The 288,358-nt window shown below is 43.7% G+C and overlaps 2 protein-coding genes and 2 pseudogenes across 4 annotated transcripts; 2 read left to right on the top strand and 2 right to left on the bottom strand.

Moving 5' to 3' along the window:
* Positions 1 to 17,222: 17,222 nt before the first annotated feature.
* Positions 17,223 to 167,031, bottom strand: LOC126295143 (speckle-type POZ protein-like). Of its 2 annotated transcripts, XM_049987429.1 has the most exons (6): positions 166,948 to 167,031; positions 103,759 to 103,935; positions 81,286 to 81,399; positions 47,889 to 48,005; positions 25,590 to 26,166; positions 17,223 to 17,488 (listed from the first exon to the last, which is right to left on the bottom strand). In XM_049987429.1, the coding sequence occupies exons 1-6, from the start codon at positions 166,979 to 166,981 to the stop codon at positions 17,485 to 17,487; spliced, it is 1,023 nt and encodes a 340-aa protein (XP_049843386.1). In that variant the 5' UTR covers positions 166,982 to 167,031; the 3' UTR covers positions 17,223 to 17,484. The 2 variants fall into 2 exon arrangements, with proteins under 2 accessions (XP_049843386.1, XP_049843387.1); XM_049987430.1 differs by lacking the exon at positions 81,286 to 81,399.
* Positions 53,852 to 53,969, bottom strand: LOC126295579 (5S ribosomal RNA; annotated as a pseudogene).
* Positions 54,174 to 54,291, top strand: LOC126295513 (5S ribosomal RNA; annotated as a pseudogene).
* Positions 167,032 to 239,563: 72,532 nt separating the features above from the next.
* On the top strand, positions 239,564 to 287,928 carry LOC126295320 (putative nuclease HARBI1). 2 transcript variants are annotated; one of them, XR_007552457.1, is made up of 7 exons: positions 239,676 to 239,801; positions 239,896 to 239,976; positions 240,079 to 240,141; positions 240,250 to 241,333; positions 247,195 to 247,630; positions 276,532 to 276,849; positions 286,612 to 287,928. XR_007552457.1 is itself a non-coding variant. In XM_049987779.1 (6 exons), exons 1-5 carry the CDS (start codon positions 239,664 to 239,666, stop codon positions 276,804 to 276,806), a joined length of 1,641 nt encoding a protein of 546 aa, XP_049843736.1. In that variant the 5' UTR covers positions 239,564 to 239,663; the 3' UTR covers positions 276,807 to 276,849; positions 286,612 to 287,928. The 2 variants fall into 2 exon arrangements, 1 of the variants encoding a protein (XP_049843736.1); XM_049987779.1 differs by lacking the exon at positions 247,195 to 247,630 and having other exon boundaries at positions 239,564 to 239,801.
* Positions 287,929 to 288,358: the final 430 nt, after the last annotated feature.

Raw genomic sequence — 288,358 nt, forward strand, 5'->3', positions numbered from 1 at the left:
TTGAGATTTATTTTTCTTATGATCCATGAAACTATTATTACTGTATTAAATTCGTAATTTATTTTCAAATATCGTTCTACTTGTGATACCCCAGTTCACATTAAAAGTGCCTTGTAATAATAGCTAACATGTATTGAACTAGTGCATATATTCTGAACTCAATTTTTTATGCATTGTATTTCTTTTAATTTTTACGAGGTTAGCCCTGGCTGTTGTAATCTGGATGTTTATCTTTTTACCAGTGTGCAAGTAAAGAGTATTGTCACACTGTATCCTCAATTGAGTTTGAGTATTCCACTCCAACTGCACTGTGCCCTGTTATCACTTATCAGTTACGATTTTACTTTTCGCATAAACAAGTTAGGTCTCAGATGTCTTGGATACATGTTTCGCACATTTAACTTCACACATTTATAATAGAAATGGGAGCTGGCTATTGACAGGATTTGTTTGTTTAATAGCTGCTACTCGTTCCACACATTATGTTTTCAACTGTGGATTTTAAAGACCTACAGCCTGAACGTTTCAGCTTCCAATCCATCATAAAAGTTCTTACAAGAGGACGAATGTGTATCTGTGATTTCTGTATATTCCTGCAGGACACTTGAAATAACATTGTTCTGTTGGACTTACGTGTGAGCCATTGCACAACTGACGCAGTTTGAAGCATAGAACAGTTTTCAATTCCCAACCAATTTGGCCTAAACTGTGTGTGTGCTTCTTGTATTTTAAGATTTCTTGCGTTTTAACTTAAGTCACACAGGCTGTGAAGCTACAGGAGTTTTGGGAGTGACTGCAGCACCATCACAAACAGTGCAATAATGGTACAAATGGAAGTTACCATCCTAGATTTTTGAATTTCCTGCAGTTTTGTAGCTTAGGGTGTGCGGCCTCTTTCATTCTAACTTCGAGACTCACTGCCTGTGGTTTTCAGCTATGTGGGGGTGATTGCACAGAAGCAACCATGTGCAGGGCACTGTCTGCCAATGAATGGATGTGTGGTGCCGCAGTGGCAGCTGCTGATGATTCATCTAGTCAATACACATGGTGTCTCAACATGTGGCTCTCTACAGCACATTATCCCATCAACCCTGCCCTATGCAGTGGTTGATTCATCTAGTCAATACACATGGTGTCTGAACATGTGGCTCTCTACAGCACATTATCCCATCAACCCTGCTCTATGCAGTGGTTGTGGCATACAGCACGCACAGGGTCTGCAGCAGTGTTGTGGGATGGTGCAGGAGCCTGGCATGGCACTTGTTTAAAACAATAAGTGACCCCATCTTATCCTACTACACCATCTATCTCTCTCTCTCTCTCTCTCTCTCTCTCTCTCTCTCTGTCTCTCTCTCTCTCTCTCTCTCTCCACACACACACACACACACACACACACACACACACACACACACACACACACACACTGATTTTCAACATTATACCATTTTAAAGTTAAGGTAACTGGGCTCTCACAGTTATAATCCAAGGTTGGAGAAAACTGTTTCAAGAGGCAAGCTGGGTCAATGTACTGTCGCGGCCCGGCACAGGTCCCGGATACCAATGTAGAGTTGGTCGAGCCTGTGTGGCGCAGTCGGGACGTTGGCGACAATTATGAGTTTGTGGTTCCCTTTAACTAGGCTTTATTACGGAGGTGAGAGGGAGTAGAATCTCCTGGACTGTCTAAGGGCGTGTAGGAGGTGTAGATACATTAGGCAGTACTTCCAATAGGAATCGGGTACAAGGGCGGACTGAACTGTCAAAGCAGTGAGATTTCTCCTTTAACGCAATTTATTGAACTAATATCACAAAGGACATGTGAGGTGTCAGACCTTCCCCCTTACTCTGTACACTTCTATGGATTCAGCCAGAATCTCCACTTCTCACTCTATGTTGGAAACGACTACTCACGAGATCTACCACCTCTGAATTCACCCTTCGTTTAAATAATGGACCCTTGTCCCGTCTCACAGGAGACAAGCACCAGCCAGTGGCTTGTTCCTTCTATTGCTGAACCTAACTGTAGAGGCTACTTCAGACAGAGACAAACTGCCCCTGTTCCAAACTATTCCAATGCAAAACTCCTACTTAACTGACAGTTGTAGTTGCTTCCACCAGAGCATCACCGTCTTCTCGTAGGTGCAGTTCCTATAGACTCATCAGTAGCGGCTGGTACCTTCTCGATGCTGCCGGGTCTCGTCTGCTTGTGCCCTCTTCAACTTCTGCGCCGACTCTGTTTCTTGCTGCTCGTGGGTGGCCTTAGATACCCATTTTGGAGGTCTGACCTGCTCGGACACAGCCCTCGCATCCGCTTTCTCTAACTTATTTTTCGGTCTTCCTGGACATTTCGTCGCTGTGGACCTATATTGGTTTCGCTATGTCCGGCAGAGTCCCGGCGCGGAAAGTTCCTTCTCGCCCTCCATGGTGCGAGAGACGCGCTGTTCGTACCCTCTACGTGTTTACTAGCTCAGGCTATTTGTACTGTGCGACAGTTTCCCTTCCGTGTCTGCAGATCCTCGGGTTTCACTGCGCGGCGTCCGTCTAAGAATTACTGGCTGAACCTTTACATTATGAATAGCTATGTCATTTTGTTAATTAAATCCTCTTGGGACCTGACACTTCCTCCCAAAAGTACATTAATGCGCACTACTCAAAGTGCCGTTAATACATCAAATTATTACAATTCTTTTTTTTTTTTTTTTGAAAGAGAAACAACTTTGGATCACAGTATTACAAAAATTGCCCTTATATTACCCTGAAAGAAAATGACTGCTTGCTATGTTCTATAATCTAAATACTCTGTCGTCCGCATCTTTTGGATGCCTTTCATTAATTACTATTTCTTCATCTCTATCTTACAGGTAGACTAGATGTTTGTATTAACCAACAAGCGACAACAGTTCCCTCCCCTTCTCATCAAACAACTTCTTGTATAAATATTTACAACAATTACACTTCACACAACACAGAAATACAATGACTATGATAATTAAACTTATACTGATATACGTAGTAATTGAATATGTTTGGACCCTTTTCTCCCTCTCTAATTCAATTTGTTCCTTGTCTATGAATTTACTAATTTCGTCCACTCTTTTACCTGCTACTCTTAAATCATCTAGATGGGAAGTGACGTGTTTCAAAGGTAAATCAAATCTTATTTCCGACTCATTAATTTTCGTTTTCACAACCATACAACAAATTAATATCTACGTTAGGTATAATATCTTTCCTAGTATAATTGCTTTGAATCACTTTGTCTGATTGGATATATATGTGTGTCCCATATCCTTTACAATTCGTTTCGAATTTTATTATTCCTCTCCCAAGAAGTTTTACGTCCTGTGACGGATGTGAACTGCATAAAATCGTGATGTCTTCCTCCTCAGGTACTATATAGAACCATTCATTGGTACTTAACCGAGTCCATAAACTTCGTTCCAAGGAAATCATTTTCTTAACACAATTAGTTAGGATCTGTAAATCTCGTAGTAACTTCACTTCAAAGTCCTTTTCCTATTCTTATTTCCTTACATTCTAAATGCCCATAGGATACCTTAGAACACAACTTTTTAGAACTATCTAACAGTAGATACTCTTTATCCGGCTGTATGTAAATAAACTGTCCTGTGCCAGCCGTTACTTTCACTGGTAGTGATAACATCTTATATAGATTAAATTCCTTATTTTCAATTGGAGGTATATTAATCACATAACCTAATACTTCCTTGGTTACAAATACATCAAGATCCATAACTTTTAAAAGCATATACCCATATTCTTCTACTAGAGGGATGGGAAATCTTATGTCTTGTAAGTCGTCTTGAATTAATCTTGAATTCTGAACAATCTGCAGTGGATTCACAATATGAGGTGCAAGGATACCCTTCTGTGCATGAACTATGGCACTTACCAATTGTTCATATTGCGCACCAATCTCATTAAACAAGCCTTGCAACTGTAGGAGCTGCTCATTGATCGTCATGAATGCTCACATCCGTTTCAAACGATGATCAGTTGTTTTCAATGAATAGGTGATAAATTGTTCCAGGTTGGCCATTCCGTTCTGGAGCAATTGCTCATTCGAAATGATTGACTCTACCGTTCCATTTAGACCAGTCAGCGTGGCTCTGGCTACAGCCACTTGCTCTTTTGACAACTTCAATAACTGCTCGGATCTTGCTGCCATCCGATCGATGTGCGTTTTATAATATGCAGCATCCGCCTCGTCCAAAGTGCCGAACAATATTTTACTGCTATCTCTTACAAAGTTAAAAATACCTCTTTTCTGCCGCCTTCCGGGCCTTGTTAGTTGATGTATAAGTGATTTTGTTTCTCCTAACCTTTCTACACTCTGAAACTTCCTGGCAGATGAGAACTGTGTGCCCGACCGAGACTCGAACTAGGGATCTTTGCCTTTCGCGGGCATGTGCTCTACCATCTGAGCTACCGAAGCACGACTCACGCCCAGTCCTCACAGCTTTGCTTCTGCCAGTACCTCGTCTCCTACCTTCCAAACTTTACAGAAGCTCTCCTGCGAACCTTGCAGAACTAGCACTCTGTTCGACTCCATTACTTAATACGTTACACTCAGTTCTGCTAATGTTTAAACGCGCTAGCTTTTCCCTACATTGTGGCACCGCCATTGATCCCATCCTTGCAGCAGCATAGAATTTCTCATCCAGTTTTTTAAGGTTAACACATGTTAACAGTTTCTACGTTGTTCTAGTAATTTCTACTTCTCCTTCATGGTGGTAGTACAGACCTGGAGACGCCTTTATCGGGTGAATTTCCACGACATTGTCCGCTTCTCCAAGCGCTTGAAAACAGTGTGACCACCCCACGCAAATGACAATCCAAATCCAAAACGTCACTGGTCTGGGCACCGTGCTGGGTCTGTAAGCGAAATTTTATAGCCCAATAATGTGGCTTCAGCCTGTTAGCATGTGCTTTTAATTGTTGCTTTCTATGCGTTTTCAATACTACGTTAGGCACATCTACTTCTACTACTTCGTAGGGACCTGTAAATTGGGAATGTAGTTTCTTCGATCTCCCGCGCCTTACGGTCTCGTCATGTACCAGCACTCTGTCACCTATCTTAAAGTTTCAGGAATTCTCTTTGTCATAGTAAGTGTGGTGTGTGGGCTGTAAGACCTTCGGTACACACACCATCAGATTATTTGACTAGTCGCTCTAATGAAGTAGGCGAGTGTCAGCAATACGTCTCGTGGTCTTATTGTGGCGTGTTTATCTTCTGCCGTTAGGTCAGACGATAGAAATGCCACTCGCACGCTTAGAGTAGCAGATTGACGGTGACCAACTTTAAACAGAACTTGATTAATTTTCACACACATTTATTAAAATAGTAACAAGCATAAACCTTGGTAACTTGATTCTGGATGCTGTTTACAATTGACAATCTGAAGTTCCTTTGGTCTCGATACGTTAATCTTATTCTCACATATCTCTGGTGCTTGACAAAGTGTCTATACATTTATCTTCATGGCTATGTACAGGAATATGATAATCTTATTAGGCGCAGACTGAAACCTGACTGTAGACTGGTACAGACAAATGCAGACTGATGCTGACTGAGTAATCGGAGGTCTGTACACTCGTTATAATACCTCGCGCATTCATGTATCACTGCGTGTGATCCGCGAGGAGAAAAGGTTCTACGTTAGCACCAATCTCATTGGCTGTGTTACATATTAATACGCGGATCGGCGGAAGCAGAATTTGGTCCGTCTCTAAGGCAGCGCCATCTCGTAGTGCGGAGACGGACGAGTGCTGCGCCTGCGCTGTTGTGCTTAGCGGGGCGCCCTCTAGTGGGAAAGTTGTGTATGCGCTGACTACGCGGAACTGTGTACACAAGAGTAAGCCTTGTTGGTTAATTTCGCCTCTTTTCTTTTCCCTCGTGCTATCCTATGTGCTTCCTGCATTCTTGTTTTGACCTGGTGTACATAATCGTCATAATTGTACCCTATTGTGGCTGTCTCCTGTAAGACTCCTGGTACATTCACAATTCTCCCAAACAGTAACTCGAATGGGGTATACCCGGTGCTGCTATGAGGGGTGCTGCAAGGAACCCACTTATCCCAATTGCTATGGTCCTCGTTTATAAAGTGCCTTAAATATTCCACTAGCGTTTGATACGTCCTTTCTAACGCTCCATTCGTCTGGGGGTGAAAAGCAGTGATCTGGATATTTTTGATTCTCAATATTTTACATAATCCCTTAAACACTTGATCCTTGGTCTGTTAACAATACTGATGGATTCCATATCGTAATATAATTTCTTCAACGATTTTCTCAGCTATTGTATCTTCGTCTTGCCTCTCCACTGGAATAGTTACTGTGAAAATACTCAAATCATTCTGAAATGATAAAATGTATCTATTATCTCCTGTTGTTACATCTAAAGCACCAACTACGTCCATATCACACTTCTCAAACACAGTTTCTGCTGTGTCTGTAACAATTAATGCCATCTTTATCTTACTCTGCGTTAACTTATTTCGCTGACATTTATCACATGTTCTAATGTATTGCTCGACATCACGTTTCATTCCTTTCCATGAACCGTATTTCTTTAAACGTTCTAGAGTTCGGTGAATACCTTGGTGTCCGCCTAGTGGATTATCATGTACCTCCTTCAAAATTTCGGCCTTCTGTTCCTCACGTAGCTCTGCCGCCTCTTCCTCTAACTCACTAGTCTCGGTTATCATTCTTATTAGCTCTTGGCTTTCCTTCGCCTGTGCCTCTTCGTCACTTTGCCTGAGTCTGCTTAATGCATCTGCATTGGCGTTCAGTCGCCCTGGTTTATATATATTCGTATGAATAGTCTTCTAGTTTTAACCTCCATTTTAATAAACGCGGTGATGGGTCTTTCACACTGAAAATCCAAGTTAGTGGCTTAGGGTCTGTGACAATTGTAAATTTTCTCCCATATACATATGATCTGAACTGTTTTGTTGCCCATACTAACGCTAAACAGTCTAGCTCAGTTGTTGAGTAATTCCTCTCTGCTTTATTTAATGGTCTTGAAGCATATGCTATTGGCAAATCGCTTCCAATCTTCCCCTCACATGAAACTGCTCCAATCGCGTCGCCACTAGCATCTGTGGTAATAACGAACGGTTTCTCAAAATCCAGATATCGTAATATGAGGGGGGTTGAATAACTTTTCTTTTTAACTGTTCAATCGCATCTTGCTCCTGTCCTCCCCATTCATAATTTTCATTCCCCTTCAGCAATTTGTGCAAGGGTGCTGCAATCTTACTGAAGTCTTTCAGAAATTTTCTACAGTAGCCTATTAATCCTAGCAATCCTTTTCATTCTTTTTTGGTTTTCGGTACTGGGAACTTCTTCACTTTTCCTACGTTCCTCTCGCCCGGCTGTATCCGTCTGTCTGTGATTTTATGTCTAAGAAATACTACTTCTTCACGCAAAAATTCACACTTATGTGGCTGCAACTTTAGCCGGTGTTCCCTTAGTCGATCGAAAATTTCCTTAAATTTTTCATTGTGTTATACCAATGAGCTTCCATAACAAATTAGATCGTCTAAATACACCAAGCACTTGGTTCCTTGTAACCCCATTAGTGCAACATTCATTAATCTCCGAAATGTACTGGGTGCCCCTTTTAATTTAATCCCATTGGAATTCTCTTGCACTCCTAGTGCTGATATTGGCACTGATAGCTGTTTTCTCTCTGTCCTGAGGGTCCATTAATATCTGATGGTAGCCACTTGCTAAGTCTAACGTGGAAAAATACTTGGGCTTTCCTAACTGGTCCAGTATTCCGATATATTCGGTACTGGGAACGCTTCCCCTACTGAAATCTCATTCAACTTTCTGTAATTCGTCACCAACTTGTACTGCATTTGCCCACTAGGAGCAATCTTCTTTGGAACTAACAACACTGGTGCGTTCCAGGGACTCTGACTTTTCGCAATAATATCATCAGCCAACTTATGGAAGTGAAACATGGACGATAACTAGTTTGGACAAGAAGAGAATAGAAGCTTTCGAAATGTGGTGCTACAGAAGAATGCTGAAGATTAGATGGGTAAATCACACAACTAATGAGGAGGTATTGAATAGAATTGGGGAGAAGAGGAGTTTGTGTCACAACTTGACCAGAAGAAGGGATCGGTTGGTAGGACATGTTCTGAGACATCAAGGGATCACCAATTTAGCATTGGAGGGCAGCGTGGAGGGTAAAAATCGTAGAGGGAGACCAAGAGATGAATACACTAAGCAGATTGAGAAGGATGTGCGTTGTAGTAAGTACTGGTAGATGAAGAAGCTTGCACAGGATAGAGTAGCATGGAGAGCTGCATCCAACCAGTCTCAGGACTGAAGACAACAGCAACAACAACAACAACATTTTCTCTACATGTTCCCTCAATATCTGTTTCTGTGCTTCTAGATATGGTCGAAGATTGATAACTGTACCTTTATGCTCAGGCAGTATCGGAAGGGTATGGTTTACTGTTTCTGTAAAGGATAACCTGTCCCCCTTTAAATGAAACACATGGCAATATGCACTACACAATTTCTGATGCTTTTCTTCTTCGTTTAAATGCTCCGTACTGCGGCTTCATTGCATAACTTTTCTGCCACTAATTGTATGGAACTTAAATCACATTCTTCCTCTCTTGTATTCAGTACACTAATGATACATCTCCCTTGTACGTTTCGCACTATCGCTTCTGGAACATAAATACCCTGTGTTATCTGTTGTTTCGGTACAATAGTCTCTTCGCCTTCTGAAATAGCCTCGTGTCCCTTGACGCAAATTCTCACAACTTTCTCCTCCCTTGGTCAGATTGTTCCACTTCTGTCGCGACTTCCGCGTTCCTGGCTGTGCGTCATCCCGCCTGATGGCTGTCTCAGCCCGTTACTCTCACCCACGAAACTCCGGTCCTTTAAAATTTCCTGGCGCGGCCTGTAATATCGTTTCTTCCCACATTTTCCATTTCTCGGGTCCATATCCTTCTGATGCGCATTTATCTCTCTCATGCTTTGTACTCTTGGTTCTCTTGTTGCTTCCTCTTCGGGCACCGCTAATAATGGCATTGACCATCCACTTATTTCTAACTTTCTGTTTCTGTAATCAATGGCTGCTCTTTGCTTTTGTAGAAAATCTCTGCCCACTACACCATTATACGCGACATCTGTTCCCTTGCTTAACACGTGAAATGTGTGTTTCCCCAACACAGTTTCGACTATTCTCAAAGTTAATATCTCAGTACCAACCGTACTTACTGTACCATTTGTTACACCTTTTAAACTCCGCACTTGTGCTCTGTTAACTGGTATTCCTGGGATCATAGCTTCTTCCTTAATTGGGCTAATATGAGCTCCTGTATATATTAAAAACTTCAATCCTCTACCGATTTCTTCGCAATGGATCGTCATAACACCAGTTTCTGCCTCGCAGTCCATCACCCTAACCTCGGGCCATTTGATGGTGGCAACACGAGTCTGCTCCGTGTCCCACCTCCTTAGTTTCCCGAGGCTACTCCTACTTTTTCAATACATTGGTATGCGGTATGCCCGTATTTATTACATACACTACTGGCCATTAAAATTGCTACACCACGAAGATACGTGCTACAGACGCGAAATTTAACCGACAGGGAGTATATGCTATGATATGCGAATTATTAGCTTTTCAGAGCACTCACACAAGGCTGGCACCGGTGGCGACACCTACAACGTGCTGACATGAGGCAAGTTTCCAACCGATTTCTCATACACAAACAGCAGTTGACCGGCGTTTCCTGGTGAAACGTTGTTGTGATGCCTCGTGTAAGGAGGAGAAATGCGTACCATCAGGTTTCCGTTGTAGCCTATCGCGATTGCGGTTTATCGTATCGCGACATTGCTGCTCGTGTCGGTCGAGATCCAATGACTGTTACCACAATACGGAATCGGTGGGTTCAGGAGGGTAATACAGAACGCCGTGCTGGATCCCTACGGCCTCGTATCACTAGCAGTCAAGATGATAGGCATCTTATCCGCATGGCTGTAACGGATCGTGCAGCCACGTCTCGATCCCTAAGTAAACAGATGGGGACGTTTGTAAGACAACAGCCATCTGCACGAACAGTTAGACGATGTTTACAGAAGCATGGACTATCAGCTGGGAGACCGTGGCTGCGGTTACCCTTGACGCTGCATCACAGACAGGAGCGCCTGCGATGGTGTACTCGACGACAAACCTGGTTGCACGAATGGCACAACGTCATTTTTTCGAATGAATCCAGGTTCTGTATGCAGCATCACGATGGTCGCATCCGTGTTTGGCGACATCGCGGAGAACGCACATTGGAAGCATGTATTCGCCATCGCCATACTGGCGTATCACCTGGCTTGATGGTATGGAGTGCCATTGGTTACACGTCTCGATCACCTCTTTTTTCGCATTGACGGCATATTGAACAGTGGACGTTACATTTCAGTTGTGTTACGATCCGTAGCAGTACCGTTCATTCGAACCCTGCGAAACGATACATTTCAGCAGGATAATGCACGACCGCATGTTGCAGGTCCTGTACGGGCTTTTCTGGATACAGAAAATGTTCGACTGCTGCCCTGGTCATCACATTCTCCAGATCTCTTACCAACTGAGAACGTCTGGTGAATGGTGGCCGAGCAACTGGCACGTCACAATACGCCAGTCACTACTCTTGATGAACTGTTGTATAGTGTTGAAGCTGCACGGGCAGCTGTACCTGTACACGCCATCCAAGCTCTGTTTGATTCAATGCCCAGGCGTATCAAGGCCGTTATTACGGCCAGAGGTGGTTGTTCTAGGTATTGATTTCTCAGGATCTATGCACCCAAATTGCGTGAAAATGTAATCACATGTCCAATGACTACCCGTTTATCATCTGCATTTCTTTTTGGTGTAGCGCTTTTAATGGCCAGTAGAGTATAAAACACTTGGGAGTTCGGCAGTCCGTCGCCTAATGCCCACGTCTCTGACATTTCTCACAAATTATAATTTTACTACACTTAGCATCTGTATGCCCTGACTCATCACAATTATAACAAACATTTTGGAACCTCCTAGCTTCTTCTGCCCTAATGGGTGTCTTTACCCATCGTACTTTACTAATCATCTTTGATTCCCCACATTCTCCAGCAAAGTGACCCTTTTTCCCCACAATTATAGCCTTTTTCTCCCCATTTATTTCTAATTTCCGTCTCTCGACGAGTCCTCCTGCTGTGCTATTTCTACTGCATCCCCACGACTCATTTCTTCCCCTCTGCTGCGCACAATTCTCTGTATTCTATCATTTACTAGTCCCTGAATAAAGCATGCACGACCTATGGAGTAAACCAGTTCTAATGCGCCTTTCAGCTGCGCATTCTCTGTTACTCGCGTTACTCGTCTATCCTATTACCCCAAGATGCTACAGATTCTCCCGGATATTGCATTGCTTGCAACACGCGACATGCGCAAAAATCTATGGTTCTCTTATCTTTATAATTCTCTTCCAACATGCTTCGAACCTCTGGCTAATTATTTGTCTGATCCCTCACTAATAGCTTCGACCTGGCCTAGCCTGTTATCTTGGACATTACATACGGAACAATAACTTCTCGTCATCACTTTTAACAACATCGAATGAAGCAATGACATTCTCAATGAAATCTTGTATTTCCCTTCGGTTAGACTTCAAGAAGAACATAATAATTCCAATCCCAAAGAAAGCAGGTGTTGACAGATGTGAAAATCACGGCTGCAAAATACTAACGCGAATTCTTTAGAGACGAATGGAAAAACTAGTGCAAGCCAACCTCGGAGAAGATCAGTTTGGATTCCGTAGAGGCAATACTGACCCTATGACTTATCTTAAAAGAAAGATTAAGGAAAGGCAAACCTACGTTTATAGTATTTGTAGACTTAGAGAAAGCTTTTGACATTGTTGACTAGAATACTCTCTTTCAAATTCTGAAGGTGGCAGGCGTAAAATACAGGGAGCGAAAAGCTATTTACAATTTGTACAGAAACCAGATGGCAGTTATAAGAGTCGAGGGACATGAAAGGGAAGCAGTGGTTGGGAAAGGAGTGAGACAGGGTTGTAGTCTCTGCCCGATGTTATTCAATCTGTATATTGAGCAAGCAATAAAGGAAACAAAAGAAAATTACGGAGTAGGTATTAAAATCCATGGAGAAGAAATAAAAACTTTGAGGTTTTCCGATGACATTGTAATTCTGTCAGAGACAGCAAAGGACTTGGAAGAGCAGTTGAACGGAATGGACAGTGTCTTGAAAGGAGGATATAAGATGAACATCAACAAAATGAAAACGAGGATAATGGAATGTAGTTAAATTAAGTCGGGTGATGCTGAGGGAATTAGATTAGGAAATGAGACACTTAAACTAGTAAAGAAGTTTTGCTATTTGGGAAGCAAAATAACTGATGATGGTCGAAGTAGAGAAGATATAAAATGTAGACTGGCAATGGCAAGGAAAGCATTTCTGAAGAAGAGAAATTCGTTAACATCGAGTATAGATTTAAATGTCAGGAAGTTGTTTCTGAAAGTATTTGTATGGAGTGTAGCCATGTATGGAAGTGAAACATGGACGATAAATAGTTTGGACAAGAAGAGAATAGAAGCTTTCGAAATGTGGTGCTACAGAAGAATGCTGAAGATTAGATGGGTAGATCACGTAAGTAATGAGGAGGTATTGTATAGGATTGGGGAGAAGAGAAGTTTGTGACACAACTTAACTAGAAGAAGGGATCGGTTGGTAGGACATGTTTTGAGGCATCAAGGGATCACCAATTTAACACTGGAGGGCAGCGTGGAGGGTAAAAATCGTAGAGGGAGACCAAGAGATGAATACACTAAGCAGATTCAGATGGATGTAGGCTGCAGTAGGTACTGGGAGGTGAAGAAGCTTGCACAGGATAGAGTGGCATGGAGAGCTGCAGCAAACCATCTCAGGACTGAAGACCACAACAACAACCCTCGAAAACCTTAGGAACTGAAAGTAACGCATCTTTCGCGCTTATGCCACTCTTATCAGTATTGGAGAACGTCGTTGTTTCTAATTACAAAGGACCTTATTACTACTTCGACGCGCTGTCTTGCTGTGTCTGCTGCTTGCTGCTGGGCCACTCATCCCGTCCGCTGGGCTCTGCTGGGCCCCCCTATTGCTGGCTCTGCTGCTCGATCTCTCGCTGGACTGCTGGGCTCCTGTGGTCTGCCACTGCTATTCGTACTGGCCTCTTCTTGCGATGATACTCAGTGGTATAACTGTCTGCTGCTCCATATCTTTCCCCCACCCTGGTATTATGGATCTACACAGACACACACCGAAACATTGTTGTCGCGGCCCAGCACAGGTCCCAGATACCAATGTAGAGTTGGTCGAGCCTGTGTGGCGCAGTCGGGACATTGGCGACAATTATGAGTTTGTGGTTCCCTTTAACTAGGCCTTATTATGGAGGTGAGAGGGAGTAGAATCTCCTGGACTGTCTAAGGGCGTGTAGGAGGTGTAGATACATTAGGCAGTACTTCCAATAGGCATCGGGTACAAGGGCGGACTGAACTGTCAAAGCAGTGAGATTTCTCCTTTAACGCAATTTATTGAACTAATATCACAAAGGACATGTGAGGCGTCAGACCCTCCCCCTTACTCTGTACACTTCTATGGATTCAGCCAGAATCTCCACTTCTCACTCTATGTCAGAAACGACTACTCACGAGATCTACCACCTCTGAATTCACTCTTCGTCTAAATAATGGACCCTTGTCCTGTCTCACAGGAGACAAGCACCAGCCAGTGTCTTGTTCCTTCTATTGCTGAACCTAACTGTAGAGGCTACTTGAGACAGAGGCAACTGTCCCTGTTCCAAACTATTCCAATGCAAAACTCCTACTTAACTGACAGTTGTAGTTGCTTCCACCAGAGCATCACCGTCTTCTCGTAGGTGCAGTTCCTATTGACTCATCAGTAGCGGCTGGTACCTTCTCGATGCTGCCGGGTCTCGTCTGCTTGTGCCCTCTTCAACTTCTGCGCCGACTCTGCTTCTTGCTGCTCGTGGGTGCCCTTAGATACCCATTTTGGAGGTCTGACCTGCTCGGACACAGCCCTCGCATCCGCTTTCTCTAACTTATTTTTCGGTCTTCCTGGACATTTCGTCGCTGTGGACCTATATTGGTTTCGCTATGTCCGGCAGAGTCCCGGCGCGGAAAGTTCCTTCTCGCCCTCCATGGTGCGAGAGACGCGCTGTTCGTACCCTCTACGTGTTTACTAGCTCAGGCTATTTGTACTGTGCCACACTTTCCCTTCTGTGTCTGCAGAACCTCGGCTTTCGCTGCGCGGCGTCCGTCTAAGAATTACTGGCTGAACCTTTACATTATGAATAGCTATGTCATTTTGTTAATTAAATCCTCTGGGGACCTGACAGAACCATGACATCAGAGGGATGGGGAAAACTTCTTAGATGTCATTTTGATTGTGCTGTTTTAATTTCCTTCCATGTTAAGCTGAGCTCTTTGATTTTATACTTAAGAAAAGTGGTCTAGTTCCAATGTGACGCCACAGGTAAACCAAATGGCCATAATCGATTCTATACTTAGCTGACCTGGCAACCACGCAAAATGAGTCCATATCCCAGATCCTCCGTCTTTGTTTGTGACTCATGGGGCTGTGGAAAACTCTGTAGGGCAATTGGCCTATGTTCAGATCTTGGATTTTTTTAATTTTCTGCCAATTTTTGAATTTCCCATCAGTATATACATAGGGCATTTGTGCTTTGTCCACTGCAGCCTCATAGGAGTGGGGAGAGATGTGGGGGAGAAATGTGGTAACAAATGATGACTCCACAGATGACATCATCCATGACATCAGATATCTGGCAACAATGCGGCCTGCGCAGAAACACTCAAAGTTCCACTACTCACTTTGCTGATCAGTCACACAGGATTTTAATTTGACCCCAAGGTCAGTAGTCTGTCTATGCAGTTTCCACGGCTCACTGGCCAGCAAAGCAAAATGAGCTGATCTAATCCCATTTTGATGCTGTCAGTCTGGTTACTGTTTGAAGCTACTAGTTAATCCCTGCAACACGATTATTAAACACTTCAACTTGCTCACTAGATGCTTCAGCCTATCTACCTACATGGTAATTATAAAGTCCATGAAACATTTGAAAAAATGGTATAGATTATTAGCCAAGAGCTTTGTAATGAATGATGGAGTATGTGGAAGGCAAGCTCTCTAACACTTTCGTTTTAGATTTCTAAATTTTCTATCTACCCATCTTCATCACACAGCACACTTTTAATCAGTAGTCCAGTGCCAACCCCGAGTACGAGGAGTAACGATAACAACAGGTGCTGCGATGCCATGTTGCAAATCTTTGAGGTTCCATGGTAGGCATGGAACACAAACGCTATTCTAGGTGTAATCCCACAAGCGAAAGTCCATTGATTGGGGCAGCCACTCGAGTAGCATCAGATCAGTGGCCCATCCAGTCATGTAGCGATCTCTGGTTCAGGTAATGCCTTGAACAGCTGTCGAAAGGTTGATGGACGCCATGCTATTGGAATATGAAATCCTTGCTATCAGTTTGAAATTGTCACATGAGCCACAATTGCAGCACCTCGATATAGGTGATACCAATGACACAGCATAGAACACACTACGATTCCCAGGTGTGTTCAACAGGTGCATGTCGATTATCTATCTCCATATGCACGTGTTGTGTTGGTTGAGTTTTCTGAATGATGAGAAGAGGCTTCATCATATCATTGCACAACTGCTGATGGCGGAATTTTTCAGTATGGCATACCTCTTGTCGCTTGCAGGGGCTATAATTTGTACAGCTCCAGTCTTAATCGCTTATGAGGGATTTTCCACACTTTTAACTGGGGGATGTTCAATTCTGCACCAACTTGATGTGTAGGCTTTGTGGGATATCTCAACACAACGTCCCTCACATGGTCCACCGTCTGTTCTGATATTCCCAGTTGGCCTGAATGATTTACACTGCGTAAAACAAACATCCTTCTCGATTTTTTTATGCCACTTCCCTGTGCCAGCTCTTTGAAACCCACTGGAGACTACAAATGGGCAAATTCTAGCAAAAAAAAAGAAAAGTGTGCTGCCCAGTTCGCAGCCATCTGCTGCAACTACAGTCGTTGGGACCACCTTAAACAAGACTTGCCAACATCACATTAAAAAAAAAGTTTGTCTTTCACCTATTGCATCAATTGGTTTTTGTCTTTAGCCAATTACCTATACCTACATATTGTTTCATGGACTTTATAAACACACTGTTTTGCTGTTAGCGGTTTCAAAATGGCTCTGAGCACTGTGGGACTTAACTTCTGAGGTCATCAGTCCCCTAGAACTTAGAACTACTTAAACCTAACTAACCTGACATCACACACATCCAAGCCCGACGCAGGATTCGAACCTGCGACCGTTGGGGTCACGCGGTTCCAGACTGTAGCGCCTAGAAACGCTCTGTCGCACCGGCTGGCTTAATGGTTTCAGCCTGGCTGTACGTCTCTTTTGTATCATTTTCAGCGACATGATGCTAGTCAACTCCATCTCAGAAGTACTAGACTATCCACAACAACTGTTCACCTTGCAGGGGAGTGTACGCCGATTTGCAACTCTCTGGCAGATCAAAACTTTGTGCTACACCAGTATTAGATCATACAACCTCCAGCAAAAGATTCCATTCTGGATTCCAGCAGTAGCCTAGCACTAATTTTCAAATACTAGTGTGTTTGACGTTACTTTCCTAGGAAGTCCTAGTTGAGTAGATTGACTTCACAGTGGCTCAACTGCTGTGGAAATCTACAAGGCATTCGCATTCTGAGTTTCACCTTTACCACACGTTTTCAAGATTGCAGTACAAGCCAGTCTCAGCCATATTACGATAATTTTGACAAGGATTATGTGGGCCTGGCACAGATGCATTTTTTAGGGTGGTGGGGATCAAATCTGTGAGAAAGTATTGCAGACTTGTAATGTCAAACAGTATGAAATATTTTTCAGAGGAAAAAATAGTGTTTGAAGAAATCTAAACTGTGGGTATTATGACAATGCTCCTGACCACCAAAATGAACTTTTTTTCCAGGATATACATCTCACATAACATTTTCACGCGTTATTGTTAATGCTACAAAAAGGATAGAGCTATTAAACCTGTTGTAGAATGAAGGGAAGTACTGATAAAGAGATCTTGCTACAATATGTAATGTCATGCACGGTACAATTCACCAAAAACAGTTATATACATTAAGCCAAAAGTACAGGCGCGTCTCTGAGATGTAGAGCTTGAATTCAGTGGCGAAGCCATGGTGAGTCCATCAAACCAGTTGGCAGGCTGACAGCCATATTGTTGGTGGGAACACCTGGTGGAAACTGGTGATAACAACAATGGTCCCGTTGATGTTCACTGGCCCGTGAACGTAGAAATGAAAATCCTTCAGCTGAAGTTACCTGTGGACAAACACAGCCAATTGCTAGTGAGCTAACTGTGGAAAACAGTGGAAATTACAATGAAAATTTTTGACTGCAATAATATATAACACGGAATTTTTTTTTAAAAAATTAGAGGCATAAGTTGAGTAAAGAGAATTTGTGCCTGACTTGTAACATACATTGAACGCTGTATGCTGTTACAGGTTAATAGCCACTATGAAAACATTCTGTGATAATACATATCTCCTTACTCACTTCACATAGCGTCAAATACATAATGTATCAAAGTAGCACCCATGATAATCTGTCATATTTGGCGTATGAGAATTTGAAAAACAGACTGATAACTGAGGACATGCAATAAAATGACTTCATGAGATATCCTGGGGACATATGGTGATTGTGGTTGTTAGTAAACATCTGCACCTGCCAGTATGGTGTATACTGTCCACACACACACACACACACACACACACACACACACACACACACACACACACACACACACACACACAAATATACAAAGAGCTCACACTGGGTAGTCAGCAGCTACTCTTCGACCTACCCATCATCCTAGTGAGCCCTGACATCTCTGTGGTAGTGAGCTGGAGCAATATCTTGTCGGAGGTGAAATCTTTCGTTTCCAAACACCTTTTGGATGGCAAGCAACATCCACATTTGCAGCTTATGAAGACACACCTCACCAGTTGCAGTATCTTCAAAGACGAATGGGCCAATCAAACTGTGCAATGAGACAGACCACACTACCAGGTAGATAACCATGTCTGTCCATGTGAATGTGAGGATTTTCAGCAGGCCAGTACGCAGTTTGTGTGCTGTCCAGAGGCCAGTACAGTTGTGGCAGTTTACAGTACTGTTTAGTATGCCTTCCGCCTCATCAGACCAGATATATCCACTGTGGGATTGTGTAATTAAAGAAGTTATTGAAATGAAAACCACCAATAATGCCCTGAGCAGAGATGGTGGCCTACATCTGAGCACAGCGTGGGATGCAGTGATGGCGTGGTCATCGCAACGTATGCCCCTACATGGCGATGCAGTGGGCACCAGTGGCGTCGCAACTGGGTGCTATTGTAACTACTGGCCATTAAAACTGCTACACGAAGAAGAAATGTAGATGATACACGGGTATTCTTTGGACAAATATATTATACTACAATTGACATGTGATTACATTTTCACACAATTTCGGTGCATAGATCCTGAGAAATCAGTACACAGAACAACCACCTCTGGCCGTAATAACGGCCTTGATACGCCTGGACATTGAGTCAAACAGAGCTTGGATGGCGGGTACAGATACAGCTGCCCATGGAGCTTCAACACGATACCACAGTTCATCAAGAGTACTGGCTGGCGTATTGTGACGAGCCAGTTGCTCGGCCACCATTGACCAGACGTTTTTAATTGGTGTGAGAGTCGGAGAATGTGCTGGCCAAGGCAGCAGTCGAATATTTTCTGTATCCAGAAAGGCCGTTACAGGACCTTCAGCATGCGGTCGTGCAATATCCTGCTGAAATGTAGGGTTTCACAGGGATCTAATGAAGGGTAGAGCCACGGGTCGTAACCTATCTGAAATGTAACATAGAGCTCAAAGTGCCTTCAATGCGAAAAGAGGTGACTGGGGCGTGTAGTCAATGGCACCCCATACCATCAAGCAGCGTGATACGACAGTATGGCGATGAGGAATACACGCTTCCAATGTGCGTTCACCACAATGTCGCCCAACACGGATGCGACCATCGTGATGCTGTAAACAGAACCTGGATTCGTCCGAAAAAATGACGCTTTCCATTCGTGCACCCAGGTTCGTCGTCGAGTACACCGTCGCAGGCTCTCCTGTCTGTGATGCAGCGTCAAGGGTAACCGCAGCCGTGGTCTCCGAGCTGGTAGTCCGTGGTGCTGCAAACGTCGCCGAACTGTTCGTGCAGATGGTTGTTGCCTCGTAAACGTCTCCATCTGTCGACTCAGGGATCGAGAAGTGGCTGCACGATCCGTTACAGCCGTGCTAATAACATGCCTGTCATCTCGACTGCTAGTGATACGAGGCCGTTGGGATCCAGCACGGTGTTCCGTATTACCCTCCTGAACCCACCGATTCCATATTCTGCTAACAGTCATTGGATCTCGACTAACGCGAGCAGCAGTGTCGCGATACTATAAACCGCAATCGCGATAGGCTATAATCAGACCTTTATCAAAGTCGGAAACGTGATGGTACGCATTTCTCCTCGTTACACGACACATCACAACAACGTTTCACCAGTCAACGCCGGGCACCTGCTGTTTCTGTATGAGAAATCGGTCGGAAACTTTCCTCATGTCAGCAAGTTGTAGGTGTCGCCACCGGTGCCAGCCTTGTGTGAATGCTCTGAAAAGCTAATCATTTGTATATCACAGCATCTTCTTCCTGTCGGTTAAATTTCGCGCCTGTAGCACGTATCTTCGTGGTGTAGCAATTTTAATGGGCAGTAGTGTATGTAAGGGGCGCCCAGCAGCCCACTGGCAGTGATACCACTTGCCAGAGGACAAGGAGTGTGTGCCTGAAATTACTTGACACAGGTGCAAAACCGACTGCCACAACTGTGTGGACTGGCCTGCTGAAAACCCTCACATTCACGTGGACAGACATGGTTACCTACCGGGTGTAAGTGTCTGGTCTGGTGTCTCTAATTGCACAGTTCGATCAGCTCATTCTTCTTTGAAGATACTGTAACTGGTGAGATATGTCTTCATATGCTGCAAACGGGGATTTTACCTGCCATCTGAGAAGTGATTGGAAACGAAAGATTTTACCTGCGACAAGACGGCGCTCCAGCTCACGGTCACAGTGATGTCAGGGCTCCCTTGACTGAATCTATCTAGACGATGGGCAGATCAAAGAGGAGCTGCTAAGTACCCACCATCGTTTCTGGACCTTACACCGCTTTAATTCTGCCCTATGGGGAACTTGAAAAACGAAGTTTATCAACAGAAGCCAACTATACTGAACGAGCTATGCGAAATCGTTGAGGCACTCTGTGTGGCTATCGCACCAGCAACAGTACAGCCGTAGTTCGGTCAACAGTTCAGCGGCATCAACGTTGTTTAGCTGCCAGTGGGGTTCGCTTTGAAAACGTAAAATGATCTCCACCCCACGCAAGCTTCTGGGATTGTGTAATTAAAGAAGCCATTGAAATGAAAATCACAAATAACACCCTAAATACAGATGGCGGCCTGGGATCCAATGATCATGTGGCTGAAGTGTGTGCATCAATCGCCGAGTCGACATACGTCCATCTAGAAAATTTTTAACTGAGTTTAATGAAGTCGATATTGGCCTGATATACTCGACACTGACTAATGTATTCTTCTAAGAAATACCAAATTAAGATAACCTGAAGATGCCTAAATAAGGTGAAACGCGTCGTTGAAAAATAAAAAACTAAAATTGCAACCAAGACTGTTTTAGCCAATACTCGACATATTTCCTTATACGACGATGCCACAGGCACCACTGACATCACACTAGGCAGCTAGTGTACGTAAGGGGCGTACCAACAGCCCACTGGCAGTCATACCACTTGACAATGGCCGAGGAGAAAGCCGCCAAAAGCTCGTGCAATTTTAGTTACTTAACGGAGTCAGACACTTGAGAACTTTTTATTCAATGTTAGATTCTGTATTCTGACATCCCTGTAAACCATTTATCCTTGTGAAGGATGCCTTCAAATCACTCGCAGTAGTCCATCCTTGGGCCCGGGTCATCCTCGTTCGTAGCGTCAGTGATCTTGGAATGTACACTTTGCAGCCATGACAACTCCTCATATGCACGCCAACGTCTGTCGAGAAAACAATGGAGGACTCTGGCGCCCAGAATTGCCACGACATGTAATTTCCTTGCAAAGACATTAACTATCAGAGGGAGCCCATATTTTCTGGACCCCTCTGTGAGCACCCAGAAGGGAGGAGGAAACAAATTGAAACTTCCTGAGCTGAGGGGTCATGCGCTGGTATTTTAATGATCACAAAATCGATTCAAATTTACAAAGGAAGTGCCAATACGAGCCCACTTATCAGTGTGCTTCACTGATCTGTTTCGGGAGGGTGTTGTAAAGCTGTAAAGCTGCATCCCCGCCTGAGATAAGCTGGACCTCATCTTTTGTAATTGGTCCTCGATATCCTGGAAGCTGACACTGGGATGGAGTTGACATCCAAGCTGCTCCGCACACATGTGTCTGGGACACATGAGTACTTAATAATGATGCGGACATTTCAGACACGCGTCTGCCTCCCTAGCTGTGGTGTCAGCACAGCAGATTGCTAATCGAAGGGGGGTGGGTTAGAATCCTAGCAAGATCGGAGATTTTATCTGCTCGAGGACTGGGTATTGTGCTGCCTTCATCGTCATTTCATCATCACCGACGCACAAGTCACATAAATGACAGCACATTGAAAGATTTGTACCTGGTGGTGGGGCCACATACGACAGATACACGTGAAATGTTTGGAGCAGCGTTTTTTTATTGAAAAAAGGCATAACGATTCAGTTGCATGAGAGGTAACTCATTAGGACACAGAAAGCCTGCAAGATACGCCTGTGCCATCTAGGTTCCCTCAATCACTACCAGCTGTGGTCAGAAGTCATAGCCATTGGCTCCCTGCACCATGATGCCAAGGATAACATGGCTTCATGTCTCCAATCCAAAATATTGGTGGAATAGGCTCTCTCTCACCTGGTCACCGCCAAACTCGCCAGTGACGGTCATTCAGGGTACTTCAGAACCTCGATTCATCGCTGAGCACCATATGACACTATTCATCAACAATCCATGCATCCCAGCCAGAGCACCACTGCAAATGCAGCCATTATGGTGTTAATGGCAGTCTGTGCATGGAATGATAGTTCCCTAGTCTGCCTGCTGCTACTCTCTGCCCAATGGTCTTTGGTGGTACGAATGCTGCAAGGGGTTCATTATTTGTTGTCAGATGATAGACCTATATATGAAGGGGTTATGATGTGCTTGATGCAAAATACTGTAATCTTTCCTTGTGGTGGTCTGGCACAGACGATTGGAACCTTGACGAGTATGCTCACCCTCAAGTTGCCAGCCAGTCCAATATTGAAACAGTGTCACATCCGACTGACCGCAAACCTGGGTATTGCATAATTCGACCAGCTGGCTAAATGGAGAATCACTATGAGATCCCTTTCAAATTCTGTCAGCTGCCGATAATACTGTCTGCCAAAAGCACACGGCACCCCTGTCTCCTTCGAGTGATCACTCAAGTATCACAGTATTCAAAGCCCCTTATATATATATACATATCTTCAAAATTACAGACCAGTATCCTTAACATCGATTTGTTGCAGCATTCCCGAACACATTCTCAGTTCGAATATAATGAAGTTGCTGGCCATGCATCAGCACGGCTTTACAAAGCATCGCTCCTGCAAAACGCAACTCGCCCTTTTTTCAGTTGATATCTTGCGAACCATGGATGAAGGGTATCAGACGGATGCCATATTCCTTCACTTCCGGAAAGCGTTTGACTCGGTGCCCCACTGCAGACTCCTAACTAAGGTACGAGCATATGGGATTGGTTCCCAAATATGTGAGTGGCTCGAAGACTTCTTAAGTAATGGAACCCAATATGTGGTTCTCGATGGTGAGTGTTTATCGGAGGTGAGGCTATCACCTGGAGTGCCTCAGGGAAGTGTGGTAGCTCCGCTGCTGTTTCGTATCTACATAAATGATCTTCTGGATAGGATGGATAGCAATGTGTGGCTGTTTGCTGATGATGCTGTGGTGTCGTCGTGGAGTGACTGTAGGAGGATACAAGATGACTTGGACAGGATTTGTGATTGGTGTACAGAATGGCAGCTAACTCTAAATGTACATAAATGTAAATTAATGCAGATGAATAGGAAAAAGAATCCCGTAATGTTTGAATACTCCATTAGTAGTGTAGCGCTTGACACAGTCACGTCAATTAAATACACTCCTGGAAATTGAAATAAGAACACCGTGAATTCATTGTCCAAGGAAGGGGAAACTTTATTGACACATTCCTGGGGTCAGATACGTCACATGATCACACTGACAGAACCACAGACACATAGACATAGGCAACAGAGTATGCACAATGTCGGCACTAGTACAGTGTATATCCACCTTTCGCAGCAATGCAGGCTGCTATTCTCCCATGGAGACGATCGTAGAGATGCTGGATGTAGTCCTGTGCAACGGCTTGCCATACCATTTCCACCTCGCGCCTCAGTTGGACCAGCGTTCGTGCTGGACGTGCAGATCGCGTCAGACGACGCTTCTTCCAGTCCCAAACATGCTCAGTGGGGGACAGATCCGGAGATCTTGCTGGCCAGGGTAGTTGGCTTACACCTTCTAGAGCACGCTGGGTGGCACGGGATACATGCGGACGTGCATTGTCCTGTTGGAACAGCAAGTTCACTTGCCGGTCTAGGAATGGTAGAACGATGGGTTCGATAATGGTTTGGATGTACCGTGCACTATTCAGTGTCCCCTCGACGATCACCAGAGGTGTACGGCCAGTGTAGGAGATCGCTCCCCACACCACGATGCCGGGTGTTGGCCCTGTGTGCCTCGGTCGTATGCAGTCCTGATTGTGGCGCTCACCTGCACGGCGCCAAACACGCATACGACCATCATTGGCACCAAGGCAGAAGCGACTCTCATCGCTGAAGACGACACGTCTCCATTCGTCCCTCCATTCACGCCTGTCGCGACACCACTGGAGGCGGGCTGCACGATGTTGGGGCGTGAGCGGAAGACGGCCTAACGGTGTGCGGGACCCTAGCCCAGCTTCATGGAGACGGTTGCGAATGGTCCTCGCCGATACCCCAGGAGCAACAGTGTCCCTAATTTGCTGGGAAGTGGCGGTGCGGTCCCCTACAGCACTGCATAGGATCCTACGGTCTTGGCGTGCATCCTTGCGTCGCTGCGGTCCGGTCCTAGGTCTACGGGCACGTGCACCTTCCGCCGGCCACTGGCGACAACATCGATGTACTGTGGAGACCTCACGCCCCACGTGTTGAGCAATTCGGCGCTACGTCCACCCGGCCTCCCGCATGCCCACTATACGCCCTCGCTCAAAGTCCGTCAACTGCACATACGGTTCACGCCCACGCTGTCGCGGCATGCTACCAGTGTTAAAGACTGCGATGGAGCTCCGTATGCCACGGCAATCTGGCTGACACTGACGGCGGCGGTGCACAAATGCTGCGCAGCTAGCGCCATTCGACGGCCAACACCGCGGTTCCTGGTGTGTCCGCTGTGCCGTGCGTGTGATCATTGCTTGTACAGCCCTCTCGCAGTGTCCGGAGCAAGTACGGTGGGTCTGACACACCGGTGTCAATGTGTTCTTTTTTCCATTTCCAGGAGTGTATTTGGGCGTAACATTGCAGAGCGATGTGAAGTGGGACAAGCATGTAACGGCAGTTGTGGGGAAGGTGGATAGTCGTCTTCGGTTCATTGGTAGAAATTTGGGAAGATGTGGTTCATCTGTAAAGGAGACAGCATATAAAACACTAATACAACCTATTCTTGAGTACTGCTCGAGCGTTTGCGATCCCTATCAGGTCGGATTGAGGGAGGACATAGAAGCAGTTCAGAGCGGGCTGCTAGATTTGTTACTGGTAGATTTGATCACCACGCGAGTGTTACGGAAATGCTTCAGGAACTCGGGTGGGAGTCTCTAGAGGAAAGGAGGCGTTCTTCTAGTGAATCGCTACTGAGGAAATTTAGAGAACCAGCATTTGTGGCTGACTGCAATACAATTTTACTGCCGCCAACTTATATTTCGCGGAAAGACCACAAAGATAAGAGAGATTAGGGCTCGTACAGACGCATATAGGCAGTCATGTTTCCCTCGTTCTGTTTGGGAGTGGAACGGGGAGAGAATGCACTCTGGCGGCCATTCTGTCTGCTAGAGGGAATGGTCACTTTAATCATTTACATACACACAGAGAGTGCATGCATGTACAAAGTTACATGGACATCTGCCTTGTCTTTTGGGTGCTTCACATTTTATATCACACACACACATAACAAAGACGTGCTGAACAGTTAGAAGTGCACACCTGGATTCCAGGGAAGCCGCTGCAACCAGGCGACTGAGTTCCACCACGTGGTCCGGGTACCTGTGGACAGCCTCGGCCCACTCCTCTGTGGCCATCACCTCCCGGTAGTGGGCAGCGATGAAGTGTGCGGCGGACTCTTCCAGGCGGGAGCAGGAATGCTCAATGGCGAGGACAGCACAGGCCACTGCATTTCTCACACAGAGGTTTTGGGAGATGACGAGCTCACACTGTTCCTTCAAGATGGGCACCTGGTACTTGGCGGCGGCCGCCAGAAGTTTCTGGGCCATCAGGGGATCGTCCAGCTGAATCTCGTCCGTGTACAAGAACGTCAGCAGCTGGCAGAGCACGTCCGCTTCGATGTCTGCGACGGGGATGTGGCCACTGCTGGCTTCCAGGCAGTCGTGGGCCATCATGGCAGCGAACACGGGGCTCCTGGCCACCAGGACAGCCCTGTGTGCCCTCAGCTGGCTCTCCCCTATTGAGAAGGTGACGTCTGCAGAGTGTCCAGAGCGCAGGAGCGCGCCCAGGTCTGCTGCCAGGGTCCTCTGGTGCCCGCTTGCAGATGTGTTGGCTGAGCCTGGAATGAGGAGACCACAGTGCTACTATGACGAAATATTGCCGGAATATGGAGTTTTACTGTAGAAAGAGACTTTAGGTGCTCAAACAAATTTCGAGCATGCAGCTGGTCCTCGTTTAATTCCTCCCATGATGTTTCTACTGGGAACCTGCCAGTCTTCTTCAAGTGAGCCTTAGCAGTCTTCGATGGCTCACGTGACAGTGACTGGCAAGTGTCCTGTCGAAATGCCATGGGAGGAATTAAACGAGGACCAGCTGCATGCCCGAAATTTGTTTGAACATTCAGTGTTCAGGGAAAATTTTGAAATTCACGGGAGACTCAGGTCACTGTCAGCTGGGAGATCCTGAGAGGTAGGTCCATCTTTGCAGTGTGTGAGACTTATGTATCTGTTAGTATAGGGGAGTGTAGTCAGTATGTGTTTAGTGTGGTGTATTTGTTCTTCACATTCTTCCTACAGATGACGAAAAGGATGACACTGACGACCAAATAAACCTAAGACTGGAGTTCGAAGAACCCTCCAACAGTACGGCTACCATATATCCTTCCAAGAACACAGCTCCTATTCCACAACTACATCTACATAAATACCGAGCAAGCCACCCTGTAGTGCATAGCGGAAAGTATACTGTGATCAAAAGTATACAGACACCTGGCCAAAATGACTTACGAATTTGTAGCGCCCTCAATCGGTAATGCTGGAATTCAGTGTGGTGTTGGCCCATATTAAGCCTTGATGACAGCTTCCACTCTCGAAGGCATAGGTTCAATCAGGTGCTGGAAGGTTTCTCAGGGAATGGCAGCCCATTCTTCACGGAGTGCTGCACGGAGGAGTGGTATCGATATTGGTGGTGAGGACTGGCACGAAGGTGTTCTGTAGGATTGAGGTCACGACTCTGTGCAGACCAGACCATTACAGGGATGTTATTGCCGTGTAACCACTCTGCCACAGGCCGTACATTATGAACAGGTGCTCGATTGTGTTGAAATGTGCAATCGCCATCCCCGAATTGCTCTTCAACAGTAGGAAGCAAGAAGGTGCTTAAAACATCAATGTAGGCCTATGCTGTGATAGTGCCACGCAAAATAACAAGGGGTGCAAGCCAACTCCATGAAAAACATGACCACACCATAGCACTACAGCCTCCGAATTTTACTGTTGGCACTACACACGCCGGCAGATGACGTTCACCCGGCAATGGCCGTACCCACACCCTGCCATGAGGTCGCCGCATTGTGAATCGTGGTTCGTCATTCAACACAACGTTTTTCCACTGTCCAATCCTCCAATGTTTTCGCTCCTTACACCAAGCGAGGCGTCGTTTGGCATTTATTGGCGTGATGTGTGGCTTATGAGCAGCTGCTCAACCATGAAATCAGTTTTCTCGCCTGTCATAATACTTGCAGTGCATCCTGATGCATTGGAATTCCTGCGTGAGGGTCTCGGTACATATCTGCCTATTACACATTACGACCCTCTTCAACTGTCGGTGGTCTCTGTCAGTCAACAGATGAGGTTGACCTATATTCTTTTGTGCTGTACTTGCCGTTCCACGTTTCCACATCACTATCATATCGGAAACAGTGGACCTAGGGATACTTAGGAGCGTGGAAATCTCGCGTACAGATGTATGACCTTAGTGACAACCAATCACCTGACCACTTTCGAAGTCATCAAGTTCCGCAGAGTGCCCCATTCTGCTCTTCCACGATGTCTGGTGACTACTGCGGTCGCTGATATGGATTACCTGGCAGTAGGTCGCAGCACAGTGCACCTAATTGAAAAACGTATTTTTTGGGTGTGTCCGGATACTTTTGATCACATAGTGGCCATTGTACCACCACTAGCCATTCTCGTTCTTTTTGCACTCGCAAGTGGAGCGAGAGAAAGACGATTGTCTACACTCGTCGGCACCAGCCCTCGTCTTTCTTAACTCGTCTTTGTAGTCCTTATCCGAGATGTACAGGGTGTTTGAAAAATGAGCAGTATATTTGAAACGGCAATAAAAACTAATCGAGCAGCGACAGAAATACACCGTTTGTTGCAATATGCTTGGGACAACACTACATTTTCAGGCGGACAAACTTTCGAAATTACAGTAGTTACAATTTTCAACAACAGATGGCGCTGCAAGTGATGTGAAAGATATAGAAGACAACGCAGTCTGTGGGTGCGCCATTCTGGACGTCGTCTTTCTGCTGTAAGCGTGTGCTATTCGCAACGTGCAAGTGTGCTGTGGACAACATGGTTTATTCCTTAGAACAGAGGATTTTTCTGGTGTTGGAATTCCACCGCCTAGAACACAGTGTTCTTGCAACAAGATGAAGTTTTGAACAGACGTTTAATGTAACCAAAGGACCGAAAAGGGATACAATAAACGATCTGTCTGAAAAATTTCAATGGACTGGGAACGTGACGGATGAACATGCCAGAAAGGTAGGGCGACCACGTACGGCAACCGCAGAGGGCAACGCGCAGCTAGTGCAGCAGGTGATCCAACAGCAGCCTCGGGTTTCCGTTCGCCGTGTTGTAGCTGCGGTCCAAATGACGCCAAAGTCCACGTATCGTCTCATGCGCCAGAGTTTACACCTCTATCCATACAAAATTCAAATGCGGCAACCCCTCAGCTACCATTGCTGCACGAGAGACATTCGCTAACGATATAGTGCACAGGATTGATGACGGCGATATGCATGTGGGCAGCATTTGGTTTATGACGAAGCTTATTTTTACCTGGACGGCTTCGTCAATAAACAGAACTGGCGCGTATGGGGAACCCAAAAGCCCCATGTTGCAGTCCCATAGTCTCTGCATCCTCAAAAAGTACTGGTCTGGGCCGCCATTTCTTCCAAAGGAATCATTGGCCCATTTTTCAGATCCGAAACAATTACTGCATCACACTATCTGGACATTCTTTGTGAATTTGTGGCACTACAAACTGCCTTAGACGACACTGCGAACACCTCGTGGTTTATGCAAGATGGTGCCCGGCCACATCGCACGGCCGACGTCTTTAATTTCCTGAATGAATATTTCGATGATCGTGTGATTGCTTTGGGCTATCCGAAACATACAGGAGGCGGCGTGGATTGGCCTCCCTATTCGCCAGACATGAACCCCTGTGACTTCTTTCTGTGGGGACACTTGAAAGACCAGGTACCGCCAGAATCCAGAAACAATTGAACAACTGAAGCAGTACATCTCATCTGCATGTGTAGCCATTCCGCCAGACACGTTGTCAAAGGTTTCGGGTAATTTCATTAAGAGACTACGCCATAATATTGCTACGCATGTTGGATATGTGGAAAATATCGTACTATAGAGTTTCCCAGACCGCAGCGCCATCTGTTGTTCACAACTGTAACTACTGTAATTTCGAAAGTTTGTCTGCCTGAAAATGTACTGTTGTCCCAAGCGTATTGCAACAAACGGTGCATTTCTATCGCTGCTCGTTTAGTTTGTATTGCCGTTTCAAATATACCGGTCATTTTTGAAACACCCTGTACATTCACAGTGCTAGGACCATCCTGCTGTCTGTCGCAAATGCCGGTTCTCCAAACTGTCTCAATAGCATTTCACGAAAAGAATGTCGCCTTCCCTCCAGGGATTTCAATTTGAGTTCACGAAGCATTTCTGTAAGAGTTACATGTTGGTCAACCTAGTGGAAACAAATGTAGCAGCAGACGTATGAACTGTTTTGATGTCTTCCATTAATCCGACCTGGTGGGGATCCCAAACACTCTAGCAGCAGTCAAGAATGAGTCACCTCCTTTAAAGATGAGGTACAAATTCATAGTCGACCATTCGGCCGCCCTACCATCGTCCTAGGGACTGGGTATTTTTGTTGTCTTCATCATCTCATCCTCATCATCATCATCATTCGTGACAGCGGCTAGACTGGACTGTGTACAAATTGGGACTTTGTACGGGTGCTGATGACCCTGCAGTTGAGTGCCCCACAAACCAATCACCACCACTTACTGTCGTCAATACATGCTCATTCCGTTTTATATCGCTAGTAATGGTATGCCTAGGTAATTAATTCAAGTAACTGTCAAGCAGCACACGACCAATTCTGTACCTGCCCATTATAATATTGTTTTTCCTACTCAGCGATAACTTCAAACTTTTCTCCTGATGGCATACTAGCGGAAGTGGTACAGTCTTTAAATCCCTATGTAGTGCCTTACATGAAGAGATTAGTCCGTGCATGCATAATTCAGCGACGTTCTCAAATTGGAAAATTGGAGAAGCAGCCATCATCAAAGAGGGCGAAGATAATGTTTCTACACTATTGGCCATTAAAATTGCTACGCCAAGGACAAACGCAGATGATAAACGGTTATTCATTGGACAAATATATTATACTAGAACTGACATGTGATTAGATTTTCACGCATTTTGGCTGCATAGATCCTGAGAAATCAGTACCCAGAACAACCACCTCTGGCCGTAATAACGGCCGTGATACGCGTGGGCATTGAGTCAAACAGAGCTTGGATGGCGTCTACAGGTACAGCTGCCCATGCAACTTCAACACGATACCACAGTTCATCAAGAGTAGTGACTGGCGTACTGTGAGGAGCCAGTTACTCGGCCACCATTGACCAGACGTTTTCAATTGGTGAGAGATCTGGAGAATGTGCTCGCCAGGGCAGCAGTCGACCATTTTCTCTATCCTGTACAGGACCTGCAACATGCGGTCGTGCATTATCCAGCTAAAATGTAGGATTTCGCAGGAATCGAATGAAGGGTAGAGCCACGGGTCGTAACACATCTGAAATGTAACGTCCACTGTTCAAAGTGCCGTCAATGCGAACAAGAGGTGACGGAGACGTGTAACCAATGGCACCCGACACCATCACGCCGGGTGATACGCCAATATGGCGATGACGATTACACGCTTCCAATGTGCGTTCACCGCGATGTCGCCAAACACGGATGCGACCATCATGTTGTAAACAGAATCTGTATCCATCCGAAAAAATGACGTTTTGTCATTCGCGCACCCACGTTTGTCGTTGAGTACACCATCGCAGGCGCTCCTGTCTGTGATGCAGCGTCAAGGGTAACCGCAGCCACGGTCTCCGAGCTGATAGTCCGTGCTGCTGCAAACGTCGTCGAACTGTTCGTGTAGATGGTTGTTGTCTTGCAAACGTCCCCATCTGTTGACTCAGGGATCGAGACGTGGCTGCACGATCCGTTACAGCCGTGCGGATAACATGCCTGTCGTCTCGACTGCTAGTGATACGAGGCCGTTGGGATCCAGCACGGCGTTCCGTATTACCCTCCTGAACCCACAGATTCCATATTCTGCTAACAGTCATTGGATGGCGACCGAGGTGAGCAGCAATGTCACGATACGATAAACCGCAATCGTGATAGGCTGCAATCCGACATTTATCAAAGTCGGAAACGTGATGGTACTCATTTCTCCTCCTTACACGAGGCATCACAACAACGTTTCACCAGGCAACGCCGGTTAACTGCTGTTTGTGTATGAGAAATCGATTGGAAACTTTCTTCATGTCAGTACGTTCTAGGTATCGCCACTGGCACCAACCATGTGTGAATGCTCTGAAAAGCTAATCATTTGCATATCACAGCATCTTCCTCCTGTCGGTTAAATTTCGTGTCTGTAGCACGTCATCTTCGTGGTGTAGCAATTTTAACGGCCAGTAGTGTATATTTCCACAGGTTCGCAGGAGAGCTTCTGTAAAGGTTGTAAAGTAGGAGACGAGGTCCTGGCAGAAGTAAAGCCGTGAGGACCGGGCGTGAGTCGTGCTTGGATAGCTCAGTTGGTAGAGCACTTGCCCTGCGAAAGGCAAAGGTCCCGAGTTCGCGTCTCGGTCCGGCACACATTTTTAATCTGCCAGGAAGTTTCACTGTGTTATTTGTTCGTAAAGTATAATTTGTAAGCTTTTAAAATAATTTTTGCGACAATATGTGCGAAATCCGAAATTAAATTCCTGATCACTGTACCATAACAATGAGGCACACATTAAATTGTTCCAAAATACTTATCAGTGAGTTCCAGACAAACCAGTTTCACTTCCTAAAGTGTAAGTCCACTACGCAGACCATTTAACCATTTCAACACTGTGTCATCCATTGTCACATTAAACTTTTCCCATAAGAATAATAGCAGAAGTGCCCTGCCATATATGAGGCTCAGAAGAGCCTCTCTGTTTTGTTCTGTTATCACTAAGTGTGAGTAACTTAATGTCCCTTGCCCTTTGCTTCTTGACTGAAAATACAAACCAATGTATGATTACTAGCATTACATAGCAACATGAACTCTCTGTCATAATCTGGAGACACTATTACTGGATTAGATTTCAGCAATTCCATCAGTTTTTGAAATGCATTTACGCACTGCAATGTCCAATGAAAATGTACCACTTTGTTTAATAAGTGAAAAAGTGTTTTTGCAAACCATGGGACAAATTTCCTATAGCAATTTGCTAACCCCAAAAAACGACTGAAATCCGCAACCTGTCTAGGCGTTGTAAAACTCTATATAGCATTCACCAATCTTAGATCCATTCGTACTCCATCTTGGAAGATTGCATGCCCAAATTACACCCCACAGTGCAATATGATGCATCTCTACGCTAAGGGTTAGTTGTTCTGTGTGTAACTTCTTTAAATACTTACTCAGCAGTTGTATTTGCTCTTTCATATCTTTGGCAAACACAGTAATATTGTCTAGACAAACAATACATTTTTTCGACTTTACTATCTTCAAAATTCCATGCAACAAAGTTTGGAAGGTGGTTGGCTCGTTTCTAAAAAAAATAAAAACTTATGATGCTAGTGCCCAGAAGGAAGTATAAACACAGTTTTTGGCTGGTCCTCTGATGATAATTGCAGTTGATGAGAGCCACTCTATACATCTGGAATGGGAAGGTACTTAATTTGCCCCACGTCTTGGGGGCTTTCTGTCATATTCAGTATTGGATACGTATACGAGGGCCGTTTGAAAAGTCTGTGCAAAGCAAAAGTCTGTGCAAAGTCCGAGAGATGGCACCACCGGCGGGTATCGAGGTCATGTTTAGTTAGTAGCATCTTTGGAAAGAACGCACACCAAGTTTCAGCCATATTTGTCTATTGCTTTGTGTTTGGTGGTCGTGTGAATAAAGGAAGTCGAGTGATTGTCAAAAAATGGACGAAAAAGAATTTCGTGTAGTGATTAAACATTACTTTATGAAAGGCAAAACGCCTCAGGAGACTAAAGAGAAGCTTGATAAACATTACGGTGACTCTGCACCTTCGATCAGAACAGTTTATAAGTGTGCGGCGGCGCGGTTTTTCCCGTCCGTTTACGACGGACCTGCACCTACCTGTGAACATTGTCTCAGCAGATCATCAGTAGGGAAGCCGAGCGAAACCTACTGTACTTCGACGTGAACCAGGCTGCAATTAAAGTCACTAATCTATGTTTCGGGAGAAACTTTTCACACGAAATGAAAGGTTGGAAATTTTGTCCTTAATTAATATATTCTGAAAGTTAGGTGAACAATTATCACTGCCAAGCCCGTGTTAGTCTTAACACAGTCTCTCATAATCCCTTTCACTCACGTTAGCAAGTTTACGGTGTTGCATTTCCCGAAAACGTAATAGCTACAAAAATACTGATTGTTTTTGATTGAGAATGCTCGCCAAATATGAAGTCTGTCGGTACCAAATGCAGTCACAGTTTTTAGCCAGCGACCTGCTCAATACGCCACGCGGAATATATGTCTTTTCTCGTCACAGAATTCACTTAATTCCGAAATTTCTTCACACCCATCGGAATAATTATGCCGTCACTTTACAACACTTTTGATGTATGAAACACTTCTAGATCCGGCAACTTATCGTTTCCATCGAACTATTACTACAGGCGTCCAAAATGTTTCACGGCTAGGCTCAGATTCTTCTCTAGAATACTCTTAAGTCTACTCTACCAGCAGAGAAAGGCGAGCGAAGAATATTGCTTTCACCATTGGTCAGTTTACTCAACAGCCAATAGCAAAACAACACTCTCCCGCGTCAATCCGCGCTTTTCATCAATAACCAATCGCAAAATAAGTAAATCTAACGACTGCACTTTTTACCGACGTAATTATCTAATATGCTGAAGTTTGATTGTGCATAAAGTTATTTACTATTGTTATTTATACCTGAATTAACTTTCCCTTTACCATAAACTTACTTTACAAATCTATTCTACAAAAATCCCCTATGTTCATATTACTAATTCTTTGAAATGTTCCCACACTACACTTTCTATACAACTCGTTAAACAATTACTTCATATTAACCTTAAACCACACTCACGCATCATTCATACTGCTAAAACACATTTATGTTGTTGTTGTTGTTGTTGTTGTGGTCTTCAGTCCTGAGACTGGTTTGATGCAGCTCTCCATGCTACTCTATCCTGTGCAAGCTTCTTCATCTCCCAGTACCTACCGCAACATACATCCTTCTGAATCTGCTTCGTGCATTCACCTCTTGTTCTCCCTCTACGATTTTTACCCTCCACGCTGCCCTCCAATACTAAATTGGTCATCCTTTAATGCCTCAGAACATGTCCTACCAACCGATCCCTTCTTCTGGTCAAGTTGTGCCACAAACTTCTCCACAATCCTATTCAATACTTCCTCATTAGTTATGTGATCTACCCATCTAATCTTCAGCATTCTTCTGTAGCACCTCATTTCAAAAGCTTCTATTCTCTTGTTGCCCAAACTATTTCTCGCCCATGTTTCACTTCCATATATGGCTACACTCCATACAAATACTTTCACAAATGACTTGCTGACACTTAAATCTATACTCGATGTTAACAAATTTCTCTTCTTCAGAAACGCTTTCCTTGCCATTGCCAATCTACATTTTATATCTTCTCTACTTTGACGATCATCAGTTATTTTGCTCCCCAAATAGCAAAACTCCTTTACTACTTTAAGTGCCTCGTTTCCTAATCTAATTCCCTCAGCATCACCCAACTTAACTCGACTACATTCCATTATCCTCGTTTTGCTTTTGTTGATGTTCATCTTATATCCCCCTTTCAAGACACTGGCCATTCTGTTCAACTGCTCTTCCAAGTCCTTTGCTGTCTCTGACAGAATTACAATGTCATCAGCGAACCTCAAAGTTTTAATTTCTTCTCCCTGGATTTTAATACCTACTCCGAATTTTTCTTTTGTTTCCTTTACTGCTTGCACAACATACAGACTGAATAGCCTCGGGGAGAGGGTAAAACCCTGTCTCACTCCCTTCCCAATCACTGCTTCCCTTTCATTCCCCTCGATTCTTATAACTGTAAATAGCCTTTCGTTTCCTGTATCTTACACCTGCCACCTTCAGAATTTGAAAGTGTGTATTCCAGTCAACATTGTCAAAAGCTTTCTCTAAGTCTACAAATGCTAGACATGTAGGTTTGCCTGTCCTTAATGTAGCTTCTAAGATGAGTTGTAGCATTTTACATAGACAAAAATACGTAATAACAGTTTATGAAAATACTAAAACAGTTTATGAAAACATTCTATGACTTTAGTGCACTCTAGTGGTCACAATCGAAACTAAAATTGAAAGGTGGCTTTCATTTGTGACGTTCATTTCGCAGATTATTCTGCACGTTTGAAGTAAATAAACTCGTATAATGGTTAATTAGTCTTATTAGGCAGATTAGAAAGAGAGACACGTGATGATTAAACACATGTCTGAAGTAATACGGACTTTGGCAATAATAATATTTAGTTGCATGCTGTAGGTGTAAGCAAAGTAAATTTGCCAGTGGAACCGGCAAGCATCAAAAGAAAGGAACGCCGCCGGGTGCCAGGTGAGAGAGAGAGGGCAAATGATTAATGGAAAATCTCATATAAAGATGTGAAACAAATACTAACAAAGAGATAGAGGGGCTAGCCAGTACTTACCTCAGCTCAGTGCAGCCAATAGATACACACAAAAGAGAACCGAAAATTTACGTTCCTAGCTTTCGGGTCAAATATTCCTTCATCAGGGAGGAGAGAGGGGAGAGAAAGGGAAGAAGGGAAAGTGGGTTCAGTTACTCACAACCCAGGTTATGAAGCAACAGGGAAAGGTAAACAGGGAGGGTAGCAAGGATGGAGGCATGGTTGTCAGAGGGAAGCCAAAGATATTCTACTGTAAGTACTGTGCCAGCTTGAAACCAAAGAGGATGTATACAGAAGTAAAGAGGTATATAGTATAAAGATGCGTGAATGGGTGAAGAGGAAAGGGAAAGAGGAGAAGACTGAAGCGTAAATGGGAGTGAGGCTGTTTAACGTAGGTTCAGTCCAGGGGGATGGCGGGATGAAAGGATGTGTTGGAGTGCAAGTTCCCATCTCCGCAGTTCAGAGGAACTGGTGTCGGGTAGGAGAAGCGAAATGGCACATACGGTGTAGCAGGTTCCTAGGTCCCTAGAATTATGCTGGAGAGCATGCTCTGCTACTGGGTACTGGACATCTCCTAGGCGGACAGTTCGTCTGTGTCCGTTCATGCGCTCAGCCAGTTTAGTTGTCGTCATACCGATGTGAGAGGCTGTGCAGTGCAGGCATGTTAGCTGATAAATGACATGTGTAGTTTCACACGTGGCCCTGCCTTGAATTGTGTATGTTTTACCAGTAGCGGGGCTGGAGTAGGTGGTTGTGGGGGGATGCATGGGGCAGGTTTTGCAGCGGGGTCGGTTACAGGGGTAGGAACCGCTGGGTAGAGAAGGTAGTCTGGGAATATTGTAGGGTTTGACAAGGATGTTACAGAGGTAAGGGGGGGGATGAAACGCAACTCTGGGTGGTGTGGGGAGAATATTGTCAAGGGATGATCTCATTTCAGGGCTCGAAATGAGAAAGTCATATCCCTGGCGGTGTAATTTATTGATGTATTCGAGGCCAGGAAAATATCGGGTGACGAGGGGGATGCTTCTGTGTGGTCTGGGGGTAGGAACATCGTTGTTGGACGGGGAGGAATGTATTGCCCGGGAGATCTGTTTGTGGACAAGGTGTGCAAGGTAGTTGCGGGAGAGGAAAGCACTGGTCAGGTTATTGGTGTAATTGTTGAGGGATTTGTCACTGGAGCAGATACGTTTGCCATTTCCCTACAGCCTAGGTATTCGTGGCATCTTTTCATCCTACATAGTTGTGAAACTTCCTGGCAGATTAAATCTGTGTGCCTGACCGAGACTCGAACTCGGGACCTTTGCCTTTCGCGGGCAAGTGCTCTACCATCTGAGCTACCGAAGCACGACTCACGCCCGGTACTCACAGCTTTACTTCTGCCAGTATCCGTCTCCTACCTTCCAAACTTTACAGAAGCTCTCCTGCGAACCTTGCAGAACTAGCACTCCTGAAAGAAAGGATACTGCGGAGACATGGCTTAGCCACAGCCTGGGGGATGTTTCGAGAATGAGATTTTCACTCTGCAGCGGAGTGTGCGCTGATATGAAACTTCCTGGCAGATTAAAACTGTGTGCCCGACCGAGACTCGAACTCGGGAGCTTTGCCTTTCGCGGGCAAGTGCTCTACCATCTGAGCTACCGAAGCACGACTCACGCCCGGTACTCACAGCTTTACTTCTGCCAGTATCCGTCTCCTACCTTCCAAACTTTACAGAAGCTCTCCTGCGAACCTTGCAGAACTAGCGCTCCTGAAAGAAAGGATATTGCGGAGACATGGCTTAGCCACAGCCTGGGGGATGTTTCCAGAATGAGATTTTCACTCTGCAGCGGAGTGTGCGCTGATATGAAACTTCCTGGCAGATTAAAACTGTGTGCCCGACCGAGACTCGAACTCGGGACCTTTGCCTTTCGCGGGCAAGTGCTCTACCATCTGAGCTACCGAAGCACGACTCACGCCCGGTACTCACAGCTTTACTTCTGCCAGTATCCGTCTCCTACCTTCCAAACTTTACAGAAGCTCTCCTGCGAACCTTGCAGAACTAGCGCTCCTGAAAGAAAGGATATTGCGGAGACATGGCTTAGCCACAGCCTGGGGGATGTTTCCAGAATGAGATTTTCACTCTGCAGCGGAGTGTGCGCTGATATGAAACTTCCTGGCAGATTAAAACTGTGTGCCCGACCGAGACTCGAACTAGGGAGCTTTGCCTTTCGCGGGCAAGTGCTCTACCATCTGAGCTACCGAAGCACGACTCACGCCCGGTACTCACAGCTTTACTTCTGCCAGTATCCGTCTCCTACCTTCCAAACTTTAGAGAAGCTCTCCTGCGAACCTTGCAGAACTAGCGCTCCTGAAAGAAAGGATATTGCGGAGACATGGCTTAGCCACAGCCTGGGGGATGTTTCCAGAATGAGATTTTCACTCTGCAGCGGAGTGTGCGCTGATATGAAACTTCCTGGCAGATTAAAACTGTGTGCCCGACCGAGACTCGAACTCGGGACCTTTGCCTTTCGCGGGCAAGTGCTCTACCAACTGAGCTACCGAAGCACGACTCACGCCCGGTACTCACAGCTTTAGTTCTGCCAGTATCCGTCTCCTACCTTCCAAACGGAAGTAAAGCTGTGAGTACTGGGCATGAGTCGTGCTTCGGTAGCTCAGATGGTAGAGCACTTGGCCGCGAAAGGCAAAGGTCCCGAGTTCGAGTCTCGGTCGGGCACACAGTTTTAATCTGCCAGGAAGTTTCATATCAGCGCACACTCCGCTGCAGAGTGAAAATCTCATTCTGGCTACATAGTTGTGTTTATCTTTATACTATATACCTCTTTAGTTCTGTATGCATCCTCTTTGGTTTGAAGCTGGCACAGTACTTACAGTAGAATATCTTTGGCTTCCCTCTGACAACCATGTCTCCATCCTTGCTACCCTCCCTGTTTTCCTTTCCCTGTTGCCTCATAACCTGGGTTGTGAGTAACTGAACCCACTTTCCCTTCTTCCCTTTCTTTCCCCTCTCTCCTCCCTGATGAAGGAATATTTGACCCGAAAGCTAGGAACGTAAATTTTCGGTTCTGTTTTTTGTGTATCTATCGGCTGTACTGAGCTGAGGTAAGTACTGGCCGGCCCCTCTATCTCTTTGTTAGAGGGGAAATGTCGAGCAGACAGAGAGCGTCCAACGTACGCGCTGGCGCCGCCCGGTCGCGCGCTGTTTTAGCGGCAAGTGGGCTGAGCTCTGGTTGGGCAGTTGATAAGAAAGTGTGGGAAATGCTGAGGGTCAACGCCCGCTGTTTGGACAGAGACAGTTTTGGATAGGTGGAGAAATTGTATCACTCCGCAAGGGAGATGTGGGAGGCCTTTGCAGCGTCGGGATTGGCTGATTAGAGTTTGGCCGCAAGATTGTCGCAGGAGTATCGTGCAGAGAGCGACAGGAAGGAGAAGCGTCTTGTGCCCTGAAAGCGGACAGTCGCAAAGTTCGGTGGCTCTGAGATAGGGACTTAAGATTCTGAATAATGTGCTGTGTATGGATTCCCAAGGGTCGACATAAACGAAAACAGATTTTGGGGGTCGACGAGGTCTAAAAATCGATCCCTATTAAATTAACACAAGTTCTTATTTAAAACTTTCAAGATAGGTAGGTACTGTATTGTTTATGTTCTGTTACGTGTACTAAGAATCATTAATACTTTTGTAGGAAATAGCATTGTTGTAGTAATGTAAAGTCTCAAGTTCGTACAAGATGAGAAACTCGGCAAGTCTGTGTGGACAAGTTTGTGCAAGATAATGAGTTCGAGCGTAGGTCTTTCAGGCGCGTTTTGACTTGCTCTCTATCTGGCGCTTAGTAACTAGGTATTTTGTATCAATAGGAAAAAACTAAAGATAGGACCCCTTATTCATAATAGTCCGCTAACTTAAAGCATTGCTAATTTTCACTCTGTGTTCTTCTATTGACCTAAGTCAGAATGAAAAATAACACTCTGTAGCAGCTGTTTTAAGTTAGCGGACCATTATGAATAAGGGGGTTGATCCTAAAAGTAGGTAATTTGGCCAATGGGGTGTGAGATAACAGTTCATTTTGGAAAAGGGGTCACTTTGAAACGTCCCCTTTGAAAAATTTGTACGCGACTGTGCTTAAACTGACACACAATAGTTTTTAGCGCAACGCAATCTGACTTTCAAAAATCCCTACGAAAGAATGGCCCTGACTAACATTAACCTATACGTTTCACAAATCACTTACCTCACAAAAATCTTCGTTACTCAAGCTACTGCAATAGAGCGAGCGCCACTACTGCCAGCTGAATAAAAGATTCAAACTACTGAAGGCACTAACTACTGATAGGTATAGTTAGCAAATGAAAGATTTTAATAGAGAACAAACAATGTATTTACCTCACTAGTCATAATATATATAGCAGTTCGTGACACCAATTCTTACAAATTTCAAAACTCCGCCATCTCTCTCCCCACGTCCACCACTGCTGGCGGCTCACCTCCAACTGCGCAACGCTACGCGCTGTTAGCATCCAGCTGCCGCTGCCCAACACTACAATGGCAGACAACAATGCAAACCAGCCACAGACTGCACACGGCACAGCCGGTGATTTTCTTACAGAGCGCTACGTGGCGTTGGCGTTACCAATAAAAAAAAAACCTAAACAGCCTACTTACAACTTGTCCAAAATAGTTTGGGGATCCCTGATCTAGAGTCTGCAGCTACAGTAGGACATCGGCGTCCCCGGTAAGCATTGCATTGACTACTAGTATAATTGCAGCTGATTCCGCCGTATAGGCTGGCAGTCGCCATTGAACGTAGTCAACCAGTGCTCAGAGCTATCATACTGGTATTGGACGTTAGTACAAGACACACTGGGCTGCACCTTAAAGGGTGTTCAGCGTTGTATACCATTTAGAGGAAATATAGGGCTTGTGGTATTAGCAGTTTCTGAGTAGTTTGTTCGGCTCAAGATATTCGAGAGACTTATCTCAATTCAGCGGCTTCAGTGCTGCAGTCGTCGCCCCAGCAGTATCGACGGAGCCTGCACGCTGGTAGACGGTATTGTAAAACTTGCAGCGGCGGCAGTAAAGCTCAGAAATAGTTGTTGGTATCGTGTTCTTGCCATCCACTGAGCATCCGTGCAGTTTTGCTTACGATTCGGTATTGATTATTTGTCTTTTTGCATCTTGTTTGGTTTGTTTCCCGGTAGTGGTGTCGGAAGTACGTATTATTTCAGACACAAAACAGATTATAGAAACGCAGTCAGATCGCATTTACCATTTGCTTATCCAGGGGCATAATTAAATCTAACCCCGCATCAAATTAACATTAAAAGCTCAGAGCCAACCTTACCAGCGTAGTATATCTAAGAACAGTGTACAATTCGTTTAATTTGTTTTCATTCATGATTTGTTCAATATGATCTAATTTCTATCGTGAGATAATTTACAATAAATACAAGTTATTTACAATATCGCTTTTGATTCAGTAGTTAGTGGTAGTTAGCCGTCACAGTCACATTAATATATATTATTCATGTTTAGTATCGGCCACTACCCCAATGAGAAGCCTTCCAAAATCACAGTCCCCCTATTCAAAGCTGTCCTCTATCGGCTGATACATAAACTACTTGCGCGTCCAGTCTCGCGTCACCATCTGTCACTCTCCAGCTCTGACAAGGAGACGGCACTACGGTGGGGTCTGGGATTTGTCCGAAATTTTGTGTGGTGAAAGAGGACCCGTAACATCTCACGTGGTAAAAATATTAGGACGCACTACTCGGAAAATCCAGGGAAAAATCGATCCAAAGTTTCTTAGGTGCCTTATGAGTCTAAAGTTGGGAAGGAAAACATAGCTACAAAGAAGGTAGCTGCGAAGAAACCATGGGTAACAGAAGAAATACTTCAGTTGATTGATGAAAGGAGGAAGTACAAACATGTTCCGGGAAAATCAGGAATACAGAAATACAAGTCGCTGAGGAATTAAATAAATAGGAAGTGCAGGGAAGCTAAGACGAAATGGCTGCAGGAAAAATGTGAACACATCGAAAAAGATATGATTGTCGGAAGGACAGACTCAGCATACAGGAAAGTCAAAACAACCTTTGGTGACATTAAAAACAACGGTGGTAACATTAAGAGTGCAACGGGAATTCCACTGTTAAATGCAGAGGAGAGAGCAGATAGATGGAAAGAAGACATTGAAAGCCTCTATGAGGGTGAAGATTTGTCTGATGTGACAGAAGAAGAAACAGCAGTCGATTTAGAAGAGACAGGGGATCCAGTATTAGAATCGGAATTTAAAAGAGCTTTGGAGGGCTTACGGTCAAATAAGGCAGAAGGAATAGATAACATTCCATCACAATTTCTAAAATCATTAGGGGAAGTGGCAACAAAACGACTATTCACGTTGGTGTGTAGAATATATGAGTCTGGCGACATACCATCTGACTTTCGGAAAAGCATCATCCACACAATTCCGAAGACGGCAAAGAGCTGACAAGTGCGAGAATTATTCCACAATCAGCAAACAGCTCATGCATCAAAGCTGCTTACAAGAATAATTTACAGAAGAATGGAAAAGAAAATTGAAAATGCGCTAGGTGACGATCAGTTTGGCTATAGGAAACGTAAAGGCACGAGAGAGGCAATTCTGACGTTACAGCTAATAATGGAAGCAAGGTTGAAGAAAAATCAAGACACGTTCATAGGATTTGTCGACCTGGAAAAAGCGTTCGATAATATAAAATGGTGCAAGCTGTTCGAGATTCTGAAAAAGAGTAGGGGTAAGCTATAGGGAGAGACGAGTCATATACAATATGTACAACAACCAAGAGGGAATAATAAGAGTGGACGATCAAGAACGAAGTGCTCGTATTAAGAAGGGTGTAAGACAAGGCTGTAGCCTTTCGCCCCTACTCTTCAATCTGTACATCGAGGAAGCAATGATGGAAATAAAAGAAAGGTTAAGGAGTGGAATTAAAATACAAGGTGAAAGGATATCAATGATACGATTCGCTGATGACATTGCTGTCCTGAGTGAAAGTGAAGAAGAATTAAATTATCTGATGAACGGAATGAACAGTCTAATGAGTACACAGTACGGTTTGAGAGTAAATAGGAGAAAGACGAAGGTAATGAGAAGTAGTAGAAATGAGAACAGCGAGAAACTTATCAGGATTGATGGTCACGAAGTCAGTGAAGTTAAGGAATTCTGCTACCTAGGCAGTAAAATAACCAATGATGGATGGAGCAAGGAGGACATGAAAAGCAGACTCGCTATGGCAAAAAAAAGGCAGTTCTGGCCAAGAGAAGTCTACTAATATCAAATACCGGCCTTAATTTGAGGAAGAAATTTCTGAGGATGTACGTCTGGAGTACAGCATTGTATGGTAGTGAAACATGGACTGTGGGAAAACCGGAAGAGAAGAGGATCGAAGCATTTGAGATGTGGTGCTATAGACGAATGTTGAAAATTAGGTGGACTGATAAGGTAAGGGATGAGGAGGTTCTACGCAGAATCGGAGAGGAAAGGAATATGTGGAAAACACTGATAAGGAGAAGGTACAGGATGATAGGACATCTGCTGAGACATGAGGGGATGACTTCCATGGTACTAGAGGGAGCTGTAGAGGGCAGAAACTGTAGAGGAAGGCTGAGATTGGAATACGTCAAGCAAATAATTGAGGACGTAGGTTGCAAGTGCTACTCTGAGATGCAGAGGTTAGCACAGGGGAGGAACTCGAGTCGGGCCGCATCAAACCAATCAGTAGACTGATGACCCCCCCAAAAAAAAGAGTCTAAAATGTTAGTCCATTGCCGAGTCGCTGTCTGGCCTACATGGTTGCCGGCACGATAGCTCAGCGTGTTCGGTCAGAGGGTTTAGCTACCCTCTGTAACAAAAAAAACTGAGAGAACGAATCAACGATCAACCTGAACAGGCATCATCGGACGTCCGCCACGAACAAATTCAACGAACAATCTAGAACAACATGAGATCAAAAACATGGTTAGCGGTCGGACCCTTACGGCAGAGGTCTCGGGTTCGATTCCTCCTCTGGCACTTTTCTTTTTTCCTTCTGTTGCTTGCAAAATTGCAGCGCATTGTTACAGGAGAATCGTGAAATTAATTCCCGGGAAGGCTGTATAAAAATTGATTCTATAATTCACCATCAGTTATCGTCACCAATGTTCCGAGACATGAACCAATATGCCTGGTTTGCCTCAAAATTATCAGAAACTTGAAACATTTTCGTAAATGTTAATGGGGAATATTTTTGTACAGACTTATTGCAAACGCCCTGTGATTGTAAAAAATCCGCTTTTATATGTTGCGCAAGATGGCGCAAAAATTATTGCTTTGATTGTTTTTACTGCAGTTCTTGTTTATAATTATTATATGTATAAAAATTGAATGTGCCCCATTCGAATTTGTTATTCTGATTAAAAACCCAATTCTCCTTATATACTGTACAATGAAAAATGGAAAACCCACCGTCATGAATTGTGTTGTTGGACAAAAAGAAAATAATTTTTATTCAATTATGTAACTAATTTGTTAAAGAACGTAGGTTTGGGAAAATTTCTGAATAATTGGGGGAATAACAAAAGAAAATGAAACAGAAGGAGAAAGGTGCCAGAGGAGGAATAGAACCCGAGACCTCTGGCGTAAGAGTCCGAGCCCTAAACATCTTTTTTTCCAATTTATTAGTCATAACATTCCACAGTAGTACATAATTTTCAACTGACATTTAAAAGTAATAAAACAAACTAAAATTAATTACAGGTTCCTCGGCATTTTGGAAAAAAAACCAAGTCTAAACCAGATAGTAATGTTCGTCACTTGATCGTATTTGTTTTTCAAAGATCAAATTGTCTCTCGTTTCTTCATGTTCTGAATCGCATAATCGAAAATGGAGTTCACATGACTGTTCTTCTGAGGAAGTTGGCGTATGTATCATAGTAATCATTCATGAGTAATGTGGCTTTGGATGCTGGTCGGAAATGTACGTCCAAAAATCTCCTTCGCTCCTTTCTTTACTGGACAGCAAGTAAAATACCGCGTGTCCCTTCAACCAGTTGACGGCATTTTTCTTCCAAGTGGGATATAGTTCTTCTTCCGGGTATAAAAGGCACGCTGGCGATATCAATTACGGCGGTTTTCTCTGCATAGTTGCTAATTTTTTCCTGATTGACAAACATATATTATTCGCAATTCCACAGACAAATTTATGTTCATCTGTATCAATCAGGTTGCAAGTGGTACACAAAGGGGAATCAGCCAGGTGAGTGGAATGTAGTCTGGAGTTCGTTGGAAATTTCCTATTCACAAAATAGTACCACAATGACCGCACTTTTGTCGGTAAGTACGGGTGGTGTATGTTCCTCCAGATATATCAAGAGTGACCGTATTTTTGTTCTATGATGTTCTAAGTCTGAAAGTTCATTAAGTTTTGGTATATTTTCTTGACTTTGATGACATCTTTCTCAGGTGTTCTCAGTGTAATGTAGCTATATTCTACAAAGAAATGTTTTAGGTGGTAAAGTTCATGTGGGATGTGGCGAACGTCAATTGGGGCGTCCTGGCTGGCGGGCGCTATTTCATTTAACAGAAATGCGGCAACACTGTCGACTGAACGCTTCCACAGTTTCAGTGTTTTACAGACGTACAATGCCTGTGGCCAGACGGCGCCTCGGCAATAAACTAACATTTTATACTCATAAGGCACCTAACAAAGTTTGGATCGATTTTTCCCGGGATTTTCCGGGTAGTGCGTCCTAATATTTAGACCACGTGACGTGTTAGGGGTCCTCTTTCACCACACAAAATTTCGGACAAATCCCCGACCCCACGCTCGTGCCGTCTCCTTGTGAGACACTTTTCCCACTTAACAATTCGGCACAAAATCCTAAGAAATTGGCCTTATGTCAAAGCGGTAGGTGGATCAAAACAAAATGTCCAGACACACTCTGACCAAAATGGTTACTGAAACAGAGGATGACAAAGGCCGAAATACTAAATGTCTATTTCCAAAGCTGTTTCACAGAGGAAGACTGCACTGTAGTTCCTTCTCTAGATTGTCGCACAGATGACAAAATGGTAGATATCGAAATAGACGACAGAGGGATAGAGAAACAATTAAAATCGCTCAAAAGAGGAAAGGCCGCTGGACCTGATGGGATACCAGTTCGATTACACAGACTACGCGAAGGTACTCGCCCCCCTTGCTGCAGCGGTGTACCGTAGGTCTCTACAAGAGCGTAGCGTTCCAAAGGATTGGAAAAGGGCACAGGTCATCCCCGTTTTCAAGAAGGGACGTCGAACAGATGTGCAGAGCTATAGACCTATATCTCTAACGTCGATCAGTTGTAGAATTTTGGAACACGTATTATGTTCGAGTATAATGACTTTTCTGCAGACTAGAAATCTACTCGGTAGGAATCAGCGTGGATTTCAAAAAAGACGGTCGTGAGAATCCCAGCTATTCGTCCACGAGACTCAGAGGGCCATAGTCACGGGTTCCCAGGTAGGTGCCGTGTTTCTTGACTTCCGCAAGGGGTTCGATACAGTTCCTCACAGACGTTTAATGAACAAAGTAATAGCATATGGACTATCAGACCAATTGTGTGATTGGATTGAACGTAACAGAACGCAACATGTCATTCTCAATGGAGAGAAGTCTTCCGAAGTAAGAGTGATTTCAGGTGTGCCGCAGGGGAGTGTCGTAGGACCGTTGCTATTCACAATATACATAAATAGATGACATGGGAAGTTCACTGAGGCTTTTTGCATATGATGCTGTGGTGTATCGAGAGGTTGTAACAATGGAAAATTCTACTGAAATGCAGGAGGATCTGCAGTAAATTGACGCATGGTTCAGGGAATGGCAACTGAATCTCAATGTAGACAAGTGCAAGGTGCTGCGAATACATAGAAAGATATATCCCTTATCATTTAGCTACAATACAGCAGGTCAGCAACTGGAAGCAGTTAATTCCATAAATTATCTGGGAGTACGCATTAGGAGTGGTTTAAAATGGAATGATGACATAAAGTTGATCGTCGGTAAAGCAGATGCCAGACTGAGATTTATTGGAAGAATCGTAAGGAAGTAGGTTACAGTACGCTTGTTCGCCCACTGCTTGAATACTGCTCAGCAGTGTGGGATCCGTACCAGATAGGGTTGACAGAAGAGAGAGAGGAGATCCGACGGAGAGCAGCGTGCTTCGTTACAGGATCATTTAGTAATCGCGAAAGCGTTACGGAAATGATAGATAAACTCCAGTGGAAGACTCTGCAGGAGAGACGCTCAGTAGCTCGGTACGGGCTTTTGTTAAAGTTTCGAGAACATACCTTCAGCGAGGAGTCTAGCAGTATATTGCTCTCTCCTGCGTATATCTCGCGAAGAGAACGTGAGGATAAAATCAGAGAGATTACAGCCGACGCAGAAGCATACCGACAATCCTCCTTTCCGCGGACAATACGAGACTGGAATAGAAGGGAGAACCGATTAGAGGTACTCAGGGTACCCTCCGCCACACACCGTCAGGTGGGTTGCGGAGTATGGATGTAGATGTAGAACCGCCTCCAAGGCAGGATCGTTATACGGCGCTACGTTTCAAAATTTTTGGAGCGGGCATATGGGCACAAGTCGTGCTGACCGTTCTGGATGCCCTGTGGACGTTATCATTCCATAAATCGTTGATAAAATCCACTATATGGTGATGGATAAGGTGGGTAAGGCGGGTAAGATTGGTAGTGCTTTCGGCTTCTAGAATGGACGAGTACGTAGTATTTTGGCAGGTGCGGCGTGCGCGAGCGTGGCCCTTACCGTGGCGACGAGACGCGCACTTGCAGAGCAGCAGGCAGAGCGCCTGCACCCCCAGCACCAGGGCGGCGCCGGCCGCTGCGCCCGGGCCGCCAGAGTCGCCGCTGCCCGCCTCCGAATCTGGAACCGCAAACACTCAACCTCTGCTACACACCTCCTGGCAGGCACAACTACTAAAAACTGAAACTCTGCCCCAACAGGCCTCGGAAGGCCCATCGGAACCGACCGGCCGCCGTGTCACCCTCAACCCACGTGCCCTTAGCGCTAGGATTTCACCCGGAACAAGTCCCGCACATTCACCCCTCCTCCACGCCTATCAATAGTGTAAGGCTCTCCCCTAAACAGCCGGCAGTTCCACAGAGTGGAAGCTACATCAAAGTTGTTAATGTCACAGTCCAACATGTTACACAGTCATGAGATTCAGTAAGGATAAGAAATTTAAGTTTTTCTGGATAGTAATATAATATGAATGTGCATTATTAAAGAAGCATTGCCAGCAATACAAAACAAAAAAATAACGTGATGTTATTTAACGGCAATAAGGACAAATTTTCATCAACTAACTGACTTATTATAATAACCGAACAATCAGTTTAATGAGCCACGGATGCAAAATACTAACGCGAATTCTTTACAGACGAATGGAAAAAGTGGAAGAAGCCGACCTTGGGGAAGAACAGTATGGATTCCGTATAAAGGTGAGGCAATACTGACCCTCCGACTTATCTTAGAAGCTAGATTAAGGAAAGGCAAACCTACGTTTCTAGCATTAGAAGACTTAGAGAAAGCTTTTGACAATGTTGACTGGAATACTCTCTTTCAAAATCTGAAGGTGGCAGGGGTAAAATATAGGGAGCGAAAGGCTATTTAGAATTTGTACAGAAACCAGATGGCAGTTATAAGAGTCGAGGGACATGAAAGGGAAGCAGTGGTTGGGAAAGGAGTGAGACAGGGTTGTAGCCTCTCCCCGATGTTATTCAATCTGTATATTGGGCAAGCAGTAAAGGAAACAAAAGAAAAATTTGGAGTAGGTATTAAAATCCATGGAGAAGAAATAAAAACTTTGAGGTTCGCCGATGACATTGTAATTCTGTCAGAGACAGCAAAGGACTTGAAAGAGCAGTTGAACGGAATGGACAGTGTCTTGAGAGGGGGATATAAAATGAACATCAACAAAAGCAAAACGAGGATAATGGAATGTATTCGAATTAAGTCGGGCGATGCTGAGGGAATTAGATTAGGAAATGAGACAAAGTCGAAGCAGAGAGGATATAAAATGTAGACTGGCAATGGCAAGGAAAGCGTTTCTGAAGAACAATAATTTGTTGACATCGCGTATTGATTTAAGTGTGAGGAAATCGTTTCTGAAAGTATTTCTATGCAGTGCAGCCATGTATGGAAGTGAAACATGGACGATAAATACTTTGGACAAGAAGAGAATAGAAGCCTTCGAAATTTGGTGCTTCAGAAGAATGCTGAAGATTAGATGGGTGGATCACATAACTAATGAGGAGGTATTGAATAGAATTCGGGAGAAGAGGAGATTGTGGCACAAGTTGACTAGAAGAAGGGATCAGTTGGTAGGACATGTTCTGAGGCATCAAGGGATCACCAACTTAGCATTGGAGGGCAGCGTGGAGGGTAAAAATCGCAGAGGGAGACTAAGAGATGAATACACTAAGCCGATTCAGAAGGACGTAGGTTGCAGTAGGTACTGGGAGATGAAGAAGCTTGCACAGGATAGAGTAGCATGGAGAGCTGCATCCAACCAGTCTCAGGACTGAAGACCACAACAACAACATGTCTGTAAAAGGTATAAATTGCACAACAGAGTTGTTTCTACGAAAGTCTTTACCGCCATTAGCGAGATATTTGATGTTGCCGTATGGCAACGCTAGGCGCTTTCACTACCTAGATTTATATCGATTACAACTTCAACTAAAATAAGTAGGTTATTGAAATTTCTTATTACATATACAAGTTTTGTACAAAATTTATTATTCAGTCTCTATTATACAATTGATACTTTATAACACAGTACAATTAATAATCAAATATCAAACCTTGAACTCAGCATTATTTTACGTGAAATGGAATAAAACAGTCAATACACAATCCTACACTACACTTTGAACACATTGTCCTCACAATAGATTTACAGTCCCTGTGTGCACACCTTTTCTTCTTCTTTCCTTCTGTGTGCTGGACGAGGTGGTCAGTCTTATCAAACGTAACTGAATCTGATATGCGGCTGTCGGAACATGCCCTTGATACAGATGGTCTCCTGGCTCCTTTTGGTAAAGCTTGGTGTCTTTGCAAGTACACTGTTGCTACTTCTCTCTTGAAATCGAGCTGTTTGGTTCCTTGCTTTATTATACAAAAAGCAACCGTTTTGTATGGCGACATCTAACATCCGTATAAAGAGACACCAGTACCATTTCTTGCTTCTTATTACAATGCGACAGTATGCTAGACTCTGATCCATCTGATCATCACCTCCCATATATGTATTATACACTCCTGGAAATTGAAATAAGAACACCGTGAATTCATTGTCCCAGGAAGGGGAAACTTTATTGACACATTTCTGCGGTCAGATACATCACATGAACACACTGACAGAACCACAGGCTCACAGACACAGGCAACAGGCAACAGAGCATGCACAATGTTGGCACTAGTACAGTGTATATCCACCTTTTGCAGCAATGCAAGCTGCTATTCTCCCATGGAGACGATCGTAGAGGTGCTGGATGTAGTCCTGTGGAACGACTTGCCATGCCATTTCCACCTGGCGCCTCAGTTGGACCAGCGTTCGTGCTGGACGTGCAGACGCGTGAGACGACGCTTCATCCAGTCCCAAACATGCTCAATGGGGGACAGATCCGGAGATCTTGCTGGCCAGGGTAGTTGACTTACACCTTCTAGAGCACGTAGGATGGCACGGGATACATGCGGACGTGCATTGTCCTGTTGGAACAGCAAGTTCCCTTGCCGGTCTAGGAATGGTAGAACGATGGGTTCGATAACGGTTTGGATGTACCGTGCACTATTCAGTGTCCCCTCGACGATCACCAGAGGTGTACGGCCATTGTAGGAGATCGCTCCCCACACCATGATGCCGGGTGTTGGCCCTGTGTGCCTCGGTCGTATGCAGTCCTGATTGTGGCGCTCACCTGCACGGCGCCAAACACGCATACGACCATCATTGGCACCAAGGCAGAAGCGACTCTCATCGCTGAAGACGACACGTCTCCATTCGTCCCTCCATTCACGCCTGTCGCGACACCACTGGAGGCGGGCTGCACGATGTTGGGGCGTGAGCGGAAGACGGCCTAACGGTGTGCGGGACCGTAGCCCAGCTTCATGGAGACGGTTGCGAATGGTCCTCGCAGATTCCCCAGGAGCAACAGTGTCCCTAATTTGCTGGGAAGTGGCGGTGCGGTCCCGTACGGCACTGCGTAGGATCCTACGGTCTTGGCGTGCATCCGTGCGTCGCTGCGGCCCGGTCCCAGGTCGACGGGCACGTGCACCTTCCGCCGACCACTGGCGACAACATCGATGTACTGTGGAGACCTCACGCCCCACGTGTTGAGCAATTCGGCGGTACGTCCACCCGGCCTCCCGCATGCCCACTATACGCCCTCGCTCAATGTTCGTCAACTGCACATACGGTTCACGTCCACGCTGTCGCGGCATGCTACCAGTGTTAAAGAGTGTGATGGAGCTCCGTATGCCACGGCAAACTGGCTGACACTGACGGCGGCGGTGCACAAATGCTGCGCAGCTAGCGCCATTCGACGGCCAACACCGCGGTTCCTGGTGTGTCCGCTGTGCCGTGCGTGTGATCATTGCTTGTACAGCCCTCTCGCAGTGTCCGGAGCAAGTATGGTGGGTCTGACACACCGGTGTCAATATGTTTTTTTTCCATTTCCAGGAGTGTTTTTGGCTACCAGTTTTGGTCTGGCAATCATTATATTTCGCTTTTTAAGTTTCGAGAATGTCTTTACATGGCCAACTTCCTTATGCACCACATGAAGAAGAGATCATTGTTTCAACTGAGTGGTCCAGCCACTGCACATAGAATAATCCATCGTTCTTCTCTATTTGGATCTGGGGGCTCAACAAACACATCACCTTCAATATCGTCATCATAAAGAATCTCCAGCACCTCATCATGCTAGAAACCTCTTGTAAAACAAAAAAGAGAAAATTCGTCCTTTTACTGAGTACAAGTGCAAGCTTTGCCATAAGGCAACACCGGCCTTCAAACGGCCTAAATGAACGTAATTTATTTCATAGCAAGCAGTAACCTTCAAAGAGTATACATTTGAGTGTTTAAAGCACAACCATACTAAAAAACCAAATTATATATCGTAAATTTCTGTGTAAAACATACTTACTCGAACTTATACTCCATTTTGCTTCGTCATTCAGCTAACAACGACTTCCAACACTGCTTACATCGCAGAATTTAAATGTACCGTTAAAACTGATGCATTGTAGTGATCTTTACAGTCTTGCGGAACAGAATCCAGTTGATGTCGTGGAATCAACGATTTTAAAAAAAGTGTTACAAACGTTGCCATTTGGCAACGCGCGGCGCTAATGTGTTAGCGCTAGGATTTCACCCGGAACAAGTCCCGCCCATTCACTCCCCTCCACACCTATCCATAGTGTAAGGCCCTCCCCTAAACAGAGGCCAGTTCCACAAGCTGGAAGCTACATCAATGTCATGAGATTCAGTAATGATAAGAAATTTAAGTTTTTCTGGATAGTAATATAATATGAATGTTCGTTATTAAAGAAATAAAAGTATTTATACAGAATTGAAAGCATCGCCAGCAATACAAAACAAAAAATAACGTGTGTAAGTAGGCTGTTTAGGTTTTTATGTTGGTAACGCCACGTAGCGCTCTGTATGAAAATCCCTGGCTGTGCTGTGTGCAGTCTGTGGGTGGTTGGCATTGTTGTAATATTCGCTATTGTAGTGTTGGACAGTTGGCTGTTAACAGCGCGTAGCGTTGCGCAGTTGGAGGTGAGCCGCCAGCAGTGGTGGATGTGGCGAGAGAAATGGTGGAGTTTTGAGAGCGGGCGATCTGGACGTGTATCCATCAGAAACAGTAATTTTCTAATATTGGATATCATGGACAGATTATATATATATATATATGCCTATCAGTAGATAGTGCCTTCAGTAGTTTGAATCTTTTATTCAGCTGGCAGTATTGGCGCACACTGTATTGCAGTAGCTCGAGTAACGAAGATTTCTGTGAGGTAAGAGATTCGTGAAAGGTATAGGTTATTGTTACTCAGGGCCATTCTTATGTAGGGATTATTAAAAGTCAGATTGCGTTGCGCTAAAAATATTGTGTGTCAGTTTAGTGATGATCAGAATAAGTAAACGGAGTAATGACTCAGTACGTTCAGTTCTGCTCAACTGTTTGAAAAGCAAATAACGTAAGAAGTTTTCCAGCACAGCAATTCATTAATTTTTCTAAAAGTACGTTTCACGTGATGTTATTTAAGGGCAATAAGGACAAATTTTCATTAACTGATTCAATTATTTTAATACGTTTATTTGAGGGGAAACAACAGAGAAAACAAACAGTGTGAAAACAATGGTCTTGAGTCTCTCACGTCGGTAGTAAAGCCACGGATGCAGTCAACTAACTCTGTTGTCTAAAATCAACGTTATATACAAATAAGTGAAATTCGTTTTGTTTATATAGGCCCTCATAGCAACTCGCGAAAATTAAAGAATATAAGAATGCCATGAAGTAGAAATGCCTAATGAAAGCAGTAAGATATTTGCTTACATGCCACAAGCACCACTGGATGTGTATGTGGGCATACGGTCGGCACACAACTCTCCCGTCCGTGTGTCACTTTACGAGACCCGAGCCGCTACTTCTCAATCTACTAGCGCCTCAGTTTCGCCTCACAAGGGCTGAGTGTACCCTGTTTGCCAACAGCGCTCGGCAGACCAGATGGTGACCCATCCAACTGCTAGCCCAGCCCGACAGTGCTTAACTTCGGTGATCTGACGGGAACCGGTGTTGCCACTGCGGCATGGCCATTGGGAGACAGAACTACACTGCTTCAAAAAAAAAAAAAAAAATGCGGTGCCTTCAAAGACTGTGTTCAGACACACCACGGAATAACACTGGGTGTACGCAAATTCTCATTACAAACCCTTACAGACTCCGCCAGAAAAATGTATACACACTGTAAGGAATGAAAATGATTACTTATATGTTTATTTTACATGTAATAATAGATCAAACCGGCAACGGCCTTACCGCAGTACATACACAGGTTCCCGTGAGATCACCGAAGTTAAGCGCTGTTGGGCGTGGCCGGCACTTGGATGGGTGACCATCCAGGCCGCCATGCGCTGTTGCCATTTTCGGGGTGCACTCAGCCTCGTGATGCCAACTGAGCAGCTACTCGACCGTATAGTGACGGCTTCGGTCAAGAATACCATCATCACGGCGTGGAGAGCGGTGTGCTGATCCCATACCCCTCCTATCCACCTTCTCCACTGGGGATGACACGGCGGTCGGATGGTCCCGGTAGGCTACTCGTGGCCTGAAGACGGAGTGCTTATAATAGATCGCTCATGTTGAACAGCCTTCACTTTTGCACATGGTTACTCAAAGTGTTCACCGTTAGTGGCTATACCCACAACAGAACGATGAGCGGTCGCTGTAACTATGTCAGTGAATGTTACCGTCGAGATCGGTCCGTATATCGCCGTAATCTCCTGGCGAAGTTTCTCCAGCATGCGTGGCTTACGTCGATAGACCTTATGTTATCTTTCACAGTTCCGCACAAGTGAAAGTCCGTAGGTGTTAGATCTGGCGACCGTGGAGGGAACCTCAATGGGCCCTCTTGGTGCAGTCCGATGGCCCAGAAAATTGTCATCCAGGAAAGCTCGTATGGCGAGGTGGCGCCCCACCCTGTTGGTAGAAGACCCCTTTATCAGCATCATAAAGCACATATGTACCTGGCAAAATTGGTGGGTGTAACACTTCCGGGTACACTTCTCTAGTGACAGTAGCATCAAAGAAGAAGGGTCCTACTAGGATCCTAGATGATAGTCCACACCACACATGAACTCCTCGTACATTGACCGCTTTATGCACATAAACATGCGGATTGTCCGGTGCCCAGTACACACTGTTATGCCGATTCGAGCTTCTATTAAATTTAAACTGTGCCTTGTCACTCCATACTGCCTTTGTCACAAATTGTTAGTCATCAGTTACCATTTGCTGATACCATTCGACAAAACTGCATCTACACTATCAGGATCGTCACCATTAATCGTGTGCAGTAATCGTGGAATGTAAACTTTCCACTTTTCACCTTTCCAAATTCTTCGTGCCCTTCTACTGTTAACGCCCACTTCACGTGCACATTGCGTAGCAGACTTCTGTGAAGAATTAACAAACGTTTCCAACACGAGAGCCGACGAAGCAGGACTTGTAGCTGTACACTGTCTTCCTTTGTGGGTATCACAAATCGTTCCATGCAATTCGAACTTGTCAAAGCTGCATTTAATTGTTGGGTGGGTTGGCGGTTCTGTTTCAAACTCCCGCCTCCACCGATGTTGCACTTCAACGGCAGTATTAAACTTGAAAAACCACTTCACACTACATTTTCGTTGCTCGAATGTCAAGCGTGCTCCAGCCGTTTTCTCAATACCGCGATGTAAGTACTAACATCTGCTGAGCCAAAGACCATACTATAACACACTGGTAACTCAAAAATAAATGGCTCTGATCACTGGGGGACTTAACATCTGCGGTCATCAGTCCCCTAGAACTTAGAACTACTTAAAGCTAACTAACCTAAGGACATCACACACAGCCATGCCCGAGGCAGGACTCGAACCTGCGACCGTAACGGTCGCGCGATTCCAGACTGAAGCGCCTAGAACCGCTCGGCCACACCGGCTGGCACTGGTAACTCAAACCGAAGGACAATATCGATATCTTGACAGAGCCTGACAAAGGGTGTATACATTTTTCTGGCGGACTCTGAATAATGCATCCACGGTAAGAATAAACCTTGTGTACACATTACTCGGATTTGCGATATTTCAGAACAGGGGGCAAAACATTGATAATAGCGCCGCACCTCCGCCTTATGTGACGTCATAAACTTTTAAAAAAAAAAAAACATTTTTCAAAAATACGTTCACTTCTTTTTGCAAAGTTTAACATACAAAGCACATATGTTTGTAAGACATGTTATTTGTTTCTTTGGTTTTAGCGCGCAAAAAACTGGGGTCGTACGCGCCCAAGTCAAAACTATAAGACACGAAAACAGAGGATTTAAGAAACGACAATACGTCACTCCCTACCAACGTAAGAGGACAGCTAAAATAGAGACGTGAAGAGAAGGGCTATAGAATATACCACACAGAAACGAAGGTCCAGAAGTAAACATTAAATGGCCTCCGCCATATAACTACGACGTATAAAAAGTAATACACGGCCGGCAGTCCGCGCGTAGTTTGCTAAAATGGAAGATTACTCAGACGGCAAAACCAAGCGGGAACGTAAGCGGTTAAAAAAAAAAATGCTCATTCCGTCAGAAAGTTACAACTTGGGCGCAATGTGGAAAAGTAGTGGGGGAGCGCTACTTAACAAATGGCGATGGCTAAAAAGGCAGTGAACCAAACGCATCATAGTTACACTACTGGCCATTAAAATTGCTACACCACGAAGATGACAGGAAGAAGTTGCTGTGATATGGAAATCATTAGCTTTTCAGAGCATTCACTCAAGGTTGGCGCCGGTGGCGACACCTACAACGTGCTGACATGAGCGAAGTTTCCAACCGATTTCTCATACACAAACAGCAGTTGACCGTCGTTGCCTGGTGAAACGTTGTTGTGATGCCTCGTGTAAGGTGGAGAAATGCGTACCATCACGTTTCCGAATTTGATAAAGGTCAGATTGTAGCCTTTCGCAATTGCGGTTTATCGTATCGCGACATTGCTGCTCGCATCGGTAGAGATCCAATGACTGTCAGCAGAATATGGAATCGGTGGGTTCAGGAGGGTAATACGGAACGCCGTGCTGGATCCCAACGGCCTCGTATCACTAGCAGTCGAGATGACAGGCATCTTATCCGCACGGCTGTAACGGATCGTGCAGCCACGTCTCGATCCCTGAGCCAACAGATGCAAGACAACAAGCATATGCACGAACAGTTCGACGACGTTTGCAGCAGCATGGACTATCAACTCAGAGACCGTGGCTCCGGTTACCCTTGACACTGCATGACAGACAGGTGCGCCTGCGATGGTGTACTGGACGACGAACCTGGGTGCGGCAAAACGTCTTTTTTTCGGATGAATCAAGGTTCTGTTTACAGCGTCATGATGGTCGCATCTGTGTTTGGTGATATCGCGGTGAACACACATTGGAAGCGTGAATTCGTCATCGCCATACTGGCGTGATGGTATGGGGCGGCATTGGTTACACGTCTCGGTCACCTCTTGTTCGCACTGAACAGTGGACGTTACATTTCAGATGTTTTACGATCCGTGGCTCTACCCTTCATTCGATCCCTGCGAAACCCTATATTTCAGCAGGATAATGCACGACTGCATGTTGCAGGCCCTGTGCGGGCCTTTCTGGATGCAGAAAATGTTCGACTGCTGCCCTGGCCAGCACAGTCTCCAGATCTCTCACCAATTGAAAACGCCTGGTCAATGGTGGCCTAGCAACTGGCTCGTCACAATACGCCAGTCACTACTCTTGATGAACTGTGGTATCGTGTTGAAGCTGCATGGGCAGGTGTACCTGTACACGCCATCCGAGCTCTGTTTGACTCAATGCCCAGGCGTAGCGAGGCCTTTATTATGGCCACAGGTGGGTTGTTCTGGGTACTGATTTCTCAGGATCTATGCACCCAAATTGACTGAAAATGTAATCACATGTCAGTTCTAGTATAATATATTTGTCAAATGAATACCCGTGTATCATCTGGATTTCTTCTTGGAGTAGCAATTTTAATGGCCAGTAGTGTGGATGGGACACCTAGCAGACACTAATACACAGGGTAGTCGCGCAGAAAAGCTTTAGCGCATGCTTTTCCCGCGCGCCGTACGAGAGTGGGGCATGTGATATCTCCTGACATTTGCTACCCCAGAGAAATGATTGGTCAATCGACATCTCATTTCGTGTAGGTCTAAAGTGAATATATATCGCGAGGAGGTGCGTTTCGCCTGCGCGAATGAAGTATTTACTCCTTGACTGCGCATTGCTCCATGACGAGCGGAGAAAAGTAAGAAAATCGTATTTGTTACGAGACAGGATAACGAGAGGACGTGCAGGAAGTGTGCACAATGAAACGGTCATTGTTAGCCGCCATATTCTATCATTTGTGTTTTTGTGAGTCACAAGCAGTGTGTAACATTAATGTGGAGTTTAGTAACGGCCAGAATACAGTCTCTTGCATTTTAAAGGTAATTCCGCGTATTTAACTTTTATCAAAGGATTCTCTGAGGAACTGTACAGGACTTCGAACATTTGGTGGCCGATGTTTGCAGCAGAATCTGCTTCTAACACACGATCAAAGCATAGAGAAATTTTCTTTGATAAAAAGAGCTCATTTCACTCGCAGACAACCATCGAATGGCCAAATGCGAATGGCTGTGTTCCAGTTCTAGAAGATCCTATAGAAGTTTTCTTTATCTTACATTTTAAGAATTTTACAAGCAACCGTCGGAGTCGGCAGGTGCTTCTCCACCACTTACATCTACACTCCTGGAAATGGAAAAAAGAACACATTGACACCGGTGTGTCAGACCCACCATACTTGCTCCGGACACTGCGAGAGGGCTGTACAAGCAATGATCACACGCACGGCACAGCGGACACACCAGGAACCGCGGTGTTGGCCGTCGAATGGCGCTAGCTGCGCAGCATTTGTGCACCGCCACCGTCAGTGTCAGCCAGTTTGCCGTGGCATACGGAGCTCCATCGCAGTCTTTAACACTGGTAGCATGCCGCGACAGCGTGGACGTGAACCGTATGTGCAGTTGACGGACTTTGAGCGAGGGCGTATAGTGGGCATGCGGGAGGCCGGGTGGACGTACCGCCAAATTGCTCAACACGTGGGGCGTGAGGTCTCCACAGTACATCGATGTTGTCGCCAGTGGTCGGCGGAAGGTGCACGTGCCCGTCGACCTGGGACCGGACCGCAGCGACGCACGGATGCACGCCAAGACCGTAGGATCCTACGCAGTGCCGTACGGGACCGCACCGCCACTTCCCAGCAAATAAGGGACACTGTTGCTCCTGGGGTATCGGCGAGGACCATTCGCAACCGTTCCATGAAGCTGGGCTACGGTCCCGCACACCGTTAGGCCGTCTTCTGCTCACGCCCCAACATCGTGCAGCCCGCCTCCAGTGGTGTCGCGACAGGCGTGAATGGAGGGACGAATGGAGACGTGTCGTCTTCAGCGATGAGAGTCGCTTCTGCCTTGGTGCCAATGATGGTCGTATGCGTGTTTGGCGCCGTGCAGGTGAGCGCCACAATCAGGACTGCATACGACCGAGGCACACAGGGCCAACACCCGGCATCGTGGTGTGGGGAGCGATCTCCTACACTGGCCGTACACCTCTGGTGATCGTCGAGGGGACACTGAATAGTGCACGGTACATCCAAACCGTCATCAAACCCATCGTTCTACCATTCCTAGACCGGCAAGGGAACTTGCTGTTCCAACAGGATAATGCACGTCCGCATGTATCCCGTGCCACCCAACGTGCTCTAGAAGGTGTAAATCAACTACCCTGGCCAGCAAGATCTCCGGATCTGTCCCCCATTGAGCATGTGTGGGACTGGATGAAGCGTCGTCTCACGCGGTCTGCACGTCCAGCACGAACGCTGGTCCAACTGAGGCGCCAGGTGGAAATGGCATGGCAAGCCGTTCCACAGGACTACATCCAGCATCTCTACGATCGTCTCCATGGGAGAATAGCAGCCTGCATTGCTGCGAAAGGTGGATATACACCGTACTAGTGCCGACATTGTGCAAGCTCTGTTGCCTGTGTCTATGTGCCTGTGGTTCTGTCAGTGTGATCATGTGATGTATCTGACCCCCGGAATGTGTCAATAAAGTTTCCCCTTCCTGGGACAATGAATTCACGGTGTTCTGATTTCAATTTCCAGGAGTGTACATCTACATGGATACTCTGCAAATCACATTTAAGTGCCTGGCAGAGGGTTCATCTATTATTATCTATTATTCCAATCTCCTATAGTGCGCGGAAAGAATGAACACCTATATATTTCCGAACGAGCTCTTATTTCCCTTATTTTATCGTGGCGATCGTTCTTTGCTATGTAGGTCGGTGTGAACAAAATATTTTCGCATTCGGAGGAGAAAGCTGGTGATTGGAATTTCGTGAGAAGATTCCGTCGCAACGAAAAACGCCTTTCTTTTAATGATTCCCAGCCCTAATCCTGTATCATTTCTGTGACACTCTCTCCCATTTTTCGCGATAATACAACTTTTTCCATATACTCAGTCAATCCCATCTGGTATGGATCCCACACCGCGCAGCAGTATTCTAAAAGAAGACGGACAAGTGTAGTGTAGGCAGTCTCCTTAATAGGTCTGTTACATTTTCTAAGTGTACTGCCAATAAAACGCATTTTATGTTCGTTCCTTCCAATTTAAGTTGTTCGTAATTGTAATACCTAGGTATTTAGTTGAATTTACGGCTTTTAGATTAGACTGGTTTATCGTGTAACCGAAGTTTAACGAGTTCCTTTTAGCACTCATGTGGATGACCTCACACTTTTCGTTATTCAGGGTCAACTGCCACTTTTCGCACCATTCAGATATCTTTTCTAAATCGTTTTGCAGTTTGTTCTGATCTTCTGATGACTTTATTAGCCGATAAACGACAGCGCCATCTGCAAACAACCATATTGTCTCCCAAATCGTTTATGTAAATAAGGAACAGCAAAGGGCCTATAACACTACCTTGGGGAACGCCAGAAATCACTTCTGTTTTGCACGATGACTTTCCGTCAAGTACTACGAACTGTGAGCTCTCTGACAGGAAATCACACGAGAGTAAATTGTCTACGTGTGCGAAATTACGTACGCTGTAGGGATCGTCGACGCCGAGAGGGACAGTGTTCTTCACAGACACACAAACAGAGGCAGTACCCACACTAGTTCAGTAACAACGAATTTAATATTACCAGCGAAAAAACATTAATTTTTTCTTCTGAGCAGTAAAATATACTACAAACGGTAGAGAGACAGGTTGAAGGTGGTTCATTGAACCTACACTTTATTGTGAATAGCAGAGTAAGCACATAGATGTAGATGTAGGAGTGAGATTAAAATTCGAGGAGAAAGGATATCAATGATACGATTCGCTCATGATATTGATAAAGTCAATAAGAATTACATGATCTGCTGAATGGAATGAACAGTCTGATGAGTACAGACTACGGACTGAGAGGAAATCGAAGGAAGTGGAAAGTAATGAGAAGTAGCAGAAAGGAGAACAGCGAGAAACTTATCAGGGGTGATGGTCACGAAGTAGTTGAAATTAGGGAATAAGCAAACTAACCAATGACGGACGGAGCAAGGAGGACATCAAAAGCAGACCAGCACTCGCAAAAAGGATTCCTGGCCAAGAGAAGTCTACTAATATCAAACATAGGCCTTAATTTGAGGAATAAATTTCTGATAATGTACGTCTGTTGCACACTGTTGTATGGTAGCGAAACATGGACTAAGGGAAAACCGGAACAGACGGATGTTGAAAAACTGGGTGGACTGATAAGGTAAGGAATAAGAAGTTCTGCGTAGAATCGGAGAGGAAAGGAATACGTGGTAACCACTGACAAGGAGAAAGTACAGGTTGATAGGACACTTGTTAGACATCAGGGAATGACTTCCATGGTACTAGAGGGAGTTATAGATGGGTAAAAAACGTAGAGAAGGAACACTGGAATACATCCAGCAAATAATTGAGTGCTACTCTGAGATGAAGAAGTTGGCGCAAGAGAGTTATTCGTGGCGAGCTGCATCAAATCGGTCAGAAGACTGATGACAAAAAAAAAAGGGATTGATCAGATCTGTGCAAATACGACCCGAGGTGCCATCTACATCGTCAGTATTGGTTCTCCACCAAAAATGTCTGACGCCGCTCATTAAGAGCATAAACACACATCCAAAAAGTTTTGCTTCAGCCCTGTTCCCAGAACTTTCGAAGGCAGACGTTGACTGTGGATATTGTATCACAGACACAGTCCCTAAGACTGTCCAGATATGTCACTAAAGCCGTCCAAAGATGTAAACGAGTATGCATGAGCACCGCCTATTAGAGGGAGGGGGTACGACAGCCGATCCGTTCCGGTGATTCCACCAGGAAGGAGGTACACGGCTCGTGTTGTCTGTAGTTCAACCGTGCCTAGACGGTCAGTACGGCGGTTCGATAACGTCCGCGTTGTTACTTTGTGCCAGAAAGGGCTTTCAACAAGGGAAGAGTCCAGGCGTCTCTGTGAACCAAAGCGGTGTTGTTCGGACGTGGAGGAGATAGAGAGAGACAGGAACTGTCCATGACATGCCTCACTCAGGCCACACAAGGGCTGCTACGGCAGTGGGTGACCTAAGAATTATGCCTGGGAAGCACCCCGACAGCAACGCCTCCATGTTAAATATGCTTTTCGTGCAGCCACAGGACGTCGTGTTACGACTCAAACTGCGGGCAATAGGCTGCTTGATGCGCAACTTCACTCCCGGCGTCCACGGCAACGTCCATCTTTGGAACCACGACACCATGCAGCGCGGTACAGATGGACACAAAAACATGCCGAATGGACCGCTCAGGATTGGCATCACGTTCTCTCCACCGACGAGTGTCGCATATGCCTTCAAACAGGACAATGGTAGGAGACGAGTTTGGAGGCAACCCGGTCAGGCTGAACGCCTTAGGCACAGTATCCAGCGAGTGCAGCAAGGTGGAGGTTCCCTGATGTTTAGGGGTGGCATTGTGTGGGGCCGACGTACGCCGCTGGTGGTCATGGAAGGCGCCGTAACGGCTGTACGATACGTGAATGTCATCTTCCGACTGATAGTGCAACAGTATCGGGAGCACATTGGCGAGGCATTCGTCTTCATGGACGACAATCCGCGGCCGCATCGTCCACATCTTGTGAATGACTTCCTTCAGGATAACGACATCGCTCGATTAGAATGGCCGCCATGTTCTCCAGTCGAACATTCCTCGGAGAGGTTGAAAAAGTGCTTTTTATGGATCACATGACCGACCAACTACTGTGATGGATCAACGCCCAATCGCCTTTGAGGAGTGGGATAATCTGGACCAACAGTTTCTTGATGAACTTGTGGATAGCATGCCACGAAGAATACAGGGTGTTACAAAAAGATACGGCCAAACTTTCAGTAAACATTCCTCACAGACAAAGAAAGAAAATATGTTATGTGGACATGTGTCCGGAAACGCTTACTTTCCACGTTAGAGCTCATTTTATTACTTCTCTTCAAATCACATTAATCGTGGAATGGAAACACACAGCAACAGAACGTACCAGCGCGACTTCAAACACTTTGTTACAGGAAATGTTCAAAATGTCCTCCATTAGCGAGGATACGTGCATCCACCCTCCGTCGCACGGAATCCCTGATGCGCTGATGCAGCCCTGGAGAATGGCGTATTGTATCACAGCCGTCCACAATACGAGCACGAAGAGTCTCTACATTTGGTACCGGGGTTGCGTACACAAGAGCTTTCAAATGCCCCCATAAATGAAAGTCGAGAGGGTTGAGGTCAGGAGACCGTGGAAGCCACGGAATTGGTCCGCCTCTACCAATCCGTCGATCACCGAATCTGTTGTTGAGAAGCGTACGAACACTTGGACTGAAATGTGCAGGAGCTCCATCGTGCATGAACCACATGTTGTGTCGTACTTGTAAAGGCACATGTTCTACCAGCACAGGTAGAGTATCCCGTATGAAATCGTGATAACGTGCTCCATTGAGCGTAGGTGGAAGAACGAAACTAAAATGAGCTCTAACATGGAAAATAAGCATTTCCGGACACATGTGCACATAACATATTTTCTTTATTTGTGTGTGAGGAATGTTTCCTGAAACTTTGGCCGTACCTTTTTGTAACACCCTGTATAGGCATGTATGAATCAATGCAAGATGACGTGCTACTGGGTATTAGAGGTACCAGTGTGTACAACAGTGTGGACTACCACCTCTGAAGGTCTCGCTGTATGCTGGTAAAACATGCAATGTGTGGTTTTAATGAGCAATAAAAAGGGCAGGAATGATGTTTATGTTGATCTCTATTCCAATTTTCTGTAGAGGTTACGGATCTGTCGGAACCTAGGTGATACTAAAGTTCTTTGATGTGTGTATTACATATCACCAATGGGAGTGTGAGGAAGTTTTAGACATGGAGGACGCAGTGATCTATGCAACGTATGCTGTCACAATGTCCGTCTTACTATGTGCTCACTTTGGCACCGATATCGGTGGATTCCAGCCACTTGAGACTTTAATAACTTTAAAACTATACTGGATGTTAACAAATGATTATTAACATGTGATACGATAACGCATGGTGTTTTTTTTAATTTGCAGCCGACGCATTTCGGACGCAGAAACACCTGATAAGTTGTGGACGCCATAGCAAAAAGCTCAGTGTGTGTCGTACAGACGGCGCCAGAAAACCAAGTGTAACAAAACTTGCAAAGCACGATGCGGAAAGCAACCCAACGTCGCCACCAACTACTGGGGCATGGCATCCGTCATTTGTGGAAACAGGTACCGCTCTGCATGAAAAGAGAGCGGGTGTCCCATTGGTCCAGGCGCCGACATGGACAAGGCAGGTCTAGCGTTAACAAGGGACTCGGCAACACTGCTGCGTAGAGTGGTCAGAGAGTTGGTTTAAATGGTTCAAATGGCTCTCAGCACGATGGGACTAACATCTGAGATCATCAGTGCCCTAGACTGGCCATTAAAATTGCTATACCGACGAGAAATGCAGATGATAAACGAGTGTTCATTCGACAAACATATTGCACTAGAATTGACATGTGGTTACATTTTCACGGAATTTGTGTGCATAGATCCTGCGAAATCAGCACCCAGAACAACCACTTCTGGCCGTAGTAACGGCCTTGATACGCCTGGGCATTGAGTCAAACAGAGCTCGGATGGCGTGTACAGGTACAGCGGCCCATGCAGCTTCAACACGATACCACAGTTCATCACGAGTAGTGACTGGCGTATTGTGACGAGCCAGTTGCTCGGCCACCATTGGCCAGACGTTTTCAGTTGGTGAGAGATCTGGAGAACGTGCTGGCCAGGGCAGAAGTCAAACATTTTCTATATCCAGAAATGCCACGAGCGGGACCCACTACATGCGGTCGTGCATTATCCTGCTGAAATGTAGGGTTTCGCAGGGATCGAATGAAGGGTAGAGCCACGGGTCATAACACATCTGAAATGTAACGTCCACTGTTAAAAGTGCAGTCAATGCGAACAAGAGGTGACCGATACGTGTAACCGATGGCACCCCATACCATCACGCCAGGTGATACACCAGTACGGCGATGACGAATACACGCTTCCAATGTGGGTACACCGCCATATCGCCAAACACGGATGCGACCATCACACTGTAAACAGAAACTGGATTCATCCGAAAAAATAACGTTTTGCCTTTCGTGCAACCAGGTTCGTCGTCGAATACACCATCACAGGCGTGATGCAGCGTCAAGGGTAACCGCAGCCGTGGTCTCCAAGCTGATAGTCCGTCCTGCTGCAAACGTCCTCGAATTGTTTTTGCAGATGTTTGTTGTCTTGCAAACGTCTCCATCTCTTACGAGAGCCTGCGATGGTGTATCCGACGACGACGAACCTGGGTGCACGAATGGCTAAACCTCATTTTTTCGGATGAATCCATGTTTTGTTTACAGCATCACGGTGGTCGCATCCGTGTTTGGCGACATCGCGGTGAACGCATTGCATGCCTGTATTCGTCATCGTCATACTGGCGTATCACCCGGCGTGATCGTATGGGGTGTCACTGGTTACACGTCTCGGTCACCTGTAGTTAGCATTGACGGCACTTTGAACATTGGACGTTACATTTCAGATCTCTTATGACCCGTGGCTCTACCCTTCATTCGATCCCTGCAAAACCGTACATTTCAGCAGGATAATGCGCGACCGCATTTTGCAGATTCTACCCGGGCCTTTCTGGATACAGAAAATGTTCGACTGATGCCCTGCCCACCACATTCTCCAGATCTCCCACCAACTGAAAACGTGTGGTCAATGGTGGCCCAGCGACTGGCTCGTCACAATACGCCAGTGAGTAGTTTTGATGAGCTGTGGTATCGTGTTGAAGCTCCATGGGCAGCTGTACCTGTACACGGCGTCCGAGCTCTGTTTGACTCAATGCCCAGGCGTATCAAGGCCGTTATTACGGCCAGAAGTGGTTGTGCTGGGTACTGATTTCTCAGGATCTATGCGCCCAAATTGCGTGAAAATGTTATCACACGTCAGTTCTAGTATAATATATTTGTCCAATGAATACTCGTTTATCATGTGCATTTCTTCTTGGTGTAGCAATTTTAATGGCCGGTAGTGTGAAGGAGGCACCACTGAACAGTTTAAGGTAGGAAATCTGTGGTCGAAGAAGCCAGGCTTAGAAGATATGCTAGTAAATTTGCCTGCCGCTTTGTCTAGCGTTACTGTTTTCCAGCTGAATTTCTACTAACATGCGTACAAGTTTTCACATACTGTGCTGTTTACTTATGTGTAGATTCATTATTTCATTGGGATGAAGCAAGGAGGGCTAATCTGATTACTGGGAAGTCATGATGCAGGTTTCGTTTACTTTACCTGTTCATAAGGTGGCTCCGTTGTATTTACTTTGTTCGATGACAGATGATGATGATGATGATGATGATGTCCCATACTCTTAGGAGCGTAGGGAACCATGCGGGAGCCCCGCATCGCCGACTAGGGAAGATCGTAGCGGAGGTGGTAATGCAGATGAATGATGATGATAAAGTCAACACAACAGCACCCAGTCATCCAGAGGCAGGGAAAATCCCTGACCTCGCCGGGAATCGAACGCGGGACCCCGTACGCAGGAAGCGAGAATGCTACTGCAAGACCACGAGCTGCAGTCCCAGGACAGAACGTCCTGTAACTCAACAACAGATCAATTCATTACTCAGTGCTTACCGGAGGCGTACAGTACAATTCGGTTGAGCCGTGCTGGTACATAACACGGTGTATCCAATAAAATCATACAATTAAAAAAAAATCGTAACTGTTTTGTTACTGGAGATATGTGCGTGAACAACGTACTATTGGAAAGAGCAAACTCGAGTTTTACACGGCTCCCGCTAGGTAGCAGCAATCTGTGCCCACTCCATTTATAGTAAGAATGGTGTCGGCACAAGAGAAAGCGTTTTGTGTTCTCCGTTTCGCACAGTGTGGGTCAGTAATGACCGTTTAGCGTGACTTTCGTGCTAGGTATGGTGTGGATCCTCCTACAGCACAGAGCATTAGATGATTAAACTCTGCCCGAACAGGCCTTGGAAGGGCCAACGGTACCGACCGGCCGCCGTGTCATCCTCAGCCCACAGGCGTCACTGGATGCCGATATGGAGGGGCGTGTGGACGGCACACCGCTCTCCCGGCTGCATAGGAGTTTCTGAGACCGGAGCCGCTACTTCTCAATCAAGTAGCTCCTCAGTTTGCCGCACAAGGGCTGAGTGCAGCCGCTTGCCAACAGCGCAAGGCAGACAGCATGGTCACCCGTGCAAGTGCTAGCCCAGCCCGACAGCGCTTAACTTCGCTAATCTGACGGGAACCAGTGTTACCACTGCGTCAAGGCCGTTGGCACAGCATTAGACGATGGCACGAACAATTCCGAGAAACAGGCTGTTTGTGCAGAGGCAAATCGCCGGGCCGTCCCAGAGTGTATTACACAGACGTCGAACGCATCCGCCACAGTTTCACAAGGAGTCCGCAGAAATCCGTTCGCCGTGCAGCTCGACAGCTCAACATGGCCCCGACGTCGGTCTGGCGTGTGTTGCGTCGACGTTTACGCACGAGACCGTACAACATTCAGCCACTGCAAGCTCTTCGTGAAGGTGACATACAGCAAAGTGTGGAGTTCTGTAATTCCGTTCCCGGCAAGATAGAAGATGACAGTTTCTTCCACGCGTAGTGTTTAGTTCCATTACCTGTAAGTGGAAAGGTGAATCGTCGTAATGTTAGAATATGAGGTACGGAACAACCACATGAAGTTGTACAACATGAGAGGGACTCTCCAAAATTTTGACATATGCCAGGCATCTCAAGGGAGGGCGGGGGGGGGGGGGGGGGGGGGGAAGCATATGAACACCTATGAAAAGGTGTGGAATACTGATGAACTTCCCGTTCATAAAAAAAATTCATTGTATATATTTATTAGTTTCAGAAATATATTCTTTTTGATACACCCTGTATTTCCTGGTCGCTAAAGAACCTATTCATGGCCGACGAGGTCAGCTGACTTGAATCCCGTTGGTTATTTGCTGCGGGAATATCCAGAGTCACTGGGGTATGAGACTACAGCGGATATGCACTTGGAATTAGTTGCCAGAATTGTAGCAGCCTGTGATGTGATTCGAAACACATGAAGGATATTTGTCGCGATGCGTGAATCTCGTTCGCCAGTATCTTGCTTGCATTGAGGTTGATGACAGTTTCAGCACATTTTCTAGCATATAATACGAATGGTACGTTCACTGTGTCAGTGATGGTATTTGCAGTTAACCTGTGTCAATAAAGTACTCAGCAATGTGATTTTACCCCTACTACGAGGGTAATCCCCAAAGTGAGGCCTCTTAATTTTTTTTATAATTACATAGACCTGATTATTTCTACAATGGTTTGCATCAGTTTACAGCTTGAACATTTAGCTATTTTTCGACATAACCATTTCTGTCGATGAATTTTTGTAGACGCTGTGGTCGTTTTTGTATGCCCATGTCATACCAGCTCTCTGCCACGCTGTCCAGAAAGTTATGAACCTCTTCTCTCACCTCGTCGACGTAGCTGAATCGCTCTCCGGCCAGATGTTCTTTTAACCTAGGGAACAGGTGATAGTCACTGGGCGCCAAGTCAGGGCTATAGGGTGGGTGATTGTGTTCCACTGAAACTGTTGCAGGAGAGCAACGGTTTGCCGAGCGACGTGTGGGCGAGCGTTGTCACGGAGAATGTGTACGGCCTTGCTCAACATTCCTCTTCCCCGCTTCTGAATTGCCCGTTTGAGTTTTTCCAGAGTCTCACTGTACCTGTCAGCGTCAACTGTGGTCCCTGTGTGCATAAACTCGACCAACAGTACTCCTTTCCGATCCCAAAAAAAAAAAAAAAACGATTGTCATGACTTTACCGGCAGACTGTGTTCGTTTGAATTTCCGCGGCTTTGGCGAAGAAGGATGCCGCCACTGTCGTGATTGTTGCTTGGTCTCAGGTGTAAAGTGGTGTACCCAGGTTTCGTAACCCGTGACAATTGAGTCCAGAAAGTTGTCCTGTTGGGCTGCAAGGCGGTGAAGAAATGCGTGGGAAGCATCAGCTCGCATGCATGTGGTCCTCAGTCAGCATGCGTGGCACCCATCTTGCTCACACCTTCCGGTAGTTCAATGTTTCCGTTAAAGTTCTGTGAGCGGTGCTTCGGGAAACCTCGGGAACCAACGTGCAGAGATCATCCAGCGTGATCCGCTGAACTTCAAGCATGCTTTCTTCAACCTTCGAAGCTGTCTCCTCAGAAATTGACGATGTCCCGCTGCTTTGTTCGTCGTGAATTTCGGTCCGTCCTGCTGCAAACACCTACACCACTTACGAACGTTTTTGACTTCCACGCACGACTCACCATACACTTCCGTCAATTGGAAACGGATTTCAATCGGCGCAGTGCCCTTTGAATTCAAAAACCGATAACTGCGCGCACTTGGCGATAACATCCAACGGGAGCTCCATTCTCAACGCCTGCCAAGCCAAGACAGCGCCTCAACGCGGCGCGCGCATGTTTACACACAGCGCGTGAAGCACTCTCCATAACAGTGTTACCAACTGCCACACAAACAGAGTTCTGCATTTATAAAAAAAATTGGAAACCTTACTTTTAAGATTACCCTCGTATATCCTTATGATCGCTTCTCCGATCCCATGTTCCATACCTCATTGTTCAGTGGAGCACCCTCTATGTCCTGTTAAAACGTTTGCACGTTCTTACAGAAACATCCTGTATGGGGTTGACAGCATACTCATGTTAGCCGTGAAATCAAAAGGAACAGTCCCAAGGTCAGTATTTGGGGCCGAGTTGCATCATTGGTCCATTTTTTCTCACCTAGTCTTCCGTGATGGGTCATATTGACCTGGACACGTCACAGGAGTTTGTTGTGCCACAATTGTAACACCTGCAACCTGTTGTCATATTCCAGCAGGACAGGGTACCAATCCAATGGCCCCTGAATGCCTGTCAATTCCTAGATGTAAAAGTTGAGGATAGTTGGCTCGGACGAGATGGTCAAATTCGATGGCTGCCACACTGCCCTGATCTTGCGGTTCTTCTTCCTGTGGGGCTTCGTAAAGTATGTGGTGTACCGAACCAAGGTTAGACACCGACAGGACTCGAAAGCACACACTAACAATGCATTTGAACTTAACACCTTGGAGGTCTTGTAATGTATGCGAAGGGAAATGGAGTTCCCCCTGGACATCTGTGTGACGAAGGGTGCACACACTGATGTGTATGGACGAGAAAACGAAAGTTTGTAAGTAATCATATGTTGAAAAACATTTGTTAATATCTAGTATTGGGTATATTGTGTATTTAAACTCGGGACCAAGAAACGACATAGAGGCTTCATCCCGCGATAGCCCCCAGTGGTCCACAACCCCACAACAGGTGACAGCAGTCCACCCACCCCACCGCCGCCTCACACTGAACTCAGGGTGGTTGTGCGGTTCAGCCCCTAGTAGACTCCCCCACTCCCCTGGGAACATATCATACCAGACGAATGTAACCCCAAACGTTTGCATGGTAGAGTAATTACTGTGCATGCATATGCGGAGACAGTGTTTGCACAGCAATCGTCGACATAGTGTAACTGAGGTGTAATAAGGGGAACCAGCCAGCATTCGCTGAGGTAGATGGAAAACCGCCTTAAAACTATCCACAGACTGGCCAGCACACTGGAAGTCACCAATCCGAATGGCGGATTCGTGCCGGGGGAAGCAGCGCATTAGACCGCGTGGCTAGCAAGGTGGGCAATATCTAGTGTAGTTTTAGAGGTATTAAAATCTTAAGTTGTAAAGATAATTTTTGGTCACATCTTATTTAGTTTCCTACTAGTATATGTGGCTTAGGCTGACAGACTGCTAAAAAAAAGGTTCAAATGGCTCTGAGCACTATGGGACTCAACTGCTGTGGTCATAAGTCCCCTAGAACTTAGAACTACTTAAACCTAACTAACCTAACGACATCACACACATCCATGCCCGAGGCAGGATTCGAACCAGCGACCGTAGCAGGCGCACGGTTCCGGACTGTGCGCCTAGAACCGCGAGACCACCACGACCGGCGACTGTTTAGCACATTGCGGAGGACAAAAGAAGATCTAAGACTCGCAGCGACGAAAACTAACTTATCAGATTGATAGGTGTCATGAATAATTTTGGTATGTGAGCGAGCAGTGATATTCTAAAAAATCAAATCTCTCTGATCACTGTGGGACTTACCTGCTGTGGTCATCAGTCCCCTAGAACTTAGAACTACTTAAACCTAACTAACCTAAGGACATCACACATGTCCATGGCTGAGGCAGGATTCGAACCTGCGACCGTACCGGTCCCGCGGTTCCAAAACTGCAGCGCCTAGAACCGCTCGTCCACTCCGGGCGGCAGGGAAATTCTAAGCTGTATCGCAGAAGTCAACACCTTTGAGCTGTGCGAGAGAGCAGTGGAGACAGACAATGTATAGCTTTGGTAGCGAGTGGAGTCGAAGTACAACTGCCTTAGAGATAAGTTGATAATTTTAAGCGATGTTAGTGAGGAAGCTATTTCGATATTATGTTCAATCAACATGGCTATAATTTGCGAAGGAAGAAATCTAATGGAATGTCAGGTAAATACAATAATGATATACTGACGGCTTTGGGAGAGCCTTGACAAAACTCTACCATCTGGTCAGCAAGATGTATGAGACAGGCGAAATACCCTCAGACTTCAAGAAGAATAATTCCAATCCCAAAGGAAGCAGGTGCTGATAGATGTGAAAATCAGTTTAATAAGTCTTGGCTGCAAAATACTAACGCGAATTCTTTACTGACGAATGGGAAAACTGGTACAAGCCGACCTCGGGGAAGATCAGTTTGGATTCCGTAGAAATGTTGGAACAGGTGAGGCAATACTGACCCTACGACTTATCGTAAAAGAAAGACTAAGGAAATGCAAACCTACGTTTCTAGCATTTGAAGACTTAGAGAAAGCTTTTGACAATGTTGACTAGAATACTCTCTTTCAAATTCTGAAGGTGGCAGGGGTAAAATACAGGGAGCGAAAGGCTATTTACAATTTGTACAGAAACCAGATAGCAGTTATAAGAGTCGAGGGGCATGAAAGGGAAGCAGTGGTTGGGAAGGGAGTGATACAGGGTTGTAGCCTCTCCCCGATGTTATTCAGTTTGTATACTGAGCAAGCAGTGAACGAAACAAAAGAAAAATTCGGAGTAGGTATTAAAATCCGTGCAGAAGAAATAAAAACTTTTAGGTTCGCCGATGACATTATAATTCTGTCAGAGACAGCAAAGGACTTGCAAAAGCAGTTGGACAGAATGGACAGTGTCTTGAAAGGAGGATATAAGATGAACATCAACAAAAGCAAAACGAGGATAATGGAATGTAGTCAAATTAAATCGGCTGATGCTGAGGGAATTAGATTAGGAAATGAGACACTTAAAGTAGTAAAGGAGTTTTGCTACTTGGGGAGCAAAATAACTGATGATGACTGAAGTAGAGAGGATATAAAATGGAGACTGGGAATGGCAAGGTAAGTGTTTCTGAAGAAGAGAAATTTGTTAACATCGAGTTTAGGTTTAAGTGTCAGGAAGTCGCTTCTGAAAGTATTTGTATGGAGTGTAGCCGTGTATGGAAGTGAAACATGGACGATGAACAGTTTGGACAAGAAGAGAATAGAAGCTTTCGAAATGTGGTGCTACAGAAGAATGCTGAAGATTAGATGAGTAGATCACATAACTAATGAGGAGGTGTTGAATAGGATTGGGTAGAAGAGGAGTTTGTGGCACAACTTGACTAGAAGAAGGGACAGGTTGGTGGACATGTTCTGAGGCATCTAGGGATCACCAATTTAGTATTGGAGGGCAGCGTGGAGGGGAAAAATCGTAGAGAGAGACCAAGAGATGAATACACTAAGCAGATTCATAAGGATGTAGGCTGGAGGTGAAGAAGCTTACACAGGATAGAGTAGCATGGAGAGCTGCATCGAACCAGTGTCAGGACTGAAGACCACAACAACAACAACATTATTTTTTACTAGCGCTGCGCCATCGAACGAACTTGGTTATTGTACTGAAAGCTGCTAGATTTCAGAGATATGAAAGTGCATTGCTTGGATGTTGAGAAGTTCATTAAGTTTAAAATCTGCCTTGAGCACTGTTCTCCATATAAAAACAACAGTGTTGCCATTTATGTGCATATTTCATTTTCTTGCCAAACTTTCTTTTACAAATATTTTTTTACGGATAAAAATGTAAATGCCGTGTGGCTAGGGCCACCCGCCGGGTGAAAGTCTTCTGAACTGACACCACTTCGACGATTTGTGCGTCGGTGGAGATGGGGATGAAATGATAATGACAACACAACACCCAGTCCCTGGGCGGGGAAAATGACCGATCCAGCCGGGAATCGAACCCGGGCCGTTAGGTACGACATTCCGTCGCGCTGACCACTCTGCTACCAGGTGAAGACTTTTAACGGATGATCCATCCAAATATGGTCGATCTGCATTTAACAGAGAACTCATTGCACCTCTCGAGTGTCTCTGTGTAGATACAGTAATTTGTAGCCTTAGCATAGCGGCGCGCAAGACAGAGCAATACTGCAACGCGTTATCCAGAATTGCGCAGATTCCAGGTAAGGAGTAAAAACTTTGATTGTGTTATTTATTCACTCAGGGCCAACTTATGTAATTCAGACACAGTTTTTGTGATCAAATTTTGCATAGCCAATGACTACGTTTCATGTCCAAGTCAATTATTCACGCAGTTTATACTGTTCAAAATTCCTGCAGTCAGATTGCTAACTTTTACAGTACGAAAGCCTTCCCTTTTCATTACGACAATTAATTATTATTACAGCGCAGCTTTGCCTTCACTTTACGACAGTTGATTTACTATCTCAGCTCCGGCTTAAATTCGGGAACAGAGTACTTCAGTCACATTTTTTATTTATTTAGATAACTTTCAAGATTTAGGTGTACGAGGGGTGTTTGAATAGTCCGTGCAAAGTCCGAGAGATGGCACCACCGGCGGGTATCGAGGTCATGTTTAGTTAGTAGCATCTTTGGAAAGAACGCACGCCAAGTTTCAGCCATATTAGTCTATTTCTCTGTGTTTGGCATTCGTGTGAATCAAGGAAGTCGAGTGTTTGTCAAAAAATGGACAAAAAAGAATTTTGTGTGGTGATTAAACATTACTTTATGAATGGAAAAACTCCTCAGGAGACTAAAGAGAAGCCTGATAAACATTACGGTGACTCTGCACCTTCCATGAGAACAGTTTATAAGTGGTTTCAAAATTTTCGGAGTGGCCATATGGGCACAAGTGATTCGTAACGTTCTGAACGCCCTACGGAGGTTACGACTCCAGAAACCATTGATAAACTCCATGATACGGTGATGAATGACAGAAGAGTTAAGGTGCGTGAGATTGCTAGTGCTTTGGGGATCTCGAATGAACGGGTACATAAACATTTGGACATCAGAAGGCTATCCGTAAGATGGTTTTCGCGATTGCTCACACTTGACCAATAATGGAATCCTGTTAAGTGTATCAAGGATTTTTTGGAGCTGTTCAGGAAGCATCCGCAGGACTTTAAGCGTCGTTTCGTCACTGTGGATGAAACATGGGTACATTACTATACTCCTGAGACCAAACAACAATCTAAACTATGGTTTACCAAGGGAGAATCTGCACCAAAAAAGGCGAAAACCATTCCGTCGGCCGGAAAGGTTATGGCGACTGTCTTTTGGGATTTGCAAGGGATAATCCTCGACTATCTGGAAAAGGGTAGAACTATTACAGGTGCATATTATTCATCGTTACTGGGCCGTTTGTGAACCGAGCTGCACGGAAACGCCGGCGATTGGACCGCAAAAATGTGCTTTTCCATCACGACAATGCACCAACACACACCTCAGCAGTTGTGGTCGCAAAATTAATGGAAATAGGATTCAACCCTTTTCACATCCCCCCTGTTCTGGAGACTTGGGTCCCTTGGACTACTATTTGTCCCCCAATTTGAAGAAATGGTTGGCGGTACAAGGATTTTATTCAAACGAGGAGGTGATCACAGCAACTAATACCTATTTTGCAGACTTGGATAACTGATATTATTCGGAAGGGATCAACAAATTAGAACAGCGCTGGACGAAGTGGATAAGTATAAAAACAGACTACGTCGAAAAAACACGCCATAACCTTTCCGGCCGAAGGAATGGTCTTCGCCTTTTTTGGTGCATATTTGCGAGGTGCCGGGGCTAGCAACGTATTTAACAATAAATTGTTCTAGAATCTTCATATGGAAATGATGCTCTAAGCCCCCCTTTTCTAACTCCTACTTTTGCTGTTGCACATGGATTAAGAAGAAACGCGAACTGACTGTAATCGACCCTGCAAGTGGAGCAGAAAAGGGTTTGGCACCTGCAACAATTTAATTTGATAGAAATTAATTTGATAAAGGAAAGTTTCATTAACGCAGTGACAAATGAAAGGGTTGCTTTACAGATCCACAGAATAAAAAGTTCTGTTCAAAATAACAATTTGATTTATTATGACTAAACTGAAAATAATAAACAAAGCACATGAAACATTTACAATACGTCAAATTGGATACTCAAATAAATGCTGTGAAGGTGAAATTGTCCATAAACTAGCTTGTGACGTTTATGACCGAGTGGTATGTGGAGCCAATTCCTTGCAACTGAAATTTTAAGAGAAACACCCAGCCAACCCAACATTAATTGCTGCTGCAGAAGTGAGAACTCAGACAATGAACATCCAAGACAGAACCACGTAAGAGAAGACGGGAACAGGCGCGCTCTGCTGAGCTCTGATTGTCACCTAGCAAAATTCCCTAATCTGACGGTGCTCCGGACATACATTACCAGGCTCTCTTCTTAACTACAAGGACACGATCTGGCGTACCGGAGGCGATGGCTGGTTGCTTCGACGTCCCGTCAAGGTGATGATAATATCGCGAGTATAGCCAGAAACAAATTATCCTTGTCTGGTTGTTCCAGACTATAGACTTCCTATCAATACAAATGCGCCTCTGAGGGAGACTAAGAAGGCTCGCCACACAATCTCTGTGGTACAGTGATTGATTTTAACAAGCGAAGTCACACAGTAACTCCGATACAGTCAACTTTAGGCACAACTGCTCAAGACGGACAACATAGGCCGATTGTGCGCAGAACGCTCAATTGCCAACTGTACTCGGAAAGTTACGTTGAAGTCGAAACTTCAGCAACTTCGTCAAACAGATACAATTAAACGAAAGTATGTTAGACAGCCAACGGAAAGCAGGCTGTCCAGAGCAGCGAGAGCACAGTCTTGTAACCTTCATTCTTATGATGAACGGATTATAGTGCGCCAGAAGCGGGCCAGCGTCCATTAAGTAGAACTGTTGAGTTAGGAGCTATTGTGAGAGCGAGTGGTAGTTGTTTATTTTGGTTTGTACGATGGATCTTACAAACGGGAGCGTCTGTAGCGAAATAAATTGTAGCAACAACAAGAAGACCACACCTCAGCTGTCTTTATGTGGGTTTCCTAAAGTTCAAAAATGGCTCTGAGCGCTATGCGGCCCGACACCAATTCCTCCCTTGTGCTAACCTCTTCATCTCAGAGTAGCACTTGCAACCTACGTCCTCAATTATTTGCTTGACGTATTCCAATCTCTGTCTTCTACAGTTTTTGCCCTCTACAGCTCCCTCTATTACCATGGAAGTCATTCCCTCATGTCTTAGCAGATGTCCTATCATCCTGTCCCTTCTCCTTATCAGTGTTTTCCACATATTCCTTCCCTCTCCGATTCTGCGTAGAACCTCCTCATTCCTTACCTTGTCAGTCCACCTAATTTTCAACATTCGTCTATAGCACCACATCTCAAATGCTTCGATTCTCTTCTGTTCCGGTATTCCCACAATCTATGTTTCACTACCATACAATGCTGCACTCCAGACGTACATCCTCAGAAATTTCTTCCTCAAATTAAGGCCGGTATTTGATATTAGTAGACTTCTCTTGGCCAGAAATGCCTTTTTTGCCATAGCGAGTCTGCTTTTGATGTCCTCCTTGCTCCGTCCCTCATTGGTTATTTTACTGCCTAGGTAGCAGAATTCCTTAACTTCATTGACTTCGTGACCATCAATCCTGATGTTAAGTTTCTCGCTGTTGTCATTTCTACTACTTCTCATTACCTTCGTCTTTCTCCGATTTACTCTCAAACCACACTGTGTACTCATTAGACTGTTCATTCCGTTCAGCAGATCATTAAATTCTTCTTCACTTTCACTCAGGATAGCAATGTCAACATCGAATCGTATCATTGATATCCTTTCACCTTGTATTTTAATTCCACTCCTGAACCTTTCTTTTATTTCCATCATTGCTTCCTCGATGTACAGATTGAAGAGTAGGGGCGAAAGGCTACAGCCTTGTCTTACTCCCTTCTTAATACGACCACTTCGTTCTTGATCGTCCACTTTTATTATTCCCTCTTGGTTGTTGTACATATTGTATATGACCTGTCTCTCCCCATAGCTTACCCCTACTTCTTTCAGAATCTCGAACAGCTTGCACCATTTTATATTGTAGCACGCTTTTTCCAAGTCGACAAATCCTATGAACGTGTCTTGACTTTTCTTTAGCCTTGCTTCCATTATTAGCTGCAACGTCAGAATTGCCTCTCTCGTGCCTTTACTTTTCCTAAAGCCAAACTGATCGCCACCTAGCGCATTCTCAATTTTCTTTTCCATTCTTCTGTATATTATTCTTGTAAGCAGCTTCGATGCATGAGGTGTTAAGCTGATTGTGCGGTAATTCTCGCACTTGTCAGCTCTTGCCGTCTTCGGAGTTGTGTGGATAATGCTTTTCCGAAAGTCAGATGGTATGTCGCCAGACTCATATATTCTACACACCAACGTGAATAGTCGTTTTGTTGCCACTTTCCCTAATGATTTTAGAAATTCTGATGGAATGTTATCTATCCCTTCTGCCTTATTTAACCGTAAGTCCTCCAAAGGTCTTTTAAATTCCGATTCTAATACTGGATCCCCTATCTCTTCTAAATCGATTCCTGTTTCTTCTTCTATCACATCAGACATATCTTCACCCTCATAGAGGCTTTCAATGTATTCTTTCCACCTATCTGCTCTCTCCTCTGCATCTAACAGTGGAATTCCCGTTGCACTCTTAATGTTACCACCGTTGCTTTTAATGGCACCAAAGGTTGTTTTGACTTTCCTGTATGCTGAGTCTGTCCTCCCGACAATCATATCTTTTTCGATGTCTTCACATTTTCCCTGCAGCCATTTCGTCTTAGCTTCCCTGCACTTCCTATTTATTTCATTCCTCAGCGACTTGTATTTCTGTATTCCTGATTTTCCCGGAACATGTTTGTACTCCCTCCTTTCATCAATCAACTGAAGTACTTCTGTTACACATGGTTTCTTCGCAGCTACCTTCTTTATACCTATGTTTTCCTTCCCAACTTCTGTGGTGGCCCTTTTTAGACATGTACATTCCTCTTCAACATTGCTGCCTACTGCGCTATTCCTTATTGCTGTATCTATAGCGTTAGAGAACTTGAAACATATCTCGTCATTTGTTAGAACTTCCGTATCCCACTTCTTAGCGTATTGATTCTTCCTGACTAATGTCTTGAACTTCAGCCTACTCTTCATCACTATATTGTGATCTGAGTCTATATCTGCTCCTGGGTACGCCTTACAATCCAGTATCTGATTTCGGAATCTCTGTCTGACCATGATGTAATCTAATTGAAATCTTTCCGTATCTCCCGGCCTTTTCCAAGTATACCTCCTCCTCTTGTGATTCTTGAACAGGGTATTCGCTATTGCTAGCTGAAACTTGTTACAGTACTCAATTAGCCTTTCTCCTCTTTCGTTCCTTGTCCCAAGCCCATATTCTCCTGTAACCTTTTCTTCTACTCCTTCCCCTACAACTGCATTCCAGTCGCCCATGACTATTAGATTTTCGTCCCCCTTTACATACTGAATTTCCCTTTCAATATCCTCATACACTTTCTCTATCTGTTCATCTTCAGCTTGTGACGTCGGCATGTATACCTGAACTATCGTTGTCGGTGTTGGTCTGCTGTCGATTCTGATTAGAACAACCCGTTCACTGAACTGTTCACAGTAACACACCCTCTGCCCTACCTTCCTATTCATAATGAATCCTACACCTGTTGTACCATTTTCTGCTGCTGTTGATATTACCCGATACTCATCTGACCAGAAATCCTTGTCTTCCTTCCACTTCACTTCACTGACCCCTACTATATCTAGATTGAGCCTTTGCATTTCCCTTTTCAGATTTTCTAGCTTCCCTACCACGTTCAAGCTTCTGACATTCCACGCCCCGACTCGTAGAACGTTACCCTTTCGTTGATTATGCAATCTTTTTCTCATGGTAACCTCCCCCTTCGCAGTCCCCTCCCGAATGGGGGACTATTCCGGAATCTTTTGCCAATGGAGAGATCATCATGACACTTCTTCAACTACAGGCCACATGTCCTGCAGCTACACGTAACGTGTCTTTAATGCAGTGGTTTCCATTGCCTTCTGCATCCTCATGTCGTTGATCATTGCTGATTCTTCCGCCTTTAGGAGCAATTTCCCACCCCTAGGACAAGAGAGTGCCCTGAACCTCTATCCGCTCCTCCGCCCTCTTTGACAAGGCCGTTCGCAGGAATGAGGCAGACTTCTTATGCCGGAAGTCTTCGTCCGGCAGTGCTGATTTATCAAAATTTAGGCAGTGGCGGGGATCGAACCCGGAACCGAAGACGTTTTGATTATGAATCAAAGACGCTATCCCGAGACCACGCCATCCCTCCGAAAGGCGACAGCCGTCTCTCTTAAGAGCACCCGTACAAACCGAACACAGAACATTCCCGCCCCCACGACAGTGGCCGTGGTTAAAACGTGCCAATCAGCAACTCGAAAACCGGCGGGAAAGTCCACTCTACTGCCGAAGCACTACTGTTCCACCAATGGAGATACTTGGCGCCGATTGCTGCGCCGATTTTGCTGCGTCACGGATCTATCCCCTGAGCAAGCCAATCACAGTTACGATTTTGCAGAAAACGCGGGAATTTGTCCGCCAAGACTGCCTGGGAACACAAGTTATTCCCACGCTTCGCTGGTAGCCCGTCAGAAAGTGTTTTCACTAAGTTTCTGTGAAGTAACGGACTCTCTAGGCCTAGCCGCTCCTTCAGGCCCCAGTCGGCGTGTCGCCCGGGCTCTTATGAGAATGTCGGCGTCTGGAAAGCATTAACTCGACTCCCTCACACCCGTCGGCTTAACCCCTTCAAGATCAGCAGAACCCACCTGTCAGTGGACCACTCGGGTGACGAGAGATGCTGCGTGGGAAGTCCGCGTGTGAAGGAATAGCAACATTTCACCGCATGCAATAACAGAGGAAAATCGAATTACTCAGAGTAAGATAGAAATGTGAGACGGGGCGTATGCCACCTCTCATATTCTGCCTTGCTAACCCATTGTTTAGATTGTTGGTCTCAGGAGTACAGTAATGTGTCCATGTTTCATCCACAGTGATGGAACGACGCTCAAAGTCCTGTGGATTCTTCCTGAACAGCTGCAAACTATCCTTGCAACACGTAAGTAGTTTTTATTTTTGCGTGGACTTTTCGTAGTAGTGTTAGGAGCCGACTTTCGCTAGTCAGCCTTCCTGAGATAATGTGTGTAATGTCACATTTCTCACGCAGATGCTTGGCAACCCTGGATGCATCTACTCACCAGCCGGGCAGCCTCCTTCACCACAGAGTCCGTCGCCGCCGACACCTGCTGGTGGTTTTCGTTGACGTACAGGGCGGCGAGGGCGCCTTCGCTCTTCAGCAAGATTCCCTTGCACTGCAAAGACAGACGCAGCTGTATCATCAATACAATTTTACACAGTAACCAATGAATCTAAATCTACATTTATACTCCGCGAGCCATCCAACGTTGTGTGGCGGAGGGTACTTCACGTGCCACTGTCATTACCTCCCTTTCCTGTTCCAGTCGCGTATGGTTCGCGGGAAGAACGACTGCCGGAAAGCCTCCGTGTGCGCTCGAATCTCTCTAATTTTACATTCTTGATCTCCTCGGGAGGTATAAGTAGGGGGTAGCAATATATTCGATACCTCATCCAGAAACGCACCCTCTCGAAACCTGGCGAGCAAGCTACACCGCGATGCAGAGCGCCTCTCTTGGAGAGTCTGCCACTTGAGTTTGCTAAACATCTCCGTAACGCTATCACGCTTACCAAATAACCCTGTGACGAAACGCGCCGCTCTTCTTTGGATCTTCTCTATCTCCTCCGTCAACCCGATCTGGTACGGATCCCACACTAATGAGCAATACTCGAGTATAGGTCGAACGAGTGTTTTGTAAGCCACCTCCTTTGTTGATGGACTACATTTTCCAAAGACTCTCCCAATGAATCTCAACCTGGCACCCGCCTTACCAACAATTGATTTTGTATGATCATTCCACTTCAAATCGTTCCGTACGCACACTCGCAGATATTTTTCAGAAGTAACTGCTACCAGTGTTTCTTCCGCTATCATATAATCATACAATAAAGGATCCTTCTTTCTATGTATTCGCAATACATAACATTTGTCTATGTTAAGGGTCAGTTGCCACTCCCTGCACAAAGTGCCTATCCGCTGCACATCTTCCTGCATTTCGCTACAATTTTCTAATGCTGCAACTTTTCTGTATACTACAGCATCATCCGCGAAAAGCCGCTCGGAACTTCCGACACTATCTACTAGGTCATTTATATATATTGTGAAAAGCAATGATCCCATAACACTCCTCTGTGGCACGCCAGAGGTTACCTTAACTTCTGTAGAGGTCTCTCCATTGATAACAACATGCTGTTTGCTAAAAACTCTTCAATCCAGTCACACAGCTGGTCTGATATTCCGTAGGCTCTTAGTTTGCTTATCAGGCGACAGTGCAGAACAGTATCCAACGCCTTCTGCAAGTCAAGGAAAATGGCATCTACCTAGGAGCCTGTATCTAGTATGTTCTGGGTCTCGTGAACAAATAAAGCGAGTTGGGTCTCACACGATCGCTGTTTCCGGAATCCATGTTGATTCCTGCAGGGTAGATTCTGGGTTTCTAGAAACGAGATGTTTTTTTCTTTTTTGGGTCATCAGTCTACTGTCTGGTTTGATGCGGCCCGCCACGAATTCCTCTCCTGTGCTAACCTCTTCATCTCAGAGTAGCACTTGCAACATACGTCCTCAATTATTTGCTTGACGTATTCCAATCTCTGTCTTACTCTACAGTTTTTGCCCTCTACAGCTCCCTCTAGTACCATGGAAGTCATTCCCTCATGTCTTAGCAGATGTCCTATCATCCTGTCCTTATCAGTGTTTTCCACATATTCCTTTCCTCTCCGATTCTGCGTAGAACCTCCTCATTCCTTACCTTATCAGTCCACCTAATTTTCAACATTCGTCTATAGCACCACATCTCCAATGCTTCGACTCTCTTCTGTTCCGGTGTTCCTACAGTCCATGTTTCACTACCATACAATGCTGTACTCCAGACGTAGATCCTCAGAAATTTCTTCCTCAAATTAAGGCCGGTATTTGATATTAGTAGACTTCTCTTGGCCAGAAATGCCTTTTTTGCCATAGCGAGTCTGCTTTTGATGTCGTCCTTGCTCCGTCCGTCATTGGTTATTTTACTGCCTAGGTGGCAGAATTCCTTAACTTCATGGACTTCGTGGCCATCAATCCTGATGTTAAGTTTCTCGCTGTTCTCATTTCTACTACTTCTCATTACCTTCGTCTTTCTCCTATTTACTCTCAAACCATACTGTGTACTCATTAGACTGTTCATTCCGTTCAGCAGATCATTTAATTCTTCTTCACTTTCACTCAGGATAGCAATTTCATCAGCGAATGGTATCATTGATATCCTTTCACCTTGTATTTTAATTCCTCTCCTGAACCTTTCTTTTATTTCCGTCATTGCTTCCTCGATGTACAGATTGAAGAGTAGGGGCGAAAGGCTATAGCCTTGTCTTACACCCTTCTTAATACGAGCACTTCGTTTTTGATCGTCCACTCTTATTATTCCCTCTGGGTTGTTGTACATATTGTATATGACCCGTCTCTCCCTATAGCTTCTAAACATTCATGGTGGTGTCTGATTGTACTATATCGTGTCTCCCAACCACTTTCGCGCAACGACGCTCTGAGCGTGTGAGCGTGTTTTTTAGGGAATTGACTAGTTTGAACCTGGGACGCCAGACCACACATGACATGTAGAATTCAGAAGAGTTCAGTGAGACTAGCGATGATATAACCAAATACTAAATGATCTCAGCGTCAGCTCCACTGCACTCCCTGTAAAAGAATCTTAATTCTAACTAAATATAGTGGAAAGGGTTCAAGGCTTTCCTATTTTTAGTTAGCTGGTAAAATAACGTCGAAAAAGCAGTTAAGTTTACCATTGGAAATTTATTCTAATCACAAAACATCGTTTATAAATTGCACTATTGATAAAAGGAAATGTTTTAATACAGGATGGTAAAAACCAACAGCGTTCAACAAAAATGTTAACGAATATTCCCTAAATGGGTTTCCAAGTCCTACAATCGATCGAAGGATGACCTATGCCATATCACATCTATAATCTAGGTTTAATTTAAGTTTCACAAAAGAAAAAACTATCAAAATGGTCTACAGTGACCCTCAATTATCTTTAATTCCTTATTTAACCTGTCGTAAATTACAGTGGCTGATGTGGCTTCTCAATGACTATAAAATAGAAAAATCATCGCGTTTCAGATCTTTATTTCAAGTGGCAAATGTGAACACCATGAGTTTTAATTAACGATCGACACTAGTATTACGCAAAAAGAAGGGGTGTAACAGATGAGACTTCTGCAGTTCTGAGTGAAGCCTTATGCGCTCAAAAATGCGGCATCGCGTGCGTTCATTACCTTGTCGGTGTTTAGGCAGCGTCAGGGCGGCAGCGGCCGGCGCAGCAGCCATCCAGCCCGCCGTCTCGGAACCAACTCTGTCCTAACTTCTCCTTGCTACAATTTACCGAAGTTAGTTTAAAAAACTATCTGGCTATGTTTTCATCTGACCAATCAGGGTCTCAATGTTAACCTTAAGCTCCGCCTACAAAAATTCTGTCTATCCAATGAGAAACGTTATACTTTTCGTGGTGGGGTAATATTTTTAAAGTTTGCAACGTAACAGAGACGCTAAAAAGTCTCACGCTAAAACCTGCAGCTAGTGTGGTCCTTTTAGCGTTATCGTGAGATCTATACTGCTCTTCTGGAGGGCTCTATCTTTTAACATGGGCTGGGGAGTGATCCTAATGTAACAGACACGCGAAAAAGTCTCACGCTAAAACTTGCGGGTGGTAGAGGCCCTTTTTGTGTTATCGTAAGATCTATACTGCTTTTCTGGAGGGCTCTAGCTTTTAACATGGGCTGGGGGTTGTCCTTGACATACCTGAGACGCGAAAAAGCCTCACGCTAAAACGTGCAGGTTGTATAGTTGTACAGGTAGGCTCGCGGCGTGGGTGCCCAGCCCCTCCCTTATCTAGCTTAACACGGTTCTGCTCTCGGCTTCTGTCCTCGTTTCTTCCCTCGGAACTGCGTCTGCCTCACGGTGGGAAGGTACGACACGCATTTAGGCATTCTTGTGTTAGTCTGTGGTATTCCATTTGCTCACTCGTTACTCGTATTACTTTGGTTAATTTAATGTCACGATTTATTCCGAGCTATGTGACATACTACTGGATTTGCTTATCATGTCAGGGTTTTCATGTAAGGTGTTGGATTTGCCTGACACCTTACAAGCTTACCCCTACTTTTTTCAGAATCTCGAACAGCTTGCACCATTTTATATGTCGAACGCTTTTTCCAGATCGACAAAAGCCTATGAACGTGTCTTGATTTTTCTTCAGCCTTGCTTCCATTATTAGCCGTAACGTCAGAATTGCCTCTCTGGTCCCTTTACTTTTCCTAAAGCCAAACTGATCGTCACCTAGCGCATTCTCAGTTTTCTTTTCCATTCTTAACGACATGATACGCGAGCAAAACACATGTTCTAAAATTCTACAACAGATCGACGTCAGAGATATAGGTCTATAGTTTTTCACATCTGCTCTACGACCCTTTTTGAAGACTGGGACTCCCTGTGCTCTTTTACAATCATTTGGAACCTTCCGTTCCTCTAGAGACTTGCGGTACACGGCTGTTAGAAGGGGGGGCAAGTTCTTTCGCATACTCTGTGTAGAATCGGATTGGTATCCTGTCAGGTCCAGTGATTTCAGTTGCTTTTCTATGTAGGTTCCTCAAAAAAAATTTTTAAAAAAATGCAATATCTCTTTGGACACACATTCTTATCTGAAGGAACAGCGACTACAAGCATTATGAAATACAAGAAATGTATTTGCAGTGGCGAATAACGACAACCGTCGCCTGTATGACAACAGGAGAAATTTGTGCCGGACTGAGACTCGAACCCGGATTGCTGGCTTATAGCGGGTGACTGCCTTACCATTTCTCTTTGCTTTCTTTTCTTTCGAACATTCTTTTCTTGGGCCTCCCATACCGCCTCATAGCCCAGCCGTGCTCTCCCCTCGTGTGTCTTAATCGGCTAGTTTCTTAGCTTTAGTACCTATCGTTGCTACGGATACACTATGTGATCAAAAGTATCCTAGCTGGAAATGAGTTACAAGTTCGTGGCGCCCTCCATCGCTAATGCTGGAATTCAATATGAGGTTGGCCCACCCTTAGCCTTGATGACATTCTCGGGGAATGGCAGCCCATTCTTCAGGGAGTGCTGCACTGAGGAGAGGTATCGACGCCGGCAGATGACGTTGGGCGGGTATTCACCACACCCACACCCTGCCATCGGGTCGCCACATCGTGTACCGTGATTCGCCACTACACACAATGTGTTTCCACTGTTCAATCGTCCAATGTTTACGCTCCTTACATCGAGTGAGGCGTCGTTTGCCATTTACCGTCGTGATGTGTGGCTTATCAGCAGCCGCTCGACCATGAAGTCCACTTTTTCACACCTGCCCCTTAACTGTCACAGTACTTTCATTCGATTCGGAGACAGTTTGGAATTACTGTATGATGGTCTGGATACATCTCTGCCTATTACACATTACGACTCTCTTGAACCATAGGCGGTCTGTGTCCGTCAAAAAAATGGTTCAAATGGCTCTGAGCACTATGGGACTCAACATCTTTTTAGGTCATAAGTCCCCTAGAACTCAGAACTACTTAGACCTAACTAACCTAAGGACATCACACACACGCATGCCCGAGGCAGGATTCCAACCTGCGTCCGTAGCAGCCCCGCGGTTCCGGACTGCAGCGCCAGAACCGCACGGCCACAGCGGCCGGCCCTGTGTCAGTCAATAGACGACGTCGACGTGTACACTTTTGTGCTGTACGTGTCCCTTCACGTTTCCACTTTGCTATCACATCCGAAACAGTGGACCGAGGGATGTTTAGGAGTGTGGAAATCTCGCGTACAGACGTATGACACAAGTGACACCCAATCAGCTGACCACGTTCGAAGTCCGTGAGTTCCGCGGAGCGCCCCATTCTGCTCCCTGACGATGTATAATGACTACTGAAGTCGCTGATATGGAGAACCTCGCAGTAGGTGGCAGTAAAATGCACCTAATATGAAAAACGTGTTTTTGGGGAGTGTTCGGATAATTTCGAGCACATTGTGTACCATAGCTTATAGTAGAGTAGCTCCGTCATTTCTATTTGTTTTCCATTGTACCGACTGCTTCAGAGTTTGTGTTCTCGGAGTGTGTCCACAATCTTTTCACGATGGTGTTGTTCTTCACGTCATCTGTTTGTGCTTCATAAGTTCAGCTTCTCATGATTCTGAAAGGACCAGCTGCCAGAACATGGCAGAGCCCATTTCCTTTAAATTGATTTATTTAGTGTTTGTGTGTCCCTTTTGTAGCGATGTATGCATCGTTCTCGATATTTCTGCGAAATAAATCAGTTTCTTCTCAGAAAAGAAATATACAGAAAAAACTAAATAGACACATCAGCTTCTTCTGGCGTACGTCTTTAATGGAGCGTGTAGGAGAAAAATAAATGAAGGCCTCTTGTCGCCCTTAAAATACAAAAAAAGGTAAAAGTGCAGTTAAAACATAAATATGAAATACTTGTTCTGTGGCCGGCCGGGGTAACTGAATGGTTCTAGGCGCTACAGTCTCGAACCACGCGACCTCTATGGTCGCAGGTTCGAATCCTCCCTCGGGCATGGATGTGTGTGATGTCCTAAGGTTAGTTAGGTTTACGTAGTTCTAAGTTCTTGGGGACTGATGACCTCAGAAGTTAAGTCCCATAGGGCTCAGAGCCATTTGAACCAACTTGTTCTGTGTGAAAGTGATAAGGACATAATTCGATTCTGATTTAATTTCTTGCTTTAAAATCTTCTGAATTCCTTGATCTAAATACACTCCTGGAAATTGAAATAAGAACACCGTGAATTCATTGTCCCAGGAAGGGGAAACTTTATTGACACATTCCTGGGGTCAGATACATCACATGATCACACTGACAGAACCACAGGCACATAGACACAGGCAACAGAGCATGCACAATGTCGGCACTAGTACAGTGTATATCCACCTTTCGCAGCAATGCAGGCTGCTATTCTCCCATGGAGACGATCGTAGAGATGCTGGATGTAGTCCTGTGGAACGGCTTGCCATGCCATTTCCACCTGGCGCCTCAGTTGGACCAGCGTTCGTGCTGGACGTGCAGACGCGTGAGACGACGCTTCATCCAGTCCCAAACATGCTCAATGGGGGACAGATCCGGAGATCTTGCTGGCCAGGGTAGTTGACTTACACCTTCTAGAGCACGTTGGGTGGCACGGGATACATGCGGACGTGCATTGTCCTGTTGGAACAGCAAGTTCCCTTGCCGGTCTAGGAATGGTAGAACGATGGGTTCGATGACGGTTTGGATGTACCGTGCACTATTCAGTGTCCCCTCGACGATCACCAGAGGTGTACGGCCAGTGTAGGAGATCGCTCCCCACATCATGATGCCGGGTGTTGGCCCTGTGTGCCTCGGTCGTATGCAGTCCTGGTTGTGGCGCTCACCTGCTAGGCGCTAAACACGCATACGACCATCATTGGCACCAAGGCAGAAGCGACTCTCATCGCTGAAGACGACACGTCTCCATTCGTCCCTCCATTCACGCCTGTCGCGACACCACTGGAGGCGGGCTGTACGATGTTGGGGCGTGAGCGGAAGACGGCCTAACGGTGTGCGGGACCGTAGCCCAGCTTCATGGAGACGGTTGCGAATGGTCCTCGCCGATACCCCAGGAGCAACAGTGTACCTAATTTGCTGGGAAGTGGCGGTGCGGTCCCCTACGGCACTGCGTAGGATCCTACGGTCTTGGCGTGCATCCGTGCGTCGCTGCGGTCCGGTCCCAGGTCGACGGGCATGTGCACCTTCCGCCGACCACTGGCGACAACATCGATGTACTGTGGAGACCTCACGCCCCACGTGTTGAGCAATTCGGCGGTACATCCACCCGGCCTCCCGCATGCCCACTATACGCCCTCGCTCAAAGTCTGTCAACTGCACATACGGTTCACGTCCACGCTGTCGCGGCATGCTACCAGTGTTAAATACTGCGATGGAGCTCCGTATGCCACGGCAAACTGGCTGACACTGACGGCGGCGGTGCACAATTGCTGCGCAGCTAGCGCCATTCGACGGCCAACACCGCGGTTCCTGGTGTGTCCGCTGTGCCGTGCGTGTGATCATTGCTTGTACAGCCCTCTCGCAGTGTCCGGAGCAAGTATGGTGGGTCTGACACACCGGTGTCAATGTGTTCTTTTTTCCATTTCCAGGAGTGTATAATGTTTTTTTTATCTTCTAGGAATCTGGCGCAGTTTTTCCTAAAAGTTCTTGTTTTTTTTTTAAGTAGTTGCAGTTGGAATGCAAATCTATTAGGCTATCCGAGCACACTTCACAGCCAGATCCAAAATTCCGTATGTCGACAGCCGTGTGTACTGGGTGATTATAATCAATCTTCCAAACCGCTATAGAAACAACACTGCAACGGAATATTACTGGAGAAGGGGGAAAACGTATGGCATAAGGAAAACAAAAATAGTGTGAAAATTGATCAGTAGACCAACAGGCGACTGCCCCCCATAAGCGGAAATATGAGTTCGAGTCCAGCACGAATTTTCGTTGTCATTCCATTATACAGCTGATGGTTGTCCATAGCTTCAATTGCGAATACATTTAAAAAAGGGGGGGGGCAGCTATTTTCGTCACCTCCGGAAGCTGTTAAATCCTTCCTACACAATATTTTCAAGACAGTAACATCAGAGTGGGAAAACGTTTCCACAATTTCTCTAAACGAACGCAACGCAACATTGTATAAATTTTCAAGGTGAATATTTTTAAAAACAGTACAATTACGTGGAACCCTCGTGACAGATTCAAACTGAATGCGAGGCTAGGACTCTAATTCAGTACGTTTTTGTTTTTCTCGGCATTTTGTCTGGGCGGACGTCATGATGTCATGTTGGGGTGTGATTGTTGGCACCCAACCACAATAAAAACTGACTTGAAAATACTAAAACCCAGCCACAGCCTATACAACAAACTGACCATTGAGGGCAACTTCCATATATAGAAGGTAATAGCAGAAGGAAAACAGGTCTTAAATGAATACACTACACTCTGCAAGGGCAAACCTTTTAACACATTAAAGGAGCTTTACAAATAAAAACAGCACAAACAGATAACACACACACACAGAGATAAAATGCAAACAAAATTCAAATTTCGCGCCGAAGTCTCTGCTCAACAAATGAATACTGACTGGAACACATAACAAACCACAATCACACTGTGTTCTGGTGAAGTGAAAAAGTATTTTACTACGTTATTTGTGGAAAATACTTGTTATAGTCACGTATGCATCACAACATTTCAGCATGATATGGAGAATGGAAGCGCTTGCCACATGAAACCGTAAGTAAATACGAAAATAGGCGCCGAAACATCGCGAAAAACTGAGTTACGCCCTAGAAGATAGATTAACTCCCAGCAAAAAACTTTCTCATCAACATCGTTTGGTTGCAGATGACAATCTACGTTTAGTAATTAACACAAAAGTGATGCAGAAAGTTGATGTTCATCAAATGTAAAAGTATTTACAAAAAGAAATGATCTGTTTGAAGCAAAAATGTGCATAATTTTATAATCATTTAACAAAATGTTCACATTGCAGAATAAATAAAAAACGAAAACCCACTGATGATGGCACAGTGGTGCCGAAACATGTTTTGGTTACTGAGAAAAACGGTGTATTGCATAACTGGCGGACCCCACATCGAAAATTTTTTAACTGCAAGCACGGCCAATACAAGGAGCTGCATACCAAAAGATGGATAATTCAGCGCATGTAAACGAATAGACGCAAGTCTCGACCGTTTTCGAGAACGTCGAGTTACATTTTAGGCGTGCTTTCAATCCCAAAGAAAGCAAGTACTGACAGGTCTGAAAATTCCCGAACTATCGGTTTAATGAGTCACGACTGAAAAGTACTAACACGAATTCTTTGCAGACGAATGGAAAAATTGGTAGATGCCGAAACCGACCTCACGGAAGGGCAGTTGGCATTCCGTGTAAATGTTGGAACACGTGAGGCAATACTGACCCTATGACTTATCTTAGAAGATAGGTTAAGGAAAGGCAAATCTATGTTTCTAGCATTTGAAGACTTAGAGAAAGCTTTTGACAATGTTGACTGGAATACTCTCTTTCAAATTCTGAAGGTGGCATGGGTCAAATATAGGGAACGAAAGGCTGTTTACAATTTGTACAGAAACCAGATGGCAGTTATATGAGGCCAGGGGCATGAAAGGGAAGCAGTGGTTGCGAAGGGAGTAAGACAGGGTTCTAGCCTCTCCCCGATGCTACTCAATCTGTATATTGAGCAAGCACTCAAGGAAACACAAGAAAAATTCGGAGTAGGAATTAAAATCCACGGAGAAGAAATAAAAACTTTGAGGTTCGCCGATGACATTGTAATTCTGTCAGAGACAGCAAAGGACTTGCAAGAGCAGTTGAACGGAATGGACAGTGTCTTGAAAGGAGGATATAAGCTTAATATCCACAAAAGCAAAACGAGGATAATGGAATGTAGTCGAATTAAGTCGGGTGATGCTGAGGGAATTAGATTAGGAAATGAGACACTTAAAGTAGTAAAGGAGTTTTGCTATGTGGGGAGCAAAAACCTGATGATGGTCGAAGTAGGGTGGATATAAGGTGAATATAAAATGTAGTCTGGCTATGGCAAGGAAAGCTTTCCTGAGGAAGAGAAATTTGTTAACGTCGAGTATAGATTTAAGTGCCAGAAAGTCTTTTTTGAAAGTATTTGAATGGAGTGTAGCCGTGTATGGAAGTGAAACATTGGCGATAAATTAGTTTAGACAAGAAGCTTTCGAAATGTGGTGCTACAGAACAATGCTGACTCAGGTAACTAAAAAGGAGGTACTGAACAGAACTGGGGAGTAGAGGAATCTGTGGCACAACTTGACTAGAAGAAGGGATCGGCTGGTAGGACACGTTCTGAGGTATCAAGGGATCGTCAGTTTAGTATTGGAGGATATCGTGGAGGGTAAAAATCGTAGAGGGAGACCAAGAGGTGAATACACTAAGCAGATTCAGAAGGATGTAGGTTGCAGTAGGTACTGGGAGATGAAGAGTCTTGCGCAGTATAGAGTAGCATGGAGAGCAGCATCAAACCAGTCTCTGGACTGAACAACAACAACATGTACTTTGTAAGACCGTTAGCATTCACTGATCCCACGGCTGATATGGTATACAGGGTTGAAAGTATTTAAAACGACAAAGTCTGGGAGGTTGTAGGGGACATCAAAACAAATACTTTTCCCTAAGGTCATTTTTTCCTATGAGGAGTATTTAAATGGGTAGAGGAAGTTTTCTCTGGCGGCAAATTAATTAAACTAACAAACACTTTTACATTTTTTATGACCAAGAGACAACACATTAACATAATTTCAGTTACAGTAGATATTCAAAAAATGCCTCCATTGACACGAAAGCAAAGGTTACACCGTTGGATCATGTTCTGTCTGACACGGGCAAAAACCCCAGCAGTATTCTGAATTGTTCCTGCTGCTGCTGCTATCCGGGCAACCAGATCCTCTTCTGATGCAACAGGAGTTGCGTAAACAAGGTTGCGCATCTCTCCCCACACAAAAAAGTCCAGAGGGGACATAATGGGAGTCGAGCAGGCCATGGTACAGGACCACCTCTGCCAGTCCACGTTTCTGGGAACCGTCGGTCCACGAATCGACGCACACGACGACTGAAATGTGCCGGCGCCCCCTCATGTTGGAACCACATGCGTTGTCTTGTAGGGGGCGGGACGTCTTCCAGTAATTCTGGCCATGCTCTGTAATAGTCCTCGCCATTTAATGGCGTAGGTAGCAGATACGGCCCAATTAAACAGTCTCCAACAACACCGACCCACACATTAACGAAGAACCGCACTTGATGAGCGCTAGTAACTGTGGCATGTGGGTTATTCTCACTCCAAACATGCGAATTGTGCATGTTGAGGACTCCAGCACGCCCGAACGTTGCTTCATCGGTAAACAACACAGAGGATGGAAATGTAGGATGCATTTCACACTGTTCCAAGTACCACTGCGAAAACTGTGCTTTGGGTGGATAATCAACTGGTTCCAGGTTGTGGACACGCTGTAACTGAAATGGACGCAACAATTGCTCTCGAAGGACTGTTCTTACATTCGTCTGATTCGTCCCCATGTTACGTAAAATTGCACGAGTGCTGATTGAAGGATCCCGCTCCACATGCTGCAAGACAGCTTCCTCAAATTCCAGCGTTGTTACCGTGCGACGGCGTCCCTGTCCAGGTAATCTGCTAAATGACCCGGTATCACGCAGACGTTGGTACACAGCAGCAAAGGTCATATGATGCGGGATACGGCGGTTAGGATATTGTTGTTGATCAACCCGCTGTGTAGCTCGTCCATTGTGGTGAGCTACGTAGTACGCACCAACCATATCAGTGCACTCACTCCAGGTGTATCGCTCCATTAGTAAACAGAGACAATGCGCTACTACACTGGTGGACAGCAGTTGCCTACAACTGAAGAGCGTAATATTCCCTCTAACAATTGAAGAGCGCAATACGGCCTCCGCCGGTTTAAATAATCCTTATAGGAAGAAATGACATTAGGGAAAAATATTTGCTTTGATGTCCCCTACAACCTCCCAGAGTTTGTCGTTTTAAATACTTTTCATCCTGTATACCCAAACCTCCACATGTCAAGCAGTCAGGTCGGTACCAAACGGTGTATATTTATTTATTTATTTATTTACATGTCAAGTTTCGTAGGACCAAATTGGGGAGCAAATCTCCAACGTCATGGAACGTGTCAGTACATGAACACAACATAAAAGTAATAACAGATAAAAATAAATGTTCACGAACATGAAAGAAAAGTAGTCCATAAGTTTAAGCAAATGCTATCAGCAATACAATGAGAATCAGCTGAATTTTCCAAGGAACTCCTCGGCAGAATAGAAGGAGTGACCCATGAGGAAACTCTTCAGTTTCGATTTAAAAGCGCGTGGATTACTGCTAAGATTTTTGAATTCGAGTGGCAGCTTATTGAAAATGGATGCAGCAGTATACTACACACCTTTTGCACAAGAGTTAAGGAAGTCCGATCCAAATGGAGGTTTGATTTCTGCCGACTATTAATCGACTGAAAGCTGCTTATTGTTGGAAATAAACTAATATTGGTAACAAGAAACGACAATAAGGAATATACGAGGTGCATTCAAGTTCTAAGGCCTCCGATTTTTTTTCTCTGAACTGGAAAGAGATAGAAACATACGCATTGTTTTAAAAATGAGGCCGCGTTCATTGTCAATACGTCCCAGAGATGGCAGCACCGTACGGCAGATGGAATTTTACCGCCAGTGGCGAGAATGAGAACTGTTTTAAATACTTAAAATGGCGACGTTTTCCTTACTTGAACAGCGTGCAATCATTCTTTTTCTGAATTTGCGTGGTGTGAAACCAATTTAAATTCATCGACAGTTGAAGGATACATGTGATGATTGAGTTATGGATGTGTCGAAAGTGCGTCCGTGGGTGCGACAATTTAATGAAGGCAGAACATCGTGTGACAACAAACCGAAACAACCTCGGGTTCGCAGAAGCCGGTCTGACGACATGATCGAGAAAGTGGAGAGAATTGTTTTGGGGGATCTCCGAATGACTGTTGAACAGATCGCCTCCAGAGTTGGCATTTCTGTGGGTTCTGTGCACACAATCCTGCATGACGACCTGAAAATGCGAAAAGTGTCATCCAGGTGGGTGCCACGAATGCTGGCGGACGACAACACGGCTGCCCGTGTGGCATGTTGCCGAGCAAAGTTGACGCGCAAAGACAGCACGAATGGGACTTTCTTTTTGTCGGTTGTGACAATGGATGAGACGTGGATGCCATTTTTCAATCCAGAAACAAAGCGCCAGTCAGCTCAATGGAAGCACACAAATTCACTGCCACCAAAAAAATTTCGGGTAACCGCCAGTGCTGAAAAAATGACGGTGTCCATGTTCTGGAACAGCGAGGGCGTAATCCTTACCCATTGCGTTCCAAAGGACACTATGGTAGCAGGCGCATCCAACGAAAATGTTTTGAAGAACAAATTCCTCCCTGCACTGGAACAAAAACGTCCGGGAAGGGTTGCGCGTGTGCTGTTTCAGCGAGACAACGCACCCGCACATCGAGCTAACGTTACACAACAGTTTCTTCGTGATAACAACTTTGAAGTGATTCCTCGTGCTCCCTACTCACCTGACCTGGCTCCTAGTGACTTTTGGCTTTTTCCAACAATGAAAGACACTCTCCGTGGCCGCACATTCACCAGCCGTGCTGCTATTGCCTCAGCGATTTTCCAGTGGTGAAAACAGACTCCTAAAGAAGCCTTCGCCGCTGCCATGGAATCATGGCGTCAGCGTTGTGAAAAATGTGAACGTCTGCAGGGCGATTAGGTCGAGAAGTAACGCCAGTTTCATCGATTTCGGGTGAGTGGTTAATTAGAAAAAAAATCGGAGGCCTTAGAACTTGAATGCACCTCGTACATATTGAGAGGCCAATGTCAAAATACCCAGACTCTTGAACAGAGGTCGACAAGAGGTTCGTGAACGCACACCACTTATTGCCCGAACCGCCCGTTTGTGAGCCAAAAATATCCTTCTAGAATGAGAAGAGTTACCCAAAAATATAATACAATGCGACATATGTGAATGAAAATAAGTAGACTAATTTACATGTCGAAGTATCACTCACTTTTGATACCGTTCGAATAGTAAAAATGGGAGTATTAAGTATTTGAACAAGATCCTGAACGTGGGCTTTCCACGACAGCTTACTACCTATCTGAACACCTAGGAATTTGAACCGTTCAGTTTCACTAATGATATGCCCGTTCTGTGAGATTAAGACGTCAGGTTTTGTTGAATTGTGTGTTTGAAACTGTAAAAACTAAGTCTTACTGTGATTTAACGTTAATTTTCTACAAGCCATGAACTGAGGTCATGTGCTGAAATCGAGTCAATGTTGCACACAACATCCTTTACTACCAAGCTAGTGTCATCAGCAAACAGAAATATTTTAGAGTTACCTGTAATACGAGAGGGCATATCATTAATATAAATAAGGAACAGGAGCGGCCCCAACACTGATCCCTGGGGCACACCCCACTTGACAGTATCCCACTCAGATCCCACATCGCAGCCGTTATCAACATTGTGAATAATGACCTTTTGCTGCCTGTTGCTAAAGTAAGAGGTGAACCAATTGTGAGCTACTCCCCTTATTCCGTAATGGTCCAACTTATGGAACACTATTGTGAGATCAACACAGTCAAATGCCTTTGTTAAATCGAAAAATACGACAAGCGTTCGAAACTTTTTGTTTACACCATCCAGTACCTCATAGAGACCTCAAAGACTATCAAACAAAACTCTGATATAGTTTCTTTTATGTGCTGTCCTCGAGGCGAACGTGCGTGAACGCTAAGTAATACGTAAACAGCTACGGAGTAGAGGAACAGCATAACTGAGCATCCCTCGTGTGACGCTCCATTGGGCAAGTCTCTAGAGAGTCGATTTACTGTGTCAAGGATCCCTGATTCGAGTCTTAGTCATCCCAGTGTTTGTACTGTCGCACGTGTGAAACAGTTGTATGGGACAACATACTCCTCATATGTAAAACGACTGTTCAGAGTCTATAGCAACCTATTAGCAGTCAATTTCGCTTCGTGTATTTTAAACTAGCAAACCAATGGAGTACATTTGTAGTTTCACGGAGTAAACATAAACAGTCGGAACAGCCAGTAGAATACTGCAATGGAATAATTTTCTCAATCTGCATTCCCTCACGTACACTCAGTTGTGTTCTCGGTGGCTCTGTAATTCTCAGCGTCATGGCTGGACAACAACTGAACTCGCTGATGAATCCAGGCCATTTGAAGCTTCAGCACAGTTCTCTTTCAGACTCAAGCTTCCATTTTGTAATCTACATAGTGGATGCGCAAATATGGGATTCATCAAATCTACTTATGTACGAAAGTAATTTCATTAAGACATTTCTTTATACGTAATTACTATTGCAGAACCATTTTTCCTAAATGGAAGACAATGAGCATGTGTGATGGTGTACATATGGATTCCTGAACGTTACATACTCTTTACTGTGAACAGGCAATCTGAGAACCACGTTCCAATTTCAGTTCTTCGTTCTTGGTTCTGTTTTCTTCCAGTATGCTTTCACCTGCTCACTATGTTTCTTCTTTCTGTCTTCAGACCATTTTGAATCAGTCTTTTTAGCAACCCTGCCTTGTAATCCTTGCACTTTCAATACTTTTTTCCCAAAAGGCTCCTCTGTTGTTTACATCTTCTGTTTTTATATTGTTTCTTTCTAAATCCCTTTTTACTTCGTTGATCCAGCTTGTAGACTTTTTACCCCACAAATATTTGAAAATCTTATAAGTTAATCTACGGTCCTGCATTCGAAATAAATGTCCACAAAACGTGAGGCTTCTATTTCTCATTACATTTGAAAAATTTTCTATATTTTGGTATATTTCAGCATCATTACATTACATTTTTATTGGTCCTTTTGATAATTTGTTCTACAAGGTATACAATATGATATTGGATAAGTCATTGTGATTTACAATACATGTTTTTAAATCATACAAGAATATTTACATTGACTTAGGCTTAATATTATCACAACTGAAGGTTCAGATTCCATACATTATATTTAACCTTGGCAAAAAAGTTTTTATGTTTTGAGATATTCATCTATGTTATAATAACATTTTTGCAATAAATATTTTTGAACAGTAGTTTTAAATTTTGAAGTGTCTTTTAGTCTTTTAATGTTTGTAGGTAGCTTACTGTATAGTCTGTTTCCCTTTTGCAGTAGTCCATTCTGTTTTAATGTTGTGTGTCCATCGTTGCGTAATTTCCAACCTTCTGCTGTTTTTGTGGCCCTAACATTCTCATTATAATTCGCCATTCCAGTACTTACACTCCTGGACATTGAAATAAGAATACCGTGAATTTATTGTCCCAGCAAGGGGAAACTTTATTGACACATTCCTGGGGTCAGATACATCACATGATCACACTGACAGAACCACAGGCACATAGACACAGGCAACAGAGCATGCACAATGTCGGCACTAGTACAGTGTATATCCACCTTTCGCAGCAATGCAGGCTGCTATTCTCCCATGGAGACGATCGTAGAGATGCTGGATGTAGTCCTGTGGAACGGCTTGCCATGCCATTTCCACCTGGCGCCTCAGTTGGACCAGCGTTCGTGCTGGACGTGCAGACCGCGTGAGACGACGCTTCATCCAGTCCCAAACATGCTTAATGGGGGACAGATCCGGAGATCTTGCTGGCCAGGGTAGTTGACTTACACCTTCTAGAGCACGTTGGGTGCCACGGGATACATGGGTAAGTGCATTGTCCTGTTGGAACAGCAAGTTCCCTTGCCGGTCTAGGAATGGTAGAACGATAGGTTCGATGACGGTTTGGATGTACCGTGCACTATTCAGTGTCCCCTCGACGATCACCAGAGGTGTACGGCCAGTGTAGGAGATCGCTCCCCACACCGTGATGCCGGGTGTTGGCCCTGTGTGCCTCGGTCGTATGCAGTCCTGATTGTGGCGCTCACCTGCACGGTGCCAAACACGCATACGACCATCATTCGCACCAAGGCAGAAGCGACTCTCATCGCTGAAGACAACACGTCTCCATTCGTCCCTCCATTCACGCCTGTCGCGACACCACTGGAGGCGGGCTGCACGATGTTGGGGTGTGAGCGGAAGACGGCCTAACGGTGTGCGGGACCATAGCCCAGCTTCATGGAGACGGTTGCGAATGGTCCTCGCCGATACGCCAGTGGCGGTGCGGTCGCCTACGGCACTGCGTAGGATCCTACGGTCTCGGCGTGCGTCCGTGCGTCGCTGCGGTCCGGTCCCAGGTCGACGGGCACGTGCACCTTCCGCCGACCACTGGCGACAACATCGATGTACTGTGGAGACCTCACGCCCCACGTGTTGAGCAATTCGGCGCTACGTCCACCCGGCCTCCCGCATGCCCACTATACGCCCTCACTCAAAGTCCGTCAACTGCACATACGGTTCACGTCCACGCTGTCGCGGCATGCTACCAGTGTTAAAGACTGCGATGGAGCTCCGTATGCCACGGCAAACTGGCTGACACTGACGGCGGCGGTGCACAAATGCTGCGCAGCTAGCGCCATTCGACGGCCAACACCGCGGTTCCTGGTGTGTTCGCTGTGCCGTGCGTGTAATCATTGCTTGCACAGCCCTCTCGCAGTGTCCGGAGCAAGTATGGTGGGTCTGACACACCGGTGTCAATGTGTTCTTTTTTCCATTTCCAGGAGTGTATAATTTATCTAAATTTTAGTTTAGTGCTCGGCATTCGCTTGCATACAGGCATTCCGGTTTCACTACTGTGTAGTAATGACTCACTTTTGCAATTTTGAACAGGCACTTTTGATTGTAGAGGTCTTTCGAGCTACCATATGCTCTCCCCATTTTATGCAAACTTTCCTCTATTGCATTATTTTCCAAATCGTTTTCTTGGATTATCTCCCATACATGTTAGAATATTTGTTGTCATATCTATTTGCCAAATATCTGTTTCCAGAATTTGGAGTATCCTTTATGAGTGTTACAAATTTTGTTTTTCTTCAGAAATTCTTAAGCCATTTCTGCTGGCTATTTCTTCCACGAGATTTATTTGTGTTATAGCAGATGCAAGATTTTCGGAAAGTATAGCAAAATTGTCTGCTAAGCAAGGCAGTTGATTTCGATCTTTTTGCTTCCCCTTCCTAGTCTTATAGGCGAGATGTTGAGCTCAATAAGTTTTCCATTCCAAATTTTCACTGTTTCCTCTAACACACTAGTGAAGAGAATTGGGGATACGGCGTCACATTGTCGTCCACCTGTTTTTATTTTGAAAGGCTGTGAAATTACTTCCATAAATTTTACTTTACAGACTGTACCTGTGTTTCACGGATTAGGTTTGCCAGTTTAGGCTGTATTCCAAATTTTCGAATTATTTTGTGTATAGTTTCGCTGTCAACAGAATCAAAAGCCTTTTTGAAATGCACAAACGTAACTACAATGTCCTTTGCATTAAGTAAACTGTGGCGAATTACTGACCCAAGATTAAAATATTTGTTCTGAGCATGACCTTCCTTGCGTATAACCACCTTGATATATTAACCAGCATGACCATCTATTGTTGTTTCTATTCTGCTTAATAAAATCTTGGAAAACACTTCATACGCTACTGGCACTAAAGAGATGCCACGGTTGTTGTTTGCATCCTGCTTTTTACCCTTTTTTTTTAAAGAATGCATGTATCAAGGCAACTTTCCATTTCTCTGGGATTTTTTTCTCTGTATTCCAGATTTTTTCAAGGAATAAATTTAGCTCCTTTGCTGTTTTTGGCAAAGACCACTTCAAAAGATCAGCTCCAATAGAATCTTCTGCACTAGTGTTATTGTTTTTGAGAATCTTAATTACTTCAATTTCTTCTACAGTTTGTGGTGAATCTGCCAAATTTTGATTAATATCGGGAATTCTGGTTCAGAATAGTTCAGCATCTGATGAAAATGTCGTCATCGTCGCCATCGTCATCGTCGTCATCGTCACCGTCGCCATCGTCATCATCATTTGAATAATAATATTTTTCTTATGGTTGTTATTACTATTAATACAGTACTATCCCACATGTGATGAAATTTTTACTTCATTTTTCTGTTCCGATTTTGTATGTTTATTCTGTGATACCATATATCTACTCTATAGGTTTGCTACTTTGTGGTGAACGAAGCGAAAGCTGAGTGCTAATATAACATTGTTCTATATTCCGAACAGTCGTTCTACATGTCGGGAACCTGTTGTCCCATGTAACAGTTTCGTATATACTACAGTACAAAAACTAGCATGACGAGTTCTGGAATCCGGGAGCCTTGGTGAGACAAAACAACACTACCTCTCGGGGACTTATGACCATATATTGGTGGCGATTGCATTGCTAGAAAAGAACAAATGGAAACGACTGTGGGTGAAACCAGCGATAGCGGGTGGAGAATCTCAAAGTGTTCGCCAGAATTTGCTTCGTGAGCTACAGTGAGAGGAAATAAAGAACAAAGTAAATTATTTGAGAATTTGCGAAGAGACACATTAGTATCATTCATAATAATGAATATTTTTGAAAAGCCTGCAACTCTATCAGTCATGATTTAAATAATGAAGCACTGCAGTATTATAACAGTAACGTATTTTTTAATGTTTAATATGACGATTTTCGAGAATTTATTGTCATTATCAAAAGGAAATATTCACACAGGTATTTTACGTGGTGTTCCTGCATGTGCTGTTGCGCCTCCCTTGCCCCACAGTTATGTTGCTATTGTCAAGTGCAGTCCGACACTTCTTTTGGGCGATTTTCTGAAACATCACATAAAACTCCTAATCTAAATATTTGTACTTGATTATGGGAATAGATTCTCGTAAACCATTGAGCAACTCATGTAAAAATATGTAACGATGCAGTGTTTCGTTATTTAAATCAGGCATGATATTTCTGCTAAAGATTGTCTCGTGGCCAATTTAAGATTTTTAGCAACAGGCGAAAACTATTCCAACTTTCAATGTAGTCCTCTCCCTCATTGCACCATTTCAAGTGTTATTCCAGAAACATGTGAAGTAATATGTGAATCACCCATTGAGGTACAAATAAACACATTCATTTCATATAAGTGTACTTTGAACAAGCTTGACTTATCGCACCTCCATCTCCTTCCACATTTTTTTTTATTTTATTTTATTTTTTTTTTTTGTACATGCAAGTTTAACATCATCCACAATGCAGCTGATGGCTCCTGGTATTTCTTTGTAAGATTCCAACCGCTTAATACGGGTTTTTTAGTCAGCACGCTTCGTGGTATGAACAAGTTTGTATGGTTCATACATTGCAGTGATCACTGTGGCGCTAGCAACGCAACAAATATACTTCGTCATTTTATAGCTTAAAACTACTAAAGCAAGCGAGGCGACGTGTAGACAATGGCCTCACTATTATCCAAGATATCTGCTCAAAGCTCCCCTACCACACTGTCAAAGGTACGATCAACAGGCCTCTCATACAGATAACACTATGTGACCAAAAGTATCCGGACACCTCGCTGAAACTGACTTACAAGTTCGTGGTGCCCTCCATCGGCAATGCTGGAATTCAATATCGTGTTGGCCCACCCTTAACCTTGATGACAGCTTCCACTCTCGCAGCCATCAGGTTCATTATCAATCAATCAGGTACTGGAAGGTTTCTTGGGGAATGGCAGCCGATTTTTCAGGGAGTGCTGCACTGAGGAGAGGCATCGATGTCGGTCGGTGAGGCGTGGCAAGACGTCGGCGTCCCAAACCATCACAAAGGTGTTCTATGGGATTCAGGTCAGGACTCTGTGCAGGCCAGTCCATTACAGGGGTGTTATTGTCGCGTAACCACTCCGCCACAGGTTGTGCCTTATGAACAGGTGCTCGATCGTGTTGAAAAATGCACTAGCCATCACCGAATTGCTCTTCAACAGTAACAAGCAAGAAGGTGAAGAAAACATCAATGTAGGCCCGTGTTGTAAAAGTGCCAAGCAAAACAACAAGGGGTGCAAGCCCCCTCCATAAAAACACGACCACCCCGTAACACCACCGCCTCTGAATTTTACTGTTGGCACTACACACGCTGGCAGATGACGTTTACCCACCATTCGCCATACCCACACCCTGCCATCGGATCGCCACATTGTGTGCCGTGATTCGTCACTCCACACAACGTTCTTCCACTGTTCAATTGCCAAATGTTTATGCTCCTTAGTCGGAGTGAGGCGTCGTTTGGCATTTACTGTTGTGATGTGCGGCTTATGAGCAGCGGAGTTTTCTCACCTCCAGCCTAACTATCATAGTACTTGCAGTGGATCCTGAAGGACTTTGGAATGCCGATTTGACGGTTTGCATAGAAATCTGCCTATTGCACTTTACGACCTTCTTCACCTGTCGGCGGTTTGTCAGTCAACAGACGGGGGCGGCCTGTACGTTTTTGTGCTGTACGTGTCCCTCCACGTTTCTACTTCGCGTCTTAAACAGTGTGGAAATCTCGCAAACAGACAGAAGTGACACCCAATCACCTGATCACGCTGGAAGTGCCCAGTTCTGCTCTCTCACCTTGTCTAATGACTACTAAGATCGCTGATATGGAGTACCACGCAGTATGTGGCGGCACGATGCACCTAATATGATAAACGTATGTGTTTGTTGGTGTCCGGATACTTTTGATCACACCGTGTAGATATATCTATCTGCAGGCTTTGATAAGCATTTACCGTCGGCCACGAACACTTCATCGGTGACGTCACACAGCAGGATGCTTAGGTGTGTATTTATCGTAGGCCACACCATGACGTCATGAACACTGGCCTGTCAGTACCCTTTGGACCAGACATATTAACACACGACCCAGCAGTCTTGAGCCTTACCGCCCTTTGGAGCTGGAACATCGGGTTGTTTGTGGTAATTTCGAGTCCCACCGGAGCCCTCGCCCCGACGTATCCACTCCGGGACGTGAACCTGTTCCTCCGGCTGGTACAGCCAGAGAGACAGCAGCGCCACGGCAATGGCAGCAGCAGCAGTCAGCGCCCTCCTGGAGCCGACACCTGCAACAGTGGTCGAACCCAACACTTCCTAAGTGGGCAGAGAGCGGGGGGGGGGGGGGGGGGGGCACTTTTTCAGTATTTGAAAGATCTTGTTATTTAACTTGGGAGAGCCACGCCTGACAAAACTCTACAATCTGGTGAGCAAGATGTATGAGACAGGCGAAATACCCTCAGACTTCAAGAAGAATATAATAATTCCAATCCCAAAGAAAGCAGATGTTGACAGATATGAAAATTACAGAACTCTCTGTTTAATAAGCCACAGCTGCAAAATGCTAACACGAATTCTTTACAGATGAATGGAAAAGCTGGTAGAAGCCGACGTCGGGGAAGATCAGTTTGGATTCCGTAGAAATGTTGGAACAAGCGAGGCAATACTGACCCTACGACTTATCTTAGAAGAAAGATTAAGAAAAGGCAAACGTACCTTTCTAGCATTAGTAGACTTCGAGAAAGCTTCTGACAATGTTGACTGGAATACTCTCTTTCAAATTCTGAAGGTGGCAGGGGTAAAATACAGGAGGCGAAAGGCTATTTACAATTTGTACAGAAACCAGATGGCAGTTATAAGAGTCGAGGGACAGGAAAGGGAAGCAGTGGCTGGGAAGGGAGTGAGACAGGGTTGTAGCCTCTCCTCGATGTTATTCAATCTGTATATTGAGCAAGCAGTAAAGGGAACAAAAGAAAAATTCGGAGTAGGTATTAAAGTCCATGGAGAAGAAATAAAAACTTTGAGGTTCGCCAATGACATTGTAATTCTGGCATAGACAGCAAAGGACTTGGAAGAGCGGTTGAACGGAATGGACTGTTTTTTGAAAGGAGGATATAAGATGAACATCAACAAAAGCAAAATGAGGATAATGGAATGTAGTCGAATTAAGTCGGCTGATGCTGAGGGAATTAGATTAGGAAATGAGACGCTTAAATTATTAAATCAGTTTTGCTATTTGGGGAGCAAAAAAACTGATGATCGTCGAAGTAGAGAGGATATAAAATGTAGACTGGCAATGGCAAGGAAAGCGTTCCTCAAGAAGAGAAATTTGTTGACATCGAGTATAGATTTAAGTGTCAGGAAGCCGTTTCTGAAAGTATTTATATGGAGTGTAGCTATGTAAGGAAATGAAATGCGGACGATAAATAGTTTGGACAAGGAGAGAATAGAAGCTTTCGAAATGTGGTGCTACAGAAGAATACTGAAGATTAGATATGTAGGTCACGTAACTAATGAGGCACTGAATAAAACTAGGGAGGAGTTTGTGGCACAACTTGATTAGCAGAAGGAATCGGTTGGTAGGATATGTTCTGAGACATCAAGGGATCACCAATTTAGTACTGGACGGCAGTGTGGAGGGTAAAAGTCGTAGAGGAAGACCAAGAGATGAATACACTAAGGAGATTCAGAAGGATGTAGGTTGCAGTAAGTACTGGAAGATGAAGAAGCTTGCACAGGATAGAGTAGCATGGAGAGCTGCATCAAACCAGTCTCAGGACTGAAGACAACAACCACAACATTTAACTTTACAGCTGGTCACTCTTCTACATGCCACAACCTAAGGGCGGAAAGTCATGGTCACCAGAAGTTTGTGAATCGTGTGAACTGTGTCCTGTGTGGTATTGTATTTTAATCGTTGTCTGAGGCGGAATTTCAGGACAAGCCCAGCATTTGCCTAAACAAGTGTGGGGAACTGCCTGAAACCCACAGTCAGGCTGCTCGGTGTAACAACTCGAGTTCTATAATCTCATATTCTGCCTGTGTCTGGCCCGGCTCTCTGTGTCACAAGGTAGGACACTGTATGTTACACTACGAGGTTGGTTTGAAAGGTTCTCGGAATCACCACGAGAGGTCAGCGCTAGCGCAACGAGTTGTTCACGTGACACTTATCGGACTGTTGCCTGTAAACACCTGCCATGGAAGAGAGCTGTGGCGGTGGCGTGTATCTGTTGTTCCCACGTAGTGATTTGCAAAGCCGGAAAAAGTCGAGATTCGAGTAGTGATTAAGTACTTCCTAAGGAAAGGTATGAAAGCAAAGGTCGTTCGTGCCCATGTCCAGAACACACTAGGGGACTCTCCTTCATATTCAACAGTTGCCAAGTGGACAAATGAATTTAAATGTGGTCGGGAAGCTTAGACAGTGATCCGTGTAGATTTCGACCAAGATGTGTCACTACTACAGAAATCATTGCGAAGGTGCACAAAATGGTGACGGAGGATCGCCGACTGAAATTGCGTGAAATTGCTGACGCTTGCCAGATTGCATCTGGAAGTGTATATCGCATGCTAACTAAAGAACTAGAAACGAAGAAATTATCTGCAAGAGGGGTGCCACGACCCCTGACGCTGGGTCAAAAACATGTGCCGTCGCCATGGCAAAATTACACGCACTGAGGTATGAATTGTTGCCACACCTGCTCCATTCACCTGATATGGCTCCATCAGACTTCCATCTCTTCCCAAAACTGAAAATTTTTCTTGGAGGAGGAAGATGCACTTCAAACGAACAATTAATAGCCGCAGTTGATAACTACACTACTCGCCATTAAAACTGCTCCACCAAGAAGAAATGCAGATGATAAACGGGTATTCATTGGACCAATATATTATACTGGAACAGACATGTGATTAGATTTTCACGCAATTTGGGTGGATAGATCCTGAGAAATCGGTATCCAGAACAACCACCACTGGCCGTAATAACGGCCTTGATACGTATGGGCATTGAGTCAAATGGCGTGTACAGGTACAGCTGCCCATGCAGCTCCAACACGACACCACAGTGCATCAAGAGTAGTGACTGGCGTATTGTAACGAGCCAGTTGCTCGGCCACCATCGACCAGACGGTTTCAGTTGGTGAGAGATCTGGAGAATGTGCTGGCCAGGGCAGCAGTAGAACATTTTCTGTATCCAGAAAGGCCCATACAGGACCTGCAACATGCGGTCGTGCATTATCCTGCTGAAATGTAGGGTTTTGCAGGGATCGAATAAAGGGTAGTGCCATAGGTCGTAACACATCTGAAATTTAAAGCCCACTGTTCAAAGTGCCGTCAATGCGAACAAGAGGTGACAGAGACGTGTAACCAAAGGCACCCCATACCATCACGCCGGGTTATACGCCAGTATGGCGATGACGAATACACGCTTCCAATGTGCGTTCACCGCGATGTCGCCAAACACGGATGCGACCATCGTGATGCTGTAAACAGAAGCTGGATTCATCCGAAAAAATGGCGTTTTGCCATTCGTGCACCCAGGTTCGTCGTCGAGTACACCATCGCAGGGTCTCCTGTCTGTGATGCAGAATCATGGGTAACCGCAGCCACGGTCTCCGAGTTGATAGACGCAGCAAACGTCGTCGAAGTGTTCGTGCAGATGGTTGTTGTCTTGCAAACGTCCCCATCTGTTGACTCATGGATCGAGACATGGGCTGCACGATCCGTTACAACCATGCGGATAAGATGCCTGTCATCTCTACTGATAGAGATACGAGGCCGTTGGGATCCAGCACGGCGTTCCGTATTACCCTCCTAAACCCACCGATTCCATATTTTGCTAACAGTCATTGGATCTCGACCAACGCGAGCAGTAATGTGGCGTTACGATAAACGGCAATCGCGATAGGCTGCAATCCGACCTTTATCAAAGTCGGAAACGTGATGGTACGTGTTTCTCCTCCTTACACGAGGCATCACAACAACGTTTCACCAGGCAACGCCGGTCAACTGCTGTTTGTGTATGAGAAATCGGTGGGAAACTTTCCTCATGTCAGGACGTTGTAGGTGTCGCCAACCTTGTGTGAATGCTCTGAAAAGCTAACCATTTGCATATCGCAGCATCTTCTTCCTGTCGGTTATATTTCGCGTCTGTAGCACGTCATCTTCGTGGTGTAGCATTTTTAATGGCCAGTAGTGTATTTTGCCGGTCTGGAGGAAACACATTTTCAAGATGGGCAAGGCACTGGAACATCGTTAGCCCAAGTGCATTATTCTACAAGCAGACTACACTGAAGAGTAAAGTTTCAGTGACTTAGGTGCTTTATTTGTGTTCTGTTCCGAGAACTTTTCAACCACCCTCGTACATACGCAGGAACAGAGTTTGTACAGTTATACGGAAAATATTGCTGAAATGTTAAGTGCTATTGATGTGCGTTTTTCCCAAATGCATTGGTAGTTAGGGATTCATACTCCAATTTTACTCAGAAAGTGAATTTTTCGTTCAAACATACTTTTTTAAATGAAACAATGCCTATTGACATTGAAGTAAACGTAAGGTAAATTGGAATATCAGTGGTGTTTCTTGCAAGATAATAGTCGAGTCGTTTACGAGATATCTCCTGTTGAGAAAGTTTCCACAGCGACACTTGTTTGTGCCATTGAGGCCTACATAGTTGCTGGGTGCTTTGTTATATTTATTGATTGGCGACTCCATGGCGTGTTCTGTGCAGCACTACCAGATAATGAATATAATTGGAAGGAGAGACAGCATTGGTCGTATTTTTTTGTTTTATTATCCACAAAATCGATTTTCGGTCACTTAGCGACCATCCTCAGTGCCAGAAGTTAAAAATTGTCACATAACCATCAGAGAGAATAAAACAGAAAATGACAACTACACCTGCATATGACCATAACAGTTGGTAGCAACATGCCTGTAATATACAAGTAAATTGGTAGGCACTGTGTCAACAAGCTTAGAGCGATCACATAAACTGAGGCCGCTGTTTACATGCACCTGTTGTGCAGCAGACCTCGGTGTGACAGGGCTTGCAACGCCCTCTATGTGACATGTCACGTTAACACTTAATATTAATGATATGTATGGGTTCTGACCCAGTGCTTATGCGGAAGTGCTTTTTTTTTCCTTTATTGTTATTTTAATACCTATACAAACAGGTAGGCTGTCAGCGGCATGCTACGCCACTCTTCAGCCATAGTGTTGACAATGACAGAACACAGATTGGAGAAACAGAATGAACATAGTGACGGGCTAAAAAATAGTGGTCACAGATACACAAAAAGGAGCCGTTCACACTCGACGATAACGACACCGAAAACACGTTGACACGGCACACAGAACACTGACGAATCCGATGGCACAAGTGAAAGTAGAAGCGGGACGGCGGACACTAGAAACACAAAACGACGTCACACACACACGAGACACAGATGGCGATGATCTCCGGCGCGCGAAAGTCCACGTAGCGTGTGCGAGTCTGGGGACCTGCCAAGAGGGGAAGAAAGGTGAGGGGGGGAGAGGGCGGGGAGGGGAGAACAAAGATGCCAATGGCTGAGGAGATGGGAGGAGGGGGAGAGGGACAGGGGGGGAAGCCTGGGGGAGGGGTGGGGAGAAAGGGAGGAGGGAGGGAGGGTGCCCATAGAAACAGACAGAGGAAGAGGGAGGGAGGATCAAAGTTGATAGGAGGGGAGGAGGACATCATCAGCGAGGGGGAGCTGCCGGAAGCCACCTTGGGAGAGGGTAAGAGGAGGGTGGAGAGATGGAGACTGGGTGGGATGTGGGAATACAGGCGCGGCAGAGGGGGGGGGGGGGAGAGGATGGGCGAAACAAGCGGGTGAGGAGGGTCGAGTTTGTGGGAGGTGTACAGGATCCGTATTCTTTCAAGGAAAAGGAGGAGGTGGGGGAAAGGAATGAGATCGTAGCGGAAGTGTATAACCACTGTTATAATAATGCTAGCTTGTCCAAAGGGACAAACGACATGTACATCATCATGTCGGTTAAATTTGAAGTACTTCATGATTCACAAATGCACAAGAGTTATTTTGTGTTAATATCTCGCAAATCATTAATATTAAGTCTTCACGTGACATGTCACATAGAGGGCGTTCCAAGCCCAGTCACATAGAGGTCTGCTGTACAAGAGGTGCATGCAAAGAGCGGCCTCAGTTTATGTGATCGCTCTAAGCTTGTTGATACCAGTGCCTACCAATTTTAATTGTATATTACAGGTATGTTGCTACCAACTGTTATGGTCATATGCAGGTGTAATTGTGATTTTCTGTTTTATACTCTCTGATGGTTATGTGAAAATTTTTAACTTCTAGCACTGAGTGAGGTCGCTAAGTGACCGAATACCGAGTTTGTGGATAGTAAAACAAAACAAACGAAAAAAACGAAAAAAACGAAAAATGCGACCAATGCCGTTTCTCCTTCCAATTATATTTGTTTACAGTGTGCTTGTGCGTTCCTCGAGTGCATCGCGACTAGAGTCAGTGTGTGACAGCTCAAGCAGTAGGTCGTAAGTCGACGATGGGATCTACCAAGCCAGAAAAAGTCGACATTGTCAAGGTGTATGGTCAGTGTAGGACGAATGCAGTTCATTTGGGTGAGGTGTACATGGCACTATTCCCCTACAGATGACCATTATCTCGGCAATTAGTTACCAGTTACGTGACGATGGGAGTATAACAGCTAGACATCATAACAGAAAGGAACGACAGAAAAAGGGGAAATTTATTTCTCGCTGCTGCTGCAGATCATCAACACGATACCTCCCTGCGGACTTTCTCTGCCCAGGGACTGGGTGTTTGTGTTATCATCATCATTATCATTATAATTCCTGACATTGCCTAGGTTGGGTTGTGAAAAACTTGGACTCAGTAAAAATTCGGACTTACTACGGGCGCCGATGACCGTGCAGTTGATCGCGCCACAAACCAAACATGTTTATCATCATCATCCATCGAAATAGGTTCCATTCCTATCAGAGATCTCTCCATCAAGGGTTGCATGGAAACGATTATGAGAATCGTGTTAACTTCTGAACATGAGCATTAAGACAGGATACTCTTTTAGTGTTGAAGCCACATTTAGCAATCATGGCCAGGTAAACTGCCGAAACACGCAATACTGATGCGTTGACAATGCCCATTGGCTTCTTCTGGTGGAATGTCAGTGTCGATGGAGTGAGATCGTGTGGCGTCAGATAGTGAAGAAAAAAAACGGCTCTGAGCACTATAGGACTCAACTGCTGTGGTCATTAGTCCCCTAGAACTTAGAACTACTTAAACCTGAGGACATCACACACATCAATGCCCGAGGCAGGATTCGAACCTGCGACCGTAGCAGTCGTACGGTTCCGGACTGCGCGCCTAGAATCGCGAGACCACCGCGGCCGGCTCAGATAGTGAACCATTAGTTCATAGGCGCATGTTTCATAGAACACTGGCTGTGCGCAAGTACCACAGCCTCCTAACAAACCATCTTGCACAGATGCTAGAAGATGTTCCTCTGCAGACCAGGAGGTACCAACATGATGGGTGTCCAGACGAGAGTGCACAAACTAAGTTTCCTTTAATTTACGTCTATGGCCACAAACTTTTTGTTAACAGATTACCGGTTTCGGTCTTTTATGACCATCATCAGATCTGTTTCATAAAAACAGTCCTAATGTACCGCAGGACTGTTTTTATGAAATAGATCTGATGGTGGTCAATAAAGACCGAAAGCGGTTGTCTGTTAACAAAAAGTTTATGACCATAGACGTAAATTAAAGGAAACTTATTACGTATATTGGTCATTGCTTTTTGGCCACGATGTCGCAGCTTGTGAAAGTGCACAAACTGCTACAGCAAGTCTTCACCAACTGTAACCAAATCGTTAGACTGGATGCACAGGATCTGTACCTTGGCTCACCTATTTCCCAGGTTTGACGCCTGCAGACTTCCTGTGGGAAAGTTGAAAGACGCTGTCTACAAGCACATACCAGCAACACCTGATATGCAACGACGTGTTACTACAGCCTGCTCGGACAGCTCCGCTGAAGCGATAGCATGTGTGCAGCAGTCGTTTCTCACCAGACTGGAAGCGTGTATTGGCATCGCCGGTGGTCATTTTGAACAAAACCTGTGATAGTTGTCATGCCACTGGTCAGAATGCACATAACTGGTGTATGCAGTTGTGTTGCTGTGTAGTGTGTGCTACCACAGGCATTGTACAAGTGTCTGTGTTTCAAAATACGATATTTCGGGAGCGACTCGCACTACGATTCTGCAACAAACACCACTGACGTCCTGATTTACCCTGCTTTTATTTTGTCACGGTCAATAGACTTGTCAGATTTAACAACTGTATGTTTGCACAAGAAATGCACTTTATAAGAACCCCTGACTGCCAATTCATTCTGTAAAAATGCATCAGGAGTAGTTTCTATTCCCGCAGTATTTGCGGGCAAAATTTTAGGTGATTCATCCTGTATATACACTATGTAATCAAAAGTATTCGGACACCACCAAAAACATATGTTTTTCATAGTAGGTGACTTGTGCTGCGACCTACTGCCAGGTACTCCATATCAGCGACCTCAGTAGTCATTAGACATCGTGAGAGCACGATGGAGCACTCCGAGGAATTCACGGACTTCGAATGTGGTCAGGTGACTGCGTGTGACTTGTGTCATACGCCTGTACGCGAGATTTTCATCCCCAGGTACACAGTTTCCGATGTGATGGTGGCGTGAAGGGACACGTACAGCACAAAAGCGTACAGGCCGACCTCGTCTGTTGACTGGCAGAGACCGCCGACAGTTGAAGAGGGTCGTAGTGTGTAATAGGCAGGCATCTATCCAGACCATCACACAGGAATTCCAAACTGCATCAGGATCCACTGCAAGTACTATGACAGTTAGGCGGGAGGTGAGTTGCTCATAAGCCACACCTCACGGCGGTAATTCAAACGACGCCTCGCTCGGTGTAAGGAGCGTAAACATTAGACGATTGAACAGTTGCAATACGTTGTGTGGAGTGACGAATCACGGTACACAATGTGGCGGTCCGATGGCAAGGTGTGGGTATGGTGAATGCCCGGTAAACGTCATCTGCCGGCGTGTGTAGTGCCAACAGTAAAATTCGGAGGCCGTGTTTTTCATGGAGAGGGCTTGCACTGCCTGTTTTCCGTGGCACTATCACAACACAGCCCTACATTCATGTTTTTAGCCCCTTCTTGCTTCCCACTGTTGTAGAACAATTCGGGGATGGCGGTTACATCTTTCAACACTATCGAGCACCTGTTCATAACGCACGGTCCGTGGCGGAGTGGTTATATGACAATAATATGCCTCTAATGGACTGGCCTGAACAGAGTCCTGACCTGAGTCCTACAGAACACGTTCGGCATGTTTTGGAACGCCGACTTCGTGCCAGGCCTCACCGATCGACATCGATACCTCTCCTCAGTGCAGCACTCAGTGAAGAATGGGCTGCCATTCCCCAAGAAAGCTTCCAGCGCGTGATTGAACGTATCCCTGCGAGAGTGCAAGCTATCGTCAAGGCTAAGGATGGGCCAACACCATATGGAATTCCAGCATTACTGTTGGAGGGCGCCACGGACTTGCAAGTCATTTTCAGCCACGTGACCGGGTACTTTTGATCACGCAGTGCAACATCTACCTTTCAGAGCTGTCTCGGGAAAAACGCAATTGTACACAGTGAATGTATTAATATTTTTCAATGAGATATCATCAATAATAGCTTTAATATATACTCGATGCAGCAAACCACATTTGTCTGCTACATTCCAGTACAGAGAGAAAAAAAATGCATTTGAGATCTAGTTTCGTCTGCCACCCTATCTTTTCCCCTTAGGACATGGCATCCTGGCAAGTGTGTTAGCGCTACCGCTCACGTTAGGTGAGCACTTTAAAACGTACCTGCCCAGAGAAAACGCGTGAGAGTCCCTTCCACCAGCTAGTAGGCATGCCGGACTGGAGAGGTGTAAGGTGGTTGCCAGCCTGCAGGCGCCTAGGCCTTTCGTCATGGACTCTCTCTATATTCACTACAGGACATTAAAATTGCTACACCACGAAGATAACGTGCTACAGACGCGAAATTTAACCCACAGGAAGAAAATGCTGTGTATGCAAATGATTATCTTTTCAGAGCATTCACACATGGTTGGCGCCGGTGGCGACACCTACAACGTGCTGACGTGAGGAAAGTTTCCAACCGATTTCTCATACACAAACAGCAGTTGACTGGCGTTGCCTGGTGAAACGTTGTTGTGATGTCTCGTGTAAGGAGGAAAAATGCTACAACAAGAGGAAACGCAGATGATAAACGGGTAATCATTGGACAAATATATTATACTAGTACTGACACGCAATTACATTTTCACGCATTTGGGTGCATACATCCTGAGAAATCAGTACCCAGAACAACCACCCCTGGCCGTAATAACGGCCTTGATACGCCTGGGCATTGAGTCAAACAGACCTTGGATGGCGTGTACAGGTACAGCTGCCCATGCAGGTTCAACACGATACCACAGTTCATCTAGAGTAGTGACTGGCGTATTGTGACGAGCCAGTTGCTCGGTCGCCATTTACCAGACGTTTGCAATTGCTAACAGATCTGGAGAATGTGCTGCCCAGGGACAGTAGAACATTTTCTGTATCCAGAAAGGCCCGTACAGGATCTGCAACATGCGGTCGTGCATTATACTGGTGAAATGTAGGGTTTCGCAGGGATAGAATGAAGGGTAGAGCCACGGGTCGTAACACATCTGAAATGTAACGTCCACTGTTCAAAGAGCCGTCAATGCGAATGAGAGGTGACCGAGATGTGTAACCAATGGCACCGCATGCCATCACGGCGGGTGATACGCCAGTATGGCGATGACAAATACGCGCTTCCAATGTGCGTTCACCGCGATGTCGCCAAACACGGATGCGGCCATCGTGATGGTGTAAACAGAAGCGGAATTCATCCGAAAAAATGACGTTTTGCCATTCGTGCATCCAGGTTCGTCGTTGAGTACACCATCGCAGCGTCTCCTGTCTGTGATGCAGCGTCAAGGGTAATCGCAGCCACGGTCTCCGAGCTGATAGTCCGTGCAGCTGCAAACGTCGTCGATCTGTTCGTGCAGATGGTTGTTGTCTTGCAAACGTCCCCATCTGTTGACTCAGGGATCGAGACGTGGCTGCACGATCCGTAACAGCCGTGCGGATAAGATGCCTGTCATCTCGACTGCTAGTGATACGAGGCCGTTGGGATCCAGCACGGCGTTCCGTATTACCCTCCTGAACCCACCGATTCCATATTCCGCTAAAAGTCATTGGATCTCGACCAAAGCGTGCAGCAATGTCGCGGTACGATAAACTGCAATCGCGATGGTCTACAATCCGGCCTTTATCAAAGTCGGGAAGGAGATGGTACGCATTTCTCCTCACACGGGGAATCACAACAACGTTTCACCATGCGACGCCGGTCAGCTGCTGTTTGTGTAGAGAAATCGGTTGCAAACATTCCCCATGTCCACACGTTGTAGGTGTCGCCACCGGCGTCAACCTTCTGTGAAAGCTCTGGAAAGCTAATCATTTGCATATCACAGCATCTTCTTCCTGTCGGTTAAATTTCGCGTCTCTAGCACGTCATCGTCGTGGTGTAGCAATTTTAATGGCCAGTAGTGTATATGGCAAACGGCATCAAGCCAGGGAAGTGGAGTTGAGTCCAGAGTTCGTGATACAATCCTCATGGTGGTATTACGCTGGTAGCACCCATTCCTATTATGTTGTATTTTCGATTGGTTTAGACAGTAAGTGTTTCCGTTTCCTTTGTGGTGAGCAGTCTGAAGGCGTTATAGATTACAATTCTAAATCAACACAATCACGTCAGAAAGACAGACAGTTTTGTTTGGCAGTTCCTGGGTCAATTGCTGCTGCCGAGTGTGTTCTCCATGGTGAACTCTTTGTGCTAAGATGAGATAAACAGTATGATGAAAGTTGGATCGGAGAAGCCTTGCATACTGTCACTATAACCATTTGAGACCCAACAATACGGAAACAGTTTTAAATTGTTTCACAAAATATAACTTATTATAGCAAGCAAGAAAACAAGACATTTCTCATAAAGTAAACAATTGTGTTAAGGTATTGGTTTCATTTCGTAATATTATTTCAAAATCTTTGACAAAAGTGGCCTCTATTATTACAGTACGCAATGAATACATGAAGCATTTGCCAAAATGTAAACAGTCATTTTTTTCAAGGTGGTTTCGTTTAGTTTTAGATTTTTTTTTCAAACGTAATGGTTCAAATGACTCTGGACACTATGGTCATCAGTCCCCTAGAACTTAGAACTACTTAAACCTAACTAACCTAAGGACATCACACACATCCATGCCCGAGGCAGGATTCGAACCTGCGACCGTAGCGGTCACGCGGTTCCAGACTGAAGGGCCTAGAACCGCACGGCCACACCGGTTGGCTTTTCAAACGTAACATTTATTATTATTCTTCATGTATGGGCCAAATAAGACCAAGCAAGGTACGGTCTGTCAATGGCACTTTTGATGGTTGGCCTTCCTTTGTGTTCAAATTTGTTTTGCCCTTTCATAACCAAGTCTCTTTCTTTCATCAGACCACGGCATTCCAGACAGTTTCCTAATTTCCCTCTGACCAACTTTCGAATCACATATACACTCCCGGAAATTGAAATAAGAACACCGTGAATTCATTGTCCCAGGAAGGGGAAACTTTATTGACACATTCCTGGGGTCAGATACATCACATGATCACACTGACAGAACCACAGGCACATAGACACAGGCAACAGAGCATGCACAATGTCGGCACTAGTACAGTGTATATCCACCTTTCGCAGCAATGCAGGCTGCTATTCTCCCATGGAGACGATCGTAGAGATGCTGGATGTAGTCCTGTGGAACGGCTTGCCATGCCATTTCCACCTGGCGCCTCAGTTGGACCAGCGTTCGTGCAGACCGCGTGAGACGACGCTTCATCCAGTCCCAAACATGCTTAATGGGGGGCAGATCCGGAGATCTTGCTGGCCAGGGTAGTTGACTTACACCTTCTAGAGCACGTTGGGTGGCACGGGATACATGCGGACGTGCATTGTCCTGTTGGAACAGCAAGTTCCCTTGCCGGTCTAGGAATGGTAGAACGATGGGTTCGATGACGGTTTGGATGTACCTTGCACTATTCAGTGTCCCCTCGACGATCACCAGATGTGTACGGCCAGTGTAGGAGATCGCTCCCCACACCATGATGCCGGGTGTTGGCCCTGTGTGCCTCGGTCGTATGCAGTCCTGATTGTGGCGCTCACCTGCACGGCGCCAAACACGCATACGACCATCATTGGCACCAAGGCAGAAGCGACTCTCATCGCTGAAGACGACATGTCTCCACTCGTCCCTCCATTCACGCCTGTCGCGACACCACTGGAGGCGGGCTGCACGATGTTGGGGCGTGAGCGGAAGACGGCCTAACGGTGTGCGGGACCGTAGCCCAGCTTTATGGAGACGGTTGCGAATGGTCCTCGCCGATACCCCAGGAGCAACAGTGTCCCTAATTTGCTGGTAAGTGGCGGTGCGGTCCCCTACGGCACTGCGTAGGATCCTACGGTCTTGGCGTGCATCCGTGCGTCGCTGCAGTCCGGTCCCAGGTCGACGGGCACGTGCACCTTCCGCCGACCACTGGCGACAGCATCGATGTATAGTGGAGACCTCACGCCCGACGTGTTGAGCAATTCGGCGGTACGTCCACCCGGCCTCCCGCATGCCCACTATACACCCTCGCTCAAAGTCCGTCAACTGCACATACGGTTCACGTCCACGCTGTCGCGGCATGCTGCCAGTGTTAGACTGCGATGGAGCTCCGTATGCCACGGCAAACTGGCTGACACTGACGGCGGCGGTGCACAAATGCTGCGCAGCTAGCGCCATTCGACGGCCAACACCGCGGTTTCTGGTGTGTCCGCTGTGCCGTGCGTGTGATCATTGCTTGTACAGCCCTCTCGCAGTGTCCGGAGCAAGTATGGTGGGTCTGACACACCGGTGTCAATGTGTTCTTTTTTCCATTTCCAGGAGTGTATTAGTCTGAATGTTTTTTTATCTGTAACGTCTGCCTTCGTCACAGCCATGAATTTAATTGGCTCAGATTTCGCCTTACTTCCGTTATCGTAGAATTCTAACACTTGTTTTTTTAACCTAGTGGGTGCCATTCTTTTAATCTGCCTGTAAAATTTAAGTCTTCGTTATCTCATGTCACCATGTATGACTGTGTGTTGTTCTGTTTCCTTGTTACTTCTGCATCGGTAATTTTGGAGTCTAATATTTTCCTAATAATCTTTCTTTCTTTTTAATTCCGTCATTATTCCTCTTTCTATTTAAAATTAAAGTTTCTGCTCCATAAAGACATTCAGATTTGATCACAGTTCAGAACTGCCTAAGTTTACTGAATTTACAAAGTGATTGTTTATTATATGAGATTCATTCAAATGAAACCTGGTGAGTGCGTCTCCCTTTGCCTTACACGTAAGGTGCCACCACGTACCTGCGGGTACGGTGGCGACATCTATTGGTAGAGAGACTGACGTTTGATGTTGCACAGCGCCAGTGTGATTCACGCATAAGGGAAGGTGGTCACGCGAGTTATCGTACACTACGGAATATACGGGTGAGTAAGCAGGAACGGTGAGGACTGATCCGATTTTTGGCGGCGGAGGGGGTCGGAGGCCGTGAATTGCATCGACAGATGAAGGCTGTGTACGGTGGGTACAGTCTGAGTCAAACTGTTGTGGAATGAAACTTCCTGGCAGATTAAAACTGTGTGCCCGACCGAGACTCGAACTCGGGACCTTTGCCTTTCGCGGGCAAGTGCCCTACCATCTGAGCTATCGAAGCACGACTCACGCCCGGTACTCACAGCTTTACTTCTGCCAGTACCTCGTCTCCTACCTTCCAAACTTTACAGAAGCTCTCCTGCGAACCTTGCAGAACTAGCACTCCTGAAAGAAAGGATATTGCGGAGACATGGCTTAGCCACAGCCTGGTAGGAGACGAGGTACTGGCAGAAGTAAAGCTGTGAGTACCGGGCGTGAGTCGTGCTTCGGTAGCTCAGTTGGTAGAGCACTTGCCCGCGAAAGGCAAAGGTCCCGAGTTCGAGTCTCGGTCGGGCACACAGTTTTAATCTGCCAGGAAGTTTCATATCAGCGCCAGGAAGTTTCATATCAGCGCACACTCCGCTGCAGAGTGAAAATCTCATTCTGTTGTGGAATGGCGCAATCGATTCCTTGAGCTCCGCGTGTCACTGGGAGACGATGCTCGTCCTGGACACGCTCATCGTGTCATCACACGGGAAACGGTTGCCGAAGTGAATGCTTCAGTCTCGGACAGCCGCAGAATCACCGGGGACGAGATCCGACGGTTACTGACTATTAGCGCGGTCACCGCCCACACCATAATGCATCAACACTATCTGTGCGCAGTGTGTTCCCCGCCAACTGACCGCCGAACAGCTCAGCAGTCTAATGGCGCTCACTTTGAGTCATCTGCTACGTTATCATGAGGAGCAATACGGCTTTCTGTCGCGTATTGTCACACATCACGAAACGTGATGTCATCATTCTGAAGCAGGAAGCAAGCATCAGAGCAAGCTGTGGAAACATGCGACTTCACCACCTCCAAAAAACTCAAAAGGCCGTGCACAGCAGTTCTGGTAAGGTCATGCCCTTTTTTGACCACAAGGACCCAGTGTTAGTCAAGTTCCTCGCCGGGCGGTGTGGCCGAGCGGTTGTAGGAGCTTCAGTCGGGAACGCGCGACCGCTACGGTCGCAGGTTCGAGTCCTGCCTCGGGCATGGATGTGTGTGACGTGCTTAAATTAGTTAGGTTTAAGTAGTTCTAAGTTCTAGGGGAGTGATGACCTCAGCTGTTAAGTCCCATAGTGTTCAGAACCGTTTGAATCATTTTATCAGGCCACTTTACAGAACTTTAGACGAGCCATCGAGTCGAAACGCCGAGGCACGTAGTCCAGTGGCGTGTTGTCCTGCTGCACGGTAATGCCCGCCCACACGCGGACGATGCAGTGAAGACGACACTGCGGCAGTTTCGGGGGGAAACGCTGGAACACCCGCCGTGCAGTCCCGACCTTCCACCGTGTGACTCTCACCTGTCTGGACCTCTCAAACAAGCTACTCGCGGACAAGGATGCGCAACACATGACGAAGTGTGTGACTGGATCCAGGCCTGGATCCGACAGCAGCCCACTGGCTTTTTCAAGGATGGAACCGACCGGCTAGAATCGCGATGGCATAAACGTGCCAACAGTTTTGGCGACTTGTTTTGAGTCTGTGTATAACAACATTTTTGAGTTAATAAAACAGTTGCCGTTACTTTACACTAGTGACTGGGTATCACATTTGAATGCCCGTTATAAATATTTTGCGTTAATCTGAATGCAGTCTTTTTGACAGCTAACTTCGTTTGCAGCTTTTCCAGACCGTTTTCTTGTATGATACCACCCCCCCCCCCCCCCCCCGGCCCGAGTATTTAAACTGAGAAACCCTTTTTATTTTCCAGAATGAGATTTTCACTCTGCAGCGGAGTTTGTGCTGATATGAAACTTCCTGGCAGATTAAAACTCTGTGCCGGATCGAGTCTCGGGACCTTTGCCTTTGGCGAGCAAGGACTCTGCCTTTTTTCTTTTACCTCACTTTGTGCATTTTCGTTCGTTGCATCTGCTCGGGGCGGACGCCGTAAGACATCCGTTTAAGTTCGTCGTTGGTCCATTAACTCACTTTTTTTATTACAGAGAGCAGCTAACTCTCTGACCGAACACGCTCTGCTACCGTGCCGGACCATCTGAGCTACCCAAGCATGGCTCACGCGCCGTCCTCACACCTTTACTTCTCCCAGTACCTCGTCTCCTACCTTCCAAACTTTACAGAAGCTTTATTTTTCCACGCAGCCTTTATTATAATAGTAAGCAACGAATGCAATATGAAATTGACAAGAAAGTATATCTATTGTTTAAAGGAAGTGATTTCATTTTTATTTAATATTATTTTGAAATTTTAACAAAATTAAGGTCTATTAGATTAAGGAATGAATACAAGAAAAAATAGTAAACCCTCAATTCTTTTAAGGAGGTCGTTTCGCTATGGAACAGAATTTTAAAATTTTTCCCAAAAGTAACCTTTATTATCATCGCAGGCAACGAATACAAGAAGAAAATGGCAGAAACTGAACAATCAGTTGGTGCTGGTTTCACGTTGCAACCACTAGAACATACTGTTTTCGACATCCCGTCACCCCATGTGATATACAGGGTTGATTCTTACTAACGTTTAATAACATCCGAAACGAAGTAAATGAAGCTGAGACAAGAAATTTAATACAAAACACATGGGGCCACAAATGTCGGGCATACCCCAAAAATGGATGACAAATGTTGAACATGTGACCAACCCGAAGAAGTAGCCAGGAGTAAAGTGATATGTTTGTCATTTCATCATCAGACTTCACTCTGTGAGGTCTAATCAACTTCATGCACCAAATTATAAGTGTATCGCCTAGACGGGGTCAACCGAGCGGTCTTACGCGCTGCAGTCTTGGACTGTGCGGCTGGTCCCGGCGGAGGTTCGAGCCTCCCTCGGGCATGGGTGTGTGTCTTTGTCCTGAGGATAACTTAGGTTAAGTAGTGTGTAAGCTTAGGGACTGATGACCTTAGCAGTTGAGTCCCATAAGATTTCACACACAATGGAACATTTTTTGGCAAATACCACGTTATGATACTAACACACTGATTTCTCCATTTGAAAATATACACTACTGGCCATTAAAATTGCTGCACCACGAAGATGACATACTACAGAAGCGAAATTTAACCGACAGGAAGAAGATGCTGTGATATGCAAATGATTAGCTTTCCAGAGGATTCACACAAGTTTGGCGCCGATGGCGACACCTACAACGCGCTGACATGAGGAACGTCTCCAACCGATTTCTCATACACAAACAGAAGATGACCGGCGTTGCCTGGTGAAACGTTGTTGTGATGTCTCGTGTAAGGAGGAGAAATGCACACCAACAAGTTTCCGACTTTGATATAGGTGGGATGGTAGCCTATCGCGTTTAAGTTTATCGTATCGCGTCATTGCTGCTCGCGTTGGTCGAGATCCAATGACTGTTAGCAGAATATGGAATCGGTGGGTTCAGGATGGTAATACGGAACGCCGTGGTGGAGCCCAACGGCCTCGTATCACTAGCAGTCGAGATGACAGGCATCTTATCCGCATGGCTGTAACGGATCGTGCAGCCACGTATCGATCCCTGAGTCAACAGTTTGGGACGTTTGCAAGACAACAACCATCTGCACGAACAGATCGACGACGTTTGCAGCTCCACGGACTATCAGCTCTGCGACTGTGGCTGCGGTTACCCTTGACGCTGCATCACAGACAGGAGTGCCTGCGATGGTGTACTCGACGACGAACCTGGGTGCACGAATGGCAAAACGCCATTTTTTCGGATGAATTCAGGTTCTGTAACAGCATCACGATGGTCGCATTCGTGTTTGGCGACATCGCGGTGAACGCACATTGGAAGCGTGTATTCGTCATCGCCATACTGGCGTATCACCCTGCGTGATGGTATGGGGTGCCATTGGTTACACGTCTCTGTCACTTCTTGTTCGCATTGACGGCACTTTGAACAGTGGACGTTACATTTCAGATGTGTTACGACCAGTGGCTCTACCCTTCATCCGATCCCTGCGAAACCCTACATTCCAGCAGGATAATGCACGACCGCATGTTGCAGTTCCTGTTAGGGCGTTTCTGGCCAGCACATTCTCCAGATCTCTAACCAATTGTAAACGTCTGGTCAATGGTGGCCTAACAATTGGCTCGTCACAATACGCCAGTCACTACTCTTGATGAACTGTGGTATGGCGTTGAAGCTGCACGGGCAGGTGTACTTGTACACGCCTTCCGAGCTCTGTTTGACTCAATGCCCAGCCGTATCAAGCCCGTTATTACAGCCAGAGGTGGTTGTTCTGGGTACTGATTTCTCAGGATCTATGCATTCAAAGTGTGTGTAAATGTAATCACATGTCGGTTCTAGTATGATATATTTGTCCATTGAATACCCGTTTATCACCTGCTTTTCTTCTTGGTGTAGCAATTTTAATGGCCAGGGGTGTACTTAGTGTGGCGTTTGATACCTGGTGTTTGCAGGCAGAAACGATGCTGAATGTCGAAAAATGGCTTTAGTTAGCTGTGCATGTTGCTCTCCTCCACTTTGCTTTGACTACTTCAGTGAAATCCCACACCTGCGCCTTCAAGACTGAATAGTTGCGCAATTCGTCGTTCAGATAGTGGAACTACACTGAAGCGCCAAAGAAACTGTTGTAGGCATGCGTATTTAAATACAGAGATACCTGAGCAGGCAGAATAAGGCGCTGCGGTGGGCAACGCCTATGTAAGACAACAAGTGTCTGGCGCAGTTGTTAGATCGCTTACTGCTGCTACAATGGCAGGTTATCAAGATTTAAGTGAGTTTGAATGTAGTGTTATAGTGGTGCATATCAGGAACCCGGTAAAACGTCAAATCTCCGACTGCTGCGGCCGGAAAAAGGTCCTCCAAGAACGGGACCAATGGCGACTTAAAGAGTATCGTTCAGCGTGACAGAAGTGCAACCCTTCCGCAAACTGCTGCAGATTTCAATTCTGGGCCATCAGAAAATGTCAGCGTGCGAACCATTCAGCGAAACATCACCGATAAGGGCTTTCGGAGCCAAAGTTCCAGTCTTGTGTGCTTGATGACTGCAAGACACAAAGCCTTACGCCTCACATGGACCCGTCAACACCGACATTGGACTGTTGATGTCTTCAAGCATGTTGCCTGTTCGGACGAGTCCCGTTTCAGATTGCGTCGAGCGGATGGACGTGTACGGATATAAATCCACGGACTCTGCATGTCAGCAGGGTACTGTTCGTGCTGGTAGACGCTGTGTAATGGCGTGGGGCGTGTCCAGTTGGAGTGATATGGGGCCAATGACACGTCTAGATACGGCTCTGACAGGTGACACGTACGTAAGCACCCCGTCTGATCACCTGCATCCATTCTTGTCCATTATGCATCCGGTGGACTTGGGCAATTCCAGCAGGACAATGCTCCACCCGTGGAGAAATGCTACGGAATGACTCCAGGAACACCCTTCTGAGTTTGAACACTTACTCTGACCCCTAAACTCCCCAGACATGCATCTGGGATGCCTTGCAACGTGCTGTTCAGAAGTGATCTCCACCCCCTCGTACTCTTATGGATTTATGGACAGATCTGCAGAATTGATGGTGTCATTTCCCTCCAGCACTACTTCAGACATCAGTGGAGTCCATGTCACGTCGTGTTGCGCCACTTCTGCTTGCTCGCGAGGCCCCTACACGATATTAGGCTGGTGTACCATTTTCTTTGGCTCTTGAGTGTATTTTAAGCAGAGCGAACTATAGTGACAACTCGCGCAATTGATATATACGCCTGTTTTTGTTCGTATTGTTTCGATGTTCTGTTTCTTCGCTTTGTGAAGGTTACTCTATAGCTTGTATAGGGCCTGGGTGATCACTCTAATATCTCTCGTAGTAAGGCGTTCAGTTTTGCATGCGAATGGCTGTTTTTGGAATGAGCGATTTATATTGCAAGCACATTTCTGTGCGGCTCTAGCTTTAGCACTATCCTTGTGTGTGCTACGCTCAACACGGTGAAAGCTGACAAGCAGTTTCTGTTGCACCGTTAGGCTGCGGTCTCAGTGGCAGCAGAGTAACAGCCACGACACTTCGCATCAGTTTTCTTGCCTATAGTCGGATCATCATAAGAATAAACCTGATGTAAACATTGCAGTATGTAGTCTTCCGCGTTTGCTTGGACCTCATTGGATTTCCGTTTGACGTGGGACTGCAGCCAAGTTGTCTCGAGTACTGTCAAGTACGATTATAAGGGTGCATTTTGTGCTGTGCTTTACTCGCAAATCGAGTTAGCGATAATACGGGACAACAGTTTTACCGGCGCATTTGACTTGGACAGCACTGGCCGGTCAGCTGGTACAGATAGCCTGCAGTGACGTGGTCAGCTGCAGTTCACACGTGAAAAGAGACGAGCAGAGGAGCAATACAGCTCCGAATGTCGTTTAATTTTTAAGCAGAATCAAATAATACTCCCACAATACGCTCCTTAGACGTGGTTGAAGGCGCAGGCGGCCGAATTTTACGACGAAGGAATTTCCAAGCTCGTCCATCGCTACGATAAGTGCCTTAATTTAAATGGCAACTATGTAGAAAAGTAGAATTAAGTGCGGCTTTCATCTGTATATAATTTTAAAAAATCCAATAATTTATTTATTTTTAATTCCAAAACGTAATGTACTTTGTGGATAGCCCTCGTACTATTGTAATTAAAAAAAGAATGATGAAAATTGATGACTTAACCGCAGAGCTATTTTTCTGCATAAGCTGTCTGTAACGTAAGAGAGTATTGAAGGATTCACCGTATAGTTTAATACTGAGGCAACTGAAGATAGTACTTACTGTCAGTCCTCTGGTAATCTCTTAGCTCCTTCCTTATCCGAATCCGAGGAATACATTTCAGTTCAGGAAGTGTCACCTGCTACGCTGATAACGAGCCTATCAACAACAGAATCCACGGATCCAACCAGGTGCAAAATTTTCTTTTACGACCAGCCGTTCTACACTCCTGGAAATGGAAAAAAGAACACATTGACACCGGTGTGTCAGACCCACCATACTTGCTCCGGACACTGCGAGAGGGCTGTACAAGCAATGATCACACGCACGGCACAGCGGACACACCAGGAACCGCGGTGTTGGCCGTCGAATGGCGCTAGCTGCGCAGCATTTGTGCACCGCCGCTGTCAGTGTCAGCCAGTTTGCCGTCGCATACGGAGCTCCATCGCAGTCTTTAACACTGGTAGCATGCCGCGACAGCGTGGACGTGAACCGTATGTGCACTTGACGGACTTTGAGCGAGGGCGTATAGTGGGCATGCGGGAGGCCGGGTGGACAAAGCGCCGAATTGCTCAACACGTGGGCGTGAGGTCTCCACAGTACATCGATGTTGTCGCCAGTGGTCGGCGGAAGGTGCACGTGCCCGTCGACCTGGGACCGGACCGCAGCGACGCACGGATGCACGCCAAGACCGTAGGATCCTACGCAGTGCCGTAGGGGACCGCACCGCCACTTCCCAGCAAATTAGGGACACTGTTGCTCCTGGGGTATCGGCGAGGACCATTCGCAACCGTCTCCATGAAGCTGGGCTACGGTCCCGCACACCGTTAGGCCGTCTTCCGCTCACGCCCCAACATCGTGCAGCCCACCTCCAGTGGTGTCACGACAGGCGTAAATGGAGGGACGAATGGAGACGTGTCGTCTTCAGCGATGAGAGTCGCTTCTGCCTTGGTGCCAATGATGGTCGTATGCGTGTTTCGCGCCGTGCAGGTGAGCGCCACAATCAGGACTGCATACGACCGAGGCACACAGGGCCAACACCCGGCATCATGGTGTGGGGAGCGATCTCCTACACTGGCCGTTCACCTCTGGTGATCGTCGAGGGGACACTGAATAGTGCACGGTACATCCAAACCGTCATCGAACCCATCGTTCTACCATTCCTAGACCGGCAAGGGAACTTCCTGTTCCAACAGGACAATGCACGTCCGCATGTATCCCGTGCCACCCAACGTGCTCTAGAAGGTGTAAGTCAACTACCCTGGCCAGCAAGATCTCCGGATCTGTCCCCCATTGAGCATGTTTGGGACTGGATGAAGCGTCGTCTCACGCGGTCTGCACGTCCAGCACGAACGCTGGTCCAACTGAGGCGCCAGGTGGAAATGGCATGGCAAGCCGTTCCACAGGACTACATCCAGCATCTCTACGATGGTCTCCATGGGAGAATAGCAGCCTGCATTGCTGCGAAAGGTGGATATACACTGTACTAGTGCCGACATTGTGCATGCTCTGTTGCCTGTGTCTATGTGCCTGTGGTTCTGTCAGTGTGATCATGTGATGTATCTGACCCCAGGAATGTGTCAATAAAGTTTCCCCTTCCTGGGACAATGAATTCACGGTGTTCTTATTTCAGTTTCCAGGAGTGTATTTTTACAAGGATATAGGACATGTCAAAGCATTTACAAATTTAGATCAAATTTCATAGCTAGGAATTGAGTGTACATATGAATAATATGTAACTAAAAGACACTGCGTGTTACACGGTGATGATAGGATTCTAAGGGCATAACATGTTGTTGATATTGTGTTTGCAAGTACCTTTCTGTCTTCATGCCACTACAATTGAGAATCAATATTCATTCCTAGACATTTTGCATTTGTTTACACAGTCTATAGAGGTGCCATCTACATAACAATGTCATTTCTCCTCTTCAAACTGAAATTCATGGCATTGGTTTTCTTTATATTCAATGTCACTTTATTACTTATTGACCAATCAAACTTCCTTGACAGCTTCATTTGCTTTCTCGGCAATTAATGATTAATGTTTCGTTTTAGGAGCACGAAGTGGTCAGTGAATAGCAGATGAGGAGATCTAATGAAAAAAAACCGTGATTACTTTTTTATATAATGTTAAGTTTTGTTTGCTACAATTCGAACAAAATCAGTTCATGAATGCATACAACAATAAACTCGTGTGGAAAGCAGTAACCGACACCGTTTGACATCCCAAAACAGCCACCTCAACTGACGACGAAGAGGAAACTGCCAAAAAAAAGTTCGACGATCCGTCTAAAGCTGTAAAACAGTCGTAGGGCACAGATGCGCGCGGGCACACACACACACACACACACACACACACACACACACACACACACCACAGGTGATCTCTGGGCCATTTTCTGTACTGGAGCTTCCCATTTGCTATCCTGAAAAACTGAGTCAGCATCCCTCCATAATGAGTGAGATGTTGAGCTCAGAAAGAGGTGGTGTTAGTATTGTGCTATTCTTAGCTTCGGGGTAAGTATTTCTGGAAAGGAAAAAAAAAGGAAAAAACAGGTGCTCTGCATCGCAGTGTAGCTTGCTCGCCAGGTTTCGAGACGTTGCGTTTCTGGATGAGGTATCGAATATATTGCTTCCCCCTACTTATACCTCCCGAGGAGATCACGAATGTAAAATTAGAGAGATTCGAGCGCGCACGGAGGCTTTCAGACAGTCGTTCTTCCCGCGAACCATACGCGACTGCAATAGGAAAGGGAGGTAATGACATTGGAACGTAAAGTGCCCTCCGCCACACGCCGTTGGGTGGCTTTGCGGAGGATAAATGTAGATGTAGATGCGGAAGCAGGCAGTTCAACTTTTCATATATCAATGCCAGATTCCTCTGAATCGTCAACACAGTGGTGCATTGACTGACTCATTACGTTAAGTGCAGTTATTCCTGTCTCGCGAAAGCGTGTGAAGTACAGAATGTGCAGATCGCTAGACTGCGCGCAAAACTGTTACGGGACAAGGAAAGTGCTTATCATTTTAAGTACAGACAGCAACAGAAACGGTATCAAAAGGATCAAGTGAAGTACAAACCAATTATACTGACTACAGGATCCCGATATTTAAAACAGATGCCCTTGACTTCTTGCTAAGCCAGGTTAGGATGCCACTGAAGGGGAAACGTGTTGCAAGATGCAAGGATAAAAATAACCTCTTCGCTCTAAATTTATTGTACAGGGTGAGCACAAACTCATGCCCTCATTATAAAAATTTATAACAGAATAACCGCTTGACATAATAAGTTACATTTGATGTCATTACATAGGTTAGTGGTTACTACACTACTGGCATTAAAATTGTTACAACAAGAAGAAATGCAGGTGACAAACGGGTATTCATTGGACAAATGTATTATACTACGACAACATGTGATTACATTTTCACGCAATTTGAGTGCATAGATGCTGAGAATTAAGTACTCAGAACAATCACCTCTGGCCGGAATAACGGCCTTGATACGCCTGGGTATTGAGTCAAACAGATCTCGGATGGCGTGTACAGGTACAGCGGCCCATGCAGCTTCAACAAGATACCACAGTTCATCAAGAGTAGTGACTGACGTATTGTGACGAGCCAGTTGCCACCATTGACCAGACGTTTTCAATTGATGAGAGATCTGGAGAATGTGCTAGCCAGCGCAGCAGTCTAACATTTTCTGTATCCAGAAAGGCCCGTACAGGACCTGCAACATAGGTCGTGCATTACCCTGCCGAAATGCAGGGTTTCGTAGGGATCGAATTAAGGGTAGAGCCACGGGTCGTAACACATCTGAAATGTAACGTCCACTGTTCAAAGTGCCGTCAATGCAAACAAGAGGTGACCGAGACGTGAAACCGATGGCACCCCATACCATCACGCCGGGTGATACGCCAGTATGGCGACGACGAATACACGCTTCCAATGTGCGTTCACCGCGATGTCGCCAAACACAGATGCGACCATCATGATGCTGAAAACAGAACCTGGATTCATCCGAAAAAATGACGTTTTACCATTCATGCACCCAGGTTAGACATTGATTACACCATCGCAGGCGCTCCTGTCTGTGATGCAGCGTCGAGAGTAAGCGCAGCCACAGTCTCCGAGCTGATAGTCCGTGCTGCTGGAAACGTCGTCGAACTGTTCGTGCAGATGGTTGTCGTCTTGCAAACGTCCCCATCTGTTGACTCAGGGATCGAGACGTGGCTGCACGATCCGTTGCAGCCGTGTGGATAAGATGCCTGTCATCTCGACTGCTAGTGATACGAGGCCGTTGGGACCCAGAACGGCGTTCTGTATTACCCTCCTGAACCCACCGATTCCATATTCTGCTAAGCGTCATCGGATCTTGACCGACACGAGCAGCAATGTCGCGATACGATAAACCGCAATCGCGATAGGCTGCAATCCGACCTCTATCAAAGGCGGAAACGTGATGGTACGCATTTCTCCGCCTTACACGAGGCATCACAACGACGTTTCAACAGGCAACGCCTGTCAACTGCTGTTTGTGTACGAGAAATCGGTTGGAAACTTTCCTCATGTCAGCACGTTGTAGGTGTCGCCAACCTTGTGTGAATTGTCTGAAAAGCTAATCATTTGCACATCACAGCATCTTCTTCCTGTCGATTAAATTTCGTTTCTGCAGCACGTCATCTTCGTGGTGTAGCGATTTTAATGGCCAGTAGTGTAGTTTTTGTTAAGACCACCTACGTTAGTAAACCTAAACGTGAGCGCTCTTGGCAGCTCGGAGAATGTCGAGGCGGTATTCCAGTTCCCGCCAGGTGTTTGGTAACGTGTGTTCTGTCACAGTACCCACAGCAGCTTGCATCCTAGCCTTCAGTTCGTCGATGTCAGCAACAGGTGTGACGAAGACTCTGTCGGTGTAGACCCAGAAAAAAAAGACAAGGGTCGTAATGTCTGGAGAGCTGGGTGGCCAGGATGTTGGACCGTTCCAACCCGTGAGTCGTTTCTATGGCGTAAAACATTGGATATACTCCAAATAAAGAGCATATGAGTTTTCCCTTCGTTCCAAAACCTTATTTTGTACTGTTCTGCTAATATAAACAACATTCTATGAAATATCTATAACAGATTTACACTGAAGAGCCAAATAAACTGATACACCTGCCTAATATCGTGTGAGGGCCCCGCGAGGACGCAGAAGTGCCGCAACACAACGTGGCGTGGACTCTACTAATGTCTGAAGTAGTGCTGGAGGGAACTGACGCTTTGAATCCTGCAGGGCTGTCCATAAATCCGTAAGAGAGCGAGGGGGTGGAGATCTCTTCTGAAACCCACGTTACAGATACGCTCAATACGACAGAGCTGATCCTCCTTGGAACACAAAACTCGTTACAACAATGTTGCAGAAACAACGAAATAAACATGCCAAATTTAAACAGACGCGAAAATCCCCAAGATCGGCAGTCTTTTGCAGAAGCTCGAAATTTTGCGCGGACTGCAACACTGGATGCTTATAACAGCTTCCACAACGAAACGTTGTCCCGAAACTTGGCAGAAAATCCAAAGAGATTCTGGTCGTATGTGAAGTACGTTAGCGGCAAGAAACAACCAATGCCTTCTCTGCGCGATAGCAATGGAGGTATTATCGAAGACAGTGCTGCCAAAGCAGTTACTAAGCACAGTCTTCCGAAATGTCTTCACAAAAGCAGATGAAGTAAATGTTCCAGAATTCGAATCAAGAACAGCTGCCAACGTGAGTAACGCAGAAGTAAATATCCTCGGAGTATTGAAGCAACTTAAATCACTTAATAAAAGAAAGTCTTCTGGTCCAGACTGTACACCAATTAAGTTCCTTCCGGAGTAGGCTCATGCATTAGCTCCATACTTAACATTCATACACAACCGTTCGCTCTATGAAAGATCCGTACGCAAAGACTGGAAAGTTGCACAGGTCACACCAATATTCAAGAAAAGTAGCAGGAGTAATCCAGTAAATTACAGGTCCATATCGATAACGTCGATATGTAGCAGGATTTTAGAACATATATTGTATTCGAACATTATGAATTACCTCGAAGAAAACGGTCTATTGACACACAGTCAACATGGGTTTAGAAAACAGCGTTCCTCTGAGACACAACTAGCTCTTTATTCACATGAAGTGTTGAGTGCTACTGACAAGGAGTTTCAGATCGATTCCGTATTTCTGGATTTCCAAAAGGCTTTTGACACAAGCGGCTCGTAGTGAAATTGCGTGCTTATGGAATATCGTCTCAGTTATGTGGCGGGATTTGTGATTTCAGAAAGGTCACAGTTCGTAGTAACTGGCGGAAAGTCATCGCGTAAAAACAGATGTGATTTCTGGTGTTCCCCAAGGTAGTGTTATAGGACCTTTGCTATTCCTTATCTATATAAACGATTTGGGAGATAATCTGAGCAACCGTCTTCGGTTGTTTGCAGATGGCGCTGTCGTTTATCGACTAGTAAAGTTATCACAAGATAAAAAAAATTGCCGAACGGTTTAGTAAAGAAATCTGTACGCTGCGAAAATTGGCAGTTAATCCTAAATAACGAAATGTGTGAGGTCATCCACATGGGTGCTAAAAGGAACTCAAACTTCGGTTACACGATAAATCAGTCTAATTTAAAGCCGTAATTTAAACTAAATACCTAGGTATTACAATTACGAACAACTTAAATTGGAAGTAACACATAGAAAGTGTTGTGGGGAAGGCTAACCAAAGACTGCGTTTTATTGGCAGGACACTTAGAAAATGTAACAGACCTACTAAGGAGACTGCCTACACTACGCTTGCGGTGCGGGATCCTTACCAGATAGGACTGCGGAGTACATCGAGAAAGTTCAAAGAAAGGCAGCACGCTTTGTATTATCGGGAAATATGTGAGAGAGTGTCACAGAAATGATACAGGATTTGGGCTGGATATCGTTAAAAGAGAGGCGTTTTCCGTTGCGACGGAATCTTCTCACGAAATTCCAATCATCAACTTTCTCCTCCGAATGTGAAAATATTTTATTGACGCCGACCTTCATAAGGAGGAACGATAAAATAAGAGAATTCAGAGCTCCTACGGAAAGATATAGGTGTTCATTGTTTTCGTGCGCTATACGAGATTGTAATAATAGAGAATTGTGAAGGTGGTTCGATGAACCCTCTGCCAGGCACTTAAATGTGATCTGCAGAGTATCCATGTAGATGTAGATGTAGAATAATATTCACGTCTGGGGAATTTGGTGGACAGTAGAAGTGTTTAAACTCAGAAGAGTGTTTCTGGAACCACTGTGTAGCAATTCTGGTCGTGTGGGATGTCGCATTGTTTTGCTGGAATTGCCCAAGTCCGTAGGAATGCATAATGGATGTGAATGGATGCATGTGATCAGACAGACCCGAACTATTTGAATCAGTTAATGCAGAACAGGGAATCAGCGATCATAAAGCGGTTACTGCATCGATGATTTCAGCCGTAAATAGAAATATTAAAAAAGGTAGGAAGATTTTTCTGTTTAGCAAAAGTGACAAAAGGCAGATTTCAGAGTACCTGACGGCTCAACACAAAAGTTTTGTCTCAAGTACAGATAGTGTTGAGGATCAGTGGACAAAGTTCAAAACCATCGTACAATATGCGTTAGATGAGTATGTGCCAAGCAAGATCGTAAGAGAGGGAAAAGAGCCACCGTGGTACAACAACCGAGTTAGAAAACTGCTGCGGAAGCAAAGAGAACTTCACAGCAAACATAAACATAGCCAAAGCCTTGCAGACAAACAAAAATTACGCGAAGCGAAATGTAGTGTGAGGAGGGCTATGCGAAAGGCTTTCAATGAATTCGAAAGTAAAGTTCTATGTACTGACTGGGCAGAACATCCTAAGAAATTTTGGTCCTATGTCAAAGCGGTAGGTGGACCAAAACAAAATGTCCAGACACTCTGTGACCAAAATGGTACTGAAACAGAGGATGACAAACTAAAGGGAGAAATACTAAATGTCTTTTTCCAAAGCTGGTTCACAGAGGAAGACTGCACTGTACTTCCTTCTCTAGATTGTCGCACAGTTGACAAAATGGTAGATATCGAAATAGACGAGTGAGGGATAGAGAAACAATTAAAATCGCTCAAAAGAGGAAAGGCCGCTGGTCCTGATGGGATACCAGTTCGATTTTACACAGAGTACGCGAAGAAACCCTCCCCCCCCCCCCCCCCCCTTCTTGCAGCGGTGTACCGTAGGTCTCTAGAAGAGCGAAGCGTTCCAAAGGATTGGAAAAGGGCACAGGTCATCCCCGTTTTCAAGAAGGACGTCGAACAGATGTGCAGAACTATAGACCTATATCTCTAACGTCGATGAGTTGTAGAATTTTGGAACACGTATTATGTTCGAGTATAATGTCTTTTCTGGAGACTAGAAATCTACTCTGTAGGAATCAGCATGGGTTTCGAAAAAGACGGTCGTGTGAAACCCAGCTCGCGCTATTCGTCCACGAGACTCAGAGGGCCTTAGACATGGGTTCACAGGTAGATGCCGTGGTTCTTGACTTCCGCAAGGCGTTTGACACAGTTCCCCACAGTCGTTTAATGAACAAAGTAAGAGTATACGGACTATCAGACCAATTGTGTGATTGGATTGATGAGTTCCTAGATAACAGAACGCAGCATGTCATTCTCAATGGAGAGAAGTCGTCCGAAGTAACAGTGATTTCAGGTGTGCCGCAGGGGAGTGTCATAGGACCGTTGCTATTCACAATATACATAAATGACCTGGTGGATGACATCGGAAGTTCACTGAGGCTTTTTGCAGATGATGCTGTGGTGTATCGAGAGGTTGCAACAATGGAAAATTGTACTGAAATACAGGAGGATCTGCAGCGAATTGACGCACGGTGCAGGGAATGGCAATTGAATCTCGATGTAGACAAGTGTAATGTCATGCGAATACATAGAAAGATAGGTCCCTTATCATTTAGCTACAAAATAGGTCAGCAACTGGAAGCAGTTAATTCCATAAATTATCTGGGAGTACGCATTAGGAGTGATTTAAAATGGAATGATCATATAAAGTTGATCGTCGGTAAAGCAGATGCCAGACTGAGATTCATTGGAAGAATCCTAAGGAAATGCAATCCGAACACAAAGGAAGTAGGTTACAGTACGCTTGTTCGCCCACTGCTCGAATACTGCTCAGCAGTGTGGGATCCGTACCAGATAGGGTTGATAGAAGAGATAGAGAAGATCCGACGGAGAGCAGCGAGCTTCGTTACAGGATCATTTAGTAATCGCGAAAGCGTTACGGAGATGATAGATAAACTCCAGTGGAAGACTCTGCAGGAGAGACGCTCAGTAGCTCGGTACGGGCTTTTGTTAAAGTTTCGAGAACATACCTTCACCGAAGAGTCAAGCAGTATATTGCTCCCTCCTACGTATATCTCGCGAAGAGACCATGAGGATAAAATCAGAGAGATTAGAGCCCACACAGAATCATACCGACAATCCTTCTTTCCACGAACAATACGAGACTGGAATAGAAGGGAGAACCAATAGAGGTACTCAGGGTACCCACCGCCACACACGGTCAGGTGGCTTGCGGAGTATGGATGTAGATGTAGATGTAGACAGGATGCTTACCTACGTATCGCCTGTCAGAGTCGTATGTAGACGTATCAGGCGGCCCATATCTCTCCAACTGCACACGTACCACACCGTTACAGAGCCTCCATCAGCTTGAACAGTCCCCTGCTGACATGCAGGATCCATGGATTGTTGAGGTTGTCTCCATACCCATACACGGCCATACCCTCGATACACTGAAACGAGACTCGTCCGACAATCAGCTTGTTTCCAGCCACCAACAGTCCAATGTCAGTGTCGACGGGCCCAGGCGAGGCGTAAAGTTGTGTGTCGTGCTGTCATCAAGGATACACGAGTGGGCCTCCGGCTCTGATAGCCCATATCGATGATTTTTCGTTCAGTGGTTCTCACGCTGGCAATGGCCCAGCACTGAAATCCGCGTTGAAGCTTCTGTCACGTTGAACGGTTCTCTTCAGTCGTCGTTGGTCTCGTTCTTGCAGGATCTTTTTTCGACTGCAGCGATGTCGGAGATTTGATGTTTTACCGGATTCCTGACATTCACGAAACACTCGTGAAATGGTCACACGAGAAAATACGCACTTCGTCGCCACCTCTGAGACGCTGTGTCCCATCGTTCGTGCGCCGACTGTAGCGCCACGTTCTAACTCAAATCTTGATAACCTGCTATAGCAGCAGTAGTAAGCGATGTAACAACTGCTCCAGACACTTGTCATATTGGCGTTGCCGACTGCATATTCGGTCTGTTTACGTATATCTCCATCTCAATACGCATGCCTATACCAGTTTCTTTGGCGCTTCGGTGTAGACGCCATAGCTAGAAGTCATTTTCACAAAGTAAGGACGCCAAGCCTTAGATTTTAGGCAAAACTCTTTTGTAAGGTCTCCATGAGGCGTGGTTCGTAATTAAAGGATCTGAGGCGGTGCCGGCCCAAATACACTCCTGGAAATTGAAATAAGAACACCGTGAATTCATTGTCCCAGGAAGTGGAAACTTTATTGGCACATTCCTGGGGTCAGATACATCACATGATCACACTGACAGAACCACAGGCACATAGACACAGGCAACAGAGCATGCACAATGTCGGAACTAGTACAGTGTATATCCACCTTTCGCAGCAATGCAGGCTGCTATTCTCCCATGGAGACGATCGTAGAGATGCTGGATGTAGTCCTGTGGAACGGCTTGCCATGCCATTTCCGCCTGGCGCCTCAGTTGGACAAGCGTTCGTGCTGGACGTGCAGACCGCGTGAGACGACACTTTATCCAGTCCCAAACATGCTCAATGGGGGACAGATCCGGAGATCTTGCTGGCCAGGGTAGTTGACTTACACCTTCTAGAGCACGTTGGGTGGCACGGGATACATGCGGACGTGCATTGTCCTGTTGGAACAGCAAATTGCCTTGCCGGTCAAGGAATGGTAGAACGATGGGTTCGATGACGGTTTGGATGTACCGTGCACTATTCAGTGTCCCCTCGACGATCACCAGAGGTGTACGGCCAGTGTAGGAGATCGCTCCCCACACCATGATGTCGGGTGTTGGCCCTGTGTGCCTCGGTCGTATGCAGTCCTGATTGTGACGCTCACCTGCACGGCGCCAAACACGCATACGACCATCATTGGCACCAAGGCAGAAGCAACTCTCATCGCTGAAGACGACACGTCTCCATTCGTCCCTCCATTCACGCCTGTCGCGACACCACTGGAGGCGGGCTGCACGATGTTGGGGCGTGAGCGGAAGACAGCCTAACGGTGTGCGGGTCGTAGCCCAGCTTCATGGAGACGGTTGCGAATGGTCCTCGCCGATACCCCAGGAGCAACAGTGTCCCTAATTTGCCGGGAAGTGGCGGTGCGGTCCCCTACGGCACTGCGTAGGATCCTACGGTCTTGGCGTGCATCCGTGCGTCGCTGCGGTCCGGTCCCAGGTCGACGGGCACGTGCACCTTCCGCCGACCGCTGGCGACAACATCGATTCGTCGCTTTGTCCACCCGGCCTCCCGCATGTCCACTATACGCCCTCGCTCAAAGTCCGTCAACTGCACATACTGTTCACGTCCACGCTGTCGCGGCATGCTACCAGTGTTAAAGACTGCGATGGAGCTTCGTATGCCACGGCAAACTGGCTGACACTGACGGCGGCGGTGCACAAATGCTGCGCAGCTAGCGCCATTCGACGGCCAACACCGCGGTTCCTGGTGTGTCCGCTGTGCCGTGCGTGTGATCATTGCTTGTACAGCCCTCTCGCAGTGTCCGGAGCAAGTATGGTGGGTCTGACACACCGGTGTCAATGTGTTCTTTTTTCCATTTCCAGGAGTGTATGTATTACAGTAGCGTCTCGATTATCCGACCTAAACCGGCCGCGGCAAGGCCGGGTAAGCGGAAAAGTCGGATAGCACGGAAAATAATACAAAGAAACACAAAAATTAAACTAAAGTAGGGCAAATGAGTTAACATTTAATACAACACAAATCAGATTAGACTGAATAGATATTTAGTGTGTGAAGTAGTAATTGATTTTGTTTGTCTGCAATTTGCCTTTTTTTTTACGCGAAATCACGTAGTCCCTTAAGAAGTAAACCTCGGTAGACGACGTTTCCTCCAGTTGCTCTACATATTTTAAAGCAGTATCTAAGGCCTTGTGTATTTCGTTGTGAGAAATCTTGGGCGCACTTTCCTCCCCTACATCCGCTTCTTCGTCTTCTTCTTTTTCGTTTAACATGTTGACTATTTCTTCATCTTGGACAATCCATTCATTTATGTCATCTTCTGTGGCCTCAGCACATCCCGGAACTTTTCGTAACAATGAATCACCTCGAAGGGAACGATCTATTGACACGTAATCAGCACGGCTTCAGAAAACATCGCTCTTGTGCAACGCAGCTAGCTCTTTATTCGCACGAAGTAATGGCCGCTATCGACAGGGGATCTCAAGTTTATTCCGTATTTATAGATTTCCGGAAAGCTTTTGACACCGTTCCTCACAAGCGACCTCTAATCAAGCTGCGGAGCTATGGGGTATCGTCTCAGTTGTGCGACTGGATTCGTGATTTCCTGTCAGGAAGGTCGCAGTTCGTAGTAATAGACGGCAAATCATCGAGTAAAACTGAAGTGATATCAGGTGTTCCCCAGGGAAGCGTCCTGGGACCTCTACTGTTCCTGATCTGTATAAATGACCTGGGTGACAATCTGAGCAGTTCTCTTAGACTGTTCGCAGATGATGCTGTAATTTACCGTCTAGTAAGGTCATCCGAAGACCAGTATCAGTTGCAAAGCGATTTAGAAAAAGATTGCTGTATGGTGTGTCAGGTGGCAGTTGACGCTAAATAACGAAAAGTGTGGGGTGATCCACATAAGTTTCAAAAGAAATCCGTTGGAATTCGATTACTCGATAAATAGTACAATTCTCAAGGCTGTCAATTCAACTAAGTACCTGGGTGTTAAAATTACGAACAACTTCAGTTGGAAGGACCACATACATAATATTGTCGGGAAGGCGAGCCAAAGGTTGCGTTTCATTGGCAGGACACTTAGAAGATGCAACAAGTCCACTAAAGAGACAGCTTACACTACACTCGTTCGTCCTCTGTTAGAATATTGCTGCGCGGTGTGGGATCCTTACCAGGTGGGATTGACGGAGGACATCGAAAGGGTGCAAAAAAGGGCAGCTCGTTTTGTATTATCACGTTATAGGGGAGAGAGTGTGGCAGGTATGATACACGAGTTGGGATGGAAGTCATTACAGCATAGACGTTTTTCGTCGCGGCGAGACCTTTTCACGAAATTTCAGTCACCAACTTTCTCTTCCGAATGCGATAATATTTTGTTGAGCCCAACCTACATAGGTAGGAATGATCATCAAAATAAAATAAGAGAAATCAGAGCTCGAACAGAAAGGTTTAGGTGTTCGTTTTTCCCGCTCGCTGTTCGGGAGTGGAATAGTAGAGAGATAGTATGATTGTGGTTCGATGAACCCTCTGTCAAGCACTTAAATGTGAATTGCAGAGTAGTCATGTAGATGTAGATGTAGTATTTCCTGGTCCGGTCTGCTGCTGTAGATTTTCATCATCTGGAGAATTTTCTCGATTTTCCTGTAGCAAAATTTTCCAGTATTTTGCAATTGTATTTGCTCCAACACTCTTCCAAGATTGGGCCGCGTCATAAGCTACGTCTTTCAAATTAATACGGAGCAACTGCTCTAGCATGTCTTCTCCCTTGTCCATAGCCGTAAGTAAAGAGGAGAGCAAGTTTCTACGGTAGTTTCTCTTTAGTGTCTCTAAGGTCCCTTGGTCCATAGGCTGACATAAGGATGTGACATTTGGAGGCAAAAACATGGCCTTTATATCTTCATCTTGAAGTTCGTCTTCATTAGGATGACAAGTGGCATTGTCTAGAAGCAACAGAGCTTTGCTGGGCAAGTTGTTGGCTTTCAAAAACGAATCAGCTTGTGGCACGAACTCGTTAAAAAACCATTCTTTAAAAATGTCTGAGCTCATCCAAGCATTTTTTTTGTTGTAATATTTCACCGGTAATGCATTTTTCATATATTTTTAAATGCTCTCTTTTTTTGGCTTACCTATCATGGACAGTTTCATTGTCAAATTTGCTGTTGCGTTACTGCATGCAAGAATTGTCACTCATTCTTTGCTACGTTTGTAGCATGGCGCTGCCTTTTCGGCCTTTGACGCTAATGTTTTTCCGGGAACATTTTGTAATTGCGACCAGTCTCGTCGCAGTTAAAAATTTGACCGACTGTTAAGTTTGCCGGCTGGAGTGGCGGAGCGGTTCTAGGCGCTACAGTCTGGAACCGCGCGACAGCTACGGTCGCAGGATCGAATCCTGCCTCGGGCATGGACGTGTGTGTTGTCCTTAGGTTAGTTAGGTTTAAGTAGGTCTAAGTTCTAGGGAACTGATGACCTCAGCAGTTAAGTCCCATAGCGCTCAGAGCCATTTTTGAACTGTTAAGTTTTCCTTGTCCAATACCTTGTGAAGTTTATTCCTAAACAATTGAACAGCTTCAAAATTTGCTGAAAGCTTTTCACCACAGACATTAAGTTGCCGAATTCCGTATCTTTTCTTCCATCTATCGAGCCAGCCTACACTACCTGTGAAATCAGGTTCACCTTCGTTTAGTTCGTTTCGAAACTTTAAGGATTTTTCCTGCAAAATAGGTCCCGACATGGGTACACCTTTATCTCTATGTTGAGTAAACCATAGGAACAGAGCTTCACTTACTGTCTCATAACCACATTTTTTTCACGGTTTTCCTATCTTCCAAAACAGCCGAGGTTGCTCGCTGAGAACACCACATCTCAAATTCATTACGGTTCCTTTTCCAGTCTCCAACTGTTGTTTTCCCGACGTTACAATCTTGCGCCACTTTTAATAAAATTTCACCATTGTCTATTCTTTTTATAGATTTAAGTTTCTCTTCCATTGAAACGACCACCTTTCTCCGTTTTGAAGCCATCACCACAAATTTTTACAATAAACAAAGTGCAACACGTCCGCTCCACTACAGACCTAAGTTAGCACTGAGGAGTAGAGTTGTGGCGATTCGTGAATGACTCTGAAAAAAGAATCGTATGAATCGAATCGTGATACGGGCGACTCGTCGTTCAAAAGAATCGTAAGAACGATTGCAAGTTTCCGAGTCGTGACTATTCCAAGTTCCAACGATTCATCGATTCTTAGTACGCTATGCTTCGAAGGCAGCTTCCGAATCATGCCGAGTCGTGCCGAATGATTACGACCGCCAGATGGCAGTTAAGTGGTGGATGCGTGTGAACAAAGGAAGCTCGGAGCGAACAAACGAAGTTCGTGGGCCGTAATATTATTCGTGAAAACCTAGCTGACACTTGGCGGTGGATGACGGGAACGAGCGTAAAGGCATTTCCCATTTACTAACGCTACCATTTTCCACCGCGCCGGCATCAGTTTAGTTTGCGCGAGTGAAGGCAGAAACGATATACAGCGAGTACACAGCTCCCAATACACACGATTAATATCAAGAAATCCAAGTATGATGAATAAATACGTACCTCTTATTTGTTGCAGATGCAATGCAAAACACACACACCTTTACACACGAGCAATAGCACTTGGATTATGTATTGTATTTCGCGTATCTCGAAAATTCTGTTAGTTGCACCAGTGCTGCCAGTAAATGGCTGTCGCACTGGACCATTATTAGAGAGCCTATACAGGGTGTTACAAAAAGGTACGGCCAAACTTTCAGTAAATATTCCTCACACACAAAGAACGAAAATATGTTATGTGGACACGTTTCCGGAAACGCTTACTTTCCATGTTAGAGATCATTTTATTACTTCTCATCAAATCACATTAATCATGAAATGAAAACACACAGCAGCGGAACGTACCTGCGTGACATCAAACACTTAGTTACAGGAAATGTTCAAAATGCCCTCCGTTAGCGAGGATACGTGCATCCACCCTCCGTCGCATGGAATCCCTGATGCGCTGATGCAGCATTGGAGAATGGCGTATTGTATCACAGCCGTCCACAATACGAGCACGAAGAGTCTCTACATTTCGTACCGGGGTTGCGTAGACGAGAGCTTTCAAATGCCCCCATAAATGAAAGTCGAGAGGGTTGAGGTCAGGAGAGCGTGGAGGCCACGGAATTGGTCCGCCTCTACCAATCCATCGGTCACCGAATGTGTTGTTGAGAAGCGTACGAACATTTCGACTGAAATGTGCAGGAGCTCCACCGAGCATGAACCACATGTTGTGTCGTACTTGTAAAGGCACACGTTCTAGCAGCACAGGTAGAGTATCCCGTATGAAATCATGATAACGTGCTCCATTGAGCGTAGGTGGAAGAACATGGGGCCCAATCGAGACATCACCAACAATGCCTGCCCACAGAAAATCTGCGTTGATGACGTGATTGGACAATTGCGTGCGGATTCTCGTCAGCCCACACATGTTAATTGTCAAAATTTACAATTTGATCACGTTGGAATGAAGCCTCATCCGTAAAGAGAACATTTGCACTGAAATGAGGATTGACTTATTGTCAGATGAACCATTCGCAGAAGTGTACCCGTGGAGGCCAATCAGCTGCTGACAGTGCCTGCACACGCTGTACACGGTACGGAAACAACTGGTTCTCCCGTAGCACTCTCCATACAGTGACGTGGTCAACGTTACCTCGTACAGCAGCAACTTCTCTGTCGCTAACATTAGGGTTATCGTCAACTGCACGAAGAATTGCCTCGTCCATTGCAGCTGTCCTCGTCGTTCTAGGTCTTCCCCAGTCGCGAGTCATAGGCTGGAATGTTCCGTGCTCCCTAAGACGCCGATCAATTGCTTCGTACGTCTTCCTGTCGGGACACCTCCGTTCTGGAAATAATGTCTCGATACGAACGTACCGCGCCACGGCTATTGCCTCGTGCTAATCTGTACATCAAATGGGCATCTGCCAACTCCGCATTTGTAAACATTGCTCTGACTGCAAAACCACGTTCGTGCTATGTACTGATGTGCTCGATGCTAGTACTGTAGAGCAATGAGTCGCATGTCAACACAAGCACCGAAGTCAACATTACCTTCTTTCAATTGGGCCAACTGGCGGTGAATCGAGGAAGTACAGTACATACTGACGAAACTAAAATGAGCTCTAACATGGAAATTAAACTTTTTCGGACACATGTCAACATAACATCTTTTCTTTATTTGTGTGTGAGGAATGTGTCCTGAAAGTTTGGCCTTATCTTTCTGTAACACCCTAACCAATACCTTTCTTGGCGGATCGCCGTGTAATACCGTCTTTAAACAAAAGCTTTTTAATTAATAATTTCGAGTTTTCGAATGTTATCGTGTTCTGATTCATATTAAATTTTAATTAAGTAATGTCGCTGTATACGATTGAATCCTACTGTTTAGAAGTATATCGGCTTCTCACGTAAATAGTAGTGACAGCGGCAAGTTCTTAGACAAATTAAAAGCAAAATACCTATGCTTTGTATTTAGAAGAAATGAAAGTTAAGCTAAATTTGCTGTGTGGGAGGTCTGTCAGCTGTGTTATGAATTACAAGGGTGATGTGGACTTGGAAAGACATCTTAGCACAGAAAAACATAGAATGATATGAGCCAAACCACGTCTGCCTCACTGCCAGATTTTGTTACAATAAAACGGACGTCTATAGTTAGATACGTCCAAGCCACACAACCAAACTTGCATACCACGTAATTTTGCACAAATCGACTCCTTTTCTGGCATACTGAAATAAAACAATAGATGCAATCAAATCAAACGTGACCTTTCACCAGTTAAGGCATTACACATATAGATCGAGAATCACACTTGTAACGCCATATGCACGTTTACTCATAAATAAACTTTCTGGCATATCTCATGATGACACAGTTTGATTCTAACACCACTGACAATTCAGACATGTCCTGCCATCTGTCTGTAAGATGTAGAACTTTTGGCATTCCATAAGAATCGTGCCATCGCAGACTACAATGAATCGTGAATCGTAGGAATCGATTCGCAATGTGAGATTGAATCGTAGGAATCAAATCGGGAAAAAGAATAATGTTGCCCAACTCTACTGAGGAGTGAAGAGTATCAGACGGCGACAATGAACTAACAAATAACACGTTAGTCATTGGCCCGCCGCCGGTTGGTGAAAGGGTGGGTCGGATAACACAGAAAGTAGCATAACCGAAGATCAGATAATGGAGACTCTCCTGTAAAACATTTTTTCAATAACGAGTTATAGAATCTGAATTATCAGAATGCATTAATGGCGGTCAACGTTTTTGGAACTGTTAATATGTGATATCACGCGATGTTTCTAGAACGGGTAGTAGCTAGTCTAAAGGCTACCCCTTGAAATGCTGCTTATCTCTATGCAACACAAACGTTGAGCGTGCCAAGTTCAACGTGTTGCTGAACGCACAGGAACAATTCGACTTGTGCACACGGTACGTGGGTCCCAACGTGGTATACGCGATCCCAACGCACTCCAGCGGCAGTTGAGGGATGTTTCTAGCTCGTAAATCACACTGTTAACTCAACGGGTGCTCGTAAAATTCCCACTTTAGCTCTATTAAAACGCACATTTCCTCCATCGTCCACGAAGAGGAAAGTACCATGTCCAATCAATAAGGACACAGACTTATAGACGTTCCGTTACAAACAGTGCGGTACAAATTTGGAATACTTCTCCGCATAGGATAAACATTATTTCATCATTCCCACATTTTAGTAAAAGCCCCAAGATTAGTCTTACTTTATCACTATTCCTACCCAGTAGCAGAATCTTTGCAGCATGTGAGTTACGGTGCGTAAAAGAAAAAGGAGCAAAATATCTTTATACAAGTAGCACAAGCTGTCCTGTAGATTAAGCCAATCGAACGAAGTCAGCCCTCAAAAAAGGTGAACTTATATTTACATAACATCAAATATTATAGCATATACTTATATGAAACTCATTATAAAGTATCAAAACCTACTAAAAACGAGAATGTTAGGAAAAAAATTTGGAAGTGATAAGACGCGAACCACCGCCCCAACAATACTAATGAGTAGTCACAGACGCTACTCATTACACTTTTTTTAAAAAAAGAAAAATCTCATTTTGGTCGCTTTAGTTCGTTGCATCTGCTTGGGCGGACGTCGTAAGACATCCATTTATGTTCATTGTTGATCGATTGACTCAGTTTTTTTATTACATAGGGCACGTAACCCGCTGACGGAACACGCTGAGCTACCATGCCGGCACGCTAATCTAACAATTCCCTTAAACCCAATCATATTGTACTAGGCCTTCTTATATACTATGTTACTAATTGAGATTTAATTATAACAAACTGTACCAAGAACAATGCGTTTTCGGTGGATCTTCAGTGCGTCGCTGCTTCAAATAGCCTACTCTGATAATACGCATGTTACAATAATTCTTTTTCTTTTGCCACAAATATGATGTTCCTCATTTTTTATTGGTACAAATCACACAACTAACAACGGGTTTTCCAGTGATAGTTTGCTGGTGCTCAGATACGGCATACATACATATAGACTTGAAATGAATGCCAATATGGCGTCTCACAACTCTGTACAGGGAGACGGCGTACGTGTGACGTTGGTGGCGTTGTGCCACGTCTTTGGTCGACGCTCAGACGCACGCTCAGAATATCTGACATGACAGATATTGCTCTGCACGTTCGGAAAGACTCCAGAGCGTGCTATTCGACGCCATGACGTCAGAAAATCGGCACGCTCAACGCTCAACGTTCTGACGCAGGGTCCGTGTGCCGACGGCTTTAGGCTGCGATCAGAGTGCCTCAGTCGTGAGAGGCTCTCGCCAGAGGTCACACGGTAACACGGGCCGACAGCTGGCCCACAAGGCGTCATATCTCGTTCGTCATTTTTGGCAGGGCCAACGTTAGTTTAGACTATTTTACACTACTGGCCATTAAAATCTCTACACCATGAAGATGTGCTACAGACGCAAAATTTATCCAACAGGAAGAAGATGCTGTGATATGCAAATGATTGGCTTTTCAAAGCATTCACACAAGGTTGGCGCCCGTGGCGACACCTACAACATGCTGACATGAGGAAAGTTTCCAACCGATTTCTCATACAGCACTTGACCGGCGTTGCCTGGTGAAACGTTGTTGTGATGTCTCGTGTAAGGAGGAAAAATGCGTACCATCACGTTTCCCACTTTGATAAAGGTCGGATTGTAGCCTATCACGATTGCGGTTTATCGTATCGCGACACTGCTGGTCGCGTTGGTCGAGATCCAGTGACTGTTACCAGAATATGGAATCGGTGGGTTCAGGAGGGTAATACGGAACGCCGTGCTGGATCCCAACGGCCTCGAATCACTACCAGTAGAGATGACAGGCATCTTATCCGCACGGCTGTTACGGATCGTGCAGCCACGTCTCGTTTGCAGCAGCTCGGACTATCAGCCCAGAGACCGTGGCTGCGGTTATCCTTGATACTGCATCACAGACAGGAGCGCCTGCGATGGTGTAGTCGACGACGAAGCTGGGTGCACGAATGGCAAAACGTAATTTTTTCGGACGAATACAGGTTTTGTTTCCAGCATCACGATGGTCGCATCCGTGTTTTCGACATCGCGACGATCGGACATTGGAAGTGTGTATTCGTCATCGCCATACTGGCGTATCACCCGGCGTGATGGTGTGGGGTGCCTTTGGTTACACGTCTCGGTCACCTCTTGTTCGCGTTGACGGCACTTTGAACAATGGACTTTAAATTTCAGATATGTTACGACCCGTGGCTCTACCCTTCATTCGATCCCTGCAAAATCCTACATTTCAGCAGGATAATGCACGACCGCATGTTGCAGGTCCTGTACGGGCCTTTCTGGATACAGAAAACGTTAGACTGCTGCCCTGGCCAGCACATACTCCAGATCTCTCACCAACTGAAACCGTCTGGTCAATAGTGGCCGAGCAACTGGCCCGTTACAATACGCCAGTCACTACTCTTGATGCACTGTGGTATCGTGTTGGAGCTGCATGGGCAGCTGTACCTGTACACGCCATTTGACTCAATGCCCATACGTATCAAGGCCGTTATTACGGCCAGAGGTGGTTGTTCTGATTTCTCAGGATGTGTGCACCCAAATTGCGTGAGAATGTAATCACATGTCAGTACTAGTATAATATATTTGTCCAATAAATACCCGTTTATCATCTGCATTTCTAATTGGCGTACCAATTTTAATGGCCTACAAGGGCAGGACTGGCAGAACGATAGCTGTGAACTTGGACACGAGTGCTCTAGTTTGCCTGTTGCTACCATAAGATGCCCATAAATGAGCTGTACCTGTGTCGAAACGAACGTGGCGAGCACTGTACACTGTCTTCAGTTACTGGAATTACCAGACAAGTTTTACGAAGGGAGAAACACCATGCCACAAAAGTTAAAAACGCGCTCACTTTCTGACGCCACTTTCCTTCTCTCACCAGCGACTAACTTCAGAAGGAACCACCGCATTGGAAACTAACAGGCCGTAATTTATGTTTCTCATATTTGTAAGCGTGCAAAAAACTGGTAGAAGTCGACCTCGGGGAGGATCAGTTTCTAACATTTGTAGACTTACAAGGGGACCTTCCATACCGTTAATCACGGATTTTGATGCGCCTCAAATACGTTGTAGAGGCACTTGTCCTGAGTGCCTGGCTATCCGGTTACTTAGCGACGGGCCTTGATTCTTGAGAAAATCGATTTTGAAGTTCATTGGGCGATTTGTACATGCGCAACATCGGCTATTCCGAGCAAGTCAGCGTAGCGCAGTGTTGAAAGTTCACGGCTACTGCGCTGGAGGTACCGTGTTCGAATCTTGCATCTGGATTTTTTTTATTTTTATTATTATTTATGCACGACAAAAACGAGTAGACGAATTAATTTGGAAATACAGAAATGTAGTTGTGTCCTGCACGAAATCCGGGAAGTTCACGAAACTGGTGTATGAAGAATTTTTTGCGTTCTGTAATTCTTCCGTACGCGGGATAGAAGAAATGTTTGTACATTATCGATTCGTGGGGAGGGCAAACCAATTCAACTTTATACGATCATCTACTAACTGATGAAATGAAAGTGAGAACCTGCACCATAAAAGTGGTTGGTTCAAATGGATCTGAGCACTATGGGACTTAACTTCCGAGGTCATCAGTCCCCTAGAACTACTTAAACCTTACTAACCTAAGGACATCACACACATCCATGCCCGAGGCTGGATTCGAACCTGCGACCGTAGCAGCAGCGCAGTTCCAGACTGTAGCGCCTAGAACCGCTCGGCCACTCCGGCTGGCCCCTAAAAGTGGTCCCCCCAAAGTCCACACCTTATTGCCAGCCCGGCGATGTTTACTTTTACCGACTGGTGAAAATCTTCACGGAAATTATTCAGAATGTTCCAGACATGATGAAAGGTAATAGAGAGATCGCTTCTAGGGAAGGTTCGATAAAATTACTTTCGCTAATCCTACATCAACTCAGCGTACCTAATTTTAAAAGCATGATTAGTTTCACGCCCGGGTTCCCGGGTTCGATTCCCGGCGGGGTCAGGGATTTTCTCTGCCTCGTGATGTCTGGGTGTTGTGTGATGTCCTTAGGTTAGTTAGGTTTAAGTAGTTCTAAGTTCTAGGGGACTGATGACCATAGATGTTAAGTCCCATAGTGCTCAGAGCCATTTGCACCATGATTAGTTTCGCATGGTTCGCATCGAAATTAGCGGATGACAGAGAAACTTTTTGAATGCGAAAGAATTGTGTTTCCCGGTATCGCTCATGAAGAAATCGTGCACCTGCAAGACGGTCGCTTTCGTAAGATGCGCCTGGTGCTGCGAAAATTTGTGCTTCGGTTGTTTCTAATCACCCACAGCATTGTTCTGGCACATCAAGCAATGTGTATGATAAAAATCTTACATTGTGTTGATATTCTCTGAAATAAAATCGAAAAATTAAGTCGATTTTTCAAAAAAAAAAAAAAAAAAAAAAGACGTTTCGAGCAAGATTTGAACACGGTACATCCACTGCGGTAGCTTTGAACCTTCATCACTACGTTTTTTTTTTTCTTCTTTCTTTTCTTCATTTTGTTCGTTGTGTAAGTAGGCTGTTTAGTTTTTTTTATTGGTAACGCCACATAGCACTCTGTATGAAAAATCACTGGCTGTGCCGTGTGCAGTCAGTGGCTGGTTGGCATTGTTCTAATACTCGCCATTGTAGTGTTGGGCGGCTGGATGTGAACAGCGCGTAGCGTTGCGCAGTTGGAGGTGAGCCGCCAGCAGTGGTGGACGTGGGGAGAGAGATGGAGTTTTGTAATTTGTAATACTGGATATCATGAACTGCTATATATATTATGACTATTAAGATAAATACATTGTTTGTTCTCTATCAAAATCTTTCATTTGCTAACTGTGCCTATCAGTAGTTAGTGCCTTCCGTAGTTTGAGTCTTTTATTTAGCTGGCAGTAGTGGCGCTCGCTGTATTGCAGTAGTTCGAGTAACGAAGATTTTTGGAGAGGTAAGTGATTTGTGAAAGGTATAGGTTAGTTAGTCAGGGCCATTCTTTTGTAGGGATGATTGAAAGTCAGATTGCGTAGGGCTAAAAATATATTGTGTGTCAGTTTAAGCACAGTCTAGTATAATTGTTCAAAGAGGACGTTTCAGTTGCATCTGCTCGGGGCGGACATCGTAAGACATCCGTTTAAGTTCGTTGTTGATCGTTTAACTCAAAGGTTTTATTACAGAGGGCAACTAAGCCTCGGACCGAACACGCTGAGCTACCATGCCAGCAGTACGCTACGCTGTCTTGCTCGGAATACACTTAATGTTACGCATATACAAATCGCACAATGAATTTCAGAATCGATTTTCTCAAAACCCAAGGCCCATCGCTAAAAAGCCGGATAGTCAGGCACTCAGGGTAAGGGCCTCTACAACGTATTTGAAGCGCATCAAAATCTGTGATTTACAGTATAGAGGGTCCCCTCGTTAGAGAAAGGTTTTGACAATGTTGACAGGCATACTCTCGTTCAAATTGTGAAGGTGACAGGGGTAAAATACAGGGGGCGAAAGGCTATTTACAATTTGTTCAGAAACCAGATGACAGTTATAAGATTAGAGGGGCATGGAAGGGAAGCAGTGGTTGGGAAGGGAGTGAGACAGGACTGTAGCCTATCCCCGATGTTATTCAATCTGTATAATGAGCAAGCAGTGAAGGAAACGAAAGAAAAATTTGGAGTAGGTATTAAAATCCAGGGAGAAGAAATAAAAACTTTGAGTTTCGCTGATGACATTGTAATTCTGTCAGAGACAGCAAAGGACCTGGAAGAGCAGCTGAACGGAATGAACAGTGTCTTGAAAGGATATAAGATGAACATTAACAAAAGCAAAACGAGGATCATGGAATGTAGTCGAATTAAGTCGGGTGATTAGATTACGAAATGAGATGCTTAAAGCAGTAAAGGATTTTTGCTGTTTGGGGAGCAAAATAACTGATGATGGTCGAAGTAGAGAGGATATAAAATGTAGACTGGCAGTGGCAAGGAAAGCGTTTCTGAAGAAGAAAAATTTGTTAACATCGAGTATAGATTTAAATGTCAGGAAGTCTTTTCTGAAAGTACTTGTATGGAGTGTAGCCATGTAAGGAAATGAAACATGGATGATAACTAGTTTAGACAAGAAGAGAATGGAAGCTTTCCAAATGCGGTGCTACAGAAAAATGCTGAAGATTAGATGGGTAGATCACGTAAGCAATGAGGAGGTACTGAAAAGAATTAGGTAGAACAGGAATTTTTGGGATCGATTGGTAGGAGACGTTCTGAGCCATCAAGGGATCACAAATTTAGCGTAAGAGCGAAGCGTGGAGGGGAAAAAAGAGATGAATATAGTAAGCAGATTCAGGAGGATGTAGGGAGACGCAAAAAGCGCTGGAGGGATGGACTCCATGAAGATTTAAACCAAGTGTCAATTGATGTGAACGTATGGCGGATTGCAACAATGGGCAGAATACAGTGGAGGAGGAAATTTGTGGATGCTTGCTGTCTACTGGTCCTGATCACGTAGTAATGTTACTCGGAGATGAAAAAGCCTGCACAGGAGAGAGAAGCGAGGAGAGATGAATCAAACCAGCCTCTGGACTGAACACCACAACACAACAAACGCGTGTATTACGAAAATATGTACCTTCAGTGATAGGCTGCACTAATGATCTCTCCTAAACACGTTCAGAGCGTGGTTTACTATGCTACAGTGGCACGATGTGCGACTTTGGTCTTTATGTTTTTGCCAATGAGTTTATGAGCAAATAACTGCTAATTTATATGGTGAAAGTACATGTTTCTATTTCATGATGCAGGGATAAAATTTATGCAAGGAAGTACGTATGATCTAAGTAATGAAAGACAGATTTATGGTTTCACAGGAGCACATTTTGTTCTAAAAATGGTGAAATCAATGCAGTATTGGCTGATATTCACATAATCAGATTCTAGTACACTTCAGTTATCTAGGGGACTTGAGCAAGGAAGTAACAATATTCCTGGTGGCAGTATTATTTCAAATTGAATGTTCCCCCTAATAAAGAAGATCAACGTTACTGTATCTTTTAGCGCACGTTCACAACGTTAAAATTCGGTTTAGAAAAAATTAAAAATTTCGTAGGACAGATATTTAAGGCGCAAGAGAGAAAATATTAGATTTTAAATTAGTATTTACAGCATTATAAATGACATCTTTCACACAAAAACTTTGAAACAGGAATTTCTGAAACGTGATATAGGCCTAATTACACACATCAAAAAAAGTTTTGCAACACCTCGGTTTCGAGAGATCCAGAACCTGTACAGAAAACTGAAATAGCGAGCAACATTATTTCCGCCCTTTTTATTGCTCATGAAAACGGCACATTGCGTGTTCTACCACCATACAGCGAGAGCTTCAGAGGTGGCTGTCCAGATTGCTGTACACACCGGTACCTCTAATACCCAGCAGCACGTCCTCTTGCATTGATGCATGCCTGCATTCGTCGTGGCATACTGTCCGCAAGTTCATGAAGGCACTGTTGGTGCAGATTGTCCCACACCTCAACGGCGATTCGGCGTAGATCCCTCAGAGTGGTCGATTCATTCCAGGCATGCTCGATGAGATTCATGTCTGGAGAACACGCTGACCACTCTAGTCGAGCGATGTCGTTATCCTGATGGAAGTCATTCACAGGATGTGGACGATGGGGGCGCTAATTGTCGCCCATGAAGACGAATGCCTTGCCAGTATGCTCCCGATACTGTTGCACTATCAGTCGGAAGATGACATTCACGTATCGTACAGCCGTTACGGCGCCTTCCATGACCAAAAGTGGCGTACGTGGGCCGCACATAATGCCACCCCAAAACATTAGGGACCCTCTACGTTGCTGCACTCGCTGTAAAGTGTGTCTAAGGCATTCAGCCTGACCGGGTTGCCTCCAAACACGCCTCCGACCATTGTCTGGTTGGGGGCATTTGCGACACTCATCAGTGAAGAGAATGTGATGCCAATCCTGAGCGGTCCATTCGGCATGTTTTTGTATCCATCTGTACCGCGCTGCATGGTGTCGTGGTTGCAAAGATGGACCTCGCCATGGACGTCGGGAATGAAGTTGCGCATCATGCAGCATATTGCGCACAGTTTGAATCGTAACACGACGTCCTAAGGCTGAACTAAAAGCATTATTCAACATGTTGACGTAGCTGCCAGGATTCCTCCGAGTCATAATCCGTAGGTAGCGGTCATCCACTGCGGTAGTAGCCCTGTCTCTCTGTATCTCCTCTATGCCCAAACAACATTGCTTTGGTTCACTCCGAAGCGCCTGGACACTTCCCTTGTCGAGAGCCCTTCCTGGCACAAAGTAACAATGCGGACGCGATCGAACCGCGGCATAGTTGAACTACAGACAACACAAGCCGTGAACCTCCATCCTGGTGGAATGACTGGAACTGATCGGCTGTCGGACCCCCTCTGTCTAATAGGCGCTGCTCTTGCATGGTTGTTTACATCTTTGGGCGGGTTTGGCAACATCTCTTAACAGTCAAAGGGGCTGTGTCTGTGATACAATCTCCACAGTCAACGTCTATCTTCCGGAGTTCTGGGAACCGGGGTGTTGCAAAACTTTGTTTGATGTGTGTATTGGAAAGATGTAATCGATAATCGACAGATGGCAAATACCAAAGTGTCACTTCTGGGTTTACTTGAACTAGAACTGTATCTTTAATGTGGGAATTGGATTTTTTAACAGAACTCGAATCACACTTACACTAGGAGGGGCTTACTCGAAATTGCTTTGCTGTGTTTATCTAACGTTGTGTAGACATACGTCAAATAACTTTCCCTGACTGTCATTCAGCATACGCGTGAAAGACAATCACAAAGTTTTGTGTAAGATACTCTGGACAGACAAAGCAGTGAAGAGTGGAAAAACATACATACACCACACTGCAAACAACTTCGCGTAACAGAATCACCATTCTACTGCCATAAAAACAACACAAGTAAGCTGTAATAATAATTTGTAGTCAGCTAATGTCCTCCTACCACAACCCAACTATAGTAACTTTAAGCAAAACATAAGCCAGCCTTGTCACTTGAACGAACTTTTTTTCCACGTTATAGTGTCACACCTAATAATGCTTTACTGTCTCTTCAAGAACATGGCAAGAACTATACGCTCTGTCCTCACTAACCGGAATAACCAGGCAAGTTTTACAAATATATAAGATGATGGGAGGAACTTTTTGTTACATACTAGAGATAATTCGTGGTGTCTTTGAAATGGCCGGTCGCTGTGGCCGAGCGGTTCTAGACGCTTTAGTCTGGAACTGCGCTGCTGCTACGGTCGCAGGTTCAAATCCTGCCTCGGGCATGGATGTGTGCAATATCCTGAGGTTAGTTAGGTTTAAGTTGTCTTAAGTCTAGGGGCCTGATGACCTCAGCATTTAAGTCCCATAGTGCTTAGAGCCATTTGAACCATTTGTCCTTGAAATGCAAATTATGAACACAGTGTTTCGCTGTATGTATTTACAGTTGTGAGACAGGGTTGTAGCCTGTCCCTGATATTATTCAATCTGTATATTGAGCAAGCAGTAACGGAAACAAAAGGAAAATTTGGAGTAGGAATTAGAATGAATGGAGAAGAAATAAAAACTTTGAGGTTCGTCGATGACATTGTAATTCTATCAGAAACAGCAAAGGACTTGGAAGAGCAGTTGAACGGAATGGACAGTGTGTTGAAAGGACGATATAAGATGAACATCAACAAGATTAAAATGAGGATAATGGAATGTAGTCAAATTAAATCACATGATGCTGAGGGAGTTGCATTAAGAAGTGGTACATCTGAAGTAGTAGACGAGTTTTACTATTTGGGAGCAAAATAACTGATGATGGCCGAAGTAGAGAGGATATAAATGCAGACTGGCAATGGCAAGGAAAGCGTTTCTGAAGAAGAGAAACTTGTTAACGTCGAGTATAGATTTAAGTGTTCTTTCTGAAAGTATTTTTATGGAGTGTAGAAAATGTATGGAAGTGAAACATGGACGATAAATAGTTTAAACAAGAAGAGAATAGAAGCTTTCGAAATGTGGTGCATAGGAGAATTCCGTAAATTAGATAGGTGAATCATGTAACTAATAGGAAGGTACTGAACAGAATTGGGGAGAAGAAGAATTTGTAGCACTGCTTGACTAGAAGAAGGGACCAGTTGGTAGGACATGTTCTGAGGCATCAAGGGATCACCAATTTAGTACTGGAGGGAAGCGTAGAGGGTAAAAATCGTAGAGAGAGACCATGAGATGAATACACTAAGCAGATTCAGAAGGATGTAGGCTGCAATAGGTACCGGGAGATAAGGAAGAAGCTTGCAAGGTTAGTGTAGCATGGAGAGATGCGTCAAACCAGTCTTTGGACTGAAGAATACAACAATAACACATTTAAAGTTGTGCTGGCGTACGTCCATTAACCTTCAGTGACTCATTTACCACACGAGTGAAAGACAAGCATGAAGTGTAGCATGAGGTACTGTAAAAACCTAAAGCACATAAAAGTGGAAGTACATACCATACGCCACATTTGCAAACCATTTCATATTAACAGGATCACTGACCTACTGGCACAAAACGCCAGTAAGCAGTAATAGTAAATTGTATACACTGAATGACAATCTACCACAATAAAGATCCAATACAGTAGCTATAAGGATATAAGATACGCCACCCACTTCACTTGAACAAATTAATTTTTCAGGTTATAATCTATGCATGAGATTTCCAATAAAGATTTTGCCTACTTGAGGTTTCCAACAAACCTGCCATTTCAGTACACAGATTGTGAACTACACAACCGCTCGTTAATTTCAATACAACTTGGTATTTCAGATTTACAACACAAATCAAACGTTGTTTCACACAAAACATGATTATATTAGCTTCAACATATAGACTACCGGTCATTAAAATTGCTATACCACAAAGATAACGTCCTACACATGGGAAATTTGACCGACAGGAAGAAGATGCTGTGATATGCAAATGATTAGCTATTCAGAGCATTCACAAAAGGTTGGCGCCAGTGGCTACACCTACAACGTGCTGACATAAGGAACATTTCCAACCGATTTCTCATCCACAAACAGCAGTTGACCTGCGTTGCCTCATTTAAGGAGGGGAAATGCGTACCATCACGTTTCCGACTTTGATAAAGGTCGGATTGTAGCCTATCGCGATAGCGGTTTATCGTATCTTGACATTGCTGCTCGCGTTGGTCGAGATCCAACGAATACGGAATCGGTGGGTTCAGGAGGGTAATACGGAACGCCGTGCTGTATCCCAACGGCCTCGTATCACTAGCAGTCGAGATGACAGGCATCTTGTCCGCACGGCTGTAACGGATCGTGCAGCCACATCTCGATCCCTGAGTCAAAAGATGGGGACGTTTGTAAGACAACAACCATCTGCACGAACAGTTTGACGACGTTTGCAGTACCATGGACTATCAGCTCGGAGACCGTGGCTGCGGTTACCCTTGACGCTGCATCACAGACAGGAACGGCTGCGATGGTGTACTCGACGACGAACCTGGGTGCACGAATGGCAAAAGGTCTTTTTTCGGATGAATCCAGGTTCTGTTTACAGCATCACGATGGTCGCATCCGTGTTTGGCGACATCCTTTTGGTTCAGATGGTCCAAATGGCTCTGAACACTATGGGACTTAACTTCTGAGATCATCAGTCCCCTAGAACCTAGAGCTGCGTAAACTTAACTAACCTAAGGACATCACACACATCCATGCCCGAGGCAGGATTCCAACCTGCGACCGCAGCAGTCGCGCGGTTCAGGACTGAAGCGCCTAGAACCGCTCGGCCAACGTGACCGGCATTTCGCTTTAAAACCCGACGTTTAGTCCGAATGTACGGAGGGATCGCAGCTCTGTTGAATGTCCGATTCACACCCTGGCTCGCTACTGACTACAGCAAAATTCCGCTTCCGCAAGCGGCGTGACGTCACATGCTTTGAATTGGACTTTGTCGACTGCCATCGTCCGCTGTTGCTATCATCCCACAGTGGAAGACTGGTACATCGTCAGCAGCAGAATCCAAATTTCATTCAATTTCAGGCCATCCTCGTTCCCGCTGAAACTCCTGGGGTAGTTCAAATGGTTCAAATGGCTTTGAGCACTAGGAGGCTTAACTTCTAAGGTCATCAGTCCCCTAGAACTTAGAATTACTTAAACCTAACTAACCTAAGGACATCCCGCACATACATGCCAGGCAGGATTCGAGCCTGCAACAGTAGAGGTCGCGCGGCTCCTGGGGGGGTTCACAATTTGTATGGCCTTCTGTGGTGTTCGCTTGTGGCTGGCAATCCTGTCGAAATGAATGTGGTGACCTCCTTGCTGTAAAGCACGTTCCGCAACAGCTGATCCGTCATTCTCTCCTCTTCTGCAATTTCCCTTGTGTTCTCCCAGTCCTTTCTCGACAGTTACGAGGGCATTTCGAAAAGTAAAGATACAATGGCTCACAGTCCTTAAATAGAACACTTATTTAGAAAACGTCAGTTAAATCTTATTAACTGGATTATTTTTTATTTTTCGACATAATCACCCCCGTTATCCAAACATTTGTAAAGTCGGCGCACAAGCTTTTGTATCCCACAGTCATAGAAGGTTGGCACCTGTTGTCGGAACCATATTTCAACCTTCATCTTTGATCTCTTCATTGTCGTGGAATGATGTTCCACCTAGATGTGACTTCTGGTAACGGAAGACACGGAAGTCGGTGGGTGCAAGTTCCGGGCTGTGTGGCGGATGGTCCAATACGTCCTATTGGAATTGTCCGAGTGGTGCTTTGGTTACGAGCGCTGTGTGAGGCCGAGCGTTGTCACGAAGCGAGCGTACTCCAATTGTCAGCATTCCCCTGCGTTTGTTTAGAATTGCCCTTCGAAGACGTTTCAAATTCTGGGCTATATGCAGCAGCATTAATTGTCGTTCCAGGAGGCATAAATTCCAACAGAAGCATGCCTTGTCAGTCCCAAAAAACAGAAGCCACGATTTTCTTCGCCGAAATCAACGTTTTGCATTTCTTGGTTTTTGGTCAATGCGAATAGCGCCATTGCATTGATTGTTGCTTGGATTCAAGTGTATGGTGATAAACCCACGGCTCGTCACCTGTCACAATGTAATCAAGGAACTGATCACCTTCTTCAGCGTAGCGTGTGAGGAAGTCCAGTGCAAAGCTCATCCTTTTCTTTTTGTGTTCTTTCCTGTACTCTAACTTGACAGTCACAACGTCATAAAGAGTTGTCATTGACACGTCCAGTAGGATCTGATGCAATTATTTCAATGTCAGACGTCTGCTCGCACGAATTTCTTCCTCAGTTCTCCGAAGAAGGGCATAAGAGATCACAGATGGCCGACCTGTTTTTTGTTTGTCATGAACATCGCTCCTACGTTTAGAGAAATGACGACACCATTTCTTTACATTTTGTCGATTCCTAACGTTCCCATAAACAGAAACAACTTCTTTGTGAATATCCGCCGGTCGCACACCTTTTCCATGAAGAAAACGATGACGGAGTGCACTTCGCATTTGGCGGGATTCTGAATCGGCGCAGCCATTTTAAACACGACCGCCTCCAACCAGAAGCAACGTTCAACTGCCGAATGACGGCGAGGAGAAAGCTAACGGTTCAAGGTTAACACCAGTGTTGCCAGCTTGCTCGCCAAAACGCTTCTGTTCCTCTGGCGTACGGTGTACGTTTACTTTCCGAAATACCCTCGTATTTTTGTAGTACCCACGTACAACTACGAACCCTATAAATTTAAGCTTTTTCCAGCGGGTGGCGAGCATCCCTGGCCGACTTAACCTGATCATGTATCTCCCACGTACGTGTGTAAATTAGCACGATGTTCCGCTTTCTCAAGGTTTTTCCTATGCAGTCTGTCACGTCCTTAATGAATGGCAGGAAAATTTGCGATTTCACCGGCGCTTGAGCGTCATTATGATTTCTGCGTCGTGGTCTTAACGATCTTTTCACCTCAGCGAACGAATAACCGTTCTTGAGCGATGCTTTGGTGAGGCCTTAACTCTGCGTCAAGCAGCTCTAAATCGCAAATTTTCCTTGCTTTATCCACCAACGTTTTTACGATGCCTCGCTTTTGGTGTGGGTGGTGGTTTGAACCCCAGTGAAGTTAACGTTCTATGTACGTTAGTCTTTGGTAAACCGTGTGTCCCAAGCCAACATAGTCTTTCTCGAAAACTAGCACATCAAGGAAATTTAATCTCCCGCTTTTCTCCTTCTTCTTGGTAAACTGAATCTTCGGATTGTTCCTGTTCAGATGTTCGTGAAAACGATCGAGTTCCTCCTTGCCGTGCCGCCACAAAAACACAAATATTCGGTTTCTTATTCGAACTTTCAAATGCCTGTTCCTCGAATTTTTCCATAAGGATGTTCGCTATAACCGAGCGTAAGAGACTCCCTGTAGCGACACCGCCCGTCTATCCATAGAACTCTTCAAAATGGTTCAAATGGCTCTGAGCACTATGGGACTCAACTACTGTGGTCATCAGTCCCCTAGAACTTAGAACTACTTAAACCTAACTAACCTAAGGACAGCACACACATCCATGCCCGAGGCAGGATTCGAACCTGCGACCGTAGCAGTCGCACGGTTCCGGACTGCGCGCCTAGAACCGCGAGACCACCGCGGCCGGCGAACTCTTCGTTCCATTGGGAATATTGTACGTGGTTGTGAACCCGGAATATTTTATTAATTGTGACAATTCCAGCCGTGAAAGTTCACATTTTACAGCTAGAGTACGGCAACATAAGTGTCACTGCCTAGTAAGACCTTCGCAAGTGACTATAGGAAAAACGACGCGAAATATGCCCCATTACTTTAGTTAGCTTCCTTGCTGCGTGCGGGTAACGTGCCTGATTAGCAAGTTTCTTTTTGTGACCGTATTAAGCATGGGTTGAGTGAGTTACACTATGTGATCAAAAGTATCCGGACACCTAGTTGAAAGTGACTTACAAGTTCGTGGCACCATCCATCGGTAATGCTGGAATTCAGTATGGTGTTGGCCCACCCTTAGCCTTGATGACAGCTTCCACTCTCTCAATCATACCTTCAGTCAGGTGCTGGAAGGTTTCTTGAGCAATGGCAGCCCATTCTTCACGGAGTGCTGCACTGAGGAGAGGTATCGATGTCGTCTGTGAGGCCTGGTACCGCGTTCCAAAACATCCCCAAGGTCTTATATGGCATTCAGGTCAGGACTGTGTGCAGGCCAGTCCATTACAGGGATGCTATTGCTGTGTAACCACTCCGCCACAGGCCGTGCATTATGAACAGGTGCTCGATTGTGTTGAAAGATGCAATCGTCATCCCCGAATTGCTCTTCAAAAGTGGGAAGCGAGAAGGTGCTTAAAACATCAATGTGCAGGCATGTGCTGTGATAGCGCCACGCAAAACAAGAGTGTGTGCATGAAAACACGACCACCCCATAACACCACCGCCTCCTAATTTTACTGTCGACGCTACACACGCTGGCAGGTGACGTACACCGGGAGTTCGCCATACCCACACCCTGCCATCGGATTGCCACATTGTGTACCGTGATTCGTCACTCCACACAACGTCTTTCCACTGTTCAATCGTCCAATGTTAACGCTCATTACACCAAGCGAGGCGTCGTTTTACATTTACCGACGTGGTGTGCGCTTGTGAGCAGCTGCTCGACCATGATGTCCAAGTTTTCACACCTCCTGCCTAACTGTCATAGTACTTGCAGTGGATCCTGATGCAGTTTGGAATTCCTGTGTGACGGTCTGGATAGACGTCTGCCTATTACACATTACGACTAATTGTCGGCGGTCTCTGTCAGTCAACAGACGAGGTCGGCCTGTACGCTTTTGTGCTGTACGTGTCCCTTCACGTTTCCGCTTCACTACCACATCAGACCTAGGGGATGTTTAGGAGTGTGGAAATCCCGCGTACAGACGTATGACACAAGTGATGCCCAATCACCTTACGTTCGCTTCCTGGGTTCCACGGAGCGCCCCATTCTGCTCTGTCACGATGTCTAATGACTACTGAGGTCGCTGATACGGAGTACCTGGCAGTAGGTGGCAGCACAAGGCACCTAACATGAAAAACGTATGTATTTGGGGGTGTCCAGATACTTTTGATCACATGGTGGAAGTATCACCGCCTAGCAGGAGTTTCACGAGTGATTATAGAAAAAACGACGCGAAATATACCCATTGGGCGAAATGTGTGCCGTTATTTTAGTTTCCTTGCTTGAGGACAATGGCTAACGTGCATGATTAGCAAGTTCGTTTTTGTGGCCGTATTATAACACGATTGTGTTCGCATAAGGCTGAGTTTCAAAACAATTCATGCATAATACGCTAACTTGCTAATCAGACACGTTACCTGCAGTCAGCAAGGAAGGAAACTAATGAAACGGACATATTTTGCTCACGGAGTGTACAAGGTGTACATAAAGCCCTGGAACACTTACAACTATTTATTGCACAAGAACAAAACATTGTACGGACATCATACATATGCCATTTTGAAGAAAAACTCTAAAACTTTTTTTCACGTATACCGCCAGAGCGTAGTTTGGTAATTTGCCGACAGTCAGCTACGGCATCGATGGATTGGCCGTGGTACAGAAGGGGACAGCTGTTTCATGAAATGGCCTCCGCGATCGCCAGATCTCACTCCACATGACTTTTTTTCTGTGGGGACACATTAAAGATCTGGTGTATGTACCGCCTCTACCACGTGATACAGCAGAGCTCCGGGAGAGAATACGGGAAGCGACTGCCACAGCAGACGATGTCGTGGTGGGACGGGTGTGGCAAGAATTCGATTGCCGTCTGCCAGGTCACTTATGGCTCGCTTATGGAATATTTGTAAGAAAAAAAAAATCTTTCAGAGTTTCTCTTCAAAATGCCATATGTATGACATTTGTGCAATAAATAATTGAAAGTGTTGCCGGACTTTACATACACCCTGTATTTCGCGTCGTTGTTCCTCTAATCACTGGTGAAGCTCTTGCTAGGCAGTGAGACTTATGTTGCCGTACCCTAGTTGTAAAATTTTCAAAACAACGCAATTTTAAATCGCAAACACGGAACAACAGCAAGAGGAGCTTCTAACCTTAGTAAAATGAGTATTATACGTGGGTTGGTTGAGTTACGTTCTTGCGAATAACAGCAACATGCCACGAACTCCAAAATAACACAATGTGAATTTAGTGTGCAATTTATCAGATAAGCTTTTCGAAGATGCCGTTAAGATGATGGAATCTGGTGAGCCCAGATCCGATGCAAACACGAATCAAGAACAGAAACTGTAAATCCAGGCAAGGATATACACGCAATTTTAACAGAGTAATGTACAATACAGCTGGATGGTTATGTACGCTATATCACGTATTTTAGTTATGCACAAGTATAAATACGACAAATACGGTGTGTAAATTTCCATGGCCGTTGTTGGGGTTGCTCATGTCAGCCAATCACAGCACAAGATGCGTGACTGTTTCGTCACGCGAGCTCAAACACCACGGTTTGAGCAGACAAAACGGTGAACGTCTGAAGTTTAGAAATGGAAATACGAAAAACATTAAGCATGTGAGCCGTGGTAAAATTTGCTGTTTTGAATAGCGCGCCGCAGCGCGTAGTGTGAAGCAGTCGCCGCCCTCCGTTTCTGGCGGTGGCGCCGCTGTGGCAGTCGCAGCTTTGGTGTCTCCCTCTGGTGGGAAAGGGGAGAGGTTGCCTGTTCACGTGCATTTAAGGGGCGCTATGAGCTCACTAGTGGAGTCTGGTCATCCGGTCAGCGGGTCAGTCAGTGTCTGTCTGTCGTACGGAGTGCCAGTCTGCTAGAGTTTGCTCAAGCAACGGTCATTGGCGGTTGGATCGATCGGTTGGTCGGTGGCGCACTGAGACACGAGATGGCTTGTCCGCCTCAAGCGTCGGCGCACGTGAGGCCGCCACGTGAGTCAAGTGGGGCCCGCCGTAGAGGGGTAGTGGCTTCGCGGCCGACACGACAGCAACAGGAGTCAACCTACGACGTCGGACTGGCCGGCGCGAGCTGTGACGCCGTGAGACAGGAGATCGGCGCGCCTTGCTGCGTCCGTTGAAGCGGCCGGCAGCGGAAGGATCGGGAGAGCGTTTTGGAGGTGCTGCGCCAGGTCTTCGCCAGAAATCGCAGTTTATTAGAAGTTAAGTGATTCGTGATGTGTTATTTACTCTTGTTAAATTCTACTTGTTTTCTTGGTCAGTCTCTCGTCCCCAGCTTGCTCTCGCGTCCACATTTGTTAGGCAATTTCTGTCTGTCGCTCTGAGCTGCCTCTGTCATGTTCGTCTGATTTGATGTGTTAACGGATTTATTGCTTGGAGTGTAACGGCCTAAAACCTGAAAAATGTTTTGATCTTGCCTATCATCTTTAAGAGACGGTATCTGTGTACTGTAGAGCATCTTTGCAAAAACAGACATAATGTCTTATGGGATAACAGCAATCAGTGATTTTATAATGTTACTTAAAAACCGTCTTGATTGCAAATTTTTTATTCATATGACCGGTTTCGGTTCATTCAGCACCATCTTCAGATCTATTTCAGTTACAGGAGTAACCCGTCCAAATCCAGCAATTTTCACATCTACGTCACATAAACGTGACGTGACATAGCATGTGAAAATTGCTGGATTTGGACGGGTTACTCCTGTAACTGAAATAGCAGATCTGAAGATGGTTCTGAGTGAACCGAAACCGGTCATATGAATAAAAAATTTGCAATCAAGACGGTTTTTAAGTAACATTGTAGAGCATCTTGTTTGGCCAACCCTGTAGAATTTTATATAAGATTGCATTTCATGGGCTTTTATTTAAATGATCATTTTAGTACATGAAGTTGCCACCCAAGGACCGTAGGACTTTATTAGAAGTTAAAATCAAGTTGCAGCTTCGGTGGCAAAGTATCATTTCTTTCCCTCCTATGGCGGAGCATAGTTTGTGTGATTGTGTAAATTGTTAAGTTTTAGTTTAAAGTAATCTGCAGTGTTGCAGATTTGCACCAGTGTAGTCTTCCAGAGGCTGTTGTGAGCAGTCTTAACTACAGCCATGTCAAAAGGGAGTGGCAAGGTTCTCTGCCCGAAAACTCATACAGTCAAAACTTGTTCCTTTCTGTCTCTGAATAAATTGTAACTTGATATTTAGAGGGTACTTTCTGATTATAATTTTAAATCTGTTTCTTTTTTAAAAAAAGTGCTTTTAGGAATAAAATTCTTATTTGCTGAAAGGAAACTGCTTATGATTTCATCAGTTACTCCCTGGCAACTAATTCCACGCTTACATAATGTGATTAAATGTGTTAATGTTCTTGATGAATCGATAGTAAATAAAACAAATTCTTTAGTAGTATTCTTTGAAAATAAACCACGGTTCAGCATGCATCAAATATAACATACACCGCTTGAAAGATCTCTCCGAAACACGTCTGTCAGTAAGGTTTCTTGTGGCAAACAGTCGGGAAATGTGACGTGGGAGGGGGTAAATGCGTTACCTATAGATTTTATCTTGGAGTTAGCTTTTGGGGTTATTTAGTAGTTGATTATGAAATGGAAATAAGATATGACACAGTATGTTAACGTTTGGCTAGAGCGTGATACTGCCTCGCCTGCGCCCCTTCTAAAACCTTAGAGCTGGTGAGAACGATCTGCAGTTTATCCTGAGGTCTACATTAGTTTACAGCCTCCCCAGTATGGAAGCCTCGAGCCGTGCCAGGCCTGGGTAATACGTCTTAGGTTAAAACCACTACCATAAATGAATAAATTGCACGCTTGAGCACGCTTCGTTTGTAAGAAAACATTGTAAAATGAATTCATTCCACCCTTTGTTTGTAAGAAATCTTGCCTGCACACAAAAGATCACTACATTTCTCTTAGAACATGACCTGTGTGAACTAGTCCGCAAATAGATACACAATACTCCACCTTTACGATGGACGGAAAAACCTTAACGAGGGACTGGGTTATATGACATAGGTTAAAGCAACTTACACAAAATAAACACGTCCACCATTAGATCGTAAGTTAGAATCTTTCAGGAGGTGTGTGTTGTATGTCTGAAGTTAACCACTACCACAAAATTAGTAAATACCACCTTTATATTGTATGCAGACATTGTACACTTGTCCATACACAGATATCACGTGAGCCGGTCTCGGTGGACGAGCGGTTCTAGGCGCGTCAGTTCGGAACCGCGTGACTATGGTCGCAGGTTCGAATCCTGCCTCGGGCATGGATGTATATGATGTCCTTACGTTAGTTAGGTTTAAGTAGTTCTAAGTTCTAGGGGACTAATGACCACAGCAGTTGAGTCCCATAGTGCTCAGAGCCATTTGAACCATTGTTTTAATTAAACTAAAATTTGTTTTTCAACATACATACTTTCAATAAATGTTTGAATAATGTTACTCATTCGTAACATTAGTCAAACTTTACTTTCGATGTCGGCAGTGAATTTATATACACCTTTCATTCTACAGAATGACCGCGACAGATTGTCAATCCTAAGGGACCGGGTTCGATTCCCGGCTGGGTCGGAGGTTTTCTCCGCTCAGGGACTGGGTGTTGTGTTGTCCTAATCATCATCATTTCATCCCCATCGACGTGCAAGTCGCCGAAGTGGCGTCAGATCGAAAGACTTGCACCTGGGGAACGGTCTACCTGACGGGAGTCCCTGGTCACACGACAGAAGTACGGTATACTGTACCCACCACTTCATGGAAATTGTCAGTGAAATATTTTTAAAGCATTTGCCAAGTAGTTTTAGGCCTAAAAGAACACAAAAATAACTTTTTCTTATAAACTCTACAAAAATGTTTGTGGGTGTCAAGAGGAAATATGTAAACAAGTAGCTAGCAACTTATGAAATGGCCGCAACGGCAATTAACTGTAAAGCCATTATCCTATAATGAGCTAAAAGACCAAATGACGATAGTACAAAATCCACCATTAATAAGAAGTTTGTTTGCGTGGCCATCATCCGCTGCAAAACATCTTTTCTTGCTGTAATGTATTTTATTTCTCACAGGCGCATTTCGCCTTTTACTTTAAGGCATCTTAGGTGGGATCTAGAATGGTAGTTTTGTTTTGATGTGTGATATTTGTAGATTTAAGACAGTTCACGTCTCATTTTTACCTGAATAAGTGGTTACTTAGATAATCATCTTGAAGTTAAAGCTCTTTAGTCTGTGTTTCTTTTAACAATACATATGTTTTTGAATGGGGTCCACCTTTAGCAAAGCAGTTTTGTTTCTTGTCCCAAACATGTTTCACTGCAGTTGCAGCATCAGTGGTTTTTTGTCTGTTAATCATAAGGAATGTTCTTCGCCGTTTATACACGTGTAAATATTAGTTTTTAAATCGTAATCACAGATTTTTGAAGAGCGCCATGTGGTAAGAAGGTAGGAATACATAAATTTATGTGCTCTTCAAAAATCTGTAATTACGATTTAAACACTAATATTTACACGTGTATAAACGGTAAAGAACATTCCTTATGTTTAGTAGCCATAAAATAAAAAAAAACACTGATGGTGATGCACCGAGCGGTTCTAGGCGCTACAGTCGGGAACCGCGCGACCGCTACGGTCGCAGGTTCGAATCCTGCCTCGGGCATGGATGTGTGTGATGTCGTTAGGTTAGTTAGGTTTAAGTAGTTCTAAATTCTAGGGGACTAATGACCACATATGTTAAGTCCCATAGTGCTGAGAGCCATTTGAACCATTTTGATGCTGCTGCAACTGCAGTGAAATTAATTTGGGAGAAGAAACAAAACTGTTTTGCTGAAGGTGAACCCCATCCAAAAACATATGTATTGCAGAAATTTTGTCATATGATGACATGATAGAGACCGTGGATCTTGTTTGAAGACAGCAACCAGCCGAAAATTTACTTTGTTCCTTTATTCAAAAGGTACCGTTACCGGTTTCGAATCGTTCTGATTTATCCTCAGACGGTTTACACTCTTTGACATGTGGTGTCCTTTTTACACATTAATTATCCTAAAATATACATAATACATAATTATGAACACACTACAGACAGGTGGTCGCGTTACAGATTTTCGTTGCATGTGACTTGCGTGAAGCGTCAGTTTGGAGTGTTTGTTTTCATAACATTCGCCCAACAGATGTGAATACATTCCCACTGCATTGTTATTGTCGCACACGTAAATTGTTCAGTGAGAACAATATACCATTCGTAAATTGTTCAGTGTGCAACAATAAGAATGCAGTGGGAATGTATTCACATCTGTTAAACGAATGTTATGAAAACAAACACTACAAACCGACGTTTCACGTAAGTCACATGCAATGAAAATCTGTAACGCAACCATCTGTGTGTAGCGTGTTTATGCTTATGTATTTATATTTCAGGACAATTAATCTGTAAAAAAACACCACATGTCATAATGAAAGCGTGTAAACCGTCTCAGGATAAATCACGACCGAAACCGGTAACGGTGCCCTTTGAATAAAGGAACTGAAAGTAAGTTTTTGGCTGGTTGCTTTCCTAACACCATCAACACATGTATTGCTACTTAGAGTTCTTGTTTTTGGTCGCCATCTGCGTTCTCTCTCCTCTGGCCACATGCTGGATGTCGTCTATAAACGTGCTTACGTTGCATAAGTGAAGTTATAATACGGCCTCCAGCATGTGGCCAGATGAAAGGAAACACAGATTCCAACTAAAAACGTGAAGAACTGTAAGTACACTTATTTACGTAAAAAACGAGACGCGGAATTGTTTTATAATGACAATGTTTATATGACATATCAAAACGAAACTGTATCATACTAGATCCCACTGGAGATGCCTTTAAGTAAATTGCGAAACGCGTCTGGGAAATATAAAAATACATGGCAGCGAGAGTAGATATTGTTTACCGAAGAAACATATCCACCGAGCAAACTAGCCGCCAAACCAAGATAGAAAGAAACAAGACAAGAAAAAATAGCAGTAGGAGGCAGCGGCAGACAGGGAGAAACGGCCCCATAAATACTGTACGTTGCAGCGCACTCACTTCTCGCCTTGCGCTGACCTGGCGACACACACATGGTTCCACCTCACAGCTGCTCCTCTCTCTAACAACTGGCGCTGCGGAGCCTGGCTAGACAACTACGATAGCTGCCGGCGTTGCGTCTGACGTCACATACCGCTGCGTTGTCAGTTCACCCGTCTTACCCTTTCTGCAACGTGCACACGCGTCTTCTATATAAGGTGGCAACACCGCTACATCTACATCTACATTTATACTCCGCAAGCCACCCAACGGTGTGTGGCGGAGGGCACTTCACGTGCCACTGTCATTACCTCCCTTTTCTGTTCCAGTCGCGTATGGTTCGCAGGAAGAACGACTGTCTGAAAGCCTCCGTGCGCGCTCGAATCTCTCTAATTTTACTCTCGTGATCTCCTCGGGTGGTATAAGTAAGGGGAAGCAATAAATTCGATACCTCATCCAGAAACGCAGCGTCTCGAAACCTGGCGAGCAAGCTACACCGCGATGCAGAGCGCCTCTCTTGCAGAGTCTGCCACTTGAGTTTGCTAAATATTCCGTAACGCTATCACGGTTATCAAATAACCCTGTGACGAAACGCGCCGCTCTTCTTTGGATCTTCTCTATCTCCTCCGTTAACCCGATCTGGTACGGATCCCACACTGATGAGCAATACTGAAGTATAGGTCGAACGAGTGTTTTGTAAGCCATCTCCTTTGTTGATGGACTACATTTTCTAAGGACTCTCCCAATGAATCTATAGGGACATCGATGATGACACAGAAAAGCATCGATATTAACCCTCTAACGGTAAGGTGAAGTTTCGTGACATACACGGTAAGGTGGGGCTGGATCAACCCTCCAAATATTTAGTTTTCGGAGTAAAATAAAAAATGGATAATCGGAAAAGTTTTATCAATTAAACACATATTTGTTATAACAAGTTTTTATTTTTATAGTCAATAAATAAGAATATAAAGTACTTCGGAAAAAATAGGAATTTGATTACAAAAAAATAACTTAATAGAAACATAGTAAAAATCAATAGATTCAGTCATCAACTACAAACTTGAGTGCTTTAGAAATTCTACAGAACTAAATATTATAAAAAGCAGGCTGAAATAATTTTATTTTTAAGTAGCATAATAAAAGAACGTAAGTTGTGAGATCAGAGACATTGTAGAAGAGAAAGCAAGTACTTCACATATCTACCCATATACAGGGTGGTCCATTGATCGTGACTGGGCCAAAAATCTCAAGAAATAAGCGTCAGACGAAAAAAACTACAAAGAACGAAACCTGTCTAGCTTCAAGGGGGAAATCAGATGGCTCTATGGTTGGCCTGCTAGATGGCGCTGCCATAGGTCAAACGGATATCATCCACATTTTTAAAAAAAATAGGAACCCCTATTGTTTATTACATATTCGTGTAGTACGTAAATATGATTGTTTTAGTTGGACCACTTTTTTCGCTTTGTGATAGACGGCGCTGTAATAGTCACAAACATATGGCTCACAATTTTAGATTAACAGTTGGTAACAGGCAGGTTTTCCATTTAAAATACAGAACATAGGTACGTTTGAACATTTTATTTCGGTTGTTCCGATGTGATACATGCAACTTTGTGAACTTATCATTTCTGAGAACGCATGCTGTTACAGCGTGATTACCTGTAAATACCACATTCAGCAATAAATGCTCAAATTGATGTCCGTCAACCTCAATGCATTTGCCAATACGTGTAACGACATTCCTCTCAACAGCGAGTAGTTCGCCTTCCGTAATGTTCGCACATGAACTGACAATGCGCTGACGCATGTTCTCAGGCGTTGTCGGTGTATTACGATACAAATATCCTTCAACTTTCCCCACAGAAAGAAATCCGGGGACGTCAGATCCGGTGAACGTGCGGGCCACGGTATGCTGCTTCGACGACCAATCCACCTGTTATTAAATGTTGTTGTTGTTGTTCTGTTCTTCAGTTACAAGACTGGTTTGATGCAGCTTTCCATGCTACTCTATCCTGTGCAAAGCTTCTTCATCTCCGAGTACCTACTGCAACCTATATCCTTCTGAATCTGCTTAGTGTATTCATCTCTTGGTCTCCCTCTACGATTTTTACCCTCCACGCTGCCTCCAATACTAAATTGGTGATCCCTTGATGCCTCAGAACATGCCCTACCAACCGATCCCTTCTTCTAGCCAAGTTGTGCCACAAACTCCTTCTCCCAATTCTATTCAACGCCTCATTAGTTATGTGATTTACCCATCCAATCTTCAGCATTCTTCTGTAGCACCACATTTCGAAAGCTTCTATTCTCTTCTTGTCCAAACTATTTATCGTCCACGTTTCACTTCCATACATGGCTATACTCCACACAAATACTTTCATAAACGACTTCCTGATACTAAAATCTATACTCCATGTTAACAAATTCCATTCTTCTTCAGAAACGCTTTCGTTGCCATTGCCAGTCTACATTTTCTACCCTCTCTACTTCAACCATCATCAGTTATTTTGCTCCACAAATAGCAAAACTCCTTTACTACTTCAAGTGTCTCATCATTCGACTACGTTCCATTATCCTCGTTTTGCTTATCCTCATTTCAAGACACTGTCCATTCCGTTCAGCTGCTGTTCCAGGTCCTTTGCTGCCTCTGACAGAATTACAATGTCATCGGCGAACCTCAAAGTTATTAATGCCTACTCCGAGTTTTTCTGTTGTTTCCTTTACTGCTTGCTAAATATACAGATTGAATAACGTCGGGGACAGGCTACAACCCTGTCTCCCTCCCTTCCCAACCACTGCTTCCCTTTCATGCCCCTCGACTCTTATGAAACATGCTATTCAGTATCACTTCAACCGCATGCGAGGTATGTGCCGGACATCCATCACGTTGGAAGTACATTTCATTCTGTCACGCAGTGTAACTTCTGGTAGTGACATCGGCAGAACATTACGTAGGAACTCAGCTTACATTGCATCATTTAGATTGCCATCGATAAAATGGGAGCCAATTATCCTTCCTCCCACAATGCCGCACCATACATTAACCCGCCAAGGTCGCTGATGTTCCACTTGTCGCAGCCACCGTGGATTTTCCGTTGCCCAATAGTGCATATTATGCCGGTTTACGTAACCGCTGTTGGTGAATGACGCTTCGTCGCTAAATAGAACGCGTGCAAAAAATCTGTCATCGTCCCGTAATTTCTCTTGTGCCCTGTGGGAGAACTGTACACGACGTTCAAAGTCGTCGACATGCAATTCCTGGTGCATACAAATATGATACGGGTGCAAGCGATGTCGATGTAGCATTCTCAACACCGACTTTTTTTAGATTCTCGATTCTCGCGGAATTTGTCTGCTACTGATGTGCGGATTAGCAGAGACAGCAGCTAAAACACCTACTTGGGCATCATCATTTGTTGCAGGTCGTGGTTGACGTTTCACACGTGGCTGAACACTTCTTGTTTCCTTAAATAACGTAACTATCCGGCGAACGGTCCGGACACTTGGATGATGTCGTCGAGGATACCGAGCAGCATGCATAGTACACCCCCATTGGGCATTTTGATCACAATAGCCATACATCAACACGATATCGACCTTTTCCTCAATTGGTAAACGGTCCATTTTAACACGGGTAATGTATCACGAAGCAAATACGGTCCGCACTGGCGGAATGTTACGTGATACCACGTACTTATACGTTTGTGGCTATTAGAGCGCCATCTATCACAAAGCGAAAAAAGTGGTCCAATTAAAACATTCATATTTCTTTATGTACTACGCGAATATGTAATAAAATTGGGGGTTCCTATTTTAAAAAAAACGCAGTTGATGTCCGTTTGACATATGGCAGCGCCATCTAGCGGGCCAACTGTAGCGCCATCTGGTTTCCCCCTTCAAGCTAGACCAGTTTCGTTCTTTGTAGTTTTTTCGTTTGGCGCTTATTTCGTGAGATATTTGGCCCAGTCACTATCATTGGACCACCCTGTATACACCTACCATTCCTGATGTTAAATTACTTTAGGCGCAATAATACCGATGAGATGATTAACTGTCTCCCAGTCCTGGAGCTACGATATTTCCAAACCGGGGCGGAAACGTGATGCGGCTGCCCCCCCCCCCCTTCCCCCTGCTGTCGCCATCGAGTGTTCGAGATAGGACCTAAAAATTAAAACAAAGTTTTTTTAAAACAATATGTTCATTTTGTAGCGCACACGTTTCTGAAGAGTCTGATATGTGAAACATGTAATTTAGAGGAAATGTAAGACATGTTACTTGGTATTAAGTGTTATAAGTGCAGTGCCACACTTGTTAACACAGCATTCTTCTATCGCACGTCGCTGTATTTCGCTCTTCGGAATTCAAACCCATATATTGAGGACAGTGGAAATTAAAACGTCCTGTGGTGCCTCTCCTGCTTCCACTCGGTCGGTTTGACATCCTAAGCCCTCCATTATCCTTCCTTCCTTAAAAATAAATAAATAAATAAATAAACCTCATCATTAATACTGGGTGGGATTGTATGTGACCAGGAGAGTAAGAATTCTCCAGAAAATTTTCACTCTTTATTGCTTATTGGACAATAACTTTCTGTTTTGTGCCACTTATATTTAAGTATGGCAAAATTAAAAGCAGTAAAGAAAAGAGACAATCAAGATAGTACAGATTTCTTCAGCCTTAGGTCTCCGTATATTTTCTCTTTAACCTTGCTATAGCTTTACACGGCGTGCTTTCCTGCGGAGGACTCTATTACTTCATCAGATTTCGTCAAACGGTTTGCTACGTGAAAAATCAAAATGTCGTTCGTTGTATGATACTGAAATAGCTGTTAATACGAATAGTACCCAAGACTGGTTTGGTTTCTCTATTTGATTACGTCTGATTTGTCACTGATAAAACGAAATAGGCCTTTCTGATACTGTAGCAAGTGAAACACATGCCAAATAAGCGAGACTGTTTCGCCACAAATGGTCATTTTTATTTACCTGAGTTACGTGAATAATTCAACAGAATATAATGCACCAAGTACCAACATGAAAATCTATTAGGTCTACTACAAGCAAAAAGTTTTATGTTAGAAACTAGTTTTATATTTTGTTCATATGCTCCGGTTTCTCAAGCATCAGATCGAAAAGAACGAGAGGCGTTTGAAAAGTCCGTGCAAAAATTAAAAACTACTTACGTGTTTGGGATAAACCTTTTTTGTTTTGTTTTTCGACATAGTCTCCTTTTAGACTTATACACTTCGTCCAACGCTTTGTTGATCCCTTCCGAATAATATACATTGTCTAAGTCTGCAAAATAGATATTAGTTGCCACAATTACCTACTCGTTTGAATAAAATCTTTGTCCCGCCAGCGATTTCTTCAAATTGGGGAACAAATAGTAATCCGAGGGAGTCACGTCTGGAGAATAGAGGGGACGAAAAACGAGTTGGAATCCTATTTCCATTAATTTTGCGACCACAACTGTTAAGGTGAGTGCTAGTGCATTGTCATGCTGGACTTTTCTGCGGTCCAATCGCCGGCGTTTTCCTTGCATCTCGGTTTTCAAACTGCCTATTTCCACCTTTTCGCGCGCGCACTGACACACACATTCACCCCCCACCCCACCCCCCTTCCTAATGTGAAATTAGCCAACATATTTCGTACTGTACGTTTGCCCAACACGTAAAACAAAGTATTTAAACGGGCAAAATGTTTGGGGAATAGTGCGCCTCCATGAATATTTGTCCAAGTGACTTTGAAGTGTGGCTGACCAATAACCCTCTATGCTATTTGTGCAAGCCCCTGTGGATAATGATCTGAACTCAATATTGTGATTAACTACGAGATGCTGATAACCCCTTTCCCCTAAATCCCTATACGAAGAAAAAAACATCTGAAATTACAATGGAACCCTCTGCAACGTGATGTTCAAATAAGTTGACCAAAACTTCGATTGGGTAATACTTTAAATTCTACATTGTCACCCTCTTGACCTGAAACTACAGCCCCCAATCCCATCGGAGGTTGCCCCTGTTGTAATACATTTTACCAAAATGAGACTCGTCAATTTCGACCATCCCCCCCCCCCCCCCCAATGGCCCCCTATATTTCATTTATTCCCCACAAACACCCCTACAAAAGGAATACCAATCCACAACTGTTCTCTTACTCACACGACATTCGTGGACACACAGGTACACAGGATATCTCAAACACCAACAGTGATTTTCATAGTCTCTCAAGGCGAGCTTAGATTTTTCGAAATCACGCCCTTCGTCTAACAGACCGCCACGACCGATCTCTGCTGCAGCGCCATTCCAGTAAGTCGACGAGATACACTTGTGGGCGCATACAGGGTGTTTCAAAAATGACCGGTATATTTGAAACGGCAATAAAAACTAAACGAGCAGCGATAGAAATACACCGTTTGTTTGCAATATGCTTGGGGCAACAGTACATTTTCAGGCGGACAAACTTTCGAAATTACAGTAGTTACAATTTTCAACAACAGATGGCGCTGCAAGTGATGTGAACAATATAGAAGACAACGCAGCTAGTGCAGCAGGTGATCCGACAGCGGCCTCAGGTTTCCGTTCGCCGTGTTGCAGCTGCGGTCCAAATGACGCCAACGTCCACGTATCGTCTCATGCGCCAGAGTTTACACCTCTATCCGTACAAAATTCAAACGTGGAACCCCTCAGCGCCGCTACCATTGCTGCACGAGAGACATTCGCTAACGATATAGTGCACAGGATTGATGACGGCGATATGCATGTGGGCAGCATTTGGTTTACTGACGAAGGTTATTTTTACCTGGACGGCTTCGTCGATAAACAGAACTGGCGCATATGGGGAACCGAAAAGCCCCATGTTGCAGTCCCATCGTCCCTGCATCCTCAAAAAGTACTGGTCTGGGCCGCCATTTCTTTCAAAGGAATCATTGGCCCATTTTTCAGATCTGAAACGATTACTGCATCACGCTATCTGGACATTCTTCGTGAATTTGTGGCGGTACAAACTGCCTTAGACGACACTGCGAACACCTCGTGGTTTATGCAAGATGGTGCTCGGCCACATCGCACGGCCGACGTCTTTAATTTCCTGAATGAATATTTCGATGATCGTGTGATTGCTTTGGGCTATCCGAAACATACAGGAGGCGGCGTGGATTGGCCTCCCTATTCGCCAGACATGAACCCCTGTGACTTCTTTCTGTGGGGACACTTGAAAGACCAGGTGTTCCGCCAGAATCCAGAAACAATTGAACAGCTGAAGCAGTACATCTCATCTGCATGTGGAGCCATTCCGCCAGGCACGTTGTCAAAGGTTTCGGGAAATTTCATTCAGAGACCACGCCATATTATTGCTACGCATGGTGGATATGTGGAAAATATCGTACTATAGAGTTTCCCAGACAGCAGCGCCATCTGTTGTTGACAATTGTAACTACTGTAATTTCGAAAGTTTGTCCGCCTGAAAATGTACTGTTGTCCCAAGCATATTGCAACAAACGGTGTATTTCTATCGCTGCTCGTTTAGTTTGTATTGCCGTTTCAAATATACCGGTCATTTTTGAAACACCCTGTATGTTCGCCGCACTCACGACATCGAACATACTCGGCGATGACACCACACATTTGTAAAAAAACAAATCGTGGCCAACATGTATACCCTCATAGCCTCCCTCAAATCACCCAGGTTCATCTGAGCAGATAAATTCATACCTACAAAGGAAAATGCTACTAAAAATTGTCCTGAAATAAAAAAAAACTAATAGTCCAAATTGCCGGGTCTAGTGAAGCAGGGGATACAACCCGTCGGCTTTGACCATTGACGTCATACATTACTCACAGATAGTAATGTCTTCACTTCGAGGCATAATAATAAATAAAAGTTCTGTGCTCGGGATAAGCGCTATCATTGTACATTAAAATAATTATTCGTAATGATATTGAGGTAATTTGGAGTATTAGTTTGTTATTGCAGAACAATGTTTAGTGTCTTATTTTCATTATATGAATGGATTTGTCTGTGGGTAAGTAATTTTCGTTACTGTCTCTCTAGGCGAGCTTTGATTATTTCTCGATATTTCCGTGTGGTAAGTTCAGTTTTCCATTTGCTTCTTTCACTGTACTTCGCTATTTTGACATATTTCACCGTTTTATTCCACCAATATGTGTATTTTCATGTTGTGAAGTACGTATTAGAAATTTCTCAGCTGTCGATCTTCTTTCGTTTCCCAGCATTAGTATCAGTGCGACATTTTCGAATGTGTACTTACTATATTACAGGCAAAACCCCCGACACAACTAAAATTTGTATCCCGTCCTTCACTTCTCCTTTATACTGACGACACAACTAAAATTTGCATCCCGTCCTTCGCTCCGCCTTTACACTGACACTATATGTGTCAATTGACGAGCAAGATACAAATGTTGCGTATAGCTATATGGCTCAGGTAACGAATGGTATACTATTAGCGTCCAAGGCAACAAGAAAACCGTACCTCATAGTGAAGTACGGGATAAAAATTGTGCATGTGTCGTTTTCTTGTCTTCGTGTAGTTCAGTTGAAGTACAGGTTGCAAATGTAACGTACGTCTATTTCCACCTTTTCGTTACCAGCGTACATATGTAGAGGTGAACGGAAGTCTGGTATACATATATTACATAAGTAGGTCCTTCTGTCATCATTAGTACTGATATGTACGTAACAAAAGACTGTTAGTAATAGCGGAGACGAAATAAACAACAAATCTACAACTTGTATCCCGTGTTCCACTTAGGGTTTACTGAAGCGGAGGATACATCGTTCAAGTGAACAACAGGACAGTACTGCAACTGAAAACGAAGAAATCGACGTACGCTAAACTTGTATCCCGTACTGCACTTAAGCAATGCAGTTCGAAAGAGTTTCGAGATAGAACTGACATACATCTAACGTGATGTATTCTTTGCTAGTAATATATTTCATTCATTTCATTCCATTGTATTTTGCGGAGAAATACTAAGATACAAACACGCGATATCGTTCACGTGAAAATACTACTGTCCCTTATATATGTGAAGTACAGTTTTTCTTTCTTGCCTTCCTTTGTTTCCGAACATTCTTCTCAGCTCTTTCATCTTTGTAATACATGCTCTCTGGCCAATTGTGACGTCATTGGTCAAAGCCGACGGGTGTATCCCCTGCTAAACTAGACCCAAATTACCTCAATATCACTGAGACTGAAATTAAGTAGCGAATGAATTGCAAGCAATCAATTATTTAAATAAATGCACACGAAGAATATTTTAAGCTATATTTAGCGATCTCTTTTTAAAATCATTCAATTATTTTAATGTACAATGATAGCGTTTATCCGGAACACAGAACTATTTTATTATCTATGGTTGAAAGTGACGACATTAGGATCTATGAGCAATGTATGACGTCATTGGTCAAAGCCGATGGGCTGTACCCCCTGCTTGACTAGACCTGGAAGGTGCTTCTCTTTCGTCCCCTGAGGCGTTTTGCCTTTCATAAAGTAATATTCCCCCCCATGAACCATGGACCTTGCCGTTGGTGAGGAGGCTTGCGTGCCTCAGCGATACAGATGGCCGTACCGTAGGTGCAACCACAACGGAGGGGTATCTGTTGAGAGGCCAGACAAACATGTGGTTCCTGAAGAGGGGCAGCAGCCTTTTCAGTAGTTGCAGGGGAAACGGTCTGGATGATTGACTGATCTGGCCTTGCAACATTAACCAAAACGGCCTAGCTGTGCTGGTACTGCGAACGGCTGAAAGCAAGGGGAAACTACAGCCGTAATTTATCCCGAGGACATGCAGCTTTACTGTATGATTAAATGATGACGTCCTCTTGGGTAAAATATTCCGGAGGTATAATAGTCCCCCATTCGGATCTCCGGGCGGGGACTACTCAGGATGACGTCCTTATCAGGAGAAAGAAAACTGGCGTTCTACGGATCGGAGCGTGGAATGTCAGATCCCTTAATCGGGCAGGTAGGTTAGAAAATTTAAAAAGGGAAATGGATAGGTTAAAGTTAGATATAGTGGGAATTAGTGAAGTTCGGTGGCAGGAGGAACAAGACTTTTGGTCAGGTGAATACAGGGTTATAAATACAAAATCAAATAGGGGTAATGCAGGAGTAGGTTTAATAATGAATAGGAAAATAGGAATGCTGGTAAGCTACTACCAACAGCATAGTGAACGCATTATTGTGGCCAAGATAGACACAAAGCCCATGCCTACGACAGTAGTACAAGTTTATATGCCAACTAGCTCTGCAGATGATGAAGAAATTGATGAAATGTATGATGAGATAAAAGAAATTATTCAGGTAGTGAAGGGAGACGAAAATTTAATAGTCATGGGTGACTGGAATTCGTCAGTAGGACAAGGGAGAGAAGGAAACATAGTAGGTGATTATGGATTGGGGTTAAGAAATGACAGAGGAAGCCGTCTGGCAGAATTTTGCACAGAATGTAACTTAATCATAGCTAACACTTGGTTCAAGAATCATAAAAGAAGGTTGTATACATGGAAGAATCCTGGAGATACTAAAAGGTATCAGATAGATTATATAATGGTAAGACAGATTTAGGAATCAGGTTTTAAATTGTAGGACATTTCCAGGGGCAGATGTGGACTCTGACCACAATCTATTGGTTATGACCTGTAGGTTAAAACTGAAGAAACTGCAAAAAGGTGGGAATTTAAGGACATGGGATCTGGATAAGCTGAAAGAACCAGAGGTTGTACAGAGTTTCAGGGAGAGCATAAGGGAACAATTGACAGGAATAGGGGAAAGAAATACAGTAGAAGAAGAATGGGTAGCTCTGAGGGATGAAGTAGTGAAGGCAGCAGAGGATAAAGTAGGTACAAAGACGAGGGCTGCTAGAAATCCTTGGGTAACAGAAGAAATATTGAGTTTAATTGATGAAAGGAGAAAATATAAAAATGCAGTAAATGAAGCAGGCAAAAAGGAATACAAACATCTCAAAAATGAGATCGACAGGAAGTGCAAAATGGCTAAGCAGGGATGGCTAGAGGACAAATGTAAGGATGTAGAAGCTCATCTCACTAGGGGTAAGATAGATACTGCCTACAGGAAAATTAAAGAGACCTTTGGAGAGAAGAGAACCACGTGTATGAATATCAAGAGCTCAGATGGCAATCCAGTTCTAAGCAAAGAAGGGAACGCAGAAAGGTGGAAGGAGTATATAGAGGGTCTATACAAGGGCGATGTACTTGAGGACAATATTATGGAAATGGAAGAGGATGTAGATGAAGATGAAATGGGAGATATGATACTGCGTGAAGAGTTTGACAGAGCACTGAAAGACCTGAGTCGAAACAAGGCCCCTGGAGTAGACAACATTCCATTGGAACTACTGACGGCCTTGGGAGAGTCACTCCTGACAAAACTCTACCATCTGGTGAGCAAGATGTATGAGACAGGTGAAATACCCTCAGACTTCAAGAAGAATATAATAATTCCAATCCCAAAGAGAGCACGTGTTGACAGATGTGAAAATTACCGAACTATCAGTTTAATAAGTCACAGCTGCAAAAAAATTTTGTCTGCTGGAAAGTTTATTTTTATATGCGACGGGGATTCACCTGTGAGCGACATGACATGCACTATGCACGCATTCAAAAATTAACTTATCATTCGTTCAGAAATGAACTTGGAATGTGTTCAAAAGTATTCTAAAACGAACAGGGATGCATTTCAAAATCATATGAAAAATCGATAGATCAAGCGCGCTGGATTACATACGCTTCTTGAAACAAGGTTTTTTTTTTCTTCAAAAATACGAATTTTACGCTCTATGACATTGCCGCCCGGGGCAGATACCCCGGTTTGCCACCCTCCACATTCCCCCCCCCCCCACCCCCCCACCCTCACCCCAACCCCCACAACCAGATCTGGGCCTGCTACCTTCGTATAAGTCAGACTGTAAAATTAAATAAAATGCTTCATCGTCATTTAAGACTGATTATGCCTTTCAGCGTTCAGTCTGGAGCATAGCCCCCTTATAAAATTCCTCCATGATCCCCTTTTCAGTGCTAACATTGGTGCCTCTTCTGATGTTAAGCCTATTACTTCAAAATCATTCTTAACCGAATCCAGGTACCTTCTCCTTGGTCTGCCCCGACTCCTCCTACCCTCTACTGCTGAACCCATGAGTCTCTTGGGTAACCTTGCTTCTCCCATGCGTGTAACATGACCCCACCATCTAAGCCTGTTCGCCCTGACTGCTACATCTATAGAGTTCATTCCCAGTTTTTCTTTGATTACCTCGTTGTGGACACCCTCCTGCCATTGTTCCCATCTACTAGTACCTGCAATCATCCTAGCTACTTTCATATCCGTAACCTCAACCTTGTTGATAAGGTAACCTGAATCCACCCAGCTTTCGCTCCAATACAACAAAATTGGTTGAAAGATTGAACGGTGCACAGATAGTCTCGGTACTGACTTCCTTCTTGTAGAAGAGAGTAGATCGTAGCTGAGCGCTCACTGCATTAGCTTTGCTACACCTCGCTTCCAGTTCTTTCACTATGTCGCCATCCTGTGAGAATATGCATCCTAAGTACATGAAACCGTCCACCTGTTCTAACTTTGTTCCCCCTATTTGGCACTCAAACCGTTTATATTTCTTTCCCACTGACATTACTTTCGTTTTGGAGATGCTAATCTTCATACCATAGTCCTTACATTTCTGATCTAGCTCTGAAATAATACTTTGCAAACTTTCAATCGAATCTGCCATCACAACTAAGTCATCCACATATGCAAGACTGCTTATTTTGTGTTCACATATCTTGATCTCACCCAGCCAGTCTATTGTTTTCAACATATGATCCATAAATAATATGAACAACAGTGGAGACAGGTTGCAGCCTTGTCTTTCCCCTGAAAGTACTCTGAACCATGAACCCAATTTACCGTCAACTCTAACTGCTGCCTGACTATCCATGTAAAGTCCTTTAATTGCTTGCAAAAGTTTGCCTCCTATTCCATAATCTCGTACGACAGACAATAACTTCCTCCTAGGAACCCTGTCATATGCCGTTTCTAGATCTATAAAGCATAGATACAATTCCCTGTTCCACTCAAAACACTTCTCCATTATTTGCCGTAAGCTAAAGATCTGGTCCTAAAATGGATCTTGTAATGAAAATAAATTTTGTATCCTTTAGGTTTCTCTGAATTTAACACTTTTAACACAAAATTTAGGAAAAGATTTGATAATCTAGCCCCTAGAAATCTGTTTTTTGCTGTCCGGCGGTCACTAAAGTGCCCGAGAACAAGTGCTCTCATGGCACAGACGTGGGGACAATGTAAAGATACATGTTTGGAAGATTTGGGAAACATTGACTTAATGCTTTTCCGGATTTCAAATGTGGTCTCTTTTAACTGGTGTAAGAGGTGACGACGGATACATCTGAAAGTTATTTTCACTAATGTTGCCAGCAGATGTTGATCACATTTGTCATGTCTGTGCGCCAACTGCTTGGGGTATTTCCAAATGTCACACTAAATCTTCTTTACGGCACTCATCCCATATGTCGTTCTTGGTTGTACATATTTCTTTAAGCAAATAATTAACTTTGATCCAGCAACGGGAACTTTAAAGTGTATGAACTTGGATCTTGGGTGGAAAGCTGGTGAAATAGCCAGGAAGTCGGAATGTTCTAAGTATTTTTGTAAGGTGGCATCACTTTCAGCGACATAACAACTACCACTCCGGAAGTATAAACATCGAGACAGGAAACCATTAACGATACTGACATCGGTTAGGATCTTAATTTGTAGCAGAAAAAGCACAAGGCCCCGGGAGTAGACAACATTCCATTGGAACTACTGACAGCCTTGGGACAGCCAGTCCTGACAAAACTCTACCATATGGTGAGCAAGATGTATGAGACGGGCGAAATTCCCTCAGACTTCAAGAAGAATATAATAATACCAATCCCAAAGAAAACAGGTGTTGACAGATGTGAAAATTACCGTACTATCAGTTTAATAAGTAACAGCTGCAAAATACTAACGCGAATTCTTTACAGACGTATGGAAAAACTAGTAGAAGCCGACCTCGGGGAAGATCAGTTTGGATTCCGTAGGAATGTTGGAACACGTGAGGCAATACTGACCCTACGACTTATCTTAGAAGCTAGATTAAGGAAGGGCAAACCTACGTTTCTAGCATTTGAAGACTTAGAGAAAGCTTTTGACAATGTTGACTGGAATACTCTTTCAAATTCTAAAGGTGGCAGGGGTAAAATACAGAGAGCAAAAGGCTGTTTACAATTTGTACAGAAACCAGATGGCAGTTATAAGAGTAGAGGGATATGAAACAAAAGCAGTGATTGCGAAGAGAGTGAGACAGGGTTGTAACCTCTCCCTGATGTTATTGAATCTGTATATTGAGCAAGCAGTAAAGGAAACAAAAGAAAAATTTGGAGTAGGTATTAAAATTCATGGAGAAGAAATAAAAACTTTGAGGTTCGCCGATGACATTGTAATTCTGTCAGAGACAAAGGACTTGGAAGAGCAGTTGAATGGACTGGACAGTGTCTTGAAAGGAGGATATAGGATGAACAACAACAAAAGCAAAACGAGGATAATGGAATGTAGTCAAATTAAATCGGGTGATGCTGAGGGATTTAGATTAGGGAATGAGACACGTAAAGTAGTAAAGGAGTTTTGCTGTTTAGGAAGCAAAATAACTGATGATGGTCGTAGTAGAGAGGATATAAAAAGTAGACTGGCAATGGCAAGGAAAGCGTTTCTGAAGAAGAGAAATTTGTTAACATCGAGCATAGATTTAAGTGTCAGGAAGTCGTTTCTGAAAGTAGTTGTATGGAGTGTAGCCATGTATGGAAGTGAATCATGGACGATAAATAGTTTTGACAAGAAGAGAATAGAAGCTTTCAAAATGTGGTGCTACAGAAGAATGCTGAAGATTAGATGGGTGGATCACATAACTAATGAGGAAGTATTGAATATGACTGGGGAGAAGAGAAGTTTGTGGCACAACTTGACCGGAAGAAGGGATCGGTTGGTAGGACATGTTCTGAGGCATCAAGGGATCACCAATTTTCCATTGGAGGGCAGCGTGGAGGGTAAAAATCGTAGAGGGAGACCAAGAGATGAATACAGTAAGTAGATTCAGAAGGATGTAGGTTGCAGTAGGTACTGGGAGATGAAGAAGCTTGCACAGGATAGAGTAGCATGGAGAGCTGCATCAAACCAGTCTCAGGACTGAAGACCACCACCACAACAACAACAACAACAACAACAACAACATCTGCACGTTGAGCGATAGTGAAGCGGACGGAGACGGAAGCCGACCGCGGTGGCCGTGCGGTTCTAGTCGCTGGAGTCCGGAACCGTGGGGCTGGTACGGTCGCAGGTTCGAATCCTGTGTCGGGCATGGATGTGTGTGATGTCCTTAGGTTAGTTAGGTTTAAGTAGTTCTAAGTTCTAGGGGACTGATGACCTAAGATGTTAAGTCCCATTGTGCTCAGAGCCATTTTTGAACGGAGACGGGAGGCTGGCAGAGGAACGGGAAAGACACAAGCGTGGCAAGCAGGCCTGAGAGCTGAAGACAACAGCGCCGAAAGCTCCTGGAAACGCCAGGCGGGTGGACCGCTGCTGAGCGGGAGCCACGTGGCCCAGGGCAAGGAGAAGATACACAACGTGGTTTTCCCAACGGCCGTAGCGGAAGTATCTGGAACAGTCTGGAAGCTCCTAGAAGCTTCGGTCGATTGCAAAAATGAGATTGGTCGGCGCTCGGAAACGAACGCCTTCCAGCAACATGATTGGCCACACACATTGAAAGGGGAAAGAAAAAAGGAGGTACGAAAAAGCGTAGCGACTGAGAAAGTCTGGTCCTTGGGGGTCGAGATGAGAGGTTGCTCCTGGCGAGGTGTGCGACCTTGTTGCTGGGACAGAGGACTTGTAGCGAGAGCCTGAGGATCGTCTGGTGTTCCACGGCAGCCGTGGAGGTGCCCACGGAAGCTTCTCGTGAGGCAGAACTTGTTGTCTCGCTGAGGCGAGAACCTTTGCAGCGATAAGTGTCAGATCACTGTAGTGGTAGTGCAATAGCAACGGCCGTTAGGGAAGTAAAGCAAATTGCTGATAACGTGTCTTTTTCGTTGTATGTTGAGGCTTCACTTTGCTAGTCGCGAGCGTAGTTACAAATATAACTGCAATTGCCGTAGCTGATGTCAGTATTCCGCGCTTGAATTAACGACCGCGATTATACACTCCTGGAAATGGAAAGAACACATTGACACCGGTGTGTCAGACCCACCATACTTGCTCCGGACACTGCGAGAGGGCTGTACAAGCAATGATCACACGCACGGCACAGCGGACACACCAGGAACCGCGGTGTTGGCCGTCGAATGGCGCTAGCTGCGCAGCATTTGTGCACCGCCGCCGTCAGTGTCAGCCAGTTTGCCGTGGCATCCGGAGCTCCATCGCAGTCTTTAACACTGGTAGCATGCCGCGACAGCGTGGACGTGAACCGTATGTGCAGTTGACGGACTTTGAGCGAGGGCGTATAGTGGGCATGCGGGAGGCCGGGTGGACGTACCGCCGAATTGCTCAACACGTGGGGCGTGAGGTCTCCACAGTACATCGATGTTGTCGTCAGTGGTCGGCGGAAGGTGCACGTGCCCGTCGACCTGGGACCGGACCGAAGCGACGCACGGATGCACGCCAAGACCGTAGGATCCTACGCAGTGCCGTAGGGGACCGCACCGCCACTTCCCAGCAAATTAGGGACACTTTTTCTGCTGGGGTATCGGCGAGGACCATTTGCAACCGTCTCCATGAAGCTGGGCTTCGGTCCCGCACACCGTTAGGCCGTCTTCCGCTCACGCCCCAACATCGTGCAGCCCGCCTCCAGTGGCGTCGCGACAGGCGTGAATGGAGGGACGAATGGAGACGTGTCGTCTTCAGCGATGAGAGTCGCTTCTGCCTTGGTGCCAATGATGGTCGTATGCGTGTTTGGCGCCGTGCAGGTGAGCGCCACAGTTAGGACTGCATACGACCTAGGCTCACAGGGCCAACACCCGGCATCACGGTGCGGGGAGCGATCTCCTACACTGGCCGTACACCTCTGGTGATCGTCGAGGGGACACTGAATAGTGCACGGTACATCGAAACCGTCATCGAACCCATCGTTCTACCATTCCTAGACCGGCAAGGGAACTTGCTGTTCCAACAGGACAATGCACGTCCCCATGTATCCCGTGCCACCCAACGTGCTCTACAAGGTGTAAGTCAACTACCCGGGCCAGCAAGATCTCCGGATCTGTCCCCCATTGAGCATGTTTGGGACTGGATGAAGCGTCGTCTCACGCGGTCTGCACGCCCAGCACGAACGCTGGTCCAACTGAGGCGCCAGGTGGAAATGGCGTGGCAAGCCGTTCCACAGGACCACATCCAGCATCTCTACGATCGTCTCCATGGGAGAATAGCAGCCTGCATTGCTGCGAAAGGTGGATATACACCGTACTATTGCCGACATTGTGCATGCTCTGTTGCCTGTGTCTATGTGCCTGTGGTTCTGTCAGTGTGATCATGTGATGTGTCTGACCCCAGGAATGTGTCAATAAAGTTTCCCCTTCTTGGGACAATGAATTCACGGTGTTCTTATTCAATTTCCAGGAGTGTATATACAGGACAGCACCAGACAGAGCGATTACCAAATGTGAATAGGCAGAACTATAATGTTGCTCGTACTGTGTGATCTTGAATAGAGTGAATTGCAGAAGAGGAAACAATTTAACACTACTGAGTGTATCATTTCATAGCTAGTACTTTCCTTTGTCATTTTATTGTGTCCTTATGTGTATTTCATGATTTGCAACCACTTGCTGGAGGCAGTGTGTGTAGGTCAGCACATCTGAACGTTCTAGCGAATACTGAGGATATGGTTAGAAACGAATCAGATTTGCATACGACTAGTTAACGTTCACATATACAGCAAAGGATAAGCTTACCCTTCCGGAGAGCGTATAAGTGTCAGGGCGACAAATTAGCGTTATAAAATCCGTTGTGCAAAATTTTTCACTTATTTATACGTTCGACTCTCAGGCTTAACCATCAGCAGAAAAGAGCAAAACAGAAGCGGTAGCTTACAGTATAGCATTCTAGCCTATTTTTTATTTAGTTAGTTTTCAGATTTCACTATACTTCGTATTTTCTACTGTGTGCCGAAAACAACTAACAGGACAATTTGGCTTACTGAAATGTAAGTGCCCACTACAATTTCTTTTGTTAATTTTCCAAGTGGTCGTAGCAATTTCGCCATTTCATTTACCAGTCTAACTCGCTGCTAGAAACCATTGGGGAAAGGAGGGAGTCAAGTATAGTTAAAAGAATCACTCTAACAACGGATACTAGCTCCAGCAGACGTTCTACATCTACATCCACACTCCGCAAGCCACCTGACGGTGTGTGGCGGAGGATACCTTGAGTACCTCTATCGGTTCTCCCTTCTATTCCAGTCTCGTATTGTTCGTGGAAAGGATTGTTGATATGCCTCTGTGTAGTCTCTAATGTCTCCGATTTTATCCTCATGGTCTTCTCGCGAGATATACATAGGAGGGAGCAATATACTGCTCGACTCCTCAGAGAAGCTACGTTCTCGAAACTTCAAGAAAAGCCCGTACCGAGCTACTGAGCGTCTCTCCTGCAGAGTCTTCCACTGGAGTTTATCTATCTTCTCCGTAACGCATTTGCGATTGCTAAATGATCCTGTAACGAAGCGCGCTGCTCTCCGTTGGATATTCTCTGTCTTCTATCGACCCCATCTGGTATGAATCCCACATTGCTGAACAGTATTCAAGCAGTAGGCGAAGAAGCGTACTGCAACCTACTTCCATTGTTTTCGGATTGCATTTCCTCAGGATTCTTCCAATGAATCTGAGTCTGAGATCTGCTTTACCAACGATCAACTTTATATGATCATTCCATTTTAAATCACTCCTAATGCGTACTCCAAGATAATTTATGGAATTAACTGCTTCCAGTTGCTGACCTGCTATTTTGTAGCTAAAAGATAAGGGATCTTTCTTTCTATGTATTCGCAGCACATTACACTTGTCTACATTGAGAATCAATTGCCATTTCCTGCACCATGCGTCAATTCTCTGCAGATCCCCCTGCATTTCAGTACAATCTTCCATTGTTCCATCCTCTCGATATACCACAGCATCATCCGCAAAAAGCCTCAGTGATCTTCCGATGTTATCCACAAGGTCATTTATGTATGTTGTGAATAGCAACGGTCATATGACACTCCCCTGCGGCATACCTCAAATCACTCTCACTTCGGACGACTTCTCTCCATTGAGAATGACATGCTGCGTTCGGTTATCTAGGAACTCTTCAATCCAATCACACAATTGGTCTGATAGTCCATATGCTCTTAGTTTGTTCATTAAACGACTGTGGGGAACTGTATCGAACGCCTTACGGAAGTCAAGAAACACGGCATCTACCAGGGAACCTGTGTCTATGGCCCTCTCAGCCTCGTGGACGAATAGCACGAGCTGGGTTTCACACGACCGTCTTTTTCGAAACCCATGCTGATTCCTACGTTCTGATATATAGAGGCACAAATTCCGTCATGTGCGAACATCTAATTTCTCCTTTTTTCCCTTTCGTCACTTCTCGTGTTTTCCATAATTCGCCGCTTGCCGTTGACGCTACGTTTAGCATATTTGACAACACCTCGAACTTTACTCATCACTTTAGTGCAGTGTTTTGCATTATCAACGAATTTACTTATGGGCAAAATAAGGAATAATCTTTTTTCGCCAAAAATGTCCCTTCTGACAAGGGATCTTGATAAAATATCGATATCTTCCCAATATTTTCGATGTATACACTATGTGATCAAAAGTATCCTGACAGCTGGCTGAAAATGACTGACCATGGCGCCCTGCTTCAGGAATGCTGGAATTTAATATGGTGTTGGCCCACCCTTAACTCAATGACAGCTTCCACTCTCGCAGCTATACGTTCAATCAGGTGCTGGACGGTTTCTTGGGGAATGGCAGCCCATTCTTCACGGAGTGCTGCACTGAGGAGAGGTATCGATGTCGGCAGCTGAGGCCTGGTACCAAGTCGGCGTTCCAAAACATCCCAAAGGTTTCTGTAGGATTCAGGTCCGTCCATTACAGGGATGTTACTGTAGTGTAACCACTCCGCCACAGGTGCTCGATCGTGTTGACATATGCAATCGCCATCCCCAAACTGCTCTTCAACAATGGGAAGCAATAAGGTGCTTAAAACATCAATGTAGGCCTGTGCTGTAATAGTGTCACGCAAAACAGGGGATGAAAGCTCCCTCCACGAAAGACTCGACCACACCATAACACCACCCGCTCCGAATTTTACTGTTGGCACTACACACGCTGGCAGATGACGCTCACCGGGCATTCGCCATACCCACACCCTGTCATTGGATCGCCACATTGTGTACCGTTATTCGTCACTCCACATAACGTTTCTCCACTGTTGAATGGTCCAGCGTTTACGCTCCTCACACCTAGCCGACCGGAGTGGCCGAGCGGTTCTAGGCGCTACAGTCTGGAGCCGCGCGGCCGCTACGGTTACAGGTTGGAATCCTGCCTGTTGCGTGGATATGTGTGATGTCCTTAGGTTAGTTCTAAGTTCTGGGGGACAGATGACCTCAGATATTGAGTCCCATAGTGCTCAGAGCCTTACACCTAGCGAGGCGTCGTTTGGCATTAACCGGTGTGATGTGTGGCTTACGAGCCGCCGTTCGACAATGAAATGCAAGTTTTCTCAGCTCCCGCCTAACTGTCAAAGTACTTGCAGTGGATCCTGATGCAGTTTGGAATTTCTGTGTGATGGTTTGGATAGATGTCTGCCTATTACACATTACGACCTTCTTCAACTCTCGGCAGTCTTTGTCAGTTAACAGAGGAGGTCTGCCTATACGCTTTTCTGCTGTACGTTTCCACTTCACTACCACATCGGAAATAGTGGTCCTAGGGATGTTTAGGAGTGTGGAAATCTGGCGTACAGACGTTCGACACAAGTGACACCGAATCACGTGACCAAGCTCGATGTCGGTGAGTTCCTCGGAGCGCCCCAGTCTGCTCTGTCACGATGTCTAATGACTACTGAGGTCGCTGATATGGAGTACCTGGCAGTAAGAGGCCGCACAATGCACCTAATATCAAAAACGAATGTTTTTGGGGGTGTCCGGATACTTTTGACCACACCGTGTATATTTTTTGTCTATTTTTGTGATACATCGAGGGTCGATAACGACATTTCAATATCGATATACTGTATCGAAACCCGATGTCTTTAGAAACATCAACAGCCCTAGTACTGACCTTCACAACGGCCCTGTCTTTATCTGTGATGATAGCTGAACCATTTTCCGTTTCCATTAGATTAGATTAATACTAGTTCCGTGGATCATGAATATGATATTTCGTAATGATGTGGAACGAGTCAAATATTCCAATACATAACATAATTAAGTTAATTTAACAACTTTTTATTTTTTTTTCGTATTTTTTTCATAATTTTTTTCTGTTTTTCTTAATTTATATCTAAAAATTCCCTTATGGAGTAGTAGTTGTTGTCATTCAGAAATTCTTTTGATTTCTTCTTAAATACTTGTTGGTTTTCTGTCAGACTTTTGATACTATTTGGTAAGTGACCAAAGACTTTAGTGGCAGTATAATTCACCCCTTTCTGTGCCAAAGTTAGATTTAATCTTGAATAGTGAAGATCATCCTTTCTCTTAGTATTGTAGTTATGCACACTGCTAGTACTTTTGAATTGGGTTTGATTGTTAATAACAAATTTCATAAGAGAATATATATATATATATATACTGAGAAGCTACTGTGAATATTCGTATTTCCTTAAATAAATGTCTACAGGATGATCTTGGATGGACTCCAGCTATTATTTTGATCACAAGCTTTTGTGCAATAAATACTTTATTCCTCAGTGAGGAATTATCCCAAAATATGATGCCATATGCAAGCAATGAGTGGACATAGGCGTAGTAAGGTAATTTATTAAGATGTTTATCACCGAAATTTGCAATGTTTAGTTGCTGCAGTGTATAATTCAATGGAGACTATTTGAAATAAATGATAATCTTGTGAACTTCATTTTTACTCACGTAGTGTTTCAATCATGCAAAAATCACGAACACAGTAATAACTGTAGCACTGCACGAACTAAGAGACTCGACGCGTCAGCGACCGAGCATCCACGAACGGAACGAACGATCCAGCGTAGAGCGCTGTCGATGTTTAAGGACTTTCGTTCTCGATGCTCGGTCATGTATCGTCATTCAAAACGACGATGTTAACCTCGATATTTACAGACGGAACCTCGATGTCTTCAAAAATCCGACATTTCGCATTCGGACGCTCTCTTCAACACCGCCTCACACATGCTATGTACGGCTCATTCATTTCACTCTCTTGACAGAACGTAATTCCAAAAGTTCCAAATTGCATTTCAGATAGCGCTTCGCAGACAGGGTCGCCAGGTGTTTGGTTATTTACGGTCTTATCCGGCGAAATACATGATGATCCATTGATTGTGACCGGGCCAAATATCTCACGAAATGAGCGTCAAACGAAAAAACTATAAAGAACGAAACTTACCGAGCTTGAAGGGGGAAACCAGATGGCGCTATGGCGGCCCGCTAGATGGCGCTGCCATATGTCAAACGGATATCAACTGCGTTTTAAAAAAAATAGAAACCCCCATTTTAATTACATATTCGTGTAGTACGTAAAGAAATATGATTGTTTTAATTGGGCAACTTTTTCGCTTTGTGATAGATGGCGCTGTAATAGACACAAACGCATGGCTCACAATTTTACACGAACAGTTGGTTACAGATGGGGTTTTTAAATTAAAATACAGAACGTAGGTACGTTTGAACATTTGATTTCGGTTGTTCCAATGTGATACATGTGCCTTTGTGAACTTATCATTTCTGAGAACGCATCCTGTTACAGCGTGATTACCTGTAAATACCACATTAATTCAATAAATGTTCAGAATGATGTCAACCTCAACGCATTTGGCAACACCTGTAACGACATTCCTCTCAACAGCGAGTAGTTCGCCTTCCGTAATGTTCGCACACGCATTGACAATGCGCTGACGCATGTTCTCAGGCGTTGTCGGTGGATCACGATAGCAAATATCCTTCAACTTTCCCCACAGAAATAAATCCGGGGACGTCAGATCCGGTGAACATGAAGACCACGGTATGGTGCTTCGACGACCAATCCACCTGTCACGAAATATGCTATTCAATACCGCTCCAACCGTACGCGAGCTATGTGCCGGACATCCATCATGTTGGAAGTACATCGCCATTCTGTCATGCAGTGAAACATCTTGTAGTAACATCGATAGAACATTACGTAGGAAATCAGCATATATTGCACCATTTAGATTGCCATAGATAAAATGGGAGCCAATTATTATTTCCTCCCACAATGCCGCACCATACATTAACCCGCCAAGGTCGCTGATGTTTCACTTGTCGCAGCCATCGTGGATTTTCCGTTGCCCAATGTTGCATATTATGCCGGTTTACGTTACCGCTCTTGGTGAATGACGCTTCGTCGCTAAATAGAACGCGTGCAAAAAATCTGTCATCCTCCCGTAACTTCTCTTGTGCCCAGTGGCAGAACTGTACACGACGTTCAGAGTCGTCACCATGCAATTCCTGGTGCTTTGAAATATGGTACGGGTGCAGTGGATGTTAATGTAGCATTCTCAACACCGACGATTTTTAGATTCCCGATCCTCAGCAATTTGTCTGCTACTGATGTGCGGATTAGCCGCGACAGCAGCTAAAACACCTACTTGGGCATCATCATTTGTTGCAGGTCGTGGTTGACCTTTCACACGTGGCTGAACACTTCCTGTTTCCTTAAATAACGTAACTATCCGGCGAACGGTCCGGACACTTGGATGTTGTCGTCCAGGATACCGAGCAGCATACATAGCACACGCCCTTTGGGAATTTTGATCACAATAACCATACATCAACACGATATCGACCTTTCCCGCAATTGGTAAACGGTCCATTTTAACACGGGTAATGTATCGCGAAGCAAATACCGTCTGCACTGGCGGAATGTCACGTGATACCACGTACTTATACGTTTGTGGCTATTAGAGCGCCATCTATCACAAAGCGAAAAAAGTGGTCCAACTAAAACATTCATATTTCTTTACGTACTACGCGAATATGTAATAAAAATTGGGGGTTCCTATTTTTAAAAAAAAACGCAGTTGATATCTGTTTGACCTATGGCAGCGCCATCTAGCGGGCCAACCATAGCATCATCTGGTTTCCTCCTTCAAGCTAGAAAAGTTTCGTTCTTTGTAGTTTTTTTCGTTTGACGCTTATTTCGTGAGATATTTGGGCTGGCCACTATCAATGGATCATCATGTGTACAGAGTGATTTTTTTCCACCGTGTGCAAAATCTGGAATTAGTCGATGGGAGGATACGGCACTAAAAAGGTCTAACGAACTTGTGTCCGGAAATGCATGGTTTCCATGCTAGAGACCATCTATTTGGTCATGCATCGTTACAGAGACTGCGATCTAATACGAGCTTCACCATGCAGCCAGAGTTACAGTATGTTTGGTTTCCTCCTAGAGGTGGTGCTGTTCCTCATACGTCATGCCCTAACGCCCTCTCCTGCCATAGTAACTGGTAACGCCGTGTCCGATTCACTTCTCTTGCTGCTCACCTAGCGGATGTGATACAGCGTTGTACACAGTGGTTCCGTATTTGAATCGAGACCTTGCAGACGGAGGCACAAATGGCAACGGGCGCCGGGAGGCAAGGAGACCCATCCCCGCTGGCAACATCCACAGCGTTCAGCGGTTACAACAGTGTTTCGCCGTTTGTGTGAGACAGGGTTGTTTCAGGAAGCAGGAAATCATGAAGGACGCAACCGAAATGTTAGAACTTCAGACTTGGAGCAAAATGTGACTAACACTGTAGAAGACTGCCGTGTCAGTACCGGGCAGTTGGCTCCCCACTACAGGTTAAGCCAGACGAAATTCTCCATGACCATTGTTACTACGCTTATAACTTAGTGTCTGCAGGGCTTACTAGCGACAGACTTCCCACAGCGGGAGCAGTTTTGTCAATGGTTGCTTCACCAGGCAAACGCGATTCTGGGATTGGTGCCATCCATCCTATTCACAGGCCGCCTTTCCACGGAGTGTTACTTCAACTCTCATAACAGTCATTTGTGGGATAGTATTGTAATGGTTCTCTATTTAGGTTACCATTACGGCACTCCAACCCCAGTTCTTGGTACCAGTAATATCGTACTACTTTTCTGCAAAGTAGCCTCTCCCCGATGTTACGCAATCTGTATATTGAGCAAGCAGTAAAGGAAACAAAAGGAAAAATTCGGAGTAGGTATTAAAATCCAGGGAGAAGAAACAAAAACTTTGAGGTTCGCCGATGACATTGTAATTCTGTCAGAGACAGCGAAGGACTTGGAAGAGCAGTTGAACGGAATGGACAGTGTCTTGCAAGGAGGATATAAGATGAATATCAACAAAAGTAAAACGAGGCTAATGAAATGTAGTCGCATTAAGTCGGGTGATGCTGAGGGAATCAGATTAGGAAATCAGACACTTAAAGTAGTAAAGGAGTTTTGCTATTTGGGAGCAAAATAACTGATGGTCGAAGTAGAGAGGATATAAAATGTGGACTGGTAATGCCAAGGAAAGCGTTTCTGAAAAAGAAATTTGTTAGCATCGATTATAGATTTACGTTTCAGGAAGTCGTTTCTGAAAGTATTTGTATGGAGTGTAGCCATGTATGGAAGTGAAACATGGACAATAAATAGTTTGGACAAGAAGAGAATAGCAGCTTTCGAAATGTGGTGCTACAGAAGAATGTTGAAGATTAGGTGGGTAGATCACGTAACTAATGAGGTATTGAATAGGATTGGGGAGAAGAGAAATTTGTGGCACAACTTGACTAGAAGAAAGGATCGGTTGGTAGGACATGTCCTGAGGCATCAAGGGATTACCAGTTTAGTATTGGAGGGCAGTGTGGAGGGTAAAAATCGTAGAGGGAGACCAAGAGATGAATACACTAAGCAGATTCAGAAGGATGTAGGTTGCAGTAGGTACTAGGAGATGAAGAAGCTTGGACAGGATAGGGTAGCATGGAGAGCTGCATCAAACCAGTCTCAGGACTGAAAACCACAACAACAACTTTTCTGCGAAGTGACAATATTCACATTTGGTTTTATTAATGTATAGGTACTCCGATGCATCGATATATTACAGTGTGTACTCATTTCTGTGAGACTGTCGACTGTCATAATCTTTGACTTACTTGTAACCGTTTTAGCGCGAATGCGCACAGAGCAGTCTTTGTTTCACTTTTGCAGAAGTTAAGTTGTTATTTCGCTTTGTAAAAGAACGGCCAAGTCTTGTGTTTGATTAAAGTGGAAATTAAATATATGAAGATTGATACAAAACTGTTTTCTTGATGACGTGACAATTAAGTAGTATATGTGAATTTACAAGAAGTTTAATAAAAATGTGGATCGTGAACACCAAATCAAAAATTACTTCTACCATACCATTGTTCTGATCTGGGATTGTTTGTCCATTAAGAATTTCCTGAAAAACGCATTTGTTAGGTCTTCAAATATTGCTAAAATACAGATCTGGACCTTCTAGCAGCCAAAGTGGAATCACCCTAGAATCAACAAGATGAGCCATAACAACTTCGACGAAATCTGTGGGAATCCATTCAAGATAAGTGCCAAATTAATGACTTTTTTACAGTGACCTCATTTTTTCCATTCTGACTATACCATCCACAGTCAATTACTTTGTTGTTGTCTGATAAAGCGAACATATGCTGCGTGAGTAACATTATTAATCTGATGTCTAACCTACTTTGCAAGGGGAGTATTGTTAGAGTATGCAGAAGCCTCACAGTATGGTGACAGCGAATCATCAGCATCGGTGCAGCCTGAATGTGTGGGCCGGGATAATTGGCGATCGTATTTTGCGACCGGTCTCCCTTTCATGTCGCCTAACAGGCCGGAACTACCGGCGTCTCTTGTGAGTGACTTTGACTCCCGTGCTGGAAGACGTGGCACTGATGCTTCGAAAGGCTATGTGGCTGCTACACGATGGTGCTCCAGCCCACTTCGCCGTTAACGTCCTGACGCATCTCAGTCGTTTCTTCTCTGCTCGGTGGACCAGACGAGGAGGTCCAGTTCCATGGCCTGATCGTTGACTGGATATCTGTGCGATTCCTGGTTATGGGGCCATCTCTAAAGTATCGTGTATGCAGGGCCCGTTCCACATGTGGAGACGCTGGAGAGGCATACGCATGCTGCCTTTGACACTGTTCGGATGAAGCCTGGCCAATGTCAACCTGTCAGACAGGACCTGCTACGGCGCGTACACACATGTGTTAAGGCACATGGAAACCAATTTCAACGATTATGTACGAGGGCTATCCGCAAAGTACATTACGTTTTCGTCTGTGTCCGCTAGGGGCGGGGCTAGCGCGGCCATCTTGGTGTCACGGCAGTCCGCCGCTCAGTCGGCATCGTGCCGTGCTAGTGAGAGGTTCGTGCTGTACTCCGTGGAGCTACTGTGACAGTTTGAAATGTAAGCGTTAGTTGAAGATGCCGCGAAGTGTGATGTGCGTCCTGTAATAAGGTTTCTGACTGCAAAAAACTGTACACCGATAGAAATCTATCGGCAGCTTTGTGAAGTGTATGGGGACAACATAATCACTGAAGGTGGAGTGCGTCAATGGGTCATAAAATTTAAAAATGGCCGAACTAACGTTCACGACGAAGAGCGAAGTGGAAGACCCAGCATAGTGACTGACGAACTTGTCGAAAAAGTCGATGCCGCGGTCCGTGAAAACCGTAATTTCACATTAACTGCACTCTCTGTGTTTTCCACAAATTTCACGAAGTTTGCTGCACGAAATCAATACCGAAAAGCTTGGTTACCACACGTTTTGTGCAAGATGGACACCAAGTCAACGAATGGCTTGCAGCGTTAACGTTTTTGGACGCTTACGAGAAAGATGGCGACTCATTACTCGGTCGTATCGTTACTGGTGACGAAACATGGGTTAAGCGTGTGAACTGCGAGACAAAATTGCAGTCAATGCAGTGGGGGCACACAAATTCCCCCCAAAAACCCAAGAAATGCGTGCAGACAATGTCTGCAAGGAAGGTGATGGCGACTATCTTTTGGGACAGAAAAGGTGTGATTTTTGTGGATTTCCTGGAAAGAGGCACTACAATAAACTCTCAGAGGTATTGCCAAACTCTGCACAACCTCAGAAGAGCGGTACGAAACAAGCGCAGTGGAAAGTTGGGCTCGAAGATCTTGCCGCTTCACAACGCCCGGGCCCACACGGCAAATGCCACTCGTGAAGTTCTCGAATCTTTTAAGTGGGAGTTGTTTCCTCGTCCGCCGTACAGTCCCAACCTGGCACCGAGCGACTTCCACTTATTCCCAGAAATGGAGAAGTGGTTGGCTGTGCAGCGTTTTGATGACGACGCACAGCTTCGAGAAGAGGTAACCGCGTTGTTCAAGGCGTAGGCGGCCGAATTTTACGACGAAGGAATTTCCAAGCTCGTCCATCGCTACGATAATTGCCTTAATTTAAATGGAAACTATGTAGAAAAGTAGTATTTAAGTGTGGCTTTCATCTGTATATAATAAAAAAATTCCAATACTTTATTTATTTTTAATTTCAAAACGTAATGTACTTTGTGGATAGCCCTCGTATCTGTGGCTCCGTGGTACAGTGCGTATTAGCACGCAGTCCCTGTACCAAATTATGATTGAATATGTGGTCTCTAGCATTAAATTATTAATTGCATGAAATGTATGATTATCAAGAACTCAGATGGAAACCCAGTTCTAAGCAAAGAAGGGAAGGCAGAAAGGTGGAAGGAGTATATAGAGGGTCTATACAAGGGCGAGGTAGTTGAGGACAATATTATGGAAATGGAAGAGGATGTAGATGAAGATAAAATGGGAGATATGACACTGCGTGAAGAGTTTGACAGAGCACTGAAAGACCTGAGTCGAAACAAGGCCCCCGGAGTAGACAACATTCCATTAGAACTACTGACAGCCTTGGGAGAGCCAGTCCTGACAAAACTCTACCATCTCGTGAGTAAGATGTATGAGACAGGAGAACAACCCTCACACTTCAACAAGAATATAATAATTACATCCCAAAACAAAGGTGGTGACAGATGTGAAAATTACCGAACTATCAGTTTAATAAGTCACGGCTGCAAAATACTAAAGCGAATTCTTTACAGATGAACGGAAAAACTGTTAGAAGCCGACCTCGAGGGATATCAGTTTGGATTCCATAGAAATATTGGAACATGTGAGGCAATACTGACCCTACGACTTATCTTAGAAAAAAGATTAAGAAAAGGCAAACCTACGTTTCTAGCATTTGTAGACTTAGAGAAAGCTTTTGACAGTGTTGACTGGAATACTCTCTTTCAAATTCTGAAGGTGGCAGGGGTAAAATACAGGGAGCGAAAGGCTATTTACAATTTGTACAGAACCCAGATGGCAGTTATAAGAGTAGAGGGATATGAAACAAAAGCAGTGATTGCGAAGAGAGTGAGACAGGGTTGTAACCTCTCCCTGATGTTATTGAATCTGTATATTGAGCAAGCAGTAAAGGAAACAAAAGAAAAATTTGGAGTAGGTATTAAAATTCATGGAGAAGAAATAAAAACTTTGAGGTTCGCCGATGACATTGTAATTCTGTCAGAGACAAAGGACTTGGAAGAGCAGTTGAATGGACTGGACAGTGTCTTGAAAGGAGGATATAGGATGAACAACAACAAAATCAAAACGAGGATAATGGAATGTAGTCAAATTAAATTGGGTGATGCTGAGGTAATTAGATTAGGGAATTAGACATGTAAAGTAGTAAAGGAGTTTTGCTGTTTGGGAAGCAAAATAACTGATGATGGTCGTAGTAGAGAGGATATAAAATGTAGACTGGCAATGGCAAAGAAAGTGTTTCTGAAGAAGAGAAATGTATCGAGTATAGATTTAAGAGAGAGGAAGTATTTACTGAAAGTAGCTATGTACAGTAGTGAAACATGCATGATAACTAGATTAGACAAGAAGAGAATAGAAGCCTTCCACATGTGGTGCTACAAAAAAATGCTGAAGATTAGATAGGAAGATCACGTAACTAATGAGGAGGTACTGAACAGAATTGGGTAGAAGAGGAATTTGTGGAGTTTCACTAGGAGGGATAGGTTGGTTGGACACTGAGACAACAAGGGATCACCAATTTAGCGTAGGAGGGAAGTGTGGAGGGTAAAAAGAGATGAATACACTGCGCAGATTCAGAAGGATGTATGTTGTAGTAGTTATGAGATGAAGGAGCTTGCACAGGATAGAGAAGCATGGAGAGCTGCATCAAACCAGTCTCTGGACTGAAAACCACAACAACATCATTAAAACTATACGTTTCCGGATATAAGTTCATTAGACAATTTTTGTTCCATATCCTCTCATCGATCTGTTGAATCACCCTGTATAAAAGTCCGGCCTATCGGATTTTGTCAAGTTTTTCAACGTTGAAGAAGAGAATGCACAACTGAGGCCAATAACTGTTAATGACGTAAACGCAAGGTGTGGTATATGGACGAATAAGGTGACCCCAACGTACAGGGTGGCGCAGTTGAACGTAACCCGCATCTCCTTTGAATGCGTATGCAATAAAGACTTCTGAGGTAAACAGCTACAACAAGAGACAGTTTTATGCAATAATCGATTTTTAACATTCTTCTGTCAGGATTTCAGTTTATTTCACCAGTGTAGTTAGAGGTTTCTCTTTGCGGTCTGCAAAATCGCTTTCTATAGATGAAAGAATTGAAATTGTGGAACTACACTATGTAATCAAAAGTATCCGGACACCTGGCTGAAAATGACTCACAAGTTCGTGGTACTCTTTTTCGGTAATGCTGGAATTCTATACAGTGATGGTCCACCCTTAGCCTTGATGACAGCTTCCACTCTCACAGGCATACTTTCGATCAGGTGCTGGAAGGTTTCTCGGGGAATGGCAGCCCATTCTTCACGGAGTGCTCCACTGAGGAGAGGTATTGATGGCGGTCGGTGAGGCCTCGCACGAAGTCGGCGTTCGAAAACATCCCAAAGGTGTTCTATAGGATTCCGGTCAGGCCTCTGTGCAGGCCAGTCCATTACAGGGATGTTATTGTCATGTAACCACTTCGCCATAGGCTGTGCATTGTGAACAGGTGCTCGATCCTGTTGAAAGATAGAATCGCCATCCCCAAATGGCTCATCAGTGGGAAGCAAGAAGGTGCTTAAAACATCTGTGCTGTGATAGTGCCATGCAAAACAACGAGGGGTGCAAGCCCACTCCATGAAAAACACGACCACACCATAGCACCACCGCCTTCAAATTTTACTGTTGGCACTACACACGCTGGCAGATGACGTTCACCGGGTAATCGCCATACCCACACCCTGCCATGCGATCGCCACCTCGTGTACGATGATTAGTCACTGCATAGAACATTTTCGGATTGTTCAATCGTCCAATTTTTACGCTCCTTACGCCAAGAGAGGTCTCGTTTGGCACTAAGCGGTGTGATGTGTGGCTTATAAGTACCCGCTGACCCACGAAATGCAAGTTTTCTTATCTCCCGCCTAACTGTCATATTTGCAATGAATCCTGATGCAGTTTGGAATTCCTTTGTGATACTGTTGATGGGTGTCTGCCTATTATATGTTATGATCTTTTTCAAGTATTCGCGGTCTCTGTCAGTTAACAGACAAGGTCGGCCTGTACACTTTTGTGCCGTACGTGTCGCTACACGTTTCCATTTCCGTATCACATTGGAAATGGTGGACCTAGGGATGTTTAGGGATGTGGAAATCTCGAGTACAGACGTATAACACAAGTGACACCCAATCACCTGACCAGGTTTGACGTCCGTGAGCTCCACAGAGCGCCCCATTTTGCTCTCTCGCGATGTCTAATGACTACTTAGGTCGCTGATATGGAGTACCTGGCAGTAGGTGGCAGCACAATGCAGCTCATATGAAAAACGTATGTTTTTGGGGTTTCCAGATACTTTTGATCACGTAGTGTATTTTTCGTCTATTTTTGTGATATGTCGAGGGTTGATAACGATATTTTCTTAAATAATCGGATCCCTACGAGGGTTGAGTAGGGAGATAAGGGCGCTGGGGTAGTATTTGCGGAGAAGCAGCGTAATATTACCGGCTTTCAGAAGGGATGGGTCAGGATCTGAAAGGATGTATCTGTAGGTTGAGGCAGAGGGGGAGTTTCTGGGATGGACAAGAGCCAAGGTCGCAGGCGGCAAGACATGCGTGGCGCCAAGCAGGGGGTGGGGGGAAGCGGAGGATTTTGGGAGTGGAGGAGGCATTGGAGGAGCGGGGGCACTTTATGGCTACGGATGAGGATTGGGAGGAACTGGGAGGTGGTGGGGGGTGGCAAGTCCCAGTAACGGCATCAGAGGTGACGCAAGGCTGGTGTGGACTGTGGCCCTCGGGGGCAGCACCCAAGCAGCAGTCGCTGCTGTTGAATGGGGGGAGGGGAGGGAAGCGATTGGGAGTGAGCATGGAGGGTTGCTGAGGTGTGATAGTAGTGGGGCAGTGAAGGGTGAGGCTGTAGCTATGGTAAGGGGAAGGGGGATAGACTGGGGAGGAGGCGATGGGTGCACCATGTAACGATGGGGGCGGCTGCAGAGGGGGAGGTGTATGTAATGGCGGTGGTGGTGGTGGTGGTGGTTGTGGGGGGGGGGTGATCGTGGTGGAAAGAGAGAGAACAAATCAAGAGTAAGGAAAACACTGAGGATACGACAATGTAGAAAAAGACAGACAACGTGGGATAAGTCCAGGAAGGGGGCTGCTGCTGCTGCTGCTGCTGCTGCTGCTGCAGTGACGGCAGCGGTGGCAGTGCGCGGGGACTGGGGCTGGTGTTCGTGGGATCTCGTAGGCGACCAGTGCAGTCGAAGCTGCCGAATGTTTAAGAACTCGTCACCAGGGTCGGCGACGGTGACTGCACGGCCGACGCAGGGAAGGTGGCGACTCAGGGGAGGCTGCCACTCCGGGAAGGCTATGGCAGATCCTGCTGCTGGCTGCAATGCTGCTGCAACTGCGAATGCTGCTGTCCCTAGCGTCTCGACAGTTGCTTGGTGACGATTCTCAAAGTGGCTGCTGAAGATGTGTACGACAGAGAGACGTCGTACCTTTAAAATCAGAACGTAGTAGACTCTTAATGAGGCTGTATTTGATTATGATATGTGACCGCACCTGCTGGTAACACACACACACACGTGAGGGCAGTTGACATTGTTGCGTGTACAAATACAGGGTGTTAACACGTTATAACATGGGACCTAATTAACGTAGGAGTACCAAACTTGGCAGCATTAATGTCCAAAGCGTGGGGTGCATGATTTCGGAGGGCCACAGAGCCACTATCCAGTTTAAAGTGTGGCCACCACGTGCCATCATGAGTCATAGTGATTTGTAGTCTCACGGAACCTGGCCAGTCACAGTGCACTTGTTAACATATCAACATAAGCCTGGACAAAAGCAGCTGGGCTTTATTTATAATTAAATCGAGAGCCTAAGCTGTCGACAGGCGTTGATATACATAAACGGGTGCAGTCGAAAATGTGTGGCCCAACCGCGACTCGAACCCAGGATCTCCTACTTACATGGCAGACGCTCTATCCAGCTGAGCCACCGAGGGCACAGAGGATAGGCGACTACAGGGATTTATCGCTTCCACGCTCGCCAGTCCTAACGTAATGTCCACACACTACATTCAAAGTGTCCATGCCCATTACATTCATTACTCGCGGCAGACAATCTTACCGACTCCCGAAAGAGTTCGGGCAATATGTGTGCATCCAGCACAGAAGAAGGTCAATTGCGGTTAGCCTCAAGTATATATGAGGATGGTATCTGTTCTTTCGGACATGTCCGAAAGAACAGATACAATCTTCATATACAGGGCATTATTGGTGAAGCTCTGTTATCAAAGCCGCGCGGAATGGTCGCTCAGTCTCAGGCGCCATGTCACGGATTGCGCGGCCCCTCCCACTGTAGGTTCGAGTCCTCCCTTGGGCGTGGTGTGAGTGTTCTTCTTAGTTTTGTGCTAGCAGAAGAGCCAACTCCGTGTCACTAGTGGAGGCCGAAATGCACGCGTTTTTAGCTCACGCAGGCTGGCGTGAGGAGGGAAGAATTATACTTACGTGAGATATGGAACATGACAAGGAATTAGAATTCAGAAAGCGGATATAATTAGTTTGATAGTTAACTTCAATCCATTAATGATGAACCTCGCTCTTGAGGGTACATGATTCACAATGTTATCTGTTCAGAATACATTCATAGTAACTGAATATGGCGCCTTGCTAGGTCGTAGCAAATGACGTAGCTGAAGGCTATGTTAAACTGTCGTCTCGGTAAATGAGAGCATATGTAGACAGTGAACCATCGCTAGCAAAGGCGGCTGTACAACTGGGGCGAGTGCTAGGAAGTCTCTCTAGACCTGCCGTGTGGCGGCGCTCGGTCTGCAATCACTGATAGTGGCGACACGCGGGTACGACGTATACTAACGGACCGAGGCCGATTTAAAGGCTACCACCTAGCAGGTGTGGTGTCTGGCGGTGACACCGCACTTAGCATAGGTTAGTTTAAGATACACTCCTGGAAATGGAAAAAGGAACACATTGACACCGGTGTGTCAGACCCACCACACTTGCTCCGGACACTGCGAGAGGGCTGTACAAGCAATGATCACACGCACGGCACAGCGGACACACCAGGAACCGCGGTGTTGGCCGTCGAATGGCGCTAGCTGCGCAGCATTTGTGCACCGCCGCCAGTGTCAGCCAGTTTGCCGTGGCATACGGAGCTCCATCGCAGTCTTTAACATTGGTAGCATGCCGCGACAGCGTGGACGAGAACCGTATGTGCAGTTGACGGACTTTGAGCGAGGGCGTATAGTGGGCATGCGGGAGGCTCACGCCCCAACATCGTGCAGCCCGCCTCCAGTGGTGTCGCGACAGACGTGAATGGAGGGACGAATGGAGACGTGTCGTCTTCAGCGATGAGAGTCGCTTCTGCCTTGGTGCAATGATGGTCGTATGCGTGTTTGGCGCCGTGCAGGTGAGCGCCACAATCAGGACTGCATACGACCGAGGCACACAGGGCCAACACCCGGCATCATGGTGTGGGGAGCGATCTCCTACACTGGCCGTACACCTCTGGTGATCGTCGAGGGGACACTGAATAGTGCACGGTACATCCAAACCGTCATCGAACCCATCGTTCTACCATTCCTAGACCGGCAAGGGAACTTGCTGTTCCAACAGGACAATGCACGTCCGCATGTATCCCGTGCCACCCAACGTGCTCTAGAAGGTGTAAGTCAACTACCCTGGCCAGCAAGATCTCCGGATCTGTCCCCCATTGAGCATGTTTGGGACTGGATGAAGCGTCGTCTCACGCGGTCTGCACGTCCAGCACGAACGCTGGTCCAACTGAGGCGCCAGGTGGAAATGGCATGGCAAGCCGTTCCACAGGACTACATCCAGCATCTCTACGATCGTCTCCATGGGAGAATAGCAGCCTGCATTGCTGCGAAAGGTGGATATACACAGTACTAGTGCCGATATTGTGCATGCTCTGTTGCCTGTGTCTATGAGCCTGTGGTTCTGTCAGTGTGATCATGTGATGTATCTGACCCCAGGAATGTGTCAATAAAGTTTCCCCTTCCTGGGACAATAAATTCATGGTGTTCTTATTTCAATTTCCAGGAGTGTAGTTTAGGTAGTGTGTCGATGACCTCACCAGTTTGGTCCCTTAGGAATTCACACATATACATCTGTTACCAAAACAGCAGTAGTGATGCCGATGGACTTCAGGAATGTCGCCGGCTGAGAGTATTACGGAAGGGTCCTTGTGCACCTGCTGTGCGCAGCTTGAGGGAGAAGTCGGAATCGACTGGAGAACGGGGCGTCGCTCCGGGCCGACGACCCGTCTCTCCTTGGATGTTGATGAAACCGCTGCCGCTACGGCAGACAACGCTGCGCGCAATTCCCGACCGTGAGGCAGTGAGCGTCGTGTGTCACGGCAGTTGAACATCCCATGGTACAGTGTACTCGAGGAGGTGCTTAGAACCATTTTCAAATAGTATCTGTACAAGATCCATACCGTACAGCAGCTTGGACCACAGGGTGCACAACGATGTCTTGACTTCACTCTCCACTTTCTCGAAAGCATTGGAGTTGGGTGGGCATGGCCCTGGACAGACGAAGTTCGCTTTCCTCTGACGGGTGAGGTCAACACTCAGAAGTGCCAAGTGCGACGATCTTCACCTGCAGTCACTGTGATGACACTCAGTTGCAATCTTTTCTAAATCGCTTCGTAAGTGATACTGGTCTTCGGATGACCTTACTAGACGGTAAATTACAGCATCATCTGCGAACAACCTAAGAGAACTGCTCAGATTGTCAGCCAGGTCATTTATATACACTCCTGGAAATTGAAATAAGAACACCGTGAATTCATTGTCCCAGGAAGGGGAAACTTTATTGACACATTCCTGGGGTCAGATACGTCACATGATCACACTGACAGAACCACAGGCACATACACACAGGCAACAGAGCATGCACAATGTCGGCACTAGTACAGTGTATATCCACCTTTCGCAGCAATGCAGGCTACTATTCTCCCATGGAGACGATCGTAGAGATGCTGGATGTAGTCCTGTGGAACGGCTTGCCATGCCATTTCCACCTGGCGCCTCAGTTGGAAAAGCGTTCCTCCTGGACGTGCAGACCGCGTGAGACGACGCTTCATCCAGTCCCAAACATGCTCAATGGGGGACAGATCCGGAGATCTTGCTGGCCAGGGTACTTGACTTACACCTTCTAGAGCTCGTTGGGTGGCACGGGATACATGCGGACATGCATTGTCCTGTTGGAACAGCAAGTTCCCTCGCCGGTCTAGGAATGGTAGAACGATGGGTTCGATGACGGTTTGGATGTACCGTGCACTATTCAGTGTCCCCTCGACGATCACCAGAGGTGTACGGCCAGTGTAGGAGACCGCTCCCCACACCATGATGCCGGGTGTTGGCCATGTGTGCCTCGGTCGTATGCAGTCCTGATTGTGGCGCTCACCTGCACGGCACCAAACACGCATACGACCATCATTGGCACCAAGGTAGAAGCGACTCTCATCTCTGAAGACACGTCTCCATTCGTCCCTCCATTCACGCCTGTCGCGACACCACTGGAGGCGGGCTGCACGATGTTGGGGCGTGAGCGGAAGACGGCCTAACGGTGTGTGGGAACGTAGCCCAGCTTCATGGAGACGGTTGCGAATGGTCCTCGCCGATACCCCAGGAGCAACAGTGTCCCTAATTTGCTGGGAAGGCGATGCGGTCCCCTACGGCACTGCGTAGGATCCTACGATCTTGGCGAGCATCCGTGCGTCGCTGCGGTCCGGTCCCAAGTCGACGGGCACGTGCACCTTCCGCCGACCACTGGCGACAACATCGATGTACTGTGGAGACCTCACGCCCCACGTGTTGAGCAATTCGGCGGTACGTCCACCCGGCCTCCCGCATGCCCACTATACGCCCTCGCTCAGTCCGTCAACTGCACATACGGTTCACGTCCACGCTGTCGCGGCATGCTACCAGTGTTAGAGACTGCGATGGAGCTCCGTATGCCACGGCAAACTAGCTGACACTGACGGCGGCGGTGCACAAATGCTGCGCAGCTAGTGCCATTCGACGGCCAACACCGCGGTTCCTGGTGTGTCCGCTGTGCCGTGCGTGAGATCATTGCTTGTACAGCCCTCTCGCAGTGTCCGGAGCAAGTATGGTGGGTCTGACACACCGGTGTCAATGTGTTCTTTTTTCCATTTCCAGGAGTGTAGATCAGGAACAGCAGAGGTCCCAGGACGCTTCCCTGGGAACACCTGATATCACTTCAGTTTTACTCGATGATTTGCCGTCTATTACTACGAACTGCGACCTTCCTGACAGGAAATCACGAATCCAGTCGCACAACTGAGACGATACCCCATAGGTCCGCAGCTTGATTAGAAGTCGCTTGTGAGGAACGGTGTCAAAAGCTTTCCGGAAATCTAGAAATACGGAATAAACTTGAGATCCCCTGTCGATAGTGGCCATCACTTCATGCGAATAAAGAGCTAGCTGCGTTGCACAATAGCGATGTTTTCTGAAACCATGCTGATTACGTATCAATAGATCGTTCCCTTCGAGGTGATTCATAATTCCGTGTTATAACGCGTTAAATAGGGTACGTTTAATGATAACCACCTGGTATCATAAAACCTGGGAGGCATCTTACTAGGAATTGGTTGTTTCTTTCTTCGGCGAGTTAGTATGTTCGTTACTCCTTCAGGTAGGAGCGGCTGGACGGATTTCGAGGAACTCTGTAATGGAGATAGCCCACACTATGAATTAACACACATTCGGGAAAATTTGTTCCCATGGCATGGCCAACGTGTTACAGTAGATTTCTGACTCTACATACACATTAAAACAGTTATGATCTTTTCCGTTTTATGCATGTCACAGACGTGAAATTATGTACTGCCTTTTGCTGATACAGTTTGTAAATTGCTACTTGGTTTTGTTTCTGAAGTGTGCGAGTGAGTTGTGAGCGGCATCTATTGTCAGCTTCTTCCATCGTCTACAAAATTTGGTATTTCTTTCTTTTTTTTTCATGTCGCTCGGTTTACTGGACCGCAAGTGCCAGGCCCTCACTACCTCAAAGAGTGACCTTTGGTGACGGAGCATACGCTTGGATGGAGTGTTTCGACGTTAACCTTTCTACACTGAAGAGCCAAAGAAACTGGTACACCTGCCTAATCTCGTGTAAGGCCCGCCGGCCGCGGTGGTCTCGGGGTTCTAGGCGCTCTGTCCGGAGCCGCGTGACCGCTACGGTCGCAGGTTCGAATCCTGCCTCGGGCATGGGTGTGTGCGCTGTCCTTAGGTTGGTTAGGTTTAAGTAGTTCTGAGTTCTAGGGGACTGATGACCACAGATGTTAAGTCCCACAGTGCTCAGAGCCATTTTTGTGTAAGGCCCCTGCAAGCACGCAGAAGTGCCGAAACAGGGCGTGGCGTGGTCTCGACTAATGACTCAAGTACTGCTGGAGGGAATTGACACGATGAATCCTGCACGGCTCTCCATAAATCCGTAAGAGTACGAGGGGGTGGAGATCTCTTCTGAACAGCGCGTTGGAGGGCATCCCAGATATCTGGGGAGTTCGGTGGCCAGCGGAAGTGTTTAAGCTCAGAAGAGTGTCCTTGGAGTCACTCTGTAGCAATTCTGGACGTGTGGGATGTCGCATTGCCCTGCTGGAATTCCCGAAGCCCGTCGGAATGCACAATGGACATGAATGGATACAGTTGATCAGACAGGATGATTACGTACCGTCACCTGTCAGAGTCGTATCTAGACGTATCAGAGCTTCCATATCACCCCAACTGCACGCGCCCCACATCGTTACAGAGCCTTCACCAGCTTGAACAGTCCCCTGGTGACCTGCAGGATACATGGATTCATGAGTTTGTTTCCGTATCCGTAGACATCCATCCGCTCGATACAATTTGAACCGAGACTCGTCCGAGCAGGCAACACGTTTCCAGTCATCAAAACTCCAATCTCGGTGTTGACCGGCCAAGACGAGGCGTATAGTTTTTTGCCGTGCCGTCATCAAGGATACATGAATGGGCCTTCGGTTACGGAAGCCCATATCGATGATATTTCGTTGAATGGTTCGCACGATGACTCTTGTTGATGGCCCACCATTCAAATCTGCAGCAATTTGCAGAAGGGTAGCACTTCAGTCAAGCTGAACGATTCTCTTCAGTCGTCGTTGGTCCCTTGCAGGATCTTTTTACGTCAGCAGCGAAGTGGGAGATTTCGTGTTTTACGCGATACGTGAAATGGTCGTACGGAAAAATCCCCTCATTGTCGCTACCTCGGAGATGCTGTGTCCCATCGCTTGTGCGCAGACTATAACTTCACGTTCTGACTGACTCAAGCCTTGATAAGCTGCCACTGTAGCAGCAGTAACCGATCTAACATCTGCGCCAGACACTTGTTGTCTTACATTGGCGTTACCGAGTGCAGCGCCGTATTCTGCCTGTTTACATATCTCTGTATTTGAATACGCATGATTATACCAGTTTCATTGACCCTTAGTGTTTATAAACGCTTAAAGTGCTGGTGCTAGTATACCGTAAAGATACAGGGTGAGTCAAGAGAAAAGGTACATCCTTGGTGGGGTGATAGTATCACTGATTCTGAACACAAAACTTCGTGGACATATGCCCTGTTCCGAATGCTTTCCGAGACAGAACTCATTTAATATCACTCTTGTACGTTTTTCTTGAATAACTCGAAAACCGCACCCTCCAGGGAAGCATGTGCTTGTACAAAATTAAACTACATTAAATTTCACACTAAAACGGTGCTCTTAATTTCTTCTCTTTGCGCGAAGAGAGAGCGAGAATACAGAAAATCTCGGGCATGCTCTGTAGCTTACATAGTTTCTCTATGCCAGTTTCAGGCAGTTTCCCGACCTATTAGACCACAAGTGCTGTGTGTCAAATTCTTGGTCTCCGCTTCCTCTATACTACTGCGGTACGTTTAAACAGTGTTTGAACAATAGAGAAAATAAATAACAATGCACATTGTGCTCGATCTTGGAAACCATTCTGAATAATACAGATGTCCATGTCAAGTTTAGTTCAGTGTCACTATCACCCCCCTCAAAGCATGTCCCTCACCTCCTAATTCACCTGTGTAGAGATATATTCTACTTTTTATTTGCGAATAAGCCCGCTGGACTACAATACAAAGTACTTCGGGGTGTTCATCTGCCTTTCTACATACCAATATTTATTTCATTCTCCACCTGTGGGCTTCTTTTCTCTCTTCAGACCACAGTCTTCTTTTTTTGGTGTTTCTTCTTAGTCAACTTGCAACTTTTGAATTTCCCTGTTTGTTACTTTGTGCTGTAAGTACTGACCATATCCGTTTAGATGACGCCAGCCCATTTCATAATGTCAGCATTGACTTTACTGTCAAGGAATTCAACTAGCATACTTGATCTGTTAGTCCGCTTGGGTTCATTCTTTTAGTATGAAGGTAGAATATTAACCTGCAATTTCTAATGTTATTATGGACATTTGTGTACTGTTTGATTTCCTGTTTCCCTCCGTGTCGGTGTTCTTCTACAAGTTTCAGGCTCAGAATTTTTCTTACGATTTTGATTTCCTTTTCTTAGGCGAGTTCAGTGTCCCCTTTCCTGTTCAAAATTAGTGTTTCTTAGCTACAGAGGCATTCCGGTTGTTTATTGTATTGTCATGTTTAGTTCTACATCTACATTTATACTCCGCAAGTTACCCAACGGTGTGTGGCGGAGGGCACTTTACGTGCAACTGTCATTACCTCCCTTTCCTGTTCCAGTCGTGTACGGTTCGCGGGAAGAACGACTGTCTGAAAGCCTCCGTGCGCGCTCGAATCTCTCTAATTTTACATTCGTGATCTCCTCGGGGGGTATAAGCAGGGGGAAGCAATATATTTGATACCTCATCCAGAAACGCACCCTCTCGAAACCTGGCGAGCAAGCTACACCGCAATGCAGAGCGTCTCTCTTGCAGAGTCTGCCACTCGAGTTTGCTAAACATCTCGGTAACGCTATCACGCTTACCAAATAACCCTGTGACGAAACGCACCGCTCTTCTTTGGCTCTTCTCTATCTCCTCCGTCAACCCGATCTGGTACGGATCCCACACTGATGAGCAATACTCGAGTATAGATCAAACGAGTGTTTTGTAAGCCACCTCCTTTGTTGATGGACTACATTTTCTAAGCACTCTCCCAATGAATCTCAACCTCGTACCCTCCTTACCAACAATTAATTTTATGTGATCATTCCACTTCAAATCGTTCGGCACGCATACTCCCAGATATTTTACATAAGTAACTGCTACCAGTGTTTGTTCTGCTATCATATAATCATACAATAAAGGATCCTTCTTTCTATGTATTCGCAATACATTACATTTGTCTATGTTAAGGGTCAGTTGCCACTCCCTGCACCAAGTGCCTATCCGCTGCAGATCTTCCTGCATTTCGCTACAATTTTCTAATGCTGCAACTTCTCTGTATACTACAGCATCATCCGCGAAAAACCTCATAGAACTTCCGACACTATCTACTAGGTCATTTATATATATTGTGAAAAGCAATGGTCCCATAACACTCCCGTGTGGCACGCCTCGGTTACTTTAACGTCTGTAGAGGTCTCTCCATGGAGAACATGCTCTGTTCTGTTTGCTAAAAACTCTTCAATCCAGCCACACAGCTGGTCTGATATACCGTCGGCTCTTCCTTTGTTTATCCGGCGACAGTGCGGAACTGTATCGACCGCGTTCCGGAAGTCAAGAAAAATAGCATCTACTTGGGAGCCTGTATCTAATAATTTCTGGGTCTCTTCCAACAGAGTAGATTCTGGGTTTCCAAAAACGACATGATACTCGAGCAAAAAACATGTTCTAAAATTATTGTACGATGCATCATTTAGCACCTAATTTCATTTGCTGTTGTTTCGATTACATTTCTCTGAGTGGTTGTGTGGTGATCTTTCTACATCTACATATACGTGATTACTCTGTTATTCACAATAAAGTACCTGACAGAGGGTTCAATGAACCACCTTCAACCTGTCTCTCTGCCGTTCTACTCTCGAACGGGGCGCGGAAAAAACGAGCACTTCAATTTTTCTGTGCTACCTCTGATTTCTCTTATTTTATCGTGAGAATAATTTCTCCCTATGTAGGTGGACGCCAACAGAATATTTTTACAATCGTAGGAGAAAACTGGTGATTGAAATTTCATGAGAACCTCCCGTGGCAACGAAAAACCCAAATTCACGTATCATATCTGTGCCACTATCTCCCCTATTTCACGATGGTACTAAACGAGCCGCCCTTCTTTGAACTTTTTCGATGTCATCCGTCAGTCCCAACAGATGCGGATCCCACACCGCACAGCAATACTCCAGAATTGGGCGAACAAGCGTGGTGTAAGCTGTCTCTTTTGTAGATCTGTTGCACCTTGTAAGTGTTCTGCCAATGAATCGCAGTCTTTGGATTGTTCAACCCACGACATTATCTATGTGATCGTTCCAATTTAGGTTATTTGTAATTGTAATCCCTAAGTATTTAGTTGAATTTCTAGCCTTCACATTTGTGTGACTTAACGCATAATCGAAATTTAGCGGATTTCTTCTAGTACACATGACAATAACTTCACATTTTTCTTTATTCATTGTCAATTGCCTCTTTTCGCACCATACAGATATCTTATCTAACTCATCTTGCAACTCGTTTTGGTCATCTAATGACTTCAGAAGACGGTAAGTGACAGCATCATGTGCAAACATTCTAACAGGGCTACTCACATTGTCTCCTATGTCGTTGATACACAAGGTGGTCCATTGATTGTGACCGGGTCAAATATCTCATGAAATAAGCGTCAAACGAAAAACCTACAAAGAACGAAACTTGTCTAACTTCAAGGGGGAAACCAGATGGCGCTATGGTTGGCCCACTAGATGGCGCTGCCGTAGGAACCCCCATTTTTATTACATATTCGTGTAGTACGTAAAGAAATATGAATGTTTTAGTTGGACCACTTTTTTCACTTCGTGATAGATGGCGCTGTAATAGTTACAAACGTATGGCTCACAATTTTAGACTAACAGTTGGTAACAGGTAGGTTTTTTAAATTAAAATACAGATTGTAGGTACGTTTGAACATTTTATTTCAGTTGTTCCAATGTGAAACATGTTCCTTTGTGAACTTATCATCTCTGAGAACGTAAGTAGTAGGAATAAGTATGTGTCAGCACACTCTGCATTGCTGCCAAATTTATTAAAGATGGCGGCAATGACGTCATCCAAGATGGCTGCATGTGGTCTTGGCAACATCGTAAGACGTCATCCAAGATGGCGGATTTTGGCGGGAAAATAGGCCACTTGTGCTACATCCACTAACCTAACCTCAAGGAAAAAATTGCGGGAAATTTGAATTTTGGCGGGAAATAGCCCAATTGTGTTACATTCACTAACGGAAGTCTCCAGAAGAAAAAAAGACGGGAAGTTTGAATTCCAGCAGGATAATACCTGCATAGACCGTACTCGTCTTTATTATTATTATTATTATTATTCATTATTGATTATCATTTATTAACATTTTTATCATTTATTAACATTTTTATCATTTATTAACATTTTTATCATTTATTAACATTTTTATCACTTATTAACATTTTTATCACTTATTAACATTTTTTATCACTTATTAACATTTTTTATCACTTATTAACAGTTTTTATCACTTATTAACAGTTTTTATCACTTATTAACAGTTTTTATCACTTATTAACAGTTTTTATCACTTATTAACAGTTTTTATCACTTATTAACAGTTTTTATCACTTATTAACAGTTTTTATCACTTATTAACAGTTTTTATCACTTATTAACAGTTTTTATCACTTATTAACAGTTTTTATCACTTATTAACGTTTTTATCATTTATTATCATTTATTATTATTCATTATTATTGACTTGCCTCGACTAGAAAATTGTCTTTCAAATTCAACACAATAATGGCTGCAAAGCCTTACTTTTGTTTATTATTATTCATTATCATTTATTAACATTCATTATCATTCATTGTCATTTATCATCATTAATTAGCATTGATTATTATAGGCCTACCTCCACTAGAAAATTGCGTCAAATTCAAATTCCAACACGATAATGTCTCGAAAACTGTACTTCTATTTATTATTATAATTTATTATTTATTCAAGATGTCCGATTTTCTCGGCAAGAAAGCCATTTTCCTTATATCCATAACAAAAATGTATCAAGTTCAAATCCCAACACCATAATTGATCACACGTACGAACTTACTCCGTCACTTATCTTTTCTTTCTGGTAGCCTATCAAAATCGCGTCAAATAATAAACTGCACTTGTAGTAACGTAAGTCACTTCCTTTGGTTTTGCGGGGGGGGGGGGGGGGAGAGGGACTGAAGACTTTATTTCAAGCAGTTCGCTCATCACTTGTTCTCCAACACAGTCAGCACACACACATCTTTGATATTGCAGTGCAGTGCAGTTCGCGCTCCAACTGAATTAGTTCAAATCTTCGCCACCCCCTGGCCAGCGCGCGGAGACACTGTCGACGCCTGTCACGTGAGGCATCCGGCACTAGCGCGGGGGGGAGAGCCCAGCGATCGCTCCCACGTCATGAACATGTTTTCGCTGGACACGCTGGAACTTGCCGAGTTTGACGTCACAGCGGTCCCTTGTCTGATCACCATGTGTATTCGTCGCCTCCGCACGTTTCCCGCCAAAAATTGTAGGCCTCGTAGCTGAATCTCACAACGGTCGGCTGTTCCCTGCCACACTTTTGGCGCCAAAGTTGTTTTCCTGGGCACGTTCAAACCTGTCGACGACGACCGCTCACCGTCCACCACATGTACCAGTGCGAGCGAGAACGCAGTGCTACACTTTTGGCGGCAAAGTTTGCTCGACAGTGGAATCCGCCATGACTATATAACAGCACGTTTGGTCCGCACTAGAACGCTCGCTAATTGACTTTCTCTCGCTCGCGTGTAATAACTGTACAATCGCTGCCCCGCCGCCCCGCTTACGTCACTCACCCTGCATACACGGGACATACAGGGTACGTTCCGAAAGTAATGCAATTGAATTTCCTGCGCCGCTCCTAGTAGTCGGAGTGGGAGCGGGCCACATGGAGTAGGTGGGGGGGACGCTAAGCTTTGCCGCGAAACCGGTTTCAGTGCTCTCCGAGCTGTGGAAGCGGCAGGACGTCTGTTATTGTAAACCTCTGCGCGCCGACCGTGTCACGGAAAGACCAACCGAGCGGAAATTTCAAGTGAACTTTTGCAACGTGTTGAAATTGAACCTGATTATTTGGACAACGTCATCACTGGTGATGAAACCTGGGTTTTTGAATACGACCCAGAAACAAAACGCCAAAGCTCTGAGTGGTACACTGATCAGTCCCCCAAGCCCAAAAAGGCAAGAATGAGCAAATCAAAAGTGAAAACAATGCTCATTGTCTTTTTCGACAGCAAAGGAGTGGTCCATAAGGAGTTTGTTCCTCAAGGACAGACAGTTAACGCTGCCTACTACGTGGATGTGCTGGAAAGACTCCGCAAAAGGGTCGTCAGGACGAGAAAGGACATCTCCGCTACCTGGCAACTCCATCACGACAACGCGCCTTGCCACAACGCGCTACGAGTCCGCGAGTTGCTGGCCAAACACGAGGTGCCAACGCTGCCCCACCCCCCCTACAGTCCTGACCTCGCCCCAGCTGACTTCTTTTTGTTTCCTAGGATTAAGTCAGCCCTGAAAGGAACCCGTTTTTCGTCCATAGACGAGATCCAATCCGCCGTGACGAAGACCTTGCGAGAGGTCCCAGAAGACGCCTTCCAGGGCGCGTACCGGTCATGGCAGAGTCTCTGGAAAAAATGTGTAGAGGCCCAAGGACAGTACTTTAAACAATTTTAAGTGTTTGTGCAAATCTGTTCAATAATTTACTTTAAAAAAAATAATTGCATTACTTTCGGAACGCACCCTGTACGTAATCTTCTGTAAATACCTAAGTACTTAATACCATTTCGTTTTTAATCATATTAAATAATTCAATTTACTTCATATATGTATGCAAAGGTGTTAAACTACTTAATTTCAACTACTTTTCGAGGACCAGACAGCAACCTCTCCCTAGGAACCTGCGCCGAGTTTGTATTCTGGCAGTGTTCTGCTTTCTCTACCAACCTAACAAAACTGTTGGAAACAAATGGTACTTGTACGAACCTCAGCCGCCCGACCGCCACTCCCTCCTATGAACCAGCGCCAAGTTTTGAAATCTGCTAGTAAACAAAGCTCACTTGCGCTCCCGCCACCAACCTAAGAAAATTGTTGCAAACGAAGCTCATCACCAGTGAACTACGCCACCAGCACTCAACCTCTCCCTACACGTTACGGGTAAAAGGACTCGCCCTGCACTAGGCCCATGGATGCAGGAACCAATGTAATTTATTTAGGAATGGAGTGAATGTATCACACCAACATGTTCCACAGCGTACAGACCTGCAAAACACTCCTACATAACTCATTTATAATGCTCTAGACTCACGCTTGCTAATTGTAAACAGTTAAAAATAACTCATAGCACAGCCTGCAGACATGCGAACCGCTCGTAAATAATGCAAAACATTTACGTCCAAATAGCCAAACAACTGCTAATTTTCCGCAGTTATTTCAGTGCATAGGCTGATGGAAGGAGGAACGAGTGTACTTTATTTACTTGGGACATACCTTTTTGAAACTTTTTCATCTCATAGGTTTCGATATGTAAGGCTGACCTAAGGCAGTTTCTGAACTCTAGTAGTGCACTACACCAGAACCTGCAGAAAAAATGCCGGCAATTTTGAATTTTGGCGGTAAAATAGCCCAATTGGGCTATGTCCACTAACCTAAGCCTCCAGAAGAAAAATAGGAGGGAAGTCTGAATTCCAACAAGATAATGCATGTAAAACTGTACATGTCTTTACTATTATTCGTTATTATTGGTTATCCTTTATTCTCATTCATTATCATTTATTATTATTTATTATTATTGGCCTACCTACATGAGAAAATTCACCCTAAAGTCAAATTCCAATACAGTATTGGCTTCAAAATCATACTTGCCTTTATTATTATTCATTATTATTTATTATCATTTATTACTTATTATTAGTTATTATCATTTATTATTATTTATTATTATTGGCCTACCTCCACTAACATAGAAAATCGCACCATGTTCAAATTCACACTCCATAACCTCTGGAAAACCGTACTTTTATTTATTATTATTACCATTTACTATTATTTACTAACATTTGTTATTATTTATTCAAGATGGTCGATTTTTTGCGGCAAGAAAGCCAATTCCCTTACTTCCATAACAAAAAATCCCTCACAAATTCAAATTCAAACACATCGTCGCAAACACAAAGTTAACCCTTACAGATAGACACACTCCAACAGGTCTCTGCATTCGGACAGATGCTCCAGTTATTTATTATTATTTATTATAATTTATTATTATTTATATCATGCGCGTGTGTTCGCGACGAGGTCCGGAGCCCAACTCGGTTAGCACACATCGCCACCAGCAGAAGCCCTCATTCAAGATGTCCGATTTTGGTAGGGAGTTTGGATTTTGGCGGTAGATCATACAATTCGTTTGCCTAACAAAAATGGCTCCAAGTTCAACTGTGTTTAGCTGCCATCACAAGCACCAGAGCGTTCTGTCATCGCGTCAGATGATTACGCAATTACCATTATTTAAGATGCCGAGCAGACGAATATACCTACTACACTTCACATCTGTTGACTGAATAGAGTTTTCGTAGTCCTAACCCCTCCAAGTGCACCACATTTCTCGAGATGTAACCAAGTCTTGGAGTTTAGCACACCTGTCGATCTATAGAAACGGATTTCAAAGTGCCTTAATTTAATACCATACAGTTAAGGAGAACAAGAATGGAGTGATACTTATACGCAACTTAGTTCGACACATTTTCACTTAAATCATCCAGTGTACCATGTGTAAAGTATTGTAGCTTCATACGACTAGAACGCAGGCAATATCACGTGATTAAAGCTTCCAATAGAACACTGGAAAAAATCGACCTTCAGCAACTTCTCTTTCTCCAGAATAAATAACAATTAAATCCTACCTAGTTACAGCTCTGTCTCAATCGATCATCCCGTACACTCTCTGTTATCCTTTAACACAGAGGTGAGCACGTTTACACATGAATGATTCTCTGTCCTCCTCAAAAGCATCAAATACAGTATTCAACTTGCGTGTATCACTGCTACCCCAGTAGACATACACTATAATAGGAACTAAGCGAGAAAAATTGACTACCTTCCTTATTCCACTCGCTTTGATGTCATCGTTTTCCTACATTCCTCTTGTTGCAGCATACTTGACTCCGTGTACAAATTGCCCCCTGCGAGCCAGAAGATAAGCAAGTACATCCTCATTTTCACCGCATTTCGGTGTATATTGGGTTAGTTTATACCTACGCGCTAATCAGTTTTCGCATTTCTTTCGATTTCATGTCCCATCCATCCATGCGACCGCAACATAACCTATCGTTCTGAGTTCTAAAATTGTCTGTAAATGTAACCCAGGTGTATCCAGTCAGCTCCACATTCGGAGAGCACTTGCTCTGTTCTCTGTATCTCTATGTACATGCACGCCTCGCGGAAGACTTCCAGGGTATGAGGTTAGGAGCGCATTAAGTATTTTCGTGAACTAGTTCTGTTAGGGTGTAAGGTGTCAGGCAAATCCAACACCTTCCATGAAAACCCTGACATGATAAGCAAATCCAGTAGTATGTCACATAGCTCCGAATATATCATGACATTAAATTAACCAAAGTAATAAGAGTAACGAGTGAGCAAATGGAATACCACAGACTAACACAAGAATGCCTAAATGAATGTCGTACCTTCCCACCGTGAGACCGACACAGTTCCGAGGGGAGAAACGAGAACAGAAGCCGAGAGCAGAACCGTGTTAAGCTAGAAGGCCCTATGATAAGGGACGGACTGGACACCCACGTCGCCAGCCTACCTCTAAGACTACCACCCACACGTTTTAGCGCGAGACTCTTTCGCGTCTCCGTTACGTCAAGGACCACCCCCCGGCCCCTGTTAAAAGCTAGAGCCCTCCAGAAAAACAGTATAGATCTTACGATAAGACAAAAAGGGCCACACCACCCGCAAGTTTTAGCGTGAGACTTTTTCGCGTGTCTGTTACATTAGGACCATCCTCCAGCCCATGTTAAGAGATAGAGCCCTCCAGAAGAACAGTATAGATCTTACGATAACGCTAAAAGGACCACACCAGATGCAGGTTTTAGCGTGAGACTTTTTCGCGTCTGTTACGTTGCAAACTTTAAAAACATTGCCCCACCACGAAAAGTATAACGTTTCTCATTGGATAGACAGAATTTTTGTAGGCGGAGCTTAAGGTTAACATTGAGACCCTGATTGGTCAGTTGAAAACACAGCCGGATAGTTTTTTTTTTTAAACCAACTTCGGTAAATTGTAGTAAGGAGAAGTTAGGAGAGTTAGTTCCGAGACGGTGAGCTGGATGGCTGCTGCGCTGGCCGCCGCCCCCCTGACGAACACCGACAAGGTAATGAATGCACGCTATGCCGCATAACAGCGCATAAAGCTTCACTCAGAACTGCAGAAGTCTCATCTTTTAACCCCTTATTTGCGTAATACTAGTGTCGATCGTTAATTAAAACTCATGGTGTTCACATTTGTCACTTGAAGAACAGATCTGAAACGCGATGATTTTTCTTTTATATAGTTATTGAGAAGCCACATCAGCCACTGTAATTTACGACAAGTTAGATAAGTAATTAAAGATAATTGAGGGTCACTGTAGACCATTTTGACAGTTTTGTCTTTTGTGATACTTAAATTAAACCTACATTATAGATGTGATGTGGCATAGGTCATCCTTCGATCGATTGTAGGACTTGGAAACCCATTTAGGGAATATTCGTTCACATTTTTGTTGAACGCAGTTGGTTTTTACCATCCTGTATTAAAACATCTCCTTTTATCAATAGTGCAATTTATAAACAATGTTTTGTGAGTAGAATAAAATTTCCAATGGTAAACTTAACTGCTTTTTCGACGTTATTTTACCAGCTAACTAAAAATAGGAAAGTCTTGAACCCCTTCCACTAAATTTAGTTAGTATTGAGATTCTTTTACAGGGAGTGCAGTGGAGCTGACGCTGAGATCATTAAGTATTTGGTTATATCATCGCTAGTCTGACTGAACTCTTCTGAATTCTACATGTCATGTGTGGTCTGGCGTCTCCTTACCAGCAACAGGTCCCAAGTTCAAACTAGTCAATTCCCTAAAAAACACGCTCAGAGCGTCGTTGCGCGAAAGTGGTAGGGAGACACGATATAGAACAGACACCACCATGAATGATTAGAAGGGGAAGGATTTGAATTTACAAATAAGCTGAGAAAACACGAAAGCGAGCGTTAATTATTTCTGGGGAGGGGGGGGGGGGGGGGGGTGGAGCACCATACAATTTTGGAGAGGTTTTTAAATAGTATGATGATCGTTTTAGATTGTAAGGGGAGGGCAGCTCTGGGATGTGTGTGTGAACTTGCTCTCGGCTGTTCTGACAACAGACGTAAAGGTGGAGTTGTGTCGCAAATAGGCCGGCAGGCAATGGAATGTGGACTTAACATGTTGTGTTGGACCGCACTGACAGACCACGCGCGCGGCCTGGCTTGGATACTCATGGTTCAAAATGGTTCAAATGGCTCTGAGCACTATGGCACTCAACTGCTGTGGTCATCAGTCCCCTAGAACGTAGAACTACTTAAACCTAACTAACCTAAGGACATCACACACATCCATTCCCGAGGCAGGATTCGAACCTGCGACCGTAGCAGTCTCGCGGTTCCGGACTGCGCGCCTAGAACCGCGAGACCACCGCGGCCGGCGGATAGTCATGTTCGGCGTGTAGGTGATATGAATTTCTCAGGTGTTAGGTGTGAATGCGGCTGTCATCAAGTCATGTTTGAGGGGTCGAACAGAGGCCTTTGAGTGAATTGAGAGCTGTCGGACGTGTGACTTAGTGTGGGACAGGTTGATTGCGCGCGTCTGTCGAGTTATTTTGCTGTGCGTTGTTTGGACTGATTACGAGTACTGATGATGTTTAGAGTTATTTGTACTGCATTAGTTAGGAGCAGTAATATTGTGCACTGAAATTAGGAGTTGTTTGGGTGTCTGCCGACTGTGAAACATGACACCAGGTCCGTCAGGGAGAGTGTTTTTTGTTTGAGAGTGATAGATATACTCGATGCCTACATAAAATGTACGTTAAGTATTTGTGGGACGATATAGAATATGAGAGTTCGAGTTGGTTATTATTTTTTCTAATTGGAGGTTTTGTTAGATCGGTTTGCTGAGGCAAGTAGCTACGAGAGCGCGAGGGTTGTGATTGCAGCATATCTCCGCCTCTCAGCGGTTAACTACAGGAGGGGCGAGCGATGTTCTCGGCTTAGGTACTGGAGGTGTGCTCTGGCCATGCCCTAGACCGCGTGGATTGAACAACAGTATTGGGGCCATAGTTTAGCTAGAATATTTACAGAGGAGTATGTCCGACGCGAGTATAAACGTCCAGGCTGTGACGTGGGCGATTTCGCGCTCGTGGTGTGTGAGAGAGGCAAAGCAGATGATTTTGAATCATCACAGGTGACAGGTTAGTGGCTTCGTTTGCCACAATTTCCTTGTGTTGGTAGCGAAACACGAACTGACCATCAGAATTCAAACTTGGCTTATTTGTATAAAAAAATGTGATATACGTTAATGTAGGTTGGTGCACGTTAGTAAACGGCAGTAAACATTAGTCCATGTTAGCCGACGAACACGGGTCGGTAAGGGGCCGTGATGGTCGGTAGGGGCTTTAACTATTTCATTCCAAGTCCAGGTGGGGGTGGCACTGGTGAAAATCGACTCCCGGTCTAGGTGGACCTGCAAGTTCTCAGCAACGGAGTGGCTAATTAATCGATTAATTTAATTAAGTAGTCATGGGAACTAATTCAGTTGGACTGGGGGACTCGTGGCGGCTGGACTGCTACCTCTAGAGTGTGTCCTAACTCTGTTGGAGAAAAAGTGATCATGGTAATGTTTGAAATAAAGAATTCAGTCCTTTTCCCACGAATTCACATCAGGTGACTTACGTGCACTTCATTATTATTTCACGCGATTTTCATAGCTTAGGAGTGAAACAATAAGTGACAGCGAAAAATTCAAACTTCGTACGATGAGGTGGACTTAGGTTAGTGCACGTGGCCCAGTTGGTCTCTGTTTTTTCGTAGGTGCGAGAGATTATCGTGTTTGAATTTGAATTTGTTAGTGGAGGTAGGCCAATAATAAAAAATAATAATAAATGATAATAACTAATAATAAGTAATAAATAATAATAAATAATAATGAATAATAATGAATAATAATAAAGACAAGTATGATTTTGAAGCCAGTACTGTATTGGAATTTGACTTTGCGGTGAATTTTCTCGTGGAGGTAGGCCAATAATAAATAATAATAAATGTTAATGAATGATAATAAATGATAATCAATAATGAGTTCGCAGGAGAGCTTCTGTAAGGTTTGGAAGGTAGGAGACGAGGTACTGGCAGAAGTAAATCTGTGAGTACCGGGCGTGAGTCATGCTTGGGTAGCTCAGATGGTAGAGCACTTGCTGCGAAAGGCAAAGGTCCCGAATGCTAGTCTCGGTCGGGCTCACAGTTTTAATCTGCCAGGAAGTTTCAATAATAACGAATAATAATAATAAAGACATGTACAGTTTTGCATGCATTATCCTGTTGGAATTCAAACTTCCCGCCTATTTTCCTTCTAGAGGCTTAGGTTAGTGGACATCGTACAATTGAGCTATTTTCGCGCCAAAATTCAAAAATGCTGCCATTTTTTTTCTGGAGGTTAGGTTTCTGGATGTAGCACAATTGGCCTATTTTCCCGCCAAAATCCGCCATCTTGGATGTCGTCATGCGCTGTTGCCAAGTCTACATGCCGCCATCTTGGATGACGTCATCGCCGCCATCATGAATAAATTTGGCAACAATGGAGAGAGGGGTGGTACGAACCTTGCCCTACTACTGTCATCCTCTGTAAGGAAATGACACAAAAATTCACAAAGTGGGATACTTGGGTACTGGAGTAGTGCTAGTTAGTGTAAGAAAAACTAACGAAAGTTATTATTTATCTTGCAAAAATTTTGAGAAAACACAATGGCACATTTAGTTATGAATTGAACAAGTTATATCCTGGTTCTTTTCGGAATGTGAAGTTATCTCTCAAGGATAGGATTCGCTAATTAAATTTCTATACAAAGTTTAAGATTGCTATTAACTTGGCAGAATGGCTGAGAAGCGCGCTTACTCAACTTGAATAATTATTCTTTAGAATGTTGCTAGGTACGGTCGAGGCTGTCGCATGTGAAATACAGTGAAGTGTACTGTTGTGGAGGAAATATGGGTCTGGCAATAGCTGTAGCGCACAGTACCATAAGCTGCGATGACTGCTGTCTGCCGGCCGCGGTGGTCTTGCGGTTCTAGGCGCGCAGTCCGGAACCGTGTGACTGCTACGGTCGCAGGTTCGAATCCTGCCTCGGGCATGGATGTGTGTAATGTCCTTAGGTTAGTTAGGTTTAAGTAGTTCTAAGTTCTAGGGGACTGATGACCACAGCTGTTTAGTCCCATAGTGCTCAGAGCCATTTGAACCATTTGACTGCTGTCTGTGCCACTCGCTGCTGACAAATAACTCTCGTTCTATCTGGATTGACCTGCGCCAATCAAACTCTCCCTACACGTTGATGAAGTCAAGGATTCATATTCGCCCCTAGTCTAACTATTGGCGTGGTACATCATGTCAGATAACCGGTGCACTGCGATACCACTCAAAAATTCGATCGCAGGCGTTTAACACTAACTCCGTCCGTTCACAAAACACAATAAGTGTGTCGGCCAACTCAGCAAACAATGCTTAATCACAAGGACTCAATATAGAGTCGCACTTCGATTTGTTTTCGACAGAGGTACTCTCCCAGTGAAGTACTGAGGAGAGACTTGTTCCTCACTCCAAGAGCGGCAACAGAACGGCGCCTCTCCACGCCAGATATGAAGGGGTATATCTTTCGGTCTCTTCCATTACTCCTACAGCTCAAGGCGTCAGAAATATCGTCTGCCAATCAGCATTGCTCTTCTAAAACGAGAGAATGACGTTTTGTTTAAGGGGACCAGTCTGGAAATCCGAAGCATTGGCGTTTGGCGTTTGCTGTCTCCCTGTGAAAATCTCTGAAACTGCGTCCTATGTGTAAAAAATGCGTAGGATGGCCGCTCCCACACAACGTAGCGGAATTTGCTTTTAAGCCAAACACGGGGTCATTCCTCCCTTCCCTCGGGCGAATGCTGTCCGCTCCATGGGCGGCCACCGACCGACGTGGATGGGTTGAGACTGTCCTCCTGGGGTGCGATTGCCTCTCTCGAACTAAAAGCTCCTGTGACCGTCGTTACTGGAATGTATGTGTGTACGCCAGCCTCGAGTATTTCAACCACGGCGCGCACTTGCGATTTATTAGTTATTTGCGTATTATTTTGGGTTCAAATGAAGCGTCTTGATGTGTGGAATATGACTGTGAGGGCGGAATATGTAAGCAATGAAGGTCAGGAGACCATGGCGTCTTTCAACTTAAAACCCTTGTACACAGGGCACACACAGTGTTGGATGCAGAAAATTTGAGGACGGTGTTGAGAGACAGTGGGTACTCGACCTGGCATATTAACAGGGCCTTCTCAAATAGAGCCAGGAACTGGGAAGTGGATAAGAGGAGGACGCGCCAGCCAAGTCCCTAGCTTTTCTTCCCTTTGTCGGAAATATCTGCTTCAAGATAGCAAGGATTCTTAATCATTTTAATGTGAAAGTGGTTTTTCGTCCGCCTTCTAAGATTTCGGATTTGCTGGGATCGATGAAGGATAATTTGTTACTGCTGAAGGCGGAATTTACGAAATACCCTGTCAATGTGGTATGCCCTATATAGGACAGACAACACGTACACTGGAAGAGCGTTGTACAGAACATTAATGTTGCACATGCCTACTGCAACCCAGTAAGTCTGCAGTTGAGGAACATTGTATTTCTAACGGACATCCAATGGAGTACGACATAACTTCGATTTTGGCCAATTCAACAACATTTTGGGACTCCATTATCAAAGAATCGGTTGAAATACGCATTGCGGGAAACTGTGACAGTGGTTACCAATTGATTAACGCATGGAATCCCGTCACCTCCGAAATGTTCTCGAGACAAAGACTCCAGAAGACTTGGATAGCTGCGGCCAGTTCCACCAGTACTCTCAGAGCACTATATAAGCTGGAGCGGAGAACGTCTTCGTCTGTCCTCGTTCGGCTCACCTGAAGATGGCTGGCAGTTGCCCAGCCGAAAACTCGTGCAATGAAGTTTACGACGACCGGCTGCAAGCCCGAAATCTTTTTGAACGGTTGATTCGCCGGGAAAATTTCAAATTTTACAGAGGTATCGATGTCGGTCGGTGAGGCCTGGCACGAAGCTGGAGTTCCAAAACATTCCTGAGGTGTTCTATAGGATTCAGGTCAGCACTCAGTGCAGGCCAGTCCATTATACGAATGTTATTCAGAATGAGATTTTCACTCTGCAGCGGAGTGTGCGCTGATATGAAACTTCCTGGCAGGTTAAAACTGTACGCCGGATCGAGACTCGAACTCGGGATCTTTGCCTTTTGCGGGCAAGCGTTCTACCATCTAAGCTACCAAACCACGACTCACGCCCCGTCTTCACAGCTTTACTTCTGCCAGTACCTCGTCTCCTACCTTCCAACTTTGCAGAAGCCTACCTACGAAGCTTTTAGAACTGACACTCCTTTCTTTCAGGACTTTCTTTCGACTGTTGAAGACTGGAAACATGCTGATTGTCGGACGAGTCTCGTTTCAAGTTGTACCTAGCGAATGGAGATATATTGGTATAGAGACAGCCACATGAATCAATAGACCCTGCCTGGCATCAGGGGTGTTCAAGCTGGTGGAGGCTCTGTAATGGTTAGGGGCGTGAGCAGTTGTAGTGATGTGGTGCCCCTGATATGTCTAGACACAACTCTGGCAGGTGACACGTACGTAAGCATCCTGTCTGATCAGCTGTATCCACTCCTGTCCATTGTGCATTCTGACTGACTTGGGCAATTCCAGCAGGACAATGCGACGTCCCACACGTCCAGAATTGCTACAGAATGCCTCCAAGAACACTCCTGAGTTTAAACAGTTCCGCTGGCCACCAAACTCTCCAGATATGAACATACTGACCATAACTGGGATGCCTTGCGACGAGCTGTTCAGAAGAGATCTCCAACTCCTCGTACTCTTAAGGATTTATGGGCAGGCCTGCAGAGTTTATGGTGTCAGTTCCCTCCAGCACTACTTCAACCATTAGCCGAGACCATGCCACGTTGTGCTGCAGCACTTTCGCTTGCTCGCAGGGGCCCTACACGATATTAGGCAGTTTGTCTGACTCTTCATTGTAGAAATGTTAATGTCGAAACACTCCATCCAAAGTTCACTCTTGGAGGCAGTGAGGCGCGAGGCACTTGTGGCCCAGTAAACCGTGCGAAATGGAAAAAAAGAAACACCAAATTTTGTAGACGATCGGAGAAGCTGACAGAATAGATGTCGCATAAAACTCGCTCGCTTACTTCAGAAAAAAAGAAAGAAATTAAGCGACCAAGTAGCGAATTGCAAAATGCATCATAACGGGCAGTAATTAATGTCACAAGTGTATGTCACATGCATAGAACGGAAAAGACCATTACTGTTTTGCTTTGTATGTTGAGTCAGAAATCTTATGTAATACTTTGACCATCCCACGGGAACGAAGATTTTTCAGAATATAAAGTAACCTAAGTGTTAATTCACAGTACGGGATACCTCCATTCCAAACTTCCTTCAACTCCATCCAGCCACTCCTGCCTGAAGGAGTAACAAATATACTATCTCGACGAAGGAAGAAAATAAGCAATTTTGTAGTAAGGTGCCTCGCAGATTTTATGAACCAGACTTGGTAGCATAAATGTCAGGGAAATGTTTACTGCTGTAACAGCATAATGACAAGAAAATTATTATTATTATTATTATTATTATTATTATTATGTAATTCTTCTTTGTGGTAATATGCAAGAACAGATTTCACAAGCAGCTGTAAAAAGTGTTGGATTATCCCATAAGTTTTCAAGCATCTGCATGTTAAACAGTCACATTTTTGTGTATCAGAAAGAAACATGTGCCTGTAAAAGAAATTGTGTCCAATTTTCAGATACAAATTCAGCAACAGAAACACTGTATAACATCTCCTCTAACATTTCAGTTCTATTAAACAGAGTGTTTCAGATCACGCAAACTACAAATCATAGAAACTCAAATCTAAAAGGAAACAAGTCAGGCTTCCACAAGCATGAATAACCTACATGATCTCGCATGCAAGTTAGTTTGTCCACATGGCAGAGGTGGAAACGCTACTTATGGGACTCTCAAGATGGGAATCAGTGAAGTTATTCACATGTAAGTTTCACAGCTTTTAGCTGAAGAGCTTATACTGATGTTACAGAAAGAACAGAATCGCAAATATACGGTGTGGATATGAGCATCTCCTAGGATTCGTTTGGAAGCATCCAGTACACTAATTAAGGAGCTAAATTCCTTCAAACATCATTTCCAAATGCTGTTGTCATTGCTGAATCAAATCTATTTTGATATTCCCTGTCTACAATACTATGCTATTTACAAGACACTAGAGGTACATCAGAAGGAAAGACCCTTATCATCAGTTACGTTTTTCATCTTTAGAGTTAATCATGACTGTCACGGCCCATTTGCGGTATGTATAACATTTCCTTTGCCAATACGTTACTTAATTTTGTAGCCAAACTTTGCAATACTATGCATAGCAATGATAGCGCCATCACTGTTGTATGTACATAGATTTTAATAAGGATTGAGAGTAGCTTTGAATCTCTAAAGCCACCGATAAATTTCCCTCTCACGTTAATATTTACACTCAATGACTATAGCAAAAAATTATCAATATACTGAAATAAAAGATTCATTTACAATATCGACTGTTCTGCAGTAATATGAATTCCAGCAAGTCCACACTCAATTTCGTCACTTCAAGCAATTTTGTGCTACTTTATTATAAATAAGTGATTATAAGGAATAGCTGAATACTAGAATGAGACTCGTATTTCATGGTTTAAGAATATTTTCCCATTGTACAAAGTATTTATTTACATAGTTGAAGACTAAGCCCATTATATGAAGGCTGTTCAATAAAGAATGATCATGACTTTTTTACAACATATCTTTACTCATTCTAATAATTTTGATGGCCCTTCTCAAAGTATTTTCCCACGAATGCTATGCACTTGTACCACCGTTTCTGCCCAACACATGCTGGAAACCATTTTTTGAGAGCTCATTCAAACTCGCCCCTGCAGCCCCTGCATACCTGGATGCGAATGTCATTTTGTTTGGGAATCGACAGTCTCAGAACCTGTCACACACAAACACGTTTTATGTGTAATTTTCTTTCACCGACGTGTGAGTGGCACCCAGTGAAATGTTCAGTATTTCAGAAAGTGATCTTAAGGTAATTCGTCGATCCTCTCTCGCAATGACAGCATCAGTGTTGAATCTTCTTCTGGAGCACCGGGTCCACCTTCCTTTGGAATTGAAATTGAGTGTCTCCCTTCTTTAAACACTTTAAACCACCTTCAACCTGTGCTGTGGGGAAGACCAGACTCTCCATAGGCCTCCTGTAACATTGTATAGGCTTCAGATGGAGATTTGTTGAGATGAAGAATTTCAAAGCTGCATATTGTTCCTCGCGTGTTACCTTCATATCAGCTGTAGGCGATAATGAACATGTCTGACCTTACGTGTCTCTCACAGGTGGGAACCAGGAGCCCCAACAATGAAACTACTAGGGCATGTTTGTTGCACATTAAGCTAATAGATTATCATGGGATCAAATTTTAGCACGAGAAATTATGACCATAAAAAATTATGATCATTCTTTATTGAACAGCATTGACACGATGCTAAATTTTCACATACACTAACAGATGACTTAAGATCTCTGCCGTCGAATGTATCAGAACATAATTAAAGCAGATGCACCTAGCAGCAGTTACTGAAGCTTATGCGCAATGGTGGGGGAAGTGCCATCGTGTGAGAAGGTAAACCGCCTTTTAACTTACTGGTATGTGTAACAAGCCATGACAATGTGCAAGTAGACTACTTCCACATGTAAACTGACATATTTCAGTAATGAAATTGCAGGTATATATTTGCAAAGGTAATATATTTAAATGATGAACATTGGAGGATTAGGGCTTAAAGTAAGCATGGGAAAAGCCATTCCAAATATGAAATGCTGGTAGATTAATAACTGGTGTAATCGCTAGAATACTGAATACAGGTATTTAAATGTGCATGCAGTGTGCTGAACAGGTGCCAGATGTCAGTTTGTAGGGGTTTCATTCCTGTTTCACTTGGTCAGTCAATATGGGGACAATTAATGTTGTATGTGGGTGACGTTAGAGTGGTTGTCCGATGCTGACCCATATGTGTTAGATTGGAGACAGATATGGTGATCGAGCAGAGCATGTTGGGTTACAACAGCGGCATGTGGGCGAGCATTACCATGTTGGGAACAGCCTCAGAATGCTGTCCATGAATGGCAGCAGAACAATGCGAATTACGATTGCCGTACAAATTTGCAGTCAGTGTGTGTGGGATAACCATGGGAGTACTCCTGCTGTCATAAGAAATCGCTAACCAGACCATGACCCTAGGTATAGCTCCAATGTGTCTAGCACACAAACAGGCTGGTTGCACACCCTCAACTGGCCTCCCCCTAAAAAAAAAATACGCGGCCATCACTGTCAATGAGGCAGAACCAGCTTTCATCAGGAAACACAACAGACCTCCACCATGCCCTCCAATGAGCTCTCGACTGAGACTGCTGAAGTCGCAATTGGCAGTGGTTTGGGGTCAGTGAAATGTACACTACAGAGCGTTTGGATCTGAGCTGTCCTTGAAGTAACAGATTAGTAACAGTTCTTTCTGTCACGGTGGTACCAACTGCTGCTCAAACTGATGCTGTAAATGCAAAAAAAAAAAAATGGTTCAAATGGCTCTGAGCACTATTGGACTGCTGTGGTCATCAGTCCCCCAGAACTTAGAACTACTTAAACCTAACTAATCTAAGGACATCGCACACACATACATGAGGCAGGATTCGAACCTGCGACCGTAGCGGTCGCGCGGTTCCAGAATGTAGCGCCTAGAACCGCTCGGCCACTCCAGCCGGCGCTGCAAATGCAGTTTTATGCGCCACAGCCATACTCCGAACACAAGTCTTCGCTCTCAGTAGTGCCATGTGGCTGTCAGGACCTGTCTTTTTGCGACCATACATTGCTGCCGGGAGTCACGCACAGTGGCTACTTTCCTGCCAAGTCTTACTGCAATATTGCAGAAGTAACGTCGAGCTTCTTGTAGCCCTATTCAAACTAGGCCACGTGCTGATAACGGCGTCTTTATCGCCTTAAAGGCATTCTTGACTAACAACAACTCACCATGTCCAACCTCAAAGCTAAATAACAGCGGGTGTTTAAACCAAATCTGGTTTACGTCCTTTTAGTGGTGCTATTAGCGCCAATGTTATGTAGAGTCTTTCAGTTGTAGGAAGACGCCTACTATCTTAATGTCACACAACTCCTTAGTGTTCTAACTTTTTTCTGTTAGTATATTAAAGAAGGCATCTACAAAAGATACTGTTTGCATAACATTTGACTGTCCCAATTTAGAATATTGCCTAAATGTGTGTGACCCATAGCAAATATTACTAACGTTATAAGGGGTTCACCAACCTGATGGAGCAAATCTAATCTCGATGTATTGCTCATGACAATTCACAGGCACTGCCAGAGACATAAAATATCTTTGACAATGTCAAAAGAGAGCTGCAATAGAGTCACAGGTCAGAGCAGTCTTTGCTGCAGTTCCAGTCACTCGCTGCTACAGTGTAGTTGTAGTCTGTCACTGGTACAGTGTAGTTTATAGTTAGAAGTTGTGAAAGTCAGAGTGCAGAACAAATTGTAAAATTTTATTATATGGAACACAAGCATAACCTTCGCGTATAAATAAAAATATTAAATAATGAAATTTGGATAATTAAGTTCTGATGTAAAGGAAACAAAAGAAAAATTTGGAGTAGGAATTAAAATACATGGACAAGAAATAAAAACTTTGAGGTTCACCGATGACATTATAATTCTGTTAGACACAGCAAAGGACCTGGAAGAGCAGCTGAACGGAGTTGACAGTGCCTTGAAAGGATGATATAAGATGAACATCAACAAAAGCAAAACGAGGATAATGGAATGTAGACGAATTAAATCGGGTGATGCTGAGGGAATTAGAATAGGAAATGAGATGCTTAAAGTAGTACATGAGGTGTGCTATTTGGGGAGCAAAATAACTGATGATGGTCGAAGTAGAGAGGATATAAAATGTAGACTGGCAATGGCAAGGAAAGCGTTACTGAAGAAGAGAAATTTAACATTGAGTATAGATTTAAGTGTTATGAAGTCGTTTCTGGAAGTATTTGTAGGGAATGTGGCCATGTATGGAAGTGAAACATGGGCTATAAATAGTTTGGACAAGAAAAGAATAGAAGCTTTCGAAATTTTGTGCTACAGAAGAATGCTGAAGATTAGATGGATAGATCACATAACTAATGAGGAGGTATTGAATAGAATTAGGGAGAAAAATTTTTGGCACGCCTTGACTACAAGAAGGGATCGGTTGGTAGGACATATTCTGAGGCATCAAGGGATCACCAATTTAGTATTGGAAGGTAGCATGGAGGGTAAAAATCGTAGAGGGAGAGTAAGAGATGAATACACTAAGCAGATTAAGAAGGAAGTAGGTTGCAGTAGGTACTGGGAGATGTAGAGGTACAGCTGCATCAAACCAGTCTCTGGACTGAAGACCACAACAAGTTCTGATGTATGAAAACTGATAAATATTAACTCATAAAAAACTGATAAATTTTTATGTAAGCAGCACTACGCTATGGCATTGTGAAATCAATCTGAATCTGTCCATGAGAAATAAACTGAAAAATTCTTACCTTGTCATGGTGTCGCCGTATAATGCTGTCTGTATATCTGCTTGTAAATGGCACAGCTTAGTGCAATGCTGGCCTATCTACTAATACTGGATAACATATGTCTGAGATCTGAATTACGAGAAAAACTGACTTTAGTTAGTGACACAGCTGCACAGCAGGTCGTCTGATTACTAAAGAGCACATAACTATGATCGGACAAAAATTCTGGAATATTTTAATTTAGATAAATGACTGAATTGGAACTGGCAATGACTTAAGGGGAAATTATACTTTTATAGTTGAGTGGTAAAAACAATTGTATTCTGAAAAAAATTTTATGCTATTGATAAAGATCTACAATCCATTACACAGGAAAATTGGATATAGTACAAATCTGGTGCTGACAAATCACAAAAGGAAAGATTGAAACAAATTAATATTAACATGTTGGACAAGTGACTTAATTATATGCATGCCAATAAAAATAATAAAATTTACCTTACAATAGATGGTTGACTTAATTACACTGTTGATTTTTCATTATATCAACAATTATTCATTTGTTCATCATCATCTCATCCAGCCCTGCAGCTGATCACAATTGTTATTCAGTTCCATATAATAAACTTTTACAATTTATTCTGCACTGTGACTTTAACAACAACTACTAACTATAGACTGCACTGTACCAGCGACAGGCTACAACTACACTGTAGCAGCGAGCGACTCCAACTGTGGCTCTATTGCAGCTCTCTTTTGACAGAGGCAAAGATATTTTATATCTCATGCACCGCCTGTGAATTGTCGTTCTAGCAAGTGAGCAAGACATCGAGATTTCATTTCTTCCAGCAGGGTGGTGAACCTCTTACAATGTATACCTAGAAGTGCAGTATGTGTGTTCACAGGGTTTATGTGTTGTGGAAGAGCGTCACAAAAATTTTGAAAAACATGTATTATCAGGAGCTTGGAGAGAGACTCCAGTTATTCTGCGAAAGCCTACTTAGCTTCAAGAATCAGTATTAAGTGAAGAATCTAGCGATATTCTTCAGCCTTGCATCTATCACTCCCATGCAAACCACGAAGACACGATTAGGCGAAGTACTACATGCGCAAGGGCATTGAAGCAGTCATTCTTCCCACTCCTTACATGATTGAAATGGAATGAAATACGTGGAACCACAGGAAGTCATTAAAAATTAAAGTCATTAGCATCGACAAAAGATAATGTTATGCATCTGGTGGAATGGAGACAGTGAGGTGTGCTACGAATTCCTTCCCCGAGGTGTAACAATTTACTGTAGACATTGTCAACAACTTAGTCGTCTTGCAGACACAGTCCGAGAACAACGACCAGAAAGACAGCGTGAAGCGATGTTAATGTCATAACACCCGTCCACAATCAGCTAGACTGACAAAAAACGCTCTACAGAAGCTGGTTTGGAAAGTCATTCCACGCCCACCTTATTCACCTGAACTAGCTCTTTCAGATTTTCACCTTTTCCGCTCACTATCGAACAGCCTTCAAGGAACTTCCTTTGCCGATGAAATTGCGCTCTGAACATGGCTCAACAAGTTCTTCGCCTCAAAACCACGTATTTCTACAGCTGGGGAATCGATAAGTTATTCAGCATTAGCAGACTGTTGTAAATAGTGAAGTAGTCTATATTATTGGTAAATAAAGTCTGTGTTATGTGTCTGTCCCGTTTATTAAACTTATGGTAAAAAGATACGAACTTAAGCACCAACCCAACAGTTTGTTTCCTCATTAACTGTTATATTCATTCTTTCGCATAACATTTCACACATGCTCTTTCAAAACATAAGCAGTGTAACTCTTATTATAGTATGTTTCCAAAGAGTTTCTCCCTGGATATTAACTCAAGCCAAGTAGAAAACAGTATGGCACAAATGGCGCATAATAAGACATGTAAGTTCTCTAGGACATTCAACAACGTACCATGACTCAAAATAACGTTATTATGATTTACGTCTTTTATATTACTTATCAAATTCAGCTTATATAATATTTCCAGATGTATATTTGTGAAAAAAGTTTTAGTAATAATATCTGGTAAGAAAGGTTACAAAATTTCCAAATATCAAAGTTGGAAACTTACTGTTATATTGTATAGATTACATATCGATAGAAAAATAAATAAAAATGCAAATAGAAATGCACACTTTGTACACATTTAAAACGGAAAAGTAAAAAAATTAAAAATTAATTTGGAATAGTTTGGAGAGTGTTGGGTGTTGATTATTTGCAATTAATTTTCGTAGTATAAACTCAAAGTATCAGGGAATGTCGATATACAGACAGAAAATTAGATATGAAGAAACCCTCATGGAGATAAAAATAAGAAGGTAGTCGTCATTATGTCACAAGGTTGAAGCCGACGTCCGCCATCTTACATAGCCCAAAAACATGGGTTTCACTGCATTTGTAGTTCCATGGTTCACCGCAGTGGTGCTTCCCCATGACATCACTCTGATGTGTCCATGCCCAGTTTCGATCATTGGGGATATTTCTGACTTTCGTGGTCGTATCGAAAGTACCATATGCTGCTTTGTGTGGAGACGTAAGAGTTGCACGAAAAACGCTAGCTTGCGTCGTTTACGCGTGTACTCATCGATCTTATCGTGCTCTATAGTTCGCATTTCGTTCGTAAGTGGAGACATCCAAGCAGTATTTTCTTCTGTATACATGAATTATACTTGCACTGTTTACTTTTATTATAGTGGTTTAATCTCTGTCACTTGACGTTAGATTTTCTATCGATTCCCACGCAGTTCTGTTTCGTTGATGTGTCAATAACCGTTCACTTTGTTGACATGTGCAAGATACTACAGCGTGCATTGCTTCTTTCCTTATTGCTCAGTTTATGGGCTAACAAAGAACGCGTAGGTAAGTTTTTTTACAAACTTGAACATTAAAAATGTTGCTCATACGAGTTGAAAGCTGAAAAGGTGACGAACACGAAGCAGTACCAATAAGCCAACACACATTGGATTCGGAGTTCAGCTTCATTTGCTATCGACACAAATACAGCAGAAGTGGAATGAAGAGGATTACGAAAGCAGCATTTTCAAATCATATCCCTCTCTTCTTGGTTATTCGGCATATATCAGTGCAAAACAAGTTACAGTAATTAGGCCAAATGTGTCGTACTACTAGAGCAAATACGCACTCAAGAATAGAAAAACGTTTGAATTGCCATCCCTACAATATGTTATTCACGTAAGCATTGTAGTTTTTAGTATTTAAAACAGCTGTTATGTGCACGAGAAAGAAATAATGAACAACAAGCAACCGTAAACAGTAGTCTGTTAATGTTTTGGGCTCCTTAAAATGATGGCAGGCCCCGACCATTCAGGTTTCAAAATAATGTACAGTGTTCGTCTGTAGCGCCATCTACCTTCTTCTTTTTTACCTCCATACAAAACCTGCACTCAGCAATTAGAAAACTCTATGAACGTCCACAGATATGAAACAATTCACATCTGGCCAGAATTTAAGTGGTATTGTATCATTCGTTAGTTGAGCAGAAGTTCCGATAGGACTGGATTCACCATAAGGCCACCGCAATAAACTAATGTGCTGCCACCAGAATGGTCCTGTTACCTTTGATATGCCCTTGCCATCTTCATCCGATCTTAGAACTAACTTATCGAGTGTAATGTGGACCATAGTGCAATTTGTCGTTTCTTACATAAAAAAATAAAATGAGTTTCAATACAGGGACCTTCAGGTTCGTAGGATTAGCACCTAATCTACATCTACATCCATACTCCGCAAGCCACCTGACGGTGTGTGGTGGAGGGTACCCTGAGTACCTCTATCGGTTCTCCCTTCTATTCCAGTCTCGTATTGTTCGTGCAAAGAAGGATTGTCGGTATGCTTCTTTGTGGGCTCTAATCTCTCTGATTTTATCCTCGTGGTCTCTTCGAGAGATATACGTAGGAGGGAGCAATATACTGCTTGACTCTTCAGTGAAGGTATGTTCTCGAAACTTTAACAAAAGCCCGTACGGAGCTGCTGAGCGTCTCTCCTGCAGAGTCTTCCACTGGAGTGTATCTATCATTTCCGTAACGCTCTCGCGATTACTGAATGATCCTGTAATGAAGCGCGCTGCTCTCCATTGGATCTTCTCTATCTCTTCTATCAAACCTATCTGGTACGGATCCCACACTGTTGAGCAGTATTCGAGCATTGGGCGAACAAGCGTACTGTAACCTACTTCCTTTATTTTTTGATTGCATTTCCTTAGGATTCTTCCAATGAATCTACTGGCATCTGCTTCACTGACGATCAACTTTATATGATCATTCTATTTTAAATCAATCCTAATGCGTACTCCCAGATAATTTATGGAATTAACTGCTTCCAGTTGCTGACCTGCTATTTTGTAGCTAAATGGTAAGGGATCTATCTTTCTATGTATTCACAGCACATTACACTTGTCTACATTGAGATTCAATTGCCATTCCCTGCACCATGCGTCAATTCGCTGCAGATCCTCCTGCATTTCAGTACAATTTTTCATTGTTGCAACCTCTCGATACACCACAGCATCATCTGCAAAAAGCCTCAGTGAACTTCCGATGGACAGAATCACAATGCACTGAAAAAGTATATCGAGTTAACATAATGAGACTTTTTTATTTATTATTTGGGATAGGTTATTGTAACTTTTCGTAATACATTGGCAGGTTCTCACTTTCAGAGAAAGAAAAAGCAGCATTCGCTTCCAAAATAGCAATGAACGTACCAGATGAAAATATAATAAGCTGCTGTGAAACTTCCTGGCAGATTAAAACTGTGTGCCGGACTGAGACTTGACCTCGGGACCTTTGCCTTTTGCAGGCAAGTGCTCTACCAATTGAGCTACCCAAGCACGACTCACGACCTGTCCACACAGCTTTACTTCTGCCAGTACCTCGTCTCTTATCTGCCAGGAAGTTTCATATCAGCGCACACTCCGCTGCAGAGTGCAATTCTCATAAGCTGCTGCCTTAATACATCTGAAATCTAATATCACTATACCTAACGAGCCTATACAGGATCTCTAACGATGCCGTATCAACAGATAGCTCTATCACTGCTTTCAATAGTCTAGGATGCCCATTCTCACGCGAGCTGAACCTCATAAGGGCCTGCACACATTCAATATTTATTGACAATACTAGTTTGTCAAACCTTCAGTACACTGATGCGAAATCACTCCATCAATGTTACTGACAACAATTTTCAGTTTATAATATGGCCTTTGCAAGGCTAAAATTTCGAACACCCAAAAGAAAGTGTGTGCTGCAATTACAGTACTTATAGCTTGCAGGCAACAGAAAACAACGAAAAGGAGGAAGTGGGTCCAAGAGTGGTTGAAAAAAAAAGGAGCGACTGGTCACATGTTAATTTAGGGAATTTCCATGTCAAACTGCTTCATTTCAGAATGTTTTCCTGCTCGACCATCAAGGATTTCGATTACGTTTTATGTGAACATTCGCCAATGCCTCCAATGAACATTGGTAAAGTTTAACGTTCATCAAAGCAATACTTGCCGAGATATAGTCACTTGTTTGACTTCATGCGCGACTTTGGACAGAGCAAGTGATGATTTCTGGCAATCTTGTGTTGTTATATCTCGGACAATATTTCGTTGAAATAAGTTAAATCTTTTACACTTTCATGCGTTCTCTTAATAATAGTAATAATAATAATAATAATGAGAATTTTACAAGCCATATTAAGCCAGAAAATTTTAAGATAAAATCACCCAAAAAAATCAACTTGTGGAAAAATTTCAGTTTGGCTTCTTATATCTCGTCAATTACAGGCATGATAAACATCAAACTTTGGACACGATTTATAAACAAGGATTTTCAATATAACATATTTTTTCTACAAAGTCAGTGCAAACATTATTTTTTCGTAAAAATTACAAAAATAGACCACATTAAATTTGCTTTCTGAATATCTGTTTTCCATTATTAACTTCAAAATAATCACAGTTGGGAAGAGCATGTTTTCAGGCATTCAGAAAATCACATTCGATTTTCCAATGTTCGCCTTCAATAACTGAATATGACAGACGAATATGAGGAAATGTACCACAGCAATAGGCTAAGTTGCAGCAACCTGCTTGTTTCCATGCATGAAATTTTTATTTTTTAAAACTGACATGTAATATCTCACTAAATTGCGTTCATCCATGGTGACATTGGCACTACCAGTCAAGAACATGAACTGTCAACCCCATTACCCATCACCTGAGCAATGCCAGCCATGGGTGGGTTTCTTCATTCAGGTTCACAAGCCTGTGCTTTGGTTTATTTATTTAACTTCCAGAGCCTTGTGGTGGTATACATCTACTTACAAAGCCATTTGCAAAGTACCTTATCTCAAATCTATAACAGTATCTTGCATAGGCACCAAGCAAAAAGTAATATCAGTTTTAATTTTCAGCTTCTTAGCATTGCAACATTGTGATATCAATAAAGCAATAGCTTTGTAAGCAGACGGGTACCATTTAGGGACTTGGAACCTAAATTAAGAAATCAATTTACAGGTTTGCGAACCTGGATGAAGTAGCCCACCAATGGTCAGTATTGCACATCTAACAGGTGTGACCCCTATGGCGGTTCATGTTCTGCAACCAGTAGTGCCAATGTCACCATGGAACAGTGCCCTATAGTAAGATATTACTTGTCAGTTTAATAACAAAAAACAAATGCAACAAACACAGACAGCAGGTTGTTGCAATGTAGTCTGTCATTTTCAGGTATTGTTAAAGCAAGTTGGAAAATCAAATGTGATTTTATGAATGCATGAATAAGTGCCTTTTCCAACTGTGATTAGTTTGAAATCAATTATGGAAAACAGATTTTCTAAAAGGAAATTGAATATAATCTATTTCTGTAAGTCTTACAAAAATAATTAACTTTCATATGATTTTTTAGCAGTTTAGAAAACAATACATAAATGATATTTTATATTGGAAAATCTTATGTTCATAATTATTGTGTCCAAAGTTTCATGTTTATCGTGCCTGACATCAACGAGAAATAAGAACCCATAAGTAAAACTTTATAGATTATTGGAAAATAGTAGATGAATGAAAGTTTCTATTCCGCATCCTTGAGCTACTCACCTATTGTGTACTAAGTTCCATGTTCAGCAAGCGATTACTCTCCAATGTATAACAATCCAAAGTTTGCATTCATTTTGTACCGCGATTATCGCTCCCAATTTTGATTGAAATTATGTGGCATTGTTAAAATGCGTTGGAAAATCAAATACAATTTTTTAGAGGGTAAAACAATGGCATTTCTAATGAGCCCCATTTGGAGAGTTTTGTACCTGCAGTTTTTATTTTTTTACAAAATTTCAATTTTGCACTTCATTTATTTAGTACTGGCAAATGGTACATAAATGAAATTATGTATCTGAAAACTTGATGTCGTTAGGTTACTGCATGCCAACTTTCAAGTTTGTCATGCATCTAGTACCCGAGTTATAAGGAGAAAAACTCCGAAATTTTTCCAGGTGAGAAGTTTTTCTGGCGATTTTGTCTACAATTTACTGGCTGACTATGGTTTGTAAATTCTTTTCACTATTGTTCTTAAGAGAACGCATAAAGCTCTACAAGATGGCCAAATTTCATTGTTTTCAACAAAATATCACCCGAGATCAACATTCTCCAGAAATTCACGCTCGCTTTGCGAGAAGCGCGCATGAAGTCAGACAAGTGACTACATCTCGGCCATTATTACTTTGATGAATGTTGAACTTTACCGGTGTTCATTGGGGACATGGACGACTGTTCATATAAAATTTTATCGAAATCCACTACGTTCGAGCAGGGAGGACTAGGCGAGTTGATATGGAATGATTTTACTGGTTGAAATCATAACCATGCACCTGAAAGATATCATAAGTTTCCATTGAGTACAAGGCATAAATGTCGATATGGGATAAAACATTACATTAATGATAGAGATAGTCGCAGTCGGCGAGAGGCGGGTTGCAACTTTGAGGTTTCTGGCGACAGGCAGGTCATACAAATGCTCGAAGTTTAGCTCTGTAATATCACCAAACACAGTAAGTAAAATTCTATGGAAACCTGTGGAACAATATCTCCCTGCCAAGGACATGTTCAGGCAGTTCACATAAAACATTATTTTACGTTTGTGGTAATTTCTTGAAACTGACGACATTTCGCAGACCTCTTACTAGCCGTTGCAGATATACGACTTATTTTTCGAAGTGGAAACGTATTCCTAACTGCTGTGTGATTCACCAACCTGCACTATATTTTCAGATTTATAAAGTAAGCAACGTCATAGACAATCCTCTGTTGGGCATCTTGAAGTGGTATGTACAATGTTAACCATTGCATAGACTTATTAAAATGGTTTTGTATTAAAAGACCGCTTGAAAAATTGCATCTGCGGTATGATACGTACATTGGCGAATTGAAAACATAAACAGTGGACACTAGCAGCTTGTGGCTGGTTCATGAAGTTGTGTGAACATTTTAATGGAGAATATTGTCAAACTGCCAATACTTGACCTCACACATTTAGTATGTTTTGACAATACTGGGAAGGTTTTGAGTATCATCAGTTCAGCTCGTCAGAATTTCCATATTTTTAGTGCTCTCAGACGGACAATGTACCGCAGAAGTAAGGATGTGAGGACAGGGCTCAAGTCGTACTCGGGTAGCTCAGATGGTAGAGCACTTGCCCGGGGAAGGCAAAGGCGGGTTCGAGTCTCGGTCCATCACACAGTTTTAATTTGCCAGGAAATGTCATATCAGCGCACTCTCCGCTGCAGAGTGAAAACCTCATTCTGGAAATATACCGACGGTTTGACAATGTTGTTGAACAAGTGAGCGCCCCTTAACGTTTATTCGATTAGAGATTCGAGGCAGTTTTACGATCTTGCACAGATCGGAAGTTGTTTTCGGGCAGCGAATTCTCCCCATGATCGTCCCAGTCGTTTCTGAGCGGCCGAAAGCTGTGCACATTTAATTCTACAATATGGCAGTAACCAGTTGTGGTTTCCAAGTGTCATGTAGGTACCTCTTCAGGGAGCTAGGCATTTTAATCGCTCAGCACGACACCAGCAGATATATTCGCTAATGAAATTCGTCATAAATAATTCCTCACAATTTAAGAAAAACAGTGATGTCCATATATCCTACGCAAGAGGAAAAATGACCTTTATTAACCATAGCTAAAGGTGTTTGTGGCTCAGAAAGGATTTTGACCATTTGCCCAATAACATAAAATGTCTGACAAGTAGCGAAGCAATTTTAAATAGATGGGTAATTTAAAATAATTTCTCCTGGAGAACTACAATTATTCCATTGACGAATTTCTACTTAAAAGCTAGTAGCCAGTAAAGAAAAAAGGTGTAGTTTCATGAATAGAACTGAAAATAATATTTTCACAAATGTTAACACTAATCATTTATAAATATCCTGTAAACTGACTCGTTCCACATCATTTCGATAAAAGAATCCTTCGAATAATCTATGAAACATGGAAGAAAAATCTTCCAGTGTCTAAATGAATTTGTTCCAAAGATCAACGGCTGCGCATGTGCATAACTTTGTCGAACTTCGTTGGTTTGTTTACACTCTGCGGTCTATCTTGTAGCCTTGTAATTAGAAGCAACTTTGTTTTGGTTTCGGTTTTTTCCTGTTTCTTGCTTTTTTGGTGCAAAATCAGTTGTAAGGTAAGCATCGTTGTGACACTGTGAAATCACTTTTACTTGAAGTAGAGCAAAACAACTTGAACTTTCAGTAATGTGAAATTTACGATTTTTCCAGACCCTCAACATGATGTTCGTTTGGGATTGGGATTGTAACTATCCTTCCAGTGACGACGATTTTGAAGAAAATTTGCTTCAGGTAAGCTAAGCGTTTCACTTATTCCCGTGAAATCACTTTTGATACTGCAAAGTAGCTGGATGTTGTGTAATATATTATATTTACGGATGAAATTTATTCCAGATGCTCAGCGATTCCGATTATTCTGTTTCCAGTGATGACGAATTTGAAGAAACGCCAGTTCAGGTAACGTAAGCATTTTATACATGCATATGAAATCATTTTTTACTTTGAGTAGTGCAAAGTGACCGGAATTGTGTGTAAAATGGTATTTACGAATGCGATTCATTCCAGATGTCCAGTGGGTCGGGTTATATTCCTTCCAGTCATAATCAGTCTGAAGCAACATTAGTTCAGAGGACAGAGAGAGAGAAGGAAGACGATGATTTCAGTCAGTCTAAAGGAACATTAGCTCAGAATAGTAAGAGACAGAAGGAAGAAGATTTTATGGTTCAGTCTGAAGCAACGTCAGTTCAGAGGAGTAAAAGACAGAAGAAAGATGATTATTTCGATCTCGTGGTGCCGCAGTATAGTGATGCCGTGTTTTTGGAACATTTCCGTGTGCGACGCCACATTGCAGAGTACATTGCTGAGAAGTACAGAAATTCTGCTTATTACAACCATCAAGCGGGTGGGAATGGAAAACTGATCCCCTTACAACAGATCCTAATTTTTTTGTGGTTTGCTGGACATGAAACAGACACATTCAGAAATGTGTCAGAGAGGTTCAGCATCTCTGCTAGTACTCTGTGCAACATTGTGAAAAGGGTGTCACACTTCATTAGCAATGAATACGTTGGTGTAATAAAGTGGCCGTCTGCTGCAGAAAAAGCAGGCATAGAATCGTACTTCCGGTCAAACGGTTTGCCAGGTGTGGTTGGCGCCATCGGCGGTACTCATATTAAGATTGATAAACCTCAAAGCGACCCCTATTCATATTTGAACACGAAACGTTATTATTCTATTCAATTGCAGATCGTTTCCGACCACGAGCTGCGTATAAGGGACATATTCGTGGGTTACCCGGGGTCAGTCGATGACGAGACAGTGTTCAGAAAATCACCATTGTTTAAAAAGCTCGGAGACATTTGCAGCGAGTTATGTATTGTGGGAGACGTCGCGTACCCATGCATTAAGCATTTGCTGACTCCTTACAGAAACACCGGGCACTTAACCAGACAGCAAAATGATTTCAATCTTGTGCTTTCGAGAAGTACGAGTGTTGTTGAACATTGTTTCCGTGTATTAAAGGAGCGTTTTAAGCAATTGTTTTATATTAAGTTAAGGAACATTGAAGACATAGTTCATTTTATTCGAGCTTGCTGCATACTGCACAATATCGCCTTGAAAGACGCCTTTGTATTTGAAGGAAACGAAGGTAAATATGGAAGTTTTTATACTAGTAATTGCTTGTATTTTAACATTTTTTTCACAACAGACCTTACCAAAACTGTCAAGTTTGTAGATATTTTTATTTATTTCATAGGCAGCTTTGGATGTGATGAAGTGCATATTTGTGATGTCAGTTTTACAAAATATTAATCATATGCACTGTTTAATTACCACAGATTTTTAAATACAAAAAACCATATAAAAGTATACATTTGGGATGTACTGTATATTCCACCTATACATAGTTTAATTCTGTTATACTATACATAAATAGACATTTTGAATCTGCTAACATTCTGCCTGTTGTTGTTGTTGTTGTTGTTGTTGTTGTTGTTGTTGTTGTTGTTGTTGTGGTCTTCAGTCCTTGAGACTGGTTTGATGCAGCTCTCCATGCTACTCTATCCTGTGCAAGCTTCTTCATCTCCCAGTACCTACTGCAACCCACATCCTTCTTAATCTGCTTAGTGTATTCATCTCTTGGTCTCACTCTACGATTTTTACCCTCCACGCTGCCCTCCAATGCAAAATTGGTGATCCCTTGATGCCTCAGAACATGTCCTACCAACTGATCCCTCCGTCTAGTCAAGTTGTGCCACAAACTTCTTTTCACCCCCCCCCCCCCCTTCATTAGTTATGTGATCTACCCATCTAATCTTCAGCATTCTTCTGTAGCACCACATTTCGAAAGCTTCTATTCTCTTCTTGTCCAAACTATTTATCGTCCATGTTTCCATACATGGCTACACTCCATACAAATACTTTCAGAAGCGACTTCCTGACACTTAAACTATACTCGATGTTAAGAAATTTCTCTTCTTCAGAAACGCTTTCCTTCCCATTGCCAGTCTACATTTTATATCTTCTCTACTTCAACCATCATCAGTTATTTTGCTCCCCAAATAGCACAACTCCTTTACTACTTTGCGTCTCACTTCCTAATCCAATTCCCTCAGCATCACCCGACTTAATTCGACTACATTCCATTATCCTCGTTTTGTTTTTGTTGATGTTCATCCTATATCCTCCTTTCAAGACACTGTCCATTCCGTTCAACTGCTCTTCCAAGTCCTTTGCTGTCTCTGACAGAATGACAATGTCATTGGCGAACCTCAAAGTTTTTATTTTTTCTCCATGGATTTTTCTTTTGTTTCCTTCAGTGTTTGCTCAATATACAGATTGAGTAACATCGGGTAGAGGCTACAACCCTGTCTCACTCCCTTCCCAACCACTGCTTCCCTTTTGTGTCCCGTGACTCTTATAACTGCCATTTGGTTTCTATACAAATTGTAAATAGCCTTTCGCTCCCTGTATTTTACCCCTGCCACCTTCAAAATTTGAAAGAGAATATTCCAGTCAACATTGTCAAAAGCTTTCTTTAAGTCTAGAAATGCTAGAAATGTACGTTTGCCTTTCCTTAATCTAGCTTCTAAGATAAGTCGTAGGGTCAGTATTGCCTCACGTATTCCAATATTTCTACGGAATTCAAACTGATCTTCCCCTAGGTCAGCTTTTACTAGTTTTTCCATTTGTCTTTAAGGAATTCGCATTAGTATTTTTGCAGCCGTGACTTATTAAACTGATAGTTCGGTAATTTTCACATCTGTCAGCACCTGCTTTCCTTGGGATTGGAATTCTGCCTATACACATTTTAATTCTGTGACTCTGTATACCTAATTCAATTCTTTGCATTTAGCATGAATTCATTGACTGAATAGAAGGGACTTTCTACAAGAAATACATAGCTTTAACCCTGGTGAGCCCTAAGAATTTTGTGTTTGGAACTGCAATTATACCAAATGCCTGCAATTATGAAGATTCCTATAATTTTCTTGTGTTATTGTACCAAAACAGTATTTCTTTAATTTTCTCATTATTGAGAATTAGCCTATTGGTTTCATGTATATGTAAATCATACTCTGCAAGCCACCTAATGGTGTGTGGTGGAGGGTACTTTCAGTACACCATCCAATACCTCCAACCCTGTTCCTTTCGCAAATAGTGCATGGGAAGAATGATTATCGGTAAGCCTCTAATACAGAGGCTTACCGCTCTAATTTTTCGAGTTTTCTCCTCATGGTCAAGACGTGAGATGTATGTGGGGATGAAGTAATATTTTGTCCGACTTCTCCTGAAATGTACTGTTTCGAAATTTCAGTAGTAAATCTCTTCATGATGCACAATGCCTCTCTCGTAACGTCTATCAGCGGAGTTTGTTTAGCGTCCCTGTAACGCTCTCTCGCTAGCTAAACGATCCTGTGACGAAATGCACCACTCTTCGTTGGATCTTTTCTATCTCCTCTATCAGTCCTCCCTGATACGGATCCCAGATAGGTGAACGATACTCAAGAATCGGGCGAACAAGTACCTTACAAGCCACTTCTTCCATGGATGAGTGGATTTTTGGAAATTTGGATACCAAACTTTGGAGGTCTTTTTTACTGTTTATTTTTTAATGTAGGGTATTTTGTGCAATAGTCAATGTTGTAAAGGACACTTTCCTAAAAACAATCATGTCAATTGCAATGTTGTAACTTAACCCAGTGCAGTGATATTCACATTTTTGCTAATGTCTCCAGACTGAAAAATCGTCGAGGACCTACAAATAAAAATTGCTACAATCCAGTAAAGGTGCAAGATAAATTGTTTAAAAAAACTGTTTTGAACTTATCAATTTTAGGGCAATTGTACATAAAAAAATAAAATATTTGAAAATGGTCAAGCAACCATCACTGGACCATCTTATATGGATTGACCCAACATAACTTGTGGTACACTGTGTCTAATTTGTTGAAATTCCATTAAATATGTCTTTTGTGTTTCGTTGTACTTCTAATGCTTGTTTTCTGTTTTGCAGACATGATTTTATGATACAAAGAACAATTCCTCTAATCTCGTAGTCAAGTTTCCTTATATTAAAATGTCTTGGTCAGCTTGATAGAAAGCTTTTGATATGTCCCAGAAAGTATTAAGAGGATTTTGGCCTCAATCTAATCCTACTGAAGTCATATTTGTACATTCAAATGCAGCCGAAACTGTTGATTTTCCTTTCTGGAATCCGAACTGCCTACGATTTATGACACTATTTCTTTCAATATATGACATAAACGTGATATATATTAGTTGTTCAAGAACTTTTGAGAAAAGGATAGCAGACTAACAGGTCTGTAGTTGTGAGAGCAAATTGGATCTTCGTTTCTTATTATTTGTTTGCACAGTAACAAGATCCTAGTTCTTTTCATTTTTCGGGTATGGCCCAAACACACATCTGATCCCAAGATCCAAGACATTCTGTGTGATGGCATGAATTTACATGATGTAAGAGGCATCTTATTAAATGTTACCCATGGTTGTCTTAGGTAACCTGTGAAGATCTTTTTCCAAATCTGTCATGCTGTAAGAGGGTATGGTTTGGGTCTAATCTGACACTCTGCTTAAATTGTCGATAGAGACAGTAGTAACAAATTGTGGGTCAACAGAAGCGTCCAATCCCACCCCTTTGACCTGTGACGTAAGGGTGTTGTGTGACGGCATGACGGCGAGGAGTTTGTTTGGGAGTGTGGCGTGTTTGTAGATGTCTTCGTGTTGTGGTTTGTTGTGCCCTCTGGAGGTATGTTCAGGGCTTTCATTTGTGTGGTGTAATGGGCTCAGTTGGGTCCTACTCATTATACAGAATTGTTCAAGTGTTGGCTGTGTTTGTAGTGGAATTCATTTCAGTGAGTTAACGATTTAGTGGTTTTGTGTGGAGGTTAATTTAGTGTTGTTTTCTGTAGGACGTGTAGTAAATTGAGTAAATTAATTGGTTGTTGTGTTTATTCAGGAATGAATATGAAGGATAAAATTAATAGAGCGCGTCTGCGAGAAATGATGAGAAATACCATGTTGAAGCGGATAAAGTTTTACAGCTGTTTGGGAAGTGTTCGATCCCGATTTATGGGATCGGGAGCTGCTGTTGAGCTATATAGGTCAGGGGAAGAATTCCAGATGATATTGTGTTTAGTGGACTTTGGGGAGTTTTGTGTTGTTGGTTTTTTCATCATTTTGCGTGGTTTTGTATGGGGGTGGGTGTCTAAATTTGTTTATATTTAGTTTGTCCCCACCCAATAACCCCCAATTTGCCATGTTTGTTCTGTTAGTGTCATTAGGGTATTTGTGGAATGTGTGTTTTGTCTTTCGATTTGTTTTTGTGTTTATAATGTGTACGTAACAACTTTATATGTGCCATATTGGAATCGTGGTTTATGGTGTTTCCACCTTATTTGTGATGTCATGGGTCAAAGCAGATGGGCGAGATCGGACGCTTCCATATTTCCCAAATATTTCCCCCCACCCAGATATTTGGCTGCTGCTTTATGTAATTTGCATGATTTCCAAGGTTAAGATTAGGCAGGATTTAAGAGCACTTGTTAAATTGTTGTTGTGAGTGAAACTATTAGTGATTATAATTTGTCATGTTATTTCTTAATATGATTTGGCTGTTTTTGTAATGTGGCAGGTTTGTTCAGGGTGAGAAACCTAAATGCATAGTTCAAATGGTTGTGAATGAAACAAGTGGTAATGTTATTTATAGTTTCGGATTTTACAAAAATTTGACTGCTTTTCTTTTTTCCTTCTTACAATACTCTGCCCCACACTCTCCACACCTCCCATGAATGTGACATCATGGAGGGTCTTTTGGAATTGATTGTTCTTACAAGGGTTGTGTTCTTGTTATGAGTGGCTCACTCTTGTGGTAGATGTTTCTTTTTGTACAGTGGTTTTGTAGTAATAGCCCTGTTGAATGTGGTCGGGACTTTGCTATTCATTGGTTATTTATCTGGTTTCAGTTTGACCTGTTAATGTCCATTTATCATGTGATTCCAATTGTTTAAAGGTACATGTCATAGGTTGGTGAATAACTTCATAGTATTTTTCCATAAATTTATAAACACAGCACATAACAGAGAATGTAGTCATTAATAGTATAGTAGTCTCCTTCACTATGTACAATAGTCCAGCAATGTTAGGATAACTTTTCATTTCTGTGACTGTAGAAATCACATGGTTTTGTGGAGAAGAGCTTGTCAGACTGTGTTCGGAAAGCATTCTCAATCAGAAAGGAAGCTCATTGAAGGTTGTTCGATGGAAAGCAGAAAAGGCGAAAATCTGATGACGCAAGATCAGGTGAATAAGGTGGGTACGGAATGAAGTCCCAACACAGCTCCTGTGTAGTGCTTTTTGTGAGTCTAGCAGAAAGTGGGCTGGCATTATCCTGGAGTGGCATCACTTCATGCCGTCTTTCTGGTCACTGTTGACAATAAATATCATCAGCAGTGTTGGTTAAACCTTGCAGAAGCAATTCTTCATGAGTTAATTGATGATGAGTAAGCATAGACACACATATGGCAATCCGCTAATTTTTGTGAATTTGGCTTGGAACATGTGGTGCACATACACCCAGTTGTTGAATCTTCCCCATTGCATGCAAATGTCACGTGATGCTGGAATGATCACAGTTCACAATTTTCGTTGGTTCTCGATTACATTGACCTTTCATTTAGCTACGTAGGCCAACCAAAATATATTACTTGAATTTTTTTTAAGAGGAATTCATGTGTGTCATTTCTCAGTCATGCAGTTGTCTGGTATTCCTGTCTTCATTTTCAGAGCAGTATAGGTCCAATGTATGCATGATTCCATTTGTGTGTTTTCTTACATCTTCTTGTAGTTCATTCTTGAGGAATTTTTTTGTGCTATTTTGCAATTGTCATTGTTTTGTGCAGGTGTGTCTTTATTGCTGTCTTCATTTGAACTATATAAGTCCAGTGATAAATTTGATTCTAATTGATTGTATTTTGCATTTTTTGTTAGGTATTCTGGAACAACCCCCTCACGAACCAAGGACCTTGCTGTTGGTGGGGTGGTTTGCTTGTCTCAGCAATACCAATAGCCGTGCCATAGGGTCTCTGTTGACAGGCCACATGAAAGTGTGGTCCATGAAGAGGGGCAGCAGCCTTTTCAGTAGTTGCACAAGTAACAGTCTGGATGTGTGACGGATCTGGCCTTGTAACATCAGCCAGAACGCCTGGTATTGTGAATGGCTGAAAGCAGGAGAAAACTACAGCCATAATTTTTTCCGAGGCATGCAGCTACTGTATGGTTAAATGACGACGGAATCTTCTTGGGTAAAATAGTCCCCCATTTGGATCTCCGGGTGGGGCTACTCACAAGGATGTCGTCATCAGGAGAAAGAAAGCTGACATTCTATGGACTGGAGTGTGGAATGTTAGATCTCTTATTCGGACAGGTAGGTTAGAATATTTAAAAAGAGAAATGAATGAGTTGAATTTAGATACAATGGGAATTAGTGAAGTTCAGTAGTAGGAGGAGGAGGACGTCTGGTCAGATGAATACAAGGTTCTAAGTACAAAATCAGATAGGGGTAACGCAGGAGTAGGGCTAATAATGAATAAGAAAATAGGAATGCGGGTAAGCTACTGTGAACAGGTAGTGAAAGCATTACTGTAGCCAAGATTGACACAAAGCCCACACCAACAACAATAGTACAAGTTCATAAGCTAATTAGCTCTGCAGGTGATGTAAAGATTGGAGAAATGTAAAAAATAAAACAAATTCTTCAGATAGTTAAGAGATAAAAATTTATTGGTGGTGGGTAACTGAAATTTGATAGTAAAAGGAAGAGAGAGAAAAATAGTAGGGAGACTGGAGGAAAGAAATAAGAGGAGGCCACGTGGTAGAATACTGTAGAGAGCATAATTTAATCGTCCCCAACACTTTGGCTAAGAATCGTGAAAGAAGGTTGTATATGTGGAAGAGACCTGGAAGCTTTCAGGTGGATTATGTAACGGTAAGGCAGAGATTTTGAAACCAGATTTGGATAAGTTGAAAGATGTTGAAGTTGTCGAGAGTTTCAGAGTGAGCATTATATTATGACTGACTTGAAGAGGGGAAAGGCATGCAGTAGAAGGTGAATGGGTAGCTTTGAGAGATGAAATGGTGAAGGCAGCAGAGGTGCAAATCAGTAAAGAGGCAAGGCCTAATAGAAAACCTTGGATATCACAGGAGAATTTGAATTTAACTGGTGAAAGGAGAAAATATAAAAATGAAGCAGGTGGAAGGGAATATAATAATAAGTTTATTGCAGCCAAATAGCCATACAGATTCAAGGTACAGTGATGATGGTAAAAGAAATTATAAATTTTACATATTGTGGTTTGCATAGTGACTTATTGACCGTGTCCTTTTGGTATAGAGCTCTATATGGTAACCATTGCATATTTGATGACACAGTTTACACTCACACATTTCATTTGGTTTATGGTATGATGTGTTCTTGCAAATATGGTGGTGGAAACCGTGGCCTGCCATTCTGGTGATCATGTGTCTCATCTCGAAGTTTTCCTTTGTCCACGTTCAGTCAATCATGGTGCCCGTGCTGTAAAATTCTGGAGTTAAGGCTTCCCCTTTTGCCTTCAAAGTTTTAAATTGAGTTTCCAAAGCACTGCAGATGGGTAGCATCAGGTTTGCCTGTACATCTTCAGTGAGAAAGGGTTCTCTCGCCACCAAGTATACGAGTCTGGATCGTGTTGTTTTGGGAGACTCCTATTGCTTTGTGTATATAGGTAGCTTTCATTCTTTCTAGTGTTGTTAGATTTTTCACTGTAAGATGTGGTCCAATAATTTCAGTGCCATATTTCAGTATTGGGAAGATTTTGGCTCTGAATAGTGTCATTGCTGTCTCTAGGCCAAGGAATGTGATGTATTGTATTTCATGGATTGCCATTTTTTCTTGCATTGCTTTCTCTCTGACATGTTTTGTGAAACATTTTGCAGTTGTTTATATTGTGACTCCTGTAGGCTCGAAGTCCGGTACAATCTCCGGTTTTCTCTCCCATATGAAGATCTCAGCTGATGCAGGTGCTCATGCTCCATTTCTGAGTATTCCCATTTCTGTTTTCGCCACATTTATTTTGAAGCTGTGCTCAACATGACAGTCTTCCATATCATTTATGGCTTCTTGTAACTTGACAATGTCCTTTGTGCCTATTGCAATATCATCTGCATATGCATATGAGATTACACCCTCCCTTTGGAGTAATCTTACAATTTCTCCCACTGCAAGGTAAATAACAGAGGACTCAGTGGATCTCCTGTAGTACTCTGTTTAATTGGAGAGTCGGTTGCGATAGGGCGAGGTTGTCCGATACCCTTATTTAATTCTATCACTGTATTGCACTTATGATTTGTGTCCATATATTGCTTTCTCCTGAGTTTACCTCTAGTTTCTTGCTCATTAATTTTCTATTTATGAAGTCAAAGGCTTTTGTGAATTCTATGAAAACTACATACAAATTTTCTCTGGCTTCAAGAGATTCTTATACTCTCTTTAACAGGAGTTCTATTGCACTCAGAGTTGACCTTCCCTTCCTGAACCCCATTAGGCTTTCAAGGTGGTGTTCATTGATTGTATGCTTTATTCGTTCTGTTATTATTTTTGTGAACACTTTTTTCTAGGGCTATGCCTCTGTATTTGCTAGGGTCCTTGAGGTCTCCTTTTCCTTTGTAAAGCACTTTTACTATTGACTGTCTCCACTGCTCTGGAATGAAGGCTGTTTCTATGCACTTGTATAGTTTTGTACACATTCGTGTTAGTATTTGGGCAGTGTCTTACAAATATTTGCTATAAAGTATGTCAGGCCCTGCAGCTGTTTTGTTCTTGGTGCTGTTAATGGCATCTTTGATCTCTTCTGTGGCCAGTGGGATCCATTCCACAGTTGTTTGTGGCATTGTATCCCCTCTGCCCTCTGGTCTCCCTTTTAGTGCTTCCTTGTTTGGTGTGCTGTCAAAGTGCGTCTCCCATATTTTCATATGGACGTAATTTGTTTCAGCTCATTTTCTGGGGCGTACTGCAATATATTGGTATTTCGAGGCTTTCTCCACTAGTTTCTTTCTTTCTTATGCCTGTAATGGTCTATTCTTTTCCTTTAGAGTTTTCTTATAGATATTTAGTTTTTTGGCATAAGTCCCGAGGAGTATAGAGTTCTTTGCACAGTGTTTTAGTTGATGTAGGCTTTCTAGTACATCTTTTCCTAGACTGTAACACTCTGTGTCCAACCATTTTTTCGCTCTTCTTTTGTACATGGAATTGGCAGCCTGTCTTAGTTCTCCTATTGCTTCTGTGGCTTCCTCTAGTCACAAATTGTCTCTTAGCATTTCGATTTGTTTAATGTCGTCAGATTTTGCTTCCACTTTCCAGAAATCTGTTGTTCTCGAAAGTGCTTCTTCCTCTTTTTCTTGCACTTTTCTCCATGCTCCTTAAATGTTCATTTCCAGAGGGACATGTTACCGAAATGGTGTGTGGGCTGCAGTTCAGAGAAGCCATATATTACCTCTGATTGGTCCCCTTATTTATGCAATGTCTATTGTACTTTCGCCATGGTGGCAAATACGAGGTGTGATTGGAAAGTTTTAAGAATGGGCTTGTAATTGTACAATGGTGGTACTTACATGCTACTTTGATTCATCTCCTTCAAAATAGTCCCATTCTGACGGAAGACACTGACTCCAGTGGTATTTCCACTTTTGGAAACATTCCTGGAAATGCTTTTCCTGAAGTGCGTTAAGAATGCTCTCCGTATCTGCCCGGATGTGTCAGTCGAGTCAAATCGGTTCCCTTTCAGTGAAAATTTTAGTTTAGGAAACACATAGAAGTATGCAGGGGCCAAATCAGGGGAATATGGCAGTTGTGGAAGCACAGGAATTTTAAATTTGGTGAAAAATTCAGTGATGAAGATGAAGACATCATGAGCTGGAGCATTGTCACGGTGTAGCACCCAACTCCCGTCTTTCCACAATGTAGGCCTTTTCTTCCGCGCCTTTTTGCACAAACGCTCAAGGACACATTTGTAGTATTCGTGCTTAATTTTCTGTCCTCCAGGGGTAAATTCATGATGCACAATACCAGTAGAATCGGAAATAAAAACAACACCAACACTGTCTTCGCCTTTGACCTACTGTGCTGTGCTTTCTTTGGTCGTGGTGAACCTGTAGTCTTCCACTGCGAAAACTGCACTTTGGTTGGTGGATCATATCCATATACCCATATTTCATCACCTGTAATTACCCTATTTAACAAACCTGGGTCATTTTTAGTCCAATTAATCAGTTCTTGGCACACTGCAAGTTGGTATTGTCTCTGGTCACTCGACAACACTTTCGGAAAGAATTTTGCGGACACTCGATGCATATTCAGGTCCTCAGTTAAAATTGACTGAACTGCATAGAAACTTAAATTAAGTTCAGTATCCGGCTCCCTAATTGTAAGTCTACGATCAGAGCGCACTAAGTCGCAAACTTTCACAACACTTTCATTCATTTTTGAGGTGGAAGGATCAGCTGGCCTATTTCATGTATTATGTCAATGGCTGTTTTGTTCAGTTGGAAGTATCCTGATATTATTGTAATGTGTTTCATTTTTGTCAGGAGTTTATGTTCCTGTTGGATAGTTTCAGTTATTGATGTTAATTCCAGTTTTATGAGGACTGTTTTCCGTACACAGGGTCTTTCTCTGCCATCTTGTTTTGGATGGAGATGAGTACAGTATAATTCTGGGTGTTGCCAGGTGTAGGGTTAAAAATGTTTGTGTTAGGACTGCTATGTCATACCCCTGTAGAAAGTCTCTTGGAGCTGTGTTCATTGCTCTTTTTAGACCTTCTATATTCCACAGGAAGATCTTTAAGGTACCTTCTGCTCCTCTTTTTTTTTCCTTGTCTTATAGAAGTGACACCCCTCCATTTTCTCAAGAAAAATAAAATAAAAACAGGGAAAATAAAAGTGTAAGACAGTGATTCCTGCTGGTCAGAATATCTCACGAAATAAGCGTCAAACGAAAAAGCTACAAAGATTGAAACTTGTCTAGCTAGAAGGGGAAACCAGATGGCGCTATGGTTGGCCCGCTAGATGGCACTGCCATAGTTCAAGCGGATATCAACTGCATTTTTTAAAAATAGGAACCCTCATTTTTTATTACATATTCATGTAGTACATAGAGAAATATGAATGTTTTAGTTGGACCACTTTTTTCACTTTGTGATAGATGGCGCTGTAATAGTGACAAACATATGGCTCACAATTTTAGATGTAACAGTTGGTAACGGGTAGGTTTATAAATTAAAATACAGAACGTATGTATGTTTGAACATATCATTTCCGTTGTTCCAATGTGATACATGTACCTTCGTGAGCTTTTCATTTCTGAGAACGCATGTTGTTGCAATACGTGTGACGACATTCCTCTCAACAGCGAGTAGTTCGCCTTCTGTAATGTTCGCACATGCATTGTCAATGTGCTGACACATGTTGTCAGGCGTTGTCGGTGGATCACAATAGCATATATCCTTCAACTTTCCCCACAGAAAGAAATCCTGAGACGTCAGATCCGGTAAACGTGCGGGCCACAGTATGGTGCTTTGACAACCAATCCGCCTGTCACAAAATATGCTATTCAATACCGCTTCAACCGCACCTGAGCTATGTGCCAAACATCCATCATGTTGGAAGTATATCGCCATTCTGTCATGCAGTGAAACATCTTGTAGTAACATCAGTAGAATCAGCATACGTTGCACCATTTAGATTGCCATCAATAAAATGGGGGCCAATTATCCCTCATCCCATAATGCCGCGACAGCAGCTAAAACACCTACTTGGGCGTCATCATTTGTTGCAGGTCATGGTTGATGTTTCACATGTGGCTGAACACTTCCTGTTTCCTTAAATAACGTAACTATCCGGCGAACGGTCCGGACACTTGGATGATGTCGACCAGGATACCGAGCAGCATGCATAGTACACGCCCGTAGGGCTTTTTGATCACAGTACCCATACGTCATCACAATATCGACCTTTTCCGCAGTTGGTAAACTGTCCACTTTAACATGGGTAATGTTTCAGGAAGCAAATACCGTCTGCACTGGCGTAATGTTACGTGATACCGCGTACTTATATGTTTGTGGCTATTACAGCGCCATCTTTCACAAGTCGAAAAAAGTGGTCCAACTAAAAGATTCATATTTCTTTATGTACAGCATGAACATGTAATAAAAATGGGGGCTCCTATTTAAAAACCGCAGTTGACATCCGTTTGACCTGTGGCAGTGCCATCTATTGGGCCAACCATAGCGCCATCTGGTTCCTCCTTCATGCTAGACGAGTTTCGTTCTTTGTAGTTTTTCCATTTGATACTTACTTTGTGATACACATATTACTGCCAGTTACTATGATACATATCTTCGATATACTGGTATACTATTTGCGTATTAGGTGGCTGGGTCCCAGCGTGCTGCTGTAGATTTAAAAGTGTCGCAGGGCGCTCATGATACTTATCAGTATTGTGCAACCGGATGGCATGTCTGCGAGTGTGTGTGTTTCTGTACTCCACCTCGTCAAAGGATGAGTCTGAAAGCTGGCAAGTTTTCTTTCTTGTTGTATGCCTATCGACAACTCGATGCATCCGCTTTTCGATTAGTGGCCTCCTTTAATCCTAAAGGATATACCTTTGGAGAAAAGAGAAGCATTTGTATGAATATCAAAAGCCCAGATGGAAACCCAGTTCTAAGCAAAGAAGGGAAAGCAGAAAGGTGGAAGGAGTACACAGAGGGTGTATACAGGGGTGATGTTATGGAAATGGTAGATGAAGATGAAATGGGAGATACGATACTGCATGAAGAGTTTGACAGAGCACTGAAAGACCCGAGTCGAAACAAGGCCCCGAGAATAGCCAATGTTTTATCAGAACTACTTATAGCCTCGGGAGAGCCAGCCATGACAAAACTCTTCCATATTGTGTGCAAGATGAATGAGACAGTTCAAATACCCTGAGATTTCAAAGAGAACATAAGAATTCCAAAGAACGCAGCTGCTGACAAGTATGAATATTACTGAACTATCAGTTTAATAAGTCACAGTTGCAAAATACTTGCACAGATTCTTTACAGAAGAATGAAAAAACTGGTAAAAGACGAGCTTGGGGAAAATTGGTCCAGATTCTGGAGAAATATAGGCACAGGTGAGGCAGTTTGGACCCTCCGACTTACCTTAGAGCATAGGTTAAGGAAAGGCAAACCTACATTTACAGCATTTGTACACTTCAAGAGAAATCCTTCCACAGTGCTAGCTGAAATACTCTTCTTGAAACTCTGAAGGTAGCAGGAGTAAAATACAGGGACCGGAAAGCTGTTGACAACTTGTACGGAAATCAGATGGCAGTTATAAGAGTCAAGGGACACATAAGGGGAGCAGTGGTTGAGAAGGGAATGATACAGGTTTGTAGCCTATCCCTGATGTTTTAAGTCTGTGCACTGAGGAAGCAGTAAAGAATACCAAAGAAAAAATTGCCAGGGACTTTGTAATCCCGTCAGTGGCAGCAAAAGACTTGGAAGAGCAATTGAACAGAGCATGTAACAAGAACATCAACAGAAGGAAAACAAGGACAACTGAATGTAGTTGAATTAAATAAAGTGATGCTGAGGAAATTAGATTAGGAAAAGACACACTTAAAGTAGTAGATGAGGATTACTGGACTGTAAAATCACTGATGATGGTCGAAGTAGAGGGGAAATAAAATGTAGACTGGCAATGGGAAGAAAAGCATTTCTGGAGAAGAGAAATGTACTGAATAGAGTTGTGAAGCAAAGAAATTTGTTGGACACCTGACTGGAAGAAGAGATCAATTGGTAGGACACATTCTGAGACTTCAAGGTACATCTACATCCATATTCCGCAAGCCACCTGACGGTGTGTGGTGGAGGGTACCTTGAGTACTTCTGTCGGTCCTCCCTTCCATTACAGTCTCGTATTGTTTGTGGAAAGAAAGATTGTCGGTATGCCTCTGTGTGGGCTCTAATGTCTCTGATTTTAGGAGGGAACAATATAATGCTTGACTCCTTGGTGAAGGTATGTTCTCGAAACTTCGACAAAAGCTTTTACCGAGCTACTGAGCATCTCTCTTGCAGAGTCTTGCACAGGAGTTTATCTATCCTCTCATTAAAGCTTTCACGATCACTAAATGATCCTGTAACGAAGCGCGCTGCTCTCCGTTGGATCTTGTCTGTCCCTTCTATCAACGCTATCTGGTATGGATCCCACACCGGTGAGCAGGTTTCAAGCAGTGGGTCCTTTGTTTTCGGACTGCATTTCCTTGGGTTTCTTCCAATGAATCTCAGTCTGGCATCTGCTTTACTTGTGATTAATTATATGTGATCATTCCATTTTAAATCACTCCGAATGCCTACTCCCAGATAATGCATGGAATTAACTGCCTCCAGTTGCTGACCTGCTATGTTGTAAGTAAATGATAAAGAATCTTTCTTTCTATGTATTCGCAGCACATTACACTTGTCTACATTGAGATTCAATTGCCATTCCCTGCACCATGCGTCAATTCGCTGCAGATCCTCCTGCATTTCAGTACAATTTTCCATTGTTACGACCTCTCGACATACTACAGATTCATCTGCAAAAAGCCTCCCTGAACTTCCAATGTTATCCACAAGGTTGTTTATATATATTGTGAGTAGCAACGGTCCTACAGCACTCCCCTGTGGCACACCTGAAATCACTCTTACTTCGGAAGACTTCTCTCCATTGAGAATAACATGCCGCGTTCTGTTACCTAGGAACTCTTCAATCCAATCACGCAATTGGTCTGATAGTCCATATGCTCTTACTTTGTTCATTAAACAACTGTGGGGAACTGTATCAAACACCCTGCAGAAGTCAAGAAACTCGGCATCTTCCTGTGAACACGTGTCTATAGTCCTCTGAGTCTCGTGGGCGAACAGCGCGAGCTGGGTTTCACACAATCGTCTTTTTCGAAACCCGTGCTGATTCCTACAGAGTAGATTTCTAGTCTCCAGAAAAGTCATTATACTCGAACATAATACGTGTTCCAAAATTGTACAACTGATTGATGTTAGAGATATAGGTCTATAGTTCTGCACATCTGTTCGACGCCCCTTCTTGAAAACTGGGATGACCTGTGCCCTTTCCCAATCCTTTGGGACGGTACGCTCTTCTAGAGACCTACGGTACACCACTGCAAGAAGGAGGGCAAGTTCCTTAGCGTACTCTGTGAAAAATCGAACTGGTATCCCATCATGTCCAGTGGCCTTTCCTCTTTTGAGTGATTTTGTTTTTCTATCCTTTTGTCATCTATTTCGACATCTACCATTTTGTCATTTGTGCGACAATCTAGAGAAGGAACTACAGTGCAGTCTTCCTCTGTGAAACAGCTTTGGAAAAAGACATTTATTATTTCAGCCTTTAGTCTGTCATCCTATGTTTCAGTACCATTTTGGTCACAGTGTGTCTGGACATTTTGATTTGATCCTCCTACTGCTTTGATATAAGACCAAAATTTCTTAGGATTTTGTGCCAAGTCAGTATATGGAACTTAACTTTCGAATTTGTTGAACACTTCTTGCATAGCCCTCCTCACACTACATTTCGCTTCGTGTAATTTTTGTTTGTCTGCAAGGCTTTGGCTATGTTTATGTTCACTGTGAAGTTCCCTTTGCTTCTGTAGCAGTTTTCTAACTGAGTTGTTGTACCACGGTGGCTCTTTCCCATCTCTTATGATATTGCTTGGCACATACTCATCTAACGCATATTGTACGATGGGTTTGAACTTTGTCCACTCATCCTCATCACTATCTATACTTGAGATAAAACTTTTCTGTTGAGCCATCAGGTACTCTGTAATCTGCTTTTTGTCACTTTTGCTAAACAGCAAAATTTTCCTACCTTTTTTAATATTTCTATTTACGGCTGAAATCATTGATGCAGTAACCGATTTATGATTGCTGATTCCCTGTTCTGCGTTAACTGTTTCAAATAGTTCAGGTCTGTTTGTCACCAGAAGGTCTAATATGTTATCGCCACGAGTCGGTTCTCTGGTTAACCGCTGAAGGTAGTTTTCAGATAATGCACTTAAAAAAAATTTCACTGGAAGCTTTGTCACTGTCACATGTTAGAAACGTTCGTGTCTCCCAGTCTATATCTGGTAGACTAAAATCTCCACCCAAAACTATAAAATGGTCGGGAAATATACTCGAAATATTTTCCAAATTTTCCTTCAGGTGTTCTGCCACAACAGCTGCTGAGCGAGGGGGGCCTATAGAGACAGCCAATTACCATGTTTGAGCCTGCTTCAACTGTGACCTTCACCCAAATTATTTCACATTTCTGATCTCCGTCAATTTCCTTTGATACTGTTGCACTTTTTATCGCTTTAAACATGCCCTCTCCTTCACTGTCCAACCTGTCTCTGCAGTATACATTCCAATCTGGGTTTAGAATTTCATTACTGTTTACACCTTATTTCAGCCAACTTCCCAACCATAGTACTATGTGGGCATTGTGACCGTTTATTAATGAGAGCAGTTCTGGGGCCTTTCTATAGACGCTCCTGCAGTTTACTATTAGCACATTAATATTGTTATTCCCTGTTGCGTTTTGCCTACTACTACCTTGTCACATCTCAGGATGCGTCTTGTCGGGTCTATGGAGGGAATTCTCTAACCTAAAAAACCCACATGTGCACTCCACACGTACTGAGCAACCCTTGTAGCCACTTCTTGCGTGTAGTGCATTTCTCATCTATTCAGGGGGACCCTACATTTCTCCACCCGACAGCAGAGGTCGAGAAATTTGCACCTTCAGATCGCCGCAGAATCGTGTGAGCCTCTGGTTTAAGCCTTCCACTCGGCGCCAAACCAGAGGACCGCGATCGATTCTGTGAACGACACTACAAATAGTTAGCTCAGATTCCACCCTGCAGGCGAGGCTTTCCGCCTGTACGAACTGAGGATGAGCTCTGAACCCAGGCGGCAGGAGTCATTGGTGCTGACATGAGCAACAATTTGCATTCGGGTGCACCCAGTGCTCTCTATCACCGCCGGCAGGGCCTCCTCCACATCTCGGATGAGACCCCCCGGCAAGCAGACAGAGTGAACACTGGCCTCCTTCCCCGACCTATACGCTATTTCCCTAAGGGGCTCCATCACCCGCCTAATGTTGGAGCTCCCAATCACTAATAAACCCCTCCCCCGTGTGCCTGCTCGGACCTTGCTGAAGGAGCGGCCACATGTCCACTCACAGGCAGAGCGGGTGATGCCACACGGCCAGCCTCCATATTGACCCTCCGCCTCGTGCGCCGCGAATGCTGCTGAACCCGCCGCCACTCCCCTTGGGGAGAGGGTGGCCCAATTGCGCTCAGTACCAGCGACGATGTGTCGACAGCAGGGACAGTGGGTGAAGCGTGTAACACCTGGGGTGTACCGTGCGAAGCACCAGACTTCCCACTGCCGCTACACTCTGAGGCAGCTGCCTGAAGACGCCTGACTGCGGCCATCAACACGTTTAGCTGTTCGCGAACAGTGGCCAGCTCCTCCTGCGTCCGTACACTGCAGTCACACATCCGATCCATCCTAAGGAATCAACAATTTACTGTCGAGAGTTAAGTAATCAACTTTTAACTAGACTGCTAATTCAGTAAAGGCAGTTGATAGCTGACTAAACTGGTTACTACACACTTCTTGTTGGAAACAATGAAAATAAGCACTAACTGTCTCTGGACTGTATTCAAAATAAGCACGGAATCTATGACACACTATTACTAGTACTCGAAAATTAAAGCTTCCTAAGAGGAAAAACACATGGAAGAAGAAGTGACAAGTAAGAAAAACACAGTTAATACTTATATATTAAAAAATGATGGTGTAACTTACCAAACGAAAGCATTGGTATGTTGATACACACACACACACACACACACACACACACACACACACACACACACACACAAAATTCAAGCTTTCGCAAGCAATGGTTGCTTCATCAGGAGACAGGGAAAGACAAAAGACAGGTACACACACACACACATACACATACATACAGACATTTGTAAAGGCAACCGTTGGTTGCAAAAGCTTCAATTTTGTGTTTGTGTTTGTTTGTGTGTCTCAACATATCAACATTTTCATTTGGCGAGTTACATCATCTTTTTTTAATATATTTTTCCCACGTGGAATGTTTCCCTCTATTATATTCGTACAGTTAATACTTAAATTTACATAGCTTGCTGCACAGGAGATGTGAAGCAGACAGTAGTTACGACGACACTGGCAGTACTGCCACTATCATTGATTTAGTACTGGAGGGAAGTGGGGGTGGGGGTAAAATCATAGATGGAGATCAAGAGATAAATAAAGTAAGCAGATTCAGAAGGATGTAGGTTGCAGTAGTTATTTGGAGATGACGAGGCTCGAACCACAGTAGTATGGAGAGTTGCATTAAACCAGTCGTCAGACTGAAGACCACAACAACAATATTCTGGAAGGATTTTTGAGTGTCAGTTTTTCAGTGATTTTGTTGTATTGTAGGGGGATCTGGTTCCACAGTCTTTGTTTGACCTACGTGGGTCAACAGAATTATTCAATTCCAATTTTGTATATTTGTGATATTTTCATTTGGTTTATTTTAGAGCAATTCATGTGCGTGATTTTTTAGGTCATTTGGTTCCTCTAGAACGGTCCTAGCTTTATTAACTTTTTTCCTTTTTGTAAATTGTATTCATTCACAGTTGTCCCATTAATGTCATTTTATTAGTTGACTGAAATATTTCACATGTTTTTATGTTTATTTTCGACTTCTAACAACCCTACCACAACAAAGGTCAAAATTTTAATAACGATTGTGGTGTTGCTCACACTGCTAAATACTGCATTTTCGGGCAACAACAGTCATTATGTGGCAGGTGTCATTAAAGCACAGTTAATAAAGTCATTTCATGTAATAATCAAAAAACTAGGCACTTATCTTTTAGTGTTTCCCACACTGATCTCATTGTAAAATCATGGCTCAATCGTTGAAAATCTAGGTGGTTATGATTCCAAGCTCGGATGCAAAGAGGCCTAGGTATTATCCTGCTATATTCAAAAGTTATGTAGATGCGCTTCACAAACCATCCTTGAAGATTACACTTTTGCTGGACAATGGTGATGTAAAAAAATAATCAGCACTCCGAAATTAAGTTACACTTCCTTTTAATTCCTTTTATTGCAATATCACATAAACACAAAACATCAGTTCACAATGCAAAACATACTTGAAAACATCTCTCTCACAGTTTATAAGCCATCTATAATATGCGTCTTTCCAACATTACGTCCAAGACTTGACCTTTTCAAGGTCCGACTTTCTAACAACTATCTAACTAATAATCGCTTATGCACCCAAAAATCAGAGGTACAAGTAGGTCAAAGATCATAGTAACAAAAGAAAGAATACACATAAGAATAATGTCATTTGCAATATAAACATATCGATGTATCACAAATGAAATCAAATCTGAATGTTGTCTCAGAAATATAAGTAGTTAACAGAAAGACAGTAGAATATTATTGGTATCGAGAGGTTCAGATGAGGTGCCGTAATGGTTACGTAATTCTAGTACCATTACAGACTGTAATGATCTATCTTGTGGCCTGTAATTAAATGTTACCTACGGTTGTCTTAGTAACCAGGTTTGCCACAAGTTCTGGAAATCGGGGAATATCAGAGAATTACAAATGTGTCAGGCTAATTTGAAAAAACACTGAAAAAATCTCGTTTTTGTCTCAGTAGATGAAACGGTTCTTTTATTGAGATGCCACGCATTGTCGCTGGCTGGGGGTAGCCGAGTACACGTGCTGCTTCCCTACTCCCTCATTCCCACTGCTCCTCCCCCTCCTGCCACTCCCCTCAGCTTGCAGTCAGTGCTGCCACCACTTTGTGCCACTAGTCCGGCAGCTGCCGACGAGAGGCAGTGAGGCGTGAGAAGTACTTTGTTTGCATCTGATTCTCGGATATTGCCGATGCAGCGGCTGGAGACAGTAGTGAGGGCACGAGTTGTCTGACTGATTGTATGAATGCGTGTGCTCTCAGTTTCGGACAAAGGCTAGGGCCGATAATTTAGCTGAGACAGTGTGATTGCTTTTTCTACGTGCCTGCCCGTGGCTCGGGGATCATCCTTATGGTGTTACCTATCCACATTAGTATTGATTCTGAGAGTATTTGCGCAAGTTATCTGTTGCACGGATTTATCACCACAGTGTCATTTCATCGGCATGCTGTCTGTAACAGACGGATAGCTGGCCAGGCGAGTGGAATCCTGTGACGGGTCGAAACAGCTGACCATTTTTGCAGATATCTGTAAAGGATCAGGCCTGGCGATCCCCATAATTTCCCGCTAATGTGCAGGCCCTGCCCGCCGCATGTACTCTCACTCATCTGTTCGCTGGCTGGATCTGTTTGTGTGTGGCATAATGTTGTGAATTTTCATGGTGTATTCGTGGACTCAGGACCAAGATACTCCTTGGCAGTCCAGAAGCCACAGGCGATAGATTTCAGGAATTTTGATTGTCTCACTGCAAGTACATTGTACAATCCAGTGTTTCACAAACATTTTATTTATTACATTTTTGGCCCTTCAAAAGTACTTTCTAATATATAGAAAGTATGAACGATAAGAAGAAGAAAATTGTGGCAGTCAGTGGCATTTTGTATGCAATGTACTCGTATATTTCTTGGAAGAAAAGCCACACAATACCTGTAAAATAATAGACATAGCATAATGGTAATAAACAATAACGAAATAGTAAAACAAACTTTTTATTGGTGGTCACCTATAGTGTTGGTTTACACAACTCTTCCCTGCCTTATACACTTCTTTCAAAAGGCTTACTTTTTTCTGAGGTTGTTTCTGAAATCAGTGAAGGTATTTTAAATCTGTCTTGTGACTCCAAGAAAATACGCATTTTTGTCACCAGATGTGTTTCGTTTTATTGAAATAAAATAACAGTGGCCTTAATGAAACACACATACCATTTGGCTTGCTTTCTCCATCTAAAAACAGTTCATTACAAAAGATTTTGATGTTAGTACTTGATTTTTGCTCACACAGGGGAGAAATACAGAAGTCCTTACATTTATTTGTCGACTTATGTCTTTACTTGCCCTTGAGACTTCAAAATCTGTCAGGCAAAAATGCTAAAACTTGTCTGGAAATCATAGAAATATCAGGGAAAACTTGCAACCTCTTCACTCAAAATATGACATACTTAAGACCAGATGCATAGAATCAGACCTTATTCTATTCCCTCAGGTTCTCTGGCCAACATCCATTTGCCTTTTTCCTGTTGTTTTCCCAGCACAAATGGTGAAAATCAGAAAAATTGGTCTTAGAACCTGGGAATGAAGCCAACAGGCAGCTTGTCATCAAGTGGCCACAAAAGCCTTAACAATTTTGTATCTTCGTATTTAGAAAACTATTTTCCTTCAGACACAGATTAACCATGTGATGAAGGAGTTTGGCCATATGAATGTCGTTAAAAGGCTTATGTGAAATCCCATTGGTGTCGGTGACAGTTTTATTATCTAATTTCTATATCACTTTATCATCTCCTCCTCTGTTCATATATAAATAACACGAGTTGATGGAGGAGCCTTGCTTATTTTTAGGCTGATGTAGGGCTTGCAGAGGATCACTTTTGCTGTTTTGTGTAATTCTTTGGGATATGTATGTAAAGTATTTGTTGAAAGTGTTTCTAATAGCTACAGTATCTTGATTCACTCTATTGTTTACTATGAGCTCTGAGCTTTTTCTAATATTGTGTGATGATTTCCATGTTTCTCTGTTAATTATATTCCATGTTTTCCCGACTTTGTTCAATGCCTGAGGAATGTTGTTTCTCTCAAACTGTCCCCCTCCGCCCCTGATTTTAGTTTAGCATTGTAAATATTCTTATAATATGTATAATATTCTTCAAAGTGGTAAAGTCTGTGTGGATCCTTGCTAATACTGTAAAGCTGTTTCCGATTTTTACAGGATACAAGTAGACCCTCCATCAACTGTGGCTCGTGTCGTCCCCCTTTCTGCCCCTTTTTCTCTTCACTGTCCTCATTGTAGTTGGTAGCCAGTCTGCTGTAGCTAATCTTATATTTTTCACTTATATTATCAGAAAGGTACAATTGTGTCCAGTGTTTTTTTTATTTTTTTTTTTTAACTTTGTGTTAGAGATGCTAATGTGTCTGTAAGAAAAATAAGCACCATACAAAAAAAGATGATACTGAAGAATTTGCCCCAGAATGCAGCTCACAACATGTAAATCAACAAAATATTCAATACTTTGGTAACAAAAAATTAGAAGCAAAGTACTCCTGAGTGGAGTAAGACCAGACATATTATGCATAAGTGAACATGGACTAACTGAAAGTAAAATACATAATGTGTCAATCAAGGACTACAAACTAGCTAGTTACTTCTGCAGATCTAAATATAAGGGTGGTGGCGTTTGTATATATATTAAAACAGGTACTCTATCAAAGAATGTAAACAGTGAAGCTGCTACATTTCCCATAGCTAGAGAAAAAGACTTTGAAATTACTGGTATACTGACAGAGGATTTTAGAGTGTTTTGTGTGTACAGGTCACCATGTGGCAATATTAGCATCTTTCTAAAAAAAAAAAAAAAAAAAAAAAAATAAAAAAATGCTAGCTTATTGAGAATGAACATGAAGAGAAATATTATATGTGGAGACTTCAACATTGACATGGGAAAAGACACAAAAATAAGACAGGATTTTGAAGAATTGTTAATACAGCATAACATGAAAGTGACAATAACTGCGCCAACAAGAGTGACTTCACAAAGTGAGACAATTATTGACAACATAATTACTAATGTGTGTAACTATGAGTCACATGTAGTTCAGACAGAAATATCTGATCATCATGGACAACTAATCAGCTTTTGCAGAAGTAATGACTCAGTATCAGAACCAAAACAAACAACCAAAGAAATTAGGATCATCAGTGAACAAAATATCAACGTCTTTAGAACAATGTTAAGTAAGGAAGCCTGGAGTGAAACCTTACAGGCCCAGAGTGTAAATGAAAAATATGATGCATTTATTTCAACAATTAAGTACCATTTTAATGTAGCATTTCCCAAAGTAAAGAGACAAGAAAGGCAGCAAGATCAAACACAGTGGATTACCATTGAAATACTAGAACAGCGAAGGAAACTTCAGGACGTGAGACGGATGGGCGAAGCTGAAAACTATAAAATGTTAAAAAATAAGTATAGAAAAACAATAAGAGAAGCGAAAGCAAGAGCAATTGACACCACTATAGCGAACTCAAAAAACAAGGCAAAGGCAACTTGGAATGCAATCAATGCTGAAAGAAAGGAAAAAGATGGGTCATACAAAGAAGAAGGTATTAGGTCAATTAAAATAGACAACACAGTGGTCACAGATGGTATGGAAATAGCAAACATATTGAATAATAACTATATCAGTGTAGTAGAAAACCTAAAATTGGAAAGAAATAGTCAAAAACAGAGGGATATTAAGGTACCAAAAAGATCATGCAGTACTAAGTTCTTAAGACCAGTCACAGAAGATGAATTACGGGAAACTATACAGAAACTGAAGTCCAAGAAATCAGCTGGTGGTGATGAAATATCAAATCATATATTAAAGCTGGTATGTGAGGAGATAATAACACCACTGAAGAACATAGCAAACTGTTCTTTCAGATATGCAATTTTTCCAGAAAAACTGAAGATAATGAAGGTAGTGCCAGTGTACAAGAAAGGGTGTAGGGATGATCCCAACAACTACAGACCAGTTTCACTGATATCAGGTTTCTCAAAAATTCTAGAAATGCTTATGTATACCAGATTAGTTAACTATTTGGACAAACATAGCATTCTCATGCCCTCACAACATGGTTTCAGAAAGGGTAAATCTACAGAATCAGCAATTGTCAGTCTAACAGAATACATTTTATAGTCCTAGGATGAGAAAAATGTTGTCTGCAATGTTTCTGGATCTTTCAAAGGCATTTGACACCATTGACCATGAAATGCTGATACAAAAATTAAGCAACTATGGCATTCGGGGGCAACCAGGTGAATGGATAAAATCATACTTGTGCAACCGCAAGCAGTATGTATCATTAGGAAACTTGTACCAATCAGAAACCAAATCCATCAAATATGGAGTGCCACAGGGTTCGGTAATGGGGCCATTGTTATTTAATGTATTTGTTAATGATATAGGTGTTGAGGAGGAAGAAAAGAAAATATTGTATGCTGATGACATGACAATACTAAATAGTAACCAAAATATGAAACAGCTTGAGAGAAGAGCATACACATCTGCAAATGTCACAGCTCAGTGGCTGTTGGAAAATGAACTGGTTATAAATCTAAAAAAAGACTATGTATGCAGTGTTTAAAAACAAGGAAAAGGCTGTAGACATGGATTTAGAGGTTGATGGAACAAGGCTGGAAGAAGTAGAATCTGCTAGCTTCTTAGGTATTCTTGTGGATAATGAACTGAAATGGAAAAAACATATTAATAATGTCTGTAAGAAACTGAGCTCTGACATATTCTTAATGATGCAGCTATCACAGTATTCAGACAAGAACCTTCTGTGTACAGTGTATCATGGACTTTTCGAACCATACTTACAGTATGGCGTGACTGTGTGGGGAAACTCAAACAAACAAGAGACAAAACGAGTGTTCACATTACAAAAAAGCAATTAGGACCATTTTAAGAAGAAAGACCTCTGAAACATGCAGAAACTGTTTCAAGAATTTAAATATCTTAACTTTTTCATCCTTGTATATATACAAAACAATAATGTACATCACAAAAGGTAGTGAGGACTGGATTACAAATGCTAGTGTACACACCCACAATACAAGAAAGAAGAATGAAGTACGGAGCAAACCCCACTGACTGGCAATACTAGAAAAAGGACCCCAGTACTTTGGTGTCAGACTACTAAGAAGTCTGCCCAAAACCCTGAAAGATAGTGTACTTCACAATTACTTTCCAAAGAAACTTGAAGACTGTCTCATTGAAAAGAGTTGTACAGTGTTGCAGAATACTTATGCCATTAAATTTGTATATATTGTTACTCATTATCAGTAATGTAAAATGTAAGCTAAAGGTGTAGAAAAATAAGTGATAAGGAATGTTAACACTTTGACATGTCCTATATTACACGTACATACTGTACACAATGTAATCTTACAGGATCAAATAAAATTCAATTCAAGTAGCATAGTAGCTTTGGTAACAAGTATTTACCTCCACAGCATTTTTGTAATTATAATCTGAGAGTTGTGATCTGATAGACTCATTTCGTTTGCCAGGCTTTTGTTCCTATTGGATTCAACATTTGTAATTATAAAATCAATGACAGGACAGTGTACTCTTGCCTATTCTCATACAGAACTTTGAACCATATTTTAAAACCACATGTTGTAATTAATATGTCCAGCTCTTCTTTGAATATTGTGCGTGAGGATTTAAATGTCAAGTCCCTACATAAAATTAGTTTATTCTTCCAGAAATATGATAGTTTCCTGTCCACGATTTGTGGAGGGGTACACGGAATGTCACCATTTTGTTTTTGAATAAACCCTTTACTGCCAAGACAAACTCAAAGCAACATATACTACCGTGGAAAACACTCGGTGGAGAATGGTTGTAACTCAGGACATGCTCAACATGTCCACCATTTCAGTTCCTAACTTCCTTCACGCAAATACCAATGTTAGTGATAACCCTATGGCACAACTTCCATGATTTCGATGTGAGCTTGAAGAACGAGGTATCTGTGCTCCATTACATGTGGACGTTTTGAGAAAATTATTTCCTTTAGGTATCCCCTAAGAAAGAAGTCACACAGGCTGAGATCTGTACTGTTGGGGGCCAAAATTGTCTGTCATTGAAATTACTTGGAAATCTGAGTGAAATGACCCTCATCTCCACTGGACTCGCATTCGGGAGGACGACGGTTCAATCCCGTCACAAGCCATCCTGACATAGGTTTTCCGTGATTTCCCTAAATCGTTTCAGGCAAACGCCGGGATGGTTCCTTTGAAAGGGCACGGCCGATTTCCTTACCTAACCCGAGCTTGTGCTCCATCTCTAATAACCTCATTGTCGACGGGGTGTTAAACACTAACCACCTCCACCACCACCCTGATCTCGAAATGCTCATGTAAGAAATCTGACAGTGTTTGCAGTATGTGGCCTTGCTTCATCTTGCAAGAACCATTATATGTTGAAGGGCAATGCAGTAACAAGAAGCTGTGGAAAGAAATTATTGCAGACCATGCTCAAATATCACGACTGTTCACAGTTCCTTCAAAGAAAAATGTCCAATAAGTCCGCGATTAGAAATTGCGACCACACAAATCCCCATAGCCGAATGTTGTCATTCGTCAAGCTTTTGTGCTTTTGCGAAGCATTTGGGGATTTCCGGTTGCCCAAACAGATACATTTTGTTTGTTAACCACACCGTCCAAATGAAAATGTGCCTCATCTGAAAAACAAACGTTGCTGAGAGTTTGTTCCCTATCCTCCATCCACCAGGAAAACACTAGCTTCAGCTGCTTGTGTTCTGCAGTGAGATTCTGAGCATAGTTCATCTTTAATGGGTGCGCCCAGAGGTGATTTTAAAAATCTGTTGAACGGAGCGTCTTGAGTTCTACTGGTGCCTTTCTACGCTATTTTCAGAGCAACTTGTACTGCTTGAATATTATCTGGTGAACAATCAGGATTTCTATATTGATCGTTCCTTTACAAACTGATTGTGCAGACTGTGAATGATTCTCGTGCAAGGGCCCCACCATATGTTAAATTTCTGTTGAAACTGTCTCCGAGTCACAACAGGACTTTTAGTTTCGTCATAAAGGAACACAATTGCCAATTGCTGTGGCATTGTTAGTTGGCTGTGTTGTAATCACTAGGCTCCTAGTGATCATTTCATAACTCGACTGTTTCTCCAAAATCTACTGCTACCGCTGTTAAGATGCTCAATGGTATATCTAGGTGTAACTTACAAATCGTGTATGAAACAAATGGTGACACATTTCGTGCCCCACCCTGTATGATTCTACTGAAGTTACCACAAGGTGTCCTGTATACAGATGTTGAAACACAGTTAAATCATGTGGCTCAATTTTTACACCACTGCATTCAGAGTGCATTCCTAGAGTATAACAGTCCATGGGAATTGCAGTTATTGGGCATTTTATCTCATCCCTTACAAGTATCAACTGCCTCCATTTTTTCAACTGTTTTCTGCAAAAGTGTGATATTTATTTGTAGTTATCAGTAGTAACACACTTAATTTCACATCTCCGAGCCAATGCTCTGTTATTCAGAGAACAGTATGTCTTAATCCTGTTCTCATGTTTCCTATGGCTATCAGAAAGTACAATAGTACAAGTGCATCTGATGAAGCTTTTATCCCCTGTGTATTTAACTTACTGATTGTTTCCCATAAGTCTTTAGTAAAACATCACGGAAGGGGGGATGGAACTGCCATTTCTCTCTTACCAAGTAGACAAACTTTCGATGAGGTTTCCAATGCCGACTGCTTCACTTTTTGCACAGCATCAACTTGTCCTGCAAGTTATCATGAAGCATTCGCTTGTATGGCAGCTATTCCATCTGTTTCTGGTTGTTGTTTTTCCAGTGGTGAAGATATTTTCTGCAGTCTTGGTAATATTTTTGTTATCTAGGTGTTTGCTTCTGTCAACTTAAGTCACAAGATTAGCTGATGATGTAGTAGACGTATACTACTTTCTGCTCACAATGTTTCTTAGTCTTTCAGCTATCAGCAATTTGCTCAGTTTGTTTATATGTGGTGTATCCAGCATGAAATCTGCAATCAATACTATTTATGTCCACAATTTCAGTGTTTCTGAAATGATAGCAAATGCTAGATAAAACATTACTCCCAACTGTTACTTCCTTGTTTAAACTGGACCGTATGGTGTAGTTGGGCAGTGTTAATCAAAAAGTTGACTCTGCTAATCGTTAATCCATTACTAAAAATGTCATATTCATTCAACATTGAAGCATTACCGTATTTACTCGAATCTAAGCCGCACCTGAAAAATGAGACTCGAAAGAAAGGGAAAAAAAATTTCCCAAATCTAAGCCACACGTGAAATTTGAGACTTGAAATTCAAGGGGAGAGAGAAGTTTTAGGCCGTACCTCCAAATCAAAACAAAGTTGGTCCATTGTAATATGAGACACAATTTACGTCGAATGAATGATGATAAAGCTACAATAGTTTGGTTCGAGTCATAGGCTTAGCTATTGCTATGCGTCAGGCGCTCCGTCCATATTTATACGGGTACCCCTCCTTTTTCACGTGCTTCGTCTGGCTTGAATGGATTGCTTATTTTGCTTTGATCTGATAAGTGCAGTTTTCTTTTTTATAGGTGTTTACGTCACTCTAAGCTGAAAATGCATAACTGTACTGTCATGCATTGTTTGTTGCATTCTGATAGTGCGTGTTTACGGCCTGTCGCCGCTCGGGGCAGGGATTGCTTTTGTGCACGCTACCGCCGCTTACAATTTTTTGTAAAGAAAAAGAGAGGAATCGTCTCATTAGCGAAACAATGGCAAGAGACTGCTATTTGTTGTTCCTTCCACTGCTGCTTTCTTTGATAATGATCACCAAGTACCAAATAATAGACTACGTATGATAGAACATGTTCTGAACGAGAGTTAGGCAAAAATTTTTCTCCGTTTGAAAATCTTTGCGGCCGCTTCTTTAGTACATGAAATTCGGCACAGAAATTAGTCATCTTAGATTTAAAAATCTAGTCAGTTGCCGTGCTTCATTTCTGACTGTATCACTATTAGGCACAAGAATAATACGAATATAAACATGACACGATATGTATATCGTTTGCTGTTGTCTCACTCTAGTTTCGTAGTTTATTAGGCAGACAGGATTTAAATGAGATAGCAGCAAACATGAAAGAATACATGGCAAAATGTTTATATTCGTATTATTCTTACGGTGAAGAGAATACTGCATGTGAATCACAATTCATCAGGTTCCTATTAGCAACCATCTCTTCTCACAGGTAGGAAAAAATTCAGAACGTATAGTTGGCCATATTGACAAACATCCCAAACAGTCTTGCCTGTCGGATTTTCGTTGTACATTGAAATTCTGCTACATTCGAAGATGAACAATACGGAATTTGTATTTACTTTGTTGGATACTGTATGAAAATGCAGTGGTCGAAACTCGGGGCGGAGAAAAAAAGCTCGTCTTCCACTTTTTGTTTTTTAAATTTATTTACTGACTCAGTGGTTTTGGCGCCAGTATTTATCTTTGTGCCTACAAAGCATGCGTGTGTAGCGCTACATATATTCGACGGCAGAAGTTAGTTGTGGCGGCACCCACCAACATTTTCAGAACTTCCGCTTGCTTTGCACTCGATTCTAAGCTGCATGCGGTTTTTTTTTTTTTTTTTTTTTTTTTTTTTTTTTTTTTTTTTTTTTTTTTTTGCAAGAACTGGAAAAAAGTGCGGCTTAGGTTCGAGTAAATACGGTACTTTACAGCCGATTTATTGAAAGTTGAAATTAATCGTTAACTCATAATTATAAACTTGGTTGTTGGTGTAGTGAAATGAGCAAGTGAATCAAACTTTAGTTATCAATATTGAATCACGGGAGAAACAAAATACAGGTGAATCAGATAGTAATCGAGATAAGGTGCATGTGTTAAAGTTTTCAGCCAACGGGGAGCCTCATCTAGGAGACAAAAAATTAGTGCCTTCTGACAGAAAAAATCTTTAGATTGCAACACTAGAAGGTGTAGAGGTATTATATTTCATAAATAATTTTACTAAAACCTGTTCCCCCAAGAAATATCGTACTGTTGTGTGAGTGTCTTTAATTTTGACTAGTCTAGGCTTTACTTTTTAAAGACGTCTTACCACTAAATTATATTGAGTGACAGATTTAAAAAAAAAAAATCCACTTCATATTCTCTGTTGCTGCTTTTCCTACTGCCACTGAAAGTATCGTGCCTCGAAGCCTCGTCTACAGCTTTTTCCATTCCTGGTCTTATTATTTCCACTCCACTGTTTATCATACTTCTCTAGCCATATCAATTGGAACATTGGATGAAAAGCCACACAGCAAGTTAGCATTATTCACCATTTAGTAAAGGTCGAAATCTTTTATCTGCATCACTTGACAAGGCATTGGCTAAAGCTGTGGAATTTACAAGATGCCTAGCCTTTGTACTCGTTAATTTAAATACAGTTGTCAGCTGGAGTGACCTGATATACCCTTTTCCTCAAGTTTGAGCGGGGGTGACAGCGACGAGTGCCATAACTCGCAAACAAATTTAGTAATAACATCATTTTATGGAATTCATACGTAGAAGGAAGATATAAATTTGTTTTATCAAATTTGTCGTCACATACTGCTTTATTATGGCCACATCCTGATAATGGAAACTTTGAACTGGATCACTGCTGCTGGCTCCGCTGCAGATATCTGAATATCTGCCATATATTGTGATTCGTGTGCTCTCCTTACGTTTTTTGAAATTGTTAAGGCTCAAAGTGTGAGCCTCAATTGCTGATTTTTTAGGCAAGCACAGTTCACAGTCAAGAAGTATTTGTTTTCCCGATCTACGTACAAAAGCAATGTAATCACTTAAATGCAGCCACGGATTTTCATTAGTTGTCGAGATAGAATCTGATTCTGTGATTTAGTTTCAACAATCAATAAACTAATGAAATTACTGTGGTACTTAACAGGAAAACAGTAGACAAACAGCGAACACCTAGTCAATCTCACCTGCATCGATAATTCACACACTGTGACCTGAACTAGTCAGAATGTGAGCTTCTCACAAACAGTAGATACTTTGAGGAAAGTCAACCGAAGATAGAGAGTCTGTTATGTTCTTTCGTTCTTCCTTTCTTTCTTTATTTCTTTCTTCCTCCTCCTCCTCCTCCTCCTCTTCTTCTTCTTCTTCTTCTTCTTCTTCATCTTCTTCTTTTTTCAAAGATTCCAAGACTTACCAAGCGGGAAAGCGCCGGCAGACAGGCACAATGAACAAAACACACAAACACACACACAGAATTACTAGCTTTCGCAACCGATGGTTGCTTCTTCAGGAAAGAGGGAAGGAGAGGGAAAGACGTAAGGATGTGGGTTTTAAGGGAGAGGGTAAGGAGTCATTCCAATCCCGGGAGCGGAAAGACTTCCCTTAGGGGGAAAAAAGGACAGGTGTACACTCGCGCACACACACACATATCCATCCGCACATACACAGACACAAGCAGACATATTTAAAGGCAAAGAGTAAGGGCAGAGATGTCAGTCGAGGCGGAAGTACAGAGGCAAAGAAGTTGTTGAAAGACAGGTGAAGTATGAGCGGCGGCAACTTGAAATTAGCGGAGGTTGAGGCCTGGCAGATATCGAGAAGAGGGGATATACTGAAGGTCGAGTTCCCATCTCCGGAGTTCGGATAGGTTGGTGTTGGTGGGAAGTATCCAGATAACTCGGACGGTGTAACACTGTGCCAAGATGTGCTGGCCGTGCGCCAAGGCATGTTTAGCCACAGGGTGATCCTCATTACCAACAAACACTGTCTGCCTGTGTCCATTCATGCGAATGGACAGTTTGTTGCTGGTCATTCCCACATAGAAAGCGTCACAGTGTAGGCAGGTCAGTTGGTAAATCACGTGGGTGCTTTCACACGTGGCTCTCCCTTTGATCGTGTACACCTTCCGGGTTACAGGACTGGAGTAGGTGGTGGTGGGAGGGTGCATAGGACAGGTTTTACACCGGGGGCGGTTGCAAGGGTAGGAGCCAGAGGGTAGGGAAGGTGGTTTGGGGATTTCATAGGGATGAACCAAGAGGTTACGAAGGTTAGGTGGACGGCGGAAAGACACTTTTGGTGTAGTGGGGAGGATTTCATTAAGGATGGATCTCATTTCGGGGCAGGATTTTAGGAAGTCGTATTCCTGCTGGAGAGCCACATTCAGAGTCTGATCCAGTCCCGGTAAGTATCCTGTCGCAAGTGGGGCACTTTTGGGGTTCTTCTGTGAGAGGTTCTGGGTTTGAGGGGATGAGGAACTCGCCCTTCAGTATATCCTCTCTTCTCGATATCCGCCAGGCCTCAACCTCCGCTAATTTCAAGTTGCCGCCGCTCATACCTCACCTGTTTTTCAACAACTTCTTTGCCTCTGTACTTCCGCCTCAACTGACATCTCTGCCCTTACTCTTTGCCTTTAAATATGTCTGTGTATGTGCGGATGGATGTGTGTGTGTGTGTGTGTGTGTGTGTGTGTGTGTGTGTGTGTGTGTGTGTGTGTGTGTGTGTGCGCGCGCGCGAGTGTACACCTGTCCTTTTTTCCCCCTAAGGGAAGTCTTTCCGCTCCCGGGATTGGAATGACTCCTTACCCTCTCCCTTAAAACCCACATCCTTTCGTCTTTCCCTCTCCGTCCCTCTTTCCTCAAGAAGCAACTGTGGGTTGCGAAAGCTTGAAATTTGTGTGTGCGTGTTTGTGTTTGTTATTGTCTCTATCAACATACCAACACTTTCGTTTGGTAAGTTACAGCATCTTTGTTTTTAGATATATTTTTCCCGCTTGGAATGTTTCCCTCTATTATATTCATATCATTTTTATTTAAATTAATACAATAACCAGATTTGCTAGTTTCTCTATTTCTGATAGAGGAGCACACGGCTCGACAGACCTGATTACATTGGCAGCTGGCTTATTGGTTCAGCTAGTCCTCGTGTGTGGTTGTTTGGCAATATTGTTGTTTTGTTGTTGCTGTTAACTGCTTTTATTCTGGATTGCTTCGACATTTCTTCACATCATCATTTTGTTGATTTTCTTTCGTCTCTGCTCCATCCCAAAACTTGAAGTCTGTAAGTTTGGAGAACCCATACAGTGCTTCAGCTTTTCCTGATAGTCACTTTCCTGTGGACTTATCACAGATTTTTCCGCTACTTTTCTTTCACTGCGTCTAATTTGTAGTACACACTTTCACTAATTTCAGTTTGCACTGTCTTGGTTACATATCGTAATTCGGTGGTATTTTATTTTTAAGTTTTCATTTTGTTTTATAAGAACTGTAGTAATTTTGTCTTTCTTATCTATACTTGACATACGCCTTTCAGCACGTTCTTCACATATCCAGCATTTAGTTTTCGGATGAAATTTCTCTTTAAATTTAGTGAAGTCACAACTTTCGCCACTGCTTGCTTACAAAAACATCAATTGTCTGTAGCTTCAGCACTCATATGAAAGTTGTTTGTAAAGATGTGCTTTCACCTGGATTGTAATTTATGTTTCCCCATTTGTTGTACATCCTACTTTTTCACGTCCCCCCCTCCCCCCTCCTCCCGCAGATGAGATGCAAGTTGTCATAATAGATATCAAATTTATTAAAAACAAAGATTCCAAGACTTACCAAGCGGGAAAGCGCCGGCAGACAGGCACATGAACAAAACACACACACAGAATTACTAGCTTTCGCAACCGATGGTTGCTTCTTCAGGAAGGAGAGGGAAAGACGAAAGGATGTGGGTTTTAAGGGATAGGGTAAGGAGTCATTCCAATGTGTTTTGTTCATGTGCCTGTCTGCCGGCACTTTCCCGCTTGGTAAGTCTTGGAATCTTTGTTTTTAATATATTTTTCCCATGTGGAAGTTTCTTTCTATTTTATTTAGATATCAAATTTGTTGGACATCTTACACTTTTACATATTAATTTCACTATTATTTACAGAGCTTTCTCTAGTTTGGTATTTGTTTGGACTGCAAATTTTCATAACAGATACTATGATATTTGTTACATAATAGTCATTGTTAGTTTCTTCTTCTTCTTCCTTCCTTCCTTCCGTCCCTTCTTCTTATTCTTCTTCTTCTCTCTCTCTCTCTCTCTCTCTCTCTCTATCTCTATCTCTATCTCTATCTCTCTCTTTTCCCGTTCTTGTGGTTTATTTATGATCTTGCGTACAATATTAATAGTAAACACAGAATCTTCATAGACAATGCAGTTATCTACAACAAATTCCATTCTGAATGAAACTGTACAAATATTTAGTCAGACTTTGATAAGATTTCAAAGTGGTGCAATGATTGCAATTTGCTTTAGATGTTCAAAACTGTAAAATTGTGCACTTCGTGAAACAAAATACATGGTATTCTGTGAATATAATATTATTAAGTCACAGTTGGAATCTGTAAACTCGTACAAATACTTGAGTGCAACACTCATTAGCAACATGAAGTTGAACATCACATAGGCAGAGTTGTGGGTAAGGCAGGTAGCAGACTTTGTATTATTAGTAAAATACTAGGGAAATGCCATCAGTCTACAAAGTAGATTGTTCACAAATCACTCGGGTGACTCATCCTAGAATATTGCTCAAGGGTGTAGGCCTTGTACCAAATAGGACAGATGGGGGATATTGAAAGTATACAGCGAAGAGCAGCACAAATGGTGACAGGTTTGTTTGATGCGTAGGAGAGTGTCACAGGTGTTGAAAGAATTGACTTGGCTGATAGAAACTGTCCTGAGAAAGTCTGCTAACAGAGTTTAAAGAACTGGTTTTAAATTATGACTCTAGGAATACACTACTACCCCCCCCCCCCCCTCGACATGGCACTTCCGTAAGGATTGTGAGTATAACAGTAGATTAATTACAGAATGCACAAAAACATTAAAACTATCATTTTTCTCATGCTCCTTGTGTGAACGGAATGAGGAAAAGCCCAAATTACCAATACAGTGGCATGTTCCCTCTGCTGTGCACTTCACAGTGGTTTGCAGAGTACAGATGTATGTTTAGATTGTCGTTTCGATCTCTTGCTGCTGCTGCTGCTGCTGCTGCTGCTGTTGTTGTTGTTGTTGTTGTTGTTGATCTCTTGTTATAGTACAGAAATTGTTCTGATATCTGTGTGGGCATGTCACTTGTGCTGTAGTTGGCTGACAGTCATCATATTGATTTAATTGTTTCTGAAACTCACACCTAATTTGTAGTTTTCATGTTTATACCTGCATATTATGAAAATAGGCAGTTAGTGACGAACTACATTAAAGATCACTCCAAAATGTTTAGCATGTTTTGCTGTTTTAAGTGTTTGGAAAGGACAAGTCAGCATCTAAACACAATACCTATTATTCATTTATAGAGTTCACTGATATCAGCTTAATATACAAATGCTTTTGGAAATCTTTAGTAATGTTTAATTACCTCTCTTACACATAGGTGAACACGATAAAGACGCTACAGGAGAAGAAGAATCAGCTGATATCCGACATGACGAACTAGGGGCGGAAAAGAGGGACACGATTGCTGCACAGTTGCTAATATCGTACGAAGAAGAATCGGATGATCTGAACATCGGAGATGATAAACTGGGGCTGGAAAACAGGGACAGGATTGCCACGCAGTTGCTAATTCAAGCTGAAGAAGAAGCAGTTGACCCTGATGACCGAGGGCTGGAAGAGAGAGATACAATTGCTGCACAATTGCTGTTGTAAAAGGAGTCCCAGATACCCCATCACCACCCACACATTAGAAAATGTAAGTAAAACTGCTGTTGGACCAAATTACAAACAGTCTGGTTGGTGTTAGCTATAGTTAGTACAACTTTTGAGGCTATGCTATTTGTTCTTATGCTGTCTGTTTTCAATATTAAATAACAAGAATGATAAGCGATACTTTGATTAGCAAAGCTGTTTCCCCCAGTTAAATAAATAGCTCCTATTTCTCCTACTTTTAGCTATCAACACAATACTACATAATACTACAATAGAGAAACCTCTATATAACGTTTTTCAATGGACCACAAATTCTGAACACTGTATAGAGGAAAGAAGGCTTCCAAATAATAATTATAGGGCATTACTGAAGATCGGGATACCACTAATAAGCTTTGACAAATGGTGCCATAGATGACATTTTAAATTTTCACAACACTGTAATATGATATTCATTGCAAATGGTCAATGTATCATTTGATAAGTTTTTTTGTAATTAAAACATGAGGCCCGGTAGGTAGATGGGTGAAAGGAAACGGATCAGTTTGTACTGTGAAAAGTTATAACAGATTCTGAGATGTGACATCATTGTCCAAAGCTGACAAGTGGTACCCCTTCTTCAGTTGACCCAATTATAGAATATGAGCCAAATTTTATGATATACTGAACATATTACATAAAAACACAGTAAATGGTACAGTTTGAAAAAAAGAATTAGTTACAAAAAATTACTTTAATAATGAAATTATGAAACGGAATTTAAATTTGCACAAAACTCTAGGAACCTATGGAATCTGAAAATCACATACCTATGATTTTTAAAATATTCAAGCAAGCATGTTTGTTTTCTATTTCTCCTAGACTCTATGGCAATCTTTCCTTGCTCCAAATGAGCAAGTTGAACTACTGTTCTGTCCTCAAGTCTATGGGCCATCATATATCTCCTGAATGTTTCAAAGCCTTCAGCTGTCTTAGTATATGAGGGCACAGGGCCATCTTCCTTGTCACTGTCACTTTCACTACACTATTATTCTCAAAGCTTTTCTCTGCAGTCAGCTCCTCAATACTTTGTACTCCTGTGGTTGCCACATTGTCATCCACAGGCACAAAGTCTTCAAAAGTGTCAGAATCACTGCCTATTAATTCCTGAAACTCTTGCAAATCACTTGCAACATCTTCCACAGGAGCTGCCATCTCATTCTCACAGAATCCCGCTTTTGTGAAACAGTTTTTAACAGTTTCAGCACCGACTTCCCTCCACGAGTACATAATTAAATTCATTGCGTGTAAAATACTTTCACATTTCTCAAAAAGGATACGTCTAGTAGATGTGCCGCACATCTATCGACAAACAGCAGCACTTTTCATGCAACACTCCCCATTTTGGTACCAAAAAGATTGCAAGAAGAATGTGCATCACATATCATGTGACCGGATTCTGCCACTGACATACGAAACACTCTGAGCATGGGCTTTCTGAGCCAGTGCCAACTGTGAATCCACAGAACGGAAAACGATGCATCTACATCCAGTCACTTAAACATTATAAAGAGGTAAATAATAGACCACGGTTCCAAAAATATGAGCGTTGCATGGAGTAAATTGTAATACAGAGGAAGCACAGTAAAGAGGAAAATTTAACGTTGTTTGTATGGGCTTTTAGTCGGGACCAAAAAAAAAGTTATCTGGAGGAACGTTATAAAGTGGTTTCACTGTAATTGGCTTTTTGCATGTTCTGTGGATCACCATTGCAACTTCTTGCTGTGAAATGGTATAAGTCGGAAATTGTTGCGTAGAGTAGTAGTTGTTAAGCAGATAAGATTTCAATTTGCTTCTGCAGATTCCATTAGCCCATCTCCTCCTCTCCTAATTCCTCCTCCCCTCCCCCCTCCACCACTCCTCCTGACACTGCCCTTTTCGCTCCTTCTCCCTCTGTTCTGCTCCTTCCCTCTGTCTGTGTCCTCGCCACCCCTCCGAGTTGAGCTTTTCCCACCACTTATCTTCTCCTCACTATCTTGATCTCCTCTCCTTGCTGTCTGTCCATCTCCTACTTCCCCTCTGTCTTCCACCTCCTCCATCTTTACTGTCCATCTCCTCTTCCCTTTCGCTGTTCATTTCTTCCTCACTGTCTCTCCATCCACCTCCTCCTCCTCCTCCTCCTCCTCCTCCTCCCCCCCCCTCCACCTCTGTCGATCGCTTCCCTTTTCTCATCCATTTCTGCCTCCTCCTCACTCATTTCTGTGTCTGTGTCCTCCTTCCCGTCACTGTCTGTCCATCTCTCCCATCCCCCTGTCCGTCTCAAAGTTCACTCCATCCCCCCCCCCCCCTCCCAGTCTGTCTCCAAGTTATCACTCCCACCCCAATAGGAGGATACTGGTTCTTATCCCTATGTTATTTCAGTCCAGATCCAAGTTTGGTTGAAACCGATCCAAGGGTTTAGGAAGAGTTTTTTTACTCTTGACTTGGCTAGAGTATGCACATGTCAAAATATACACTACTGGCCATTAAAATTGCTACACCACGAAGATGACGTGCTACAGACGCGATATTTAACCGAAAGGAAGAAGATGCTGTGGTATGCAAATGATTCACTTTTCAGAGCATTCACACAAGGTTGGCGCCAGTGGCAACATCTACAATGTGCAGACATAAGGAAAGTTTCCAACCATTTTCTCATACACAAACAGCAGTTGACCGGCGTTACCTGGTGAAACGCTGTAGTGATGCCTCATGTAAGGAGGAGAAATACGTACCAACACGTTTCTGACTTTGGTAAAAGTCAGATTGTAGCCTATCGCGATTGCTGTTTATCGTATCGCAACATTGCTGCTCGCGCCGGTTGATATCCAATGACTGTTAGCAGAATATGGAATCAGTGGGTTTAGGGGAGTAATACGGAACGCCGTGCTGGATGCCAATGGCCTTGTGTCAGTAGCAGTCGAGATGACAGGCATCTTATCCACATGGCTGTAACGGATCGTGCAGCTGTGCCTCGATCCCCGAGTCAACAGACGGGGACGTTTGCAAGACAACAACTGTCTGCATGAACAGTTAGACGACGTTTACCCTACATTTCAGCAGGATAATGCACGACCGCATGTTGCGGGTCCTGTATGGGCATTTATGGATACAGAAAATATTCGACTGCTGCCCTGGCCAGCACATTCTCCAGATCCCTCACCAATTGAAAACGTCTGGTCAATGGTGGCTGAGGAACTTGCTCGTCACAATACGCCAGTCACAACTCTCAATGAACTGTGGTATCGTGTTGAAGCTGCATGGGCAGCTGTACCTGTACACGTTGTCCAAGCTCTGTTTGACTCAATGGCCAGGCGTATCAAGGCCGTTATTACAGCCAGAGGTGGTTGTTCTGGGTACTGGTTTCTCAGGATCTATGCACCCAGATTGCGTGAAAATGTAATCGTGTCAGCTCTAGTGTAATTTATTTGTCCAATGAATACCCGTTTATCATCTGCTTTTCTTCATGGTGTAGCAATTTTAATGGCCAGTAGTGTATTTAACATATTTGGCACACATTTGTACCCACATTTCATCTGTATCCTTAGTGAATTACATCCTACAGTTTCAAACATATTTGGCACACATTTGTACACACATTTCATCTGTATCCTTAGTGAATTACATCCTACAGTTTCATTTTCACGCATCTCAATCTCTGTGACAGCATATCTCCTGAACTGTATGCCACATTATGATGTAATTTTGTTTTTGCATTCAGTGTCGTACAATTTTTTACAAATAGAGTTAGCAGCAGAGAAGTAATACATATGAACTCGTGCAGCAGTTTTCCACGCATTTCAGTGTATTTTCAACATTGTATCTCCTGAAATAGGTGTCACAAAATTATATAATTTTGCATGTACATTTGGTGGTAAGTGTTGAATACTGCTTGCAAAATGGGTCATCGACACAGTTAATAGTAAAAAAATAATTATTAAAAAGTCACACCTGGTGCAGCAGCTGAGGTGCTGTAGTTGGTGGTTATGTGTGCATGAGGTCTGCTTGCTTCTGTGAATGATTGGTGTGCGTTTCTCTTTTTTCAATGAAGTATGGGGCCGAAAGCTTATCTGTAAGACTCTTGTAATTGTGCCCATCTGCAACTTAGTGTGTTGTCTTTATGGTAAATAGTAATGTATCTTCTCACGGTATCGTATATTCCAATCTCATCTTCGTTTATTTCCACACCACTTTCTATAATGTTACTTTCAAGTTCATTTCTCTTTCTCTTTGTTATAGATGTTTACGTCACTGTAAGCTGAAAATGCATTACTGTACTGTCATGCATTGTTTGCCGCGTTCTGATAATGAGTGTTTACGGCCTGTCGCCGCTCGTGGCATGGCTTGCCTTTGTGCACGCTACAATCGTCTCATTAGCGAAACAATGGCAAGAGACTGCTATTTGATGTTACTTACACTGCTGCTTTCTTTGATAATGACCAACAAGAACCAAATAATAGACTGCGTATGATAGAAGATGTTTTGAACGAGAGTTTAGCAAAAAATTTTCTCTGTTTGAAAATCTTTGCAGACGCCTCTTTAGTACATTACATTCTGCACAAAAATTGGTCATCTTAGATTTAAAAATCTAGTCAATTGCTGTGCTTCATTTCTGACTGTATCACTATTAGGCATAAGAATAATACAAATATAAACATGACATGATATGTATATTCCTCCGCATTTGCTGTTGTCTCACTCTAGTTTCGTAGTTTATTAGGCAGACAGGATTTAAATGAGATGGCTAGCAGCAAACACAAAAGAATACATGGCAAAATGTTTATATTCGTATTATTCTTATAGTGAAGAGAATACTGCATGTGATTCACAATTCAGAAAAGTTCCTATTAATAACTGTCTCTTCTCACAGGTAGGAAAAAATTCTGAACATAGAGTTAGCCATTTTGACAAACATCCCAAACAGTCTTGCCAGTCAGATGTTCGTAGTAAATTGAAATACTGCTACATCCAAAGATGAATACGGAATTTGTATTTACTTTGTAGGATAATGTATAAAATGCAGTGGTCAGAACTCGGGGCAGAGAAAAAAAAGCTCGCCTTCCACCTTCTCTCTCTCTCTCTCTCTCTCTCTCTCTCTCTCTCTCTCTCTCTCTCTCCCCCGCACAGAAGTTTTGGCACCAGTATTTATCTTTGTGCCTGCAAAGTATGCCTGAGTAATGCTACATATATTCGACGGCAGAAGTTAGTTGTGGTGGCACCTACCAACATTTTTTGGAACTTCCGCTTACTTTGCACTCGTTTCTAAGCCGCAGTCGGTTTTTTGGATTACAAAAACCGGAAAAAAGTCCGGCTTTGATTCGAGTAAATATGGTATATAGTGCTTCTATACAGGGTGTTTGCTTTAACTTGGAACAACTAAGTATCTTAAAAATATGCAATGTGTGAAAAAAGTTTGAGATGAAAAGTTAATATTTTGAAAGGGGATATCTCTTTGTACTAAAGCTGGCCATCACCTACCCACCACTGATCCTACCCCCTTGGGAGGGTCAACTTTTTATTTTCAGATATGAATCCCCCATTTCTACTGTAGACAGAAACATATCTGGGATTTACCATACATTTTTCCCGTAGTTGGCACTGTAATTGACAAAATTCTCTCTCTCTCTCTCTCTCTCTCTCTCTCTCTCTCTCTCTCTCTCTCTCTCTCTCCCCCCCCCCCCCCCCTCTCCCATTTAGTACTCACTTGTTTGAGTGCAAAGATTTTGTCCTAAATAGCTGTTGTTATTGTTAAATATTTAATTTAGTTTTGCAAATTTGGTTGTACAGTAAAACTTTTACAAGCAGACATTTAAAAGTATGGCATATAAGCTACATTTAATATAATGTAGCTCTCTGTTTCCTTCAGTGCCCCACATTACAAGACTTGATTTTCAAGAGTCCCCCTTGAATCTCACCATTAGGGTGACTGTTTCCAGCCCATTCTTACTTCCAGCCGTCATAAATCTCCACCAATTACAGCACCATCTACCTCGAATAGAAAAAATTGTTTCAGATAAACCTAAGGTCTTTTTTCATGCACTCCCTCAGGTTCGAGGCAGGTAGCTGAATTGCTGATTCAGAGGCTCAAACAGTTCTGTTACTGTGTAGGCTGCAGATTCCTTGACTTGTGCCGTTGGGTGGTGGGGTATTGGGTTCAACTCAGGCGTCCCCTACACACAATAAGTGGCTACACAGATAGCAGGTGCTGTGTGGAGTGGACCGAGTTAGAGGGTCTTAGGAAAGAACAAAAAGGGTTTCAGTATCCAAGTGTACAGGTCAAACACAAGACAAATGTTGATTTTGGGACCACAGGTATTGTAGTAGTAAATTGTCATAGCTGTGTTGGGAAAGACCAAGTGCTCGAGGCACTAACAGGAAACAGATGCACAAATTGTTATATGTACTGAAAGCTGGCAAAACCAAAGATAAGTTCAAGTAAAATTTTAAAAAAAGGACCTAATCATTTTCAAAAAGGTCAGATTAAATAGAGTTTGTGGTAGCATGTTTGTTGCTGTTAGAAGTAGTATGTCTTGTATGAAAATAGAAGTAGATAGTTCCTATGAGTTAATATGGGTAGAGGTTATACTTGACAACTGAAATAAATTAATAGTTAGTTCCTTTTACTGACCTCCCATCTCGCATCATACAGTTGCTGAACAGTTGAAAGAAGAGTTAAGTTTCCTTTCAAATAGGTGCCCCACTCATACAATTATACTTGGTGGTGACTTCAATCTACCCTCAATATGTTGATAAAAATACATGTTTAAATTTGGTGGTGAGCATAAAGCATCATCTGAAATCGGACAAAGTGCTTCTCCAAAAATCAATTCGAACAGTTAGCTCGGGTGCCCACTCAGTGTAAATGGTTCCAAAAACATACTGGACCTCTTAGCAACAAATATACCTGAGCAAATAGGGAGCAGTAAGATGGATACGGGGATTACTAACCAGAAGAATGTTCTAGTGAGACTGAATACCACAGTCCCCAAGCCCCCCCCAAAATAAATACAAACTATAAAAATGACAAAATATGTCTTTCTAAAAAGGCAGATAAAAATTTGCTTGACACATCCCTAAGAGACAGCTTCTACTCCTATCCAGTTGACTACATAAGTGTAGACCAGATGTGGCATAAATTCAGAGAGATAGTATTGACAACAGTCGAGAGATTTATACCAAGTAAATTAAAAATAGATGGAACTGACCTCCCACAGTACACAGAACAGGTCAGAACATCATTGCAGAACCAGGCAGTATACCTAATTTAAAAGAACGCAAGATCCCCAAGATAGGTATAGTTTTACAGAAGCTCGAAATTTAGCATGAAATTCAATGAAAGATGCTTTTAATAGGGTTCACAATGAGACTTTGTCTCAAAATGTGACAGAAAGTACAAAGCGATTTTGGTTGTGTGTGAAGTACACCAGCAGCAAGTGACGATCGATACCTTCAACAATGAAATAGCAAAAGTAATGTTACCGATGACAGTACCACAAAAGTTGAGTTGTTAAATACAGTTTTCTGACATTCCTTCGCTAAAGACAACGAATTAGGTATTCCAGAATTTCAATCGATAACTGCTACCGTCATGAATAACTTAGAAGTAGATATCTTTGGTGTAGCAAAGCATCTTAAATCATTTAATAAAGTCAAGTCCTCTGGTCCAGTTTGTATTCAAGTTAGAATATTTTCAGAGTACGCTTATATAATAGCTATGTTCTTAACAATCATATGTAACCTCACACCCAACAATACACCTGTACCTAAAGACTAGAGGGTTGCAGTGGTCACACCAATACTCAAGAAAGGAAGTGGTAGTAAACCGGATGAATTGTATGTATGTATACCACTGAAATTAATTCGAAGTAGGTTTATGGGACATATACTGTGTTCAAACATTATGAGTTACTTCAAGGAAAATGTGTTGACACACAGCCAACATGGATTCAGAAAATCTCATTCTTGTGAAATTCAACTAGGTCTTTATTCTCATGAAGTAATGATTGCTCTCGACAGGGGATGTCAAATTGATTCCATATTTTTAGATTTCCCAAAGGCTTTGGATGTAGATTTCCCAAAGGCTTTGGATGCTGTTCCTCACAAACAGCTCATCATCAAGTTGCTTACCTATGGAGTATCCTCTCAGTTGTGCAACTGGATTCACCATTTCCTGTCTGAATGATCACAGTATGTAGTAATAGATGGAAAGTCATTGAGTGGAACACAAGTAATAGCTGGCATTTCCCAAGGAAATTTGATAGCCCTTCTGCAGTTCCTAATTTATAGAAAAGATTTAGCAGAAAATCTGAGCAGCCATTTTAAATTGTTTGGAGATGATTAAAGGCATCAGAAGATCAAAAACAGTTACAAAATTATTTAGACATGGTACTCTATTGTGTGAAAAGAGGTGATTGACCATAAATAATGAAAAGTGTGAGTTCATACACATAAGTGCGAAAAGGAACCCATTAAGTTTCAGTAACATGACAAATTGCACAAATCTAAAGGCTGTCAATTCAACTAATGTGTAGCAATTACAATTACAAACAACTTAAATTGGAATGATTACATAAATAATGTTGCTGGGAGGGTAAATCAAAGAGTGGCAGCTCATTTTGTATTAGTGTGAAATCAGGGAAAGTGTGTCAAAAACCTATATAGGAAGAAATAATCATTGTAATAAAATAAGAGAAGTCAGGGCTTACACAGAAATATTTAAATGTTTGTTTCTTCCATACACTGTTAGTGTGTGAAAGTAGAGAATACTGTGAAAGTTGTTCGATGAACCATCTGCCAGGCTCTTTAAGTGTGAATTGCAGAGTGGTCATGTGGATGTAGATATAGATGAAGGATCTGAATCTGCAACAAAAAGGTGACTTCCATTCAAAAATAATAAGTTGATCTTCCACCCCCATGTAGGAGATGGCCAGTTTTATCACACAAACATTTGAAAATATTAACTATCACCAAGAACATTTTTTTCATATGATTTGTATTTTTCAAGATATTTAGTTGTTTAAAGCTAAAAACCACCCTGTATATTCCTTCCATCTTCTGGTTTTCCCTCCTGTCATTGTAAGTAAAATTGAAAGGGTAATTAGGGAACTGAAAAATAAAAACTCCACTGGTATTGGTGAAATACCTGTCAAAATTCTTGAGTGTCCTATAAATGTGATATGTGTCATGTATCTCTGCAACTCCAACTGTTCCCAATAGAGTTCAGTATACCGCCATTAAATATCAGTAGATAAGGGGTGATAAAGTGAAAGTAACTAATTATGATCTAGTTTCTCATCTGAAATGAGTCTCAAAAATTCTAAAAACTTTTTCTTGGGTTGTTAGTGAAACTGCCTTGACAACCACAATTCACTGAACAAAAACTAATTTCAATATTTCCTTAAAATGGGTTTCATTTATACTACTGTTATCGGACAAATCTAAGTCACACTTGTACAGTAAGGATTATGAAAACAAGAGTTGTAAAAGAATTTTGATATTTCATGTGCCTTCTGTGTGGTGTCTGAATTAGGTAATTAAAAGGAGAAAGAAGAGAAGAAAAGAAAAGAAATACTAGTTGTTTTAGGTGTCTTGTCAGAACAAGTGAAGGTAATCCACTTAACTGTGATTGATAATAACTTGTGGTCAGTAATATATGCCTGCATTTTTTATTTTTCATTGCCCTTTTCTGTATAGAAATGAATTTCAATTTTCTTCTGCACTTGTAATTATATTGTATGACAGATGTTCCTTTTTATGGTTGTAATTATGGGTTTTTCTTGATTTCCAGGCCCAGAAAGATTATACTCCTGATACTGGTATCTCTCTCCAGAATGCATTTAGTTACATCAGCTTCCCTGTATAAGTTTGATAAAATGGAACTGAACTGTGATATGTAAAACTACAAGTTTGAAGGACATTTTTTGTGTTGCCACTAGGTCTGTGGTTTAAAAAAATATTCACAAAGACTGGAGTGTTCAGCTCCTTGGTGTCAAGCTCTGCAAAGTTGTGACATATTATTTAGACACTGAACACTGTCAGTGCCAAACTTAATAAGTATTACTGGAGAGCAGAAAAGTGTGTGTGTCTAAAACTAAGTACCTGCATATCTAGTCTTTCATCTGTTAGGACTGAAACAAAAATTTTGTTTTTTGCTTTCAGTTACAGGAACTCATTACAGCCTCAATTTGCTGCTCTTAATTTCTGAGCTCTTATGTCGGTGTTAAAAATGTATTGCAGTTACTAAGGAGAAGTGTTTTAAACTTTTCGTTTGTAGTAAAAACTGCTCAAGACTGATACTGTAGCTTTTTATGATTTTCATATTGAAAGAGGGATATACCTTATTACAGTTCTTTTTTCTGTAAACACCTACGTTTGTGAGCAGTGAAGTGTGTCTAAAACTAAGTACGTGTGTACATAGTTTTTCACTTGTTAGAAGTGAAATGAAAAGTTTTTCTTTTACATTGAGGTACAGGAACTCATTACAAACTTGATTTGTTGTCCTAATTTCTGAGCATTCCTCTCCCTTTGTCCCCTCCTCCTCCCAAATTACTAAACAGAACTGTTTGTAAACTGTTCACATGTGGAAGAACCTGCAAGACTGATAATGAAGCTTTAAATGATGGGAAATGAAATTGTCTCTGCTTCAGTTGCCACTTTTATACATTGTTAGGTCTGTGCTCTGGACAAACATTTGCAAAGGCTGGAGTATTTAGCTTGTTAGTGTAAAGCTCTGCAAAGTTGTAAAATTATGCCATTTAGACTCTGACTTAAAGGTCTTACAGGAGAAGCATGGAAGCACTAACCTGCTTGCGTGCAGTTACGTATGTATCCAGAACAAAGTACCTGTATATCTAGTTTTTTCTCTGTTAGAAGTGAAATGAAAATTTTAATCTTTTTGCATTGAGTTGAAGGAACTCATTGCAGCCTTGACTAGCTGCTCTTAATTTCAGAGCAGTGATGTCAATGTTAAAAATGTTTTGATATAACTAAGCAGAAGTATTTGAAATCCTTTATTTGTAGAAGAAGGTGTAAGATGGAGAATTAAGTTTTTTTAATTAGAAATAAAACATTTTGTGTCTGTTACATATGATTCAGATTTAAAGAATGATGTACTTTATTATAAAGCTATTTTTTCTGTTAACAGTTGTAAAATATTCGCCTCGGTTGTTACAGAACCACTAGAAAGTAAAGAACAAATAACATAGCTTCTTATTTTTAGCTGAGGTGCATGAGGGATAATTTTTGCTTTGTACAAACTATGCTACCTGAAGAATACTCTGCTGCAAGCATCGTTATAACAAACCAAACCCCGGAATACCTCATCATTGTGTGGTATTTGTATCTGTTGTACAGTTTTCCCCCTATTTTATAAGGAAGATGTTAAGACTACTTGGCACAGTGGATAGGCCTTGAAAAACTGAACACAGGTCAATAGAGAAAACAGGAAGAAGTTGTGTGGAACTATGAAAAAAATAAGCAAAATATATGTGAGTAGAAATAATTTCAAGATTTATAAGTTACAACTCCTGCACATT

The sequence above is a fragment of the Schistocerca gregaria genome, chromosome 11 (assembly GCF_023897955.1).
Source record: "Schistocerca gregaria isolate iqSchGreg1 chromosome 11, iqSchGreg1.2, whole genome shotgun sequence".
Lineage (NCBI taxonomy): Eukaryota > Metazoa > Arthropoda > Insecta > Orthoptera > Acrididae > Schistocerca > Schistocerca gregaria.

Coding starts and splice junctions, on each gene's coding strand:
- LOC126295143 (XM_049987429.1), bottom strand. CDS start 166,981: ATGTGTGTGTCGCCAGGTCAGCGCAAGGCGAGAA. Junction 81,400..103,758: donor TGTTCCAGCTCCAAAGGGCG/GTAAGGCTCAAG, acceptor CTGTCTTTGCAG/TGCAAGGGAATCTTGCTGAA. Junction 26,167..47,888: donor GTGCGCGTCTCGTCGCCACG/GTAAGGGCCACG, acceptor TCCTCATTCCAG/GCTCAGCCAACACATCTGCA.
- LOC126295320 (XM_049987779.1), top strand. CDS start 239,664: ATGTGCATAACTTTGTCGAACTTCGTTGGTTTGTTTACACTCTGCGGT. Junction 240,142..240,249: donor TTGAAGAAACGCCAGTTCAG/GTAACGTAAGCA, acceptor GATTCATTCCAG/ATGTCCAGTGGGTCGGGTTA. Junction 241,334..276,531: donor TGTATTTGAAGGAAACGAAG/GTAAATATGGAA, acceptor TCTTACACATAG/GTGAACACGATAAAGACGCT.